The 244,210-nt window shown below is 34.9% G+C and overlaps 8 protein-coding genes across 17 annotated transcripts; 5 read left to right on the top strand and 3 right to left on the bottom strand.

Moving 5' to 3' along the window:
- The first annotated feature begins 14,193 nt into the window (after positions 1–14,193).
- LOC126815852 (protein regulator of cytokinesis 1) lies at positions 14,194–36,001 on the top strand. 6 transcript variants are annotated; one of them, XM_050541844.2, is made up of 13 exons: positions 14,194–14,327; positions 15,458–15,713; positions 16,931–17,164; positions 17,499–17,669; positions 18,497–18,797; positions 19,551–19,687; positions 20,279–20,374; positions 21,147–21,293; positions 22,100–22,222; positions 24,408–24,521; positions 25,715–25,828; positions 29,240–29,293; positions 32,241–32,310. In XM_050541844.2, the coding sequence occupies exons 1-12, from the start codon at positions 14,317–14,319 to the stop codon at positions 29,270–29,272; spliced, it is 1,737 nt and encodes a 578-aa protein (XP_050397801.1). In that variant the 5' UTR covers positions 14,194–14,316; the 3' UTR covers positions 29,273–29,293; positions 32,241–32,310. The 6 variants fall into 6 exon arrangements, with proteins under 6 accessions (XP_050397801.1, XP_050397798.1, XP_050397800.1 ...); XM_050541841.2 differs by having other exon boundaries at positions 25,715–25,900; XM_050541843.2 differs by lacking the exon at positions 29,240–29,293 and having other exon boundaries at positions 32,241–36,001.
- A 1,155-nt stretch (positions 36,002–37,156) lies between these two features.
- On the bottom strand, positions 37,157–41,414 carry LOC126815853 (uncharacterized). The gene is made up of 4 exons (XM_050541845.2): positions 41,279–41,414; positions 39,407–40,670; positions 38,651–38,908; positions 37,157–38,064 (listed from the first exon to the last, which is right to left on the bottom strand). Exons 2-4 carry the CDS (start codon positions 40,578–40,580, stop codon positions 37,742–37,744), a joined length of 1,755 nt encoding a protein of 584 aa, XP_050397802.1. The 5' UTR covers positions 40,581–40,670; positions 41,279–41,414; the 3' UTR covers positions 37,157–37,741.
- Positions 41,415–45,341: 3,927 nt separating this feature from the next.
- LOC126815850 (galactocerebrosidase) lies at positions 45,342–71,066 on the top strand. Of its 4 annotated transcripts, none has more exons than XM_056099761.1 (18): positions 45,343–45,615; positions 46,582–46,650; positions 48,054–48,117; positions 49,260–49,348; positions 49,768–49,932; positions 50,458–50,496; positions 51,730–51,857; positions 54,457–54,574; positions 55,261–55,298; positions 56,064–56,188; positions 56,592–56,731; positions 57,417–57,506; positions 58,646–58,738; positions 59,737–59,878; positions 61,730–61,907; positions 67,271–67,440; positions 68,552–68,625; positions 68,902–71,066. In XM_056099761.1, the coding sequence occupies exons 1-18, from the start codon at positions 45,478–45,480 to the stop codon at positions 69,118–69,120; spliced, it is 2,079 nt and encodes a 692-aa protein (XP_055955736.1). In that variant the 5' UTR covers positions 45,343–45,477; the 3' UTR covers positions 69,121–71,066. The 4 variants fall into 4 exon arrangements, with proteins under 4 accessions (XP_050397795.1, XP_055955736.1, XP_055955735.1 ...); XM_056099760.1 differs by lacking the exon at positions 61,730–61,907 and adding an exon at positions 63,889–64,066 and having other exon boundaries at positions 45,346–45,615; XM_050541837.2 differs by lacking the exon at positions 61,730–61,907 and adding an exon at positions 61,333–61,513 and having other exon boundaries at positions 45,349–45,615.
- A 6,094-nt stretch (positions 71,067–77,160) lies between these two features.
- On the top strand, positions 77,161–84,268 carry LOC126815863 (galactocerebrosidase). Its single transcript, XM_056100007.1, has 9 exons — positions 77,161–77,310; positions 78,893–78,961; positions 79,309–79,372; positions 80,086–80,174; positions 80,705–80,869; positions 81,543–81,581; positions 82,035–82,168; positions 82,904–83,003; positions 84,178–84,268. Exons 1-9 carry the CDS (start codon positions 77,161–77,163, stop codon positions 84,217–84,219), a joined length of 852 nt encoding a protein of 283 aa, XP_055955982.1. The 3' UTR covers positions 84,220–84,268.
- A 216-nt stretch (positions 84,269–84,484) lies between these two features.
- On the top strand, positions 84,485–93,367 carry LOC130012280 (galactocerebrosidase-like). The gene is made up of 9 exons (XM_056099762.1): positions 84,485–84,626; positions 85,736–85,875; positions 87,138–87,227; positions 88,378–88,461; positions 89,439–89,580; positions 90,157–90,334; positions 92,026–92,195; positions 92,822–92,895; positions 93,128–93,367. The coding sequence occupies exons 1-9, from the start codon at positions 84,485–84,487 to the stop codon at positions 93,344–93,346; spliced, it is 1,239 nt and encodes a 412-aa protein (XP_055955737.1). The 3' UTR covers positions 93,347–93,367.
- A 657-nt stretch (positions 93,368–94,024) lies between these two features.
- Positions 94,025–114,815, bottom strand: LOC126815849 (DNA-directed RNA polymerase II subunit RPB2). The gene is made up of 23 exons (XM_050541836.2): positions 114,660–114,815; positions 113,279–113,505; positions 112,404–112,516; positions 111,161–111,417; positions 110,106–110,227; positions 109,289–109,453; positions 108,569–108,765; positions 107,753–107,872; positions 107,327–107,513; positions 106,068–106,351; positions 105,218–105,329; positions 104,331–104,485; positions 103,439–103,637; positions 102,744–102,912; positions 102,124–102,220; positions 101,162–101,256; positions 100,881–101,002; positions 99,671–99,751; positions 98,189–98,326; positions 97,422–97,643; positions 96,149–96,309; positions 95,503–95,698; positions 94,025–95,103 (listed from the first exon to the last, which is right to left on the bottom strand). The coding sequence occupies exons 1-23, from the start codon at positions 114,676–114,678 to the stop codon at positions 95,014–95,016; spliced, it is 3,528 nt and encodes a 1,175-aa protein (XP_050397793.1). The 5' UTR covers positions 114,679–114,815; the 3' UTR covers positions 94,025–95,013.
- Positions 114,816–114,893: 78 nt separating this feature from the next.
- Positions 114,894–148,898, top strand: LOC126815848 (phosphatidylinositide phosphatase SAC2). Its single transcript, XM_050541835.2, has 11 exons — positions 114,894–115,054; positions 116,500–116,580; positions 118,197–118,333; positions 119,464–119,592; positions 120,969–121,013; positions 122,365–122,544; positions 123,584–123,776; positions 124,338–124,405; positions 125,464–125,575; positions 148,170–148,247; positions 148,792–148,898. The coding sequence occupies exons 1-10, from the start codon at positions 114,958–114,960 to the stop codon at positions 148,205–148,207; spliced, it is 1,080 nt and encodes a 359-aa protein (XP_050397792.1). The 5' UTR covers positions 114,894–114,957; the 3' UTR covers positions 148,208–148,247; positions 148,792–148,898.
- Positions 148,899–182,733: 33,835 nt separating this feature from the next.
- LOC126815854 (octopamine receptor 2) lies at positions 182,734–229,091 on the bottom strand. Of its 2 annotated transcripts, none has more exons than XM_050541848.2 (2): positions 228,338–229,091; positions 182,734–188,290 (listed from the first exon to the last, which is right to left on the bottom strand). In XM_050541848.2, exon 2 carries the CDS (start codon positions 188,194–188,196, stop codon positions 186,511–186,513), a length of 1,686 nt encoding a protein of 561 aa, XP_050397805.1. In that variant the 5' UTR covers positions 188,197–188,290; positions 228,338–229,091; the 3' UTR covers positions 182,734–186,510. The 2 variants fall into 2 exon arrangements, with proteins under 2 accessions (XP_050397805.1, XP_050397804.1); XM_050541847.2 differs by having other exon boundaries at positions 228,555–229,091.
- Between the last annotated feature and the right edge of the window lie 15,119 nt (positions 229,092–244,210).

Raw genomic sequence — 244,210 nt, 5'->3', positions numbered from 1 at the left:
AGCCACCATGGCCTCGTCCTAGTTAGCGAGTCATACCAACTGAGCCACTCTTAAATTGCATTCCATCGTGCAAATGGATCTTTAACGTGCAGGCCTAAGTGTAGACGAGAGCTCGGTTTTTCGTGTCATCCGAACGATTATACATTCCCCCTTACCAAGCCCTCAATCCTGCACAACTGACAATGGGGGATTGAACACGGGACCTCCAGGTTAGTAAGCCAACGTCTTACTCAGTGAGCCACCGTGGCTCCCGATCGTCATTTGAGGGGCTTTGAATCCATTGCAAACCACAGTAAAAATTGTGAAAAGTTGAATCTCTAACAGAAATATCTGTACAAACCAATAGTTCAGTATATACACAGATATGACGAATTGAAAATTTCGCAACATTTGGCATGATTTCCAAACTTTCCAAGTTGCCCTAATTGATGCCGGATTTTAGAGAAAGTATTTATATATCCCTATTCTTGAGTGTTAGATGTTTTCTATTAGATCATGCATTATTTCTAAGCTGCATATTATACACTGTCATGGTTTGATGGGAAAAGTGTTTTTCGGGAGCCGGGTGCAGGTTAACGTTCGTCAATGCAGGTTAACGACCTATATAACGTTATAAATATAATATAAATGAAGCATACATCATTGGTGTTAATGAATTTAGAAATAATCAAACAATACAGTGATGATGTTAGAGTTTATAAATAAACAATATAAGTTAACGACCTATAATACTTTATAAATATAAATGAAGCATCCATCATTGGTGTTAATGAACTATTAATTTAACAATAATTAAACAATTCAGTGAGCTTATAAACAAACAATATAGTGTTAATTAGATGAGAATACCAATTAAATTTCGTCATTAAGCTGTTTGGTTTTACCATTAAAAGTCATAGAGCAGTAAGTAAACAAACTCCGGTCTTCCCTACTGTTTCTGTAAAATGTAAACAATGACGTCATAATGTTTTATTTTGTTTATTGTCAACAAATTATCAACTATAAACAATGAAGGTACCACGTGTATGGACGAATAATGGACAAGACCTGTCGGGGTTCGTTGGTGGTTTAATAAAGGAAAAATTTTCAATTAAATAAATTAATTATAAATCATATTCTAATAACTGGAGTAATTTTTGTATGCGACATCACTATTGTGGAAGCAGACGTTAAATATTCTAATACGTGGTTCCCCCTTCTCAGTGATGCAGGACGGAGGGCCTGACAAGGACAGCTGTTTAGTCGTTCGGATGGGACGAAAAATCGAGCGACGTCCCGTGTACACATTGGAGTGCACGTAAAAGATCCCTTGACAGTTGGAATTCGATAAAAGAGTAGGCCGTAGTGCCGCTATCCGGGCAAAATTTCCCGCATAGCACACTGATGGCATATGTCCGTCTTCATCAGCCTAGTTCAGACCAGAACAGTAGGACGTTAAATCCCATTTCATTTCATTTCAAATATTCTAATAACTGGAACAAATTTTTTCTGCGACATCACTATTGTGGTAGCAGAAGTAAAATACCAACCGCCACTACGTACCAGGGCTAAATGTATAAGCGATACATGTATTTGTTCTGGATATTGTCTGTTATTGTTCCTGGTCTAATATGAGAATGGCTGTAAAGGTCATCAACATTTCCTGAAAAAATAATTCTAAATGCGATTCAAAGTGGCGTAATTGAAATTTACTTGAGAGATATAACAACATTGCAAATCAATCTTAATATTTTTTAACAATTTTTAATACACACGTCTATTAGTGCCCAACTACCATATAAATGTATACATAACAAGTCAATATAACATGCTTATAATAAAAGGGGGATAACAAAGATCATACTTGATAAAATCATACGGATATTTTGAAATGACTTTACGAATGTCACCTGGTAATGTATTCCATAACAACAGTCCTAGTACATAATATTCATTTCGCAAAAGTCAAATGCACCGCCGATCCTAGAGGACAACAACCATAACTGTATCGAAAAGTGTTAAGAAATTCAGGCAAATGGACTTTTGATTTGGCATATGATATGTTTTTGTTGAAATGTATTCAGAAATTCAGGCAAACGGACATTTGGAAAATGAAACATCGACGATGGGCCATCGTAGTTTTAGAAGAAAATTATTGTTGACACAATTTTCAGGACAGCCAACGAAGACTATGGGTGTTTGTGTGCGTAGCATATAGTTCAGCTAGTGGCAAACCATAGCTCGCAAGAAGTCAAGTGGGGGCGGGGGTGTTCTTCAGACTCCCAGAGAGTTTCGCTCTGGTGGAGGTTCGGCGGGCGAATCTCACTTAATTTTTGATTTTGTGGGAAATTTTAATTAAATAGATGCTTAATATGGGATCCATTGCAAAGTAAATGCAAACTATTTGGCGGCATGAGCACCCACCCCTCCATCCCAAGTTTTATCGTCCGGACTCAATTAAGGTTAGAGCCTATAGTTCTATCTCTCCGGGACGGCAAATATACCGCTGTTATATATAAACAAACAAACAGAAACTAATCCCCATCAATAACGATACATATACACTTGACTTCCAACTACACATGCTCCATTATCTCGCCCTGGACCTGACAATAATGTCGTATCCATATCACGCAGAGCCGCAACTTACTTAGCATAATGACAGATTTGTTGCGCTTTCCGCTTCACTATATCTGTATATACGTACACTAAAAATAAATAGCATGCCAACCGACTGTTCACGTAACGACGATGTAAACATTTCATACTGTAGATATCGGATTGAATGGGGTTAGATAGTGTTATGTCAGTTCGTTACGTTTGCGTCAATGGCCAATTGTCAGCGATACGTAACGTGAATAGACGCCATGGATGAATGAACGAACTAACGATCGTGAAAAACGAATAAACCTATATCAAAAAGAAATTTGAAAGTCAACATCTGATTCGAATTTATATGTTCGCCCCTTCCATTATTTACGTGACATATTTATTTTCCGCCCAACGCGACTCAACCGTCCTAAATATTCATCGATTGCGTCAGAACATATATAAAAGAGAACGTATGTCTTCATTAAATTTGTTGGGAATCGTTCAATTCATTGAAAGGTGGTTCTTGATATAAAATTAATCTAAAAAGTTCATGTGTGTTATTGCAGAATGCTAGACAAATAATTTCATCCTGTATCTCCCGACATATATTGTTATTATATTATTACATATATTAAATAAACGATGTTTAACATTTAATTTGGTATAATCTTCCTGTTTCAATTCTTAAAGTAACGATGCATAATTTATATTTTCAGACTTAGATTTAATTGAATTTTTAATAAGTCCATAGATCGATGGAATTTTCAATTTGTCATATCTTTGTAAATACTGAACGGAGTAGAACCATTTTTGGGCTGATAGAAATTTAACGTTCACGATATTGTAGTTTGCATGTGATTCTATATCGCTACAATCACGAATAAAGTCTTTTATTTATGCGACCTTTATTTCTGTGTTTTACTTATTTTTATATTGTATCAAGTTCAATAAACGAGAAGTTCCCACCAAAGTGTGAATCAAGAATGAAACTATTTATGTAGATGATAGAATGAGTAGTAAATAAAACTAAGTGTCAAGATGTATTTACCCTTGTTTTTGTTAAATGATAGATCAAATAACCAGATTAAATACACGATTCGCTTTTCTTTAAACCCATTTAACAATCAATGATGACAATATACCAAGAGCCACTGACGAAACAAACTACCTCATAAGTAGTAGAAAGTTTGATCATGTTAATTGACAGCTATTGTTAAGGTAAATTGGGACATTTGACAGCGAGGGACATATTTTACATTTCTATATTCAGATGACATTTTAAAAATGATTTTGATCATGTCACTTATAAGGCAAGTCTGCTCCGAATTGGGCTAATGAAGACAGGTATAGGCCATACAGTGTGCTATGCGGGAAATTTTGCCCAGACAGCGGCACTACGGCCTACTCTTATATCTAATTCCAACTGCCAAGGGATCTTTTAGGTGCACGCCAATGAGTACATGGGACCTCGGGTTTTCGTCCCATCCGAACGACTAGACAGCTGTCTTTGTCAGGTCCTCCGTCCTGCATCACTGACAAGGGGGTGGGGTACCACGCCGGAAATCTGGATGAACTTTCTTGGCCAATGCAGGAATTGAACACCTGACCTCCAGGCTAGCGAGCCAGCATCTCACCCACTGTGACCCCCCCCCCCCCCCAATTAAATAAGTCATTGATAAATTGGTGTGCATTTTAGTGAACAATTAGAAGTTATCCGATAAATCAGCGGTTTTAATGTAATATCAATGGACACTTTAAAATAGTTTCACGTTTATGACTTCTGGTAAGCTGAAAATAATGTGTTTTTACACCTTGATTATTGCCTGCAAAACAATATAACAAAATAGGAGATAAATGCGCCCCTTGTGAAACCCAGTGTTATACACGATTGGGTACTATAACTGGATTAATTAAATATTGATGGGTATTTTAGGATTGTTCCATATTTATGACTCCTGACAAACTGAAAACTGTTTTCTAACATCTTGTATATCACCTTCGGACCAAGAATACAAAGCAAGACATTATGGCGTGTTATACACAGTTGGCTCCTATGCCTGGATTAATTTAATATTGATTGGATATATTACGAGTGTTCAATATTTATGACTCCTGACAAACTGAAAACAGTTTTTTACATCTTGTATATCACCTACGGATCAATAAAAGAAAGCAGGAGATAAATGCGCTCCTTGTGAAACTCAATGTTATGACGTGTTATACACAGTTGGCTACTGTGCCTGGATTAATTTAATATTGATGGGGTATCTTAAAATAGTTTCATATTTATGACTCCAAGTAAACTGAAATAGTTGTCAAGTACAAATTTGGTCATATTTATGGCTTTTCCCTTCAGAAAATTAGTTGACAAATGTGGATTCGATCGATTAGAATAAAAGCCATTATTGTTTGACACGTCATAAATATTTAATTAAATGACGCATGCTCTTATAGCTCGTATCAACACCACTTTTACTATCCACGTATCGCAGCCATCATTACTTTAATTAAAAACACATAAATTGAACGAAATGCCCACAGGCAATAGACGCACACTGGTAGCGACAGAATCCTTTATTACGGCTACTGTGCTTGCTTGAAATCGGTGATATCACTTCGGTGGAAGCGGACGTTAAATAAATATATTTCACATACTCCAATAAAATTTTCAAAACTTTGATCAAACTTCAGATTTCTGATCATACGAAAGTAGCAATGATAGCCGTGAGTCTATATAAGATGGGACGATTTGTTATCATGAATCATCCTTTTATCATACTAAATGTTGAATAAGTATATTAATTTAGAATTTATAATAGATGAAGCTCTGGTACTCGTGATGCAACATTCTCGAGTAATACCCATTGTTTAGCCCTTTATAACGCCACTTATGTATTTTGGTTGCATTCTAATTAGAAAATTAAAGTTTTTGAGAAGCGTGAAAGTTTTTAAGATTCATTGATGTTGTAGATGGTCATAATAAAGTATAATGTGCATGTAACTCCATGTTAAGAATGGGTGTAGTTTTCACTGCTTCCAATGATAATGGCAACTGAATAAAAACCAAATAACGTATATCAAATGTTTAATACTAAAACAACCCTTGGGTATTTTGAATCGCTTTGGTTCTAACATTACAAAGATAAATATTGTAGACTTTTAGTGAAGTAAACGATCCGAGATCCAAATTCCACAAGACATCGTGATAATTTTATTTAAAAAAAATTTACACCGCATCCATAGATTTCATATTACGTATGACGTATTTTGTCTCTGGTTTATTAAAGTGTTATAGCCCCTCAAGATCTTTTAGAAACATTACTTGAGAAACTATTGAAATTAGATGAAATTAAATGATGAATTAGTTTATTGGTGGGTGTCATCATCAAAGAATAAACTGGTGTCTTGTGGGGAAAGTAATCCAACCCCTCAAGTCTAGCATTTTTGAATCTTTGATGTGTGCCGGTTGCCCTGTGCTATAGGGGTCGTTATCCCTCATGAAATATCCATTGGGAGAAACAGAGAATCCATTATAACCCTATAACTTTTGGAAGTGTTTGTTTATGGTCTGATTATTAGGGGTCATTTATAACCAAGAGATAATCAGAATACGGCTGGGATTTGCTTTTGACCACCAACAGTGGCCCGTTTTTCAATCTTCTTTCAAAATCTATCTCTTAATGTAGGCCCTAGGGACATTGAAAACTGAACTTTGAAAATCGCTTAGCAGAAGTTACACCTATCTTCCTTAACGAAACTGAAAATGTTTTGGAATAAGAGCAGTGGTCCGGTTTTCAATTTTTTTTCAAAATGTATCTCTTAATGTTGTTCCTAAGGATATTGAAACCGAATTGTGAAAATCGCTTCAGCAAAATTTTTATCTTCCTTAACGAAATTGAAAATATTTTGGAGGGCGATGGATTTAGTTGCATGGAATATCATAGAATAAATAATCTTCAAATTTACCACGTGACCTTAATCCGGCCCTGAATTCCCCAGCAACAAACTTAATTACGGGACAAATCTCGGTTAAATTATAATCATATTTGCACAAAACATCGATAAAATTAAAATTTGACCGGACCACACTGAAATATGGGAAGGAAAACTGTTTGACATAAAAAAGTTTAAAAATATCTTTTAAACCCACATTCCAGTATGCTAATAATTTGACAATTGTTGATAAGAATATTTTCGGTCACGCTGTCTAAGTTCTTTCAAAATATGTTCACTGTGTTTATTAAGATGTTAGTTTTAAAAAGTCAGAAAGCATTTCTGTATAGAAATGTACTGGAACAATGGCGTTTGTTATTATATACAGATGGGTGGTTGCATCTGGTATTTTCATTATGTTCTACACGAGGTCAATATTTTGGTGAAGGTTCTTGCTAGAGGTGATGCCTGTCATCTATTAATCTATTATATATCTACAGGATGATATAATAATATCCTCAAGACTTGTTTCAAATCCACGACACGCCGCGGGTCATCGCACATTCTCAAATTCCTTGACATTATTAATGTCACGTGGTGACACCCTTCCACCTCCTTAACTGACCAGTTGGGGTCGAGGTCATATAACCAGTGACCCATTTATCTACTGATCCGAGCATGGCTTTCCTTTGACATGCGTGGTCACTAGTACATGTTATCTCAGAATTTTTTTTTAAAAAAAGTCTTACAAATTAAATATAATCATTACAAGTTATTTTTTGACTAGAAAAAAACCCTACAAAGTCTGAAAACAAGAAATATCATTCATCTAACTTTACGTTTTCCAGTTTTCAGTTTAGACAACAAGTTGTCAAGTCACACCCGGAAATGTTTTTGTTTTTTTTTAAAAAAAAGAGCTTTAAATAAAATAATTTAAAATAAGTCTAAAAGTGTAATAACTTTGTCCATTTGTTTCTGTAATCTTTTATCAGTATATTCATTGTGTTTGAAGGTAAAATTCATTCATTTATCCATCCATCTATTCATTCATTCATTCATCCAATCATTCATTCATTCATTCGAAATTTGTTGCTATACAAACATTAAGAGCCAATGCAGAGAATCGTTGTTGGAACTCAAGACTACCTTTAAATTTCTTCACATATCTAAAATACTTATACTGTACATACAAATGCATATATACAATTTATTTTCATCGAACTATTTAAAAGGGAGTTGGCGTATAGCTGTAATTTCAATTGTTTAGATATCTAGGTTCTGCTGTACTTTTACATTGCCCGGTCTGCTTTTTTCCAACTGGGGAACCAAAACAAATTCGGACCAGGCAGTTACGTCTTGATAATCTATTAATTATCGATATCTCATTTCTTATCGCTGCAGTAGTCCATTACATTTGGGCAATGTTTAACTAGGGTCAGGGGTCGTGCTATAAAAGTCAAGGGGTTCAAATTACTCAAATACGATAGAGAAAGACAGAAATGACCCATTGAAAGATCAAAGAGAAACAACAATTTAGCGCCAATGTAACTTTAATGAATTATTTAACGTATTCTATTTGGAACTGACAAACTGACAAATTTAACTCGAGTCATATGACACATAAAATCGTGACGATCAAGTTTAAGCTGTTTAAAATTTGAATATGAAAGCCTTCATGAAACGAAGCGCAGAAACAAAGAACTTTAAAACATTTTAATCCCCTCTTGAAGAAGAAATAAGGGATTTAAAGGAATTGGAAGAGTTCGAGTTTCAAGAACACGTCATAAATCTAATAGACTGGAACACGTCAAACCGAGTGTTAAAGGTCCTCACACACATCCTTTTTCGCTTTAAAAAATGTAAAAGTATTTTCAAAATGAGTTTAATTTATTTCTGTATTAGATTAATCAATTTGTTCATTATGTTTGTTGTTAAACCCCAAATCATTCAATCATTCATTAATTCAATTCGTTCAAATGATTGCTATACGAACCTTAAAAAACAATGTTGGACGAGTAAACTTTTCCAAAACCATAATCTAATATTTTTTTTAGAAAATGTTATGGATTTTAATAAAAGCCAGAAGTATAAATGATTTGACTATGCATTCTAATTCCCTAATCAGATCGTTCATATGCATGGACGCGTCAAACTTTTCTTTGAACAATCCGCAACGCTCTAAAAAGTCTGTCTCTAACGTGTGGACTGTTTGAATGAAGGCATTACAGATGTATTTCACCCCTTAGATGTAAAATTCTTCCTTCGAGAGCTAGGTGCCTTTTTTTAGATTCGCTGATCTAGATAAAAACATCTTTATCTTATTCGAATTATCTTATAAAATCTACTGGGGCAATTCATAGAAAAAGCAAAAACGGATCTCTACTAAACTTCTGGAATTAGAATAACCTCTCAGGTAATAATTTGAATTCTAAAGCATTTTGCGTCAGTCTACAACACTCATCATTTGTACAAATACTTTTAAGGCAATAATTATGCACCCCTTCGTGCCATTACATCCTTAAAGATGGAGCAACATGATTCTAAATAACGTAAAATCTTGAGATTATCAGATCTATTCGCACGGATCCCAACTCATATTATTAAATTGTGAAGATTAATGCAATAATTATAAGTTTAAACTATTTTGAGACAATCTAGAACATGCACCCCTTTGTGCAAGTACTCTTTAATACGTATTAGCTTAAACGATTAAGTAACAAGATTTTATAATACAGTCTTGTGGTTGTCAGATCTATTCCCACAAACCCAGACAGATATCCAGGAATTAAGTACATTCAAACAATAATTATAAGATTGTAGTATTTTGAGATAATCTGGATCAACTATCCCTTCGTGTAAATGATTTAGCTTAAAAGATTGAGGAACGCGATTTTAAATACAGTCTTGTGCTTGTCAGATACATTCGTACAAATCCCAACAGATATCATGGAGTTATGACCATCTTTGGTTCAATCGTTCAACCAAATCTTATGACTGACAAGTAATCGACAGCATGTTGGCTTAACAAGACCATCTGACGGGAATCTACGTCCCTATGGTTATTATGTTTAAGTCATTACGTATTCCCCCAGCCACAGGGTACGAGACCCTGATAGCCATTGTAGATCCTCATTAAGGATTAACTGAAGTGAATAAAAGGGCTGTATAGGGAATTAAGTAACCGTCGATTCAACGAGATTTTAATGAAATTGGGCCAAGAGGGAGTTCTAAAAGGGGGTTGATTAATCACCGTGATGTTAATCTGAGTCTACAGATAAAACCTTTTCTTTGCAGCGTGGATTTGTTTTTCTTCCCCTGAGTTGATTTGTAAACAAAATGATAACGTACACGTAACACGAGTCGCCATATTTAAATAGTTGCTACAACTGATAAGAGAGAGAGAGAGAGGGGGGGGAGAGAGATAGAGAGGGGGGAGAGAGGGAGGGGTAAAATCCACTCAACACAGACTAGGTAATCAATATTCGGTAGGCGACTCTAACCCTTGTCACAAGTCTGTACGTAACACGGAACCATATTTAAATAGTTGCTGCAACTGATAAGCGAGAGAGAGGGGGGGGGGAGAGGAAAGGTAACGACTATAGTAATCGATGTTCGGAGGGGACCCTAACCCTTGTCACAAATCTGGTGTAGACATCGCACCACGTGACTCAAGACACACTTTATGACCTTAGAGCACACGTTAACCAACCTCAACTGATAAAAACATGGTAATTTGTTCTGTTTTTCATCAACAATAAATCGCACAAAGTCTTGAAAGTCGCCCTTTTAATGACTATATAAGAACTAAAATTTGTACCAGGATATTAAATCTCAGCCAATGAAAATGTTGTGCCCTTATATTGAAATGAGACTCACGTATTTTGAATATGCATAATAAGTGCGGGATTACTTTCATGGCGCAATATTTTAATAGATACACACCAAAATAAACCAATATGACTGTTTCATTCATGGCCGGATTAGGGCAGGACGATTTACAGAATACTATCCAATATCCCCCAACACTCACCCAATACTACCACATTATTGTGAAAAACTAATATAATACTTCAATTATTTAAAATAAAAATTGAATTACGGAAAGCTTGTAAAATATGAAAATCAATGTCTCCAGTTATCTCCCTTGATCATCAATGCTAACAAATATCAACCCCATGCCCATATTATCAAAACACAATCCATTTCTGTAAAATAATGGGCCAATATTACCCCAAAATGACACAAAAGTACAACTATTTGAATAACAACACGTTTGTTTGTAGAAAATAAACTATTTATTCAACGTTAAGCCGTTCCATCTATCATTAATACTTAGAGGACCAGATTATGGTGCTGTATAAAAAAGTTATATGTTTGTCTTTGGAAAAGAAAATGCATCATTTTATCCTAAAACTAAATCCAGCACTGGAAAACGGTCATCTAAACTGAGATGGAAAATTCTTGTGACTTTCCTCTGGCACATTAACCATGTTTTGATATTCATTAAGAATGAAATATATAATACCAACCCAGCCTTAAATGAAGGAACCACATTTGGGTGCTAGTATCACATCTGGAAATCGAAAATTACCCGACGGGATCAGACGTAATTAAGGTATACAGCCACAGATGAAAATATTCACATTTCGTCATGATTTGAATGTTGTTAGCAGTCTAGACAATTTGTCAAAAATATAAAACGAGTTAAATTTCTTACTTTTCTGAACCAACCGGGATAATAAAATGAAATGAAATGGGGTTTAACGTCCCACTCTTCTGCTCCGAATGGGCTAATGAAGACGGGCATATGCTATACAGAGTGCTATGAGGGAAATTTTGCTCGTTTACATGCGCGCCAATGTGTACATAGAACCTCGGTTTTTCGTCCCATTGGAAACGACTAGACAGCTATCCTTGTCAGACCCTCCGACCTGCACGACTGACAAGGAGAAACCACGCCGGAAAACCACCAGGCTAGTGAGTCATCGTCTTACCCACTTAGCCATCGTGGCTCACCCAGGCTAAAATAAGACTGACATGCGACCTGCAGTGTGCTATTATGTGGGGGAGGGGGGGGGGGGGCGTTTAACACCAACATCGGCGCCACGGCCTCTTCTTATTCCAATTCCTGTCAAGGGATATTTAAGGTGCTGCATCTGGCACAACATGTTCCTGAAGCAACAACTGCGAGTTTCACAACATCTTGATAAGATGTACGTAGTTAAAGCGAGGTCAAGCCTTCTATTGAAGATGATGGCACAAGTGTGGCCTCGGTTTTTTTTTTCGTCCAATCCGAACGACTATACGTTGGAATATCCCGAGAAACGTTCATGGCAAACACTGTGATAGAACCAGAAACCTCCGGGTTAGTGCACAACTGTTGCATACTTTCTTATTGGTAAAATATATCCTCGTATCTTGTGAGAACGACAATGCCATATTCTTGCGTACGTCTATAGAGCCTATATTGTTAAAAAAAAATAAAGTTAGTTGGAATGATAATTTGAAGAATAATAAAGAATAGATGCACATCATTAAGTCTTATTTCATCATGCGTTGAGCCCACTGTCTTCTTTATTTATTTTTTTAATATTTTGTAATAAATGGAGTTGTCCGCTTGGCCGCTGAATATATTGACAGAATCAATGACGGCAAAGAGGAGAAAACCCTTTTTTAGAAGAACATTTCACCGAAAACATTCACATAGGGCTTAATCCCCCCCCCCCCCCACAAAAAACCAAAAAAAAAACAACTCCAACAAAACAGATGCGCTGAGCCACTGAACAGATTGATAGAATTATTGACGGCGTAGGGGAGAATACTCTTTTTAACGAGGAATTTTTCACCAAAAATGTTAAAGATGAATTATATATGTAAGATTTAAATCTACCTGTTGCAGGTCTTTTTTGGCGTCAAATGTTATATTTATTAACATAACATGCGTATAATCTACTCTCTAGACTAGCGCATGGCCTTTGATGTAGGCGTACCATTATTTCAAATAATGGTACGAGCAATGTGCCAAGCGTACATTACTTATACTAGTTGCAATATTGGACCCGCGTGACGTATTTCATTGACATGCACGTGCTGGATAGTGTCTGTATTTTAAGTTGTTTAATGGTCTCGTTCAAGACACTGCGTAATATATAGACATAGCCCTCGTGCTATCGCACTCGTAAAATATCAATATATTACTTAAAGTAGCTAAGTCTCTAACTCAATATCATCTAAAGTCTTACACGTTGAAAATACGAATTATTTATCAATTCAAATCAACATTGATGTTGTGATCTTACCAGGAAAAGACAGGCTTCTGATATCCAATATTTAAGACAAAATAAACATTTTACCATTGGTACACGAATCGTGTACCATAGTGCGTTTTAGCCTCATTTGCAACAAGTGACCAGAAACAACGAGGCTAGACATATTCAACTGGAGAGACTGGTCAATAGACTGGAATAACCAGACGCTAGAAATTGCTATAGGGTTGAGACACATGCCTTATTTCGCTGGACATAACTGATTTGAAATTAGAGTCAAAACGGAAACAATTGAATGTAAATCAGTTTATATACAATCAGATTACATTATTATTTGCGTTGCGACCCATTTGGGTCAATTTCTAGGTCCCAAATATTAGCGATTATCCGAGTTGTAAAGTACCGTTGCTAAGTGAACGATTTACGTTATATTCTTCAAAAAGTAAGAACTTCGCTCAGAATAAAGTAATTTGTATGAAATTGTCAATATATTAATTTTTCATTATCTATTTTTGAACAATTAAAGCAATAACGTTCAGCCCTGTGTCTAACTCTTACACAGTGCCTCTTTAATATGGCTCTGGAAAAAAGGTAATAATAGTGCAGGTCGACTGGACGGCGCAGGGGAGAAAACTCTTTTTTAGAGTAAAATTTCCCCCGAAAACGTTAATACAATATTTTATTTAAAACAAGAAAAATTGGGTTAAGCAGTGAAGCGCTAATTATTTTTTTATTTAGACCCTAATTCCAGTTGCTTTTTGGCTACATCTTCACAGTTACTATTAGCCTAGTTATTTTATGATATCAGGGGAATTCTGTTATTTAAAGAATATTTTTTCATGTATAAAATGTAGCTTTTAATGTTAGCTCAGCTTTAAGAACCATTTTAATGTGGACTTATTCATGTGTTTTTATAATAATAAATAAATAAATATTTGAATTTTCAGATTACGTGTCAATTCTTCTCTATATGGTAGACCCATGCGAGTGACAAAGATCTTCAAACACTTCCTAATTTGTAGGCCAGTGCTTGTTTTAATGAAAACTGTTCTAATATATAATTTTCTTGATTTCAGAGACTGCGGATGCAACAGAATATGTCAAGCAGAATATGGACGGCGCAGGGGGAATAACTCTTGTTTAAAAGGACATTACGCTGAATATAAGTATCAAAGTATCGTTTCAATAAAAGATTATTAATCGTCAGCATTTGGCAGAATGTAACCTGGAAAATATCATTTTTGTTTATTTCTCCGAGACATCCCTTTCTCAGGTTACTAATATTAGGAAACTGTAAGACAAAATTTTAAAATTTGTGCGATAATGTTTTTTTGGCACAAAATGTCCATTTAAATTAGAGTTACTCCCCTTTGGATGATTCACTGCGGGAATGACGGGAATTTTTGAAATCAGCCAATGAAATTAAAGTATACATTGAATTGTTTAAAACAGCGGCGGCAAGAAAAATAGAACGTGTGAAGTATGAATATAGAGGAATAAAATCAACTATTATTGTTTTTAATTGCACTTATTATTACATGATAATATGACTGAAAGGTGCGTATAAATCTGATACTTTTATAGCTTATTCTGAATTCAAATCATACTTATACTTAACTTATATGGCCCATGCATGAGCGTGAAGTATGCCAACAAATTGTCCCAACAAAATATATTTTTTATAGGCCTAATTATTTAAATTCTTGACACGCTCGCAGATTTGTTGGTATAAAAACCATCCCTGGCTTTTGATTGCCCTCCACAATTTTCCAGACTGTTGACAATGAAATTCAAGTGTTGTTAGAAATGGCTTTATATTAGGCTATAACCCCCCCCCCCCCCAATCCCCTAAAAAATTTTTTTCAAATAATAATTAGGCCTATGTGACTATTATAAAAGGAGGTCAGTGATGTGTCCAGGCTGTTTGGTAGAAAGTCATTTATGCCAGCCTACTACTAGTACTATTAAGGTTTTTCATTTTTGTTGAGTCGAGCAAGTTTATGATTGTCAGTCATGACTCCAGTAACATCTGTTTCAAATCGACAATTGTTCACATGATTACATAATCAAGTTGACGCCCAAAGTCCAGGGGAGAGTCTGTAGTGGAAATTCCTGGGGAACTTTCTCAGACAAAACCGGGATTTATCCCGAGTGCTCGATCCCCTGGTTAGTGAGCCAGCGCCTTACTCACTGCTGAGCCACTTAAGTACATGTACTAGAGAAGAAAAGGTACAAGAGAAGAAAACAGTAAGGATAGAGATATCCCACATGTCGTTGTCATACATGTGGATTTTTGTTTTTGGATTGTTTGGCAAATCTAAGGACCTGCCCATCAATTTTATGCATATTTTTTTTTCTTTTGCCCTGTAGAATACTACTTCCACCTTTCCACACAGAGTCCCGTACTACCAGTGGGATTTAACCTATATATTGCAGTTTTGCCATGGCTACGGCTCAGATAATACTTTAGACTTCAAATAGGTAACATTGATATTATTGTGCTGTGGACCCCTTGGAACACCAAGTGGGACTTGGTACCGGTACATGGAGAAATACCTTTGATAACTACACAAGTACAATATTTTTTGCTTCTGACTGATGTTTGAATCTAAAATCTTAATGACGAAAGCCCCTGGTGTGTGTGTATTCGTTGCTGGCTAACATACCTGTATTGTTTTTGATTTCAGAAACAGAATCAAGGGAGAAGTTGTTTCCAGTTTGGATTCTGCCCTGAATAAACTTTATACAATATGGGATGTAATTGGTATAGCGGACGATGCCGTCAAGGCAAGGGCAGAGACAGTTTCTCTACATTTAACCAATTTGTTAGAAGAAATGGTACAAGAGGAAGACAGTTTACGACAGAGACTTCAAGATAGTATCAGTCAGTATTTAGATCAGGTTAAATCTATCTGTCAAGAACTGAAACTACCAGTTTATACGGTAATTATCTTGTCAGATATTCTCACAGACCTTTGAAGGGAATAATATAATACTTTATTACTTACTACTTGTTTGTTATCTTGACTACTTGAAGAGATTTCTTCCTAGGTCATCTCACAATATTCACTACATGGATTCATATGTCATGACCTCAGTTGGTGTCACTTCCAGTCCAACACAGTTGGTATTTACAGCACTTTCAAGTTAAAACACTTTCTATTGTATTTGTCAACAAGACTGTATTTAATCCTTACACAGGTGTGGTCATTTTACAGCTATATTAAAATTTACAAATCAAACTTGGAAGTGCTGTAAATACCAACTGTGTTGGACTGGAAGTGACACCAACTGAGGTCATATGAATCCCTGTTTGATTAATGAAGGCACTGTTATCTATCCAGACAGTTACTGTTAGTAACGAAAACAAATTGCCTAACTCCCTAAACCAATCAGAAATAACAGTTTCCCAAACACCACCTTGAGATATATTCATATTGCTTTGAGTGGGATTTGTATATAATAACACTATAAAATGAACAATTTACTAATATTTGGGGGTTGTACATGTATAATAATTAACTAAATAATAATGGACAGTGTTAAATGTAGTGAGTATTGACGAATCGCAAGCACTAGGAATTATCTTTATTTACTTCTGATGATCAAATTATAGAGATCTATACATTATGGCAGATTCGATAACGAGTTTGCAGTTCTCACTATAATAGTTAAAAACTAGATAATGTAAAGGCAATTTGCTGAGAATGTCATTCAAATTGATCCACTATGAACCGAGAACTAAGCTATTGAAATTTCCGCCTAGGCTCAGTCATCATTACTAAAGTCAGTACGATAAACAGCATAGTCTCGATTATCCATTTAATCGTTAAATCGTGAAGGAAAGTTATGCAGTAAATCGGCTCATAATCCACTAAAGATCGCAGACTAGCGATGCCATCTAGAGTTGATTATGTTCTGGATAGGTTAATTAATGTCTAATTAATAATTTAGATAACATTTCAGGCCTAAAGAAAGACCTGCAATAGACAGATTTAGCTCTTCTTGCATAATGTATGTTTAATAAAATATAGCTGGCTCAAGCAGAAGGGAAGACGTCTTCTGATTGTTTGATTTATTATTTTGATTGTTGGTTATATACAATAAAATTTAAATCTTAAAAATCAGATGTATAATTTGTCTCTTTTCATATTGTTTAGACACCAACCTCTCTGACCATGATACAGAAAGAGAAAGATCTTAGAATGAAGATGGAAGCTTTAACAAGAGAGAAGAATAACAGAATGGCCGAGATGAATACATTAAAAGAACAAGATCAGCGTTTATGTGAAATATTGTGTATGACACCATATTATATACCAAGTGGTACAGTACCATCTAAAGAACAGATCAAAGAGTTAGAGAAACATGTTACCACACTCCAAGCACAAAAAGTAAGTGTTCTATCAAATATTAGTTGGCTGAAATGAAATTAATTGGAGTCCAGCGTCCTACTTTTCTGCACCAAGTGGCCTAACAGTAATAATAATCAGTAAATTTTGCCTATTATTTCAATCTCTGGACAACTAGACATCTTTCATTGCCATGCTCTTTGTTATGCAACACTGACAAGAGTAATCCAGGATGGAAAATCTAGAGGTACAGCATTCTCAACCAACACTGGGATCGATCCAGAACCTCATGGTTATTAAGCATGCAGCCTACTCATCGATTCTGAGCCATCTTCTTGTTCAACCCTTAACTTATTATTAATGTTATTTATTTCAGGAAAAGCGCCATGCAGATTTTATCAGTACCAAGAAGAGTATAGTAAAAATATTAAATGAATTAGAGCAAGATCCTGATTCTTCTTTTCAAAAAGAAGTTGTTTCTGAAGCTGAAGAATCTTTTATTCTGTCCAGTGATAACTTAGATAAACTTAAAGCCCTACAACAACAGGTAAATTTAGCCAACACTGTGAATATGGCACGAAGGCACCTGTCACAGGGATTGTCAAGTACGAACTACCACACAATGTATATGTATTATAATAAAAACATGTGATAATTTGTGTCTTGACAAAGTCTATGACAGGTGCACTGCCTTCTGTCCAGGCTTGACAGTAAGCTAGTTTCTTAGAACTACTACTACGGTCCTACACCCACACCAATTGGTAAAATCCAGTCAAATAACTGTTGAGTGTCATTAATCAGTCATTAATAATTACTGGAAACAAATAAATATTTGCCTTTGCTTTTATGATAGCATTTCCCATATTTACAAGTGTTTCAGCTTTGTAACCTTATCAAAGATAGTTTGACTTTGACAATTGTCTATGGATGACCTTGTGTTATATATAATAATGGCTACAGTTACAAGGGTGGGTTGACAGTAATCAGGTTATGTTGACATCTGTAGAGATCTTCCTGAAACTTAACAGTGACTTAATGGGTAAGTCACTGGTTCACTTAGCAGGAGGTCCCCATGTTCCTTAGGATGTTCCTGGTGTCTACTTGTCACAGGTTCTAGATGAAGGGTCTGGCAAGGAATAGCATCTTGGTTTATGGATGGGATGAAAAACCAAGGTACATGTACACATTGGCCGGCACGTAAAAAAAAAATGACAGCTTTCCGAACAGTTTACTTCATAGTGCATGGTGTATGCCGGTCTACATCAGCTGAGTTGGTGCCTAAAAGTAAGATGTTATATTTCTCTCAACATTTTAACCTGCATCCAATTCATTTTTACCTGCCAAATGTTTTGATGCTTTCATTTTATTTTTCAGTTAACGACACAAAAAGCAGAAATTAAACAGACCTGTGATGATTTGTGGCTGAGTGTAAAAAGTTTATGGGATCGTTTGGACATTTCTGAGAGTGAACGACAACAATTCTGTACTGGTAAAGAGGGATATAAATCGAAAGTACTCCAAGCTTTACGAGAAGAAATTTTACGCTGTGAACAATTGAAACTACAGAATATTCAGAGATTCGTGGAAGGAATCAGAAAAGAGTTAACAGAATGGTGGGATAAATGTTTCTATAGTGCTGATCAGAGAGAACATTTTGAAATGGTTTTCACTGAAGGTAAAATATGAATCTTGGATTGGCTGCCCTTTAAACCTTTTTTACCTGATGTATGTAAATATTGACTACTCCAGTTCCCTGGGTTCTTTTTTAAATGAAATGAAATGGAGTTTAACCTCCTACTGTTCTGCTCCGAACTGGGCTAATGAAGACGGGCATATGCCATACAGTGTGCTATATGGGAAATTTTGCTTGGACAGCGGCACTATGGCCTACTCCTATATCGAATTCCAACTGTCAAGGGATCTTTTACGTGCACGCCAATGTGTACATGGTACCTCGGTTTCTCGTCCCATCCAAACGACTAGACAGCTGTTCTTGTCAGGCCCTTCCGTCCTGTATCACTGACAAGGAAGAACCACGCCAGAAAATCTGGATGATCTTTCTTGGCCAGTGCAGGGATCGAAACGCCCAACCTCCAGACTAGCGAGCCAGCGTCTCACCAACTTAGCCACCCTTTTTTCTTTTTTTTTTAAAAACTCACTTTATACTGAATCAGATCCTGGTATAGGATGAAGAAGATCTTTGGAATTTTTTTAAGCCCTGGCTGACACTTGTCCGAAGTTGGACAAGTAAATTGGGCTGTTATAATTCCATTAAGAGTAGTTGGAAACACAGCTGTCCAAACAAAATCCTTCCTCATATACCCATGAAAATGAAAAATGTTAGTCTGGTAATGACCTAAGTATTGTGTTGATTAGACTTATCCCATTTTTCCTGATTGATTCACATGTCGATTGATATTTATTACAGAAGAATTTACGGAAGAATTATTAGGAATACATGAACGTGAATTAGAGAAAGTGAAAGATTATTATCAACAGAACCGAGAATTACTTGATAAAATGGCACAGAGGGAATCATTATTTAAAGATATGCTGGAAGCTGAGGTAATTATTTATGACCTATAATATTCAATATATTACATGTATTAAATTGTTTCCATGGTATGTAGTATTGTTTTTTTACATATTTATATTATCTCGTTATAGAGCAATCTGATTAAAACACAGATCCCATTTTGTTTCGTTTTTTATAGTTCAAAATTTCATTTTACTTGTCTTTACTACACTAGGATCTGGAAGAGTTGTTATCATTGACATGTTCTTGCTGATGTGAGAGATTAGCCAATAAAACAGTCTGTTACAGCAAGCTTTTGTCGTGAGGTGCACAGAACTGTGTGTAATCCACTAGAAACATCAATGCTGATTGGTTAATCAAATGTCTGATGTCATAGGTCAAAAGCCGCTTGACCTCTGACACAACCTCCCCAAACAACTGGTCAGATCTTCATGTAGTGTAGGCCATCGAAACTATAAAAAAACGAAACCAAATATAGATCTGCATTTTAATCAAATTGGCTATAGAGAGGCCTAGTCCAAATGTCACTCAGTACTAAACAGTAATTGTGTTCTATAGAAATGTTACCAGAACAAGTTGATTTATCTTGTTGCTCCTAACATGTTGTTGAATTGTTTCAGAAAAAGGCACGAGATCCTAATCGCTTCAATAACCGAGGTGGTAAATTATTACAAGAAGAAAAGGCAAGAAAAAAGATTGCTAAAGACTTACCAAAAGTAAGTAACTATTGCCAGTTCTCAACATACGAAGGTATGAAAATATTTAATAGAAAAATGTCACAGCTCTAGAGAAAAATGGGATTTAATGTCTGCTCAACACCAACTAGGTCATATCACAACCAACATTTACTTTAATTTCAATAATTCGCTTGTTCATATGGGGTCTTTAGCATTGGAAGGAAATCTAAGGACCCCAAGAAAACCCATGTGATTCTGCTGATTGTCATCTTATACAAGTCTGGGATTAAAAACAAACCACTTGACTCAATGATATCAAAAACAATATGTCCATGGTGCAGGCCGGAAGGTCGGGCAATAAACCGCGTATAGCCGTTCAGATGGGACGACAAACCATGTCCCCATGTACACATTGGCCTGCATGTAAAAAATAAGAGTAGACCACAGTGCTGCGGTCTGGGCAAGACTTCCCTCATAGCACACTGTATTGTGTATGTCCGTCTTCATTAGCCCAATCGGTGCATAACATGGGATCCACTGATGACTACTAAATGAGTATGTCACTGGCTAACTAACCACTACCAGATATTGTGGATATCATTGGCAGCGGATCTCCTGGCAGTTGCAAATCAAAATAATAGTCGTAGGGCTGCTGTTCGGGCAAAAATTCCTTTTACAGCTCACTGCATGGTTATACCCGTCTTCATTAACCCAGTTGGTACCGAAAAGTAGGACTTCAACCCCATTTCATTTTTTGTTAAAAGCCATATTTGGAGGATAGGATATTTACTATATTGAATTTTGTTTTTAGGTAGAAGAAACTGTGAAAGCGGCCATAGCTGAGTGGGAGAAAGAGAATGCTAGGACATTCTTAGTGGGTGGTGTCAATTATGACACTTACATAGCTGAACAATGGCAGATGTATGAAGAATCTAAAGTTAAAGAAAAAGAACAGCGAGTAAGAAAATACATGTTTAAATCACCAATTTTATTTTCTGTTCTTTGTGAACCCCTGTTAAAATTTTATTTCTTTAGGAAAAAGACTAAAAAAACAAAAGTCCTTGCATGCACGGTTCAAAAGTTACGTTTAGCTCACACAGTTCAATTTTTTGTTCTTCGGGATCGCCTGTTAAAATTTAATTCCTGTTTCTTCGGAAAAAAGACTGATTTAAAAACCAGAAGTCTCTGGTTGCACGGTTCCAAAGTTTTAAGTTAATTTAAACAAAGCATATTGATTCATTTTATTCATCAAGGCACTGAAGAACAAAAAAAAAATCAAATTAGTTTGGCCTTATTATTGTAACCTTGGAATAAGACCCACTGAAATGTTTTCACCTGTGTCTTGTCCGTCACTTGTTCACAATGGCATTTTGGACACTCTAAAGGCTAAATTTATTATCCGATTGACTAGCAATTTATACACGACAGTGTTAATGTTCATCAAACATATTGCAGGATGGTTAATTTACCATAAAATACATTGGTTGCTGGTTCACTAACCATAAAATACATTGTATGTTGGTTTACTAACCATAAAATTGTTAGTTTGTTCTTGAATGGCGAAGAAAGTACCTCATCTGATTATTTGAATGTTATGGAAAACTGAAGCCTACTTGTTGGTATGCACGTAAAAGAAAACTTGATAGTTCAAACAAACTTCCTCCATAGCGCAATGCGTGGCATATTCCTGTTTTCATTCGTCCAGTTGGTACTGACAAGTAGCCCATTAAACCCTATTCCATTTACTTCCATTTCTTACTTCAGCATATATTACGTGCTAAGCAGACGGTTGAAGAAATGCATTATGGTAGTAAACCAACGACTCCAGTTAAACGACGATTTCAACAACAGACGCCAACAAAAACACCACAAAATAAACAAAGAAAGGTCAGTGTTGTGTTAGCCATCGTGTGATAAGGTCAATAAATTTTTAGTAGTGGATGATCAATCTATAAGAGTTTATAACTTTATTTTAATACTTTTATCTTTTATAAGTAAAGGATTTACCATCATTATGTCAGATGAGAGGCAGCCACAGTTGCTCACTAGCCAGAAGGTCCCAAGAAACATCCTCTGGATTTTGTTCAAACTGGTTTCCCCTTATCAGTGGTGCCGGATGGAGGACCTGGCAATGAACATTGATGGTGTCTAATCATTCGGATTGGACAAAAAAACAAGGGCCTGTGTAAACATTGGAATTTGAAACTCCGATGTCCAGGCAAAATTTCTCACATAGTACAGGATGGAGGGCTTTGCAAGAAAAACCATATATCCTTGTATACTCCATTGACATCTTGTCAAACATCCTTGGACAGCTAGAATTAGTTTGAAATAAGAGCATGCCATAGTGCCGCTGCCGGGAGAAAATTGCCTTCATAGCACACTGCATAGTGTACCAGGTATGCCTATCTTCATTGGTACCAAAAAGACAACATTAAATCTCATTTCATTGTTAATTGGAGAATGGTATAATATAAAAGAATAGATTATTGAAATTTTAGGTGGAAAAAACATTTATTGCCAGTGTGAGAATGAAATTATCTGTTTGTAAGGTAAACTTGGACCGATCAATCACATGTTAACACACTCAGTAATTATGTTCTTAGTTTCAGCACTTAAAGATTTTACAATCTACACATCTTTTTATTCACTACTTTTGTTTTACAGAATTTTGTTTATATTCTCACAATTTATATATGAAATATATAGTGCATTAAAGATCCATTATGTGAAGGGGGGGGGGTAGATGGCCGAATGGTTAGCACGCGCGCGCTGTATCATACGGTCTGTCATTGAGTCAACTTGCGTGGGTTTCTGCTCCGGTTTCCTTCCACTGCTAAAGACCCCTATGCGCAAGCGAATGATTGAAATAAAATTGAACCAAGTGTTAGTCCCGAAACGACCTAGTTTGTGTCGAGTGAACGTTAAACCCCATTTCTCTCTCTCGCATTATGTGAGAGATTAATCTGACTATCATAAGTCTTTCTTTTGGCTTCAACTGTTATATAACATAACAAGCTTAATTCAACTCTTTAGAACATCGGATAGCGATAATTTAAATAGATTTAAACATCGACAAGGTATGAAAAATTAACAGTAAAATGGACAACCAAGACTAAGTCTCGGTAGTCAAGTACTGTTGTTACGATAATGAATGATCTATGCTATTTCTAGTCATAACTTCGCCCAGAATAAAGTAATTTGAATGATATTTTCAATATATTCATTTTTCATTGTCTTTTTCAAATTATTATAGCATGAATGGCCAGCTCTCTATCTAAATCTTACATAATGCATCTTTAATCTACAATATTCTATTTGAATGATGTCTTTATTTCATGTCTTTTGACTTAAGCATAAAATCTATAATATTTCTACTGTAATTTGTTCCAAAATACTTTATTTTTCTTTTTACATTATGTAATTCCTGATTTGTGAGGAACCAAGTTGTTATGGAAACACATGTTATTATTGTCACACCCCGCCTTTCAAAAAAACAAAGGGGACTATAAAATGGGTTTGTCTGTTAGTCTGCCTGTCCATCACAATTTATGAACAGGATAACCCTGCTTCTAATTGAGGTAGACTGTTCAAATTCTGTGTATTTGTTCATTAGGTGAATGTCTTGATAATGAGCATTTTCTGTCTGGACTAATCAGAGATAAACAATTTGATTTATGGAGATTTATTCGTCAGATGAATATCTTGACGATCGTGTGGACATTCACTGCTTAGACAAACTATTTGATTGGTCCAGCCAGACTTTGATTCTATTTGAGTGCGAATGATGAAACTTGGTTTATAGTTTTATCACATCAATACCTTGACTAAGTTAAATGATGAACATTCTTCTCTCAGGTGAAGCACAGATAAGTAATTTGATTTGTCAGTGCTTTGGAACACAATCACTCTTGATTCTAATTGAGTAGAGTGATAAAATCTGCAAGTAATTAATGTGTGTCATCTATTTATTTTGGGAGTGGGGTTGGGGACATTGGACTCACTGTTGGCTTGTTGATATTAATATGTTTCGTGGTTTTAAATTCTAACTTCACTGCATGTAACATTACAGATGAACGAAACAAAAACACCAGGTTCAATGAGTCGCTTACATCATCGAAGTGTTTTTGCTTCCCCACTAGCAAGAGCACCATTATCAGTAACAAAAATACGATCAAAAACAGAGGTGAGAATTCTTAAAGTAGCATTTCGATATCAATTTATAATAGCCAACCATGTCCAGTCTTTGTTAAAGTTTCAATATTGTTATTAATTTATAATAGCCAACCACGTCCAGTCTTTACATAGAGTTAAAACATTCTACATTATGGCAATTTACAAGCTTATTGAATCTTACAAACCTCCATGTTTCTCAAATGCTAACAAAATGGTTTATAGTATGTGATGTTATTGAGAGATCAATTGGTATTATTCAGTTATCATATGATTGACATGAAACTTATACAGTCTTTCTGTTCATGAGGGGGATTGGATGGCCGAATGGCTAGCATGTGCGCGCTGTATCATAAGGCCTGTCTTTGAGTCAACTGGCGTGGTTTTGAATCCCCTGTAGGGTCGCCTGTCCAACGTCGTGGGTTTTCTCTGGGTCCTCAGGTTTCCTCCCACTGCTAAAGACCCCTATGCGCAAGCGAATTATTGAAATAAAATAGAACCATATGTTAGTCCCAAAATGACTAGTTTGTGTCGAGTGGACGTTAACCCCATTTCTCTCTCTGTCTCTCTTTCTCTTTCTGTTCATGAACCAAAAAGCCTATTAATTTTAAATTATTTTTGATTACTCGAACACCTGATTATTGGTACATGTTATGTTTATATTTTGCAAGGTAGAAGGTTACCTTGATCAGTTTTTAGTGTCCTGTAATGCAAATGAATAAATATGCGACGTGGACTGATCAGACGACTTCTGCTGCGGGCATATGTTGCGTTGCATGGACAACTATCTTTGTTGTAGCCCCTTTCATCTTTGAATGTTTGCATTAATGATAAATGCTTACTACTGTTCTCGTTTCTTTCATGACTCAATATCTAAGTTCTTGAATTTTGACATCTTAGTGTTTTTTATATGTAAACCTTGAATGCTAGCTTTTCAGTTATTTTGTCTTTAGCACTTGATACATATAAATACTGACTATATCCATGAACAACCCGAAACCTCCCCAAACTGCTGTTCTTTTGACCACCTCAAACTGTCCTATATATGTGAATAGCTCTGTGTTGTAGGAACATATATTAGCTATTGGGGTGCCAGAGCTATTCATGTGACCCAGACAGTTTGAGGTGGTCTAAGGAGCTGTAGTTAAAAGCGGTTAACCTCTAATTGGGGCTAATATTTTACGGCCATTTCATGTATTTTTTCAGACTCCAAAACAAAAGAGAAGATCAAGTCGAATACACCGAAAAATTTTATCGGAGCGTAATAAGATGGTCAAAAGTCAGGTTCAAGATCAAAGTCACATGTTTAGTCGGACCACGGTAAGCAGCGGTGACAGTGCTGTAAGTGGAGATTCGAGTCTAGCGTCAACGGGATCATATCAAGATTTTGCTGTGTGTATATTTTAAATTTCTTTCAGTTCAATGCACCAGCTCAATTTTCTATTAACCACGACAGAGAAACATTCTCTTGATTCTGTTTTAAAATATAACAAAAAACACTGTCTTCATTAGTCCAGTTGGTGTAGAAAAAATTAGGTCAAAGAGTACAAATCTAATGAAAAAATTTGAGTTCAGATTCAGATAAAAATTCAGATTTATATCTCTGATTGTCTTTTCATGGATTTTGAATTCCTTGCAAACTATAATATTGTTTAAACATACATTATGCAAGAGCTAAATCTGCCTATTGCAGGTCTTTCTTTAGGCCTAAAATGTTATATAAACTATTAATTAGACATTTATTAACAAAACAAGACCATAATAAACTCTCGATGGCATAGGAATTATAGGATACTTGAGATCTTAACTAGATTAATTTAATTTAAAAATGGGAAAGCGAGGCTAAGTCTCAAATATACCAGTGCCCTGGTTACCACAATGCACACATCGCGTCAAAACAACAAGCAATATCTTAGCTCAGAATGAAGTAATTTGAATGAAATTTTGAATATTTTCATTTTACATTATCAGTTTTTGAGCTATTATAGCAAAAATGGTTAGTTCTTTATCTAAATCTTACATAATATATCTTAAGTGGAATATCAAAATATATATCAGTCTAAAAATGTTCAATTCAATTCAGTATTTACACAGATATAATGAATTAAAAATTTCTCAACATTAGCATCCTCTGCAGAGGTATAAATCGGTCTGTGGTCAAATCAAGCAATCTCCATCTGTAATCTTCACTACTATCAATTTGCGTACCGCACATTTTAACATGGATTAAGCAGTGAATAATTAGATATTATACAAAAAATGAAAATGACGATCAGAGAAAATTAAAATTAATAGAATAGGGCTGTGTATTGTAACAAAGCCATACATATTCTGATACACAAACTCTGTTTATTTGAATTTAAATGAATTAGATGAAGACGACCATCAAAAATGAAAGTAGAATTAAAATATTCATATGCCAGATTTCATATTGCAGAGTATCAATTATATTATAATAAATCAATTTTTTGGAGGTCCTAGTTAGTATGTAAAGTGAATAGAAAAGAATGTTTAGTCTGTTGTACCCTCACAGATCCCCCTTTCCCATCATTTTGTTTGTGTGAATGTGTTGATTCAAATGTTTATTTTTAAAAAAAAAAAAAAGTTCTAATGCTTCACAATCATCTACTAATATCTCATGTGTCACATCCAATACCCAACCCCTTTCATACTAATATCTCACAACCAATACCCAGCCCCTTTCATACTAATATCTCACATCCAATACCCAACCCCTTTCATGCCAATATCTCACAACCAATACCCAACCCTTTCATACTAATATCTCACAACCAATAGCCAGCCCCTTTCATTTTGTAAATCATCATGTTAATTACTTTCACTTTCAAATCCATGTTTAATACAGAACAAATTCATTGATTAATCAGTTTTTTAACGATTTAAATAAAAACAAAAAAATATTTTTGATAAAAATTTGATCATGCATGTCAAGAAAGTTTGTGGATGTACTAGCATCAAATTGGTTAATGCGGGGCTTGACATGAGCAAATGAATGGCAAGTAAATGACTACACACACCAAACAGTAGCTTGGCTAAAGAAAAAAAAATGTGAACACAATTTTCTACATCCACCTTAAGTAGTCTTGATTATCCAGACTCAAGAAAGAGTATTCGTTTTAAATCAGTCTGGAAGTACATGCCTACATTTTTTATACGCCCACATTTTCATGTGGACGTATTATGCCGTCGCCCCTGTCCGTCCGTCCGTCCACAATTGTTTGTGGACTCTCTACATGTCACAATTCTTATCCGATTTTGACGAAACTTGAAATATAGGTTTATCCCCAAAAGATCTCGGCTGCTTTCGATATTGGCATGTATCGGATTGAAACTTCATGGATTATGGCCCCTGATTGTACGAAAAATCACGTTTTTAGCTTGTGGACCCTATAGAGGTCACAATTTTTATCCGATTTTGACGAAACTTGAAATGTAAGTTTATAACCTAAAGATCTCGGTTCCTTTCGATATTCGCGCATATCGGACCGTAACTTTCTGAATTATGGCCCCTGATTGTACGAAAACTCGCGTTTTTAGCTTGTGGACCCTATAGAGGTCATAATTTTTATCCGATTTAAAAAACCGTATTATTATATCACCGTTACACCCTAAGGATGACTGAGTTCGAATTTCGTGAAAATGGCCCAAAATTGACAGACAAAATGGCCGCCGTTCGTTCTCAAATAGCGTAAAAATATGGTATATCAAGGTTGTGGACCCTAAAAGGGTCACAATCTTTATCGGATTTATTTGAAACTTGAAATGTAAGTTTATAACCCAAAGATCTTGGTTCCTTTCGATATTTGCGCATATCAGACCGTAACTTCCTGAATAATGCCCCCTGATTGTACGAAAAATCGCATTTTTAGCTTGTGGACCCTATAGAGGTCATAATTTTTATCCGATTTAAAAAACCGTATTATTATATCACCGTTACACCCTAAGGAAGGTTGAGTTCGAATTTCGTGAAAATCGGCCCAAAATTGACAGACCAAATGGTCGCCGTTCGTTTTCAAATAGCGTAAAAATATGGTATATCAAGGTTGTGGACCCTATAGAGGTCACAATTTTTATCCGATTTTGTTGAAACTTGAAATGTAAGTTTATAACCCAAAGATCTCGGTTCCTTTCGATATTTGCGCATATCAGACCGTAACTTCCTAAATTATGGCCCCTGTTTGTACGAAAAATCACATTTTTAGCTTGTGGACCCTATAGAGGTCATAATTTTTATCCGATTTAAAAAAACGTATTATTATATCACCGTTACACCCTAAGGGCGGCTGAGTTCGAATTTCGTGAAAATCGGCCCAAAACTGACAGACAAAATGGTCGCCCTTCGTTCTCAAATAGCGTAAAAATATGGTATATCAAGCTGGTTTGTAAATATATAGTAACAGTCAGCAGTGCGCGGACAATTAAAGGTCACACCTCGTTTGAAATCGGTCTGGAAGTACATGCCTAAAAATTTTTGTAAATATATATTAACAGTCAGTGGTGCATGGACAATTAAAGGTTGCATCTCGGCGCATGCACGATAGTGAGCTTAATATTTAGACAAACAAATTCAAAAAGCATTTTTATTACGATATCATCTCATGTCAAGACCTGGCTGGTTAAATTATTAATAATACTCATGTAATAGTAGAATTATAGACCACTTCCCTTCATTTTCAATTTCATTCTAATAAATATTTTTGATTCATTCAGATCCCCACAAAGCGAGCCAAACTGACTGTTTAAACTATAAAGTCAGTTAGAAAGGTAACTATAAAGTTACAAAGACAGATAGCCTTGGTTATATTTTGCACGGCTTAAAACTTTCTTGGCATGCAGATTTTATAAAATGTCATTCCTGAGATTTTCATGTAGTTTGGTCCAATCATGTTTCTTATGATTTTATTAAAACTTATGAACATTTGGTATACAAAATATAGAAAGGCAGAATGTTATGAAATCGATCACCATTGTCAACAAATTTATTAGTTTTTAACTACAATATCGTGGAAGTTGAATCTCTAAATGGAATATCAGTTCAAAAGTGGTTCAGTTTCTATCAGGATTTACAAAGATAAGATGTATTAAATATTTTGGAACATTCAACGTCCTCTACTGACGATATAAACAAACCAATGCTACCTATATATGTGTTGAGTAAAATTTTTTTTGATGGGCCTCTTTTTAATCCGATTGAATTCCAGGTGGGAGATTATCTGCTGTTGATATTGTAATTCTGTTTTCTTAATTCAAGTAACGATACACCGTTGGCATATATCGCTAAAATATCAAATCTCCATGCTAATATGTAGTCAGATTGATCATTTACTTAAACAAACAGAACGAAATCAAAATACTGATGCTAGATAATGTCCTAACTTGGATTCGATAAGATTTAAAACAGGCCTATCGTTAAATTTTCATTGACATCAAAATGGTCGGGGCTTATTTCATAGCGAGCAGCATAGATCGATGAAATTTCAATTCATCATATCTTTTTAAATACTGAATGGGATTGAATCATCATTGGACTGATATTCCTATTAGTATTAGAGATTCATCTTTAACAATATTGTAGTTTAGAAGAGATTCCTATTGCTGAAAATGGTGCATCGGACCTTTAAATGTTAAATATTGAAATTAAGTATATTTTAGCATAGATTGCGCCGTGAGAAATTAGATATTTTCCAACACACAAAAGGGATTCACAACTTTAAATCTCAGAAGTGTCAAATATTTTTTTTTTGTTAAAAAGCATGCAAAAATTCAGTTTGTTTACATCAGAAGTTTAAAATAAAATGGTTTTGGTTTCAAATTAATTTTGAAAAATGCACTCACTAATAATTAGTAATATTAGTTTAAAATTCCTTATCCAAAATGTTTTTCTAAATATTGGTTTCTTGTTTTAAGCTTAGATTAAAATCTTTATCTGTGTGCTAGACTTTTTTTTGTACCTGTATCAGTTTCTGTCTGTCTTCTTATTGTAGTTTGTTTCCTACTATATTTTGATTTTTTCTTTCATACTCTGTATTTTATTTTTGTCTGCTAATTTTTCTACTGTATTATTTATGTCTGCAATATTTCTTCATTTTTCTCATTTACCATTTATTTTATGTTTGTCTGCTTATTTAGTTTTCTGCTACATTGTATATCTTTTCTGCAATATTTTTTTTTTTTATCTGCTATATTGTGCTTATTAAGTTTCTTGATATGATCAACTACAATGTATTAAAAGTAAAGAGAATGGTTTGTATCTTAATGCTGTCACTGTCTTGTGTCTTTCAATATATATATTATATATATATTATCATGGTACATATATCATCTATACAGCTAGATAGTGTGTTGGTGCGAGTGAGAATCGACTGCAAGGTTGGCAAATTTTAAATTCAAACATACAACTTTAGATGTGCCATTTAACTTCGCAAGAATAAATTAAGGGGGAGGGGGGAGATAAAAGCGTTAAGTACGTAAATAGTCATGCATGTATATGCCATATAGGTTAGCCACCCCTGCTCTACTGGGTTTCAATAAAAACCCTGAGGTCATGTTAATATGATCAACTGTGCATGAAGAATTCTCTTTTCGACTATTCAAGAATGTTGACATCCCAGTCTGATTAAAACACAGATACTATATTATGGTTTCAAAATTTCTTTGTGTGTTTTCTACACCAGGATCTGGAAGTGTTGTTAAATAACCCATGTTCTTGGTGATGTGAGGAATTACCATAGCAAATCAAATGGACTGTTGAGTCGATTCTTATCATGTGGCTCGGGGAAACTGAGTAGACATTCACACCAATAGAAAACATAACGAAGCAAACATTGTATTTACGAATAGCCACTTAGAACACAGTCGCTCACATCACTCCCAACTTGACCTCCAAGTGTCAGTGATGCAGGACGGAGGGGCTGACAAGGACAGCTGTCTAGTCGTTCGGATGGGATGAAAAACCGAGGTCCCGTGTACTCATTGGCGTGCACGTAAAAGATCCCTTGACAGTTGGAATTCGATATAAGGGTAGGCCGTAGTGCCGCTGTTCGGGCAAAATTTCCCTCATAGCACACTGTATGGCGTATGCCCGTCTTCATTAGCCCAGTTCGGAGCAAAACAGTAGGACGTTAAACCCCATTTCATTTCATTTCATGACCTCCAAGTACAACCGGTCAGATGTTCATGTAGTGGAGGCCATTGAAACCAAATATAGATCTGTATTGTAATGAGATTGGTAACGCCCACCCTACTGCCAATTATAGTTGCATAAATCTAAACTGCCAGAAAGTGTATGTTGTCAGTAATCAACATTAATTTAAAGATGTGCATGGCCATTTGAGGTATTCTGAATCCACTGCAAACTGCAATATTGGGAAGATGAATCACTAAAGTGAATAACAGTACTTAGAAAGATAAGATGAATTAAAAATTTTGAAATATAAACAATTCGGAGCCACCTACAAATTTTGCGTCAACTCTTTTAAAAAGAACTATTTCTTATCGTGATCCTGTTCCAGCCGGGAGATTGTCTAAGTACTGTTTAGTATTGATTAAGTTGTGAAAAATTAGATATTGTCAGAAAAAGGCAAATGATGTACAGGGGCTATAGTAAGCAGATTTTGTAATTAAAAAGATACGATTTATTTTGAAAAATACGTTTTAATGTGGAATTACTGAATAAATATGTGATATTTATATATTGTTTCATTACTTTCAGCATGGATTAGCTCCTAATGCCAGACCGAACTGTAGAAGTAGCTGTGCCATGATTTTAAGTCCGAAGAAGAATTTATTCTAATTTATAATACTCTAAAGTTTATTATTTTACAAGATAATGTTTATAAACTAAAAGACTTCACATGGGTTGTAAATATTGTAAATAATATTTTATTGCGATTCGTTTTGCATGTGTGGATAAAAAGGCATTCACCTAAAGAAAACATGTATTTTTACAACAACTACAAATTGAATTGAGAATAAGAAGATCCAGTCGTCATCATCATCCTCCAGCACCCCTCGAACACCAAAAATTATGTTTAATTAATACCATAGAAATGCAAATATTATTAAATCTGAGAAAAATGCACAACCACTAAATATATTGATGTGTATACAAAGTTTCATAACTATATTTTAAACAGTTGATGATATATGCTTCGAAAACCGGGACAAAAGAATGAAGAGTGTTCAATTCAATATCTTTCCAATAACTTCGTTGGGCGCAGGATAATTAAAGGACTAAACCACACCAATTGAATTAGGAAAAGTTTTAAACATCAGTTATATATTGGAAAACCTCACTATAGATACAGTGAAACTTGTATTTCTAATTGGGCATTCAAGAACGTTTTATAAACCCTTATAGTATAGAAGTGTGATCATATATTGTTGTCACTCATGTTGATCCTTTCTGATAATTACTTCATAGGTTGTTGCCCCTGATGAAAAAAATAATAACACATCCTTTATAGACTTTCAGGTGACTGAGCTTCTGTGGATGTGTGTTTTGTTACCTGGCAACCTATCTTTATATTTAAAATCAAATACAATTTGAAATTTCAAAGTCTGTTAACTTTTGTAAATTATAATTGTATTAAAAATTCACTTAGAGGGTGATCATTTTGTGTACTGGTAAATGTAAATAGCAGGTTGTACATTTGTTTCAACTTTTTAGGACATCACAAACACATGGGTAGATTTTGTAAAAATGGCTGTTATTTGTTTGGCTTTTAATTGTTATGGGATATAAATACAGCACATGTCTTGACAAAGATGCCGGATTTACACCCCAATTTAAAAAAGTATGTTACAGTGTTATGCAGAGCAAAGTGAAACTTCTGTTAAGTGAACCTGATGGAATGTGTTTAAGCGTCTTGGAACAGCAACAAAAATGGCTAATCTGGTTTCTTTTACTTCTGACTGCCAGCAGACAGGTGGTTCAAATTGTTCAAAATTGTTAATTTAGGAAATTAGGGCATCTTTGTCAAGGTGTAAAGCAAGGGTCAGTGATTGTGTTGTATAAGCCTAGCTTGACAAATGAAGATGGATTTTTCTCAATCTGTTTAAAATACACATCTATATTTTGTTTCGTTTTTTTTTTTTATATATATACTTTTGATGTTCTAAGCTTCAAATAGATCCGACTTGATTTTGATGGAGATTTACATCCGGGATCAGACAGGTGAACTTCAACTGAATTCGGTCTTTTGGGGTTTTTTCTCTGATCTATAATTGTCTCCCATAATTCAGTGCACACCTCGACTAAAGCTTTACTAAATAGACAATATTTTATTGGCTGACCTATTATATCAAAAATCCTTTAAGAGGAATAAAACTAAATTTGAAATATAAAAAAACAAAACAAAGTAGGTTCTGTGTTTTAATTGGATTGGATTTTATTACCACTGAAAGTGAAAGTAGTTTTTGTTTTATTCTGTTATAACTTTATCTTACACCTGTTAAATATGAGTTTTAATGTACCGTGTAATTAGATAACTGTCTTTGTTTTTATGTGCAATAAGTTATAAATTTGTGTTCATATTTTTGTCACTTTTCATTATTTGCCTTTTTTTTTAAAAAAACAAAACAAAAAAAACCTTAAAAGTATCAAATTCAGAAATTCTTCAATTGTTTTTTGATGTCACGAAATTTTAAATGGATTTGTCAGCATTTGTTTCATTTAACATTTATATCTATATTGATATAAATAAATATATAAGCTCGAAAAGGTTTTCATGTTGTTAACCTTTTTTGGCATGGTCTTCCCTTGTCAGTGTTGTAAGACGGAGGACCTGGTCAGAAACAGTGTCTAGTCGCTAGGATGTGACAAAAAAACAGATAAACAGATCCCATGTACACATAAAAGACCCCTTGACAGTTGAATTCGAAATAAGAGTAGACCATAGAGCCACTGTCAAAGCAAAATTTGCCTTATAGCACACTGCATGGCATATGCTTGTCTTCATTAGCCCAGTTGGAGCAGAAAAGTAGGACATTAAACCCTATTTTATTTCATGTTTGTAACCCTATTGTATAAGTAGATATTACAAAGCATTTAAATTTGAAATACACTAGTATATCTATAATTATTTTGTTCATGTAATACTGACAATATACATAATATCTAGAAGAAAATATATTTATATAACTATATATTATTAGTTAATATTACATAGCCTTTAAATTTAACACTATATATGGCTTTTTATGTACATCATTATATTTTAATATCTTCAAAAGGATATCACTTGTCTAAATGTTGCATTATTTCATACTGGAAATTAAATTCACAATATTTTATTATTAATACCGGTATGTAAATGTTAGAAATGAATATATCAAAGAAAAGTGTCAGTAGTTAGTTAACTGCGGATGGTTAAGGAACAATCTTAAGATGGAAATCACTACTTGTTTCAGGGTCAGATTTACCCACTTGTGGGGACCAGGTCAAACTGATCAGTGGGCCCCAAAATTTATATAAATGTTTGCATGTTTCAGTATGTTCTGGGTCCTATATTTATTGTACAGGAGCCCTTAAGGTTTTGAATATATTATATAATGAAATACTCAGTGTACACTTGAAGCAAGGTTATAGCTGGCAGAACAAATTAGTTTCAGTGAGCTATAGATCAAATTGCCTGCTATGCTAAAATCAGCCCTGGTCTTAAGTTAAAAGTTTTTCACATTAAAGCGGAATTGTTCTTGTGATATATAACCCATTATATATGTCTTGTGTATTTTTATGTTTTTCTATTGTTTCCCCCTGGGGTCAGTAAATTTTTGATGAATTGAATTCAGGCCAAGTAAGTTATACATTAGCATTTCACATTCTTAGAATCATTCCATTTTATAATAGTTCACAGCATTTCTTTATACAGTCCTACTCACATTTCCAACAGTTTTGAAGTTGAATTTCAAAAAGATCTATCTGCTGTCAATACAATAGTGGGGGGAAATGGTATCAAATATCATAGATAAATAGTTGATTTCTGTCATTATTAATGACTGTTGATGACAGTTAACAATTAATGCTAGATAGTCCTTATAAAGTTGGATTTTACAAAATATCAAGGTTGTGTGTAGGACTGTATAATATGGTACAATTTCACTTTTTTAAACTTTGTGAAATAGAATAATTTCACAGGATTAATGTTATAGAATATAATTAAATAATCTGTAGTATATAACAGTAGCATTGTTTTAGTTGTATTTATATATGTATAATATATGCTACTTGAACAAACATCATTCTCCCAAGCAGAGTTGTCTTCCCTTGCTTTTCACACTGAATGCTGGATAGCAAGACCTGCATGGGGGGAATGGTACATCCCTATGTAGAAAGATGTATATATGTAATGTAAATAACTTGAAGTAAAAACACACTCTAACTAAAGCTAGAAATACTGCTAGTGCTTTATTCTTAATTCTTGTCTTTCTCTCTACTTGTAACTTGCAAATAAATATTATTAAATGATCAAATTTTATCTTTAATTTTGTATTGTGGCATACATATTTCCAAAATGTCCAGTGTGTATTGTAGTTGGAAACATCACACCTGGTTTGAATACCAACTTTAGTTGTTTATGCCCTGGCCCTTTTGTATCTTGTGAGTGCTTTAAAATGCAGAATCTATTATTCTATGTGCCTTGTACTCACCCTGAGACCAAACTGTATGGTGTTATGCCCGTCTTCATTAGCTCAGTCGGAGTAGTAGGACGTTAAATCATTTCAATTTAACGAGAATTTATTAATACTGTCATTCAAACCAGATAACATATTCCAGAAAAATTTCGAAATTCCACACAGACACGCTTGTCGTCCTTTACATATAAACAGCACAGCCGACAAAGCTACAAATGGACATTATTTCTTTAGCAATGGCCCGAGAAAACCCCCTTAGAATCGGGGGCGATCGCCCGAAGGGCCGGTCGGACAAAAAATGAAAAAAATAATTTTGTCCAATTCGTCTCAAAATCTTTTTCTGCTGAACATTATATTGGGGGGGGGGGGGGGTATTGAACCGGCCATGGAGCGATGATGATCATGTTGTATGTGGCCGTTGGCTTTAACGGGCCCCCACGCCATCACTGGAGTCTGAAATGGGCTGGTATAATAGACCTTCTGGGCTGGGTGTGGGCCGGAATTCGGAATCCTGCAATGGGGATTCCGAATTTCATCCGAAAATTTCATCGGATTCACCCGACATTGTCGCCCGCAAATTTACTAATTATTATGTCACCTGCACCCTGTTTGTGGGGATACGCCAGAAACATCTGCCGATGGTTCGTAACTCAAAAAAAAAAATCAATTTTATGGCCTCAGAAAAATTTGATGATAGCTGGTCTGTTGGCTGAATTTGGCAGAGATTATAATCAGATATGCCACACAATCGCATATTTGGGGTTCTTTTTTCAAAATTTCCCCCGGGGGAGAGCCCAAAGACCTCCCGCCCGGGCTCCACGGTCAATAAAAGGGGCCGCTCCGCCCCTGCAACACTGCGAGGGGTAGCCTATGTATTTACAATATATGCAAGAGCAAGTTACCATTTCTCCTAGTTCGTGTCTGCGATATCACTATTGTCGAAGCAGACGTTATAAACTATCTTCAACAAATAAATAACAAAAACACTACAACTGCCATTTACTTATATATAATCTCTAAACAAAAATATATTTAAATATCACAGTCATCTTTATAAAATTTAACAATTTCGTCATTCTTGCCCGTTACTTTACACACATCTTCATGGAAATGATAGTTTTAAAAGGCTTAACCTTACTAAAATTGCAGCATAACTACGCCTACCCAATAAAAAATAAACCGTTTCAAGTCATTGCATTTTTCGGAAAATATCAAATTTTCCACGCCACGGCTTATTAATCGACGCCACAATGCACTCAAAACTGATTATTTAACATTTAATTAAGAAAACAAAATCAAAATATTAACAGTAGATTATCTCTTGGCTCGGATTCAATCGGATTAAAAAAGAGACCCAAACAAAGGGTTTTAGCCTTTAGGAAGATTTCAGCTAATTGGCTTTTAACCATATCCCGTTTATACCGTCTGTAAATCCGTGTTTACAGCCCTATGGCACATCCAAATTAAATACTGATTACTGACTATATTCTCTAATAAATAATATACAAACATGTATTAAGTTATATTACACATTTTGATAATAAATAAATTATTGCGTCAATATATTACAGTAAACAATCAGTATCTCGAACTATATGGAAAGTAACTCTTATGATCAGAATATACATATGAGCGAGGCCGGGATCGAGCATCTAAATTGCGATAAGCGCGATCGTAACGGTAATCGTAATCGTCATCAAAACTCGTGTCGGCATCTAATGTGGATTGATAGGGGTTAACAGCTGGAACATGGCTAGCGCCCGAAGGGTGAGAATGGTACTGTCTAGAATAACTGGAATATAGCGGACCGGCTAGTTTTGATCTGGCAGCCATTAGGACATCCGCAGCGGCCTTTACTGGATCTTCACCTTCGGCACCCGTCTTAAAACTCTCACTTAAAACTGAAATAATCATTACAAGACAACTGTTATTAGATTGTACCAACGTTTTAGAAACAAACACATTGATAAACAAGCCAGCACCCATAGGCCGATATAAACATTCGGGTGCCATCAAGTCGCTTGATTCTGCTCTGTTGGTATCATAAATGCACCGCAGTCTTATCTAAAACAAAAATCTACAGAGAAAGAGAAATGGGGTTTAACGTCCACTCGACACAAACTAGGTCATTTCGGGACTAACATGGTTTAATTTTATTTCACTAATTCGCTTGTGCCTAGGGGTCTTTAGCAGTGGGAGGAAACCGGAGGACCCGGAGAAAACCCACGAGGTTGGACAGGCGACCCTACTCCTTGTCACGTACAACCGGGGATTCGAAACCACGCCAGTCAAAAATCTAACTCTTTAACGCAAAAAATGACCCAATAACAATTGGACCAGTTAATATTTCGGAAGCAAAAAATATAAAAATAGAAGCTCCGCAAATGTTTGAAACGGTCATGCATTGATAATACCCTTTTCATTTATAACGACTAAAATAACACAAGACCTATATCCCAATAAAATATCTGGTAAATTTATCCCTACCTTTACTAGGTTCCTTACTCAGTCTAGAAAGACTAACAGCTCCACCAGGTGACGATGTATCCGACAGTGTTCCACTGTATTTCATACTATCCATATCACGTTTCAGACGATGACACAGTGCCAACGCCCCCTTGGCCACCTCTCTATCAGGAATGACATCAGAATCAAAGGCTTTCTGTAGGGTAACTTCATTAAGTTCGGAGAAATTGACCAACTGAATCAGTTCTCTAATTTGATCATCGGTTAGGGTGTCTTTTTCTGAAAAGGAATCGATTCTGGTTTAAACAAAAGGACACAAGGGTTTCAAATCTTACTATTCTGCACATCAGTAGTAATGAAGACGGGTGCTATGGACTTCTCTTATTTCGATTTTCAACAGGGATCTTTCACTTTCTGCCAAGAATATGCACACGCCCAGACGCTTTCCTTCGTTGGGCCCTCCCTTCTACACCACCAACAAGGGGAAACTGGACTGGACAGCGGAGGCCCAAGACTGTTCATTTAGGCGCTATTCAGACAGACTGATGAAAAGATCATCTGTCCACCACCGAGACGTTGTTGTGGACACCCTTTAAAGCGAATTTTATAGATTCATTCCTGACCATGACACAGCCCAAATAATTTGAACCTGATCCCAAGTTTACAACTGTAATGGTGAGTAATGCCAGTAATAATCTACGCAGACAAATTTAACAATTCAAAGAACGCATATGATGACCACGAGTGATAATACCATCAGATTTTCAATATGCTTACCTGTTTTAAAAATATATTCTAAGACATTATAAAGCTGGTTGTTATCCTTTCTTCCATCTTGTGGGACTGCTGAAGTGAGTAGCTTAAACGTTTCTGATGTTAAAACTTCCTTTCGGGCCATTTCTGAGGTATAGGTATCGACAAGTTTGCAGGCCTGTTCTGATTGATTTGGATCTTTTGCTGCCTCGACAACAATATCGTGCACGACAGACGGCGAAATGGTACAAAGATCTTCAGCTGAGAGCGTGTTGAACATTTCTCCAGCAACCTTAACCAGGAGATCTCTGCAAGAACATCCGTGCGTTGTGGCGATTCTCAGAACTTTGGTTAACCATTCTGGGGTTATGTAAGGCAAGTTATAGGACTCTTCTGGCAAAGCCAACAAAACAGCATCGAGCACTTTTGCAACCTCGGCCTCTCTTTTTTCATTTAACACTGTTGGTTGTGGTTTTGTATCATCTTCATTTTGTTCTTCTGTGTCTTCTTCGGCGTTTTCCTTCTTGATCGGCACATCAGGTTCGAGAACCTTCGACACGTACTGGACAGCCAAACTAGCCAGCTCGGACATCCTTACCCCATCCTCTTGACCCTTGACTAGAATTTTCACAAACCACTCAACGGGCAGGGAGCACAGACCTGAAGTAGTTTTGTCTTCTGTCGAATCTAACCTTGAAGTAAAAGAACTAAATTTTGTGGGTGGCTTCAACCAACATTCCACGAGGGCGTCAACACACATAGACACAATTCCGGTTTTCTCCGCAACTGTTCCAATCTTACCACAATTCAGCAACAATGTCACAATGGACTGAATTGATCTGCTTAATTTGGCTGAGGTGATTGTGTCGTGAAGATATTTATCGGCTAAATCCCCTAAATTGCCAGGTCCTTCCATTTCCAGACGGGAAGCTGCACACCTTATTTGGACAACACTGTTTTTGGTCATAGGTAAAGCCATATTGTAGCAGAAATCAGCTATCATTCCAAACATCTCGGACCCACCAGGGAAGTCATTTAATCGTACAATGTTCTCTTTGGAATTTTTGTCTTTTGTTAGATTACGAAAATAGTCCGATTTTGCATAAAGCGGAAATTTGTGAAGTTTGAATTCAGCACCATCTACGACCACCGTGATATCAGAGAGTTCACCAGACTCCCGGAATTTAGAAAAATCCATAATGAAGATAGATTCTCAATTTTGCTTCCAGAAGAATCAATGGTGGTAGGCTATTCAAATGACCTCGCAGATATATTACTTTGGTCGGTCCTGTGAAAAGAATGAATTCGATATTTAATAACTTTACCCACTCCACGGCTAATAGGTATAAAAGAATAGGTCAGTATTTTTTATTTACTTATATATGTGAGTTGACTTATTAACATGGTCTTAGGTGTATTCTTTCGATATAAAAGTAGCCTACGCGATATTGTCATTCTATATTTAGTCTATATTGACCCTATTGATCATGATCCTTTTATGTACTGCATTCCTAAAGTGACCTCTTAAAGTAAGTGCAGTAGGACCACACTACATGCAACACAGACAAAACCGTTAAGACAACCCAAAGGACAACACAAACTACACAGACATTGTAAGCAATAAACAGCAAATATCAAATCAAGTGAGTGGATCAGGTGGCCAGTCTTAAACGTCCACTGCCCGCCTTATCTACCATGGAATATATATATCTTTATAAAATACTATCATCTTCGAAGAATGCACTAGAAAAGAGTTCATTAAAAATTCAAATAATAGTTCTTCCTTTATAATACCTGTCTGTAGTAACTGAGATAATGGAGAAAATCTAGTTAATTCAGTCATTTAAATATATAGCCCAACAAATATCATTGACTATAATATATGCACAACCTTACCTGTATGGCTTTTAATTTAAACTGGTTACAACGCTTCTGTAATCTACTTAATGGGTCATATACTTATTATAAAGTGTTAACTATTGAAATTACTCGCACAATACATGTATAGGGCCGACTATTGTCAAACGTAAAAGGTTTGTATCGCATTAGGTGTTGTCATTTCACGAATGTCCAGGCAATATGCGATTTAAGCTGATCATTCTGTTGAAATATTTAACGACTGGTTGATAAAGTATAAAGTATTTGTCCAACTATTGGTAACGTCTGATTACGTTTAGACATGTTTTCCCGCCTCTATGAAAAGATCGATAGAGGTTTGATGGATAAAGATTATGTATAACACAATATTTTATAACGTTTACTATTATTTGCAATCAGATTAACAAAGCATTAAGAAGAATAATGGAGTAAAACGTCAGATTGTTTGCTTCATAATGATATAACCTTATAGGCCTACTTTCATTTTCTTTGCTTATAGTTATATAGGTTATGGAGCAGACTTTTTTCTTAGCTCGTCTGAAGGCTTTTTCTACCCATTGACTGGGCCAGGCCCGTAGCCGGAGTCCGGACCTAAAGGGGAGGAGGGGAGGGGGGCAACAAGCAACACTGGTCCAGACCCGTAAACAGAGTCTGGAACCAAAGGAAGGGGGGGGGGGGCTAACAAGCATGCCCGGCGACAAACACACTCGTGTAAGCTGCTTGCGGCGAAATGAAATGGGCTCAACGTCCTATTATTCCACCCCGACCTAGGCCTATTGAAGACGGGCATATATAGTATGCTATGGGGGAAATTTCGCACGGACAGTGGCAAAATGACCTACTCTTGTATTGAATTCCAACTGTCAAGATTGCTTTAAGTGCCCGCCGATGTGTATGACCTCGGGTTTTCGTCCCATCCGAACAACTATACGCTGCCCCTTGCCAAGCCTTTCGTCCTGCCCGTAGCTAGGAGGGGTGGGGGGCGGGGGGGGGGAATACGAAGCCAACAACCATATTTAATGCCGACTGAGATTGGTTGGGCGCTTACGACTTCATCAATGGAGTGCCCAAAACGGCATGATTGGCGGGGTGCTTCATCCCGGAGGGCTCCCATAATGCCGATATTGGTGGACCGCCCACGACCCGACGCCTGAAGAAATCTACTATAAGAAAGCCAACTGGAGATTGTAGGAATTTTTCCAGGGTCCTGTTTCTTGAAATCTTAACTAAAGATAAAATCCAAATTTTAGTAGATACTTCAATTTTCATTGGCTAAGCACTAAAATCAATTTGATACTATCCAATCAAATTACTAGAATTTGGATTTTATCCTAGTTAAAATTTCGTGAAACAGGCCCCAGGTCAAATTCACGATGGGGATGAGATTGATTCAAGGCGTGATAATCTTCACAATTCAAACAAGTCACACTCTCACCCGATTCCAAACTTTTCGTTTTCCTCATAAATTATTACAGGTCGTTAAAGTCGTATTCCTTCCTTCAAATTTTATAATGTTCACATGAAAATATCATAATACGTTAATATCGCAAATTCTGCCTCAAAATTGAAATTTTCCGTCATTTTCATAGTTCCTCAGGTTCAAACCCTACTTTCCAAAATGTCTTGGGGGAGGAGCACCCTAAACTCTTCTCCGAAGAGAAGCGCGTCGGTAGGTACATCGGCGCCCCCAGAAGCTTCCAATGAAAATTTGAAAATTAGACCGCCGTAAATGCTATTTCCTGCGCTTTGGGACAGTAAGGGGGCAGAAATTGAAAATCAAACAAATTTTTTTTATAAAAACGTGTAAAAACTAGTCATATAAACAGTAAAATTATTTCATTTCAAAAACACACATAGTGACAGTTCTGATTTGAATGCTGTATTAGACTTGAATATTTAAAAAAATTAGCCACCGCAATTGCTATTTTGGGACAGTAGACAGGAATATGAAATCGAAAAATACATAAAAACTGTAGTCTTAGTAATAGTAGATAGTAAAACTATCTCAAAATAGGCAGTTCTAATTTAAACATGAAATTGTCGCAAAATTAGACCTGAAAGTGTTTAGTCGTGGGCTTGTTTTTGTTTCATGATCTATTTTCGATTGAAAAGTCTCTTTTTTTCGCCCCACCCCCACCCACTTTTGTGTAGATACGGGCCTCGGAGGATCCGGCCGATCAGTCCACCAAATCGACTTGTCACTCTCCCAAATCATCCAAAACCAGTGGGCCAAGCATTCATGGACAACGTTCCACTGAGAAAACGATATGGTATCTAGTCATAACCATCTCAAAAACTTCTTCGACTTCATTAAAATCATGAATGCAAATGTCAAAAACTACTAAGAGATGAAAATACACACGAAACAAAGAACACCGATTTCCAAATTAAACGTCTCAGAACTAATGCTTTAATCGTGACAAAAACAACAAACACCGGTCAATTCATTGTGATGCAAATGTAAAATATCGGTTCAACTGGTTGAAAACATTTTCGGCTGTCTCTAAAATTCGGTGAATTAATCACTATCATCGCAATACTCAGATACGTTATCTTCTTCATCAGTTTCGTGGGCAAATAACTCGAAATATTGTCGTTTTGTAGGGTCAGCTAATTGGAGAATTAAAAAAAAAATTGCGTATATTACAATTGCATCCCAAACTTAGGCTGCCTATCTACAGCTAGCTCCGGCTGAGCGGGAAGTATGACGTAGATTGGTCGCTGCGTGCAGTATGTTACAATTGTTCATGTTGGGGGTTCAGTTACAGAGGTAGGCCTACTTGATGACTGCCCTGTGCAATGCGCAGTTTTGTCCATTTCTGGCGGTTTGAGTGGGTAGGTTGACTAGGTTCACAAGATGCAAGATGGTCTGGTACGAGGACATTAATAACACTACAGTTGCAGTTCTTATGTCTATGATAGTATGATCCATTCAATGATTGTACTTGTTGATGGAAAAAGTTTGTTTAAATTTCAACCCAATTGATCTTTGGTAACCGTATCCTGGCTTTTCCGACTTAGAACTTTTCAGTCAGCTCTCACGTTCGCTGTCGGCCAAAACAAATTCAGTCAACGGTGCAGAAATTGCGTAGCTATTCAATTATTAAATCCCATTTTAGTCGTAGTCCTATTAGTGATTTGTACGATCAGACGAAGTTTATTCGTAATTCTTGACTCTTAAAATATCAATACTCACCTCAAATTACCAATTACCACTTTCTTACAGTGATCGTGAGCCTAGGTTGTACTTTCGCACCTCCTTTCCTGGAGAGCTACCGACCAAAATAGCCTAGGTCACGTGAGGTCCAGGCAAAAGAACCTAATATAGTAAGTGCTGGTGCTGGGGGACTGCACCACACATAATTTACATAAAAACAAATACATGGACAAGACATCATACTCAGAAACCACAAATGTGAAATAAACAAACAATTCAAAAAAAAAAAAAAAGGTGAATGGATCCGGGGGCTATAGCCGTAAGCGCCCACTGACTTAATTTATTTTTGCACTGTTTTTCAACATTAAATTTTGGGAGAAAGGGTTGATGTAGCCCCAGAAGCTTTTCAATAGAATGTGGGAAAAGACTTATAGGGATTTTTAGGTGCATTTATTATGCTAAAATAACCTATTAAGTCTGACTTCGGCTGTTTTGGCATGGAAAGTGTATACTATTTTAGTATTATTAGTACAGACCAGAGACAGAACCTAGGGAAATCTGCGCCGCTTCGCAACAGAAATATTCCAGCCTTTTATATCGAGATTTAATTGGATATCCAATAATGAATGCGCAGTTGAAGAATATTCTTTTAAAAAACAACTTAAAACACATTTATTTAATCAGGCTTTTAACTGACTCTGTATACAATCGTTAACATGCCCATAATCTTGTTGTTTATGTTTGATTTACATTGTCACTTTGTAAAGTGCCCCTGAACATGTTATATGAAAGGGTGCACTATAAATATGCTGTAATAATAATAATAATAATAATATCTAGATGTAAGCACTGATCTATATTATATAGATCAGTGGATGTAAGGTACTGTAATTTGCTGAGGTTTGCCGAGTGGTGACAGACCTCTGGATAACCGCGACCGTGCTACATCCGGTATAAGGTACAAAGTCATGTGACGTCTCATGTGACTTCAATACAAACCGACCATTGCCACTGGACGTCGTGTGTTGCTTTGTTTATTAATTAATTTACTTGAAAGATTATGATGAAACACCCTGTTATCATCACCCTTTCACTGTGTATGTTAAATACACTTGCTGACAGAGTGACGTACACATTTGATGACTCAGTTGGTCTTGGTAGACATTTTGATGGTATTGGAGGGTTGAGTGGGGGTGGGGTAAGTATTATTAATATTTAGTATTACGGCATTTACCTGTTCCCGTACCTTTAATTAATAGACTTTTGATTATGTTTGGATTTCACAAAGGTGTTGGTATTTGAAGACAATGAGTTAATATCTTTATATATGAGAGTATTATTTTCATGAGGTGCACGTACCGGGAATGTAGTTCAACTCTGAACAGCGTGTCACACGTACTGGTTCTAGCGAGGTAAGCATGGTCTTACTTTCTCACTAACTAGATGTTCATTTATATTGTTCAGGCGTTGACAGGGACTGACACGCAACTGTTTAGCAGTAAAAAGTTGCCCAGTAAAATTGACTGGGTAGCGATTAGATTTTCAACAAGGATTCAATAGGACAGCTCCTGAACGTACAGGGCGAGTAATTAGACCTACGTTCAGAGCTGAACTACTGGCTTGGAATGCTGCTATGTGCCACTGATTTGTGATAATAAAACAGTTCTTTCATAGATTAGCCAACTTAGATCTGGGTGGAATCCAAGTAGAGTAGGATCGGGGGCCTCTAAATAAGAGGTTAATGTTCTCACATAGTTTGGGAACCCTTTTTAATCTTGAATTATTTCTTGATGTATTATATTTGTTTGATGGTTATCAGTCTCTGGTGGTTTGGTACGGTACTCGTGATAGACTCTAAAAGACATAATACATTCAGTTTTTACAATTTTTTCTGGTGCTTGGGCGAAAGATCCCAACTGGGCCCCTCTTGAGTGAGGGCTCCTTATGGGGTCAGGCTCATATGATCCTCCAGTCCCCAATCCGTCCCTGCTGGAATTCTGACTGTAGACTAATCTTTCACAAAAACATACCAGGAAGGTTTTTGGTTTTTAAAAGAATTTAAAGAGATATAGCCCATTTCAACCAAATATCCTTTTCCAGCAATTTTCAATTGGATTTCTTCTTGTATATTTAAACTGAATAGTTAATTATCTCTTTTTTTCAGGCAACATCCAAATTATTAGTGAATTATCCTGAGGAACAGAGAAGTCAAATATTAGATCTTTTATTCAAGGTAAATGATTTGGCTTGGTTGAAACTTTAAATAATTAAAAGATGCTATAATACTTTCAGTAGGAATTAACTCATGTATCATGTACTAACCAGACTAATGAAGATGGGCATATGCCATGCATTTGCTAAGAGTGAAATTTTGCCATGATAGCAGAATATTTCTGCCATCACTTCATCAAATTTTTTCAACCGTCAAAGAATCTTTTATGTGCATGCTTGCCAATGTGTAATCTCAGTTATTCATCCTGTCCGAATGACTGGGCTCTGTTCTACAGTCTTCTCTTATTTAAATTTCCAACTGTCAGTGGATCTTTAACGTACCGGTACTGCTAATGGTATATGATCCGGACCGTCTCAGCTTATTATCCATTCTGAAAAAATTTTCTTGTCAGGTACACATTCTGCACCACTGAACAGAATTCTGATAAAGTTTCTTTGCCCTAACCGGATTCAACCTGGGAACTCCTGGTTAACGAGCCCTCATGGCTCTGTCATGTAAAATATACATCAGCAGTTTTTTGACACAATTTAATATAATCAGGCCTGATCTGGGCCTAATTGGTTATTCTAATTGAGTTTTTTTTTATAGCTATTGCCATATTACAGTTGACTTACTTCAATGTATGTTAGAAAATTCTGCTTATTTAAAGTTTACATTTATTTCAAATTAGAAAATATATGTTCTGGGTGCTTAATATAAATTAATATTCATGAGTCAAGTATAGTACAAGCTGCTTATAATTAGTGAAAATAGATTATTCAGGAAATATGTATAGTACATGCATGAACAAGCTGCTTATAATTAGTGAAAATAGATTATTCAAGAAATATGTATAGTACATGCATGAACAAGCTGCTTATAATCAGTGAAAATAGATTATTTGGTAAACAACTTGGGGGGAAAATGTCAATAATTACTTCTTTATTAAAAGTCCAGATTATATTGACTTTTTTTTTAAAGAAATTCTTAGTGATGCCCTTACATTTTTGTACTGTAAACATCCCATGGGTTTTTTCAAGGAATTCAGTATTTTTCTAGTAAGACTGAGTCTCTCTACTTTCCATATATACCACATGTGTGATATTTTTCTTGGAATTAGCTACACTATACATATTTTTGTTGCAATGCATCTTTAACATCATTTTTAAAATCAATTAATGTCATTATTAAGAGTAATTAATGTCATTATTAGAATGGATTAATGTCATTATTAAAATTTAATTATGTCATTAAATTTATCAAGGTCATTATTAAAATTAATAAACCTCATTATTAAATTTTGCTAAAATGAATTAATGTTAATCTCATTATTAAGATTATTTAATGACGGCATTTAATTTAATTAACATCAGTATTAAAATTATCATTTAATGACTTTGTTTCATGATATGTATATTTTAAAGCCAAATTTTGGAGCATCTTTAGACATATTAAAAGTAGAGATTGGTGGAGATGCACAAAGTACAGGTAATATTATTTTAATTGTTTTACTTCTTAAAGTTTAAAAGTCGCCATATACACAAATTGGGTTTTTAACGTTTAATTAAGAAAACAAAACCAAAATATCAATGTTAGATAATATCATGGCTTGGATTCAAAACAGGCTTGTGAAAAGATTTTACCCAACTCTTATAGGTGGCGCTAGCTTGTCTTACATCAGCTGCAGACAATGCCTAATGTTTACAAATTTCCAATTTGTCATATCTTTGTAATAAACAGAATTGAACTGTTTTTAGACTTCTATTCATCAATCTCATTAAAATTCAGATTTATATTTCATTTTTTTTTTTTTATACTTTTGATGGCCTACACTACATGAAGATCTGACCGGTTGTTTTGGAAGGTTGCGTTAGAGGTCATACGAGCTGCTTTTGACCCTACGACGTCAGACATTTGATTAACCAATCAGAATTGATGTTTCTAGTGAATTAAGGGGGGTTGGATGGCTAAATGGTTAGCGTGCGTGCGCTGTATCATAAAGTCTGTCATTGAGTCGACTGGCGTGGTTTCGAATCCCCCGTTGTACGTGACAAGGAGTAGGGTCTCCTGTCCAACCTCGTGGGTTTTCTCCGGGTCCTCCGGTTTCCTCCCACTGCTAAAGACCCCTACGCGCAAGCGAATTATTGAAATAAAATTTTAAAAAAACATATGTTAGTCCCGAAATTACCTAGTTTGTGTCGAGTGGACGTTAAACCCCATTTCTCTCTCTCTCTCTCTAGTGAATTACCCACAGTTCTGTGCACCACACGCCAAAAAGCTCGCTGTAACAGACCGTTTCATTGGCTAATTCCTCACATCATCCAGAACACGTCAGTGATAACAACCCTTCCAGATCCTAGTGTAGTAAAGACAAGTAAAACAAAATTTTGAACTATAAAAAACGAAACAAAATAGGATCTGTGTTTTAATCAGATTGTATATTCATTTTAGAGATTCAACTTTAGTGCAGTACCCAAGTGATTCATAATCCCTCAATTGATACTCAGTGACTTTAGAAATTTTGAGACCATGAGGCAATAAAATAGCATCTGTTTTTTTTTTACCATATATCAACAGTAATGACACCTTTTTAAGCTTTATTTAGAATTCATTTCATGTATTTTTAACAGATGGAACAGAAGCATCTCACATGCACAATAGTTGGGATGAGAATTATGAGAGAGGTTATGAATGGTGGTTAATGGTGGAAGCCAAAAAGGTAAAGAACTTAAAAAAATTCATGGAAGTGGAAGCCACTGTGGCTCAGTGAGTATGGCACTATCCAGATGTTAGCAGAGGTAGTTTCTCAGGATTTCCTAGCCTGGTTTCCCCCCTTGTCTGTGGTACAATATGGATGTCTTGGCAAGGAAAAGTGTCTAGTGGTTTAGATGAGACAAAATATGGTTTTCTGTGTAATATAAGAAGTTAATGTTTTCTTGCTATAATTGATAATCATCGTTCAATGGATGACAGTTAACGAAATGAAATGAAATGGAGTTTAACGTACTAATGTTCTGCTCAGACCTGGGCTAATGAAGACGGGATGACAGTTAACAATTAACACTAAAAAGTTCCACCTGGATTTTGGCTAAACTTTGATTGTATCATGTGATCTTATTGACTAATTATATTTTACAGAGAAATCCTGATATTAAGTTATATGGACTACCTTGGGCATTTCCTGGTTGGATTGGAAATGGTACAAGAAGTCCTTACACTAATCCAACCCAGACAGCTACGTACATTATTAAATGGATACAAGGAGCTAAAAAATATTATAATCTTACTATTGATTATGTTGGTGTAAGTATAATAGAATATTGGGGGTTGGGGAACATTTCCATACAGAAAATTCATCTGTCAAAAATCTTGGTTAGGGTTAAGATTACCTACCCTTAAATCAAACTCTTTCACTTATCCTTGTTCAGTTAAACTCAGCATGTGGGTATTTTGATCTCGCAAATGGCCTGAAATTAGACATAGCTTAATTGTTTGATGTGTCAAGGGAGACTACTCATTTTTTCATAATCTCTGGTACCTAGGGAAACGTTTATGGATTGGTTTTATCCATTATTTTATGATGTGTCAAGGGAGACAACTTGGATGCAAACCACCAAATATTCTCCTGGTAATTCTTCATTCTTTGTTCGTCTCTAACCGTTACCCAAATTTTGTTACGCTGAACACTCTCCATATATTTTTGTATATTAATGTATCTCTTATATTTTTGTATGTTAATGTATCTCATATATTTTTGTATTTTATTGCATCACTTATATTTTTGTATATTAATGCATCTCTTATATTTGTTTTTGTATATTATTTCAGATCTGGAATGAAAGGCCATATGATATCACCTATATTATAGTAAGTTTGGGCTTTATCAAATCCCATGGTTAATTAAAATGCACTTTTTATATCAAACAACAATCTATTGATTTAGGCCATATAAAGATACCATTCTGGCTGTCAGATATCACTGTGTTACTTGACAACTGTTAATTAACCCGTTTATATTTATAAAATAGGTAAAAGATAAATACATCCTCATTGATTACCACACTCCCATATTTCATGTATTAAAGGGGGATATCTAACTAATTAAATCTCCTGGTTTAGATTCAATTGGATTAAAGAGAGATCCCTTGAAAGATTTCAAGCTGACTATCCCGTATATCATCTGCAGTGGATGCTGAATAGTGACAAATTTTCAATTCATCATATCTTTGTAAATACAGAATGGAATTGACTTATATTCCTTTTAGAGATTCGACTACAATATTGTAGTTAGCAAGTTATTCCTCAATCCTTCAAATGATGTTCAGAGACTGTTTCTTGATGTAACTATTTTTGATTTCAGACATTGCGTAATATGTTAGATGATAAAAATCTGTCCCATGTAAGAATAGTGGGAGCTGATATTAAGTGGGAAATTTCAAAAGATATTTTAATTAATTCAAAACTTGCTTCGGCTGTTGATTATATTGGGTAATAGACATATTCCCTAATGTTTTTCTTGGCAATGACTATTAGCGCTGTTAAACATATTCCCATTAGTTTTCTTGGTAGTGGCTATTAGCGCTGTTAAACATATTCTCACTAGTTTTCTTGAGAGTGGCTATTGCACATATCTAGCCTAGTTTCCCCCTTTCAGTAGTGCAGCAGAGAGCCTGGAAAGCATGGAATGAAAAAGAAAATCATTCACCTGCATGTATTCTCACTAGTCTTCTTGGGAGTAGCCATTTTTAGGTCGGTTATGGAGGTACAAATTCCCCACTAACCAATCTGGACACCACAACTGTTTGGGTTAACCAACAGATGAATTTTTCATATGGAAATGACCTCCTCAACCAACCTCAGGCCTTCTTCACAAAATCTTATAACTAAAATATTTTAAAGATGCAGCCATTTTCATCAGATGAGAGCTCAAATTTTGTGCTAAGATATTATCTTTCAAGTACTCTCAACCAGTGAAAAAGCTGAATTCTTAAATTATTTAATTTTTCTGAATAAGGCTTCTGTTCTCTCCAACCGACCCAGAAATAGACAAGACTATTCTTCTTCACAATGCATACTTACTTCACTTTTTACACCTTTCAGACTTTACGTAATATGTTAGATAACTCTGGTTTAACTAATGTACGCATCGTGGCACCAGATGGCAGCTGGAGTATTGCTAGCGATATGTTTAAAAATGCTACTTTAAATGCTGCTATAGATTATATTGGGTAAGGGTCTGCATTTATTTGTTTAACATGGTGCTTTGTAATACCATTTTGGGGGGGGGCACGGTGGCTAAGTGGGTAAGACGCTGGCTCGCTAGCCTGGAGGTCGGGTGTTCGATCCCTGGATTGGCCGAGAAAGTTCATCCAGATTTTCAGGCATGGTTCCCCCTTGTCAGTGATGCAGGGCGGAGGGCCTGATAAGGACAGTTGTCTAGTCATACTTTATTACCATTTATTTTTATACACCCACATGGAAATGTGGTCGTATATTGCCGTCGCTCCCGTCCGTCGCCCCCGTCCGTCTGTCCATCGTCCACAATTTCTTGTGAACACTCTACAGACTACATTTATCAACCGATTGTTTTGAAATTGATATATGTTGTTTGCATTAGTGAGATGAAGAAGCCTATTTAATTTCTAAAACTTCCGTTAATTTCTTCTGGAGTTATGGCCCTTGTGAACCGATCTGTATGAAATTTATATGCATCATTTAAATTAGTAAAACAAAGAAGCCTATTGAATTTCAGCAATTTCCGTTAATTACATCTAGAGTTATGGCCCTTGTTTCACTTTGTTGAATATTGTGAACGCTCTAATGACAAAAGTTATCAACCGATCTGTATGAAATTGATATGCATCATTTAAATTAGTGAAATGAAGAAGCCTATTGAATTTTAGCAATTTCCGTTAATTTCTTCTGGAGTTATGGCCCTTGTTTCTCTTTGTTGCATCTTGTGAACGCTCTAACAACAAAAGTTATCAACCGATCTGTATGAAATTTATATGCATCATTTAAATTAGTAAAACAAAGAAGCCTATCGAATTTCAGCAATTTCCGTTAATTACATCTAGAGTTATGGCCCTTGTTTCACTTTGTTGAATCTTGTGAACACTCTAATGACAACATTTATCATCCGATCTGTTTGAAATTGATATGCATCATTTAAATTAGTGAAATGAAGAAGCCTATAGAATTTCAGCAATTTCCATTAATTTCTTCTGGAGTTATGGCCCTTGTTTCACTTTGTTGCACCTTGTGAACGCTCTAACAACAAAAGTTATGAACTGATCTGTATGAAATTTATATGCATCATTTAAATTACTAAAACAAAGAAGTCTATTGAATTTCAGCAATTTCCGTTAATTACATCTAGAGTTATGGCCCTTGTGAACGCTCTAATGACAACAGTTATCATCCGATCTGTTTGAAATTGATATGCATCATTTGAATTAATGAAACGAAGAAGCGTATTGAATTTCATCAATTTACGTTAATTACGCCATGAGTTATGGCCCTTGTTTCACTTTGTTGTACCTTGTAAATGCTCTAACAACAAAAGTTATTATCCAATCTGTATGAAATTTATATGTATCATTTAAATTAGTAAAACGAACAAGCCTATTGAGTTTCAGCAAATTTCCGTTAATTACATCTTGATTTACTTTGTTGAACTTTGTGAACGTTCTAACGACAAAAGTTATCATCCGATCTGTATGAAATTTATATGCATTATTTGAATTAGTAAAACGAAAAAGCCTGTCGAATTTGAACAATTTCTGTAAATTACTTCCAGAGTTACGGCCCTTGTTTTAATTTTTATAACCTTGTGAACCCTCAAACAACGAAAATTATAATGTCATCTGTATGAAATTGTCTATTAAATTCCCCTAATTACCTACAAAAGAATAAATATGTGACAACCCTTGTGGACTGCTCGGACGAGTTAGCTGCTGTGGGCGTATGTTTAGTTGCCTGGCAACCTATCTTTTCAAAAAGTTCTTTATTACCAGTATTTTCTTACAATTTACTTTTTAAAATGTACTTTTTAAAATAAATATTTTATTTCCACTTTATTTGAGGGGTTTATGTTAAGGAAAATAAATGCATGAAAAATGTCAACCAGTTTTGCACGTCAAATATATTAACAATTGTTTGCCATTTACCTATACCTACATGAAGTATGTAATTAATATGAAATGAAATAAATTAAATGGTGTTTTAACATCAGGAAAGTAGGACTACATGAAAAATAAACAAAGCTTAGAAAAAATTTTGTGAAATAAAAAAACCCTGTCATCTAGCAAAAAGGAATCTCCACAAGGAAACGGTTATCGCCAAATAGATCACCAGATTTAATTGGGGGGTTGGATCCCCGAATGGTTAGCGCGCGCTGTATCATATTGTCTGTCATTGAGTCAACTGGCGGGGTTTTGATTCCATGGTTGTACGTTACAAGGAGTAGGGTCTATCATTGAGTCAAGTGGCATGGTTTTGATTCCCCGATTGTATGTGACAAGGAGTAGGCTCGCCTGTCCAACCTTGTGGGTTTTCTCCGGGTCCTCCGGTTTCCTCCCACTGCTAAAGACCCCTAGGCGCAAGCGAATTATTGAAATAAAAATTAAACCATATGTTAGTCCCGAAATGACCTAGTTTGTGTCGAGTGGACGTTTAACCCCATTCCTCTCTCTCTCTCTCTCTCCAGATTTAATTACCAAAATTATATTTTTATCGCATTGGCAGATATGGCCATATGAGCACTACCTGCATTACGTAATAAGCACTACCTGCATTATGTAATAAACTTGTATTGAAATGTTTTAGTTGTCATTATCCTGGTACATATAGTTCAAAGGAAGCAGTTAATACAGGTAAACAGTTATGGGCATCAGAAGATTACAGTACATTTAATGATAATGTAGGAGGTGGATGCTGGGCAAGGGTAAGTAATACCATAGCAACATATGGAAGCAGACCACCAATGATTTTCCCCAAGGACTTTAATCGTAATTCTTCTCTCTTTTACCCAGCTCTAAATTTTTTACAAATATTCGTTGAGCTGAATGATTTTTTGTCACAGATTGAGAAACATTTCGCAATGTCTTGTATGAAGATTCAAGATGAACGTGAAGATTTTGAGATCCACAAATTGGAAGTAGCATACTAGTAGATATATAATTAACTATCCGCCAATTGATCAATTTTCTGCTTTGACGTCTATTTTAATATATACCCCATATCTAGATATTTTAATTCTAATTATATACAGTAAGTAGATTGTCGGACTTTATCGACCAGAATGTCCCAGGTTCAGATTCTGAGAAGAACTTTCTGGATATTTCAAGCTTGGTTTTTATTTGTTAGGTTCCTGGGGATGATAAATTGAGGTCCATCTGTGTAAACATTGGTGTGCAGGTTGGCAGTTGGAATTAAAAAAAAGAGCAGGCTTAAACACCACATTCTGGACAAAATTTTTCCCTTCAAGTTGCACATGTATCCAATTATTTGTTAATTCCAAAAATGACTAAAGTATTGTGTTGAAGAGACGTAAAATCCTTATTCCCCTTTATACATGTAGCTATACATTTGTGTTTAAGTTATTTTCAATCTTATGTTTGTCTTTTTCAGATTCTTAATCAAAATTACGTAAATGGAAACATGACAAGGTAAGAGAAAACATCTTTTCAATAAAAAATTTGTCTGAAAATGTTAAATGGTTTGATGTCTGTTTTGGTTTCCTGATAACTTTGCCAAAATGTAGACAGTTTAACAACTCACACGTTCTGTCAAATACTCTAGCATAATGTTGGGTCACCTCCCAGATTCAATCAAATACTCAAGTATAACATGGGGTCACCCTGTAGGTTCTATCAAATACTCTAGCATAATGTTGGGCCATCCTGTAGATTCCATCAAATACTCTAGCATAATGTTGGGTCACTCTGTAGGTTCCATCAAATACTCTAGCATAATGTTGGGTCACCCTGTAGGTTCCTTCAAATACTCTAGCATAATGTTGGGTCACCCTGTAGGTTCTGTCAAATACTCAAGCATAATGCTGGGTCACCTTGCAGGGTCTATCAAATAGTCTCTAGCATAATGTTGGGCCATCCTGTAGATTCCATCAAATACCCTAGCATAATTTTGGGGGCCATCCTGTAGATTCCATCAAATACTCTAGCATAATGTTGGGCCATCTTGTAGATTCCATCAAATACTCTAGCATAATGTTGGGTCACCCTGTAGGTTCTGTCAAATAATGTTGGGTCACCCTGCCGGTTCTATCAAATACTCTAGCATATTATTGGGTCCATCTACAGATTGTATTAGATACTCTTATACAGTGGTAGAATCAAACCATAGAATCAGTTTTACGTTTTTTTTGTTATTATTTGGAAAAATATAAATAGAAGTAATTTGATTTCTTTTAGCACCATATCATGGAATCTTATAGCTAGTTATTATATGAATCTACCCTTCTATCGTGATGGACTGATGACAGCTGTAGAACCATGGTCGGGAAACTATATTATAGAATCTCCTATCTGGTTAACAGGTTAGTAGACTTTTAGCAAAGCTGATCAGTTGTTTCAATGGCATTTATGGACATACGCAGGTCACAATTCTATGGAATACAATTTCGACTAGGCTTTTCAATGCTTGATAAACATTTCTTAGTAATAGGCAAGACTTTCCTTGTCAATCAACTGCACAGGCGCTACCTCTGACGTGGAATGATTTCAAAGTTCTACCCTACTCATGCCTCGATTCTAGAGTCTAGTGCCCTTATTACTCAAATAAAATTTTGGTACTAACATGAGGTTATTTTATTTCTATGATCACATTTCCAGTGGCCTTATCGCTCAAATAAATCTTTGAAGTGGGCATGCACATATCGGATAGAGTTTTTTGTTTGTTCTTGACGTATCAATATGTTTTTTGTGTTTATTTTTTTCCAGCTCATACTACACAGTTTACGTCTGTTGGGTGGAAATATTTACGCCATGGTTCAGGTGTAGGAAAACTTAATGGAGGTGGAAGTTACGTAGCTTTGATTAGTCCAGATGGAAAAGATTTCACCATTGTTATCGAAACATTTGTAAGTTCCAGTAGAGTTATAAAAATCCTGGGAGGGTATCTTGCTGGCTAACTAACTAGGCAGTTCTGGATTTGATCCTGGCATTGGCCGAAAAAGTTCCTCTTGATTTTCCAGCCTTGCGTACCCTTGTCAGTGGCAAGTAAAAGCTTCTAATATTTCGGATGTTACGAAAAACCCATGTCCTGTGTATGCCATTGGCAGTACGTTAAGATCCCCTGATAGTTAGGTTGTACGTGACAAGGAGTAGGGTCGCCTGTCCAACCTCGTGGGTTTTCTCCGGGTCCACTGCTAAAGACCCCTACGCGCAAGCGAATTATTGAAATAAAACTAAACCATATGTTAGTCCCGAAATGACCTAGTTTGTGTCAAGGGGACGTTAAACCCCATTTCTCTCACTCTCTCTCTCCCTGATAGTTGTAATTCGAAATAAATGTAGGTCACAGCACCACTATCGTGGTAAAATTCCCCTCATAGCACTCTGCCAGGCTAATGCCCATCCAATCATCATTTGGCAACTTTGGTGTAGAATAGTAAAACATTAAACCACATTTCATTTATAAGATTACATTAATTAATAACATTCCTAATTTAAAGATTTTATCTAGATATTTAATTTATCATCTGGGAAGAAATAGAATGATAAAAGTTTGTTTTTGTGAATTAAATGATTTTCTTTTTAATGCAGAGTCATGATCACTCATTATGTATTCGTCCACCATTACCAAAATATACAGTTTCACCACAACAAATAATGATTGATTTAAAAGGCAGTTTTGTAAGTTCAAATCTCTTCTTTTTTCTTCATATTTTTGTCATAAAATACGAAACACACTTAAAATCTGAAAAAGGAAGCTACGGTCACTCAGTGAGTATGACATGCTCTTACTAACCAGGAGAAAAGATAGCAGTGTTGGGATAAACAACTAACAACGACCTAGTTAATGATGACCAAATCAGCAACATGCCAGCAATTACTCTGAAGATGACCTACATTGTAATGTAAACAACACCTTCAGAATCCTAGTTGAAACGTTGCTCAGTAATTGTATTCCATAGAATTGTGAATTAAGTATTTCTAGTTCAATGACCATATGCCATTGAAACAATTTAATCTTTGATTTAGGTAAAATTAAAGTGTTGAGTAAGGCCAATCAAAGTTCAATATGGTCGAATAGATAAAGTTTAATATGATCAAATAGATAAGATCAAACAGATAAAGTTTAATATGATCAAATAGATAAAGTTTAATATGATCAAAATTCAATCTGATCAAATAGATAAAGTTTAATATGATCGAATAGATGAATTTCAATGTGATCAGAGTTCAGTACAATCGAATAGATGATGTTTAATATGATCAAATAGATGAATTTCAATGTGGTCAAAGTTCAGTACGATTGAATAGGTGATGTTTAATATGATCAAATAGATGAATTTCAATGTGGTCAAAGTTCAGTAAGATTGAATAGATGATGTTTAATATGATCGAATAGATGAAGTTCAATGTGATCAAAGTTCAGTACGATCGAATAGATGATGTTTAATATGATCGAATAGATGAAGTTCAATGTGATCAAAGTTCAGTACGATCGAATAGATGATGTTTAATATAATCAAATAGATGAAGTTCAGTACAATCGAACAGATGATATTTAATATGATCAATGTTCATTATCATCAAAGTTCAATATGGTCGATAGATGATATTGAATATGATTGAATAGATAAAGTTGAATAGGATCGGAGTTAAAATAATACTTAATAGATGAAATCAAAGATAATCCAATAAATGAAGTTCAATATGACCAAATAAATGAAGTCAAATATGATCGAATATATGAAGTTCAAATAGGATTGAGCAAAATGTATAAATCTGATCATGATGTTATTAATTTTTTTTTTTACATTTTCCAGGCAGGAATATCAAGGTTAAATATATGGTACAGTAAACCTAGTTATTCAGCAGGGGTAGACGATATCTTCTTTCTTCAAAAATCACCATTAGTTGTAAGTATATAGTTAAAGATACATTATGGGAGATTAGATAAAGAGCTGATAGTTCTCACTATAATAGTTCAAAACTAGATAATGTAAAGGGAATTTATTAAAAATTTAAGTCAAATTGATCCACCCTGAACCGAGTATTTAGCGATTGAATTTTCGACCTAGCCTCGATCATCATTACTAAAGTCAGTAAGATAAAAAAAACATAGTCTCGATTATCCACTTTTTGATTTAATCAGAGGCAACAGACCGGGTTTAATCCAGTAAATATCGCAGGCTAGCAATGCCATCGAGAGTTGATTATGGTCTGGATATGTTAATTAATGTCTAATTAATAATTTAGATAACATTTCAGGCCTAAAGAAAGATCTGCAATTGGCTGATTTAGCTCTTGCATAATGTATGTTTAAGAAAAAAGAGAATGTTCTCACCAGAAAAATGTGCAGCTTTCTGTGAAACATTCATTTAAACGTTGGTAGTGGTGTAATTTTAGGGGGATGGATGACTGAATGGTTAGAACGTGCGCGCTATATCATAAGGTCTGTCATTGAGTCAACTGATGTGGTTAGTCCCAAAATGACCTACTTTGTGTTGAGTGGACATTAAACCCCATTTCTCTCTCTCTCTCTCTCTCTCTCTCTCTCTCTCTCTCTCTCTATCTGGTGTAATTTTACTCTTGTAGATTCCTCATGTACATCATAAAAAGAAGACAACAATGCCATATAAATATTTTCTGGTTCATAGATGTCACTTCAAAAAGGGTCACATGACACTGTTGACAGTCTGATTAATTACCGCACATAGATATATTATACGGTGGTTACAGAAAGTAAACCTATAGTAAACCCATGATTAATCCATGAAAACTTGATATTGTTCGAATAATGCATAGGATGATCAATAATGGCTCTATGCTTCATTTATTTCAGTTAGCTAATGGTCAGGGTCAATTAGATATTTTCTGAATAAACGCAAACTGTTTCAAACTTTGTTTATTTCAGTTAACTAATGGTCAGGGTCAGTTAGATATTGGTGTAGATGAAGTATGGACATTAACTACTATTAATACTGGAGTCAAGGGAAGTTTTCCACCACCACCAGCTTCAGCTGCATTTCCACTACCTTATACCGATAACTTTGAATGTGAGTTGGATTATATTATGCATAAATTTGATATTTTTTACTTTTAATTTGTTTTTTTTGTTGAAGTAAATTTTTACTCATTTATCAGTAAATACAAAAGTCCAAAAACATTTTTATAGGAATGGAATGGAGTTTAATATCTCATCAACAGAACATTTCAGTCTCTTTTAGACAAATATATCGGTCATTTATATTTTTATGCAAGTTCAAGGATTTTGTCCAGAGCAGAGTTTTCACCTACTCTAATGCAAATGTAGGTGTTTAACATCCTCATTTACTGCTCTAACTGGGCTAATGAAGAGAGGCTTACAACGACCATACAATGAGCTTTGGGAGAAATTTTGCCCGGACAGCGGTGCAACAGACTATTCTTCATAAAACTCTTTATAATAGACCCTAGTGGCCTCTCTCTCTCTCTCTCTCTCTCTCTCTCTCCTAAAGGCTCGTGAAATAAAAATATACTAGTATTGCGACTGCGGTGACGATACAATACGTAATGCGATTCACGTGCTACAATACGATCAATAACACGATTCATAACCAGGTCAACATTTAACAAGAAAACAACAGAATAAATGAATAATTGATACGCTATTTTATTTGAGTCACGAATTGAAATTACTATCCCGTGCTTGAAATATTTGTTTGTCTACTTGTCGCCGAAAGATTAAAATGTGGACTAAAACAACTTAAAGTTGTCGTGTACCAATGGATAATGTATGACGTGGATAATTAAAAGTGACAGGTTAGTTACTAAAGCGACAAAAAAGCCTAAAAAGGAATCATGAAAAAAGCAATTCAGCGTCTCGATATATCGTGCCAGCACTAAAATATATGATATGTTAGAGCAAAAATGACCTGGTTAATGTTAATGTCGATTGCGATTTTTTAGCAGATGTCTCAACGTGGTAGAGCGACGGTTACTGCCAAATAAATTTCGGGATGTCATTTTTTTAAACTTCCGTATGTATGTCGAAATGGAGTATAAGACGAATGCCGGACTTCCACTGAAAAATGTATCGACTTATACCCCAATACGGGTCGGCACCCTTTCATTCTATCATATTACGACATGTAATTTTGTGGAAATATTACTGACATAATTTGAATACCGTACGGGAATTAAATATGAAAAATAACCTGGTGTATGAATTTGAATATTGACACATGATTTTTAATTGTGGTCTGAAAACGCCTGCTTAAATAATGATGAGTTATGCCCCTTTATTTTCTGGAAAATATGTCCGACAAGAACATTTTTGAAATTCCATCACTGCTCTCTCCTGAAGTCTTCTGGAAAATAAATATACCATATGTTAGTCCCAAAATTACCTGGTTAGTGGATGTTAAAACCCCATTACTCTCTTGGTTAGTGTTGATTGGATGTTAAACACCTTTTCTTTCTGTTGTTGAATGTTGAAATTGTTGATGTTTATGATGTGTATCTCATGCAGCCTACATGGATAGCCAGGAACCTAATAACTTGGCACAGCAAACTGGTTCATACGAGGTTTTCAATAGTGATAATGGAGATCATGGTAAAATTATGCGCCAAGTTGTCACGAAGCAACCTGTTTCATGGTGCAGTGCAGAAAAGTTAAATGTATCACTCAGTGTTATAGGAGATCCACAGTGGTAAGAGGAGATAACTCATACTATATTAAAGCAGGCACAATCACAGTTATCTCCCCTTTCATCCCACCCACCCCTAGCCTTTCTATTTACCTTTGACAAATCATATTTTGTTCAATCCCTAGAAACCCAGAATTAAGTTTTGTTTTGAATAACATAGGTGTACGACACCAACCCATGTGGTTAAATCAGTAGAAATATATTTATTGATCAATGTAGCTTACAGACAACATCAGGAACCAAACAATTTAGTAGCACAGATAGGTGGTTTCGAAGTACTTCATTCCCTTTCATCACATGGTAATGTCATACAGCAAGTTGTTCTTGAACATCCAGTTGCTAGTTGTGAAACACCTTACTTCAACACAACTATTAGTATTTTAGGAACCCCAAAGTGGTAACTATAGTTGGGATTTTTATTAGTTGACAGTGGTATTAGTATTTTAGGAACCCCAAAGTGGTAACTATAGTTGGGATTTTTATTAGTTGACGGTAGTGGATGTTTAAATCCTAAAAAATAATCCTTTTAAAATTGTTCTTCCTCAATTAACCAATTATCAAAATTAAAACTGAATTTTATCTGTGTGATTCTCTCCAACAGTTGAGGGGGCGGGGGGATGGCTGAATGGTTAACACACTGTATCATAAGGTCTGTCATTGAGTCAACTGGCGTGGTTTTGAATCCCAGGTTGTACGTGACAAGGAGTAGGGTCGCCTGTCTAACCTCGTGGGTTTTCTCCGGGTCCTCCAGTTTCCTCGCACTGCTAAAGACCCCTACACGCAAGCAAATTATTGAAATAAAATTAAACCATGTTAGTCCCAAAATGACTTAGTTTGTGTCGAGTGGACGTTAAACCCCATTTCTTTCTCTCTCTCTCCCATCAGTTGAGAAATGCTAAACTATACATGGGCCTCTATTTTGTGGAATACAGCGATAGATAATCTCTCAACTTGATAAATCCCAAAATGGGTCACAAAGTAGCTTCAAGATTTTTAAAGGCAGGTTTTCCCTTGCCAGTGGGGAACTGATAACGTTAATGTGCCTAGTTGTTCAGATGTAAGGGAAAACTGAGGTCCTGTGAGCAAATTAGTAGTACACATAAAATCCCCATACTCCTCGCAGTGTTTCCTTTGATTAGACCTAATCCCACTTTAACACAGCCGTAATGGAAGCAAATTTCTGTTCCAAATTATGACTGGTCAATAGTCCGATTAACAACCAATAGCTAACTGCGTAACAAAAATATTCGGGTTTAAACAGAGCTACAAATTGGACCAAATATGTTTATATAAGGCTACGTCATGGTCTTTTAGGGAAGACCCCAGATTAAACGAAGGGCTGTCATGTTGCTGTACTTGGGATAGATTTGATTGAACGGGAAGAATAGACACACTCCCTCAAAAGCTCAAGTATCAGAAGTCAATCCAGCAATGGCCAGAGAGGGATTTCTCAGCCATTGCTTCAAGAATATGGAAATCCCTTGACATTCTAGTCGTTCGGATGGGACGAAAAACCGAGGTCCCGTGTACATATTGACGTGCACATAAAAGATCCCTTGGCAGTTGGAATTCAATATAAGAGTAGGCCGTAGCGCCGCTGCCCGGGCAAAATTTCCCTCATAGCACACTGTATGGCGTATGCCCGTCTTCATTAGCCCAGTTTAGGAGCAGAACAGTAGGACGTTAATTAAACCCCATTTCATTTCATTTCATTTAAAATAGGCAGAATGGCAACTCATTTGTCAAAATTCACCACTCACATGGGTAGAAGATAAACAATTTTAATTTATTTTCAAATGGAACCAGTTTGCCGAGGGCTTGCTTTATTTTGTTTCTGGCTTTTCATCATACAGCTGTATGTAACCATTTAACCAGCTATGTTCGAAAGATTAACATTCAACAGTAATGAATCTGGTTGTATGTTGTCGTTGCATCTTTCTGTCCATCCGACCACAATCCACAGTTGTGGAAACTCTAAAAGTAAAAATTATCATCGGATTGAAATTCACACAATTTCAACGATTTATGGTACATGATCGCTTAGAAACATTAATTTTCCTGTTCATGAGACGAAAATTCCTATTAATTTTAAACAATAGTTATCAAATTTTAATTATTTCTGATAATTACTTCATGGGCTGTTGCCATTGATCAGAGTATTGTGAATGCTGCCATTACCTACAAAAGCATAATGTAATGTGACAGCCAATGTGAACTGCTTGGGCGGCTTAGCTGCTATGGGCATATGTTTTGTTGTCTGGCAACCTATCTTTGATTAGCCAATCAATTTTGCAGTAATTTAATTGAAATCATTTTAAACATTAACTGGTTACATACTGTCCTTCACCTTAATATTTTTTCTTTCTAATCTTCCCTAGCCTATCAACCTGGCGTCGAACCCTTTAACATTGTTCCGCAAATTGGTTCCTTTGAGACTGTTAAATCTACCGATGCCAATCATTCAACTATTATACGACAGACAGTGATAGACGATCCGTTAGGCTGGTGTCCGATTAATCTAGATTTTCCTGTAGCTGTTGTAGGAAATTACAGTTGGTGGGTAAACCGGTCTTCCATACATTAAAGCTATCATGCCAAACTAAGAAATAACACGAAAACTCAGAAATCAGTGTCATATTATTACATTTAATATGAACACTAATTTTCCCCACATTAAATCTTAAATTCAACAGTTTAAATCTAACAATATCTATCTAAATGGCAATCATATGTAGAGTCCAAGGGAAAAACGATCTAAGTCACATTTTTGTCTTTTCTCATAAAAAGCAAAACAGAGTTTTGGACCAGAATGTTTGATGATAACAGATCAAAGTGGGTTTAATTACAACTTCAAAATGATGTTTAATACAAACCATAATTACCAGTACAACTGACTTCAACTTTTCGGGCAAATAAGGTTAAATAAATGGTACGATGGACTTGTATTTATTCGGGAGGCCATTTCAGAAGGGCCTTGGTTCGATGTGACCTGAAATTGATTGTTCCACAGAAAGCTTATACAGTTTGCTACCAGATGGCGCCGTTAACTGTGGTTAATTGAAAAAGTGACTTAGATCGTTCTTCCCCGGGGCTCTTCATATATAACCAGGATTTATACAAAATAGAGGAGAAATGTGTAATTTAGTAATCAATTTGTCTTACACGAACCTATAAGATTTATGAAACAGATCTTGTATGATACCATAGTTATAGCCAGTGCTCATGCTGTTGATCGCTTTTTTGCTAGTTGCGATAAAAATATAATTTTGATAATATGATCCTATAGTTACTGCACTTTTAAAACACATAAAAAAGATTTTTTATAATACCATAATATCAATTGCAATTTCCTCCAACTGTGATAAAAATGTAATTTTTGCGATATATTCCCTATATTTACCAGTTTCTGAGATTTTGTTTTTTTTATTTTTGTAGCTAGCTTTAATAATTTAATTTTAAACACAGTTATTAACCATATAATATTTAGCATTACAGGTTGTTTTTACTATAAAATCTTTCACAATTTGTTGCAATGATTCATTTTAATTAAACTTTTTGATACAATGTATGGTATCATTTATTAGGCCACACCAATTTGAATTTCTGTTCTTTTACCTACAATTTCTTCAGAAAAAAAACTAATTTAAAAAGAAAAGTACTGAAGTTGCTCTTGAAATTTTTACCAAAACATCACACAAGAATTGAGTGGGTATTTATTGATCAATACTTTGTAAAACTAAAAATTAAATTGAAATTGGTTTGGTCTTACCTTTTTTTACATGAAGGAAATGTCAGCATTGAGTTAACTGTGATTGTTTCTGCTTCTTCTCTGTTTTCTTTATTAATTAATGTGGGCTACTGTTTATATCAAGGCTTCCACATACTGTTTAAAATTGTGATAATAGTAAAAATTGCTATATACTTTAGAAGAAATATAAGTTATTGGTAAACAAATTGTGTGAAAAAGTTGAAGTGAAAGCCTTGATCTCTATATTTAGTTCATCTAAACAACTATAAATAAAAACTTAATTCTAAAATTTTCTAAATCACCAAAATGGGAACAAAATGTTATGGTGTATTCTTGTTATATATCTTACTGACAGTCATAGCTTCTTTAATTATAGCAGCCACAGTGGCTCGGTCAGTAAGGCATTGACTCACTAACCAGTAGTCCCCAGGTTCAATCTCTGTGTTCCTCAGGATTTGTGAGTCTGGTTGACCCCCGCCTGTCGCCTGTCCAACTTCGTGGGTTTTCTCCGGGTCCTCCGGTTTCCTCCCACTGCTAAAGACCCTTATGCACAAGAGAATTATTGAAATAAAATTATACCATATGTTAGTCCCGAAATGACCTAGTTTGTGTCGAGTGGATGTTAAACCCCATCTCTCTCTCTCTCTCTCTCTCTCTCTCTCTCTCTCTCTGTCCCTTGCCTTTCGAAGAAAGCAGGGGACTATTAAAATGGGTCTGTCTGTCTGTCTGTCTGTCTGTCCGTCCGTCCGTCCGTCCGTCCGTCCGTCCGTCCGTCCATCTCACTTTTTGGGACACAATAACTCTCTTTCTAATTGAGCTAGAATGATCGTTAATGAGCATTTTCTGCTCGGTGTCAGCAGAGCGATAAGCAATTTGATTGGCCGAGACTTTGGAACATAACAACTCTGCTTTTCATTGAGGTAAAATGTTTAAACTTGGTGTAGGTGTTTATTAGGTCAATGCCTTGATGGAGTTCGAAGATGAGCATTTTCTGCTTAGGGTAAGCAGAGATAAGCAATTTGATTGGTTAATGCTTTGGGACACGATAACTTTAGTTCTGATTAAGTGAGAGTGATGAAACTTGGTGTATAGTTTCACTGCATCATAACCTTGTTTAAGTTCGATGATAAGCATTTTCTGCTCAGGGTAAGCAGAGTGATAAGCAATTTGATTGGCCGAGACTTTCAAACATAACAACTCTGCTTTTCATTGAGTTTAAATGTAGATGTTCATTAGGTGAATGTCTTGACTGAGTTCAATGATTAACATTTCGAGCTAAAGCTAAACAGAGCTAAGCAATTTCATTGGTCGATGCTTTGGGACAAGATAACTTTGATTCTATCTGATAGAGAATGGTGTAACTTAGTGTTTAGTTGATAATCAGTTTGATTGCTTGATACTTTTGAAAAAAATAAATGTGCGATTAATTAATATTTGTCATCTATTTATTTTGGGATTTCGGCGGGGGACATCAGCCTCACTGTCAGCTTGTTTCCTCTTGCCAATGGTGCAGCATAGAAGAGGCCTGGCAAGTAAAAACATCTAGTCATTTGGATGAGAAATCGATGTACAAAAGTATACAATTGGCAGCACGAAGATCCCTTGACAATTGGACATCCAAATAAGAGAATGCATAATGCCACTAAAAAAATTTGTCTTCATTACCTCAGTAATTGTGGTCTGAATTAATGATCAGAGTTATGCCCCTTTATTTTCAGTAAAAATGTCCAGACAGGAAAAATTTTGAAATAGCAATACTGCCCTAGTTACATGTATTTCATTTAACTTCCTTCAAATACAATAAATTCTGGCATGTATAATCATATTCCCCTGTATAATGCTGAATAAATATTCCCCATGTATAATGCTCAATGAAAATTCCATGCATAATGCTCAATGAAAATTCCCATGCATAGCCGTAAAGAAAATTTCATGTATAGTGCTCAGGCAATAATCAAACCATTCAATTTTGTTTTGATATCACAATCGTTATTTGGGGTTTTTTTTTCTAGGGCTGATCTCTATATAGAATGTGATGTAAGAATTGGTAATGTCAATAATACAGATGGTGCATTTATAGCTGCCCGTGTAACTCAAGGTGGATGTCAGGCATTTGAAGCTGAAGGAGTTTATTTCTTTATATTCCCTTCTACAAATACAATTAAACTCTCCAATGATTTAGGTAGGTTATAAAACAAATGGTTACCAATACTAATCAGTTATAATAATATAATTTATAAAAGTCTACAATTTCACAGTCTAGTAATGCAGGTGGTTTGACCTACATAGTGAACTAGCTCCAATACAGATTCTCAATTAGTCTTTTACTAAATCCTCCCGCAATTTAGTTGCCTTCTTTGGTAGTCCTTGTGGGTTTTTTGATTCTTCAAAGTTTAAACCATAAGCATTGTTTCCATTGAGAAGTTATATTAGGCATCTGTTCCAACAGAAAATTATTTTGGTTCTAATGCAGTAGCCCACAAGTGCAGCCAGTTATAGCTATGATACTGGTAAGGATAATAATGATGGTTACTACCTAAAGCAATCAATTCAAGTACAATATCATGAGGCATGCCCGTGCATCAAAATATACAACTGGTGACAGGATGTTTGCAGTACCCAGTAACAATGGCATGATAATTCACTTTAGCCATCTTGGAATTTTAATCAAATGTCTTTTATAGAGTTACAAATCGACTATGCCAGTTCCCTGAGAAAAAAATTAGATAAAAGTGAACATTGTTTTACATTGAGTTTTGTAGTTCATTTTAGAAACTACATGTACTTCTCCTAGGACAGCTTCGAGCAGTCAGTCACATCCTTGGTATCCACTCCACTCCACTAACCCCTGAGTTCATCCATGGGGGAGACACATATTCAAATTATCTGTCCTTGATGACTGTGCTATTTTTATCAATCAATCAAAAAAATAATTAAATACAAAGGAAGTTGGCAAAGGAAAGTAACAATTGCCATATTGTTGTGAACATAAGCAATGAAGCTAAGGCTGGTTTGTAAACTGTTTTTTGATTGGTTCGTGGAATCAAGCTACGATCAAGGACAGATAATTTGTATATGTGAAAAAACCCTATGGATGAACCCAGGGTATGGTGAAGTAGAAGGGAAGAGACCACTGGTGATGCCAATTTGAGGCACAAGAGGAAGCAATAGTTTTGGTGCTTAAGGATTGTACAACTAGCTCTCTAGCAGTAGTTTTGGGAAGTCTGGGTGCTCAAGGATTGTACTGTCTACTTTGAAAAGATTTTTATTTGTATTTTTTTTTTTTTTTTCAGCTCAAACTCAAGTTGTATTCACTGGAAGTTTTACTGGATTTAAAGAATGGAATAAACTTTCTTTAGCTGTACATGTAAGTTGAAAATACAAAATTGCTTTTGATGCCACAAATTTTAAAAATATCGTGATTGCCAACTGAATTGTTATTCAACCTGACCTGGAAATAATCATTTTAGTTTGTTCCTGACAAAATGTAAGGCCCTAATCAATTAAGTAGTATCTGACATTCTGAACTTTGTGTCCGACCCAAAATCTCTTAGTGTAAATCAGCGCTATATTCGCTGAAGCACCATGCCTCCAATATGCATATACCGGTATATAAAGTTACTTTGAATTTTATTTTTTTTAGGCAAAACTTGCTACAGGTATGATCAATGGAGAAAAAGTTTTTACACAAAATCTAAGTGGAAAAGCGAATGAAGGATTTGCTGGACTTGGAACCTCATCATTTGGTCTGGCAGATTTTGATAATCTGGCAATAATGAATATAGATGATGGTTTAAAGAGAATGGAAGAAATAAGAGTAAAAAAAGATACCAAATTATATTTTAAACCGGGCAAATTCTAGATTAATAATATTTATTAAATTTATTTATAGTCAGTATTTAACCTAATTACACATAGGCCAAACCAATTTAAATTTTTAGTTCTTCACGATCTTGATAAATAAAAAGCCACTCATATCATGAAAAATTTTAAAATTAGAAAATGTATTTGGTTTTTAAATTGTTATTTTTCCACCAAGAAATAGGATAGAAAATTTTAATTTGTGTTTCTGAAGAACAAATGTTCAAATAGATGTGTCCAAATCCGATGACAGGAGACTTTATACAAGATACATCTAATATAATAGAGAATGTCTCATTGTTTATAAGAATAGTTTACACACCTCCAGATATATCTGTCATAGCAACTATTAATATTTTAAGGTAACATTTCCCAGTATCAACCTTCTGTAAAGTCATTATGTAATATTAACCTCCAATAACCACATGCTTTGAATTGCACTAATACCTGGCGATAATCTTTGTGTCGATGTACAAGTCAGATAGCAACCTTTTTCCACAGTTGTTATTAGGTTTTTATTTGGAATAACAACCTAGAAAACGGTTGCTATCTACTACTTACTGTGACATATGTCTAAATGTAAGCTAAAGCCCGAGACTGAGGTTATGCTGGGGAAAGAAAGACTGAAGAAAATAACTTGAGAAAAAGAAAAACCAAGGCCGAGGGTTTTCTTTGGAGGGCTTTTTTATGAAGTCTTTCTTCCCCAGCATAACTGAAGTCGAGGACTTTATCTAGTTTATAAACCTTCTATGTTTACATGTACTTAAAATGAGAATATCCCAGAATTCCAGTAAGAAAAACCTTATATCATGTTTTCTACAGGTTTAAAGAAAAACATTCAGAAGAATAACCCCAAATTCCCCTGTATATATTCAAAGCTGCCCCAGACTATCATGCCGTAAGTAATTCCGGGCATAGAATATACGCCAAAGATCAAACAGATTTACTGTTATAGGTTTATAATTCAGTATAAAACTGAAACAATACAAATATAATGTCCAGATAAACATTCCAACAGGTGCCAAAATTTTATCCAATGTAAATTAGCTACCTGACCCCATCCATGTAAAGATTATTATATGATTTTATACCAGGAACTGGTTCCTTACACTAGATAATCTTCTTGTAGTTGTCCTTCTTGATGGGGCAAGATTTTTTCAAAATCCCCCAATTCAAGTATATTTCATAATAAAGCCTGAAATGCTTGTTTTTTTGGAGATCATTTGACAGGCCTTCGATTTTTGATATGACCTCACAATTCAAACATGGTGCCAATAACATTGATGGTTCCTGGTTCTTTAATAATAATAATAATAATCGTTTTCTATAGCGCTGAACATTCAGTCAGTCTGACTGCTCTGTGGCGCTTTGTCTACGATGGTACTTTTTATGTGTTCATATTTTTTGTGGGAGTGTATTGTAATCACACACGTTTATGTACAGTTTTTGTAAATTATGTTTTAATACGGGGATTATCGAGCAATTCATAAAAATGGAGTAGCAAAAATAGTTTTTTTGGGTTGAGTTATTGCCCATGTTGTTAGAACCTGATAATAACTCTATGACTATAAGTCTGAGGGTTCTGGATTTTTTGTTTAAACTTGATGGAACTGCTCAATATGTATTAAAAAGGAAGAACCCTATTGAAATGAATTATTGTTATTTGAAAGTTATTGTTCCTTTATAAGGCACTTTACAGAGCTGCAGGTGAATGGATTATTGTTGCCAGGCAACACTATATTTATAATAGAATCAATGTTGCCAGGCAATACTATATTTATAATAAAATCATTGTTGCCAGGCAACACTGTATTTAGAATAGAGTCCAGCGAGAAATAATTTACATTGTTATATAGTGATTATATTATTTTCTATTTTCTATTAAAGGGTATTTTTTGACTGTTTAGGATATATGAGATGAATAAATGTTTTTTTTTTATACATTAATGAGCTTTTTTTTGCATTGATTATTAATATTATTGTTGAATTAAGTTTGTAGTTATTAATATAATTCAGTATTAGCTAGTTTAATTGTTTATTTCACTAAATGCAGTGTTGGATTTAGACTTGATGAGGTACTAAGCATCTCAAACCTTGGAAGCCACTTGTTAAAACTAGGTCAACTAGAACAAGCCTGTGGTTTCCCGTGAACTCCATCAAGGTACGGACACGAACGTCTGACTCCATTCATATAGGAAATGTCCACCAAAAGAGAATGGAGATTAGACTCTGTATGATGCTAGCACCACAGGGTAAGAAAAAGATGAACATTTCATTTGCTACTTCACTACTGTGAAAGCAACCAGAAAATCTCACCCAGATGGTACCAACCAACACAGGACCTTGGGTGCCACAAGTATTTAAAAACATGCCTTTAACGATGCCACCCCACGTACAAACTGGGTGATTTGATAATATATTTGGACTAAAAACATATTCAAACTATCAAAAATTTGCTTCAAATCCCTCTCAAAGCATCGTATTCACGAGGAAATACCCCAAGATATAAAAATTCTGTTTTTAGAAGCCATGTTAGGGGGTGGGGCATTTTCAGAGTATTTGTCGTTACTTACTGTCCATTTGCCATACATAATGAAGCCTAAATGTAAATTCTTGGATTATCTTCTGCCAACGTCTTTTTCGGCTGTTTAATTGCAGTCTTGAGTCCGTTTAAACCCCCCAATGTTCCCCAAAACTGTAGCACCATGGGCCTCCTGTCCGACGTGGAGAGCGGACCACACAAACCGGTCGCCACATCCTACATACGACCCATGCATCTTTTCTTACTACATATTTCTGTAGCCTTGTGATCGTCTAGAATTTGTCTCTAGCTTTCTTTACTTCTGCTTCACGTTGTGTATTTACTTCTTACTGTTTTCTTAAGACGTTGGTCTTACTAGGAATAACAATGCAACAGTTCGTTTTTACATTTTATATATCAGCTGGATACATTGGATAGAAGCATAATAGAATAAAATACTAGCTAAAACCATTTCTCCACCCTAGCCAGCCTCGCGGCTGTCTAGGAACTTGGATGGAATCTAATGGAAGACTGATTTAAAAGTTCACTATGATTTCTTTTATAAGACTTATGGATATCATGCACAATCAAGTGTGATCATGGCCCTGAACCTGTGCAATTAACGATATGATTGGTTAAATTAAACCAAATGGTAAAATTCCATGCACGTGATATCTCGTGGTATTTTATAGATACATGTTTTGGCTAAATAACTCTTTTTATTTGTCAACCCATCAATTACAGACTAAGTTGATTTAAGTACAATTCTACATATATGTGAATCTACCAACTTGCCAAAGATATTAATTAATGAAATATAATATAATCTTATTCCTCCATTCCTTGCCTATAAATTGAAAACGATGTTGCAACGACAATATTGCTACAAAACGCCTAACCATTCGATCAAGAAAGCTGACAGACAATAAGCCGTCGGGTTGCCAGCTACTGATACCCTGATATTTTTGCCCAGTGCTTGCCTCATGGGTGTTTTTCAGGGAATCCGGTGTTTTTCTAGTAAGATTAGGCATCTCTACTTTCAACTTAATATACCAAATTTGCCATATTTTTCTTGGAAATAGGCCTATTTTCGTGAGAATGTATCTTTAAATTGTTTTATTGTATGGTATCTAAAATGAAAAGTTTTGCCAGGCCACTGTGGATTGTGAAACCAATTGCCAAAAGCCAAAAATAAAGATACCCCCCACCGCCTCAAATAAGAACCCAAATTAAAACAAAAACACCAAAGTTACTGAAATCTGGATTTAAGTGTGCACATTAAAAATTGTCTTTTCGGAACGTCGCCTAAATAAATTAGTATTTATTCTTCCATAAGTTATAGTTTATTACATCGATATAACATTGTGTGTTTCGATACCTAAAATAGCGCCATTTATTTTGTTGTTTCTTTTTATTAGCATTTGCCCGTCTTTATTAGCCCAGTCGGAGCAGAACAGTAGGACGTTAAACCCCATTTCATTTATTAGCATTTGCATTTATCGCAAAGTTTCTAAAATATAATCAGTCGGGTTACTTACCATCTAAGATCTAACAACCGGTTGCCATGCAAGACAAGCCCACGTTTTGGAATAGAAGGATGGAGAACAAGGAAAATCAAAAGGGCTCATTCTCTCATTGTCCCAAAGCTTCACATCAGTACTCTGCCCACCCATTATTGAATTCATGGACAGATTGGTTGATCATGGTCCTCGAGTTAGATAGAAGTTTGGGAGGCCTGCAAATCTGACAATGCGTTGTTCCAGTCGTCCCTCAATACGACAGTCCGACAAACTCCTTGTTCCTTGTGTTTCACGGACAGTTAATAATTAACGGACTGGAGATATGTCAACGCGTTATTCCGATTGTGCATTAGTACGACAGTCTGTGTGAGAGAGCGAGAAATGGGGTTTACAGTCCTCTCGACACAAACGTGCTAACCATTCGGCCATTCCCAACACCCCCACAGTCTGTTATTCCGATGTTCTCTCTGTTAGATACCGTGTTGGAAATATTATAAGTTAACGACTGTTAATCTGAAAGCCAGTTTTTCCATGAAAAACTTCCCCAACAGAAGATTTATGAAATTAAGACGACGCAAACATGCTTTTCAATATACAGCAATCTGAATGTTATCCAATATATAGATTTATTTTTTTGGTTTTGTAACCTGAGCTCCAATTGTAATACTATAAGGATTATTTTAATTCTAAGAAAGGTGTTCTGTTTAATATAGAAATTCGTTGCCTACATGATGTGTGACGAAAACTGGGGTAATGAAGTAGCTTGCATTATTTTACTACTATCTTAGACTAACTCACCGACAGTTATGTCAGTATCCATTGCTAGAAGTAGGGTACTATAGACCAGTCATCTCGTGCACGGATTAGTACAATTAACTAGAATAGTGTTGATGTAAAACGGTGTCTATACGAAACATTTACCCAAAAATGATAATTGTCCCGCCCTAATAGATGAAGCATTACAGGCATAATTTTTATATAGGAGAGAGAGATGGTTTAACTTTGTAGTTTGCTGTATTTGTTATATAAACTTAGTAACAACATAAACGGTGTTCCAGAGTCAGTTAATTGATGATTGAAATAATTGATCTCACAACGTGAAGTCGGAGAAACGCCTAGACGAAAGTGTCACAGCTAATTAATTATTTGTTGCCGAGACACAAGATAGTGTCACACAATCAGCTAATCAATCCGACTGCTGCAGTTGCATTCACAGAAATTTCACTTCCCGAAAAACTGAAATGTGGCGCGCTTCTTTTCTGCTTTGGCCACGAAATGGTGTAGCGTCTTGGTAGTGTGGGGAATTCTGCTGTAATTGTTGCTCAAGACCCATATCCCGGTAATTTCTCTGCCACCAGTGATCTATTGGCCGATAACAAGCCTTTCAAAGTAGAGCTTCTTCAGAGAAGAGAGCGGACTAGCTGAAAAGCTATGTTCGTCTCTCGAAGAAGAAGAAGAAGAAGAAACGGAACAAAACTGTATAAAACGATGAAGTTTTATTATGCATTGTAACATACATGTATTATGTAAGTTTTAATGGACTGGGAAAACTCTTTTACACTATTTATAAAAAGGTCCGAAAATAGGCCGTTCTGTTATATGTTCTGTTCTTTATAATAGCGAAAAGATATACTGTTCATTAAATGCAATCAGTTAAAGGCTGTATCTGTTCATTAAACGCAAGCGTTTAAAGTATGTGCCTGTTCATTAGATGCAAGCATCTAAAGGCTTTACGCTCAAAGAGCATTTCTCAAGAACTAAAGGTGTAATAACTAAAGCTTCGCTTCGACCCTGAAGACGGATATCCCAGTGGGAACAACTGGCCCAGGCTACTAGTGCAGGATAACACGTTCATCGCCTGGCCGCCTAGACAGGGTGGCACTGATAAAGAGAATTCATTCCCAACTCATGCAAAATTATAAACTATACGCGCCTTAAGTAAACAAAGTATATACATTGTCAACAATATAAATTCAGTATTATTTAACAGTTGGATACAATGTGAATTACAATAAAGTTGACATAGTTACGTTTAATAAGTCAAAGGATATGCATATAAATTATTATTGCATGCTATATATTAACATTATGTAAGTAAAGGGAGAAAATAATACTCTATGGTACATTTCCAACAAAATAGACTATAATAATAGTTTATTCTCAACTACATATACAGGCATGAGTATGGAAGTTACAAAAAACATTTCACATTGTTATGCATAACAATATCTAACTACATATCTTACAAAATAACATAATTTTCAAGACGAGTGATACTTATTAATCTAATCGTCATTATTTAATGTTACATATCAATTAACAAGGCTATATTTATATTCCTCTTTTCTTAAAGGCATTCAATACTAAACTTCCAACATGTTCTATACACTCTTCATTATTCATTAATATATTAAGTTGAATTGAATCAGTTATGTTAGGGATATTTTAAACTCACTAATAGTATGCTAATTAAAAAGACATAATATATGGCAGATAGCAATATTATTATAAAACTTAGAAAGAGTCTGTCAACATACTATTCATATAATTATCAAATATCCAGTCCCTCACTATTATTACATAACTACAGTGACCTATATCTAAATATAGGTGTGTCTCGACTATATAGGCGTCTACAGACTATAAATAAAACAATACTAACAAAAAACAATGTCGCACACAAAGCAGGGCGACTCGGTTTTTCGTCTGATCCGAACAACTAGACACTCTCCTTGTCAGGCCATCCGCGGAAGCCGCGCCAGAACCTTAAACAAGTTAGGAGTATTTACAGGCCTATATAACTATGGATAATAATATTATTTGATGTGAATGGTCTTCAATAGTAAGTCACTGAAGCGAGATTTAAGTAGCCTACCAGTATGAAAAAATGAAATGGGGTTTAACGTCCTACTTTTCTGCTCCGAACTGGGCTAATGAAGACGGGCATACGCCATACAGTGTGCTATGAGGGAAATTTTGCCCAAACAGCGGCACTACGACCTACTCTTATATCGAATTCCAACTGTCAAGGGATCTTTTACGTGCACGCCAATGTGTACACGGGACCTCGGTTTTTCGTCCCATCTGAACGACTGGACAGCTGTCCTTGTCAACCAGTATGAAAAGAAACGACTTTTATGTAAAATTTCAATTGGTTACTTGTTGAGAATATAAAGATGGGCCAACATATGCCTATAGGTTATTAAAAGATTATTTTATTAGACCAGTTATTGCTATTCAATCTTAAACCCCACAAACACAAAAAAAAGGTTCCGACCGACCCATTTTGGGGTCCCAGGTGTAAGTAACCGCAAACATAGGTATTTTTTTGTTGTCTAGCCCTAAAGTAGCTAAGTCTCTAACTCAATATCATCCAAAGTCTTCGACATAGAAAACACGGATTATTTGTTAATTTAAATCAACATTGATGTTGTGATCTTATCGGGAAAAGATGGGCTTCTGGTGTCCAATATTTAAGACAAAATAAACATTTTACCATTCGCACATGAATCGTGTTTACCATAAGGCGTTTCAGCGTCATTTGTAACAAGGGATTCGAAGAACGAGGCTAGACATATTCCACAAGTCATGTCAAACGGCGAAGTCATATTCTTATCTGGAGAGCATGCGCAATAAATACTATCGGTGTGGACTGGAATAACTAGACGCTAGAGATTGCCATTCGATTGAGGCTTGTGGCGTATTTCGCCGAACATAATTAACTGATTTGAAATTAGAGTAAAAACGGAAACGATTGAATGTAAATCAGTATATATACATTCATATTACATTATAATGTGCGTTGCGACCCATTTGTGTCAATTTCTAGGTCTGAAATATTAGCGATAATAGCGATGACTTTATCAAATAAATATCTTCCCGTGACTGTATGATAAGTAGGCAAGCGCAGGTTGTTTATAATTAGGATAGGGTATCATGTGACAGTATCTATGAACTAAATTGATAGATATATATTTATATATAAGATTAAGTGAAAGTTATGAGGAAGCAATTGGGACTGCAATGTGTTATACTGACCTTCGTTCTCTGTATATTAAGTACACTTGGTGACAGAGTGACGTACACGTTTGATGATTCAGTTGGCCTTGGCAGACAGTTTGATGGTATAGGCGCTATAAGTGGTGGAGGGGTAAGTATTTTTGATGTATCTTCACTTCAAAACACAAAAAAAATCCATTTAGGACAGCATACAGTACAAACATAATGCATGAGTATAGAATATTAGAATAACGACAATTGTCGACAATTATAGTATAGATATTTACATGGAATTATGATATAAACATGAAGTTTATTGAACAAGTACTAAAATATAATAGTACATGAAAATCTTGATAATACCTTTGATAAAGAAAGGTAGAGATAGCTCTAAAAGTAGTACAAGATTTAGGCTTGAAATACAATCGAACTGACAGATTTTACAATTGTTTTGTGCAAGTTAAATAGAATTTATAGAGAATAGAAATGAAATGTAATGAAATGAAATGAAATGGGGTTTAACGTCCTACTGTTCTGCTCCTAAACTGGGCTAATGAAGACGGGCATACGCCATTCAGTGTGCGTTGAGGGAAATTTTGCCTCGGCAGCGGCACTACAGCCTACTCTTATATCGAATTCCAACTGCAAAGGGATCTTTTATGTGCACACCAATTTGTACACGGGATCTCGGTTTTTGTCCCATCCGAACGACTAGACAGCTGTCCTTGTCAGGCCCTCCTTCCTGCATCACTGACAAGGGGAAACCACGCCGGAAAATCTGGATGAACTTTCTCGGCCAATGCAGGGATCGAACACCTGACCTCCAAGCTAGCGAACTAGCGTCTTACCCACTTAGCCACCGTGATCCCCCTTTAGAGAACAGAGTAGATAACTATCTGTCATTGATGGATATATATATGGATCAAATGTAGGTACCTGTCAAAGAATTTGTCAAGACAAGTCAGGAACTCTAGTCACCAACTTTTTCAAATACAAATTTTCACGCATATGCTCTTGTCGCTGACTTTGTCAGACTCAAATAATCACACGCTGTATATATTATTATAAAAATGTGTGATTATTTGTGTCTGAAAAAGTCTGTCCTTATGTCTAGGCTTGGGTATGTAGATCTTCATGCAGTTGACTTCATCTTCAATATTATGCATCGATCATTATTGGCATGGGGACATTTTTGTATCTACCCATTTCACTTTCAAGTAAGTGTGAACAAAGTCAGAGTGCGGTCATGGCTATTTCTAAGAGCAATATATTTCCCAGGACAGAGACATTTCCGCCTGCTCTTCTTCATCTAATTCCAACTGCCAAGGGTTATTTTACGTGCATGCCAGTGTGCGGACTGAACCTCAGTTTTTGGTCCCTTCTGAATGACTGTGCAATGTTTTGCTTGGCAGAAACACAAGGAGAAACGAGGCTAGAAACTCCAAAGGACTGGACCCGGGTCCTCCACCTTGGTTTGTGTGTCAGTGCCATGTTTAAACCCTGGCACCACCGAGTAAAATTATCCGAGGTAATCCCAGGGTAAAAATATCCAAGGTAAACACAGGGTAAAAATATCCAAGGTATCACAGGGTAAAACTATCCAGGATAAAAATATCCGGCGTAATCCCAGGGTAAAAATATCTGAGGTAATCACAGGGTAAAAATATCCAGGGTAAAAATAACAGGGGTAATTTGAAAATATATTTCCTATTGATTCATATTTTATTTTTCAGGCAACATCCAAATTATTAGTGAATTACCCTCAAGAACAGAGAAGTCAAATATTGGATTATTTATTCAAGGTAATATTGTTTAATATGGATGTAAGGGGTTCAAGTGGCCGAATGTCTAACACAGCAGCTTTAGAACATAAGTTCTGTCAAAGAGTCAAGTACAGTAGTTTTGATTCCCAACTTGTATGTGACAAGGAGTAGGATCGTCTGGCCAACCTCATGAATTTACTCCTAGTCGTCCGGTCTCCTTCAATGCACGAACGAATTATTGAAAATAAATTGAACCATATGATTGTCCTGAAATGACCTATTTTGTGTCAAATGGAAATTAAACCTGATTTATCTCTCTCTCTAAACATGGATATAGCTTTGAATTAAACAATGTCCAAATATTTATACCAATATGTTTTTTCTAGCCAAATTTTGGAGCATCTTTACAGATATTAAAAGTAGAAATTGGTGGAGATGCACAAAGTACAGGTAATATTATGTTTAGTAATGAAAGTCATTTATAGTACTTGGGCTTTTGACATTTAGAAATTGCTTTCTTTGTTTTGACTTTCAACTAGAATGTATCAAGAACATCTTTTTTCAAGCCAGACCTTCACTTGTCAGCAGTGTCGGATTAATCTTGCATCAACGTTGAAATGGGACCATATTCTGATCATTACCTATCACATTCACACAAATACAATTTTTATGTCAGTATGTAGATAGATTTATTTGGCACAAACAGATACAATATAATAAATGACATATTTATGGTGACCCCTTTAATAGTGGCCAGCCTGGACAGTGCCCCCCCCCCCCCCCATCCCTTAGGTGTCCCCAGATATACTATATGGACAACCACACAGCACACCCCATTTTTACATGCCTCCTACCCATACACTATGGTTTGTTTAATCTCTCTTGAAGTTAAAATGAACATAGTATTAAAGACTAAGCCTCGATCTACCATTTGGCCATTGTGTTTCAATCCATTTAAATCTCTGCCATCCAAATGTCTAGAGAATTGATTATAGGCTTGTCATGTGAATAAATAACTAAATGATCATTTATATCAAATTTGAAGCCAAAATAAAGACCTGCCATAGGCAGATTTAGCTATTACATAATGCATCTTTAAGTAATGTCAGGCAGTGATATTTATTGTTCATAATCTTTATCACTTACCCATGTATTTATGACAGATGGAACAGAAGCATCTCACATGCACAATAGTTGGGATGAGAATTATGAGAGAGGTTATGAATGGTGGTTAATGGTAGAAGCCAAAAAGGTAATCAATAATAACTTTCTTTGAATAGAGGGAGCCAAGGTGGTTTTGTGAGTCAGGGGCTCGCTAACCAGGGGGTCTTGAGTTGTTATCCTCTCAACTTTTGTAGAGATATCTTAATATTATTATAACGTTATGAGTCTTTATACTACACCCTGAATAGAGAAATCCCAGTATAACGTTATAAGATAAGATAAGATTTTATTGTATCTAAACACCCCATTAGAGTAGGAGTTCTTATAGACACCCACCTATTATAGAGAATTCCTAATTTTACGTTATATGAGTTTTTATACATCCACCTTAAATATCTATTACAAAGAAACCCTAATATTATAACATTATATGAGTTTTGATATACCCAAGAATGCCTAGTTTTACGTTATATAACCTTTATACCCCCAACTTGCCTACCTATTATAGAAAAATCTGGATATAAAAGTTTTGACTTTTTATACCCACCAACTTTAATATCTATATAAAGTTATATGAATTTTAATGCCCTCGCCCCTCACCTTTAATAACTCTTATAGAGAAATCCTGATATTAAGTTATATGGACTACCTTGGGGTTTTCCTGGTTGGATTGGCGATGGTACAAGAAGTCCCTACAGTAATCCAACTCAGACAATTACATATATTATTAAATGGATACAAGGAGCTAAACATTATTATAATCTTACTATTGATTATATTGGTGTAAGTATAATAGAATATCCTGTTTAAATAGCCTTTAAAGAATTCTATGGAAAACAATTACTGACACTGTATTTGTAATTGATTAAAAGGGGTCAAGACTACTCATAATTGTTTTTAATTGTTACGTGTAAGATAAAGCGCGAGACTGAGGTTATGCTGGGGAATGAAAGACATTTAGTAATTGATCACATTAAAGAATTTTATGGAAAACAATTACTGACACTGTATTTGTAATTGATTAAAAGGGATCGAGACTACTCATAATTGTTTTTAATTGTTATGTGTAAGATAAAGCACGAGACTGAGGTTATGCTGGGGAATGAAAGACATTTAGTAATTGATCACATTAAAGAGTTCTATGGAAAACAATTACTGACACTGTATTTGTAATTGATTAAAAGGGAGACTGCTAATAATTGTTTTTAATTGTTATGTGTAGGATAAAGCACGAGACTGAGGTTATGCTGGGGAATAAAAGACTCAATAAAATAACCCGAGAAAAAGAAAAACCTGAGATTACTCATTATTGCTTTGCAATGGTTTAGACCGTCTGTACACACATTGTTATACACAGGAAAAAATTATGTGAAATACAATTATTACTGAGTGATGTTTCGACTATTTAAATTGTTTTCCAACTTCAATTTTTTCATTTCACCTTTATGAATTTTAGATTTGGAATGAAAAACCATACGATATTACCTATGTTATAGTAAGTATTAACATTAGAACCTCTAAGTGTCACTTTCACTGCGTTTTAAAAATAACTTTTGATTTATTGTGATGTCAAAAATCGTTCAGCTGATCCAGATCAATTTTAAAAAATGCTTTTCAATCTTGTTTTCTCCGGGTCCTCTGGTTTCCTCCCGCTGCTAAAGACCCCTACATACAAGTGAATTAGTGAAATGAAATTGAACCATATGTTAGTCCAAAAATGACATACCATGGTCTTTATTTTGAGAGTGTGGTCTTTATTTTGAGAATGATCTATATTTTGAGAGTGTGGTATTTATTTTGAGAGTGTGGTATTTATTTTGGATATGGTCTTTATTTTGAGTACAGAGTTTATTTGAATATTGACTTTATTTTGAATATGGACTTTATGTTGAGTATGGTCTTTATTTGAATAGGGTCTTTATGGTGTTTTGCGTTTTTTTATTTTCAGACTTTACGTCAGCTGTTGGATGCCAATGGTTTAAGCAATGTTCGGATAGTTGCAGCTGATGATGCTGTGTGGAATTCTATATCTAAGGATATATTAAACAATGCTAGTCTCAGCAATGCTGTTGATTATATTGGGTGAGAGTTTACGATTTAATTGTTAGTAATTGAAACGAAATGAAGTTAATGGGGATTAATGTCCTACTTTTTTTGCACCAACCGGCCACGGGTTAATTGAAGACAGATATACGCTTATTCTTCATTGAATTGCTAGTGTTATGGGTTCTTTTACGTGCATGTCAACGATTACACAGCTGGAGCTTGGTTTACATGCCATCCAAACTAGGTATCTTTTCCTTGCCAGGTCAAGTGGGTAAGATACTGGCTTGTTAGCGTGGCGGTCACATTTTCGATCCCTGAATTAGCTAAGAAAGTTCAGTGGGAATTTCCGACGTGGTTCAGGATGGAGGGCCTGACATGGACAGCTGTCTAATTGTTTGGATGAGATCAAAAACCAAGGTCCCGTGTATACATTGGCATGCACGTGATGTAAAAGATCCCTTGGCAGTTGGAATTCAATATAAGAGTCAGCCATAGCCCCGTATAGGAGCAGAACAGTAGGATGTTAAACCCCATTTCATTTCCTTGCCAGGTCCTCCATCTTGCACCACCGACAGAGATAACCAGGTAAGAAAATCATGAAGAGCTTTGTAGGATCGATTTGACAGGATTTTCTGCAATTATCTATTTTAGCTATGTTAAATGTCATTATCTGTTTAGCTGCCATTATCTAATTTAACTGCCATTATCTGTTTAGCTGCCATTATCTAATTTAACTGCCATTATTTGTTTAGCTGCCTTTATCAATTTTAGCTGCCATTATCCTAATACATATAGTACAGATATAGCCCTTAAAACTGGTAAACAGTTATGGGCATCAGAAGATTCTGTTGGAGGTTCATGTTTGGCTAAGGTATGTAATAGTCCTGTGGATAGGATGATTATAGCAACCACACACACAGGGGCAGGCAGTTTGCCACAACTCAGGCAATATTTTATTCTGATATGGCTCTATATGCTTATATGTTGAATCATTGTTAGTAAGTGGTTGATATATGAATTAGTACGGTATAAAAAGTTTCATAATAAACTGGAGATTGAAATATCTCCAGAACTATATATAAATAAATGGGAATATCTGTTTATGAATTAATAGATCTCTTAACCTACTGCACACCCATTCACTATTTATGGATTTATATTCTATATACATAAATCACCCATTTTATCTTAGAAATGCATTTTATTTATTTTTCAAATATGAATGTATGTAACATGTAAACATATACGTAACTAAAAGTTGTTTTAAAAAAAGAAGAAATAAAGTGGTATAACAAGATAGAAGTAGTGGGTATAACAAATAAATGACATGAAATGAAATGGGTTTAACGTCCTACTATTCTTCTTCGAACTGGGATAATGAAGACGGGCATTTTGCCTGGCCAGCGGCACTACGGCATACTCTTATATCGAATTCCAACTGCCAAGGGATCTTTTACGTGCACGCCAATGTGTACACGGGACAGAGGTTTTTCGTACCATCCAAATGACTAAACAGCTGTCCTTGTCAGGCCCTATGTCCTGCGTCACTGACAAGGGAGAACCACACCAGAAAATCTGGATGAACTTTCTCGGCCAATGCAGGGATCGAACACCTAACAAAATAGGAGTAGTGGGTATATCACAATGGGAGTGGTAACTATATCACAATGGGAGTGGTAGCTATATCACAATAGGAGTAGTGCGTATCACAATAGGAGTAGTAGGTATATCACAATAGGAGTAGTGCGTATATCACAATAGGAGTAGTGGGTATATCACAATAGGAGTAGTGGGTATATCACAATGGGAGTAGTAGCTATATCACAGTAGGAGTAGTAGCTATATCACAATAGGAACAGTAGCTATATCACAATAGGAGTAGTAGCTATATCACAATAGGAGTGTAGCTATATCACAATAGGAGTAGTAGCTATGTCACAATAGGATTAGTAGCTATATCACAATAGAAGTAGTAGTTATATCACACTACAAATTTTTAGTATTTAGGTTATTGATTTTCTTGTACTTATCTTTTTTATTTCTAGAGACTGAATCAGAATTATTTAAATGGATTCATAACAAGGTAACATGAAATAATATTTATTAGCATAAAAATGAAATGGGGTCTAACCTCCTGGTGTTCACCACTAACAGGACTAATAAAGACCGGCATACACAATGCTATGTGGGAAATTCATAAGCAATGCAAATAGTTTGTCTATACATCTGGGGAAATTATTCATCATGACTTCAAATAATGTAGTTGTGTACAAAATTTGATAGTTTTGAAAAAAAAAACCCATTAACATACAGATTTTCTTTTGTTCAAATTAGGTTTGAAATATTTGTTTAATGACAATATATTTTAGCACAATAACATGGAACCTTATTACTAGTTATTATGACTATTTACCATTTTATGGCGCTGGACTGATGACAGCCAGTGAACCTTGGTCAGGGTACTATGTTGTAGAATCACCGATATGGGCAACAGGTAGGCCTACTGTACTTTAAAACACTTTTATTTCAACAGGCTTTTAAAGATACATTATTGGAGATTAGATAAAGAGCTGGCAGGTCTCACTATAATAGTTAAAAACTAAATAATGTAAATGGAATTTGCTGAAAATTTCAGTCAAATTGATCCACTCTGAACCGAGAATTTAGTGATTGAATTTTTGACCTAGCCTCGATCAACATTACTTAATTCGGTACGATAAAAACCATAGTCTCGATTATTAATTTCATGATTAAATCATGAATGAAAGTTAAGCAGCAAATCAGATCCTAATCTAGTAAATATCGCAGGCTAGCGATGACATCAAGAGTTGATTATGGTCTGGATAAGTTAATTAATGTCTAATTAATAATTTAGATAACATTTCAGACCTAAAGAAAGACCTGCAATAGGTAGATTTAGCTCTTGCATAATGTATGTTTAATTGAATCTGTATACTACTATTAACATGTCCACAATCATGTTTTTTTTATGATTACATTGTCCCTTTGTAAAGTGTCCCTAAACATGTGATATGCAAGGGCTCACTATAAATATGCTGTAATAATAATACAACAGTGGGTATTTTATTATCCCGCACTGAACAAGGTAAAGGGAGGGATTTTGAATGGACTTTGTCTGCTGCGGTTTTGTTTCTGGAGCATATCCCATAAACTGTTCAAGATGTTTTTATGAAATTTTGTACACATACCCATCGTTCCGTTGGGGGGGGGGGGGATGGCCGAATGGTTAGCACGTGCACGCTGTATCATACGGTCTGTCATTGAGTCAACTGGCGGGGTTTCGATTCCCCGGTTGTACGTGAAAAGGAGTAGGGTCGCCTGTCCAACCTCGTGGGTTTTCTCCGGGTCCTCCGGTTCCCTCTCACTGCTAAAGAGCCCTACGCGCAAGCAAATTATTGAAATAAAATTGAACCATGTGTTAGCCCCGAAATGACCTAGTTTGTGTCGAGTGGACATTAAACCCCATTTCTCTCTCTCCATCGTTCCATCCCAGTTTTGTCTCATATCTCAAGATACTATCATGAAACTTTAGATAATCTAATTAATTTTGAAAGAGTCCATTTAGATTTTTAATATCTTCAGCTCATACTACACAGTTTACGTCTGTTGGGTGGAAATATTTACGGCATGGAGCAGGCATAGGAAAACTTAATGGAGGTGGAAGCCATGTAGCTCTGATTAGTCCAGACAGAAAAAATATTACAATTATTATTGAAACAATGGTGAGTTACACATATCTTCTTTTACACAGCTACTATATAAACAACTGAAATGAAATGGGGTTTAACGTCCTACTGTTCTGCTCCGAACTGGGCAAATGAAGACGGGCATACGCTATACAGTGTACTATGAGGGAAATTTTACCCGGACAGCGGCACTACGGCCTACTCTTATATCGAATTCCAACTGTCAAGGGATCTTGTACGTGCACGCCAATGTGTACACAGGGCCTTGGTTTTTCGTACCTTCCGAAGGACTAGGATAGCAGTCCTTGTCAGGCCCTCCGCCCTGCGTTACTGACAAGGGGGAACACCAGACCTCCAGGCTAGTGAGCCAGCATCTTACCCATTTAGCTACCGTGATCCTCACTATATAAGCAGAATTCAATTCTTCCACTTTATCACCGGTGTAATTGTCCCCTAAAAGACTGCTAAACAAAAATACCACAAACAATAGACTTTAAAAACTAGGAGTACATCTAAAGATATCTTGGTTATCATACATAAAGCTTTAAATTCATGGTATTGCTGTTATCTCGATTAGAATGTCCCTGGGCTGGAAAAAAGGTTTGTGTTTGTTTAAGCCCGACCTTCACATTTCAGGAGTGGCACCAGCGGGGTCGACAAGAAAAGTATGCCTTGTCGTATGGAGGGAACGGTAAAAAAGCAAGGTACACCGGTGTACACTTTGTTGTACAAGTAACAGAATCCTTGGTCTTTTTTGACTCATGGTATCCCATGCATTGACATAGGAAATGCATCAGGATTTTACATAATCCAGAAATTAAAGCAGAGTACTAGAGTAGATAAAAAAAAATGGTCCAAGAAAAATTATTCATGTAACCATAGAAATGATAATTGCCATATTATGTTTGTTTCAAAATGAAAACAAAATGAAATAGGGTTTAATGTCCTACTGTTCTGCTCCGACTGGGCTAATGAAGACAGGCACACGCCCGGGCAGCGACTCTACGGCCTACTCTTATATCAAATCCATCTGCCAAGGGATCTTTAAAGTGCATACCAATGTGTACATGGGATCTCAGTTTTCCATCCCATCCGAATCACTATACTATCCCTTGCCAGGTCCTCAGCCCTGCACCACTGACAAGACCGCTACACGCAAGCGAAATATTAAAATAAAATTGAACCAGATGTTAGTCCCGAGATGAACTAGAAAAGTGGACGTTTAATCCCAGCTCTCTCTTTCCTATACAAATGGATAGTATTTACATTATACATTGTATTTATCTTTTATTATATAGAGTTGTAGTGGTTCATTATATGCGAATAGATTCTCACCAAATTATACAGTAATACCACAGCAATTACTCATAGATTTAAAAGGTAGTTTTGTAAGTAGCTTTTTTCTTCTGAATTATGTTCAGACTAGTACGTCCACTTTCTGAAATCCTACTGAAACTATTGTTCATTTACCTGTTATTGGCAGATGAAACTATTTGTTCAATTAGCTTTTATTGAAAGGTGAAACTATTAGTTCAATTAGCCATCATTGACAGGTGAAACTATTGGTTCAATTAGCTATCATTAACAGGTGAAACTATTGGTTCAATTAGCTATTATGATTGACTGGGGAATCTACTGGTTCTATTACTGATATGTGAAAGTATAAATCCAATTAGCTATTGTTACTGATAGGTGAAAGTATCAATCCAATTAGCTATTGTTACTGATATGTGAAAGTATCAATCCAGTTAGCTATTTTTACTGATATGTGAAAGTATCATTCCAATTAGCTATTGTTACTGATATGTGAAAGTATCATTCCAATTAGCTATTGTTACTGATATGTGAAAGTATCATTCCAGTCCAATTAGCTATTGTTACTGATATGTGAAAGTATCAATCCAATTAGCTATTGTTACTGATATGTGAAAGCTACCGGTTCAATTACAGACAGGTGGGACTATAGATTCAATTACGGACAGGTGCAACTGTCGTTTCACTTATTTATTATTACTGACAAAGGTGACAGACAAGATATTCTTAGTGTTTATGTTTTCGTATTTTATTGCCAAATTAAATTTCAAAATCATATTTATTTTTATGACAAGTTGTGTTAGTGTAGTAAAAAAGTCCTTGCTTGACAGTTAGAAACCAATGACCAGTAGGTGGGAACTCCGCTGTCCGAACAAAAAATTTCCATTATCATTGTACATATGGCCTTTGAACAGATAACCATATATTCATCTCATTATAACCAAAGTTTTGTGATGACAAGATATTAAACCCCATTCCATTCCGATCTAAGTGAAATATTAAAGGATACATTCCTGATAAACAGTTTGTGCAATACTCGTATTTCTGAGGAAACTGTCAAATTTTACCAGTTTCCCAAACAAAATTCAACAATTTTCATTAATTTTATTTCCCAATTTTATTTTATATTTTTAGACAGGTGTATCTAAACACAGTAAATCTGTCATATTTTACCCATTTCCAAAAAGATTTCAATAATTTTCAATGATTTGTTATATTTTCTAGGCAGGAATAACACAATTAAATACATGGTATAGCCGACCAGGTCATTCAGACGATAACTTATTTATTAAAAAATCGCCTATAATTGTAAGTAATCAGAAAGGAAATTGATCCTGAATTTTTAAATCTTAGTATGCATGAGAGAACTATTGGTGACTGATTGTGGCCTTCCTTGCCTTTACCTAAAATTGTCTCGAAATGAGGATCACAGTGGCTAAGTGGGTAAGACGCTGGCTCGCTAGCCTGAAGGTCTTGGGTTTGATCCCTGCAGTGGCCGAGAAAGTTCATCCAGATTTTCCAGCGTGGTTTCCCCTTGTCAGTAATGTAGGACAGAGGGCTGACAGGGACAGCTGTCTAGTTGTTCGGATAGGACAAAAATCGAGGTCCCGTGTACACATTGGCGTGCACGTAAAAGATCCTTTGACAGTTAGAATTCAATATAAGAGTAGGTCGTAGTGCTGCTGTCCGAGCAAACTTACCCTTATAGCACACTGTATGGTGTATGCCCGTCTTCATTAGCCCAGTTCGGAGCAGAACAGTAGGAGGTTAAACCCCATTTCATTTCATTTTATTTGTCTCAAAATGACCTTATTAAAGCTGCTGATAGCCATTTGGAGGATTTTGAATCCCTTGTAAACTACATTATTGGGAAATTTGAATTAACAGTCCAGAAATGGTTCGATACTATTCAGTATGTACAAAGATTGCATCATTGGCACTCTCTGCAAACTTTATAAACAAATCAATGCTATATACAATCTTTGGACCTGTCTCTTTTAATCTAATTGAATCCAATCTGGGAGGTTAACGACCATTGATATTTTGGTTTTATTTTCTAAATTAGCTGTTAAATAATCAGTTCAAGTACATTTTAGTGTGGACTAAGCAATGAAACTAGATATTGTTCGAAAAATTCTAATACCAATCAGTGGCATTAGGCTTGGTTTATTTCAGTTACCCAGTAGATAATCTGAAGTACAGACAATATTTTAGTTAACTAATGGTCAAGGTTAATTAGATAATGTTCGAAAAACGCAAACTGTTTCAAACTTTGTTTATTTCAGTTAACTAATGGTCAGGGTCAGTTAGATATTGGTGTAGATGAAGTATGGACATTAACTACTATTAATACTGGAGTCAAGGGAAGTTTCCCATCACCACCAGCTTCAGCTGAATTTCCACTACCTTATTCTGATAACTTTGAATGTGAGATATTTTTATCACTTTGTGATATCCCTTTGTTAATATGATCCCACATTTCCTCTTTAGCTATGTGCATGTACATGCACACACAAATTATGCAACATGTGTACAAAGGAAATTAATGTGCGCCAAAATTTTAGGGCTCATAAAAATATTCTGGTTAACTAAATGCATTGCTTCATTACACCTTAATTTTGATAGAAGATTCTTCTTCTATTTGTGTTTGACGTCCATTTCCACCGATGGTGATATTGCAGACAAGTTGTCTTATTTTTATTATCTTAGCAAACGCGCAGGGGTCTTTTCTGTGGGAGGAAACAGGAGTAGACGGAGTAAACCCCAAGGTTGAGAAAAAGCACCCTATCTCCATGCCATATACACTCACAACCACAACCGTAAGCCAGAGGTGACCAGCAGCTATAGCTTGGAGCACGACACTCTAGACGACTATGCCATCCCAACTCCCCTTGATTGAAGATCGAATGATTTTCTTATAAATACTCTTTTAAGTCTAGCTTGGTCTAATGTTATTGGATAAAACCACATAGCTATATATGAAGTGATTATTTCTTTCTGCAGCTTATAAACCTGGTGTTGAGCCCTACAACCTGGTACCACAAGCTGGTTCATTTGAAACCTTTAAATCAACTGATGCCAACCATTCCATTGTTATACGACAAACTGTACTGGAGGACCCTTTACACTGGTGCCCATTTACTATAGATTTTCCTGTGGCTGTTATAGGAAACCATAGTTGGTGGGTAACTTATTGTTTTGTTTACTAGCACAATTGGGTGGTCGAGTTGTTGTTTATCACAACATGCACTTTATATCATAAGGTCTATCATTGAGTCAAGTAGCATGGTTTTGATCCCAAGCTTGTATGTGACACAGGGTAGGGTTTCCTCCTGGTGGTAAATTGATAAAGTTTCATCAAATGAAATACGGCAAAATCAATTAACTAATGGAGCACTTATGCCCTTGCACACTGTCACCAACAGCTGATGATAAAATGCAAAGTTTTGTTAAAAACATACGGAATATGATGCACTTAGGGCTTAGGACGCTTTGCATCTCCACCATGTTATAATCGGACCCTTGGTGGTTCCTTGGTTCCTGGGGTAAAAAGGAAAAACACAATCATTCTCCATATTAGAATTCCAATCCCTATCTTTATTATGGGTACTGAAAAAGGCAGAAGAACTACAACATAAGGGAGACAACTTGCGTCTACTAAAACATAAGGTTTCAGAGCACAATGATATACAATATAAAACAATATGATACTACATGTAGTTGCACGAGTGATGTATTAAAATAAACTGTACAAAATGTAAGTCCCTAAAATAACCTAGTTTGTTCCGTGTGAACATTAAACACCCTTTCTCTGTAATAAAATTCAACTGTCAAGGGAGGGGGGGGGGATTGCTGGATGGCTGAATGGCGTGTGCGCGCTGTATCATAAGGTCTGCCATTGATTTAACTGGTGTGGTTTCGATTCGCCAGTTGTACGTGACAAGGAGCTGGGTCGCTTGTCCAACCTCATGGATTTTCTCCGGGTCCTCCGGTTTCCTCCCATTACTAAAGACCCCTACGCACAAGCCAATTATTGAAATAAAAATTGAACCATATGTTAGTCCCGAAATGACCTAGTTTGTGTAGAGTGGCCGTTAGACCCCATTTCTCTCTCTCTCTCTCTCTTACATCCTGGTATATATAGCAGATTATAAGCTGTGTAATTTAAAGTAAATATATGATGATTTGTGAATGGCCTCACCATCTGTATGGGCTGATCTTTATAGAGAATGTGATATAATAATCTATAGGCTATTTATGTACGTACATCAGATAAACTATGTACTTTTAAATCCCAAAACTGATCAACTAGTCTCTTATAGTCAGTGCTCTTTTAATTATCAAGCACCTGTTTTATGGAATAATCTACCATTTAGTTTAAGATGCTGTACATCTCTATATTCTTTCAAAAGAAACAACTTAAAACACATTTATTTAATCAGGCTTTTAACTGACTCTGTATACAATTGTTAACATGTCCATAATCTTGTTGTTTATTTATGATTACATTGTCACTTTGTAAAGTGCCCCTGAACATGTTATATGAAAGGGCGCACAATAAATAGAGAGAGAGAGAGAAATGGGGTTTAACGTCCACTCGACACAAACTAGGTCATTTCGGGACTAACATATGGTTTAACTTTATTTACATAATTTGCTTGCGCGTAGGGGTCTTTAGCAGTGGGAGGAAACCGGAGGACCCGGAGAAAACCCACGAGGTTGGACAGGCGACCCTACTCCTTGCCACGTACAACCGGGGATTCGAAACCACGCCAGTCGACTCAACTACAGCGCGCGCACGCTAACCATTCAGCCATCCAACCCCCCACACAATAAATATGCTATAATAATAATATAATATGTTATTTCTAGGGCTGATATATACATAGAATGTGATGTAAGAATTGGTAATGTCAATAATACAGATGGTGCATTTATAGCTGCCCGTGTAACTCAAGGTGGATGTCAGGCATTTGAAGCTGAAGGAGTTTATTTCTTTATATTCCCTTCTACAAATACAATTAAACTCTCCAATGATTTAGGTAGGTTTACTCAGTGGCAAACGCAGGATATTTTAGTTAGGAGGGTCTGAGCTCTCTCTATCTCGGCATATTTGAACCTGAATAAAACATTTAATTTCATCAGCTACATTATCCCAACCACCAAAAAACTCCAATTTACAAAATAATAAGTTAATTTTTCATACTGTCATACAGTCTATTTATTTACTATAATTTTTACGATATCCTTTGTCAGCTTGTTAAACAGGTTCTCATTGGCCCAGCGATTTGCCCCCATATGCATATTTTGCTCCAGTTTGTGCTGACAAAAAGTTTATAAGCACATCTGAGCTATTCAGATTTTCTTATATGTACCACCTTGCAATTCCTTATAGAAACCCCTAGAAAGAAGGAAAATGAAGTAGCGTTTAACACAGTGTCACGATTTTTGTTGCCTGTTCCACAGATTCTAGTTATGAATCCAGCATGTTAAAATATGGAATTTTTGGGGGCATATTCAATAAATGTTTTCTTACATTTTCTTGCTGCAAACAGTCCTTCAATGACAAATTTATTTCTTGGTGATACAAAATTATTAAAGGTTTGAGTCTTTGGGTTTTTTTACTCTATATTTTGAATGCCTATTGATATACTTTTTTAATCTTCAGCACAAACTCAGGTAGTTTTCAAAGGAAGTTTTACTGGGTTTAAAGAATGGAATAAACTTTCTTTAGCTGTACATGTAAGTTAAAAATACAATTTTGATTACGACTTTTCGACAGATAAGCTATCTAACAGTCTTATGTTATTATGGTTTTTGCTAGTATTAATTGAAATGAAATAGGGTTTAACGTTTTATTTTTCTCCACCGAATGGCCTGATCAAGGTGGGTGCTAGTATTAACTTTGGTTTGTATTAAATTTGGTCTTTTTTATATATTGGTTTCATAGCATTATTTGTTTTTTAAATTCTAGGGCCAGGTGGCAACAACAATGATTAATGGACAGACTGTTATTACACAAAATATAACTGGCACAGCGAAGGATGGATTTGCTGGACTTGGAACATCATCATTTGGACTGGCAGATTTTGATAACCTAAAAATAATGAATGTAGACAGTGGCATAAAGAGAATGAAACAAGTAAAAATATTAAAAGATACAAAATTATTTTTTATAGCTGACAATTTATAGAAATAAATTTAGTAAATATAACTTTTAAAATCATTTTTGTTGTAGAATATATACATAAGGAGGACAAAAACAACTTTGATGTAGGGAACCAAAAAAGGCATGACTGAAGTGTTTTTAAGTCTTGGATATGCCCTATGGTTTATGCAATGCACCTGCAACAAATTACTGCTTTACATAACTATTTAGATTTCTTTAAAATAAAGTAAAACATTTTAAGCCACAACTACTGTAATAGGTTGATGTGTGTACAAAGTTTCATAAAGATATCTTGAACGGTTTATAAGATATGCTCCGGAAACTAAATCACGACGGACAGACCCCCATTCCAATATCCCTAACTTTCTTCGTGCGGGATAGTAACATGGTATGGAAAAACTGATGTACAGGAAGACAAATCCATTTTTTCGAGAGATCATTAAACATGACCTCGCTATACAACTCTAGTTATCCAAAATTTATTTATACAGACCGTAAGAAAACCATAGCTTAAACAAGCTTGTGGTGAGGCCAGTGGCCTATAAGTTGTGTACAAAACTAGCATATTAATAATATAGCAGCATAGTTTTATGAATTGACACGGTTATGTTGAGGGTAGATTTATCATTGACACAGCAGTGTCGAGAGTTATCAAAATATATAGAAATACAGAGGTGATAGAAATAAGAAACATACAATAATTTGTGTTTTTATAATTGCTTTAATGAATGACATGTTTTATTTACAATGATATTTACAATTTATACATATGTTTCATAATTCTCACATATACAGTTCCTACATAATTTACATGAGTGCAATCAAAGTTTAAAAATATATTCATAGTATGCACTCTTTTTTTACCCATGTAAATTATATACATATATAGAAATGTAAATATTTGTTTACAAAATCTGAAAATTAAGGATGTCAAACAGATTAATACATACATGTATGCTGAAATATAGGTCTCTTGCAGTTTTACAGCAAATTCAAAATTCTAAATTTTAAAAATCCATAAATATTGTAATTTGGAACATCTGTAAGTATATAAATTAGATGGATCTAAAGGACAAAATTTCACCTTTTTTTTCCCAGGCATGTAGAATAACAAAATACTGGTATAATTTGACTTGCAAACAAAACTCATAATTATTTTTAGAAATTATCTTGGGACAACATATCTTTCATCCACACACAAACAATATACATACAAAACCTTTGGTTTTGACAAGAAAATAATTAGCACTTAGTCATAATCTACAAATACAAAAATAATCAGTTTTAGGGCAATGTGTATGAATTTACCATAAAGACTAGACATAGTTTGTTTTTATGAATTAATAACTTTTTACGTATTTTTTATGTTTTGTAGATGACCATAATTTACCATGTTTTAACTCTATACAGAGACTGGACATATTTTTTTTACGAATTAATACCTTTTTTTTACACATTTGTAAGATTTAATAAGTTTGTAGATGACCATAATTTTCCATGTTTTAACTTCATACAAAGACTGGACGTAGTTTATTTTTATAAATTAATAACTTCTTTTACACATTTTGTAAGATTTAATAAGTTTGTAGATGACCATAATTTACATGTTTTAACTACATACAAAGACTGGACGTAGTTTGTTTTTAAGAATTAATAATTTCTTTTAACAATTTATAATATGTACATTTAATTTATGTTGTCATCATTCTTGGTGCAATGTTCATCGACATCAACTCTTGAAACAATAATTTACAAGCATATGGTATACGGATTTGGGAAATCTGAAAATAGACAAAAACAAATAAATAAATGGAATGGTCTGGGTTTAATGTCTACAACAATATTTCAAATATTTCTAAACGAATTACAAAAGCATAGAATTGGGGTTATGGCCTCATCAACAGAATACTGTAGTCATTTCTATTTCTATTTACATGTTCAATGCAAAAGGGAGAATTTTTGGAGCTAAACATGTTTCCTCACCACACAACAACTGAAAGAAAGCTGTAGATACTGTCTACAACTTGGGTATCAACTGGTAGTCAACTGTATTTAATGTTTAGTTTCAAACAATTGTTGTCTAACGATCTTAACAGTTTGAAACTAAACATTACATGTACACAATACTGGAGAGACACATCCAATATTCAACAATATTCTTAGTTTCTTCATTTACTTACGTGAGTTTTATTCTTGCAGCCTCTACATTCAAAAGTCTGATTACGAAGATTAGCAATCGCAATAAGACCACAGAAATTACACACATGGACTCGATAGGGATCTGATGCCTCAAATAATCTTTCTCGTAAAAACTGGGCAGCTCCATGAGCAATCTGACAATCTCTCTCCATCTCACCAAAACGAAGCCCACCATCACTACAAACAATAAATACAAAGTTTTTAAATGAAATCGGGTTTAAACATTAATGTCTTACTTTATGAACCAAATGGGCTAATAAAGTCAGGCATACGCAATGTGCTATTTTCCCCAGATTTCCTTGCCAGCTGTGCTATGGCTTACTCTTATTTTCATTTCTAATGTGCTGCCAATGGTATACATGCCCTTTTTTTGGTACCATCCGGATGACTAGGCATCTTTTTCTTGCCAGGATCGTATCTAGGAACTCTTGGCTAGATAATCAACACCATACACACCCAGCCACTGTGGCTACACAAAGTTTTGAATAGCAACCAAATAGACCATAAGAAACCGAGATGAAAAAAACTTCCCTGTATTCAAGCTTATAACTTCAAATCACACAATTTCTTGCGGACTCCCAATTGTCTCCCTTGCCCATTAAATATAAAAATCAAAGGACATCTTACCGAGATCTACCCTCCATAGGTTGTCTGTTTAGGATCTGTAAAGGACCTCGTGCACGAGAATGTATTTTATCATCCACCATATGTTTCAAACGTTGGTAATATGTTGGTCCGAGGAAAACCTGGGCATTCTGTTTTCTACCAGTAAAACCATTATATATAACCTGTAGAATATAACAGAAATATTACATTTCATAAAATAAATCACATACAGTCGTTCCATGTAGTAAAATATGATGTTAAAGTTGGATATCTAAAAGGAATTATCAGTCCAAAATGTTTAAATTTCCATTTAGTATTTACAAAGATGAGGAATTCAACATTTGTCAACATTCGGCATCCTCGGCAGATGATATAAAGAGAGAGAGAGAGAGAGAGATGGGGTTTAACGTCCACTCGACGTTAAATTCTTAATATTCAAGAAAGTCACAGAGAGAGAGAAATGGGGTTTAACGTCCACTCGACACAAACTAGGTCATTTCGGGACTAACATATGGTTTAATTTTTTATTTCCATAATTTGCTTGCGCGTAGGGCTCTTTAGCAGTGGGAAGAAACCGGAGGACCCGGAGAAAACCCATGAGGTTGGACAGGCGACCCTACTCCTTGTCACGTACAACCGGGGATTCAAAACCACGCCAGTCAACTCAACGACAGACTTTATGATACAGCACGCGCACGCTAACCATTCAGCCATCCAACCCCCCCAGATGATATGAACAGGAAATGGTCAAACAAAGCAACACTACTTATCATCACTTCAATCTTTTGATGGAGAGAGAGAGACAGACAGGGTTTAACGTCCACTTGCCACAAACTAGGTCATTTCGGGACTAACATATGGTTCAATTTTATTTCCATAATCGCTTGCGTGTAGGGGTCTTTAGCAGTGGGAGGAAACCGAACCAGGAGAAAAGTCACGAGGTTGGACAGGCAACCCTACTCCTTGTCACGTACAACCGGGTAATCGAAACCACGCCAGTTGGCCCAATGACAGACTTTATGATACAGCGCGCGCATGCTAACCATTCAGCCATCCAACCCCCCAAATCTTTTGATGGAGATGCCCCGCATTCAACACAGTGTTTGTCTTCACTGAGATTGATTCAATTAGAAGCTTAAGTTAGCGTGTCCTCAAAAGGTTGACAGATAAATGGATGGAATGATAGATGAACCCCATTTTAATAGTCCCCTGCTTTCTTTTAAAGGAGACAGACGAAAAACACCCCAAAACAACCAAGACAATATAATTCTAATTATATCATAAAATGTCTGACCTCATTTCCTCTCTGTTGGTAACCATATTGTTGGAGTAAATTAGAAATTTTCTGTACATTAACAGTATCATTAAAAGGCGTGGCATCACCAATCTCTCCTTTATTTGCAGCTACTTTGCCTTGTAAGCACTCAATTAAATGGCCAATTGTCATTCTACTGGGAATAGCGTGGGGATTGATGATAATATCGGGAGATATTCCTTCACATGTGAACGGCATGTCCTGAATTCATAAAACAAAATACACAATTAAATTCTATTCTCAAAACATATTCGTGAAATGGGGTTTAAAGTCTCCTCAGCATAATACTTGGATCATTTTGAGACTAAGATATAGATCATTTCTATGGTTACATGAACAATCTGGCCTGAATATTATTCTTCAAATTGCAATTGACAAAGGTACTTTTACGTGCATGCCAAATTTGTACATTTGTCCCATCCAAACTCAAGGCCCTCGATCCTGCACATCAGGGTCTGCAGTCACAAAACTTAAACTAGAATACTTTAAGAATTCTGCCCTTTTTATTGAGCTAAAATCTGTATTATGATTTTAACTCTCAAACAATGAAATGGCTGCATCCTTAAAATATTTTAGTGTATGTTTTTGTGAATGCAAACCCCAGGCTGGATAATCCAGAGGAACTATCCCGGGATCAATCTGGTAAGTAACCGTGAGTATTGCTTACTGAGCCATCGTGGTATCCCCTGCCCCAGTTTGTGATCCCTGGGACATTATTTTATATACATAATAATATTCTCTCTTACCTCTTGTCTGTATGTTATACCACACGTTCCCTTCTGTCCGTGTCGACTAGCAAACTTATCACCAATCTGAGGTTTCTTCACAGTTCGAACTCGAATTTTACAAAATTTATACCCATCGTTGTTTATAGTGACCATAACCTGTAATATACAAGTTATGCAACCAATCATAAAACACAACACAAACAGTTAGTCGAGTGAACACATGTTTGGTATTAATGGCATTTAGCAATTGAACTGGAAAAACACAAGACAGAATTCATAGCCTCAATAATATTATTCCACAGAATTGTACAGAGAAGGTTGAACACAGAGGTCATCGGTTTCAATTCCTTACCCCATTTTTAATTGTCATCTAGTAATTATTTCACCACTATACTTATTTTTAACCATCACTATTGAACCAACCATTCATCACTGTAGAACTATTCATTCAGGTCACTCCCTGTTTCACCAAGATTTAAACCCTACCATCACTGTAGAACCATTTATTTGGCCACCCCACCCAACTTTACCAAGGTCTAAACTAGTGCTGGGTATTGGCACGACAGTCACGATGCGATACTTATTGCGATTAAGGTGCTACGATACGATACAGAATTCATAGCCTCAATAATATTATTCCACAGAATTGTACAGAGAAGGTTGAACACAGAGGTCATCGGTTTCAATTCCTTACCCCATTTTTAATTGTCATCTAGTAATTATTTCACCACTATACTTATTTTTAACCATCACTATTGAACCAACCATTCATCACTGTAGAACTATTCATTCAGGTCACTCACCCTGTTTCACCAAGATTTAAACCCTACCATCACTGTAGAACCATTTATTTGGCCACCCCACCCAACTTTACCAAGGTCTAAACTAGTGCTGGGTATTGGCACGGCAGTCACGATGCGATACTTATTGCGATTAAGGTGCTACGATACGATTCGAATTATAACTAGGTCAATATTTACAAAGTGAAAACAACAGGATAAATGAATAATTGATATTTTTAGTCCTGCTGATCTTGAAGGAATAAACTGTTTTATATCACAATATTGATGTTGATCAAAATAAGGACCAGAACAATTTAAGAGTGTTTGTGTACCTATGGATAATGTGTGACATGGATAATTAAGAGTGACAGGTTACTTACTGAAGCGACAAAAAAAACATAAAAAAGAAATTGTGAAAAATCGATTCAGTGTCTCGCGATACATCGTGCCAGTACTAGTCTAAACCTTACCATCACTGTTGAACTACTCCTTTGACCACCCACCCTGCTTCACTAAGATTTAATCCCTACCCTCACTGTTGAACCATTCATTCGGGCCACCCACCCTGCTTCACTAAGATTTAATCCCTACCCTCACTGTTGAACCATTCATTCGGGCCACCCACCCTGCTTTACCAAGATGTAAACAATATCATCATTATTCAACATCCTACAACAATTTAACATTTCACAAATTATACAATTAATATTGCACTTACCTGATCAATAATACCAGTTTCACTTCTTCTCATGAAAACAGAACAATCTCTTTTACTAAACTTCATATATGTACCATCCAACTAAAAAAATCCAAAATTAAAATGGTGCTTTACAGGCTAAAAACTTCTATAAATATATCATAGTCCTGTTATATAAACCCTATAAAGAAAATATACTGGGCGGCTTGGTATGGCCTAGTTAGAGTGTCACGCTTCAGGCCCTAGCTGGATGGTCACCTCTGGCTTGCGGTCTTGGTTTCGTTCCCAGGTGTAACGGTATGTGGCTTGGAGATAGGGGTGCTTTCTCAACCATGTGACTTTATTCTGGGTACTCAGGTTTCCTCACACAGGAAAGACACCTGTGCTTATACTGACTCATCTGACTGTATCATTTATAGTGGACCTTCTTTTATTACGTATTAATTTATACTAACTTTATCATTTGTGCTTGATAAAGAAAAAAGAACAGCTGTAGAAATGTCATGCTATAATGTACAAACCAGTTATTGTTTTCCATATAAACTGTGATAGGGGACCATATGACCAGGGGTTTTTTTTGTGTGTGTTTTTTTTTGTTTTTTTTTTAAACTTTATGGATTACATGAGGAATTCTGAATCCCTAGCAAACTACAATTTTGTGAAAGATGAATCTCTAAAAGGAATATTATTCAAAAAATAGTTCAATTCTGTATTAATTTACAAAAATTTATGAATTGAAAATTAGATATTGTAGGTGACTTGAAATGATCTAAATTTCATCTAGCCGAAATCTTTTTGAAGATATCATTATTTATTTTATGATCAGTAGTGGAATACCGCGTTTTATCAGTGAAATAAAAGTGTTATTCCACTGGCTAGTTGTTTTTACCTAAAATGATTGTAAAATCATAAAATAAAAAGAACATTTGTCGTTTTGTCGTGAATAACATATTTTATTTCATCTCTAAGCAAGAAAACGTTTATATTTTCACTCATGCTACGCATTTGTGAAAATATAAGTTTTCTTGCTTCTCGATGAAATAAAATATGTTATTGACTCTAAAACGACAAATATCCTCTATGTAGTCAGTCCTCAAAGACTTTTGTTGCCATTGAATCAGTATTTTACCTCATCATCATGTGCAGGGACAGTGATAGTTTTACTGATTAAAACTCATCATCATTCGCAGGTACAGTTATAGTTTTACTGATTAAAACAATCAGTTCTTACCTCATCATCACTGGCAGGTAGAGTTATAGTTTTACCAATTAAAACATCATCTCCAGATACTCTTGTACCTGGTGCTATAATACCATCTTCATCTAATTTATCATAAATAGCAGCTCTCATACCTGTAAATAAAGGCAAGATATATCATAACAGCCCTCATACCTGTAAATATAGGTCAAATATATCATAAATAGAAGCTCTCATACCTACAGATAAAGAGCATATTTATGACCCAGTTATTTTAACCGGATGTAGAATGTAGGTCAAATACGCAAACTCACCTTGAACGGTTTCTCTGTTAGGTTTCTCAAAAATTTCTTCTTGATCCAATCCTTTTTTAGATTCAGAATCTTTGTAAGATCGGAAGAAAAACGATCTAAAAAAATACGATAAAATATTACACAACGAATATCAAAGCTGTCAGAACAGGTTTTTTCCCCGAACCACCATAACAAATTTTATGAGCCTGTAAAGAGTTGAATTGTTCAGAATGATAGTAGAACAGCAGTTGAATAGATATTATTTTATAAGATATTTAAAATGACTAGAATTCTTTGATTTGGGTAAAAAAATTTAAAATTGTTGTGTCACTGGATTTTATTTGTTGATTTTCTTATTTGTGAGATGACAATCTGTCTTTGTTGAAACTGGTATTGTTTCGATGTTCTAGGGTTACCATGTGCAGTGCAATGTAGGAGAATTTTGCCTGAAACTGGGCTTTCTGCCTACTCCCCTTTTTAGCATTCCAACAAGCACAGGTAGACCTGGTTTTTTTTCATCACATCCCCTGACAAGTGAAGGTTGGGTTCGAAAAATCCCAATGGTTCTTCTTAAACCACACTGGGATTAAAACCCAGAACATTATAGTCAAGAGAGAGAAAGAGAGAAAGAGAGAGAGAGAGAGAGAGAGAGGAGATGGGTTTAACAACTCAACACACTAGGTCATTTCGGGACTAACATATGGTCAATTTTATTTCAATACTTCGCTTGTGCATAGTTGTCTTTATCAATGGGAGGAAACCCGATAGCATGGAGAAAACCCACAAGGTTGGACAGATGACCCTACTCGTTATCACATACAAGCGGGGAATCGAAATAACACCACCTCACTACATGACAGACCTTATGTTCTAACGCGCATGCATTTAACCATTCAGCAACCCACCCACCCTTCTAGTCAAGAGTTATGTGCCTTGTCCAATCGTATATTATGGAACCTGAAACAGAGATATAAAACACTAACCTGAAATAACCTCTATCAATGGCCGAACTGTTTAAAATAACGGAATCTTCCTGATTATAACCAGAATAACAGGCGATAGCAACAATAGAATTAATACCTGGATAAAAATTATATAAATTACTGATTCATCTTTGTTTTCATATATATATATATATATATATATATATAGACACACACACTCTGCTTATTTGATAAAAAGTGTAGATTGACGATAGCACAGGTTTATTATAGAACGTCTGGTAATGGAAACGGCAAAGATATTTTGAAGACCTTTTGTATAAAACCAATTGTAGTCCATCAGCATTATTTCTAAGATTTAGTCCACAACAATTAGAATTTTGGATTTTATTGAACACCTATTAAAATTTGTGCTTCCAGTTAAAAAATCTATTTGCTCTTCTCAAAAGCCTTTATTTTTATTTTTTAAAACATCATTCACAAGACGCGAATGTCTATAGATTTATCAAAACTATGAAGAACTAAAATTGGTCTGGCCTTATTGAAACTTGCATACTTTATGTGACATAATGATCAACTCAAGTTCTTGTTTAAAAAAGAAAAAAATATTAATAAAATAAACCCAAGCTAAACAAATAAATTATAACATGTAATTAACTCACCTGCGGGAAGTTCTCTGAATCGTAAATATTCCATAGATCGTGTTGTTACTAGTGGTTTCTGGGGGTAAAATAAGCCATGAGCAAGCGTATCCATACGCACATGGTAATTTGTAATATAAAAACCCATAGCCTGTTTACCCATAGCGGATTGATATGTATTACGAGGAGACTGTAATAAAAACAATAGAATATATTAAGCTCTCCTATAATCAGAGGATTTCATTAAATGGTGTCAATGGATGTGTGTGTACATGTTAATATTCAAGAAAGTCAAAAGTTATATGAGCATCCTTTAGTCAACCCTGTAGACGCAGGAATTTCTCTGTTCATGTACAGACTTTAAATGAAATGAAATGGGGTTTAAAATCCTGCTGTTCTGCTCCTACTGGGCTAATAAAGACGGACATACGTCATGCAATGTGCTATAAGGGAAATTTTGCACGGGACATGGCCCTATGGACTACTCTTATTTTAAATTCCAACTGCCAAGAGTTATTTTACATGCATGCCAATGTATACCCAGGACCTCGATTTTTCGTACCATCCGCTCTATACGTTGCCAGGCCCTCCATCCAACACCACATAAAAGGGGGGAAACACGCCAGAAAATCAAGATGAACTTTCTACTCACTGAGTCACTGTGGCTTCCCTTTAAACAAAGGCACCTACATACTATATAAAGAATAACAAATTACCTGATTGTGATCAGGAAATGGAATAATGGAGGCACATACACCCAGGATCATTGACGGATGAATTTCACAATGTGTATACGTGGAACAATATTGTGCCTCTTTCTCACATAGGTCATCAGGGGTCATAGCTAACATGGTTGTCTCCTCTTCTAACGGATCAATGTACTCCACAACACCGCTAGCCACTAAATCCTGCCAACTACAAACAGAATAATATATTAATACACAAATCATCGTCCATCCACAACAAACAAGAGCATTTTTTAAGATGTATCGCCAATACTATATACCGGAAAACACCGAAAAACACCGAAAAACACCGGAAAACACCATGTTATACCGAATCCTGGAAAACACTGGAAAAACTCTAAATACCGGAAAACACACTAAATTCCAGAAAATACCCTAAATAGGTAACCTGGAGACTGGCACCCTAAATAGGTAACCTGGAGCCTGGTCCTCTGTGTGCCTGGGTTGGGTTAGAGTTAGGGTTAGTTTTCGGTTTATAGTATAGCCCATCTCCAGGTTACCTATTTAGGGTGTTTTCTAGTATTTAATGTGTTTTCCGGTATTTAGTGTTTTCCGTTGTTTTCCAGTATATAGTATAGCCCAGATGTATTATGTAAGAGATACATATGTCCCATTCCACATATTCATTTTGGCTTCAGAAGTTACATAAACTATTATTTAGACATTCATTCATAAGATAAGCCTATAATCAACTCTTTAGATCATCTGATAGCAGAGGTTTAAACAGATTAAAACACAGTTTGCCATTTAATGATTTAATTTAAAAATGACAAAGCGAGGCTAAGACTCGAATAACAAGTATCGTTGTTACGACAATAAACAATTATGTCACATCTGGTCAAAACATCAAACAGTGCCATACCTGTAGTTGTTATACTCTCGTAATTTCAACTGTTCAACGTGACTTTTCTTTAATAATAATTTCTGATTCTCTACAATCAACAATGGACGACAAATACGACCAGCATCTGTATAAATACGAATTTCTCTTTCATGGAAATCTCGAATCATACACACCTAAAATAGATAAATAAAAAAAACAGATTTAAAATCAGACAAACAAAATACTCCCATCATTCAATTCATATTCCTTGGTTACATTAATGTAAGTTTGCCAGGCAACATATGCATACATTCACAGCAACTAAGTTGACCAAGCTGTCCACAAACGTTGCATATCTAGTCATTTTTTAGGTATGGGATCATTCACAAGACACTGAAAACTGATCAAGATTAACAACCCATGAAGTAATCATCAAAAATCATTCAAATTTCATTGGCTTCCAGATATTCCTGTATATAAATTTCAACTGGGCGAATAGGTTTCTTCATCTCCTGAACATAAAATGTTTAACAGACAGACAATGTACAAGAGAACGAGAGGGGCCCTTTAAATTTTTGTCCAATAAAATTCTTTTTTAGACCTCTAACAGAGGGAGAAGTTTTACATCCACTTGACACAAACTAGGTCATTTGGGGACTAATATATGGTTCAATTTTATTTCAATAATTCGCTTGTGCCCAGGGGTCTTTAACAGTGGGTGGTTAAAACCCCCGTGGTTGGACAGAAGACCCTACTAGATGTCACATACAAGTGGGGAATCTAAACCACAACACAAAGTAAGCTATAAGACTTTAAACTACTTCTGACCATAAACAATGGAATTTTGGAAAATAACTATAAGCTATAAGACTTTAAACTATTTCTGACCATAAACAATGGAGCTTTGGAAAATTTTCTTAACCCACCTCAGATACAATGATATCCATTTCACGTCGTAATTTTCTAAGTGTACTCATCAGCTGATCAGGATCCCGATGTATTCCTACCCAACATCCATTTACAAATATCTTAGAAGCACTGAAAAATAAATTAATGCGTTAAAAAAGTAACTTGTCACAGTCGCATTTTATTAGTCATCATTATCAGTCGCCCAAACTCTGCGTGTGGCCTGCACAGATAGTATACAAGTCTTGCAATGTGGCTTGTTTGGGAGATGGATTATGACAGTATAACGTCCTACTGTTCTGCTCCGAACTGGGCTAATGAAGACGGGCATACGCCATACAGTGAGCTATGAGGGACATTTTGCCTGGACAGCGGCACTATGGCCTACTCTTATATCGAATTCCAACTGTCAATGGATCTTTTAAGTGCACGCCAATCTGTACACAGGACCTTGGTTTTCCATCCCATCCGAACAACTAGACAACTGTCCTTATGACAGTTGGACTGGAGGAATCAAAACTAGTTATTATATCTCTCAACTTTGCAACAGAGCTAAGGCCTACTTTTATTTCAGTTTCCATCTCTTAACGGATCTTTAGAATGCTGCCACTGGTGTAAATAGGACCAATTTTCCGTCCTATCTGATGTTTTTGCTTGCCTACACCACTGACAATGTCAAGGTACTTTCATGGCCATCACTAATATCAAAACCTTGACCGTTTAGTTAGTGAGCACGAAGAGGGAACACATCTTTAATACCTGTTTGATATCAATTTCCACAAATATGTCTTGGAATGAAAAAATATCTTTACACAAGTCTCTAGGGATGAAGAATTTTAAATAACATATAAAAACTTGAAAATAACTTACTCTTGAATAGCAGAAGGTGCCACTTCCTCTAAATTCTCCATACTCCATTCTTCCAAAAATTCTAGAATTGGTGATGGTTGCGAACCAACAGAAATATAAGCCATTAACGCCAAATTCTTCACCAGGCCGACAGCAGCTCCCTCTGGTGTTTCGGCAGGACAGATCATACCCCATAGTGTGTTGTGTAACTGACGGGGTCTCGCTAATTTACCATCCCGACCAATTGGAGAATTCAAACGACGAAGATGTGACAAGGTTGATGCAAATGTTAGTCTATTCAATACCTGAAAAGATGTATAGAAAATATTTAAGAAGAGACAAAATCATCTCTTCAACACAACTAATAGTAAGTGCAGGAGAACTGCACCACACACAAACAAATGAAAGGAAATAGGGTTTACTGTCCTACTAGTCTAATGAAGACGGGCATACTGTGCAGGGTTCTTTTACATGCACGTCAATGCGTACAATGGACCTAGGTTTTTCGTCCCATCCGAACGACTATATGTTGTCCCTTGCCGGGCCCTCCATCCTACACCACTGACAAGCGGGAACTACACTGGAACATCCCAATGAACTTTCTTGGCCGACTTAGGGATCGAACACGGGACCTTCATATTTACGAAGCCAACGTCCTACCCACCAAGCCACCACACACAAACAGAAACATGTGCTCAAGACACACAATACGTGGATATTGCAAGATATAAACAGCAAAAGTACTGTAAAATAAAGTGAATGGATCTGGGGGCTTGCTGTAAACCTCCTCAGCATTATACTAACAATTTATACATTTGAGCAACTTGTGAGTGGGAAACTGTCATGATAAGGCTGGCAAATCTTTCTTCCTGTTACTGGTATAACATTGGGATCAAAAACATGATGACCTAGGTAACAACACCCTCCCCTTCTTGCTAACAAACATAAAAACACATAGAGAAGGGTTTGTCTCAATATACTATGAAATGAAATGGGATTTAATGTCCTACTGTTCTGCTCCTATACTTGGCTAATGAAGACGGGCATACACCATACAGTGTGCTATGAGGGAAATTTTGCCCGGGCAGCAGCACTATCGCCTACTCTTATATCGAATTTCAACTACCAGGGGATCTTTTACGTGCATTCCAATATATACACGGGACCTCGGTTTTCCGTCTCATCCGAAGGACTAGGCAGCTGTCCTTGTCAGGCCCTCCGTCCTGCATCACTGACAAGGGGGATCCCCTCTCAATATACTAAGACAACATATTATTTACCTGTGAGACACCTGCTCGAGCTTGATGAGCTTTTTTCTGGTCACCCCAGTTACCTGTAGCCAGGGAATATTTCAAACCATCTGTTATAATTCTAGTTTTAATGGCCAACTCCATGTTAAAATCTTTACCACGATCAATAAACTTCTGGGCGTACATTCTCACTTCCTTCATCAAGTTTCGGAACAACCTAAAATAAATGACATAATACACCACTGATAAAATGAAAACACACAGTAACATTCATTATCAGAAATTGTGGAAACATCACATATAAATTTTTTAAATAATCGGATGACAAAAGTAGCCTGACGAGTGTTCAAAAGAAATTTCAATGTGAGCATACAATAATGGGGGATAGTTCACTAGTTTGCGGGTTCATTAATTTGCCAGGGCAGTAAAATCAAACTTGATTCAGACATGACTTACCCTCGGAAAAGGAAAGCCAGTAATGGTCCGGCTAAATCCAATCTTTTATTACCATAGTGATCTCGATCATCAACTTCTCGTCGTCCTAAAGCAGCCAATAACAGACGATGTACCATATATCTACAAGATATAAACAATAAACCAATAAAAAACAATATAACATATATCTATAAGATATGAACAATAAACAAACCATATAACATATATCCAAAAGATACATACAAATTATATCACGCAAGGCGTTTTTATCGACCACTGATTAGCCAAAGTGATTTGCATTCAATCAAATTTTCATCTTTAACGTCCATCTAATTCAAATTGGTTACCCTAATCAACGAATTTATCGACACCGATTTCCGAAGCGATTACATCAAATCGCCAAATCACTTCAGGGTGCGATTTGACGATTTGATCGGGTGATCACGTGTTTTTTTCAACTGTGTCCAGCCACAACAATTGTTTACAGCTAATTGGAGCATTTAACGAACTCATCAAAGTACTTTGAAATCAACTATACTGTTACATGACATCTCCACTAAATTCAAATCGATTTGGCAAGTCGATAAAAAAAGCCTATAATATCTAAAAGATATAAACAATAAACAACCCATATAACATATATCCATAAGATATAAACAATAAACAAACCATATAACATATATTTATAAGATATAAACAATAAACAAACCATGTACTGTATATACCCACAAAAGATGAAATAGGGTTTAAATCCTACTTTTCTGCACCAACTGGGCTAATGAAGATACAGATTAGCCATCATGCAGTGTGCTATAAGTGTATTCCATGTATACTCACCCTAAGAAATAGGCCTTTTTTGTTTCACAAAATTCTGAAACTCCAACATGAGGCAACATTTCTTTTTGTAGAATTTCCTTTGCGTAGCGAATTCTCTTTTCTTTGGTTACACCAGGACGTGCTCCTCTTGATCCAATAAAATTACAAGCTACATTTTGTTCCTGGATGACAAAGGCTTCATCTAATGATGGTTTTACCTGAAAGATTCAAAATGAAAGGAATCAAATTTAGTTTTTAGTATAAATTCCATATGCCACATAACTAATCCAGAATTTCCAGACAGAGAGAGAGAAATGGGGTTTAACGTCCACTCAACAAAAACTATGTCATTTGGGGACTAACACATGGTTCAATTTTATTTCAACAATTCACTTGCGCATATGGGTCTTTAGCAGTGGGAGGAAACCAGAGGACCTGGATAAAACCCACCAGGGATTTGAAACCCTGCCTGTTGACGCAATGACAGACCATATGATACAGCGTGCACGTGCTAACCATTCGGTCATTAGTCTAAGTCCTACTTTAGTTCTACTGAATATTTCACATGAACGACAATGTCCACTTTTATTTTTGGACTTGCATTTTGGTCTAAATTCTACTTTACTTCTACAGAATATTTAGGACGATATCTTCCTTTCATTGTTTTGACTTGCATTTCACTTTACTTCTACTGAAAATAAAATATTTCAAATAGGAGAAAAATAGTAGATAAAACCTTACCAACTCCATCATTTCTGGATCATCAAAGTCGTAAATAATATGTTCTAGGATATCTCTATCTGATACAAATCCGAGAGCACGGAATACAATAATTATAGGTATTTCTTGTTTAATATACGGCAAGATGGCAATAATTCTCTGACCTATAGCACTTCTTTTTGCTCCCTGAAACATTCAAATAAAACCATGTAAAATATTTTTCACCCTGAAACATTAAAACTAAAAAATTGTAAAATATTTTGCTGACTGACAAATTAAAACAAAACCATGTAAAAATTTTGATCAACTAATAGGGAGAGAAAAAATTTGGGGTTTAATATAAATTCAAAACGAACTAAATCATTTCAGGTCAGACATATCTTTCAATTTCATTTCAATAATTTATTGGACATCGGGGTTTTGAGCAGTGGGAGGAATTCGGAGGACCAATAAAGTACATGTAATATGGGGTTTAGCATCAAATTTTCAAAAACAATGAAGATATGAGCAGTGTGTTATGACAGAAATTTTGCCATGATAGCTATGTTTTCACCTACTCTACATAGAATTCCGACTGTCAAGGGCTCTACATGCACAGCTACATCGAACCTCAGATTTACACCCCATCTGAAAGACTAAACACTGTTCATTAAGAGCCCCTTCTTTCTGCACCACTGACATGGGGAAATCATGCTGGGAAATCCAGGGGAACTTTCTCTATCAACACCTTGATCGAACACCTTATCTACACAGTTGATCCCCAGATACTTGATATGTATGATAACCATACTTCATGGAGAGAAAAAAGACTGGATAATAACAATATTAAACTACTTACACCTCCACCTCTAGCCATTAAATTAACCCACATCGTACTTGTAGGTCTGGACGAATGTTCTAAACATGAACGTAACTCAGTTTTAAATGCATATTTAGAATCCTTCTGTTGAAATACATAAACTGAAAGCAGAAAATCATTTTGTTAAAATGAAATGAGGTTTAACGTCCTACTGTTCTGTTCCAACTGAGCTAATGATCTGCCAAGGGATTTTTTATGTGCACACGGACCTTTGTTTTTCATCCCAGCCAAAACGACTAAACAACTGTCCTTGTCAGGCCCTCTGTCCTGCACCAGTGATAAGGGGGAAACCATTGTTTGTTGAGGTAATTAGGTAAAATAAATAAAACGTTCATTGTTTATTTACAATTCAAAATCAAACCAGGTTCTCTTTGGGGCAAAAACTTGCAAATATCAACCAATAAAAGCAATATTAAAAAACTGATTTGTACACTCCAAAAACTTTTATAGACATCTGAATATCCAAAATCTCTTGATGACATTTATAGATTTCAAAACTCTATACAGCATCCCAAAATTTATACTAATTTATACGTTCTGCAGTAATTTGTGTCTGACAAAGTTTGTAACAGGTGACGTGACTTATGTCCAGACTTGTTCACATCGTCTAAAGATATATTTAAACCCTTTTTGGCATACCAAAATACCAAAAACATTTATAGAATCTAAAAATCCCAGAAACATTTAAAGAATCTAAAAATCCCAGAAACATTTATAGAATCTAAAAATCCCAGAAACATTTATAGAATCTAAAAATCCCAGAAACATTTATACAATCTAAAAATCCCAGAAACATTTATAGAATCTAAAAATCCCAGAAACATTTATAGAATCTAAAATCCTAGAAACATTTATAGAACTTAAAAATCCTAGAAACATTTATAGAATCTAAAAATCCAAGAAACATTTATAGAATCTAAAAATCCTAGAAACATTTATAGAATCTAAAAATCACAGAAATATTTATAGAATCTAAAAATCACAGGACACCATCCCTCAAAATGTAAATTTTTAACAAATATATAATAAAGTACCTGTGTTGGCAGCCATTTTTTCTTGGGCAATCAAAACTTTTTCTGATCCATTGATAATGAAATATCCGCCCGGATCTAAAGGACATTCATTTAACTCTGTCAAATCACGATCTGTGAGTCCACTCAGTAAACAATATGTCGATCGTAACATTATAGGTATTTTACCGATGTACGTCTTCTGATGCAGTGTCTGTATTTTGTCTTCACCTTCTTTTTGGAAGGTTTTTGAAATGTCTACATAAAGTGGCGCTGAATACCTAGAAATAAACAATTCTAGTTTAAAACCAGATTATTCTGGAACTTGATGAAGACTAGATAAGCCTAGCACAAACACAGCTCAGAAATTGTACCATATTCCATAGAATTTTGTCCTGTGTAATTCCAGTCTAATTACGAAATGTCATTATAAAAATATTTTATTCTGGAGCTCTTTTCTAAGAAAAATTTGTTTCAGCTCATTACTTAAATTTCTGTGGTTTAGAAATAAATTAAATTTTGCTGTAAAGAAATAAATTAAATTTTTGCTCTTTAGGAAAAATAATTAAATGTTTGCTCTTTAGGGAAAAAAATTAAATTTTTGCTTTTTAGAAATAAGTTGCATTTTGAAGACTGCATCCTACTCCTCCAATAAAACTCAATATCCATTCCTGGCTTATGTAATTAGCTCTTAGATTTGAGTCTAAGATAAAGTACTGATTTCATTGGAGGAGAGAGAGAAATGGGGTTTAACGTCCACTCAACACAAACTAGGTCATTTCGGGACTAACGTATGGTTTTAATTTTATTTCAATAATTCGCTTGCGCGTAGGGGTCTTTAGCAGTGGGAGGAAACCGGAGGACCCGGAGAAAGCCCACGAGGTTGGACAGGCGACCCTACTCCTTGTCACGTACAACCGGGGATTCGAAACCACGCCAGTCGACTCAATGACAGGCTTTATGATACAGCGCGCGCACGCTAACCTTTCAGCCATCCAACCCCCCTGATTTCATTGGAGGTGTTGATTTTATTTGTGAAATCAAAATTAGTAAACAAACCTATTTCCACTTAATCTCTCGAACATTTAATAACACACCAGACCAACCCGATTCAATTAACAATCTATTTCGGACTAAAGAGATTTAACGACATACAAATTGAAATTGTGTATAATCAATCTTTGTTCAAACAATTACTATCGATAATTCCTTTACGTAACACCAAAATCACATGAAAAATAAATCATTTGTGAAACTAATATCTTACGTTAAATTTCTCAGTCGCGCTTCATTGGGCATCATGGGACTTGGTGCACCATCTTTTTCCCAATGTGTCGGCTTTGACAGATAAATCTGTTCAAACTTTAACTCATAACGAGGCTAAAAAATAAAAATTGAAAAAAAGGTGAAATAAAAAATAAATTTTAAAAAGTTGTACAAATGGTAGATCAAGTTGTGTGAAGGAGTTTAAGAAAGCACTAAGCAGACTATCCAGGAAGCTTTCACATATTATGAGATTTACTGTTATTGGATGTTCTTACCCATAACATTTGGATCAAGAACTTTACTTTTCAATACAGTGTATCAATTGTGTGGAATACAATGTGATTCTGTGTCAGTTTTTAAATCTACAGTGAAAATATGGTTATTTTGTCATTAACCGTCCAAAAGGAGCATATTTCTGGCATCCAGAGCATTCCCTAGCTGAATGAATAGTTGCAGGATACAAATATCATTATTTGAGAAGAACGGCATATGTTTTCATTGAAATTTTCAGTGCATATTAATTACTGTTATATAATATGTGAAAATGAAAGTAAATGAAATCAAAAGGGGTTTGTCATCATACTTTTCGGCAATAACTGGGATAATAAAGTCTTGCATACATGTACGCCATGCTGTGTTCTATTAGGAAAATATTTCACTGACAGGATCTTTTCAACAAACATCCAATTGCAACTGTCAAGGGTTCTCTTATAGGCATGCCAAAGTGTGCATATGTGTACACGGGACCTTGGTTTGCCGTTCCATCCGCTGTTAATACCAGTTACCAGGCCTTTCACCCTTGAAGTTGGCAATAGAATCATAAAATACCAAAATAACGATATAAAATGTATATAACATCATAAATAAATCACGTACCGGTGTTTCTATGACACCAGATGTATGTTGGGATTCTGCTTGAAGGTCAATAGTTGGCGAGTCCTCCACAATTCTCTGAACGGACATCTGGATAAACTCATCAAAAGAATCAAGCTGCTGTCGTACCAGGCCCTTTTCGTCAAAATAAGAACTGATGACAATCCAACACGCCTCCTGCCACATGTCAGTCGTGATCTCATCATTCTCCTCCTCCGCCTCAAACATTTCTACAATCAAATAATTTTTAAACTTTTAGAACATGATGTCTCAAATCTGCCTAGCAATAAATCAATTTTCATTTGGGTAGTGCATATTCAGAGTCATGAATTGGCCTATAGAAACTAAAGCTTGCACTGTTTGACTGCGAGAGATTTTAATTTTCATGTTGGCTCGAAATACCAAATTTATCTATAGTTCTTTTTATTAAAATCAGTTTTAATCTACCGGTACTCATTCTTCTCGAAGCAGATAGCAGTGGGCTATAGCTACTACCGGTATTACAATAGTTCAGCTCTGAATGTAGGTCTCATTACACTCGCCCTGTACGTTCAGGAACCGTACTATTGCATCCCAATTTTTTTTCCCCCCTGGCTCACCTAAATTTCGTTCCATCTTATATGGCCGAGTTCGTAAATTTGTCCATTACCCTATCAATGACATCGGTCAAGTCATTTAGAAGACGGGGACGTATTTATTTAACAGCGTGTTGTGTCACTCATACTGGTTCTTGCGAGGTAAGCAAGGTCTTATTTTCTCACTAAGATGTTCATTTACATTGTTCAGGCGTTCACAAGGACTGACACATGACCGTTTAGCAGTAAAAAGTTGCCCAGTAAAATTTACTGGGAGGGAAGTGAAATTTTTTCGCCAAGGATTCAATAGGACGATTCCTGAACGTACAGGGCGAGTGTACTGAGTCCTACATCTACGTTTAGAGCTGAACTACTAGCTACTACAAGAACTTAATTGAGTACAGTATGGCAGTATTTACATCATGGCTAGTGCATTATGGTTGACAAATATCTCTTTTTTATAATTTTGTTTAAGATGATGTAATAGGAATAATGAAAATTCTGGTCTAGTCCACAGTTCATCAGAAGAACGTCAAGTAAGGAGCAAGAAAGAGGAGAAAGAAAAAAACTAACAATAATTCTAACAGAATGAGGATCGGGTATAATAATGACAACCAGTAGTTTCGACAGCCTAGACAGTATGCTTAATAAATGAGGACAATACATTTTATTAATTCTGCTATAAAAATGCAAATTGATATAAAATAACAAAAACAAACGTCATTTGAATATGTAAACAAAGCCTAGTCAGCGGAAATGGCCGGTAACGAATCTGCGCATTTAGATCAAATATTGTGACAAAAACGCACCTTCATCTTCCCCATACATTTTGGAAATGTATCAAATTGGGTTTCAACTTTTAAATTAATACAAATTCAATGCTGAATTCTTGTTCGTTAGCCTTGATGTCAACGGATTTGACAAGCGTAGCTTCACTCCGATCAGATTCGCTCCGCCATTTTCGACGGAACTCTTCATTGTGAAGTCATATTTGGATACGTCTGACTATTATTTCCGGTTTAAGGGGGAGATAACTAACAGATTTTAGCAGCTGAAAAATGTCAATATTCTGTCAAAATTGAATTTAATTAATTTCAAATTGAAAAGATGGAGCTGTACCAAACTGAATCACATTATATTTTGCTTGATTCGGAGTTTAGTTTGTGGTGCAACAGAAATAATGGTGCTTTGGAGCCAAAAAGAGGTGGGTGGTATTTTGTTTTCTACATATTATTTATTATTTATTTGAAGGCCTACATGACATGGTAGTTTGTTTTTAATTTTTCGACTCCATCTCTCTCTGTCGTGAATCATTGTAATCCAACTTATTATGTCCAACTTACAACAGAGACGTCTTTTATATACCATCCAGGTTTTACTGCTCACAATCTGTCATACTTGACATATTTGATTTTAAAGCCTAAATAAATGACTTTAATCGGTGCATTTTGACTAATCTCGCGTAAGAATTCAGTTTAGAAATTTAAAAAAAATATATATGCCAGTGTTGGTCAAGAAAGTTCATCAGTATTTTTCAGCATGGTTTCCCCCCTCTCAGTGGTGCAGAACTCAGGGCATGTCAAAGAGCAGCATGTATATTAGTGTGCATGTATATAAGTACCCTTGTCAAAGAGTAGGTGGGAACGCCCACACCCAGACAAAATTTCCCTCCTAGCACACTGCATGCCTATGTTTGTTAGCCTGATTGGTGCACAAAAGTAAGACCATTTGATTTGTTATACAACAATATGTACAAAATAAATTGAAAGTAGAGTTATTATTATGACAGGCAGACTTGGTCATTTGACAGCAGATGGGCTATGACCATATATAGGCTGTCATTTTACAGGATGATCTTTCATAATTGAATTAATATTATTAAATATTTCAAAGTTGACTCAAAACTGATCAAATAGACAAAACCTCACCTTATTAATATATGATAAATGTAGCCTACGATACTTGAGGGGGGGGGGTGGCCTATCATGTGTGCTTTAGATCATAAGATGTGTCACTGAGTCAAGTGGCGTAACTTCGATTCCAAACTTGTACAAGACAAGGAGTAGAGTAGAGTCGCCTGTCCATATTCGTTATTTTTCTCTGGTTTCCGCCCACAGCTAAAGACTCCTGCACACAAACAAATTATTGTAATAAAATTGAACCATTTGTTACTTCCAAATTGACCTAGTTTGTGTCTAGTGGAGTTTAAACTGCACCTCTCTGTCTCTCTCTCTCTCTCTTTCTCTCTGTCTCTCTCTCTATTACACAGGAAATAATAGGGTATAATAGTTCGATAATGTAAAATGAATAATTTGAAAATTTCATTCAAATTACTCTATTATGAGCAAAGATGTTAGCCTTTGAAGGTTTGACAATACCTGTGCAATAATTTCAACCACCGTACTGGTTGTTCGAAGCTAAGCCTCGCTCCTCCTTTTTTAGCTTAAATTAAAATATAGCTGAACTGTTCTAATCTATTTAATATCGGAGAAATCTGATGCTATCGAGAGTTGGTTATGGCCTGGATAAGTTAATTAATGTCTAATTAATAATTTAGATAACATTTCAGACCTAAAAGAAAGACCTGCAATAGACAGATTTAGCTCTTGCATAATGTATGTTTAAGATTTTGATGTTTTATAATTACAGGCAATGATTTATGTTCAGCATGGAACCCAGTTTGTATTGGATTGTGTTATGGCATTATTGGAAAGATAAAATTACATCCAGGTAATTTATTCATTTATTCATTTAAATATTAGATTGAAATTACTATAAGCTATGAAATATAATGAGTTTATTTGTCATAAATTATGGTAAATGTACAATAATAACAAGTATTTTGATACAGACTAGTGACCTGTGTATATTAATCTCATTATTCATAATTATATAGTATGTAATTTATGCTATGAACATGTTATAGTATTAAAGATACAGGCCTATATTATTAGATACCAGTAGTTAAAAATGTATTTCATCAATAATTATCAAACTAATTAGCATGTTATGGTTTGGAAGATACATATCAGTATTAGATACCATTATTTTTTAAATCAATACTTTTCACACTTATTAACACAGATCAATTAATTTGTGGAATGTGGTTAGATCATTGATTAGTAAGGTTTGTTTTATGTTAAATGTGGTTAGATCATTGATTAATAAGTTTTTTGAATGTTGAATGGAGTAAGATCATTGATCAATGATTTTATGTTGAATGAGATAAGATCATTAATCAATAAGTTATTTTATCAGCAGTTTGTTTATTGATTATATTTTTATTACATCAATATTACATTGATTTTGCACACAATCCTGTGTCATTTATAATCAAGTTTGAATATGAGGGTTTTTTTTTTACGAGCGTCAAATGCAAAATTAACTACCTTTTGAGAGAAATAAAATGCATGAGGTTTAATTAGTGTCCTAATTTTCTGCACAAACAGGGATAATGAAGATGGGCAAACCCCATGCAGACATTTGCATTTCTGACTGCTAGTCTTCGAATTGTAACTATCAATTGTTCTTTTACATGCATGCCGAGTCCTACTTCTGCACCACTGAAAAAAGGAAGCAACATTGGAAAATGCTGTGGATTTTTTTCAGCTTCCTCCTGGATCAAACTCAGGACCTCCAATCTAGTGATCAAGTGCTTTACTCAGTCAGCCAACTTGGTTTCCTATGACACAGTCTTTTTAGGCTTTTGAATTAAAATTTTGAATTTAATCTAGCAGTCTTAGGATGGAATGGGGTTTAATGTCATTTGAGACTAAAATACATTTTTTAATGGTTACATGTGCAATGCTTGAGAGGGGAAATTTGCCTAGACAGCAGTTTTTCCAACTACTTTTCATTGAATTCAAACTGTCAAGGGTTCTTTTACGTGCTCGACAATGTGTACGCGGTTGCCACTCAGTTTTCTTTATCATCCAAGCACTACCTGTTACAAGTTGGAACTGGACTTATATCTAAAAGTCTTCAGCCTACTACACCAGAAATGAGTTGGATTGTTTAGTGAGACTAGTTCTGGCCTCATTCCTTACACCAAAACTATTCAATAACTGAAATTTAGACATTTTATCATACCCAGCACCCCCTACCCGGGTTCCGTCCCTCTTTAAAATTACCCAGAAACCCAAGAGGGCACCCCCTAGTAGACCCCATCTACCAGACACTCGTTTGAAGTTAGCTAAACCATCTTTCACAGTCCCAACCGTTTCACAATTATGTTTTCAGTACCTAGATTGAAAGTACAGAACCAATCTGTTTTTGTTTTAAAACATTGCAATTTGTTTTGGTTAAATGTTTCGGATTGATTACAAAAGTATGATTTATTTTTTCAGATTCAGAATGGTCGTTATTGTTGATAAAACAGAGAAGTCTGGTTGGAGAAATGGCAGGAAAACATAAAATATATAAAATCAATAAAATCGCAGTTCTATCACTAAACTCAACAGATCCTCCAGAGTTAGAATTAGAGGTAAATTATTTAGTAGTGTGTGGGGGTGTGTGTGTGTGTGTGTGTGTGGTCGGGGGATTGGTTACTTCAATGAGTAATATTAATATTGAGAGAGACAGAGAAAGAGAGAGAGTCCACTCGACACAAACTAGGTCATTTTGGGACTAACATATGATTTGATTTTTTTTCATGAATTCATTTGCGCATAGGTGTCTTTAGCAGTGGGATGAAACCGGAGGACCCAGAGAAAACCCACAAGGTTGGACAGGTGGCCCTACTCCTTGTCACCTACAAGTGGAGAATCAAAACCATGCCACTTGAATCAATGACAGACCGTATGATGCAACGCACACACGTTAACCATTCGCCCTGCCCCCCCCCCCCAAAAAAAATAAAAAAATAAATAAATAAATAAATCTAGTACGAAAAATGATTTGTTCACTTCAGTGAATAAATAATTAATTGATTGTCTGGTTAGTAATAATCAATTGTTTACTTCATTCAGTAAGTAATAATTAATTGTGTGGTTAGTAATAGTTAATTGTTTACTTCATTCAGTAAGTAATAATTAATTGTCTGGTTAGTAATAATTAATTGTTTACATCATTGAGTAAGTAATAATTAATTGATTGTCCGGTTAGTAATAATTAATTGTTTACTTCATTGAGTAAGTAATAATTAATTAATTGTCTTGTTAGTAATAATTAATTGTTTGCTTCATTCAGTAAGTAAGAAAAATTAACTGTAAGTAAGAAAAATTAACTGTAAGTAAGAAAAATTAACTGTTTTCCACATTGAATAGGTAGCTAGTATTTACTTAAAGTAACTGAATTGTTTAGCTCAATGAATAAGTAATAGATAGTAATTAATTGTTTACTTCTCTGATTAATAATTGACTGTTTACATCACGAAGTATAAGTAGAACTTTACTTCAAGTAATTAAATTGTTTATTCATAGAGTAAATTGTTTACTTCAACAAGTACATGTAAGTACCGTAATGATTCATTTTTTACTTCATTGATTGAGTAATAATTAATTCATAACATCAATGAGTAAGTAGTAATTTATTAACTAGACCACCGAGTCAGTAATAATTAATTGTTTACTTCCTATATGTAAGATATCATGATTTTTTTGTTTTTCTCCATAGTTTTGTAAAACTCACCATTTTGGTATACGAAAAGCTGAACAGATTTCAAGGCCAGAATTACTTCAGAAACCCTTGCTTAAAACCTGGAATACTATAAAATCAGCTGCAGAAAATGTCAAACCAAAAAAGGTAAATTGTTAAAACTTATAAAAGGGTTGTTGATTGACTGTCTTGATGCGAAAATACAGGATGTCTTTCAGAAATAGAGAGTGGGTTTTTTTTCCTTCAGATATAGTGGGTGGATTTTTCTTTCAGAAATATATGGTGGATTTGGAGGGTTTTTTTTTCAGAAATAGACACTGTTTTTTTGGGGTGTTTTTTTTCAGAAATCAGAAATAGAGGGATTTTTTATTTGTGCAGAAATCAAAGATAAAGGGTATTTTTCTATTTTCAAAAATAGAGTTAGATTTTTTCCCAATTATGGGAGGTCTTTTGCAGAAATTGAGGTGGGGAGATTTCTCCAGAAATAGAGGGGTGTTTTTTTTCCTCCAGAAATAGACTGGTGATTTTTTTTCTTTTATGCAACTAACTGTTACTTAGTTTTTATCATTTACCCCTTTTTATCATTTTGAAACAAGCTTGTTATTTATCAATATACATGGGGAGAAATAATAAAGATGCCATCTCATGATGCTCCTAAATATAGATTTGACATTATGCTTCGATTTTATCGTACCATTATTTCAAATAATGATATAGGCAACGTGACAATCGTACATTATTTGTACATGATAACAGAAATATTGGAGTCACATGATGATTTAATGGAAATACATGTGTGGGATAGTGTATCTATATTTTACGTTCTTTCAATGTTTTGAGCAAGGCATTGCATAATATATGGATATATGGCTCCCTCGAGTAGTCATATTGCCGAAGCAATTGTTTACATTGTATTCGTTTTGATAGCCTCATTTGTCATGCAATTAGTTTTTCTGCAATATTCTGCTATGCACTGGTTAATTGGGCATAATAAAATTGTGAGTCATTGCGTAATGTTATGTAAACATATTTGGTCCAATTTGGAGCTCTGTTTAAAGCGTAATTATTTTGTAACACAGTTAGCTATTGGTTATTAATCGGACTATTGACCAGTCATAATGTGGAACAGAAATTTGCTTCTTTTACAGCAGTGTTAAGTGGGATTAGGTATAATCAAACGAAACACTGCAAGAAGTAAGTCGGGTAGTATGAATACATTAATGTCTCACTCTCCACCTTTACACCATACTTTAAAAGGTGATCATGAATTCGAGACAAGATCAAGAAAAGATAACTCTCATCTGTGGATCACACTTTCACAGTTCTATGGAATACAGTTACTGCTTATTATTGAGCCACATTTTAACTAGGCTTCTCTAGTCTTTATCAAGCAATTGATAAATTCTAAAATATGCTGTAATGGAGTTGTAACCATGTATTTCAAATTCAATTACGAAATGCCATTGAAATAATTGATCTGTGGATCAGTCTAGATAATCCCTTCTATTGCTTTTTTTTTACAGAGAGAGGTAAAGGATAAAGAAAAGTTTGAAAAAAGAATCTTAGAGGTCAGTTAGTTACAAAGTATATGTACACATAAACAAATGAAATGAAATGAAATGGGGTTTAACGTCCTACTGTTCTGCTCCTATGCTGGGCTAATGAAGACAGGCATACGCCATACAGTGTGCTATGAGAGAAATTTTGCCCGGGCAGCGGCACTATCGCCTACTCTTATATCGAATTCCAACTGCCAGGGGATCTTTTACGTGCATTCCAATATATACACAGGACCTCGGTTTTTCGTATCATCCGAAGGACTAGACTGCTGTCCTTGTCAGGCCCTCCGTTCTGCACCACTGACAAGGGGAAACCACGTCGGAAATACCTGATGAACTTTCTCGGCCAATGCAGGGATCGAACACCCGACCTTCAGGCTAGCGAGCCAGCGTCTTAACCAACTAGCCACCGTGGCTCTGACACATAAACAAAAACAAATCTGTGCTTGGCAAAAATGGCAGTCACCAGAGAGATTGTGCCTTACGAAGCCTGAATTTGTGTCTGACATTGTCTGTAACAGATCATGCCTTTTTTCCAGAGCTGTACATGTGTTTGGTGATGTGGTTGATGTAGCATGCTGGAATCACAGCTAAAATTTCCTGGGCTTGAATTACAGGGTGGGGCAAGATGAAACTTTGAGTTTAACATCCACTTGACACAAACTAGGTCATTTTGAGACTAACATATGCTTAAATTTTATTTCAATAATTCACTTGCGTGTAGGGGTCTTTAGAAGTGGGAGGACCCAAAGAAAACACACGAGGTTGGACAGGCAACCCTATTCCTTGTCACGTACTACCAGAGAATCGAAACCACGCAAGTTGACTCAATGACAGATTCTATGATATAAGGCACACACACTAACCATTAGCCATCAAATCCCCCTGAAACTTTGGGATTTTCAGGGTTATGTTATTTGAGTTAAATCTAGATAAGGTACCTCATATCTCGCCCCCCCCTTATGTCTCAAGATATAGGAAGGTACTATATAGTTCTATCTGGTGTAGCTATAGGGAAGCACAATAGCATCAACTGAGCATAAACTATCTTTAAAATAACAATTGATTATCATTAGTTATTAAATTCCCGTGTCACTCAACTACAATTAATCATCAATCCTACACAAATCATTTCTTTTTAATCAAAGAGGTCTAGCCGTTGCTAGGTAGACATTTTTATTTAAAGTCAAAAACAAAAGACGTGCATAGCTTACCGTTGTAATGCATCGTCACTATGAATAAACAGTCAAGTCAGTGAAAAAAAAAATGATTGACTAATTTAAGCGATAATATTTGCCGTTTAAACAAAGTGCAAATTGAGCACCTCGCAAATTTTATTTTGAATTTTTGATTTTTACAGGAATTATTGAAGATGTTTAATGAAGAGGAATCATTTTACTACAGTGAAACATATGACTTGACCTCTGACCTCCAACAGCAACATTCCATTGATTATGACGAGACCTTGCCAATATGGAAACGTTGTGATAATCGATTCTTCTGGAATAAATACATGATGCAAGAACTCATTGATTTTAAAGTAGGTTTTGAGGACACCTTGTTTTATTTGTTTGACTTTAAGTCTTGTTTCTTATTCTCCCATGCCTTTTACCCGAAAAATATTTTGGGTGCCGCATACCCTACCCTGACTTTACAGCACAATTTTGCAAAAATGGCATCATTTTAATTGGAACTAAATATTAGGTGTGAATTTAATATTATATGTGTTTATAATTATGTGAAATGACGAAACATCATAACCTTGGAGTGCGAATCACGCGAACAGTTTTGAACTCTGCTAATATTATGAATACGCACTATTCTAATATTTCTATCACTGGCCATGTAGATCAACATTATTTACAAATTTATTACTACCGTTATCTTCGTTGTAATTTTATTTGTTATTTTTGTCCGAATCTAAGACATATCACTTTCCAAATCACTTTCATTGCTGTAATTCGACCCATCAATATCTTCGTCATTATCGCTCGTTATAAGAACAAGTGCATCTGTTGAATTTAGTCATTTAGAACACACAATTCATCGAAAAATTTGCCAAAATTGATATGTAAACAAGTAGAAGGAAGTCGCTATTTACAACAGACCAGGAACAAATGGTAAACAGCATTTTGATTAGCTATTTTGTTATTGTTAAGGATGTGTGTCAGAAGGACACGTTCACAAGGTGCCAAACCGACATTTTGGGACTATGCGCTACAACATGAAAGCCAGTTTCACGGCATTCCAGGTTTTAAGAGTTAAAATGGTTCAGTCTGTCCGTCTGTCACACTTTTTATATACTCAGGATAAGCAAGTGGATAAGTGATTTGATTTCTCGATGCTTTATATAAAGATAAATGTGAGAGTAATTAATGAGTTTCATTTATTAACTTTGGGATTAAGAAGGGGGACATCAGTCAATTTACATGCCAATGAAAAGCATCCAGGCTAAGACAGGAGACAATATGAACTAATTTAATTTGAATCAGTTTTCATCAGTGAAGACACAGGTTTAGAAGTATTGACAATCATAGCTTATTAGATTGTACATATCAAAATTCTATATTATATTACAGAGCGAAGAAGTTGGACTTCCAGATCATTGGATAAAACCTGTTGTTCAAGGCTACATACAAATGGAAAGATGTTGTATGGATTTTGAGGAGAATAAAACTCCAGGTGATTCACCTGATGATTATATATCATCATCCATTGAACCGCTGGAGTATGATATCTGGATTCTATCACGGAGAAGTCGACATCGAGCTGGTAGGTATCCATACACTGGACTCGAATGTCCTGGGTTCATGTCTGGCCCTCACTTGTCAGGAGTGTGGATTGAGAGGCTAATCAGAATAGGATGACAAACTTATGTCGACACATGATATATTGGCATACTCGTAAAAGAGCCCTTGACAGTTGGAAATCAACAGCGTTTCTGTCTATTTTTCATCGAAGTCCAACTGTCAAAGGATCTTTTTCATCCCATATAAATGACTTGACTTTACTTGTCATTTGTCCCGAAATGACCTAGTTTGTGTTGAGTGGACGTTAACCTCATTTCTCTCTTTACTTGTCAAACCCTGCAGACCCTACACCCAACAATTGGGAACTGGACTTGAAAAATCCTTTAAATTTTTCTTGGCCCATGGCGTAATTAGAAACTTGGACATTCTAGCCGAAAATCCACTGCCCTTGCCTAGCAAGTAGATCTCTAGAATTGAGATGTTTTTTTATCCATAAAACCTAATCAGAGTTACATTTTCTTTGTTCCAATCATTGATATAAACAATGTTGTAAACAAGCAGGTTATTGTTATATATTTTACAGGTACAAGATCTAAGAAACGTGGTTTAGATGAAACAGGTGCTTGTGCTAATTATGTAGTTACAGAACAGGTAAAACAGTTTATTTAAAACCAAACTCGAACTTGACAACTTATTTAAACTTATTACAATTTTTAACAGCCTGTTACATTCGAAATAATTGACATGTCTTCCAATTTATATTTTTTATAAATTTACAAGTATGGGAACAGATCCCCAAGTGGAGAGTTTAAAATGGTAGGCAGTGAAATGTTAATGGACACGTTCCATCAGTTTCTGTATTCTTACAAATAATTGATCATTGTGACATGTTGAATCATGTTTAGGGGGGGTTGGATGGCGGAATAGTTAGCATGTGCGCGCTGTTTCATAAGGTCTGCCATTGAGTCAACTGGCATGGTTTTGATTCCTCCCCGGTTGTAGGTGACAAGGAATAGGATCGCCTGTCCAACCTCATGGGTTTTCTCCGGGTCCTCCGGTTTCCTCCCACTGCTAAAGACCCCCATGCACAAGCGAATTATTAAAATAAAATTGAACCATGTGTTAGTCCCGAAATGACCTAGTTTGTGTTGAGTGGACATTAAACCCCATTTCTCTCTCTCTCTCTCTCTCTCTCTGAATCATGTTTAGATGGGATTGTAAACCTTTAGTATCTTGATACTTTGTATGGGATTGTAAACCTTTAGTATCTTGATGCTTTGTATGGGATTGTAAACCTTTAGTATCTTGATGCTTTGTATGGGATTGTAAACCTTTAGTATCTTTAGAATGTATGCATGGAATTATAAACCTGTAGTGCCTTTATAATGTTAAGATGGTATTGTAAACCTTTAGTATCTTTATAATGTTTATATGATATTGTAAACCTTCAGTATCTTTAGAATGTTTAGATGGGATTGTACACCTTCGGTATCTTTAGAATGTTTTTATGGGATTTTAAACCTTTAGTGTCTATAATGTTTAGATGGGATTGTAAACCTTCAGTATCTTTAGAATGTTTAGATGGTATTGTAAACCTTCAGTATGGGATTGTAAACCTTCAGCATCTTTAGAATGTTTCTATGGGATTTTAAACCTTTAGTGTCTATATTGTTTAGATGGGATTGTATATATTTTTTTCGCTTTTGTAGATAATAGAGTTTTCACCACACCTTGTGTCGTTTGTTCAAGTTCGTGGTTCGATACCTGTGTATTGGAGTCAGACGGGAATAAAGTATCGCCCACCACCTCGTCTAGATAAAGGTAAGTTCTAGTTACCTCCCTTTAATAATACATTTAGAGCTCCTTTCCAAATCAAGATATATCCATTTCATATTTTGAAAAAAAAAAAAGTAATGTTATAATTTATGCATTTTCAAATAAATATTAAAAATGACTTGAGATCTTTGATTTTCGTTAAAAATAAAATTATCGATTTCATTAGATTGTATTTGTTAATTTGTTCTGTGGTATGACAGCCTGTCTTCGTTGAAGACCAAATCAATACTTTATTCTGAGGTTCAGCTCCTTAAACTTCATATGTGAAAAAAATAAAAACAGTTCTCAATGAAGAAGAGCTTAAAATTGCTCTTTTCTGGTTTAAGAAAGGTGCTCTAACTTGTAAATTCACACACAGATATATAAAACAAAACTATACATGATATATTTAGGGGTGATCAAAACCTCCAAAACCTGAAAAACATAAAAAAATGGCCCCTTAAATAGAAAACATGGTTAGATGCAGATTCAGCAAAATATTTAAACTTATTGTGATTTTGAAATGAGAAATGATCACCCCTATATATTTTAAAATGTATACAATTGCATCCATTAATCAGTTCACAACACACATAATAACTGTTCAACAATTTCATAAAACTTACAAATTTGTGCAAAAACCTGTGTAAATTATGAGTACAATTGAAGACAAAGATTATTAAAATCCAATGATTAAAATTGGAGCAAAAAGTAAAGAAAGGAGAAAAGCAATCAGAAGGTTAGGAATCTAACCGTATATCTAATTGCAGTCCTGAGAGCAAAATCTTGCACCAAAATATAGAGTTGTCTCCCTTAGAATTGCCACCACTGTTAAATCCAAGATGAAATGAGTCTTCAACTGTTGAACAGTTTATAAGTTATTATACAATCCTTCTGTATAATGATACAATATGATAAATTTCATACAAAAACAAAACAGTTATTCTAATCTTTAGAACATTGTTCATTAGACAATAACAGGTAAATCCACTCTTTTCACTATATAAGTCACTAGCATCAGTCATTCAAAACAAACCACGTTATACAAAACTTATATACATATATATAACATTCAGGGCCAAATTAAGACCCACAGGGGCGCTTAGCACTTATAAGATTTTGGTGACCCCATATATGTGTAACTCAAAATATAAATAATAATAAACCACAAACAAGCTCCAAGTTTTTCTAGGATTTTATACATGTCATTATTAATGGCAACAAAACAGGTAAGAGGTTGAATAGACAACAACAATGAAAACTAATTGAAAGTTCTTAATTAATTTCTAAATTAGATATTTTAAATTTGGCATCTAATAAATAAAACTTTCTGTGGTGCCCCCATTATCATGATGCCCTAAGCAGGTGTCTATTTTGCTTAGTGGTTAATCCAGCACTGATTACATTACATTACATTACATTACATTACATTACATTACATTACCCATTTCCATTCCAATTTCCATTCCCATCCACATCCCTTATCCACACCAACATTATTACATCACATCCATGTGTACATCTAAATTACATTGTTACATTTCATTTACATGGGTTTATTTTTCATTCACATTGTGTTTACATTGCATTTACATTTTATTTACATTACATTGCATTTACATTGTATTTACATTACATTGCATTTACATTGCTATTTACATTACATTGCATTTACACATTTACATTACTATTTACATTACATTGCATTTACACATTTACGCATTTACATTGCATTTACACATTTCCATTGCTATTTACATTACATTGCATTTTTATTACATTGCATTTATGCATTTACATTGCTATTTACATTACATTGCATTTACCAATTTACATTACAATGCATTACGCATTTACATTGCATTTATTTGCATTTACTTTACATCACGTCGAAATCATATTAGAATGATATAATTCAAATTAAATTTCTATTTGTTTATATTTTGGTGTTTAGATCAAGAGTATCAGTTGTATTTCCCATAATTCACAACCAAAAAAGGGCATGGTCATGTGATCTGCTTCAAATAAAATGTGTCAAACCTCAGTGGAGTAAACCTTCAAAAAATAAAATGAAAAGTAATTAACATCAAAATGGACAGAATGGCCAATAGTTTGGCCAATCCTTATTATTTTGTAATCCTTGATTGTACTCCCTATATTGTAATATTCTTATTGTAATCCTTGTATTGCTATTTTTATTTTGACCAATCTATGGGACTGTTCTGTTCACCTGTGTGATATTGTTATCCTTAAAGCCACCCTGTTATAAGGTCCATGTATGAACCATTCTATGGGACTGTTCTGTGTGTTTATTTGTAATATTGTAATCCATATATATTACAATAGGTTGGCATGTAGGTAAAAGAAGCCTTGACAATTGAAATACAGTGAAGAGTAGGCAGAAGCGCCTCTGTCAGGGCATAATTTCATTTTTCAGCCCTGGACTGACCTAAATTTTGTTCTCTCTCTCTCTCTCTCTCTCTCTCTCTCTCTCTCTCTCATTGATTATTAATTAGCAGCAGATAATTGTATATGTTAACAAACTTATAGCATTTTCTACCCTACCCCGGCAATGTCTCTGCGTAACTCATCAACTAAATGATTCTTAACACGCTCTTTATTTGGTCGTTTGGACAAGATAACATAAATAATGTGTAATTACCTCCCTTGTGAATAACTCTCACTAAAGATAAACCACAGATAATAATGGTATTTAACTCTCGCTAGGGATGTATGTTAATATACTGATATATTTGAACCTTGATTAGTCGATAAAAAAAACGGACCAATCTCACAAATTACATTTTTAGTCTGTGATACTAACGACTAATGTCCATCAGTCAACTGTTGAATAAAAAAAAGACCAATCCAACACATTACAGTAAATGTCCAGCAGATGACAGCAGTGACATACAGAAAGACAATTTCAACATGCTAAACCATAATTTTATCATTGAATCTCCGTCCTGACACAAAGCTGTTTGTGCAGATTAAAAAGACATAATTTACATTTTAATTCTCCATTGCCGAAAGTGGTTTTCAGTGCTTTGAGTATTATGTCATAGAATTAGGTTATCTTTGCAGTACCGGTAAATGCCCCTGGTGAAATGAGATCCCAAAACAGTGAAGTTGTCCTGAATGTTTTGTTGCCTGGCTACCTTGCTTGGACATTTAAATAGAGAAATTGATTAGCTCATTAGTTCCTATAACTCAATAATACTGGAAGTACCTTGTCAGCATAATATTACCAGAGTAATTAGTCATCATTACCAGTAATCAGCCTTCAGCAGAGGCATGTTCAGAATTGTCTGCAGGGGAGGGTGAGGGGTGGTGACATTATCAAGTTTGGCATGAGGTCTGTGGAAATACCAACATGGTTCATTTAGGTGCATAGATGTATAGGATTAGAGTGGAGTGTGACCAAAACAGCCACAAAGCTTGACATTTTTGTTTGTGAGGCACGAATATGTTCCTGTTTATTCCTACTAATAATTGAATATGCATATTTTAAAGATACATTCCCGTGTACAAACTGGGTGATTAAATGGTATATATGGACTAAAAACATATTCAAACTAATTTGTCAGGGATACTCCATCACTACAAATGTCTGGCAATTACATAGCTCTGTCAGGGGTACCCCACTACCAGAAATGTCTGTCAGAGTGTTTTTGTAATACCTGAAGATGTACGGTACATTGCTGTGCGATTTTCATGTGGGACACTTTTGAGCTAATCTAGACTAGTTGGGGGGCATGGCATTTTGGGCGGGGAATCCCACACCCACCACCAGAAACCCGGCAGACTTACATTCTGATGATACCAGATATACATACATTGATACCATATCGAAGAAAATTGGTACACTTTTCAGCTAGGTTAACCCCCTGGGTTCCTGCTCTATGAGTCTTCAACTGTTGATCAGGATCTTTATAAGTTTTTATACAATCCTTCTGTATAATGATACAATATGATAAATTTCATACAAAACATGAACAGTTATTCTAATCTTTAGAACATTGTTCATTAGACAACAACAGGTATATCCACCCTTTTCACTCTATAAGTCACTAGCATCAGTAATTCAAAACAAACCACTTTACAAAACTTTTATACATATTTTGGTGACCCCATATATGTGTAATTCAAAATATAAACAATAACAAACCACAAACAACCACCAAGTTTTTCTGGGATTTTATACATGTCATTATTAATGGCAACAAAACAGGTAAGAGGTTGAATAGACAACAACAATGAAAACTAATTGAAAGTTCTTAATTAATTTCTAAATTAGATATTTTAAATTTGGCATCTAATAAAGCAGACTTTCTGTGGTGCCCCCATTACCATAATGCCCTAAGCAAGTGCTTATTTTGCTTAATGGTTAATCCAGCACTGATTACATTACATTACATTACATTACATTACATTACATTACATTACATTGCATTACATTACCCATCCCCATCCCCATCCCCATCCACACCAACATTATTACATCACATCCATGTGTACATCTAACTTACTTTGTTACATTTCATTTACATTGCATTTATTTTTCATTTAAATTGTATTTTCATTGCATTTACATTGTATTTACATTGCAATTACATTGCATTTACATTACATTTACATTACATTTACATTACATTTACATTACATTTACATTACATTTACATTACATTACATTACATTTACATTACATTTATGTTACATTTATGTTGTATTTACGTTACATTACATTTATGTTGTATTTACATTTAGATTGCATTTACATTGTATTTACATTACATTACATTACATTACATTACATTTACATTACATTTACATTACATTTACATTGACGTGTACACATTTACATTGCATTTACTTTACATCACGTCAAATTCATATTAGAATGATATAATTCAAATTAGATTTCTATTTGCTTATATTTTGGTGTTTACATCAAGAGTATCAGTTGTATTTCCCATAATTCACAACAAAAAAGGCATGGTCATGGGATCTATGTCAAACCTCAGTGGAGTAAACCATCAAAAAATAAAATGAAAATGGACAGAATGACCAATAGTTTGGCCGATCCTTTTTATTTTGTAATCCTTGTATTGTACTCTGTATATTGCTATCCTTTTATTGTAATCCTTGTATTGTTATCTTTATATTGACCAATCTATGGGACTGTTCTGTTCACCTGTGTGATATTGTTATCCTTAAAGCAACCCTATTATAAGGTCCATGTATGGACCATTCTATGGGAGTGTTCTGCTTGTTTATTTGTAATGTTGTAATCCAAATATATTACAATAGGTTGGAATGTAGGTAAAAGAAGCCTTGACAGTTGAAATACAATGAAGAGTAGGCGGAATCGCCTCTGTCAGGGCATAATTTCATTTTTCAGCCCTGGACTGGCCTAAATTTTGTTTTATGTAGATTAACTCTCTCTCTCTCTCTCTCTCTCTCTCTCTCTCTCTCTCTCTCATTGATTATTAATTAGCAGCAGATAATTGTATATGTTAACAAACTTATAGCATTTTCTACCCTCCCCCGGCAATGTTTCTGCGTAACTCATCAACTAAATGATTCTTAACACGCTCTTTATTTGGTCGTTTGGACAAGATAACATAAATAAGTGTAATTACCTCCCTTGTGAATAACTCTCACAAAAGATAAACTACAGATAATAATGGTATTTAACTCACGCTAGGGATGTATGTTAATATACTGATATATTTAAACCTTGATTAGTCGATAAAAAAAACGGACGAATCTCACAAATTACATTTTTAGTCTGTGATACTAACGACTAATGTCCATCAGTCAACTGTTGAATAAAAAAAAGACCAATCCAACACATTACAGTAAATGTCCAGCAGATGACAGCAGTGACATACAGAAAGACAATTTCCACATTCTAAACCATAATTTTATCATTGAATGTCCGTCCTGACACAAAGCTGTTTGTACAGATTAAAAAGACATAATTTACATTTTAATTCTCCATTGCCGAAAGTGGTTTGCAGTGCTTCGAGTATTACGTCATAGAATTAGGTTATCTTTGCAGTACCGGTAAATGCCCCTGGTGAACTGAGATCCCAAAACAGTGAATGTTTTGTTGCCTGGCTACCTTTCTTGAACATTGAAATAGAGCAATTGATTAGCTCATTAGTTGCTATAACTCAATAATACTGGAAGTACCTTGTCAGAATAATATTACCAGAGTAATTAGTCGTCATTACCAGTAATCAGCCTTCAGAAATTTCAGCAGAGGGTGAGGGGTGGTGACATTATCAAGTTTGGCGTGAGGTCTGGGTAAATACCAAGATTGGTTCATTTAGGTGCATAGGATTAGAGTGGAGTGTGGCCAAAACAGCCACAAAACTTTGCACGTTTGTTTGTGAGGCACGAATATGTTCCTGTTTATTCCTACTAATAATTGAATATGCATATTAATTTCAAAATCTTAACTTAAAGATACATTATGGGAGATAAGATAAAGACCTGGTAGTTCTCACTATAATAGTTAAAAACTAGATAATGTAAAGGGAATTTGCTGAAAATTTCAGTCAAATTGTTCCACTATGACCTGAAATTTTAGTGATTGAATTTTCGGCTTAGCCTCGGTCATCATTACTAAAGTCGGTAGGATAAAAAACATAGTCTCAATTATCCATTTCATGATTAATTATGAATGGAAGTCGAACAGCAAATCAGAACCTAATCCAATGAACATTGATGCCATCGAGAGTTGATTATGGTCTGGATAAGTTAATGAATGTCTAATTAATAATTTAGATAACATTTCAGGCCTAAAGATAGACCTGTAATAGGCAGATTTAGCTCTTGCATAAAGTATGTTTAAAATCCAAATATCAAGGCTAGATAATCTGCTGACTTTGATTCAGTGAGATTAAAAACAGGCCCATCAATTAAATTTTACAAAACGTAAAGATGGCAGTGCCGGTGTAGCATTTATAAGAAAGCAGCATAGATCGATGGAATTTCAGTTCATCATATCTTTGTAAATACTGAATGGAGTAGAACCAATTTTGGACTGATATTGCTATTAGTATTAGAGATTCAACTTTCACAATATTGTAGTTTACAAGGGATTCTATACAGCTAAAATCCTGCAAAGAGTCTTTAACAGCACAATATAGTGATTATTATTAGAATAATATCTTACATCCGATCTGCCGAGTGTATAAAGAGTTTCTAGTAGTAAACCCCATTTCATTTCATTTCATTGCCGAATTCATGCTAAAATTAACAGTAGATAATCTGCTGTCTTGGATTAAAAAGAAATCCATTAAAAAATTGTAGTACAAATTATTGGTTGTTTAGAAAATATCCTGTTTATAACATCTGTAGAGGAATGCCTATTGTTTAAAACATTTCCAATTCATCATATCTTTGTATTAAATTGTTTGTTTTTGGACTGAAATTCTTATTAGTAGATTCAACTTTTACAATCATACCCAGAGACTTTAATAACAATAAGACACTCCCCCACGATGTTCATTATGCTAATTTGGCATTTAAGATTCATAACATTTCTTATTTGTCTGAAAATATATGAATGAAGTCAGAAATCATTTTTTTCCCAAAAGATGGGCATTATATATTATGTGATCATTAGGATGACCGATATATGAATATCTAATTATAAATTACTGATATCCATCTCTACATAATTTTGTATGCTTGACAACAACCAGTGAAATCTATTCAAAAGGTCGTGTCTATTATAGTGATTGTTATCCACAGAATGCCACAAATACCTGTTCTGTCCCCACAAAATAGGGATGTTTGGTCAGAAAATCTTTAAATTTTAACCTTTTTTTTCCAGGGGGGTAAGATTGGATAGAACAAATTGATCTGACCAATTAAGTGTTTAATAACCTACATCGATACTTGCATTCCAGAGTCTTTGCGAGATCATTTTAAATACCATCAAGGGTTTATTATTTATTCCCTATCAGTTCTAAAGACCAATTTGTATGAAATGAGAAAAACAAGTTTATATCCTTGGTAATTTGGGCTAAAAAACAAATAGAATTGGTCAGATAACTATAAACACACATTTCAGGATTTTATTTTAATGGGGGTGGGGGAAGGTTAGCACGTGTGCATTGCAGCATTAGAGCAACCTCATGGGTTTTCTCTGAGTCCTCCGGTTTCCTGCAACTGCTAAAGACCCCTACACGCAAGTAAATTATTAAAATAAAAAATTGAACCATATGTTAGTCCCAAAATGACCTAGTTTGTGTCGAGTGGTTGTCAAACCCTATTTCTCTCTCACTCTCTCTTTATTAATAAGACAAACTGTATTGGGAGAGACATTGAAATGTGCTCTTACTGTCCAGTTTTTGTTTTCGAATCATATTTCATAAACCGTTAAAGATACCTTTATGAAACTTTGTACACACATCAAACTTGGTAATCAAAATTTTTGCGGGTTTCATAATCTTTGTGTTTCAAACGAATTTGACATAGTTTTTTGTATGCAGTTTTTATCCATGGTCAAGGGGGGGGGGGAGTGATGACTGAGTTTCTTGTATATGTTTATATGCTTTATACAATTATTCTTTATATGTATGACCTTCTAAACAACATAAAGATTATTATAATAATGGTGTCATTTATTATACAAATTACTATGACAGTTTTGTCTCTAATTATAGCAAATTTGATAAATTGACCATTACAATCCCGGAATAGATGTTGACAATATTTTTATGTTTTCTGTACATGCTAACTGGTCAATATGTTTATAACAAATCCATTTTTATGAACAATATTGTAAAATTTTATTGTTCTTGTTACAATAATTAAAATAAATATATGATAACCTTAATAAGTAGGAATGGTTTAATGTAGAAAATAACCCTTGATATTTGGAAAATGAAGAAAAGTGGGAGCCTGAGTATCTGGGAAAAATTTTCCTCCATAGCCAGTCACATGTATCTATAGAAATTAAAAGGTTGATCAACAGTACTCCAAATCTACAAAGAAAGGCCACCATGTATAGCTTTTTCAAAACAGGAGAATCTAGCTTTTACAGAGAGAGAGAGAGAGAAATGGGGTTTAACATCCACTCGACACAAACTAGATCATTTCGGGACAAACAATGGTTCAATTTTATTTCAATAACTCGCTTGCATGTAGGGGGTCTTTAGCAGTGGGAGGAAAAAAGACCCAGAGAAAACCCACGAGGTTGGACAGGCGACCCTACTCCTTGTCACGTACAACCAGGGAATCGAAAGCACGCCATTTGACTCAATGACAGACCTTATGGACCTTATGATACAATGCGGACGCGCTAACCATTTGGCCACCCAACTCCCCAGCTTTTACACAGACTATAAGCGAAACTAGTTTAACTTTTTCGGAAAGCAACAGTTATAGTTAATTCAGACTTTCCAAGCAATTTTATAACTAGTTATTTTCCCTGAAAACTTGAAAGCCTCACTTGTGAACCAATTGCTCCTTAAACCACCTCAAACGATCCTTACAAGTTCTTGAGGGCCTCACAGCTATTCACGTGACTCAGGTGGTAAAAAAAAGAGAGAAACTCGGTCCTTTCGGGACTCAAATATGGTACAATTTTATTTCAATAATTCGCTTGAACGAAGGGGTTTTTGGCAGTAGGAGGAAACCAGAGGACCTGGAGAAAACCCATGATGTTGGACCGGCAACCCCATTCATTCACAAGTATATGCAGGGAATCAAACCCATGCCACTTGACTCAATAGCAGACCATATGATCTAAAGTGCATAGGTTAAATCATATTTCCCCCCCCCAATCCCCCACCCTTGTCGGTGGTAAATGGAGTCCTAGTTACTGCTAAATACTAAATACATTATATTAGAAATAAGAAAAGACCAATAATTAATTGTCTGGAAAATGTCAAGAGATAATAAGTTTTATTTTTAAAAAAATTGTTATCATTATTTTCACAATAATTGATGTTAATCATTTCGTACTGCACGACTTTTACATTTTGTACATGTCACAAAGTAGACCATGATAAATCGAAAACTTCCATGAAAGACAACAATAAAAAAAGGACTTAAAATTCGTCCAGCGTCGTCAATCAATCTTAGTGAATAAAAAACAAGGAAACTGATGGAACAGTCGCTACAGAAAGCTAGATAAACATCAAGAAATACTTTAGGCAGAGAGATAATAAAATTGATCAAAATCACGACAATAATTACGTTAATCAAATTCACATTTCCAAAAATGTCTTCCTCTTGATGGTTGGTCATAGAAACACTATTTTGATCTTGTCTGGTCAGACATTCAGAGTTTAAGACTGTTTGTTGAACGTCTTTTGATAATTTTCCATTTGCTTGTTTCCTATTTTTTGTTTTTGATTGATGCAAGGTTTTTTTTTTCCGTGTTTTGCTTTTAGTGGTGATCTGACGACCAGGTTTTTGACCAGGAATACCACCTGCCCTACTTTCTGTGTCATTAGAAACATCTGATAAATTTGAATCGAGGCCATTAGTTGTTTTTAATTCCTGTGTGGAGTTTTTGATGTCATTTGTCATTGTCAAACCATCTGTTTCTCCAGTCGATGTAATTAATTTTCCTTCCTTCCATCTTGTTGCGCCCTCACCATGACTCGTTAAATCCCCGTCTTCCATGTTTTGCCCCAGATTTCCTGAATCCTTGTCAGTTGAACAGACATTGGACAATAATTCATCATCATCATCATCATCCCGTGGACTATTTTCACTGTGTGCATATGAATCTGTCCTCAGTACTTGAACCACATCTGCCTGTTTTGTGTCGTCTGTTTCCTCAGAATTAGACGACGATCTGTCGAGATCATCCGACTCCTTTTCCATTTTTTGAGAATGTAACAATTTCTGCCATGCTACTAATGGAGATGAAAATTGGGTATTGAATCCATTCCGAATGTCCGGGAGACTATTTCGTTGCCTTGATAACCCTTCTTTCAATAAGGTTGTAACATCTTTTGAGAAAATGGAATTTCGTTTGGTAGCATTTATATCTTCTTTTAATCTGACGACTCCTTTAGTTTTTTTCCCACGCTTCATCGTAACAGGCGGAAGTGGTTCAAGTCGATGTGGTGGAAGATTACTATCAAGAGGTGGAAGTATGTTATTTGGTCCAGAATCTATTTTATGGTTTATATCATTCCACCATGCATCCCCCCATGGTGATTTAGGTCTTTGAACTCTGACCTTGGCGCCACTGAAGTCAGGACTCCTGCCATTTGATAGTCCTTCCTCATTGCAAGTATTTATTTTGTTTTTCCTGAGAAAACATTTTAAACGAAGAATCAATGTTACTGAGATTGTCACTGGCAGAATAAATCTGAATATCGAATGTACTAATGTCGATGTCAGGTCAAATGGCAGATGACAGTGCCATGTTTTACTGACAGTGTCAAAATGACTGACGTTTTTTGATAGGATGTAGTTCAAGGGCACAATTACTAAAAGCAGTCCAAACCAGATTACACAGTTGACATGTTTGAAATAGTTGATGTAGTAATATTTGTATTCTTCATAAAATCGCGAATTTAAGTATCTGTCAATTATTAATAACGTCAAAAGCCAGGATGACATTGTCACTGACGACAAACTGACGTTAATCGAGAAGCTACACACATAATTCCCAAGGCTCCAATCAGCAAAAACTAGAACAAAGAAGGTAAACGTTTGCTGGAAGCAAATATCCAGAACTTGTATGCAAACTAAACCAAGAATGATTTGTTTGAACAGGCTATTTGGAGACTGGATAATCCGGAAGACAACCCACGATATTAGATTAAGAATAGTGGCAGCTAAAATGAATGCTCCCTGAGTGACAGCTAAGATCGTAAACTCAGTTTGTGATTGAGAAAAAATGATTTCTCCCATTATTTGAAACTACGAGTAAATATTTGATGTGAGATAACTTGCTGTTAGATATTCTGAACTGTTACTGAGTGAAAACTTTGACTTAGTGGGGAACCAAACACACAGTTAGATGGCTTGTTGTAGCATTGACATTTTAGACTGTTTTTACTGTATTTAACGGTCAAAATAATCTTTTCACTTTGCAGCACTTTTTCTCTAGAATTCTCTATTCAAAGAAAGAAAAACTTGCGTCCTCTTGAAATCATTACTTAAATACACGTCTAATTAACAAAAACAAACAGAAGAATCCACATTAAGTTAAAAGCACATACGGAACATAATCTGACATATTGTTTGCATTATACAAATTCTGTGTTCATTAATTGATTGGTTATTATACTGTTTGTTCTATATTTTGATGAGCATTCATACAGCATTGTTTATTAAACGCCCATCGATATCTTGATGTTTTTAATTGCAATAAAGCAAAACCCGATTTGTCAGCATTTAGAATGATTGCATATGGAACTTTATCTGAAGTATTGTTTGCCTTATACAAATCATCTGTTGATTGATTAATTCATGTACTGTTTGTTCTATATTTTGTTGAGCACTCATTCATCATTGTTTGTTAATCACTCATTACTATCTTAATTAAAACTTTTAATTGCAGTAAAACACACAACAAGAATTGTCAGCATTTAGAGAAATGATTTTGATGTTATTGGGTAAACTTATTTTCATAATAGAATGGTAAATTATACACTAATTGAAAATTTGTTGAAAGTAATATTGAATAGTTTTGTAGTACGATTTTCCGCAGATCACAATTACACACATGAAAATAGTTAGCAGTTAAACGATTCTGTCATTTTATTCTGAATACGCATTGTACACGAGTGTTTGAAATATGTTGTTCTCACAGAATATTTTTTGGAGTGAAAGTAATAACAGTCATAATAGTTCCGACCTTTTTACATTGAATTCACATCACATTGCGCTCTAATTTTCTGGAGATGTTGACTTTACATTTGTTCAAAATTTTCCCCATCAATCAGATGTTTTAATTCATGGATTCACAACCTATTCAACCCATATCAGTCGATCTGAAACTCAGCGCTGCAATTAGCTGACAGGGTGTACTTGCTCTTTCTAGAACCACTTCTCAGTTACTTGGATTCTTCACATTTAGTTCAGTCCATTTCATTTTATCTGAAACTCATTTCTCCAATTAACTGTAGGTAATGATGCGATTGGTGTATTTACTCTTTCTAGAACACCTGCTACCACTTTTAGTTATTTGGATTGTTCACATAGTTAACAATTATTGTTATTTTGTGCTCTCTACACCATTATTCTTTTCATATCACTTTTCCAAAATGTCAATTAATTTTTTAACATAATCTAAAATACTATTAAGAATGAGCATCACAGAGTCAGGTAATCAGTAAGAAATTTTCATTATTTCAGTTCATTCCTTTGAAAATATGCATAATATTTCTTCTGTGCATCATTATTTCATTTTTTTACCAAAATCTAGAATGGCCACACAACACAGCATTCCAATGATTTTAGCAATTCATAACGTAGTCCACTTTCATTTCACAACATATTTCCAAATATAGTCTTCAAAATGGCTCTCTGAATTTTAAATATGACTATAAGAATATTGAACAATCACAGTTTTCTGAAGAAAATCAGGAAGATATTATGATGACTCCATTTTATACCTTTGTTTTTGGAATATAATATCTGATTTGGAATTTTTTGCAAGAATGACCAGCAAGAGTTGTGGGACAGATCTGTGATTTGATAGTATATGAAGAAGGAAAGGTATGAATTGTTGGTTGCCATGAGACTGTATTTAGATTGTAATAAACTGATTAGATGATTGTTTGTAACAAGTTATGATAGTGTTATATATACATATAACATCTTACATATAATTAATTACTTTCCTTTAATTAACTCTTAACCAATCCAATTCAGATATCTACTGAGTAGATATATTATATAACAATACAGATATATATGTTATTGTCAAACTTTTTTTAAAGTAGCTAAGTCTCTAACTCAATATCATCCAAAATCTTCAACATTGAAAACACAAATTATTTCTCATTTTAAATCAACATTGATGTTGTGATCTTACCGGGAAAAGATGGGCTTCTAATATCCAATATTTAAGACAAAATAAACATTTTACCATTGGTACACGAATCGTGTACCATAATGCGTTTCAGGCCCATTCTAACAAGGGGCTCGAAGAATGAGGCTAGACATTCAAAAAGTCATGTCAAATGATGACGGCATATTCATATCGGGAGAGTATGCGCAATAAATACTGTGTTGACTAGAATAACCAGACGCTAGAAATTTTCATTCGATTGAGACTTCCGCCATATTTCGCTGAACGTAACTGATTTGAAATTGGCGTAAAAATGGAAACGACTGAATGTAAATCAGTTTATATATATTCCTATTACATTATTATATGCGCTACGACCCATTTGTATCAATTTCTAGGTCCAAAATATTAGCTATTTAGCTCCTGTAAAGAGGCAAACATGCCAGACAGCCATTTTAATTCAATTTAGTTTACAACTCCCTTGCTTAGTCTAGTCTTTTGGATGAATGAGACAAACTGTCATTTGACAGTTTGTATTTTGAATAATTGAAATGAAATGAAATTAGTATTATTATTGTTATTACAAAATTTATACAGCCCCTCCTTTCACATATGTGTTTTTCGCTAGCCTGGAGGTCGGGTGTTCGATCCCTGCATTGGCCGAGAAAGTTCATCCAGATTTTCCGGCGTGGTTCTCCCTTGTCAGTGATGCAGGACGGAGGGGCTGACAAGGAAAGCTGTCTAGTCGTTCGGATGGGACGGAAAACCGAGGTCCCGTGTACACATTGGCGTGAACGTAAAAGATCCCTTGGCAGTTGGAATTCGATATAAGAGTAGGCCGTAGTGCCGCTGTCCGGGCAAAATTTCCCTCATAGCACACTGTATGGCGTATGCCCGTCTTCATTAGCCCAGGTTAGGAGCAGAAAAGTAGGACGTTAAACTCCATTTCATTTCATTTCATTTCACATATGTGTTCAGGGGTGATTTACAATGTTACAATTAAAAGAATACAAAATAAAATAGAAATATATACATAATAATAAAAAGATTTTAAGATGGGAAAATGTGTTCTCGATTTTTTTTAAAACTTTAAACAGTATTACAAAAGCTTAAAAAAATAGTATGTTTATTCCATACAAGAGGTGCTTGAACAGTAAATGAGCATTGACCGAAATGGTGCTGAACCAATTGGGTTAATGAAGATGGGCATACACCAGATGGGCATGATATTAAGGATGATTTTTTTCTGATTATTACACTACATTGTGATTAGGCGTGGAATAACCATTGTTGTTGGTAATGTAGCACATTATAAACCATGAGACTACCCAGTAACAAATTTCATTATTGATAGACGAAGTCAGTTGTTGAATTATAAGTGATTTTGTTTTGCATTGTCAAAACAGTACCACTAAGTCAAAATTGAAACTAAAATTAGTAAACAAGTCAATCTTGTAAAATACAGATCTATATTTCATTTCGTTTTTTTGTACTTTCGATGACTCCACAACATCAAGCTGACTTCTGCTTATTGTATTTGATCATATAGACCTTGTTCCATCATTAACAGAAATAACAAGGATTTACCAGTTTCAATACTTTATATTGAATTGAATAGAAATAAATATTTAATTGTGAAGAGCTTGTCATCCCTAAACAAAATAACACACCAACCCACTTCAGCACTTTTATTTGACCTAAATGCTTTAAAATCTGTGTTTGACAGCGATTTATTGTCGATTATCGTATAGATTGGCAGAAAAATTTTAATTCATTAGGATATAAAATTTCCATATTCTTTTTATCATGGAATACAATAAAGATATTATCTTTTAGTCACGACGACATGTACATTACTCTTAATTTACATTCTTTAAAAAATAGGAAATTTCACTTTTACCATTTATTAATGCAGTGATCAATCATAAAACAGTGTTTGGAATTGCGGTGAATTTCTCGTTAACACATATAATAATTACCCATAATACACATACATCAAATTTATGACAATTATACGACAATATTTTGTAAAGAGTGTGCTTTATGACAGGATTGATAATGTATCGATAAACAGACGTTCGCCAGCTTTAAGATAATAAAATATGCGGTTGATAATATTTGTTAAAGTAGCCAAATCCAATCACCATTTTTTAGATGATATCTATTTTTTCCTATGCTAATTTAATTGAGAAATCCAAACCAAAATATTATAGGTAGATGAGCCTCCTCCTTGCTTGGATTCAATGAGATAAAAAAGCAGCCTGTCAGAAAATTTACACTGGAATATCCTGAGGAACTTTCTCGGCCAACACCGCAATCAGTTCTGGGACTCCTTGGTTAGCAAGCCAATGTCATACCCACTGAACCAGTGTTGATATTTCAAAAAATTTCTTGTCAGACATTTTTATCGAAAATAAAGGGGCATAACTCTTATTGTTATTAAGCAGATTCAGACCACAGTTAAAAATCTTGTGTCAACAAAATATTCAGATAGTACGTAATAAAGATAGGTGCACCTTGCTGTTTTTCATATTTGATTATTTCACAGTATTCAAATTTATGTCAGTAATATTCCTACTATAGTCAGTGCAAATTTGCGATAATTATAAATGTGTTTGTTTTAGTCTGAATTAAGGAACATGAAGTTAGGGTATACTGTTAATTGGAATATTATGTTTCAGTTATTTAATAGAATAAATTGACATTTTACACTACCAGCTGGGGGATGTTGTCCGATACTGAAATTACAAAGCTATTTTATATCAGCTCTGGTAGATTTTGATAGATTTCATCATTGTCAGCCTTCTGAAAATATTATGTGTGATTAATTATACAATTTAAGTCATAAAATATTATTTGTGATTAATTATGCTTGTTAAGACATAAAACAAATTGACATTATCATTTCCAGTTTTAATGGCCAAAAAATAACATGTGGATAATTTAGGATAAGAGTAGTTTAACTTGTAATATTGTACACTTTTATATTGCTCACGTGCGCTTTACAAAATATGGTACAGATTACAGAAATTGAATATATTAATTACTTGTAATAATTTGCTTAGCTGTTGAGGTTTTATACACCCTTGTTTGTTCGTCTATAATTAAGTTTGTTTTAAACTGGCTGGGGATTAATTTACCGATTATTTAAAGTAACCATTAGAGTTGAAGCCATGGTTGCTTAGTGAGTAAGGCACTGGCTTATTAAGCAGTAGGTGGTCTTAGGTCTCGGATTTGATCCCGTTGTTGACTGAGAAAGTTCCTCTATTTTGTGCAGAGTTGGAGCCATGGTGGCTAAGTGAGTAAGACACTGGCTTACTAAGCAGGAGGTCTTAGGTTCGATCCCGGTGTTGACAGAGAAAATTCCTCAGGATTTTCCGGCGTGTTTGCCTTTGTCAGTGATGCATGACTGATGGGTCTGGCAAGGAAAGACAGAGGTCCTACAGGTGGAATCCTACGCAGTTGGAACCGGATGAAGGGTAGGCAGAAATGTTTCTGTCTAGGATTAGCTTATCTCGGTGCACGCTGCAGGGCATATGCCCTTCTCAATTGGTAGGGGGTTGGATGGCCAAATAATTAGCATGCGCGCGCTGAATCATACAGTCTGTCAGGGTTTCGATTCCCCGGTTGTACGTGACAAGGAGTAGGGTCTCCTGTCCAACTTCGTGGGTTTTCTCTGGGTCCTTTTGGTTTCCTCCCAATGCTAAAGACCCCTACACGCAAGCTAATTATTGAAATAAAATTGAACCATGTGTTAGTCCCAAAATGACCTAGTTTGTGTTGAGTGGACGTTAAACCCCATCTCTCTCTTTGATTCAACAAGAGAGACATAGAGGTTGGGGTTCTCTTGGGTGTGTGTGAAATAGCTTTATTTAATGTCCACTTCTACTGAAGTGATATCGCTAACGCACTCATGCAATATCAATATATTACTTAATGTCTTGCACTCGACCATTAAACTATACTTAACTTCTTTTTCCACAAAAGTGATATCGCAGACTATTGCATGTAATAATGTACACAGTGAATTATCGTACTAGACAACACAAACATTTGATGAAACAAACATGAATAGAGACGAACATTTAGACAAATAAACATTGAATTGTGTTACATGTCATATTATTTATATATTAAACCTACTGTTAATTGACATTTTGTTGATCACTATGATTAATTAGTTGATTGATCGGTAGACAAGTTTATTGATTATGATTATTATGACAGTTGTAATTGACATCATATAATGTTTTTCACACTGTTGAAGATTATATAGTAATTTGAACACATTTTCAATTTGATTTCCAAAATGTTTCTTTGAGTAATGCACTAAAACTTGATAAAGATGAGAGTATCATTGTCAACATGTTGTATGTTTATAAAGCAGTTGATTCAGCGTGTTTCAAAATATTTTGGATACGGTTGGGGGCTTTTGTGTGGAATTTACCCCCATAAAAATTCCAGAAGAGATTGTATAGACAATGATAGAAATTCAACTTGAAATAAATCTCATTTTACCACTAAAGATATACAAAATGCCACAAACTAAAAATTATTTTTAAAAGTCTATTAGATTCGAAAAAAAAATTTTGAGGGTTGTATTATTGACCCCTACACTTGATATTTGTTATATATGCGACACTATATGTGTTAATCATTTAAACCTTGTTTTGAAATAAATTTCCAACCTAATGGCTTTTCTCTGGGCCCTCTGGTTTCCTTCCACTGCTAATAAGACCCCAGTGTGCAAGGAAATTTTTGAAATAAAATTGAAGCATATGTTAGTCCCAAAATGACCTAGTTTGTGTTGAGTGGATGTTAAACCCCATTTCTCTCTCTCTTTAAAATAAATTATTACTGTACTAAATATTTGTGCATGCCAACTTCTACAAAAGCCCAGAAGGCTCATTCCAAATTCCAAATGCGAAATTCCAAATTGCAAATTCATGACTTACCAATCAAATGGCAAATTCCTTTGATTGGTAAGACATGAATTTGGAATTTCACATTTGGAATTTGGAATTTGGAATGAGCCATCTGGGCTTTCGTAGATTCTGACTTCAGTTGGAGCTGCATCAACTCAATGTGTAAGGCACTGACTCACTAACCAGGAGGTCTTCGTTCACAATGAAGGACCTGGCAATCAGCAGCGGATATGACGAAAAATCCAAGGTCGTGTGTACACGTTTGCATGCATGTAATAGAACCCTTGAAAGCTGGATTCGGAAATAAGAGAAGGCCATAGCACCACTTTTTGATCACTGCTTGCATGGTGTATGCCCATCTTCATAAACCTCATTTCATTCTATCTCTGTTGCATTACAGCACCGTGGACACTTAAGCTGGCCCCGGGTCCATTCACAATGACAGCTGTCTAGTCGTTCGGATGGAACGGAAAACCAAGGTCTTGTGTATACATTGGCATGCACCTAAAATATCCCTTGACAGTAGGAATTCGATATAATTTCCCTCATAGCACACTGTATGGCGTATGCCAGTCTTCATTAGCACAGTTCGGACCACAACAGTTGGATGTTAAACCCCATTTCATTTTATTTTATTTCCCCAGGTCCATTCACTTGATTTAATATATAATGATGTTGTTTATTTCTTGCTATGTCTACAGTGTAGTTTGTCTTGTGCGCATGTTTGTCTTCTCATTTTGTTTGGGGGATCACGTGGCTAAGTGGGTAAGACGCTGGCTCGGTAGCCTGGAGGTCGGGTGTTCGATCCCTGCATTGACCGAGAAAGTTCATCCAGATTTTCCGGCGTGGTTTCCCCTTGTCAGTGATGCAGGATGGAGGGCCTGACAAGGACAGCTGTCTAGTCATTTGGATGGGATGAAAAACCGAGGTCCCGTGTACACATTGGCTTGCACGAAAAAGATCCCTTGGCAGTTGGAATTCGATATAAGAGTAGGCCGTAGCGCCACTGCCCAGGCAAAATTTCCCTCATAGCACACTGTATGGCGTATGCCCGTCTTCATTACCCAGGTTAGGAGCAGAACAGTAGGACGTTAAACCCCATTTCATTTCATTTCATTTTGTTTGCATGTAGTACAGTCCTCTTGTACTTAGTGTTATAACCTAATTTTGTGTTTTTGTATCCCTTTTTTTTCACCTGTGATTTTCCGAAATTCCTTCATCCGGATTTCCAGGTGTGGTTCCCTCTTGTCAGTGATGTAGGACAAGGGACAACGTATAGTCATTCAGAAGGGATGAAAAACCAAGGGTAAGGAGAAGAACATTAAACTCCATTTCATTTTTTTTTTTTTTTTTTTTCGAATTTCAATAAAGTTCATCATTATCGTATTTTTGTCTGTAATAATTTAATAATTATTATTAATCAACAATAATAACGTCTGTTTATCAATATCGCATCATTCCTGTCATAAAACATAAATATTGTCGTATAAATGTCATAAATTTGATGTGTGTGTATTATGGGTAATTATTATACGTGTCAAAGAGAAAGTCTCCACTATTCCAAACACTGATTTATGATTGATCACTGCATTAATAAATGGTAAAAGTGAAATTTCCTATTTTTTTAAGGATGTAAATTAAGAGTAATGTACATTTCGTCGTGACTAAAAGATAATATCTTTATTGTATTCCATGATAAAAAGAATATGGAAATTCTATAACCTAATGAATTTAAATCTTTCTGTCAATCTATACAATAATCTACGATAAATCGCTGTCAAGCTCACAACGCATGTGAAAGAAATCATTCTGTTCTGTCAATCGACTTTATTCATTTTTTTATATTCTTTTTTTTTTTAACACTATTATTCATTAAATATTGACATAGTATAAAGATGCAACATTCAGTTATGAGATCTGAAAATACATTGGAGCTTGTCATTGAATTGTCCCTAAGCTTGTATGAGAAAATGAGTAGGATTGCCTGTCTAACCTTTTGGATTTCTCTGGTTTTCTCCCACTGCTAAAGAACCTTATATTCACAATGTGAGTTGAGAGACGTACCTATCGATTTTGTTTCGGGCGGGGAGGGGCTTGCAGTGTTTAGCAAAAAATGAGACCGACTGATCCACCGGCCTGTAATATAAGTGACGCAGCCATGAGACGAACACCGCAAGCTTTTGAAATGCATAATTTAGAGTCGGACTGCTCTTATTTTTAGACCGACAATTTATGCCCCTGAGCGAGTTATATGTTAGTCCAAAAATAACCTTTGCCCAACCTTTTTTTTTAATTACAATCTATCCTCAACAAATGATACCTTTATAATTTAAAGCCTACCAATTTCATTTTTTCACACGGCCCATTTCATATTTTTCACACTACCCATTTCACATTTTCACTCTACCCTCTTCATATTTTTCACTCTACCCATTTCATATTGTTCACTCGACCCATTCCATATTTTTCACCCTACGTTCTTCATATTTTTTTTACATCTCCATTTTTTACTCTACCGGAAAATCAGAAAATCCCTATGAACTTTCTCAACCAATGCAGGGATCGAACATGGGATCCTACAAATGAAGAGTTCATTGCTCCATCATTAAGCCATTTTCTTTCATTCCCTTGTCAGGAAATAATTTGTCTTTAACCACATGAACATTTTTTCCAGATTGTCGTGTTTTTAATTAATTAACCTTGTGGGTTTTCTCCGAGTGCTCCGGTTTTCTCCCTCTGCTAAAGACGCCTACCCGCAAGCGAATTATTGAAATAAAATTGAACCATATGTTAGTCCCGAAATGACCTAGTTTGTGTCGTGTGGACGTTAAGACCCATTTCTCTCTCTATTAATTTATTGTGTTCTAACCGACAGTCATTTACATCAAAACAACAGGATATATTGGTTAAGTTTAATGGTGACAATTAAGATGTCAATGTTTGAACTGTTTCTTGCTGCTCTGTGATAAAAATAAAATTACACTATTTGATTGAATTCTGATGAAAACCAGAGAAATAAATTGTTTCATTTGAAAAACTGAAACAAGATGGTTTCAGTGTTAGATTTTCTGGTGGTTATTTTTTCTCTCTCCATTCTCTACTAACAGCCATTTCAGTTATTAGAAACAAACTGTGGTTTAAAGTCCTATTGTATGGTATTGGTTGGAAATGAAATGGGGTTTAACATTCTACTTTTCTGCATTGACGTGGCTAATGAACCAATGCTTACACCATGAAGTGTGCTATGAGGGGAATTTTGTCCTGACAGCAGCGCTATGACCCACTCTTATATCGAATTCCAACTGTCAAGGCTTCTTTTACGTGCATGCACACAGGATCTCATTTTTCGTCCCATCCGAATGACTAGACAGCTGTCCTTGTCAGGCCCTCCATCCTGCACTTCTGGCAAGGGGAAACAGCACTGGAAAATATTGAGAACTTTCTCGGGCAAAACTGAGAGCAAACACGAGACCTCCCGGCCAGCGAGCTTGGATTTGTAGCTGTACATATAAGGTATATGATTGCAGGTTTTAGAGGGTTGGGCTTGAAGTCATATTGTAAGATATGATGATTACAGTTTTATGCAGATGCAATTGTCAGGATGTTATTTTATGGTCACCATTCAGTGATTCACTGGTGAATCTCCACTCTTGAAATTTCTGTATTACAGTTACAGCGTCAGTGGGAGTAAACATTGAGTATTGCTAGGTGGCCAGTATTCTTAATCCATGACCATTCTGGATTAAAGGTTATTATGAACATTAATCTCTAACTGTTTTATTTATAAACATTGACATTTGAACTGCACGGAAACAACCAATCGTTTTTACGAGCCCATTAAATCCTCAATCGTTTTTTTTTACTACCATATAAGATGAATTCATGTTAAGATCCATTTCCTGATGTTGTTATTCTATCAATAATGTTAGATTATCCAGGTCTTAGATCATTTTTGCACTTTGGTTGTCCTCTCGAGTTCACAAACAATGTAATCCACCCATTGAGACGTTCAGCGGAAATTGTTTTCTTGTATTTTTTGGCGAATTAATCCCCTTATAGGGTATTGTTTTCATCTTGAAGATTAGTATGTCATATCTAAGCACTGTTGATGGTTTCGTGCGGCATTATTATGACATGTTAATCTTGTCTAATCGTGACTGATGGTGCCCTCTACGTCAGTCAATACCATTGATATTATCATCTTTAAAGTTCGCGATAATCCTCTTATAATGATCGCTTATCTCCCCATCGTATCTTTTATCATTCAGATTTTTATATTTTTTTTCTTTTAGGCTGATCGAAGTACTAGTTTGTACTAGAGCTGGGCGATATCCCTGGAAACAGATAATCGGTATTTCGCGATATTTTATAAAATGTCAATAATTTCAGTTTATCACCCTTTAACTGTAAATAAACATGTTTAAAAAGTTGGAAATACCCCAGATACGTATTCACTTGACACTTTCTAGTCATGCGCGCAATATTATTAAAAGTTTTTAGCATAAATACAGCACCAAATTTACAAACAAAATTTAATAAGCTGGTTCAAACATAGACATAGGCGTAAGAGCTCAAAGTAATTCAGGGGGGCATAAGAGAAAATTGCCCGAAATCAATACCGTTTTTTCGGGCATACATATCATAAGAGAGCTTCGGGTATATTTTTGGGCATGCAGTGGACAAGAAAAAGACGAGAAAATACTTTTCGGGCAGTGTGGATCTCATAGAAATAAGTTAGTTATATTTTCTCTCTAAACGTTAATAGAAAAAAAAAGGTCGTCGAATTTTTCATTGCCCGAAAATAAATTTGGGGGGGGGCATTTCCCCCCCGGCTCCTACGCCTATGAACATAGATTTATATAGCCACAAAGACTACCTAACAATGGGATATTTTATTTAAATAAAAAATAATTACATGTGAAAGAGGCATAAAAAAAAAAGTAAATAACATCCAAAAAAAGTTTGCGTTCTTTCGGCCGTGCATTGAATGCTATTCATTTACTCTTGAAAACTCATTTTCTCATTCAAGTGTATGCCTAATTGAAAATGTATTTTACAATACAACAATACTGAATTAAACTACAAAACATAAGTATTATGTCAAAAAGTATCCATTGATTTAGTGAAATAGCGATTTTTCGGAACACAGGCCGGCATGACATGTTCCGATGCTAAATGATAATCAGTCTACCCGTACTTTCTATATAGTTGGCATTATTTATATTTCTGCTTTATTAAAATTTATTTCAATCTGAAAATCAATGATTCCTTTGGAAATCAAAGTATCGGTATAAAAAATTTGTCAAAAGGCATAGAAATTGAACAGAAGCAGGGATAATTCTTACGATTCGTTGGGTGGAAAAATGAGCGAGAAGTCACGCGACAAAAAACAGTCAGGATTTTAAATAACAGTATTTATTCATCACCAAGCAATAAAGTATCGTAAATAACATAATAAGGAAGTAATTTTTCAATACCGTGATATATCAGGGTATGTTCAGGTTTTTAATATTTTTTTGAAGACATTATTTATGACGGTTTTATGTCGAAAAACCGAAATATCGCCCAGCTCTAGTTTGTACTACATGATTTTTTTTTTAAGTCTCTGGGCATCATTTGAATTTAGCAGAAAATATAAAATCTTCCAAGCTCAATTGTACTCCAGCTGATTCTGTAACAGTTACTTAAAGGTCACCGGAAAAGCATCAATTTCTTTTTAAATAATGCAAGTAATTATGTCAAGATATCCTTTCCATAACTATAACCCGAACCCGGGTCTATATTTCTATGTGCAGAAGGACTAAAATGACGTCACAGATTGCTTATTGACGGAAAGTTATGACTACCCACAGAGAATGGCAGAAATTGCTAATGTTGAAATTTACCTGTTGCAGATAATATTGACATTTGGGTTCGTGTTATACTTATGGAAAGGATATGTTGACATAATTACTTGCATTATTTAAAAAAAATTATGAACCTTTTCCGGTGACCTTTAAACAGGCATTATGTAAGAGCTAAATCTGCCAATTTGGGCCTTAAATACATTACTAGAAATTATATATATTATTGATTAGACATTGAGTAACATGACAAGACCATAATCAACTCTCGATGCCATCGGTTGGCTCCGATTTTAAGAAGATTAGAACGGTCGGCTATTTCATGATTTAATTTGAAAATGGAGAAGCAAGGATTAGTCTCGAATATACCAGTACCGTGGTTACGATAATGCACACATCTTGTCAAAAATACAAACAGTGATAACGTGGCTCAGAATAAAGTAATTTGAATGAAATTTTCAATATATTCATTTTGCATTATCTATTTTTGAACTATTAAAGCAATCTTAAATAATGTATCTTTAGAAAAACAAAATCAAAATATAAATGGTAGATCATCTTCCGGCTTGGATACAATTCTATTAATAAGACGCCTATCAAAAGTTTTCAGGGAAAATCATCTGTTGTACCAGGTTGTGTTGACCCATCTTCAATAGAAGGCTTAATCTCGCCTTAACTACGTACATCTTATCAAGCCCTTCACGTAATACCCCGCATATTTTGGCACTATTTTTGTTTGGGTATAAGCTCAGCTTGTGATCCTATCAGATTCCTTCGTTAAAAATATCGTTACGATTATCAAGTCTCGCGCTTATAGCTAAAATGTCTACATGTGACATTCGAGTTGCAAAGTTCAAGGTTCGATCAATGTCAAGGTTGCTGAAAATCATACCTGATCAACAAAGAGTTTCTATGGAGGCCGCCATATTTGTTTACAGTGTGTTATGTGCGACGACCCCTGATTGGACAATGCTAATTGATCACGTGTAAACACAGCGAGCGCAAAATTTTGGGAATTGCCCAGTACTGAAGCAATGGTTAGATGTTGACCTTACTATCAGCACTGACACGTTCAATTCATCATATCTTTGTAAATACTGAATATTCCTTTCAAAGATTCAACTTTCACGAATAGTACAATAAAGTCTGGCATCAAATCATCCCATTTTATTCAGGGGAGCCATGGGGACTAAGTGGGTAAGACACTGGCTCGCTAGCCTTGAGGTTGTGGGTTTGCTCCCAGTGTTGGCTGAGAAAGTTCATTGAGATTTTCTGGTGTGGTTTCACCTTGTCAGAAGTGCAGGATGGAGGGCCTGACAAGGACTGTTGTCTAGTTGTTAAGGTGGGATGAAAAACCGAGGACCCGTGTACACATTGGCGATTGGAATTCGATATAAGAGTAGGGTGTAGCGCTGCTGTCCAGGCAAAATTTCTCTCATAGCACACTGTATGGCATATGCCCGTCTTCCTTAGCCAGTTGGAGGAGATCAGTAGGACGTTAAACCCCATTTCATTTCATTTTCATTTTATTCATGCATTCATGCAATGCTTTTTGGCGAGACCACTTTTTATTGTGTATGGTCTTAAAATTGGCTTTTAGTTTGCATTTAAAATCAAAAGAAACCAGATTTTTATGTAATTTTGAAAAACAAACAAATTTGAGGAACATCAAAAATTGAACTGTAGGCAGGAGTCAAGGTCAAAAAACACTGTAATAGATTTTAACTCCAGCTAATAGAGGTCACATTTAAGGTGTAATGTGATTGGCTAACATGGATCTGGTAACAAATCAGATTATTGGAAAGATTAACGTAAACCAGAGTGAGCAGACGTATAGGTAGCCATTAACATCCAGTCGTAATTCAATTACATTGTAAAGATTAAACATTATACTCTAGCGAGTTATCCTATAAAGCATGCTGGGATGTTATTAGATTACATCTCTGACCCATGGACAGTACGTCGAAATCTTATGGAAAATCTTTTAATAAACAATTCAACCTTCATTAATACGAATATCATTTGACATTATCGCAATATATTCTATTTCATGGCCGCTTATAATTATTTTCATTGATTTCTTTATCTCATGATATGCATAAAATATCGTTAAGTAACGACTATGTTTCTTGATATCTGAGACAAAAGGTTAATATGATTTGACGGCAAGCATTGGATGATGGGATACCTCCGTTACTCAGTCAGATTACACCAATAACTATAAAAGTTGCATTAGGTGAATTTGGCTATGGCAAATTATCAATTCCGTAAAGAGATAATATCAATTTGTCTGGTCTCGTTTGTCTTAAAGAGGCGTGTAATGAAATGTTGTTTAACGTTCTATTATTTATCTACACCAATTGGACAAATGAAGATGGGCATGCACCATATGCACTGTGCTATGAGGGAAATTTGCCTGGACAGCCTACTCTTTATTGAAGTCTAAAGGTCTTATGTGCACTGAAATGAGTACACAGGACCTCGTGATTTCATCCCATCCGACTAACTAGACACTGCTTGATAACCAAATATGGCACTGGCCAAAAAAAAAAAAATCATTTGAGAATGAAATGAAATGAGGTGTAACATCCTACTTTTCTGCACCAACTGGACTACCTGTACTTGTTAAGCCATGTGGCATAACCCCTGTGATGAAAATTGGCAGAGGTGGTGATTAAATAGACAGATTTCACCCAGTTTCACCAAATGTTTCTGACACTCTGATAAGTAAGATATGTCAGACTAAAGGTGTTGAAAATGATATTATGAAGTGTCCAGTACAATTTGTGAATGATATCTAGTGATAATTTATTCTTGTCTGTGTGATGTGCTGCCCATTTACATAAATATATTTTGTATAATACACAATTACAAAAAATAAAAATGCACACCAGTGCTTTCACTTTTCGATTTCGCAAGCTGGTCAGTTTTTGACATATAAATCCCTTGCGCGTAGGGGTCTTTAGCAGTGGGAGGATACCAGAGGACCCAGAGAAAAACCCGAGATTGGACAGGTGACCCTACTCCTTGTCACATACAATCGGGGAATCAAAACCACGCCACTTGACTCTATGATAGACCTCTTGATTTCACGTGCACATGTTAAACCATAGACCACCCACCCCCACCCCCGCTCTCTACAAGAGAGCTCATAATATACTCACTATCAATATTAATGAACAAAAATAAGATGACACGCAAAGTTTACAACTTCATGTATGTTCGTTCTTGCAGTTCAACCGCCAGCCAGCACAATATAAGCAAATAACTAGACAATGAAGGGAAAAACTGTAAAGATATTTATTCAGGGAACTGATTCTAATTTTTAATTAGGTATAAAGTAGACACAGAGAAAATTTAGAACTTCGTGGATGTTTGTTCATGCGGCTGAACTGCCAGCACGATGAAAAGTAGACTTCAAATTAACCACATCCAAATAACTAGCCAATACAGGGAAAAACTATAAACATATTCATTCACAGATCTGATTCTCATTTCTAATTCAAATTTTATTGTACATGTTTTGATTGTCATCTCTCATTGATTGCATTTTATTGAGCAGGATAAATAAATTATTCAGGAACCTACTAGGATGATAATAAAAAGGAATGGAGTAGATTTGACGTGGAAATGATATTAGATGGGGTTTAATGTCTCACTTTTGCGCACCAACCGGGGTTGAAAATTGGGAAGGGGTACACTTCTGATCATAAGATCTGTTATTGAATCAAGTGACGTGGCTTCGCCGGTTTTCTCTCTCTCTGCTAAAGATCCTACGTGCAAATCATTGAAATAAAATGATGTAATTTGTGTTGCTACAATGTTAAACTCTCTCTCTCTCTCTTTCTCTCTCTCTCTCTCTCTTTCTCTCTGAGAGAGAGAGAGAGAGAGATCTCATTTATCACTGTTAGATTTCTTACCATGATAGGACAAATTTTTTTCTGATGTACTTCATCTCATCGCGTGGTTCATGTTATTTTAATGCACTTTAATATGGCAATGAGTCTGTAATGAAGTGGGTTTAACGTCCTACTGCTCCGACTGGGCTAATGGGAAATTTTGCCCGGACAGAGGCACTAGGGCCAACTCTTATATCGAATTCCGACTGTCAAGGGATCTTTTACTTGCATACCAATATGAACACAGCACCTCGGTTTTTTATCCCATCCATACTACTAGACAGCTGTTCTTGTCAGGCCCTCCGTCCTTCACCACTGACAAGGGGAAGCCACGTCGGGAGCAAACCTGCATCCTCCAGGCTATCAAGCCAGTGTCTTATCCACTTCGTAGTTGGGGAGGGATAACATTTTACCCAAAACATATTGCAAAAGAAACAAATGCAGCTTAGTTCAATTATACATATGTCAGACAACATCATACTCAAATTTGGCCTGGGCAAATAACATATGTCAATATGACAGTCTTCAGGAAGTTTCGGAGAGTGATATCTTATAACAAGTGTGTTTAAGGAGAATAACTATTTTTTTTTTAAATTCTTCAACAAAAAGTAGTTATAGAGGCGAAAAAACGAATTTAAAAAAAAAAAAAAAAAATGTATTTGCTGCCAAATTTGATAATAGAAAGGCTTTTTCCCCATATAACCGGTGAGAATCTCTTAAGATGTGACTTTTACTGTGTCTTTTATATGGTTTTTGATGTCTCTGAATTTAAAGATAATTTCATAACTCCATCTTGGTAGCAATTCAAAATGACAGGCACAATGGAATCCCAAAAAGATGAATTTTAAGTTAATTGTCATTTATTCCTGTTGGATATGACTTGTAACATGAATTTATAGAATTCATGGCTAAATCTATTTGTTAAGACCAGCTCAATTTTCGTCAAGGTCATTGAGATGTAGATAAGTGCAGTGCACGTGGTTGTTGGCGGGATTGTAGGTTAGGTTTAAGAATTTGGGCTAGATCCAGGGTTAGGGTAGGGTTGGGATTTGCACTAGCCCTTTTGACCAAACTTGAAGTTGGCGTTATCAAATAGATCTAACCAAGAATCCATGATGGTAGAAGTTCCAAATTGCCGCCAAAATGAAATCCAAAACGGCGGAATTTTAATTAATCGTAATAAAATATTATTTTCTCCGTATAACCAGCAAAAATATTTTAAGATATGGCCTTTACTATATGTCTTTTATATGCTTTTCGACATCTCTGAATCCAGCATGGCAGCAATTCAAAATGAATTCAAAAATGGAGGATTTTAAGTTAAGCATCATTTTTTCCTGATGGATATCAGTTGTAGCATGTCATTTATGTGGTTGTCGATGTTGCTGGGTTCAATTCTGATCTCAAATTTGTGCATAAGCCAGAAACATCAACTTATGCATATATCTTAACAATTCATCAAAAACAACGTAAATTCATGACTATGCAAGAACATTAGCTAGTTTAGGGAATCCTGAAACTACCATACTCCTTTTCAGTCCAGCCATGAAAAGGAAGGGGAAAGATAGGATGTTAAAACGGGTTTCAAATTCGCATTACTTGATTACTTAAATTATCAGTAAAAATACGCCATATAAAATGATAATTCGTATATTATTTTACAGTTATATAAAAAGATGTTTCTGTTTTATCCAATGAACAATTTATTGTTAGGTCGTGAAGAAAGATGTGTTAAAACGTGTTGCAAATTTCCGTATTCCATGGTAGACCTTAACTTGTCTTATAAATTAATTGGTATATTATTTTACAGGTATAAAAATGTTTCCAATGAACAATTTGTTGTTAATTCACATAGAAAGATATTGTTTTAAACGTGTTACAAATTAACAACTGGAAAATTAGTCAAGTATTTTACAGCTACAAGAAAGTTTACGTTTAATCGAAAATTCCAATAGACAATTTATATTTAGGTTGATTGGAGAGTCCTACATGTTGTTTAAATGTGTATTTTCATAAACTCTGTATGCAGATAGATTATTATACTGAAGTTCTGCCTGGATAGAAAATAAGATTTTGTGTGAAACATGTGTCCTGGAAACAAATGGGTTCACTAACATCAAATGTCTGGTTCTACAAATTGTATTTGTTCCTTCTAAGCTAATTCCTATGTGGAACAAACCTTTCCGTTTCATTGAAAATTCCAATAAATTAATTAATTTTAGTTCGCGGGGAAAGTGCTACAGGTGCTAGGCAATATATAAATGTTGTTTAAATGTGTATAATCTTAAATGAACTATTGCTCTATAAGATACCACACTATGGGGGAGCGGGAGGGAAAGGGGGCTTCTCTCCAAACAGGTGCAAAGAGTTTATGAAAAATTGTTTGTAAACAGTACTTTCTATGGAATATTATGTGGTTTCTAGCTTATGCACATATTTAACGTGTGGCATTCTTAACAATTCATCAAAAACAACGTAAATTCATGACCCTAAACTGTGCCAGAACATGAACTAGTTTAGAGAGTAGAGACCCTTGATACCACCATACCCTTTTCAGTCTATCCCTGGAATTGATACCGCAAGGGCTGTAAACACAGATCGCATAACCATTTGTGACCTAATATTGGGGCACAGATTCTTAACAACTAGATGTATTAAAACAACTTTTAACCCCAGTGAAGATGGTACAAAGACTTACTAAATGGAGAAAATTGCACTTAAAAAAAGAATGCTAAACAGAATTTAGTAACCCTGAAAACCTTATTAGATATATTTTAAAAGTTTATACCATCTGGGCTATTCAAAATTAGATTTAGGAGTCAGAATTGAACCCTCAAAAGCCTTATATTAAGACATAAAACTAGCCCATAAAGGGAAGAAAATGACAATTTATTATAAATCTGCCATTTTGGACTTCATTCAAGCGGTCATTTTGGATTTCGAAATTAGTTTTTTGAGATCAGAATTCAACCAAATGACATCCAAAACCATGGGAAAGACATGTTACAAGTTACATCCAAAAGGGAAAAATAACGATTAATTTAAAATCTGCCAGCTATATTGAATTTCTACCATGTTGGATTTTCAAAATTCATTTTTAAATCAAGAGACATTGAAAATCATATAAAACCACTGTGGCTCCAGACAATGAGTCTACTTGTATGCAAGCGAGCACTTCTATGCAAGCGAGAATAAATCATCATCATAAGTCAGCCTTTGATCGTACTAATTTTTGAAAATGTATATTAATTTAGAAATTTTAACTGCAAAGAGTTGGGTCACCAGCCTAACCTTGTGAGTTTTCTCCGGGTCCTTCGGGTTTCCTTACACTACGAAAGTAAAAGTGCAACTTGAAAAGTAGAAGTCACAACAAAACAAGGGGCACTGATTGCGATGTGTTTATTTCTTTATATCCAATTTTGTTAAGTATGCGTTCTGTTGTCATACATTTTGTCGTGACTTCTTCTTTTCGGCTTTGCGTTGTGAAGGGGCAAAAAGTAGAAATAACGAATGGTAGTTATGGGCTTCCATATAATTCAAATGTAACTTGTCACATTGTAGTTAGATTCTTCCTGTGCCTTTATATAGAAACATCCCATTGTATTTTATTTGATATGATCATTATCGGTATAATATTGCATAGTGACATTAATCTTTAATTTATTCCCTTTGTATTGTGTTATTTTACTGTATCAAGTTGAATGTTAATTTCTTTTCTCTTTTATCCTAACTGTCATAATGATTAGATATTTGTTTGAATTTTTATCAATCAATCTAATGTGTAATATTCAATAGAATTTTATATGGCATTACTCCTGAGTTAGAGCCAAGTCAATATGATTAAAACACAGATCAATATTTTGTTTCATTTTTTTTTATACATTCGATGGACTCCACTACATGAAGATCTGACTGGTTGTAGTGGGAGGTGATGTCAGGGGTCATACGAACGACATTTTACCCTATGATGGCAGACATACAACTTTTGCTTTGTCTTCGCTGCAAATGTCTACCCACAGTTCTGTGTAACGCATGCCAAGAACTTGCCATAACAGACAATTCCATTGGCTAATTCCTCACATCAAAACATAATTTATACTGGGAATATAAGATAAGAAATGAAATTGAGTTTTATGTTACATATTTCTGCACCAAGCGAGATAATTAAGATGGGAACATGTTATGTATTTTGCTATGAGGGAAGTTTTACTTAGACAATGGCACTACAGCCTACTCTGATATTAATTTCCAGCTGTCCATAAGTTTTTTGTCCCGTTCAAGTGACTTGCCAGGGCCTTGATCTAGCAACATTGACAAGGTGAAATAAGGCTGGAAATCCTTAGTAAATTTTCCGGCCAACACAGGACAAATGACCCTTTACGATAAACCCTACTTCAAGTCCATTCTAGCCCACAACGCAAACTTTCTACTTGGTACAGACTGTGATCCACTGGTGTGACCAGTCTCTATGTAATATATATGTAGAGGCAGATGGCAAAAAAACAATTAATGTATATCTTAAGAATATTTGTTAAAGGGGCCATAAGTCCATGCCAGCCATAATAATTATTAGTTGTCACTGAACAGCCTGATGAAGTTGTAAATTAATTTAGAAATTCTTGAATAATGTCAATTGTTTATCTCTCGATAATGTAACTTATATTTGGAGAAATTTGTAAGATTTGGATATTTGTAAGATTCCATAAGTTTGTAGATGACCTAAGAAGACTGAAAGTGGTTGTGTCTTTTTTAATAACAATTATCTACTGTCTGACTGTAGCATAGATATACATAATAATTTAATTTAATTTGCAAAGTTTCTGTGCATTATTAATTGTGACTGACCGTTAAAATTTTGAAGTAGAAAAACTGCTCTGTGTGTATATATATATATATATATATATAATTACACACAATATATCACATTAAATTCCAATGAGAATAGTTTTTTTAATTCATTCTCACCGAATATTAAGTTTAATCGGGTATATACGGGTTTTATTAACAGTTCATGGTGTATGTTAATTGAAATTATTTTATAATATCGATTCAAACAAACAAATTCTAGCTGTCTTTTTTTTCTCTCGTTTTATGATCTTCAGACTCTAAGTGGCGTAAAGTTTAGAATAACCTGATAAAATGAAAGATGTCTGCCATAAATTGATAAGCGCAATGTCATTCAATAAAAAATTATTCACACACATTACCGGTACACGCAAATGTATTAAATGGTTTAAAACTCTTGACACTGATAATTTACAGAATTATAAATGCTATAAGATACACCAGGGAACCTTGACACAAAATATTACAAAATAGAAATTTTTATATGCACACATTTCAGTGTGGGCGTATTATGCTGTAACCTGCTTTGTTGATCTGTCAACAATTGGCTTGTGAACGCAGTGTGATAGAGGCTGCAGTTTACAGCAGATTTTTGGGCAAAAATGGTTTGAAGCATTGGGGTTAGTGGGTTACAAGTGGATGAACCCTATCGACTTTCAATTCCAGAGTCCCCACCCCACCCCCCCAACTTTTAGACAGATTTGTTTAAAAGGAACTCATGAACGTCATCTGTTTATTTTGGTGAACAGGCAGCATCAAAGTTGGCTTGTTTTATTCTTGCTTAATGTGCATTATGTCCACCTAGTCTAGTATTTCTACATGTTTTGGTTTAAAATTAACAGTAATTACTCAATCGAATCATGTATTTTATTTGCATTGGTTTTAAATTGAATACCAATATGTCAATCCAAAACAGCACTTTTATTTGAAAATATCAATAAAAAGTGGAAAAAAAAAGTGACAAAGCTTCAGATAAATTGTACCAGATAGGTGGTTTATTTTCAGGCATGCTCTTGGAACACAAGAATGGTCAGAAATAGCTTTTTTATGAGATATCAAAATGGCTGATTGATCAAAAATGAGCTTCCTGCGATATCCTCCATAAAATGTAATATCAACAACATGACAAATCATTTTGTTTTACTGATTACAGTTTATGATGGATGATAATTCACCATAATTGACACAGAACATAAATTATCGTTTAATTCTTTTATTATTGGTCACTTCATTAGAAAGAGATAACAAGCATGATATATCGTTATAACTGCTGCTTGATTGATGTTTATTGTATTGAGGACCAGTGATTATTGGTCTGACTCCCATTGATCTGATGTTTATTGGTCCAATGCGCATTGGTCTGCTCTTTGGTCTAAAGCTCATTGGTATGACACTCATTAATTCTGACACAAAGTAGTGTGATATTCATTGGTCCAATGTTCTTTGGTTCTGATTGAATTTTGTTCAGATGCTGATTGTTTCAACTGTTACTGCTCTGACTGTTTTGACACTCATTGTTCTATCTCATTTGGTTTCATATTCTTTGGAACGACGCTCATAGTTCCAACGTTTTTTAGTCCTGATGAATATTGGTATGCTACTCTTTGCTTCTGACTCTCATTAGTCCAAGGTTCTTTGGTCTGATGTAGCTTCATTGGTCCTACACCCCTTGGTTCTGAGGCTCATCAGTTCGGTGCTTATTTTTCTAACCTTCATTTGTCTCTTGTCCTTCACTCATTTGACACATTCTTTCAACACTTTTGTTCTGATCCTCATTGATCTAAGGTTTATTGATCAAATGCTCATTGTTCCGACACCCTTTTGTTATAAGAAACATTTGTATGAATTAATTAGCATTAAAGTTATCAGACAAGATGAACAATAAAAGGAATACAAATTTAGATGTAGGGCAGTTATTGACCCTGATTCTATTTCTTGTGGACGAGCTGCAGCTGACTTTTGTCTCATGAAACCTATCACCAGCTTATGGAGTGTTTGTGTCTCAGCTAATTCGTTACGCGAGAGCTTGTTCCTTTTATTCTGATTTTTTAAGTAGATTGAGGCATTTGTCATCTAAGCTTCAACTACAAGGATACTTGCGCACTAAACTTATTAAAACCTTTAAAAAGTTTTATGTCCGTCATATTGATTTGATTGGTAAAAATAACGTGTCTCTCTCGGCTATTATTCTAGATATATTTAATTGACACATATACTATTACTATCTCCCTGATAATGTCTACTACATCGTTAACACAGTTCATCGCGTGCATTTTGCATACCGATAGTTCATTGGCCAATCACGCTATTTTACCGACATTTCGCCTAATAGTTTGGATGCAGCTATGGCGGGTGTGGCACCAGGCAGGGTAAGCTTACTCTTCCGGACACCTGTTACCACTGTTTGTCGTGTATTTTGTACACGAGGAGCAGTCAATTTGCTGATTACACTATTTTGCTTGAATACACTATTTTGCCTATAACGTTTTTTAGGACTTCAAATTCTCTCTTATGGTTTGGATTGTTCGTACTTGGTTTTATTTTATTACCTCCCACCTATTTTCGATTGGTGCAAGAGGACCAATGTAGGATCAAATCAACAAGTAAATCCATCAGAAACACTGACATATAATAACCTGTTTTTTTATTGCGTGATCTTTGAATACTAAGAAGACTTTTGTAAAAACATGTTACGTTTTGTAACCAACATTCATTTATCTTTCATTGAAAGTGATGAATGATAAATATTGAAGAGGGCTATTTCTGCGTCAATTCATCTATTATTATTTCAAATTCTACGCTCTAAACATCCAAACATAGAAACTATCAGATTATTGACGAGCGTATATGGAATATATTTCATTATATCCGTCTGTATTTAGCGATTATTAAATCAAGGGTCTTCTGCCCGTCAAGTGGTATATGTATTATATATAATAATGGAACGACTTTTTATCATCCTTTATCTGGTGTTTGATATTAAGTTCTTATTTGTGGACATACATAGATAAAAATACATTTATAAATTACAGATGAAATGAAATGGATTTAATATCCTCAGTAGGGCGTTAAACCCCATTTCATTTCGTTTAACATCTCACTTTTTCTGCAGCATTTCCGCCTACTCTTTGTCAAATTTCAACTGTCAATGATTCTTTCTATGAATGCAAGAAATAGATACAACCACATATTCAAATTACAGACGAAATGATATGAAATAAAAAGGGATTTTAACATACTATTTTTCTGTCCCAGTAATGTTCCTTTAAAGTGGTAACTCTTACAGCAAGCAGGGGGGGAGGGGGATGACCTGGTGGTCTAATGTAAGTTGCCATGTCTCGATCTAATGTATGTATATTATAGGTTACATTATAATTACATGACAAGTAGTAGAGCTCTCTCCCACTCCCTTTAAACTTACAGGAATTACCTGTAAATGTGTTCTTCTTATTTGTTTTGTGTGTATACGTAAGTTACAAACATTAGCATAATTTACAAACATTACCATAATTTATCCAATTATCTAAATGGCCTATAAATCATGGTAATAATTAAATATCAATTAAAGTATGTCATTATCAGTAGTAGAATAACTACCTCTTTATCATAATGATTGATCATTGATATAATCACTTCCATATGATAGTACAAAAAACACTGTCTGCATTTATACATCCATAGGGAGGGGAACAGGACCGCACTTGGATGAATGACAGAAGTACAACCTGCTATATATTCGAAAAACATTTTCTACATTTATACATCCATAGGGAAGGGAACAGTACAGCACTTAGAGACCTGGATGAATATATATACAGTTTATATATATTTATGAAACACTTTCTACATTTATACATCCTAGGGGGAGGGTAATGGTACAGCACTCAGAGACCTGGATGAATAACAGTTTATATATATACTATTCAAAAAAAGTAGGGGATATTTGATTTTTAAGTGTTATTAAAGTCACCTAATGAAACTGACGAAGAAACAAATGACAACATGAAATGAAGTTCACATTCATCGATTTATTCCAAATGATCGTTAGACTAAGTAAGGCACAGACTGACCATTATAAGGGTAAAATGATACCCGGGGTCAAACAGCAAAGTTACCACAGCATCACAACCAAGTCAGTAACGGGTAAATCCTCCTCTGTTTGCCAAACAAGCATTGATCCGACGTGGCATACTCCTAATGAGACGTCTAGGGTCATTTTGGTCCAGATTGTCCCATTCCTGTTGCAACGCAGCAGCAAGTTCTTGGACATTGGCAGGACGTTGTTGACGTTGACGTAACCTCTGTCCAAGCATGTCCCAGACATGCTCGATGGGGGAGAGGTCGGGACTCAGTGCTGGCCAAGGTAATGTGGTGATGTTCTGTTGTTGGAGGTAACCTGTAACGATCCTGGCCCTGTGACATCTTGCGTTGTCATCCTGGAAGATGAAACGGCGGCCATGACGTCGTGCGAACGGCACAACATGGACTGCCAAGATGTTGTCCCGGTAGTACTGGCCTGTAACACGCCCTGTAACAACATGTAAAGCCGTTCTTCCAGCAACAGTGATGCCTCCCCACACCATAACAGAACCCAATCGATCATGTCTGATGACGTTAACGTCTTGGAAGCGCTCGTTTTGACGAAGCCACACCCTCCTACGTCTGTCCAAAAAATCAACAGTGAACCTTGACTCATCTGAAAACATCACATTGCTCCAGCGTCGATTATCCCAGTGTTGACGATCCCTACACCAACGAAGTCTTGCCTGAATGTGATGATCTCTCAAACAAGGGATCACGCGAGGACGTCGGGCACGAAGGTGACCCCTATGCAGTCGATTCCGAATCGTCTGGCCACTCACTCTCACACCAGTGTCTGTTTGAAGACGAGCGCTGATCTGATGTGCTGTGATGACACGATTTCTCAAGGCCAAGGTACGGATAAATCGATCCTGGGCTTGAGTTGTCGCCCTTGGTCGACCTGAGCGTGGTCTGTCCTGTACAGATTGTGTATCACGGTATCTGGACCATAGCCTGCTTATGACAGACTGAGAAACCTGGAAGGCCATCAACAGCAACCATTCACGATAACATTACCTGGATGCATGACATGGTGATGGCTGACTGACGATTGAACACTAGACATATTGCCATTGTTGTGGGTATCTATCGCGAGAGGGTTGAGCACATTGTCGCAAACGAGTTAGGAATGATAAAAGTTTCTGCTCTTGACTGCGGATTAGAAATGTGTTAGATTCCTGACGTCCCGTGAAAATCTGTGCCATTTTGAAGCAGATCCTGAAAAATTTTTGGCCAGATTTGTAACCATGGATGAGACCCGTTTCCAAAAATGAAAAAGGAACTAGCCCGTCATCAATTTCTTAGTAATGATTATGTCAGCTGTAAACAACTTTTTTAGGGTGGCTGAATAAAATTTCTTCCTGACCAGCATCCAGGCCTTGTTATGTAAAAACATTTTTATGTAAAAAAATAAATGGAAACCATCGACTTTGTACGGGTCTTTCACAGATAGACTTAAAACTTCTCAGCCAGCCCTCATATGCCATCTGTCAAGGGTTCTTTTACGTGCACCCCAACGTGTAGAAGGGACCTCAATTTTTTCAATCAATCCGAACAACTAAACATTGTCATCCCCCCTGTTGGTCTGTCTCCAAAACATGCTCCCATGGGCCACTATAGTACTGCATTGTTATTATTTTAGATATCTATTGCTCACATGAACATTAATTTGCTTGTGTACGCTCTAGAGACTAAAGTTAATATCCAATTGATATCAGATTTTAAATATTTCTTTACCGACAAAGAAAAAGTATGTGACGACCCTTGTTGAGTGCCTAGACAACTTAGCTGCTCTGGGTGTATGTTTTATTGCCTGGCAACCTATCTTTGAATTAATAATACACACATACTGTACTATTGCTCATATGGGTCACCATAGTATACTGTAAGTACATATTATTATTTTAATGTCTATTACTCACATGAAGGGAGGTTGGGTGGTATATAGGGCTGTACAATATTCTCGATATAGTCATTTATTGCGATATGGTATTTTCAGACCCAACTACGATATCATGTGGCCAAAAATCGTCGATATAGTGGTTTATCGAATATCGCCAGAAACTTCAAATATCGAAAAAAATTATCAAAAAATAAATAATAAATACACTATACAGCAGTGGAAATTAGCCAACGGCAATAAACTATAATAAAACTAATGTTTTGAGAATCGTTAAATGTTGAAAACACTTGCGCAGTGTTCGCAGCCGTTTTTCACTGCATCGTGTATGCATTACGTTTACTTTGTTTTTACTCAACAGTAAATTGTCAGTTGTTACTACATGCAAAGCTTAGGCCTACTAAACGCCTAGCTAATTACCCGGCTATAAATAGGTTGTCATATTTTTAAAAAACAAATATTTTTTAGAAAACTCTACGAAACTTAATTTCTGAAAGCAAGAATAAAATGATCTATAAATAGATTACTGTCACTTTTAGGCCAACGGCAGCCAATCGAATGCTTGAATGGAAGATAGTCCGGATCATTTAGTATTTGTTAAACTGTTTGAACTTACAATACAAGACTTGAAGACCGCATCTACTTACTTCCACTGCACTTGATATTTGAGAATTTTTTAAACATCAGCGGTTGTATTTAATTTAATTATATGTATATGCATGAGTAATGTCTCCTGTTATTGTGTTAAAAAGCATTGAAACGTTTTTATCCAAAAAGGATGTTGTTTTGTTCATTTTATTAAATCTATATTATATAAAAAAAGCAACGTTTAAAGTGTATGATTGAATAAAGCAATTCTTACCCACAATTCTTACTCACACTGTAGTCAGCTTTAATGCATTTATATTTAATAGCAAGGTGACATTATTATTAAATATCACGATATTTTACTATATCGTTGAAAAAAATGCCAATATCGCTATCGTCCCTTTTTGCAATATCGTACAGCCCTAGTGGTATAGTGGTTTAATGCGTTCGCGTGAAATCACAAGGTCTGTCATTGAGCCAAGTGGTATGATTTTGATTCCCTGCTTGAACGTGACAGGGAGTAGGGTCGCCTGTCCAACCTCATGGGTTTCCTTCCTTCCTGCAAATTATTGGCAAATTATTGAAATAAAATTGAACCATATGACCTAGTTTGTGTGGAGTGGAGTTTAACTCTCTCTCTCCTCTCTCTCTCTCTCTCTCTCTCTGGCTCACATGGGCAACTATAGTACTGGAAGTGTGTATTTATTTTTTTTTAAATGAAACACATTGTAAAAATATCTGTTCAACCACATGACATCAGTTTCATATTAACACAATTTATTTCATCTTTTCTTCCCGAGGCTCACCTCTCATTAACTTGGTTAGTTAAGTAGACGAGTGGTTAATTACAGGAGTCGTTAAGTTACGTGAATGTAATTATTGTAATCGCTCCAGATAGACATTCACTCTGGAAACATTCTGTAGTAAATGATGTTTGCTGATTTGATGGTGGGGAGGTAATTACCAGAAGCAGTGACTTTGATATTTTTTTATGATTATTTGAGGCTCACATTGGGAATATTAATTAAGCAGTCTTTTTAAAAAAAACACAAATTTTATATAAACTATAAATGGTCAAATCATATGGTGTATGTAGACTCCGCTCCATAAATATTATCTGGACAATTCGGTCTGTATAGTTACATGAGTTACCGGTATATGGATCAAAATTCTACACAAAATGCAAAAGTGTGGGTGAAATGAAATACCTTGAATCCAGGCACTGGGCCTTAGTCACATTGGCAAATAGTTTCACAATCATTATGACACGTAATTTTTAAAATAATTTTTGTAAATAATATTTTTATTTTTTTAAAAAATGAACTGGGATTAGAGAACTATGTTTACTCCTTTCCCTAAATATTACCTGGACAATCAGGTCTATATAGATGTGTACATAAAACACACAAGTTAGGATAAAAAAAAAGCCCTACATAAACCACAAAAGACATTACCTTGATTATATCCCAATGCGCTACACTACTCTTATTGACAAATCACTCATAAGAATGAACTCTGGTTTAAATAAGCATGAAAATCATGCATATTCCATACTTTAATGTATTATTTGTGGATATTGGTGGCTCACAATGTTAGCTTTTGTTTGAATGGTAAATTATTAAACACATTTGGAATACATGGCAATATCTCTTTAAAGAAACTTGATTAACAGGAGAAGGGAACAATACCTCAGGGCAACCTATTAACATTATGAAACTTTTTTTTTTGCACACATTCTTCATCTGATCTATCGAGTATTATCTTCAATATTTTATTTATATGAAACACATTTGGGTTGAATTTGTTGAGTTATGTAAATGTTGTTTATAATTATATTTTGTTGAGTTGAGTAATGAAAATATTTTTTATAATTATATTTTGTTAAGTTGAGTTATGAAAATATTGTTTATAATTATATTTTGCCGAGTTGAGTAATAGAAATGTTGTTTAATTGAAATATTGTTTATAACTAAATTTTGTGAAGTTGAGTTATGAAAATATTGTTTATAATTATATTTTGTTAAGTTGAGTAATGGAAATGTTGTTTAATTGAAATGTTGTTTATAATTATATTTTGTTGACTTGAGATATGGAAGTGTTGTGTATAATTATAATTTTTATGAGTATATTTTGCTCAATAACTGCAGGGCCTTCCTGAAAAGACTCGTGTAATATTGTTACATTTGGGGAATTGACAGCTAACAATGTCTTTTTTTTCCTGTCATATAAATTAGATCGTCAAACACAACAGTAATGTGCATTGATAGAATTGTAAATGATCTGGTGATACTTGCCATATAAATCTGAACGATTGCTGGTCAATTGCTGGTACTATAAATAATAAGAACACTAGAAACCAATGAAAGCCATCCAGTAACCTACCTTAAAAAATAATAAGATTTCCACTGGAAACCAACAAATGTCAGTACCTTTCAAAATAATAAAAAAGTTCTTACTAGAATTAGAAACTAGTGCGAAGCGAGTACCTTTAAAACGTTGATATTGAGGTCATAGAAAACAGAATTTGTCAGGAATGGAATCCAATGGGGTTACTGGTTCAGTATTAATAGGAATCTGATATTTGATTGGATGACAGCGACTGTGTTAATTGGTTTATAATTAGCTTGTAATGGTCTCGTCTGTTTTAACAGATAGTGGGATAATGTGCTTTCCTGTAGAACATCATTTTGAAATTACTCTTATAAAACACATCATAAAAACGTAATTTTCTGAAATATTTATATATACCTAGACATTCAAATGTGGTTGTATATTGTCATCACCTATCTCCATTCATTGTATACAATTACTTTATGAGCTCTATAGAGGTTAACTTTATCATAAGATTGATTTGACATTTATATGTTTTTCAAGTTGATAGACATTGGTGGTATGACATAAAATCTTTTGGAGTAATAGACCAGAAATCATAATGTTAATGTTTTATGTTCATGAGACAAAGTAAACTATTGATTTTCAACAATTTCCAATAATTAGTTGGTGTTTCTGCCCTTGATCACTGATGATTACTTCAAAACCGTTTGTTAGTCTTGATTAGTGTCTTGTATATGCTCCCATTACCTACGAAAGCATAAATATGACACAACTTTTGTTGATGACTTAGAGTAGCCAGTCACTGCTGTGGCCCTATGTTTCATTGTCCGACAAACTATCTTTCTTTTGAAAAATAGAATTATTATATGTGTACATGGAACTTACCATGTTTATGAAAGAACCTAGCTAGAGAATCTTAAGATGTCAAACAAAACCTGTTACTAATTACATTTATGTAAAACCTAATTACACATCTCCATAGATGATCTATTTCAGCCAATCAGTGCCTTTGTTAAATACTAAGTGTAAAACATAACAGCCTATTATGGACTCCATAACAGACATTTCATGGATTAGCAAGTCAGTTAAATGGGCATTTGATTAATCACTCTGTAAATTAGGACTCAACATGGCTAATTCCAATGTTCAAGTAATTCTAACCAACAGCCAATTTTAGACCAATTATGATTCCCTTGACCTGGTGGATTCTCGAAAAGTGTACTTACTTTGAGAAGCAAATTAATTATTTTGTTTTGTTATATCCTGGGAGGTTGGGTGGTGAAATGGTCTAATGCATACGCTTTAAATCATATGTTTCTTCATTGAGTCAAAGTAAGCCACAGTGGCTCAGTGGATGGGATGTTGAAAGATGTTAAGGTTACAGATGAACATCCAGTTCTTTTTCATATTTACAACTTTATCAGATTTCTGTGGAATTTGTTCACTTTAATAGTAAGTGCAGGAGGACCGCACTACACGTAAAACAAAAATCTACAAGATAAACCTGCGGACAAGACAAAAAATAGACATTGCACTAAATAAACAAATATCAAATTAAGTGAATGGATCCGGGGAACTGCTGTAAGATGTTAATAAGTTGAGATTTTAACGGTTATCAGCGATTTCTATAATACTGATAGATTAAGTACCATATCTCTGACCAGAAAACCATATCACACATCGTTTGGGCTATTAGAGACATAGAGAGAAATGGGGTTTAACGTCCACTCAACACAAACTAGCTCATTTCGGGACTAACATATGGTTCAATTTTTATTTTAATTATTCTCTTGCACGTATGGGTCTTTAGCAGTGGGAGGAAACCAGAGGACCTTATGATACAGCGCACATGCGCTAACCATTCTGCCATCCAAACCCCTGGACTAATAGAGCACTTGACATCAGACCTGTGATTAACCAGTAAGCTTTGATGTTTGTAATAGGATACCCAAAGATCCGTGTATAGCACACAAAGAACTCGCTGCAACAGGCCGTTTTATTGGCTAATCCCTCACATCAACCAGAATGTGGGTTATACAACAACTCCTCCAGATCCTAGTGTAATATAGACAACTAAAACAAAATTTTGAACTATAAAAAATGAAACGAAATAGGATCTGTGTTTTAATCAGATTGTCATTAGCCCAGTTGGTGCAGAAAAGTAGGATGTTAATCCATTTCAATTCATTTACAAACTGACCGAACTAAAATTCTCACAAAGATGGTCTGATTGAGTACACTTTGAAACTTGTTAGATTTATTTATCAGATCATTTCCTCATATACACTCTTCGAAGAAATTGATATTTCCGTTACGATAATCATTTTGGGATTAGGGAACACGATAACGGAAACAGAACATATGTGGATTTCACAGACTATTGAGTTCATGGCTCCTCGGGGAAAAACATTTTCACTTATTTACCAACTAAAAAAAAATCTCCAGTTTACATAGTTACTCATTTTATTGGCAATACATTTATTTTAACTATAAAATTTCTGTAGATGTATTTTGCAAGTATAAAGATTGCGAGTGTTCAAGTGCAATGGTTATTTTTAAATACTTACTAATAAAGCGTAACAGCCATATTTTATGCATTTTTTTTTTTACGCCTCGTTAAAAGGTTTTTAGCGTCTGATTGCTGTGAGATTTATCATCTGAATTTCAGACGAGGTTTTTATTGGCAAAAAATGTTTGTCTAAAATATATTTAAAAGAAAGGAAAAGGAATAGAGTTTAATGTCTTTTAATGGAATAGAGTGGGGTTAAGTATCTCTTCAACACAGTAGTTTGGTCATTTTGATCCAGCACTTGTACTTGATAAGGAGTTGGGTCACCTGTCATACCTCATGAGTTTTCTCTGGGTCCTCCAATTTCCTCCTAAGACTCCTATATGCAAGCATAGTAGTGAAATAAACTAGAACTATATGTTAGTCCCAAAATGATCTGAGTTGTGTTGAGTGGAAATTAAACGCCATATCTCTCTCTCATTCTATCTGTCTCTCTCTCTCGGTAGAGACAAATATATGGTAGTTTTTACCATACAAAGTCTACAATTGCTGATTGCCTTCTTCACTTCTTGTGGACAGTTCATTTGTCATTGGAGTTCAGCTGTTCATGATCACAACTTGACGATGGTAGCTGAAAACAACAAGATTTTTCATTGGATTTCAGCTGTTCATGACCACAACTTGACGATGGTAGCTGAAAACAACAAGATTTTTCTAGACTTAGATGAACTTGTTATGTTAATGGCTATGGTATGCAGTGCTAGGTTCAAACATTTTACCCAGACAAATTCCAACATGCATGCCTCATTTCTCCTGTTTAGTAGTGCATGACAAGAGCCTATATTTTCTGATGGTTGAAAAAAAAAAGGTCCAGTGTTTTGGATCTCCTTACACAGTTGGAAATTGAAACAAGAGAAAGATTTGTTTCAGAGCATATAATACTGCTAGTTCACTAACTAGGAGGTCTTGGGTTTTTGCGGTGTGGTTTTCCATTGGCAAAAAACATGTGTCTAGTTATTCAGATGGGACGAAAAATTGATTACCCCAGTACACATTTATGTGCAGGTAATAGGGCCCTTGACGGATGGATTTTAAAATAAAGAGTTGCACTTAGTGCTGTTGTTCTGGCAAAATTTCACTCATAACGCACTGCATGACCCATGCCCTTCTTCATTAGTGCTAAGAAGTGAAACATGATTTCATTTCATATATTCAATATAAAGATGATATAAACCGATTTTATAACAATATAAAAAATTTATGGAAGATATAATTAATATAAATTATAATATTTCTATTAACTGAGTTTTAAGTACTAATACATAATGATCAGAAGGTTATTATGATATATATTAGATGTTTATAGTTCCCTGATATTTATTCATGTGTATTTAATATTTACACTATACTTTTAATGTTGCCGGCCACTTTCTCAGCACCAGAACCTAAGAGGCTTATTAATACAAATGACAGAAACACGATCGTAAAGATTAAAGTCTCTAAATGTCATTTATGAGATTTTTAATCCCTTGTAAACTACAATATTGTGAATATTGAATCTCCAAAAGGAATTTCAGTTCAAAAACAAACAATTTAATTCAAAGATATGATGAATTGGAAATGTTTTAAACAATAGGCATTCCTCAACAGATGTTATAAACAGGATATTTCCTAAACAAGCTATAATTTGTATTACAATTTTTTAATAGATTTCTTTTTTAATCCAAGACAGCAGATTATCTACTGTTGATTTTAGCATGAATTAGGCAATGAAATGAAATGGAGTTTAACGTCCTAATATGCTGCTCCTAGGGCATACGCCATCCCGGACAGGTGCGCTACAGCCTACTCTCATTTTAAATTGCAACTATCAAGGATTCGTTTACATGCACTTTACATCCCATCTGACCACTATAAATTGTCCCTTACCAGGACCCTGTCCTGCACCACTAACAAGGGAGAAGCACAATTAGGCAATGAAAGTTAGATATTGTCAGAAAAGGACTGATGACAGTCAACAGGTGTAAGAAAGCATAATCTGTAGGTGGTATGCATGGGAATAAAATTAATTTGCAAGGAATAAAAAATTCGTGGAACATTTGGTAGGAAGTGTTATAGGAAATTTGATGAGAATACACAAAAAAATGGCTGCACAGAAAAAATTCAAGTGCATAGTTCATATGGGGTTCCAGGAAAAATATATGTTTAATAAGATTACCCAGAAAAATAGCTGCACAGTGTCTGGAATAAATGGTTGTAAAATCACAGTGATATATCTGAAAAATATGCTGGGCAGTTGAAATTTCAAAAGAATACACACCAAAAGAGCTATTCAGACAAAAGTTCTTTTGAAGATAGAGTTAGAAGAGCCTTTTAGTTTTATAAAATCATTAAGATATCTCTGTTTTGTTTTTTTCCTTTGTAATTCTACCGGTACCAGTACCTAGTTATTTACAAATGGCTGATTAGGAAAAATTCTCCTGGGCAACTACTGGAATAAAGGAATGTAAAAAAATAGCTTTCAACATAAGATTTTTTCAGTTTTTTAAATTCACCCAGATATTTCTGAGAGTTTCGCTGATATCTAGTTAAATACAAATAGTTTATTGTTTGTTTTTAATGATTTACCCAAAATTTATTATCGGAAAAAGATAGAAATGTGTGAAATAGTGTATGTTGAGAGATGATATGTCAGACAAAAAGATACCAGATAGAGTTGTAGGTTAATTGAAAAAACTTACTTTTCAATTTTACTCAAATAAACAGACAGGAATCTGTGGTAAGCTGTGGTAAACTGTGGTAAAGTTTTCCTTTGAAGATTCTGTTACTACTTCTCGATTACCATAGATATATAAAGAATTAATTTTGGATATTTATGAAGTTATTATCTGATATAAATACTATAAAGTGTCTTATTCTTTTATGTGTTGTTAAAGGTATGTTCCCTCCTGTCTAATTGGTTCAACAGTTCCAAATGAAATGAACCAAATGGCTTGTGAAGATTGACATACACCATGCAGTGTGCTATTCTATGAGGGAATTTTTGCCCCAGCTGCAGCTTTTTCACCTACTGTTTGTTTAATTCAAAATGAGTATATTAGAAGTCCTAGGTTTAATCTTGGTGTAGACTGAGATCATTCCTCATGACTTTCAAGCAGTGGTTCCCCCTTCTTGGTGATGTAGGACTAAGTGTCTAGCAGAGAACAACGTCTAGCCGGAAAATTGTAATAAAACCATAAACAATAGTTGCATGTCTTCTTTGACATCTTTGTCAAAACATTATCTTCAAAAATGCTGTATTTTCGACTGTTGATACGCAAACAGAACGGATCAATGAAAATAATCAGCCATAATACCTACATGATATAGCAATGGTTAATGGAAGATGAATTAACCATTGGTGCAGTTTCTGTGATCAAATTTCTTGTCTGTAATTATAGACGTTAATATAATAATCCTGTTTACCCTTTAGCATTTGGACTGCCCAAAACCTCACAGAACTATAGGGCTCATTAATTTTAGATCACCCGAAACCGACCAAGTCATATAAATATATGTGTCACCCACAAGAGCTAGAATACAGGCCTACAATACAGAGAGCTATGGACATATTTTTCGGGACTAACATATGGTTCAATTTTATTTCAATTATTCTATTGCACGTATCGGTCTTTAGTAGTGACAGGAAACCATGAGGTTGTACAGGTAATCCTACTCCTTGTCACGTTCCAGCGGGAGATCAATACCACGCCAGTTGACTCAATGACAGACCTTATGATGCACCGCGCATGCGTTAACCATTCGGCCACCCAATAACACGATTTGAGGTGAGAGAAGTAATAGTAGTTTCAGGCAGTATAAAATATAATACTTTTCTATAATTTTTTCAAGAAACTGGGATTATCTATTTTTACATGTACCAAGTTAATTCTCTCAGAGTTTTGATTGGAAAGAAAGAAAATTGGGTGGCACCAATGAAAAAATTTAATAGCTACCTGATGTGGTAATAAAGTTAATGACTTGATTTAGATTAGAATCCGCCTACTGTCTGGCTTATCCCAGAAGAACTGTATCTTCCTCACTTAAATGAATTGTTTGATATTGTTGATGTGATATAAACACAGGAAACAATACGTATTAAATTAAAGTTATCACGTTGTTACATAAAGATTTCAATCAATCACTAGTTATATTGAAAATTGAAGGGAGATCAAAGATAGACCCAAAGATTTATAGATTAACTTTTAATTAGAAACTACTGAAATACATGTAACTTATTATCTACACGATAAAACCTTTTTGAATTGACTAGGAAGCAACTTATTAATTTTTTAAAGCAGGTGTTCCCAACTTTTTTATGATCCACCTAAAAGGTAACATCAGATTTTGAAGATGAAGAAGTGTGATTTTTAATTTACTTTATTTATATATTAATTCTGTTATTTTCACAAGCTTGGGGGTTCTATCCTAAAATGACCTAGTTTAATGGACATTAAGCCTCATTTCTCTGTCTCCCTTTGTACATGACGAGAGTATGGTCACCTTCCTAACCTTGTGGGTTTTTTCCTGGTCCTGCTGTTTCCTTCCACTGATAAAGACCCATGCATACAAGGGTCTTAAATTAAAACTAAATTGAAATTAAAATGTACCATGTATTCATCTTGAAATGACCTGGTTTAAAGGAGAATTGTGCAAGATTAGATAAATAGCTGACAGTTCTCGCTATAATAGATAAAAAATAGATAATGTAAAGGAAATATGCTGAAAATTTAAGTCAAATTACTTCACTCTGAGCCGAGAAATCCTCATTTCAATAACACTCTGGCCTCGATTGTACTTGTTACTGTTGTAACGATTATAAAAAAAAGCCTGGATTATCCATTTTTATGGTTAATCAAATCTGTTAAAAATCAGACCCATCAGATGACATCGAGAGTTGATTATGGTCTTGCCATGTTAATAAATGTCTGATTAATAATTTATATAACATTTCAAGCCTAAAGAAAAACCTGCAATAGGCAGATTTAGCTCTTGCATATTGCCTCTTTATTGAATTAAGAGTAATTAGATCTTCAACACTTTAAAAAAAAAAAAAAATCTTTATCTGTTAGATTATTATACATTTTTATCAATTAAAATGATGTATGGCTGACAAATTGAAACAAACAATTTTAGCTTGCATACTGTATATATATATAGCCCCCCTGCTTCTTGAAGTTATTTGAATCACCAGTTTAGTGATAGTACAAGCGATTAAAATTGCTGTTCCTGGATTTAACATCAGATTATATAACGAGATCCACAGATTAAAGAGCTTGTTTTTTATGTTCGTAGATAAAATATAATTCTAAATTTTTACAAAGTACATGTAATGTGTGTCTGGTGAATTAACCACCTTTATTTATCATATAATTACATCTTCAGATTAAAGCGGATGTTTTTTACAGTTCTTATAGTCTCTGTCATTGTCATTTGCATTTTTCGGGCAGTATCTAATTCTTCTGGGCTTATTCCATTTTAAAATGTACCGGTACTCAAATTCATTATTCAACATTTAATTACAAAAATCAAAATATTGACGTTATAATCAGATTAAGAAGAGGCCTATGGAAATAGTTTAGCAAATATTATAGGTGGTGCTGGTTTGTTTTCATCATGTCCTGTTTGTATTGTCTGCATTATAGGATGCATTATAGGACAGATTTTCAATTCATCATATCTTTGTGAATACTGAACGGAATTGAACCACTGTTGAATTGATATATATTTTAGAGATTTAACTTTCACAGGGATTAACAAATGATAATCAGTGACTTTAACTTTGCTAAGTATTGCTAGGTTCCCACTGTCGTGAGGGGGGTTGGATGGCTGAATGGTTAGCGTGCGCGCGCTGTATCATAAAGTCTGTCATTGAGTCGACTGGCGTGGTTTCGAATCCCCGGTTGTACGTGACAAGGAGTAGGGTCGCCTGTCCAACCTCGTGGGTTTTCTCTGGGTCCTCCGGTTTCCACCCACTGCTAAAGACCCCTATGCGCAAGTGAATTATTGAAATAAAATTAAACCATATGTTAGTCCCGAAATGACCTACTTTGTGTCCAGTGGACGTTAAACCCCATTTCTCTCTCTCTCTCTCTCTCCCACTGTCGTGCAACGTTATTATAGGATTATCCCTATTGAGTCCACGATTTGGTACATGTAGATACATTCAGATACGTTGTGATACGTTCGACACAAATGCTACGATTGACCTCAATATATGATAAGATTTGATACGATCACCATGATTACTCCGCGATTAAAACCACGATTTCAATTGTAGCGCGAATCGTGATAGTGGAAACCTAGAATAACATGTGTATTATTTATCGTATGGCGAGATCTATAGATTAAAACTGATATATTGTATTTTTGCCCTGCCATTGTTTTGTAAATTACCTAAATAATGACAGCTATTATTTTATTTTAATTGTTTGCTTGTGCTATTGTTATATGCATTAATTGAGTTAACAAGATTTTTTCTGTCGGAAGATTAGAATCTTTTGGTTCTTGTTGTCAGATGAAATGAGATCTGGAGATTAAAACATGACGTTGTTTGTAAGTTAATTGATAACCTGTTGTTTTTCGTGTTAGCTGCGTCTAGGGTTTGCTGGGTTTGATTGTTATTTTATTGCTTTACCATCGTCATGGTAATTAACACAAATAATAAAAACATTCAGATAACTTGATTCGTGTAATTACGACTACTTTGTTTTCGTGATTATCTTGAAAATTAGACGTGTTAAAAAAAAAAAATGAGTAGTTTACATTTTTATGTAAAGAGATAAAATTGATTATGGGGGTGGATTATACATCAAACAATATTTTATTAATTTGTAAAACAGTTAACATGAAATGTCTTGCCCACTTGCGTTCTGGGTCATTTCGTTACTGAATGATACTGTGTAAAATGTAATCCTTATAAGACATATAGAAATAGATTTCACTAAAAATAACACACTAATATGGATATACTACTTCTGAATTTTATTAACATGCTACGTTTCAATAATCATACAGGTATTTGCTTGATAACGATAACTGTATGAGTATTGAAACGTAGCATGTTAATAAAATTCAGAAGTAGTATATCCATATTAGTGTGTTATTTTTAGTGAAATCTATGTCTCTTCCACATACATTTAAAAAAAAGAGGAGTAGCTTGCATTTTTATGTTACGAGATAAAATTGATTATTGGGGCGGATTAAACATCAAACAAAAACACCAAACAAGGCGCATTGGATGATTAGAAGTTGCACAATTATTGTATCTCTGTGATAATAATAAATTAGGCAATTTTATTTTTTTGTGCACATCCTTCTTAGCAAATGTTATCTCCTTTCACATTAATTTGTTTCCAGTTGGTAAAGATGGACTTATGTTCTGCAATCGATTGTCTAGCCTGGTTCCCAATTTTCAGAGGAATCTCTTGTGCATCTGACAAAAGTAGTGCGTCTAGTCATTCAGAATTGATGAAAAACTGAGATTTATCTGTGTACACAGTGGGGTGCACGTAAAAGAACCCTTGACAGTTAGAAACCAATTATGAGTAGGTGGAAATGCTGCTGTCTGGGCAAAATTCTCATCCTTAACGTTACACAAAACAAACATTGTATGTTAATCTCAAAACAATCCAAGTAAAATGTTGACAAGATATTCAAATCTATTCCTAACATATCTATCATTCTTTTAGTATTTAGGGGGGTTGGATGGCTGAATGGTTAGAGTGCGCGCGCTGTATCATAAAGTCTGTCATTGAGTCAACTGGCGTGGTTTCGAATCCCCGGTTGTACGTGACAAGGAGTAGGGTCGCCTGTCCAACCTCGTGGGTTTTCTCCGGGTCCTCCGGTTTCCTCCCACTGCTAAAGACCCCTATGCGCAAGCGAATCATTGAAATAAAATTAAACCATATGTTAGTCCCGAAATGACCTAGTTTGTGTCGAGTGGACGTTAAACCCCATTTCTCTCTCTCTCTCTTTTAGTATTTTTTTTATACAAAAAGTTTGATTTTGTCTTTAAAACTGGCCTCATTTCATCCGAGTTCTAATTATGTATTATTTCCCCTGACTGTAAAAAGGATTATTAGTTTTTGTGTGTTTATTGCCCGAGGAAAATGACCACCACTGCTTTTGTAGAGTTATGAATGTAGCCTGTCTTATTATAGATTCATTCTGACGCCCATATAGATAGTATAGGTTGCTTCTAAAACCTATATATTCTTTCATTCCTTTTTTTATTAAAAACAGAGTCAATATTCCAATCGTATTTATTTAAAGGGGCTAAATCGATAATATTTGGGACCTAGAAATAGACACAAATGGGTTGCAACGCATATGATAATGTAATATGAATGTATATAAACTGATTTACATTCAATCGTTTCTGTTTTTACTGTAATTTCTAATCAGTTATGTTCGGCGAAATATGCCAGAAGTTTCAATCGAATGGCAATCTCTAGCGTCTGGTTATTCCAGTCTACACCGATAGTATTTATTGCACATGCTCTCCAGATAAGAATATGACGTCACTGTTTGACATGACTTGTGGAATATACCGCATTATGGTACACGATTTGTGTACCAATTGTAAAATGTTTATTTTGTCTTAAATATTGGATATCAGAAGTTCATCTTTTCTAGGTAAGATCACAACATCAATGTTGATTTAAATTGACAAATAATTCATGTTTTCAATGTCGGAAGATTTTGGATGATATTCAGTTAGAGACTTGGCCACTTTAAAGGTGCTAAATCTCTTTGATTTACGCCAAATTATTTAATAGGGTAGATCTGTCGTGTGATGATGATTACCTTAACTGTGGCCACACCAATTTCATTTCTGTTCATTCAGGAACACATTTTAAAATTTTCCTTTTTTACATCTTCAGGAAAAAGACTTATTTAAAAAACAAAAGTGCTTTTATTTTCAGATTTGTATGTTTTGAAATTTTATTAAACAAAACATCTTTCAGGTGGCTATTTATGGGGAAAGCTCTATACAATTAAATTTTTTTTTCAAAAGATTGAATGCAGCTAATTTTTAGTTCATTGGTTCACATATTGTGTTGATAGAGGAACTCAATGACAGACCTTATGACACAACGCGCACGCGTTAACCTTTCGGCCATCCAACTCCCCTCAGAAAAGTAGGACGTTAAAGCAAATTTATTTTGTTGATACCATATTGTATGGGAAGTAAATCATAGATATAATACTTGTATTTTGTTTCAGGATTTAGTTCGATCATACCAATTTGAATTTTTGTTCCTTTGAAATTGAGGAGTAGGGTCACCTGTCCAATCTTGTGGGTTTTTTCCAGTTCCTCCAGTTTCCTCCCACTGCTAAAGACCCCTACTCACAAGCAAATTATTGAAATGAGCTAATTTGTGTCGAGTGGACGTTAATCCCCATTTCTTTCTCTCTCTCTCTCTTCTTAGAACTTGCATTGGCTTTGCATGTCATATATAGTCCATGACGTGCAGACTGTTAGATCAGACGGATGGTTTATCAAGATGTATCTCTTTGATCTATGTGAGAATAAAAGTGTCAAATTGCTATGATCAGATGTACAAGATATTCTATTAAATTTTTATGTCATTAGAATAATACAAGGTTGTTCTGTTGATTACTTTTTGGTTTTGATTTTATCTTAATTATGAACTGTTGATCAAAAGTTTTCAGGATTAAAATCTCTGAAAGTTATTCAAGGATTGAGGAATCCTTTGCCAACAGCAATATTGTAAAAGTTGAATCCCTATAAAGAATTATTCAGTTTCTGTGAGGATTTGTAAATCTGTCAACGTTCCGCAGACGATGTAAACAGATTAATATAATTAAAAGCCAGTGCCACCTGTAAGTTTTGTTGAAATCTGTTGATGGGCCTCTTTTTCATCGGATTATCTTCCATTGATATATTAGTTTTGTTTTTTTGATTTAATGTTAAATAATCAACTTAACTACATTTTAGCGTGGTGTGGAATTCGGTCCCAGTTACGGCCATGGGAAGAACTAGATGCACTGTTCCTTGCCATGCCCTCTGTTCCTGCACTTCTGGTTAATTAAAATCAACTTCTGAAGACAGCGCTATATAGGGGGATCACGTGGCTAAGTGGGTAAGACGCTGGCTCGCTAGCCTGGAGGTCGTGTTTTCGATCCCTGCATTGGCCGAGAAAGTTCATCCAGATTTTCCGGCGTGGTTCCCCCCTTGTCAGTAATGCAGGACGGATGGCCTGACATGGACAGCTGTCTAGTCCTTCGGATGAGACGAAAAACCGTGTATACATTGGAATGCACATAAAAGATCCCTTGGCAGTTGGAATTTGATATAAGAGTAGGCGATAGTGCCGCTGCCCGGGCAAAATTTCCCTCATAGCACACTGTATGGCGTATGCCCGTCTTCATTAGCCCAGCATAGGAGCAGAACAGTAGGACGTTAAACCCCATTTCGTTTCATTTCAGCGCTATATAGATGTTTTGTAATGATAATATTTAAAGAGTCTGAGAAATATAATAAATGAAGTATATTGATGTAAGTCCTGATATGACCTACTTCTGTTGATTTGTTATCCAGTCCTGTTTTTCTCTTTTATGCACAAAATAATAGAAATACAAAGATAGAAAGATCAACCAGTGATATTGTCAACAAAATATATTTTCTGGTAGTCATAAATCTGTCTAATCTGATTGGATGTCGGTAGTAATATATAGACAAGGGAATTCCAGTATAAATCAGATGTGATGGAATGATGGACTAATAGTTGAATCCTGCAACCAAATCAGATGGAAATCTTACCTCAATACCATGGTGCCTGACCACAATATGTTTGGGGCATTTCATCTTTCGTTGACTAGTACATGTAAAACAGGCCAGAAAGTACAGTAATAATTTTTATACTCATGTCTTGCCAGTTATAGCAAACACCACTGAAGAATAATAAAATGAAATGAAATGGGGTTTAACGTCCTACTGTTCTGCCCCAACAGGGCTAATGAAGACAGGCATACGCCATACAGCGTGCTACGAGGGAAATTTTGTTCGGGCAGCAGCACTATGGCCTACTCTTATATCGAATTCCAACTGCAAAGGGTTTTTTTTTTACGTGTACGCCAATGTATACACAGGACCTCATTTTTTCGTCCCATCTCAACAACTAGACAGCTGTACTTGACAGGCCCTATGTCCTGCACTACTGACAAGGGAAACCATAATAAAATGAAATGAAATGGACTAATGAAAATACATATGATATAAAATAAAATAATTTTTGTTCTTTATCTTACCAATTGTTGCTGATTCTGCTGGAAATTATATAAAATGAAATGGACTAATGAAAATATTTAGAATATGTATATATGTATAAAGACAATCTGAAAATATTTTGAATATGTATAAAATAAAATGAAATAATTTTTATTTTCTACTTTACCGATTGTTGCGGATATTGCTGGAAAATAATAAATTGAAATGTAATGGACTAATGAAAATATTTAGAATATGTATAATATATGTAAAAAAACAAAACCTGAATATACTGATACAATAACAGGCACCGCAATGACAGAACTTGAATCAGGAGGACATCCACAGACAATGACAGTATTACAACATCTTACCGACCTCCCATTCTTAACATGATTCTGTTGAAAAGCCCAGTATATATTTAGGGTGGGAAATAAAATTACTATAAGCTTATGTGTAGGTTCCCTTGATGTATGTCGAAAAGGAAACAGAACCGGATATGTAGTTAAAAAGTACAGAACCATGTAGATGTTACCAGTTTGTTTGCTGAAAGTTCCAGGAAGGGGGGGGGGGGAGTGTCGGGGGCTAGAATTTGAAGGCCCTAAATGTGAGAAATATACAGCCTGAAGTTACAGAACTGTGTTGATGTTGGTGGTTTGCGTTACAAATTGTATTCTGAAAGTTTTGAAGGCTTATGCATGATTTGCAAATGGGGGTCGGAATTAGTACTTGGGAAATGCACATGGTATGTGTCCATCTTTATTAGCCCAGTTGATGCAAAAGAATTACGACATTAACCCCTTTTTTTCATTTCCTTTTTTAAACTTTGACTATACTGTCATTTTATTAAAAACCAACAAATGAATATAAATGTATTTATTTCTCATAATATATACATAATCATGATAAATTATTTCAATCACAATGGATAAACATTTTCAATTAAATTAAAAATAAGGCTTAAAAATATATTACATCTGGTTTCAGTTCATTTATATTTCATTTATATTTCAATTATATTTCAATTATATTTCATTGGTTTTATAACATCAGGAGTAAACAGTCTTGTATCGAACTAAGAGAAAAACTGTAAACATTTGAAATAGTTTATAGTTTTCATTGGTCAAGAGGTAAAATTTGTACTGTGTTTTTCATACATTCCGTATTTTAGTTTCAGTTTTCACAGATAGGGATCTATGAGTAGATAGATCAATAAATTTTGTATTTATCTTCATTATATGTTGAATTAAACCAAATTAAAGAAAAACTGAAAATTTAGAATAATATCTAGTTTTAAAGCCACTGATCGTCCTTTGGAATTCCTTGCAAACAGCGATATGATGAATAAAAAAATTTCACATCATTCAGCATTCAAACAAGCCAGTGCCACACCTATGAGTGTTGGGCAAGATCTTTGATGGGCCTCTTTTTGATCCAATTCAATCCACGTTTTTGATGATTGAATGGTAAATAGTCAATTTGAGTACATTTTAGCGTGGATTAAGTCATGATGGCTTTAATTGGATTGTTCACATACAAATTGTTATAAGGTCAAACCTACTTAATTCCTAGTTCTTTCGGGATCTTGATATATAAAAAGCCAGGTTATTCACAGCCCCCATTGAATGAGCAGTTTTGCCTTTTCAGATGAGTGTCTAACGGAACCTTTCATTGTTACTCCGTTACTCCTGGGAACATGTAATATATAAAGTAACCTAATCAGGATCGCTAGGATGGTGGCAAGCAGGTGCTGATTGACCCAAGTTGTCACTCTTGTTTCGATCTGGAGAGAATTGATACATTATAAATTATTAACACAGCAATCAGAAATATATTTCATGATTTTGAGATTCTAATGAATCAGTCGTAGAGCTCTTTTAAACAAAGACAGATGCTCATTTGAGATAATCGATAAAAATCAGACAGTTTTCTTTGACAGACTCAAAGCGAAAAAGGATTAAAGTACATATCAATTGAGATATATTTTGTTGCTTCTTCTTTTTTGTTCACAAGAATCATCAGTGCAGAACTGAATTCTGTCTGGTTTAAATAAATATTATATAATTGATATTTAAATAAATAGTGATCTGTCTTAACTTTAAAACACTATATATTTGATAATTAAAGATGCATTACAGTAGAATCTGTATGAGCAGCCACTCCTATTCAGCGACATCTCCTTGTAAGCGGTCACGATAAATTCCCCCCGTAGAAATTCTGTTGTTTCATCTCTTTATTCAATGGTCACTCCTCTAACGCGGCCAGCGGTCACTATTTTACTAATAAATTCAACAAAACATCGCCCATTTAACGGCCATTGTTGAATGATACCATCTTGTCGTTCTTTGTAACACCCCCGCTAATCCCGTGAGTAATAGTTAATTAACTGGACCCCCACTGATCAGGTAAAAAGAAATGTAAACATAACAATCAACCTGGGATTATCTGTTAATTAATCTTTTGTTTTATTAAACGACTAACCTGATCATTGTTTTCACGCTAACGACACATTATTTGATACTGATTGAATAAAATAAAAGTACAGAGTTTTGTCACGATCATCTAGTATCTCTCTTAGCGCCTCCTATAATATTACATACAGAGTTACACCCCCTGTAAATAGGTGATAAAATTAGCGATGTTTTTTGTTCATGTGCTTTTTTGATAAAATAAAATGAATTCATCGATTTTCTTCACAAAAATGGATAAATATTATCGAATGCATCACAATGGTAGACAGTAGTATCGAAGGTTGGTACAAAATGACAAGTTTACAGAAGTTATGTCCGAGATTTGAGTAAAGAATTTTCGTCCGGCGCAAGATTCAGCGACGGCCAAATTTACCGCTTCCAATGCTTCCAAGCGTAATATTTAATTTATGTCGGCACAAAAAGCAACGAGATTTTATTAAGAGGCCACTCCCGTTAAGTTATGTCCGAGATTTGAGTAAAGAATTTTCGTTCGGCGCAAGATTCAGCGACGGCCAAATTAACCGCTTCCACTGCATCCAAGCGTAATATTTAATTTATGTCGGCACAAAAATCAACAAGATTTTATTAATTCCCTTGGGTGGCTGCTTAATGCAGATTCTACTGTATATGTAAGATATAGATAAAGAGTTGGTCATCCTTATTATAATAGTTCAAATTATAGATAAAGAAAAATGAATATATTGAAGTTTTTACAAGACAGTCTTGATTGTCAATTCAAGTACTAATGTTACAATAATAAACAAAGTCTTTATAATCCTTTTTAACTTTAAATTATTAAATGGTGAGTGTTGTTCTAATGCATTCAATATCATGACCATCTGATGCTCTAGAGAGTAGATTATGCGATTGTCATGTGAATAAATGTCTAATCAATAATTTATGTTATATTTGAAGCCCCCCCTCCACCAAACAAAAAAAACCCTGTAACAAGCAGATTTAGGTCTTTAGGAAAATAGCTATTTTCTCCTGTCAACATTGTCTAAACTATAACGGGCTCTCATAGTCTTGTTTGATGGAAAAAGGAAATATTCACTAATACCTACCCCTGTGTCAACTGCAGAGTAGTAGCTACATATAGTAACTTGTATCATGCATAAGGCATGGTATGCTTATAATATCAAATACATACTCTGTAATATCACAACTTTTCATTAACAAATAATAATTTCACATCATGCTTACACTTATTCTAGAACACTTGATATATAACAATGCTCAAAGCAGGGAATTAATGAAATTTGAAAGGAGCCAACACAATGCAAAATAATGCAATCCTTCATGTCATACTCTGTTTGGCGGGTGGGGCGTGTTGTTGGATGGTCTGATGTATGCACTTTAGATCATAAGATCTGTAATTTGGTCTGACCATCAGGCCTGGAAATAACGGTTTTAGATATAACTGACAAAATGTCAGGCACTAATGAAATAGTACCTGACATTTTCAACTTAGTGCCGGACATGTATTAATAATATCAATACAAAAAGTCAAAACACAATGACAGGCACCATAGGTTCTGTGCCTGACAAAGCCTGAATCTGTGCCTGACATGGTCTGGGACAGGTACCTTATTTCCAGGCTTGCTGACCATGTTTTGCATTTGAATGCTTCATATATTACACTCAAGACTTTACTGGTATATACGCACCTTAGGTTTAAAGCCAGCAGTCCAGACTGTGTTTCGCATTTAAATCCTTTATATACTAACATTAAGACTGCACAGGTATATACCCGGGATATATAAAGCTTATCACACGTATGATTGTATTCATGTTTTCTTTTAAAACCCCTCATGACCATATTACAGACGGAACAGACAAGCAGTAGAAGATTGGAATTTAATGTCCACTTGACTTGAACTGGGTCTGTCATTGAGTCAAGTGGCGTGGTTTTGATTCCCTGCTTGTACTTGACAAGGAGTAGTGTCGCCTATCCAACTTCGTGGGTTTTCTCCAGGTTCTCTTGTATCCTCCCACTGCTAAAGACCACTATGCGCAAGCGAATTATTGAAAAAAAAAATTGAACCATATTGTTAGTCCCAAAATGACCTAGTTTGTGTCGAGTGGACTTTAAACCCAATTTTGCTCTCTCTCTATTCAAAATGACTAAAGCGGAGATAATACATTTTATATTTCACTCCTCATGTCTTTTTTTACTGAATTATTTTTTTGTAAATCGAAGCTATAAAGCACATGTACACAACCTGTTTAAATTTTGAAAAAAAAGATTTGTACTCCAGTTTATCTGGTCACCTCCGAGGTTTCTTATCCATATGGAGAATCTTTTTGAAAGCACGTCTAAAATCCTCGTTAAAAACGGTGTAAAGAATAGGGTTGAGACAAGAATTGGCATATCCAAGCCAGATGATGAAGCTGACGATATGTTCGTTCATGTAGCAATCCATACAAAAACTACGGGTCAGGTACATGACGAGAAAAGGAATCCAACAAACACAAAAACATGCCATGATTGTCAACATGCGTTTTGTTGCACGCTGCTCTCTTAGTTCAAATCGTCTTTTCATACTCAAGGTCATGCGATTGTTTCGAGCCAATTTAGGCGCAGGCGATGAGGAAGGGGATTTTTGTCGTAAATTGGAATCTGATAAAATATTGGCACTTTTTGACCGCTTGCTTTCAGCTAACAGTCCATTTTCATCACAGGAAATCTTGTTGTGGATGACATTGATATCTGATTGACTTTTCGGTAACATGTGATTATTATTAGACAGACCATTGGTCTTTGGTTCGTGTTTTGGGGAAAGGTCGGAATCTGATTCACTGGAATCCACCTTTGAGTAAGTTGGCGAATTTTCACGTATTGGTAAGAGGCTGTTTCGACAGGACAGATCTGTAACCGTTTCCTGTCCGGTAATTATCACAGAAGTCTCCATCATTGATGTCTCGTCCATATCTTCCAGATAAAATGATCCTGCATTTTGCGATGCATTGCCGTCAAGGTTGGTTTCTCGCGTAACACTGCGTTCGATGCCACCATGGCCCCGATTATTAGGAGTCGAGTTTTTTTGTGCATAATACAGGTTGGCTTTCGCTTTCAGTGTTTTCGATTGTTTGTGAAGTACAATGAAAATCCGAATATACAGAAAGGTCATGAGTAATAACGGCAGAACGAAGGATCCCATGGCAGAATAAACAACGTAACTCTTTGTCGAAAACAAAATACACTCGTAACGATTTAACACATCGTTATGGGAATAAAAACTCGGAATCATATCTCTCCAGCCGATAAAAGGAGAAAAGGAAATGACTATCGAAAAAATCCACACAAATGAGACATAGAGTAAAGCTTTTTTACGGGATCGTTTGTCGTGATACCAGACGGGATACACGGTTGCCGTGTAACGATCAAAGGCGATGGTACACAAACCCCATATCGAGGCCGTACAGATTAAAACATCGATACACAACCAGATTGTGCACATCGTCTCTCCGAAAACCCAATAACCCAACATGTCATTTCCTGTTGATATTGGCAACACAAGTAACGAGATGGCTAAATCGCTCACAGCCAGATTTCCAATCAAACAATTTGACATTGTCTGTAATGAACGATATCTGTATAAAGCTAAAAGCACCATAAAATTTCCAACGAGGGTGATTATTATTGTCAGTGTCAGCAGCAAGGTGACTAACACAAAGACAAAAAACGACTCAAATCGCGTCGAGCAGATAGGAGTCGTTAACTTCCATGCATCACTAGAATTAGATCCGCATACACTCGGAGACCACAGTACATCTTGTGCCGTATTATTTCCAAAAATCGCACTAAGATTCGTCGTAGTATTGGTGACCATACCTTGATAGTAATCTCCCTTGGTTAATAACATAGTGGTTTCCGTGGTGATATTGTAGAAATGGTCAGGAGTCGTTTTATCACCCGGGTCTTTATCTGTCGTATTATCCGTGAAATTCATTGCCCGATTGTTTCACATCAAACCAGCCAACGTAAATCTGTAGCCATTATTTGATTGGTTGTGGTAGAATCGTCAATTATACAGGATCCGTTATCTGTAATAAAGAGATCAGTTACACGTGAAAAATGGCCGACCTTTTGGTAAGCTTACTAAACAGTTGAATAACATTGAATCACACTTTAGTTTTATCTAAGAGACAATCAAACTACCCAGTTTTTCTGGCTTCTCCGCTCGGATTCTAAAAGTTCTAATACCAAGCGTGTTAATGGACGGTTTTAACATTCGTATCTTACCAATAATCAAAGCACCCCAGTTTTTCCTTGGCTACTCCACTTAAGGGAATAGCTCGAAATGTTACAAGAATCTTTTGCAGTTTTGTTAAAAGGTATGGAGATTTATGGGAAAGGTTTTTTAGGAAATGTGGGTCATACTTTAATTTCTCAGGGATAACAACAGAATACAAAACAGCAGTGATTATTACCTATGGGAACTTTCCAAAATAAAGTTTTATGAGAAAAGTTTTTAAAGTTTTTTTTTTAGTTTTTGAATCTTTCGGATAATGGAATACAAAAGTACAGCAGAAATTGTTAGTTATATGAACTTTACAGAATGATAAGTGGTATGAGGTGTTCTAAAAAGAGTAAGCCCTGGCTCTTACCGGTATATATTACCAATCACCAAGAACTCCTCAAATGAGTAACGGTATCAAGTGTTATAGAAAGTTGCATATGCAACCTTACGCTTTTGATCACGGAGTCAAGAGGCTTGGATTCGATTCAACACTTGTACCGGTATGTGTAATTCTGTTTATAAACACTATTATTGCACAAAGAAAGAAAAACAAAATCCAAATTGCTTCAAACAAAAAAAGAAAAAAAGATAGGTTGCCAGGCAACAAAACATACACCCACAGCAGCTAAGTCATCCGAGCCGTCAAGAAGGGTTGTCGCATCATTTTTTTCTATTGTCAGTAATGAGAACATTTACAACACGTGAAAATCTATTTACAAGTAATAACCCATGAAGTAATTATCAGAAAACATTAGAATTTGTTTTGATTGTTCATCTCATGAGCTTAAACAATTTATATTAAAGCTGAACTCTGATTACAAAACTACAGAAATAATTAAATATAAAAAGGTAACGCCCTAATCGACCGCCATACTTGTTTTCAATTTGTAGAAGAAACATGGCGATCGCTTAGGGGGTAACAAAAACACAGGCAGGCCACGCCCACGTCCAGTACATGCCGTGTCAAGCAAACTGTCCACATCCGGTTAGCTAGTCAACTACCAATTACCTCCTGACTGATCAAAGTTTTTTCACTTTCACTACTATCAGCTATCTGAAAATATTATTGCTACACAATTATTATTTTACTAATTAGATGAAATAAGCCAAGGGGTAGGGTCGCCTGTCCAACCTCGTGGGTTTTCTATGAGTCCTCTGGTTACCTCCTACTGCCAAAGACCCCTATAGCTATGTCCAAGCAAATTATTGAAATAAAATTGAACCATATGTTAGTCCCAAAATGACCTAGTTTGTGGACGTTAGCATTGGCTTAGTGAGTAAGACGTTGGCTCGCTAACCTGGAGGTCCCTTGTTCGTGCAAGTTCATCATGATTTTCTAACAATGACAATGTATAGTCAATCGGGTGGTATAAAAAAACAATGTTCTGTGTACACAGTGACGTGCACGTAAAAAAAACCTTTGACAGAATTCAAAATAAGAGTAGCCAGTAGTGCTGACAAAATTTCCCTCTTCATTAGCCCAGTCAGTGCAGAACAGTAGGACATTAAACCTCATTTCATTTAATTTCTGTTTTTTGACGCAACTTAAACTGATGATTTAGTCGATTCTGATTATTTATTATATTAACGGAAATCATTTCTTAATGCCACGCTTGATGGTGTAATATTTTTGTCAATATAGCGTCTCAGAAAAAAAATTAATACACCAGATATCAAAGAGTTATTTTTCAATATTTCTTTTCAACAATTCCCAGATAATGTATCAAACAAAATCAAAACTTCTTCTGACAGAAGCAAATGTTCTTTTTCCTCGATTCATTTTGATCGACGTACAGTAATTGAGAAAACAAAAGTATAGAGTTGTCAATCTGTCGTTCAAAGAGAAGTAAGTTTTGGTTTCCAATCAAAGAAAAAAAGGTGATTGATTATATCAAAATAAGAAATATTTTGCTGTTAATTAGATTTGGTACAGAGATAAGATAATGGAATGGCACTGATATGAGTGCACTTTGTTAAAAAGCAACTTTTGATTCTTCTTTAAAGAGGTATTAGCACTTTTGCCGGAGAAAATGAGACAAAATGTGGTTTAATGAAGACTGGCATTTATGGCATTGGATTCCTAATATCAATGGCTCTTTTATGTATTGCCAATGAGTACACATGTGAATCTTGAATTTCATACCATAATATGAGAAAAATCTGTCAAGTCATTCCTGAGATACAGAATTTTTAGTTTTCAATTTGTACAAATATTTTTTTTTTTGATGGTTTTCAAAGGAGTCTTATGAACGCTTGCGAAAATTGCTTTACTCCAACAAGTAGACCAGGGCCCGGTTTCACGAAATTTTAACAAAAGATAAAATCCAAATTTTAGTAGATACTTCAATTTTGATTGGCTAAGCACTAAAATCAATCTAATATTATCCAATAAAATAAAACCATAAGACAGAATTCGAAGTCCTAAAAAAAGTTATAGGCAAAATAGTGTATTCAAGCAAAATAGTGTAATCAGCAAATGGACTGCTCCTCGTGTACAAATTACACGACAAACAGTGGTAACAGGTGTCCGGAAGAGTAAGCTTACCCTGTCTGGCGCCACACCCGCCATAGCTGCATCCAAACTATTAGACGAAATCTTGGCAAAATAGCGTGATTGGCCAATGGACTATCACAGCCTAAACCGATTGTGTTCCCAAAACAAACGGTATAGGCAAAATAGTGTAATCAGGCAAAATAGTGTAATCAGCAAATTAAATTTGGATTTTATCTTAGTTAAAATTTCGTGAAACAGGCCCCAGTTCTTTAAAAAATCTTTTCTCAACAAGCTAATTATTGAAATAAAACTCTACCATATGCTAAAAGGTGTTTAAAAAAATAGCATATGTATCGTTAATATTTCTTGCTATTTATACAACATTTTCTGCTATTCGGTATACTCATGGCCATTACCGGCAGTTCTAACACGTTCCCGTCCAAGGTCAGTGGTGTTATCAGTCAAGTTGACGAATAGGGCGGGGCATGCATTCATGCAAGCATTTTCATTGGCTCAATATAAGTCATCGGTATTAAGAGTAATTCCAAAATGACCAGTTTGTGTCACACAGACTTTAAACCTCATTTCTCTCCCTCTTTCTTTCCATACTAAGGTATATTGAATATAATATTATTTAAACTTGATTATATTTATTTAGTTGGAGAGAGTGATGATACTGCTTTCAAACTGTCCGACAAGGAACAGTTCCGCTAATTCTTGATTTTAGAGAATTTATATAAACTAAGCTCAATCAGAGTATATATGTAAATGACTTTAAAAAGTAGTACATACTATACTATACAAACATTTCATTGTATGCAACATTTCATCAGTCCACCTTAAAGTCATTGTAAAATACTGTACAAAATGGCCCATCTTAAGTCATTCTAACATTTCATCAAAAATAAATACTATACAAAATGGCCCACTTTTATCAAATCTAACTTTTCATCAAAATTAAATACTATTTGAAATGACCCACTTTAATAAAATCTAACTTTTCATCAAAAGTAAATACTGTACAAAATTTCGCACATTAAGTCATTCATACTTTTCATCAAAAATAAATACTATACAAAATGGCCCACTTTAATCAAATCTAAATTTTCATCAAAAGTAAATACTATTTGAAATGGCCCACTTTAATAAAAATGTATTTTTTCATCAAAAGTAAATACTATACAAAAGGCCAGTCGTTCTAACATTTGATCATACGTAAAACCTAATAAAAAAAAAAGTGTTACAAACAAATCATTTATTAATTAAACCGATCTAAAAATTCCTTTTGATCTCGTCCCACTGACTGACAATATATCGCAAACTTGTGAGTGCACGACCCGCCTTCTTTGTGACATCAAAGTCGACACACACATCTGACGGATGCCAACACGCCAACACGTAATCACTCGAGTGGGAACAAGTGATCTCTATCTTAATAGTCTGATATAGCCGCCAGGTCAATAATTTTCAACACTGCAGCATTTATATATCAGATAGTTATTACGTACTGTCTGATTTGACATTTCAATTTGATTAAAGATTATCTCGACAAATATTATCTAACAATGAAACATTAGAGTTCGGATATTCTATATCTGTCATTTCAAAGTAAGACAAGACTGAAACCAATTTCGTTTTTAGTTGGTTGGGGTCTTGATAAATCGATAACTATTCGTATTACAAACAATGTTTCACTTAAAATTTCAAAACTTCAAAATTTGGAATTAAAAGCTTCTGAGAAGAGCATCCATGAACTTGGATGATGAGAAATTTTTGAAAAATCGTAACATCGAAGCCGGATTTTCTAGTAAGAGTAAAATCTTCTGACCCCATTTTAATTGTGTAGGAGTTACTGACAAACTTGTAAATAATACATAAGTTTTCTTTTTATAAATCCCGTTAACCATCACAGATCCCCTTGATATTCAGAATACTAATGCAGTAATGAAATTACCCTTTCTAAATTTCTTCACTTTTTTAAAGTAAAATTCTGTGCTTATCTTGTAGTGCAAAAAATAAGTGTGATGCAGTATCTGTACTTGCAAAATCCCTGTCTCTTAATTACTGCTTTTTGCACATTACATTTCTCTAATAATGGGTCAAAGAATATACTCATTCACTGCCTTGTACATGATACTGGTTAATAAATATCTTAAATAATATTCGAAAATGTTTTCCCTCTTGGGGAGATATAATAGGGCGATACAGGATTGATACACAGAATTTGTCCCTCACTGCTTTGTACATGACACCTAAGACTTATAATGGATACATAAATATCTTAATCTATATTCAAAAACTAGGTTTATTTAGTTTGCCTATTGAGGAGACCAAAGGGAATTGATAAACAAATAAAAATTTCCTTCTGCCTTGGTTAAGTTGAGGACACCTACATGGAATAGATGATTGATAAATAATTATGAATTGATAAATGTTTTAAACTATATATTGAAATTAGGTTAAGTTGGGACGACCTAATATGGAATTGATAAACAAGTATAGTCCCTTGCTAATTGTCACATGTCACTTGTTTAATAAATGTTTTAAACCTGTATTAAACTATTATATAAAGTTCAGACGCTTATTTTTAAACCAGTTCAAAATCGTTGGGGTTTTTAAGACAGGATCATGTTGCGTTCACATGTACTATAATCAAAACCAGTTCAACTATTCTGACCTCTTCGGTCATAGGTTAGAGTTAACTACACATGGGTAGCTTCATATTCTTTACTGTGCATGCTCAAAGCGAGCCGGAGCCGGGTTTTTTAAGCCAACCCTTTCAGATGGCCAGATGAACCAGTTTAAAATAAAAAGCCTTCTCGAAGACAGGTCAAGAGCTGGGGTTTTTAAACTGTTTTTTTTTTGCCCCATATTTGCGTTCAGGCGACAAAGTTAAACTGGTTTAACAATCCCAAGGGTTTTTAAACCAGTTTAACTTAAGTGTCTGAATGGGCTATAAGTATGAGTTGTTTTGGCAAATGAGGATATGATAATAGTATTGGTAGTCAATAGAGAACACGTAGTTCATTTCTGTAGACAAACATTAATGAATGATATTATAACTCAATTTACAGAATACAGTTAATGAAATTATTGTTTATTGAATTATAGTCTATAGAACATTTAAATATAGAAACTAGGGTTTATTTATAGAACATAATTTCCAGTAAATTAAATTCTCCATGTTTCTGGTTTATACCACGATTTTGTTTTCACAAATATTCGAAAACATGCATGTACTGATATATAATTCCTAACGTCTTCTTATAAAACAAACAGTGCATAAAAACAGATATGTAATAAGGCTGAAAATAATAACATGGGGATAAATGTTGTACTGCTCTACACCAACCAGGCTAATTAAGAGAGTATATTTATTTTTATATGTATTAAATACATGTACGTACTGATATATTTCATAGAAATAGAGCTGGGTAGCAATTAACACTCCCTTTAGAGAATAACAGTGGCTGGACTGGCTGGGAGCCACGGTGGCTAAGAGGGTAAGATGCTGGCTTGCTAGTCTGGAGGTCGTGTGTTCGATCCCTGCATTGGCCGAAAAAGTTCATTGGGATTTTGCAACCTGGTTTCCCCTTGTCAGTGGTGCAGGATGAAGGGCCTGACATTCCTGACAAGGACAGCTCTCTAGTCATTTGGATGGGATGAAAAACCAAGGTCCTGTGTATACATTGGCATTCACGTTAAAGATCCCTTGGCAGTTGGAATTCGATATAGGGGTAGGCCATAGTGCCGCTGTCTTGGCAAAATTTTCCTCAAAAATAGCACTGTATCTGGCATATGCCTGTCTTTATTAGCCCTGTCAGAGCAGAACAGTAGGACGTTAAACGTTAAACGCCATTTCATTTAATTTATAGACCACCCAGTAGTTCTCTGTCCTACTAATGAAGACAAAATATATCCACGGTTTTGTTTTTACAAATAGGAAAAAAAGGTACGGAAACACATTTCCGAACATTTTCCAATAAAACCAACAGCACAGGAAACATATATCTATCAGGATGAAAATACCAACTGGGCTAATGAAGACAGTATATACGCGATGCTGTGTGACATGAATGGAATTTGGGCTAGACACTGCATGGCACTACATCCTGTTCTTATTTCCTGGCTAGAAAATCTCAAGGAGCATTGTCAGCTAACATCAGGATCAAACCTGGGTGTATTGGTTAATGAGCTAGCGCCATACTCACTCATGTGTTAGATGTAATCATAAGAAACCATCATTAAAAGAGGAATAATCTCTTTTAATAAAAAATAAATATACTTAATTTTATATCACATGTTCACTAACGTTTTTCTGGGCTAACACCAGGATCAACCCAGGACTTCTGGCAGTCCTGGTAAGTGAGTTAGTGCCATGCTCACAGAGCCAACGAGAACCCAGCAATATATCTCAAGCCAAAATCTATGAAAATGTATATACGTCTATACATATCATACTCTAAAAATGAATGTATATACTCACATACCGGTAAATGGAAACAATTTTATTAAGTATTTTTACTTGTTCCTGTATCCATTTCTTTTAGATTAGATATCAAATACACATTTTTTCATGAATAATATTATACAGTTTCAAACATTGATCGTTTATTACATGCAGATCATTCAATTAATATAATATAAATTTTCTCAAATCATACTTGTGGAAGGTTTTAATATAATAATGATTAGGCTCCACATGATATCAATTAAGCTGATCAAATTGAATATAATTTTGCTCTTTCTCATAATTATCAACCAAGGGACATTCAGAGGTTTGTGACAAGCTGGACATGAAAATTAAACTAAGTCATTTGAATATTAAAATTATTTCCTGTTTTGGATGATTTAAAATCGCTGATTGTCATTTGAGGGATTGTTGAGCCATTGCAAACTGCAATATTATGAAAGTCATAGTTCTGGAAGGAATATCAGTCCAAAATCGTTTAATTTCATTCAGTATTTAAAAAGATAACGTGAATTGAATATTTGTTAACATTCGGCTTCCATTGAAGACATAGTCAATACAATCCAGTAACCGTATGAGTTTCACTGAAATCTTTTGATGGGCTACTTTATAATTCGATTGAATCCAATTATCTACTGTTGAATTTTTGATTTTGTTTTCATAATTAAATAATAAATTTGAGCCCATTTTAGTGTGGTTTAAGTCATGAAAAATTTCATATTTTCCGAAAAAATGCAAATGAATCACAGAAACTTTAAAACCCATGATGTCATAATACAAATCAACATTGCACATGCAGTCTTTTACTTATAATTCTCCAGGCTCCTGCCCTGTGGAACAACCTACTGGAAAGTATTAAATCTGCTTATAATTCTCCAGGCTCCTGCCCTGTGGAACAACCTACTGGAAAGTATTAAATCTGCTAAAGCCATACAGAAATTCAAAACTTTGCTTTAGGCACACCTTTTTAAGAAAATATTTCCAGTGCTAGGATAGTTCTAACACGCACAATGAGAAGACTTTAGTTTGAAATGTTGCACAATATATATGCAAGAATTATTTTTATTATTATTAATGTCAATTCATTTTTGGTAAATGATGATAAGTCTACAGCTGATGTTGAGTTAAAATGGACGGAGAAATAATTTATCATAGTTAAGCATGGAATAATTGTCAGCAATTTCAAATATTGGATAATTTCTACACTGATTCAACCCAATAAATTATCATAGGTAATAATAAATTTCATGCACTAGTGTCAGATTACTACATTGATGTGCATTCAACCATGGATCATATAATATATTATGAGAGACAATGAATTACGAAATGTCAACCGTTTATTGAAAACTAGAAAATCCGAAGCATGTCAGATTGCTACTTTCGAGATGCTTTCAATTTTAACTGAATAATTGATCAAATGTTATAATAAACAATAGAGAAGATTTGTTTGTTGTTTGATTTTTTGGTTCACGTAGGAAACAAAAAAGTTGGATTAATCAATTTTAAAATAACATCTTAAAGGAGCTAAGTCTCCTAACTCAATATTTTCTATAATATTCGAAATTAAATACACGAATTAGAATTCAATATTTATCAATTTCAATCTTGCCATGAAACTATAGGATCCTAATAGCCAATATTTAAGATACAATTAACTTTTTATAATCAGTACATGAGTCATGTACCCTATGATTTTGGGTGCCATTTTGTAATGAACAAATTAAAACATATCCTACAAGACAACGCAGAATTAATTAGAATTGGCTGATTCGCAAACAACAAAAGAATGATTTAAAAATGTGTAGAATCCACTAAGCAGACGTAAATGACTGCCATTCAATTTGAACTGTTCACATATTTCACCGAACATAATTAATTAGAAGTAACAATATTTTTTTCAAAAATTCACTATAAATCACTTTACATACACATTCATATTACAATAATATGTGCTTTTACAACCATTTTTGTCTATTTGAAGGTTAAAGAAAATAGAACCATATGCCCTTTAACTATTTTTTTTTTACAAGAACCATATGCCCTTTAACTATTTTTTTTTTAAAAGGAATTTAATGATGCTATTTATTTTGTATTTGGAGTAGTATTTATATGATGAGATTCATAATCAGTGATTATTGACAATTTTGATCAGCATTTACCATAAAACTCCAGTTTGCGATATTGTGCTATGGTAGTCATACACCTTGCACAAAATGTTTTAACCCTTAAGATGGAAAGAAAATAAGTTTAAAATAACCTCATAATAAGCAGATTTTTACAAGAAATTTAATAGTGCTATTTATTTTGTATTTGGTTCAGTATTTAATGATGAAATTGACAATTAATGATTATTCTGTTATTATGGATGTTACAAAATAGAGATAAACTCTACTCATGCAATTCCGGGTAACACATGTACAGCTTGTATTAAATAAATTTCATCTATTGTAAATATGGAATGAAATGTACTTCCTGACATCCGAATGATGAGACAGTGTTCCTGTTCTAGGCACCATTAATGACAAAATGAAACCACTACGGAAAATGCAAAGGGACTTTCTCGTCCACCTCCGGGATCAAATCCTGGATCTCCTGATTAGTTAGCCTGTGCCACTCTCACTAAGCCACCATGGCTCCCTGTTGTAAATATGAATTTAAAAAATAGCAAAACTAAACATATTTTGAACACATGAAATACAAGAAAATCCATTGAACTTTTCTTTTTTATATATAGAAAGAGGGACCCATAGTGACTCAATGTCTTATATGGCACTGGCCATGCTGGCTCACAAGCCAAGAGATTTGGGATTCGATCCTCCAGGATTTGTAAGCATGGTTTCCCCATGTCAATGGTACAAGATGGGTGGCCTGGTAAGGAACAACATCTAGTTGTTTGGATGGGACAAAAAAACACAAAGTCCTGAGCACACATTGCCAGACTTGTAAAAGAACCCTGGTTAGTTCAAATTCAAGGAAGAATAGGCAAACACAAATGTACACAAAAATTTAAAATTTGCTCCTGAATTTATTTCACAGAGAGAGAGAGTGAAATGGGGTTTAATGTCTTCTCAACACAAACTAGGTCATTTCGGGACTAACACATGGTTCAATTTTATTTCAATAATTCGCTTGCCCGTAGGTGTCTTTAGCAGTGGGAGGAAACCAGAGGACTGAAGAAAACCCATGAGGTTGGACAGGTGGCCTTACTCCTTGTCACGTACAACAGGGGAATCGAACCACACCAGTTGACTCAATGACAGACCTTATGATACAGTGCGCACATGCTAACCATTCGGTCATCCAACCCCCCTTATTTCACAGACAAGTTTCCCCTTATCTAACTTCGGCCAGATTTTATATTTATTTCTATCCATCAATCACAGTGTATATTATAGAATGTATATTATCAGAAAATTGATATGCGTACAATAAAAGCAATCAATATAAGGTAGAAGTAAGGAAGCATACATTATTTTCTTCTATGCAAAATCATTTTCATTTATATATGCTGCCCATAAATTTACTGTATGTGATTGATGTTTTTTTTTTTATAAATACAACCTACATGTACAGTCCTAGATCATTTATATTTTAACATAACTAATATGAATAATCTATACATATAATATATATAATAAAACAGGCAAAATTTGTTAGTGTTTTTGGAATAACTTCATAATAGTTAAACCCCATTTCATTTCATTTCCATATCCATCCATGTAAAAACATAAAAGTATTTAAACCAAACAATAACAGTGTAAGATGTCATTTCTTATTTGTCGTATACAGGAAATCAGAGCCGGATTATTAAAAACCTATAGAGGCCCTAAGCACCTAGACAATTTTGGTGCTCCTGGCCTATAGTATACAATTCAAAATGTAAACAATAATAAACCATAAACAGTCCTTCAAGCACGTGGTTAAAGTTTTTCTGAGGTTTTATAAATGTCATTATATATTGAGACAAAGAAGTGTAACGTAAGAAAAGACAAAAAATAATGAAAAACTAATTAAGACTTCTTAATTAGGTTTTAATTTTTAAATTAAATATTTTGAATTTGTCATCTAACAAAGCATGCCCTAAGCATGTGCCTATTTTGTAGTCTCGTGGAATGAAATATGGGGTTTAAGGGCCTAGTTTTCTTCACCAAATGAAATGAAATGGGGTTTAATGTCCTACTGTTCTGCTCCGACTGGGCTAATGGCATACACCATATAGTGTGCTATGAGGGAAATTTTGCCCGGACAGCAGCACTAAGGCCTACTCTTATATCAAATTCCAAGGGGATCTTTTACGTGCAAGTCAATGTGTAGACAGGACCTCAGTTTTTCCTCCCACCGAAATGACTAGACAGCTATACTTGCCAGGCCCTCCTTACTGCACCACGGACAAGAGGAAAACAATTTCTTCACAAAGCAGCTAAGCTAATGAAGACATGGCATATGTAATGCAGTGTCCTATACAGAAATTTGACAGTACAGTGCTTCTACAGCGCACACTTACTTTAAATTCCAACCATCAAGTGTTTGGGTTTTTTACATGCATGCCAATGTGTAGACATGACTTCAGTTTTTTGTCCCATTTGGATGACTAGAGACTGTTCAGTCGTAACTCACACAGCAAAATCACACTGACAAGTCCTGGGGAACTGTCTCGGCTAACAGCGGGATCAAAACCCAGATCTCTTAGTTAGTGAGTCTTCACTTGATTTGATATATACGGTTTATTATTTGCCATTTCTGTTTTTATGATTACCTTGTTCGCTGTAAACACTTCCTATAATAACCATTTTTTTATTACGAGAAATTTAATGATGGTATTTAATTGATTTTGAATTTGGTGCAGCATTTAATGATTATTGACAATTTTGACCCTAAGTTTTTGATGATCTAGTAAAAAGCATTCTTCATTTTTTAAAATTTTATGTGATGAAATTGATATGGAATGTTGAAAAACTTAAAACCTTGTTTTATGCATATTTTGTAAATTTAAATCGGAACTAACTTACACTTATCCCCATGTTGATGTCTGACGTCATTTGACATAAGTAAAGTATAATTATAGTGAAAGACAGTGATAAAAATACATTACAACATGTTGTTATGTGTGTAATGGAGTAAAATGACGTTGGCTGTAATAAATGTGAACATTTTGAGATGTATATCAAATATTGATTATGCTAATAGCATAGAGACAAATCCTCATTTTGACATTTGATTTGAAATTTTAAACATGTTACGTAGCAAAAAAAAAAAAATGTTGTGGGTCATGGTGGTCACATTGATGATGTCAGTCAGGGCATCTGGTTTGATGTAGCAAACTAATATGATGTGGGTCATGGTGGTCACGTTGATGATGTCAGTGAGGGCATCTGGTTTGATGTAGCAAAATAATATGATGTGGGTCATGGTGGTCACGTTGTTGATGTCAGTGATGGCATCTGGTTTGATGTAGCAAACTAATATGATGTGGGTCATGGTGGTCACGTTGATGATGTCAGTGGGGGCATCTGGTTTGATGTAGCAAAATAATATGATGGTGGTCACGTTGATGATGTCAGTGAAGGCATCTGGTTGGTATCAAATATGAATATTTCGAGTTGTGTATTAAATATTGATTACGTTCATGATTTACATTGATCTTCATGTCCCCCTTTGATTTGAAATTTTAAACAAAATGATATTGGTCATGGTGGGTTGAATTGTTAATATCAATGATGGCATCTGATATCCAAAATGATGAACATATTTGAGTTGTACATCAGATTGAATTGAAATGGGATTTAAAATAATACTTTTCTTCACCAACCAGGTTAATGAACTGTATGTGCCATATTAGAATTGACCAATTAAAAAATTTATGGACAAAAATGATTTTTTATTATTTTCTAGATAAAATTACTTTTGAATTGTTACAATTCTATATTTATCTTTCATAATTATTCTGGTATTGTTTATGGTCTTAAACTCTAAATTTATTTTATGGTCTAAAACTTAATATTAAACTTTCATTATTCTGGTATTGATTATGGTCTTAAATTCTATATTAAACTTTCACTATTCTGGCATTGTTTATAGTCTAAAACCCTATATTAAACTTTCATTGTTCTGACATTATTTATGGTCTAAAACTTAATATTAAACTTTCATTATTCTGGTATTGTTTATGGTCTTAAATTCTATATTAAACTTTCACTATTCTGGCATTGTTTATAGTCTAAAACCCTATATTAAACTTTCATTGTTCTGACATTATTTATGGTCTAAAACTTAATATTAAACTTTCATTATTCTGGTATTGATTATGGTCTTAAATTCTATATTAAACTTTCACTATTCTGGCATTGTTTATGGCCTAAAACCCTATATTAAACTTCCATTGTTCTGACATTGTGTATGGTCTAAAACTCTAGATTAAACTTGCATTATTCTGGTATTGTTTATACTATAAACTCTATATTAAACTTGTATTATTCTGGTATTGTTTATACTATAAACTCTGTATTATTCTGAAATTGTTTGTGGTCTAACTATTTTTATTGGGAGGAAATCAATAAAAAAAAACAGGAAGCTGGATACCATTAATTGCATTGAAATTCTGAACTTGCTGATGATTTTATTTTTTGTTTTGATTATTTTATTATAAAACCTGAATATTTGCATACTGAATAAATGATTACCTCCCAAGAAAACATCTAGGATGTATAATAATTAGATTTCTCAGACAATTTGATCAAAATGGGTAAAAAAACAAAATAACAGGAAGTATAAACATTGTTTTGTATGATGATACTGAGGTAAATGACAAATCCGATTATTTAAATGAGTTCCTTATTTGGTATTTTTGATTACACTACAGTAACTAGATTAATCTGTTTAATTGACACATGTTTAAAGGTTTATGGTCTACGCAATCCTAGTGAATATCTTGTGGATTTGTTGAACAAAATAAGGTACGTGCTCTGTGTGAAAATGAAGCCTTTTATTGAATATTGGAAAGTAAAGTTCTAAGAAACCAAATGAACGACAGACGGAGAGTTTTGTCTATGTTGCTCTAAGTGGAATGTGTCCGTATTGTGTAGATTAGTTAACGACTTATCAAGAGGATTAATTTATTAGGGAATACAGATTTTATTGATTGGTTCAATCGGCTTTGTGTTAATTCAATCAATTTGTCGAGTTTTATCGTTGCCTGAGAGAACACTTGTTACTTTTCTTGTCCATTCTGTCTGTCCGGTTTTTAATTTAACACCCTCAAGTAAATGTTTGATTTAGTTTGGTTATCCAATACAAGATTAGATACTACTGAGACTAACATGTGATTTAGTTTGGTTATCTAATTATACTACAAGGTAATACTGAGACTAACATATGATTTAGTTTGGTTATCTAATAATACAAGGTAATACCGAGACTAACATATGATTTAGTTTGGTTATCTAATAATACAACATAATACCGAGACTAACAAAATATGATTTAGTTTGATTATCTAATACAAGGCATCGGTAATACTGAGGCTAACATATGATTTATAAATTGTGTCAATTTCATTTAGTAATTGAACTGGAAATACAATCAAAATGAAATGAACTGAAATGGGGTTTAACATCCTATCCTACTGTTCTGCTTCTACTGGGCTAATGAAGACAGGAGGAAATACAATCAAATAATGTGTATATTTATAATGCACTTATTATAACTGTTTTATTTTTTTCTCATGTTTTATATTTGATTGATAGAGAATAAATAATCCTATTATCTATTGTTCAGTAATATTCAGCAATTGTATTACATAGCATTGTGTCCTGTGTTTTATGAAGCTATTTTAAAATTGAAAAGTTTCACCATTTGGTTTCCTATAAAATACCCACTCACAAACAAACAAACAAACAAACCTTCACTTTTATAGTATATAGTATATCGTATATCTATATCAAAGGTGATAAAGTAGTAAATTATTATAGATAACAAAAAAAATTGATAACTGATATTTATTGGCAGTCAGTAGTTAATAAACACTTTTAATATAGTTGTATTGGTAGTCAGTAGTTAATACCCACTTAATATTAACATAGACCTTATAATACATATTATAAGGTCCATGATATTAATAGCTGTATTAATCCCAAATGCTGCGGAAACTATTAGACAAAACTAATAAATTATGGTCAATTAACAGTTATGGCCATTTATAGTTTTATTCACTTTTCATCAAAGAATTACAGGAACTATACACTCTGTTGTATTTATGAACGTTTCATCATTAAATTATATGTCTCTTTGGCTCGTTTTTGTAACCTATTCTTAATGCCTTTAAATTGTTGGTTGAGAAAGTTTCTCAGAATTTCGTCAGCATGGTTTCGGCTTGCCACTGGTGCAGGACAGTGGGCCTGTCAAGAAACATTGTGTAGTTGTTAACATTGGATGATACAATATTTTTTTTATTAAAGACATTTAATTGATATTTGTACACAAGTTAGGCTGTTAATGATAGAATATAGATTTCAATAATCTGAGTATATATTAGCATGGGTTAAGCAGTGAGACATTTGATATTTTCCAAATAATAGGAATCATGCATTGTTACTTTAAGGTTTTTCATGGACTCAAGTGTTAGGATTTAGGTCCATGTTTTTAAGTGACAAGGAGCAAGGTCACCTGTCAAACCTGATGGGCTTTCACCAGGTACTCTGGTTGGTGTTGGTTACCCTCCAGGGCTAAAATAGGTCTGTACACATCTCTCTCTCTCTCTCTCTCTCTCTCCTTTTATTTGCATTGTAATTAAGGGTTATTATAGATTAGTTTGATATACTTAATTAACAACTATAGAATTATTATAAAATGATCCGTATTTACTACTCTATAATTAAACGGACATTACAAAAGGTCAATGGATTATAGACAAATATAAAAACTAAGAGCCATAAAGTTTGGTAATTACATTGCAATTAAGAGTTCATATGTGTTGTTTATATTGCCATACAAATCTACATGGTTTAATAGCTAAAAAAAAAGTAATAATAATTGTGCTAAAACCGATTTCATTTCAATCTACCCTAGTTATGAGTGACTGCAGAAATTAAAAAAAGTTCAATTCCATGTGTGACACAAATCAAGAGCTCTTGTTTCACTCATATTTGTCACTCTTAAAGCTCATAAGAAAAGCTTCATAAATTTCTTAAAGTTACAATTTCATATTTTCTAAGAAAGTCAAAACATAATTATTTCTATGTCTTTTACTCAATAGGTTGTCAACTCACTATTATACAATCATAGGTGTCATTCACACACTTAAAACTCATTTACACAGGAAATAATAACACAATTACCACCCAATTATCTCCCTTGTTTTCTATTCTCCACCATGGAGTAGCTATCTTCAAACGTTTGAATTTGAAGAGGAAAATGATATTTTTGCCAATTTCTCAACTGGTAATAGTGAATTATAGGATTAATAGGATTATTCTTTAACAAGGTAGGACTGTTTATAGATACCATCTATTTTAAGGCTTTATTTTAATAAATTTTAAAAATATAACGTAAAAATATGAAATTGCAACTTTAAATAATGCAAGTAATTATGTCAACATATCCTTTCCATACATATAATATTATCTCAAATGTCTATATTACCTGCCACAGGTAAATTTCAACATTAGCGATTTCCACTGAGTAGTCGTAACTTTCTGCCAATAAAACAGCTGTGACGTCATTTTAGTCCCTTTTCTCATATTCTCTATATTTTTATGAGCAGGACAAAAAATGACGTCACAGCCTTTTTATTGACGGAAAGTTACGGCAACTCACTACTACTTGCATTATTTCAAAAATTTATGAAGCTTTTCTGGTGAGCTTTAACAATCGGCTGGAGAACTTATCTGTATGTCAGTATTATGTGTCATAAAATTGGAATTTCAAAGAATTTAACCCTAAAAAACAATAAATTCATTTAAATGTATAGTTTTTATGTCTAAAATCACATTACAATATAAGTAAAAATTGTGATGGTAATCAGGGGTAAACAAAATATGTTGAAAACAAACATTTAAGCGGAAACACAGGACTGACAAACATAAAGGGTCAATAAATATAATTCAAGTGATTAAAGTCAACTGAGATTGGAATGAAATGGAATTGATAAATATACAATAAAATGTAAGTCAATTAATATCTCTTATATAAACATTATCGAAGTGACAGATTGCTCGTAAATTGAGACTGACATGTGAAAGGAAAACATGTGCAACATCTGTCAACTATAAACAATATTTATTTTATGTATCGAAATAATTTTATATGAATTTTATCTACTTCAAAAATCTCTTAAGGAAGTTTTAACTATGTTGGTGTTGTTTTTTTTAATTCATGTCTTATTTGGCACTAGGTCATTTTGTGCAAATACTTCACATACTTCAAAACTATGGGATAGATAAAAAAAAGTATTCTTTATGTATAACAACGTCAAAATTCTACTCACATGGCCTCTGTTGTCAGGACAGACGGAACTGTGACAGGGCTGAATTCTATTACAATTTGGTGTCATCTGATTGCAATTATGTGCATACAGACCATTCCGGTGTAACAATTGAGCATCCCCAATTACAGATTTAAATAAACAGTGTTAAACATTCTAATATTATATAAACTCTTCAAAAAAAGTAGGGGATATTGAAATGCAAATACCTATGCAGGTTGTGATATGTTAAATAGTCACGGACACTTGACATGCTTTGAGAGTATGTTCACGGATGAAGAACTTATCGCCCCAACAGAACCACTGAGCTGCACATGCGACACGCTATAGCGCCATACACGTGGGAGGGGTTCATTGTCAAATCTGACATTTCAACGAAGGGTTGATTAAAACTGCCGCGTGCTGGTTTATCTATCCATGTTTGCTTTCCTATCGGTTCTTGCATTCGATTTACTGGTTAGCGTATCATTGCTTTAGTGTGTTACGTTTAATTTTATCGGGAGAAGTGTTCGTCGACGTCAACGTCAACCGACAACACTGCAAGAATTGTCCGTGGCACTGCAAGAGGAGTGGGTCAGATTGCCCCAAATCGTGATTGGACGGTTGATTAGGAGCATGCCACGAAGAATTGCTGAATGTCTGAGGATTAGCGGAACAATTACTCGTTATTAAGTCAAAAATCAAAAATGTCCATTATCACTTTTGACGGTGTATCTCTTTGCGAGTGAAATGGGGCCGTCAGATAAGTGCCCATATGAACTGTTTATGTTCATGTGTAGGCAATTGGCCTGTTATTAACATACACTGGTTACCTCTAATAAAGATAGGTTGCCAGGCAACGAAACATACACCCACAGCAGCTAAATCGTCCGGGCAGTCAACAAGAGTTGTCGCATATTTTTACTTTTTTCGGTAATGAAACATTTATAATACACTAAAATCTGATTAAGAGCAACAACTCACAAAACCATTAGAATTTGTTTGGTTTTTATAAAGTTCTGCCCCATGCTAACATTTTGTATACAAAACCTTTAATACTGTATCATGGATTTAGCTGTTCCAAGTCATAAAAATTCATTGAAAATCAATATACTTGTTCGTCTCAAGATCCTAAACTCTGTGTATCAATCTGAAGTCAATCGGATATTAACTTTGGCCTCTAGAGCGTCCACAAGATTTTTCAAAGTGATCAAGGGCCATAACTTTGGCAGTAATTATCAGAAATCTTTGAAAATCAATAGGATTCTTCGCCTCGTGACCTCAAACACTGTGTATAAATTTAAAGTCAATCAGATATTAACTTTAGACTCTAGAGCATCTACAAGATTTTTCAAAGTGATCAAGGGCCATAACTCTGGCAGTAATTATCGTAAATTACTGAAAATCAATAGGATTCTTCGTCTCATGACCTTAAGCACTGTGTATAAATTTAAAATCAATAGGATATAATAAGTGATCAAGAGCCATAACTCTGGCAGTAATTATCAGAAATCGCTGAAAATCAATAGGCTTCTTCATCTCATGACCTTAAACACTGTGTATAAATTTAAAGTCAATCGTATATTGACTTTCGCCTCTAGAGCGTCCACAAGATTTTTTGAAGTGATCAAGGGCCATAACTCTGGCAGTAATTATCGGAAATCGCTGAAAATCAATAGGCTTCTTCGTCCCATGACCTTAAACACTGTGTATAAATTCAAAGTCGATCGGATATTAACTTTGGCCTCTAGAGCGTCCACAAGATTTTTTTGAAGTGATCAAGAGCCATAACTCTGGCAGTAATTATCAGAAATCGCTGAAAATCAATAGGCTTCTTCATCTCATGACCTTAAACACTGTGTATAAATTTAAAGTCAATCGGATATTGACTTTCGCCTATAGAGCGTCCACAAGATTTTTTGAAGTGATCAAGGGCTGAAAATCAATAGGCTTTTTCGTCTCATGACCTTAAACACTGTGTATAAATTTAAAGTCAATCGGATATTAACTTTGGCCTCTAGAGCGTCCACAAGATCTTTTGAAGTGATCAAGGGCCATAACTCTGGCAGTAATTATCGGAAATCGCTGAAAATTAATAGGCTTCTTCGTCTCATGGCCTTAAACACTGTATATAGATTTAAAGTCAATCGGATATTAACTTTACCCTCTAGAGCGTCCACAAGCAATTGTGGACGCCAGACGGACGGACGGACGGACTTCCGACGGACGGACGGGGGCGACGACAATATACGACCACATTTCAATGTGGGCGTATAAAAACAGCAGTGCATTTCCGCAGTTTTGTATTGCTTCTGAATATCCCCTACTTTTTTTTAAGAGAATATATATATTTTTAAGTTTATTTTTGTTATACATTCTGAAAACGTGACTAGACAGAAAGTTGACTGAATATGGAGTACCGGTAAAAATATTTTAAAAAATTTATGCGTTATTGCTGGGAACGAAGAAATATATACTTTTGTACTTAGTCCAGTATATAGTTACACCTACTTTAAATCGAAACTGAGGTGGTACTTCCGTAATCTTTAAGGTGATAGCTGAGTTTCGGTCTGTGGTCAGTAGGGCTCTATCTTCTTAAACTCAACCTCATTTGATCTTTCTCTGGAGATTCGATTAATCACGATATCCCACGTTTGTTCAGGGTTTTAAGTAGGGATCGATCTCTTAACACTTTGAGTAATTTTTCATACCTCTGGAGATTCTAAACGTGATACCCAGAATTAAACCCTTTGATTAGCTGGGACCTATCTTTTAACACTTCCAATGGTTTTGCTGATCTCTGGAGATTCTAAACCTGATACCTGGAACCAAACTCTTTGATTAGTTTGCTTAATAGAATTTGACAGAAAGATAATTCATGGACAATGGATGGTTGTTTTACGCAAAAAGATTAAATTCATAAAATCGCTAATCTAAAATGGCAGATTTTATTGGGGTACAATCATCAAACTGTCCGATATAATTGACCAACCTCATCTCTCGTGGGAGACTTAAATACAGTTCTAATTACTACAGGGGAAAATAACTTAATATGACCTGTATCAAGGGACCATTTATCGAGTGTGTTTTTTTCAATACAGTTAATTTGTGGCCATATCACGTATCTGGCCTGTGTCCATTCAGAACGTAATTTCCCTCTTTGAATTTATTTTTGATCAAATTAATTTGTCTGTTTTGTTTTTTATTGGAACATAACTTTTTATGATGTATTGTATATAGTTAGATTCTGATTATTTTTATGATTCAAAAGAGTTCACAAACAAGTAAGTTAGTGTCCAGCAAAAGCGAAATTTATTGTCTTTCTGTTAAGGAAGGAATGGAATGAATATAACTACAATACCACCCTACTCATAGTGGCAAAAGTTACTTAAGTTAGGTCTCAGAAAGATATCTACTGCTGTCAGCATGGAAGGAATGGAATGAATATTAATACAATACCACCCTACTCATAGTGGCAAAAGTTACTTAAGTTAGGTCTTAGAAAAACCGAGGTCCCGTGTACACATTGGCGTAAAAGATCCCTTGGCAGTTGGAATTCAATATAAGAGTAGGCCGTAGCGCCGCTGCCCGGGCAAAATTTCCCTCATAGCATGGTGTATGCCTGTCTTCATTAGGCCGTGTTGAATTGATTCCTTGTTTCTCCTCGCCCGCGCGCTTAGGTCGAGGACCCCGAAAATCGTGCGCTTACGTTTTTAACACAAAAAAAAATATTCAAAAAATTACGTTAATAACATCTAAAAAAAATTCTACCAAACATCAGAAGTCAATTGTCGTTGTTTATTCCTCGTTACGAACTAAATAAGTAAGTGCAGGGGGGCCGCACTACACGCAAAACAAAAATCTACAAGATAAACCTGCGGACAAGACAGAAAATAGGCATTGCACCGAATAAACAAATATCAAATCAAGTGAATGGATCCGGTTGATAATACACATGTAGGGGCCCGCATACTATGGAATAAGTTACACTGTATATGATTGGATGAATTCCGCAAAATGGCGCGTGTAGCAGTCATTTCGGCTAATGAGAAAGCATATTATAAACTGTAAGACAGTCGCTAATATTCAACCGGGAACCTGAATAATCAATTTTTTCATTGGCTAAAATAAATAACACGTCATTATTATTCAAGTATTACCCAATCATATCTTGTGTAATAAATAACACACGCCTTACAAAATGGTGAGCTATACCGGGACATAGGTAAATTCGCGTACCGGTCGGCCTAATTTATTGATGTTCAAGGAAATAATAGTGGTCCCGTTCGTTCGTTTATGGAGTTTAACGAACGAACGAACGAACAGGACCACTATTATTTCCTTGAACATCAATAAATTAACGAACGAACGGGACCACTATTATTTCCTTGAACATCAATAAATTAGGCCGACCGGTACGCGAATTTACTTATCTCGACTCGACTTTGGTGTGTATTCCCAGCACTTTCACGTTCGATGATATTGTTGAAACCATCTATAAGTTATAACTCAAGAAGCGAATCAAATTTCGTCTAACTGGAATGTTTTCATTGTATTGTAACACAAGAATACGGAAAATTTATATCAAAATATGGTTATTTCATTTTTTAAAAAGTTAAACAAAGAAGCCTCTTGTTACCTAATTTTAGTTTGTTATTAAATTTATTTAATTAAATAAATATTATCTGTGTTTTTATTCTAACCAATAATATAACTAGATTATTTATAATATTATTAAAAATGGTACACAACCCTCAGACTTTATAGGTATTATGCCAGACCACTTTGTGTTTTGAAACCCACTTTGTGTTGTGTTTACCGCACTACCGCACATGATTGCCAGAGTGGTGGCAGGAGAAACAAGGAATCAATTCAACACGGCCTTAGCCCAGGTTAGGAGCAGAACAGTACTACGTTAAACCCCATTTCATTTCATTTCCAATATTTATGACAGTTAAATAGTCCCTTATCTGGATGGATTTTGCCAAAAATATTGTAGTATCTATTAGGACATAATATTCAGACCACACCAAATAGAATAACTGTTCTTTGGGAATACCTATTAAATCAAAAACAGTGTACTTCTCAATAGCTTCTAGTTCAAATGGGTAACCACACTGAAAAGTCAGAAGAACTTTCTAAGCCAACACATATATCGAAACTGGTTATGTACATGATTCCAATGTTGTGAAAAGATTACTAGGTTGTCTAAATGTAAACTATATGACATTTTATTTTATGATCAGTAGTGGAATACCGCATTTTATCAGTGAAATAAAAGTGTTATTCCACTGGCTAGAAGCGGACAAAGTAGTCCATGTTGTTTTTACCTAAAATGATTGAAAAATCATAAAATAAATAGAACATTTGTCGTTTTGTCGTGAATAACATATTTTATTTCATCTCTAAGCAAGAAAACGTTTACATTTTCACTCATGCTACGCATTCGTGAAAATATACGTTTTCTTGCTTCTCGATGAATTAAAATATGTTATTCACTCTAAAACGACAAATATCCTCTATATATATGAAATGAAATAGGTTTAACATCTTAATTGTTTTCATCAGCCTGGCTAAGGAGTATGCCATGAAGGAAATTTTGTTTTGGCAGCAGCACCATGTCCTATTCTTATTAAGATTTCCTACTGCCAGGTATCTTTATAGTGCTGTGATCAAAGTATAGTCTAAATCTAATTAAGCTTGTGGTTATAGCAATAATAAACATGTAAAAATGTCTACCTTAATAAATAATTTACCAAGAGACATGATCTGTTTCCAACACCCAAAAAATCTTTAGATATTATAAATGATTGATGGATCATGATATCTAAAATTCCTCAAGATCAAATCTAAAACACAAACAAATAACAAACTGTATGACATTTCTCGAAATTTATTTTCCAACAATCCCTCTTGAGAAATCATTTCCAATTTAAAACCATTCAGAGTTTTATTTTTAAGATCTTAAGAAAAAATCGCAGACATTTTTAATAGCTATTCAAGTAGAGTATGGTATTTATAAATGTTTGCCGTTAATGAAATTAGACTTCAGAAGAGAACGGATGCACTCTTAGTCTCAGTTTCCTTTTTATGTGAAATGATAAAACGAAAAAACCAATCAATTCTGTCAATGGGACATTTTGACGGAACACTTCCCAAGCATTAATGGCCGGATACTTTAGAATATACAACAGCTAAAATTTAAAATTTTTGAATTGCGAAATTGTATCAAAAAGGAATACAGAAATATTTCTGATATTCATAAATATGTTGTGTTCAGTGATTACAATGAAGTGTATTGTCCAAAGGTAATAGTCACTGAAGACAAGAATACGGTAGTTATATCCACCGCTATGCAATATATAGCTGTTTATGGTTTTATGAAAAGTGTCAAGTGCAATTTTTAGACCTAAAGGAATAGACAATCTCTACATTTGCTGGAAAACCAACATGCTGGTACAAACTTGATAAAGACATTATCAAACTGCATATAATCATAGGCAACAATCTTTCATATTTGACAATTTCTAGTGATGATATAATTTAATCTTTAGGGATTTGTTTTCACAAAAAAATTGTGCTTCAGAAATAAGAGCAGCCATTATCTCCAACAATATAGTTCATTTGTGTATTCAAATGTAATATCTATTAGATTAGATCAGGGGATTTGCATCATGGGTTTAGATATGCTACGAATCGACTCTTAATGTGTTCCCAACAGTTCTAAGGAAATAATATTGGGTTTTAATATGTAGATTAAAATAACATATGAAACCGATTAAAATTTGTGTTTTGTTTTGTTTTTTTAAACAAAAGCCACCCATCTTAGTAGAATATTCTTACCAGATGGAGAACTCAAAACAAAATGTCAGAATTGTTTTGAAAGATGTCAGAAAATGATATATGTGTGGCCATTTCTCAAGATGAAATAATATTTAGATATTTTTATTTTTCACTCGATTTATCAGATGTCTGTCATCAGATTGCTTGTAAATGAAGTCTTAATTCCAGGTCAATAAATCTACTTGAAAATCAGTGAGGGGGAAGAAACAGTTCAAGGGCAAACTTCGAATAATAGGACATTAAAAGATATACAGAATTGATCTTTCCAGAATTCTGTTTTTGAAACAAATGTAAAACAGTTTATTTTATAGCTCAAGCTAAAAAATTTTAGAATGAGAAGTATTCAGTTTATTTATAGATTCATCTAAACCTTATTAAAATAAGAAAGCACTTGATCAGTTCATTGCATAGCTTCATCTTAAACTACTTTTAAGTATATACCAGCGTTTACCTCTTTTAAGCAGTAGGATATTAAACCCAATTTTATTCCATTTCATTTCAACTCAACTCTTTTAAGACATTGTTAAAAAGCGATTACCGGTAGTACAACTAATTAGAAGCAGAAGACTGCAGTTTCGTCCATAGCTTCATCTAAAACGTATTAGAGGAAGAAGACCTCTGTTTATTCCATAGCTTCATCTGAAAATGATTAAACGAAGAAGCACTATCAGGTGTCCTAGAATTCAGTAAGGGAAAAGAATTTCATGGACATCATCCTCTATTTATTAATTAGACGGGATGTAAAATTGTTACCCAAATTTGGTCAATGAACAATAAAACACTGAGTGATATGATGGGTTTTGGGTTATAATTTGACTGGTTGATACACATAGAACTACCACTGTCAGAAAACACTAAGATTGCATGTAAAAATCAGAAATTAAAGAAAAAAATAATTGTAATCTTATTTTAACTGTCTCAGCTCCTGGCACGGAAAATTATCTCTTAACATGGAGTAAAGAGTATGACTATTATCATAAGAACACTGAAACTGTGGGTATCACAATATGAAAGTCCATAATTAAATAGACTGTCCATAAATAAACTCTAATAATACATGCTAACACAATTCTGTCTTCCGAAACATTCCAGAAATATTCCCATCAAAATTACCAGTATGTTAACTTTTGTGTAAAAATTACGATAAGAGCCATTAAAAATTGGGGTATGAAAAGGACGTAGATTGTTGAAGGAGAAAGCCATTAACACTAAGGAGAAGATAATTGTTTAATCAATGTTTTAAAAGAGCCCCATAAATACAAATAAACTAAATCATTGACTTTATAAAACACATGGACGAGAAAAAAAAATCATTAATATCCAAGAAAGGTATGTATTGAGAACTGGTTATATAAGATATGAGAATTGGATCTGCAATATCTTACTTCAGAAGGGCTGGGATCCAGTCCCAACATGGCAGGTTTTCGGACTTCAGTTTGGATCTCCAGTACAACAAATAACCTAAATCATTGACTTTGTAAAACACATCAATGAGGAAGTATATCATTTGTCTGCGATATGACCCTCAGTGGAAACGGCATTAAACCCCACAAACAAATGAATAATTGAACATTAAATTCCAAGAAAGGTGTGAATTGAGAACTCGTATAATAAATGTGGAATAGATTTGCAATATCTGACTTCAAGAGCAAATAACAGCAACAACTTATAATTTCCTATAGATCGGACCTCCAGCTAATATATAGGTTCCCTAAGCTGGTCTCTCCAACTAGTAGTTTAACTGACATAAATTTGACCTTTTATCCAAATAATAATAATATGGTCAGTTACTATGAAAGTGTTGACATAACTTCAGCCTGTCATAATTTAAATTGACTTACAGATTAATTGCTGCCTGCCTTTAATGACTAAGCAAGCATTAATGAATATGAAAATATAGATTTGCAATTAAAAACAGAATTAGAAATAATAAAATAACATATGACCTATTTAGATATTGTTCATAGATCCACTTCCATCATGGCAGGTTTGCCTTCTTCAGAATGGATGGGATACAGTCCTTATCAAGGCAGATTTGCCTAACTGCAGTTTGGATCTCCAGTACAGCCATGTCTTGTAACGGAATGAAATTGGGTTTAAGCTCTGAGGTAAATTGTAGGGACAGCAGCGTTTTCACCTACTTCTATGTACACATAAATGTGAACACGAGTACTTGATGTTTTGTCAATCTGAATGACTAGCTAGATACTGTTCCTTTCTGTGCCTCCATCCTGCACCTCTGCCAAATGGGACATTACATTGAAAAATCCTGGGAACTTTCTCAGCAAACACTGGGACTAAACTTGGGACCTCCTGGTTAGTAAGCCAGCGCTTTATTCACTGAACCACTATGGCTCCCCGTTCTCATTCAAATGTAGCTCAGTCTATTATTGACAGAACTGTTTTCCAATTTCGGCAGATGATTATATGAAATGAAATTATGAAATGAAATGGGGTTTAACATCCTACTGTTCTGCTCCAACTGGGCTAATGAAGACGGCTGATAATATGAATTTCCTGTAAAAAACACAATTTCCATTGACCTCGAAGGAGTTTTCACAAACCTAATAATACATAGATTGTTGAAGAGAGAGACAGAATTTTGCTCTGGGGATGGGAACACTAATCGACCTGACAAGTGAGATATATTTTGTATATCCTCTAATGTTTGTAATGTCCGCAAGTAATTATATGTGACAACCAGCAGGATCAGTTGTATTTCTCATTCAATCCCTCGAGATGAGATCTGATGGATAAGTAATGTCCTTTGATAAGAATGAAACTAATAAAATATATATTTTAATGGTTTGTATGTTTATTGATGTTTTTATGTTAAATACAATATGTCAACGCCTTACAAGGTGACGGTCAAGCACCAATGAAATGGGGGTTTAGAGTCCTACTTTTCTGCACCAACCATGCTAATGAAGACAGACGTGCACCTGGCAGTGTGCTATATAAACAGGAAATTTTTATGATGATGTGCAGCTCTTTGGCTTACTCTTCAGCTAGTTCCTACTGTCGACAAGATTCTTTTATGTGCATTACCATGGTCAAGTTGTTTCAGAGTGTGTCAGATCACCGATTTCTGCTAAACAGTCCCTTTAAAACTGAACACGCCTATAAAAAAATTGTTGAGAGTTATACTTACGGTTGCATCCCTTGACTTCCTTTGAGAATCAAATAATAATCTAAAGTTCATCACGTTAATATTTAATCTGCCAGAAATTATTGTAATCCGTGCTTAGCTGACAGTTTTCTACAATAGTTTGAAATCCTATTTCTATCTGAAACTCAGGGCCAACTCTTAATGATTTCCTCAATAATGACTGTTACCCTTTTCAATATTCCAATTTTAGCCATTTGATGCTGTCCACACCCATTCCTGTGGAATTCTGAGCTAATAATGGACATGTGATCATCTATAAATGAGTTTTGGTCACTGATCAACTGACACAGAAACACAAATTTTGTTCTTGGTAATTTGCTCCTGGGTGGTTGTAAATGACCATGGGTATAGTAAATATGCATGAAATAAGCTATAATTACACATGTGGTCATTCTTGAACTTTGGTAACAGAATTGACACAGTGACCCACTTTTTGTTGCCAGTACTATCCCATGGTAGTTTCATGTCCAACCAAGTAAGAAGGTTAATAGGCTAAGATTTTGTGCCAGAAATTCTTTTCCCAATTGGTTTCTGATGTATGTGGTGTCGTAAGGAAACAGTTGTAATTAATTCTAGACGAGAATGCTTGACTTGGCACTGTCACTAGTGGTGTCAAGTACCCTAGCTGTTAATTTGATTAATTTTATGTGAAATAGATGGATGTCTTCAATCCAAAAATCTTTACTCTTGTGTAATCAAATGTGGTATCAACATTAAAAAACTCTACTTTCAGTTGTCTTCTATTGATTGCTTTGAAATGCATTAATTCACAATACTGAGAGGGCACAGGTGTGAAGGAGTGCAAACTTTTCTTGGTTAATACCTGTTAATTAATAATTATGCCCTCCCCTTTTCTTTAGATTATATATCTACTCAAATATAAGTGACAACATTAAATGGAACAAGTTCTAGTTGTTCAAATAGGACGAAAAAGCGGAGGGTCACATGTACTTTTTGGCATGTATGTGAAAAAATCCTCTACATTTGGAATTCGAAATTAAAGTAGGTCCTCAAATCACACTGAATAGCCTAATTGGTGCAGAAAAGTAGGATGTAAAACAACATTTTATTTTATTACAAATTCATAATTTATTATTTAAGGGTTCAATTGAGGGAGATTAATTTAGTCTCATAATTGAAAGATGTTTAAATTTGAAGGTTAATTAACCTGAAAACTATATAACTCTGGCATCCAAAATGATTATTTGTACAGTTTACAGGTGTCTTGAATAATTGATACTGCTTAGTGCAACCTTTAGTGCATGATTAGACTCCTGTAGATGGTAAAAAATTGAAACAGAAAATAAAAAACTATTTACTGAAAACAAGATGATGTTTTTCAGGAAATGATTTACAGGTGTTTACATATGTTGATTAATCAACTAATTATTCTACATCCATGATAAACTGTATTTTAATCTCCAACAAAATGGTGAACATGTGTTTGATTTGAATTCTATACCTCGACAAGTTGCAGACGTTTGTTTGTCTTCTCATAATGAATGGTCAGAAGAGAATGTTTCTGAAGTAAACAGTTGGCGCAGAATTCCTTGTTTGAAATGTCTACACCAGGGCTTACACATCAAAATGTTGTTTACTTTGGATCCCGCAATCGACGGAGAAAGTTCCTTGTGATTTTTCAGCCTGGTTACACCTTGTCAAGGTGTGGGATGGAGGGCCAGGTAAAGGATACCATCTAGTGATTTGAACGGGGCGTTAATGATCCTCTAATAGAAATGTAAATAACAGTAGGCCATAACACCGCTGTGAGAAAATTATATCATGGGGTTATGAAATGAATGAGTTAATATTGTTAGTGAGCTTTAAATGAATTGATATTTTGATAAATTAATATCTTGAATGAGACACCAGTTAATATTTTGGGATTTAAATACTATTATCATTGTACTGTAGAGTCTAAAACTAAGATCAGTAGTCAAGGTTACCAAATCATAATTTTAGGTTCTGATTCATTTTCTTTTTTGACATTGAAGATTTGACTGCCAATGTGATGCCTGAATATAAACAAAAAAAAATGATTACATGCTTAAACTGTTAATTTGAAAAAGTGTAAGTGTACTACTAGTGTGTATGTGATGATGGACGGAGGTCAGCTGGTTCGACTTCTACATCAGAAAAACATCAAACATGTTGAATCTACATCCAACTAATTACAAGGTAATCATTCTTCTTGTTTACAGAAATATACAGTTTCAAGAAAATCTTTTTGAAAACCAAGATCTCTTCCCAAACCAAAATATGATGTGCCATTCAAAATACACCAGGAAATAATGATTTTAGAGAGACAAATGGGGTTTAACATCTACTTGACACAAAATAGGTCATTTTTGGACTAACATATGGTTATTTCATTAATTCGCTTGGGCTTACGGGTCTTTAGCAGTGGGAAGAAACCAGAGAACCTGGAGAAAAACCATGAGGTTGGACAGGCGACCCTATACCTTGTCACATACTACTGGGAACTGAAACCACGCCACGTGACTCAATGACAGACCTAATGATGCAATGCGCATGCGTTTACCATTCAGCCACCCAACCCCCACATGTATTAAGATGTCATTAGTCAAAAGATTGAAAAAAAAACAAATCCAACAAAATGACAGGATTGGTACAAGAGGGACTGTACCTGACAAAATCTGAATTTAACATGACAATATCTGTGACAGATGCCTTTACCAGAATTGATTATAAAACTTGTTTTTCTGAACCAGAATGCAAAAACTGCCTCGAAAAGGAAAGTTCCTCTTTCAGAATAGCCTCATACAAAGAAAACCAAATTATGTTAGCTATGTCAGCTTAAATAGTGCGACCCATCAACTAGGAAGGCTTCCCTTGGTTGAAACTGGATAATCCGTACATATAAATGAAAGAGAAATATACCAGTTCATTTTGTCTGCGATATCATTTATGTGGAAGTGGATGTTAAATAAAGCTATTTCACACTCACACACCATTTCGTTAATTTGTTAGCCAACAAAAAAAAAACACATTTAAAATTGGTGGATATTAATTACATGTACATGTAGCTTCATTATTTAGCTTTTGGTAGAGCTATTTTAGAGAACAATATGTTTTTCTTGTATTATCAAATGATTCGTGGAAACTTCTCTAGTTTCAGACATATGTTAAGTCTCAAATAAATACATGTGTATATTATACAATATAAAAAACAAGAAACCTGACTAATTACATCACATATAGGATTATTTAAGAAATAACAAAATTACATGAAGGTATTTCTTAATCTTTCTGTTGATATGTTTGTATCAGCAGTTCTGGTTGTTTATTAACCAGAAACTATAGTAATCTTCTTGTTGTCCAAGTGCATGGTTGTTCTTTGGACAATTGTGCATTGAATATACATGTCACTACTCCAAGGTCATTAATGTTATATATGTTAAGGGGACAAGATACTAGAAATAAGAATTATTCTCTTAAAGTCTCTGATCTCATTTGGAGGGTTTTTAATTAAATGTAAATTGCAACATCGTGACAGTTGAATCTCAAAAAAGGAAGTATTTACAAAGATATGATCATTTGAACATTTGTCAACTTTTTGTATCCACTGCAATTGTTCAAACCTTTTCAATAGGCCTCTTCTTAATTCTATTGAATACAATTCTGAAGATTATCTGCTACCATTGATATTTTAATTTTGTTTTTAAGGATTATATTTACTGTTAAATAATCAATTTGAGTACAATTCAGCATGGATTAATTTTTTAAGCCAGGACAAATTAGATATTGTCTGAAAAATGCAAAGGATGATCAGCGGCTTGAAATAACAAAAGAAGTCAGCATTGCTGAAATAACATCGGCAGAAAAAAACAACTCTTGTTTAAAAGGAAACATGAAATAATATTTTTTTGGTTGATTTAACAAGGAACGTGTGGAATGTAAAGGATATCAGTTGTGTAAGCGAACGAGACAGTGTGAATCGAAAGTAGACTTTTTTCGTTCTTTAAATATTTTATGAGATTTTAATACACTGAATCTACACAAAAGTAATGTGTTTGAATTATTAAAAAAAGCAAAGGAAGGCAATTGAGTTCAAAGTCTCGTTAACACAATACTTCCGTTATTCAATTATGACTTGGTAAGTTTTACCGGTTTAAAGAATGCAAGGTGAAGGCCACCTTTTTTTCTGTGGTTACATTTAATGCAGAGAATGGTGAATTTACTCAGTGGCATTTTCATTATCCTTTCTTTGATTCTAAGAAGGATTTGGTGGCCGATTGACTTAACACCTGCACTTTAAGTCTTAAAGTCTGTCAGCCGAATGGTTAGCATGTCATTGAGTCAACTGGCGTGGTTTTGAATCCAAGGTTGTACGTGACAAGGAGTAGGGTCGCCTGTCCAACCTCATGGGTTTTCTCCGGGTCCTCTGGTTTCCTCCCACTGCTAAAAGACCCTGACGCGCAAGCGAATCATTGAAATGAAATTAAACCATATGTTAGTCCCGAAATGACCTAGTTTGTGTCGAGTGGACGTTAAACCCCATTTCTCCCTCTCTCTCTCTGTCACTGAGTCAAATGGTGTGTCACTCCCAAGCTTGTATATGAAACAACCTACTTTGTGTTGAGTGAATGTTAGATTCTCTCTCTCTCACTCACTCTCTCTCTCTCTCTCTCTCTCTCTCAAGAAACAGTTATTTGTATTGCCAGTGTCTACAAAAGACCAGCTGTGAAAAGTAGCTCAGATTGTTCAAGATATCTCTGTGTGATTACTTATAACAGCAATTCTCTCTATAACAAAATTACTGTGGTCTGGTGATTGTTTCAGATTAGATTCAAATACATCTTGCGACTGTAACCCAGGGTTAGGACAGTTCACTTATTTCAGTTTTCTCTAAACTGAAACTGCCACTGTTGTAATTTGTTGATTGCCAGCAATTAGGGTGGGAGAGTATAAGTTGCCTTTCTCTCCCGTCTCGGGTGTTGTCACAGATCATTCATCTTCAGGCGGGGGGGCGGGGAGAGTTTACCATCCACTTCTGTCTCAGGCGGTGTCACAGACTGTCGATTGGCTGTTATGGAAGAAAGTTTACCCTCGGCTTAACCTCATAGTGAAATCACATAGAAAATATCGAATGGGATTCCAGTTATGGGTAATCTGCCACAAACAGGGTTATATTGTAGATATCATATCACCTCCTGTTGGGATTTAGTTAACTGTCTCCACACAGTGAAAGTGGTGGTGCACCACAGTGGTGCGATGGTTGAGCTGTAGGTCACTGACCTCCCAACCAGAATGTCTAAGGTCACCATGTCCAGGGAACATTTCTCTCTTGTCAGGGTTGATTAGTTGTTTAGGTGGGACCCAAAACTGAGATCCACTAATGCTGTCTGAGCAAAATTCTACCTATTCCATTGCAAATTTAACCATTGCAATGAAAAAGACATGTAGTCTGAAAATGATTAAAGTATTGCAATAACGAGACAATAAACCATATGCCATTCAATTCCTAACCAAACCACACAACGCAGTTTGGTAGACTGTCAATCTGCTAACGGAACTTTAAATAGGCTATAGAAAAAACAGTCTGAACTGTTGAATAAGTGATTGTGAATGTAACAAGTCTATCTGCAGTCAATCACTGACGTTTTATCACCAGCCAAGACGAGTAGATCAATACCATGCATTTTTTTTTACGGTATTCACTGCTCCAGTTACCAGAACAAACATATTATTATTACATAGTCAATTATAACCAGTATTTCATACGAGATAGATTGTTACCAAACTTAATGTATTCTATCATGCAATATTCCCTGAAAGAAATTTTTAAGGTGCACTAAAGTAATCAAAATGGAATTTAACATCCTACATAAACTATACTTTGATTTCTTTTATGAGTCAATTGGATTCAAACTTGCATTCCATTTCTAGCAGGGTTTGTTCAAGCATACACAGTCTTGAACTAGTGGTGATGGTATGAAATTTGAATTTCAAAGAATTTAACCTTTAAACACAATAAAAAAAGTTAAATTTTATAGCTATTATGTGTAAAAGAATTGGGGCAATGCTAAAAATTGTCATAATATGCTTTGAAAAAATTAATTTGATAATCCAATGTAAACAAAATATGTTTTAAATTTACTGGCAAAATTTTTGAAACAAAATTCCAAATCTCTATAGATTTAAGTTAATAAACAGTCCAGTATCCCAGAATTAACAGAAAGTATATAACTACCCAAAAAACTGTTCTTAATGTGAGTTATATGGTCATTCTACATTATATTCCACTCATTTTACACAGCCATCTTTATTGACTTGTAATCATCTGTCAACAACTGAAGGATAACTCATTTCTACCAATTTGCAATGAACATCGATTCTAGGATGCCATGTAACTAATTGCATTGTTTATTTAATCATCAAGTTATTTGTCTACAGAACACTTTCAATTCCATATTTTTGTTAAATTTACCATTTAACTTGTTGTCTGTAATTTAATTGGCTGATTCTGGTAAAATCTGTTTATTCTCTTCTTGTACAAAACATTTCAAATATTCTGTTACACAATATAGTGTTAGCTTAACTTGTTTATGGTATAAGAAAACTGTATAATATTGGTGGGGAGTCAATCGGATGTTTGTTGTATCTGGCATATTTTACAAAATTCTCATTTTTGCTTCTTGAGAATAAGAATTTTCTGGTGCATTGCTTAATCAAGTTTGCGTATGTCTAAGCCAATTAGAGGGTACGTTTCAAAATGTTGTATTCCATAAAATATTCTAAACCAATAAAAAGAAGTCTTTAAGATTAAAGGGTGTTTTTTTCAAAATGTTGTATTTTCCGAATATTTAAAATATAAATATTAAGAAAAAGTGAAAATGTCAAATGTCTATGAAATATTCAACTTTGGGCGTCACTTACCACAGAATTACAAGAAAAACGAAAGTAGCCAATATATTTTTGTGTTCAGTTACATATCAATTTGAATTATTGTTGAGTCTCTCATTGCTTTCATAGATAAATTTGATTCTTTCTTTATGCAAAGCATGGTTTAAACGCCCATGCTTTTCTAAATCATCTGGTTTTGTCACCACATGGATAGATCACTATATAAAGATTTAAAAAAATATATCATCAGATTTTGTATAGATTTTCTAAATATAGTTTGTGAAGCCTATTATTCACATCAATTACAGATCAAATCTCCCGGAAAACTGTATAAGGCGTGACAAAACCATTTTTTGATCTTTGCTTAATTCTGATATATTTTTAAACCGTCTACATGATGTGCGTCTGTGTCATTATACTACCTGGAATGTAATTATCATCCAGGTGTTACATTATGAGTATACTGTAGTAAGTCTATATATGCAGGTGCTTGATATATACATGTAGATTGAAATTATCTGACGTGTATATCTGTATATAATAGACATGTTTATATACTTCAGTTATTCTGCTTCTACTTTGATACATATCTATACACATATATCTACTTATAACTACTTAATATTCTTTACACGTCTTTCATACTTATACAGTCAAACCTTTCTAAACAGGCCACGTATGGAACTCTTACATGGACCCTCTCTAAACAGGCCACCTTAAGGAAAATCTGAAATATTCATACAGCCAAGCTTATATGGACTCTGTCTAAACAGCCCACTATTACTAGTAACAGATCACTTAGGGAAAATCTTAAGACTGGAACTACTTAAACAGATCATCTATTGAAAATTATTTACATTAAGCCTGACAAGTTTATGATTTACAAACCAAATTAATCAGACTATGAAACCATGGAATAATTCTAGCAATATTCTCCCAAGACGTCTGTTGTATTAGAAAAGGCCAGCCCCTTGAGAGAGAGAAATGGTGACTCGAAGAGTCTTGAAAGTTTGGTAAAGATTAAATCTTAGTATCTTGATGCGATCTGAGGAGAATATACCCTTTAATTTTTAAAGTAAAACTTGTATCAACCAGCAGAAGGTCTTTAAGTGCTCAAGCTCCAAAACTATCTAACAGTCTTTATTTTACTTTTACGCATTAATGAATCTATAGCTATGTTGAAGAAATAGAAAAAATACCCATTTATTTCTACAGGTATTTATTTACTAATGGAGTCATTAGCTGTTTTTAAGAGACATCGATTATTTCACAATTATTCAGTTGATATTCATATACTTCTTACTGTGATGTAATTTATGTGTTTTGTGTTTCACATTATCTTCTTTCAAATATATTTACTTCGTTTCATGTAAATTTATCATTCAGATAGTTTGTATATAAAGCTCATCAAACCATTTTGGTGAAAAAGATGGCATTATATATGTGTTGTGATAATATTATAATAGACATAATAATACTACCAATAAGAGTGAATTTTGGTGGTATTTTGTTCAGATTGTGGCAGGTATAGCTCATGCTGGGATGAAAACCGGTGACCTTTGATATTTCCAAGACATAAAGACTATCCAGCCATAAGGCCACCAACAGTTTTTCATACCATCTGAATGACTAGACATTGTTCCTTGCCAGGCCCTCTGTCCTGCACTTGCTGACACTTGGAACCAAACTGAAATTTTGGGAAATTTTCTAGACCAACACCAGGATTGAACATGGAACCTAGTGCCATATACTCACTCGGTTTCACTGAGCCACCTATCCTAGTTGAAGAGCCCCGGGGAAGAACATTCTAAGTCACTTTTTCAATGAACCCCAGTTAATGGCGCCATCTGGTAGCAAATTGTATAAGCTTTCTGTGGAACAATCAATTTCAGGTAAAAACGATCGGAGTCCCATCGAACCAAGGCCCTTCTGAAAATAGCCTCCAGGACAAATACAAGTCCATCGTATTTATTTGACCTTAATTTGGCTGAAAAATGGAAGTCAGTTGTTGTACTAGTAATTATAATTCATATTAAACATCATTTTGAAGTTGTAATTAAACCCACTCGTTGTTCTGTTCGCGTCAAGTATTCTCGACCAAAAGTCTGTTTTGCCTTTTATGCGAAAAGACAAAAAGGTGACTTAGATCGTTTCTCCCCTGGACTCTTCAGTTAATAAGTGCCATACTCATTGATCAACCGTGGCTCCCTAATTTAATACAGAATTCATTACTATAATATAAACTTATTGATATCTTGGTAAACTCTAGCTTACAGAATATAACAATTTTCTACAAAACACTCGCCAGTATACATTTGTTGTATCTCACATTTTTAGTTCTTTTTTAACACTGATAACATTATCTAAACAAGCATCGATTTCTTAATTCTGGTTGAATCAGAAAAAAAATAGGTTAACTTTAAATAGGCTGTCATTGGTCTTAATATTAAACATTCTTCTCTTTTGTTAGCAGGAAGTTGTCAATAAGATGTCTTTATAAACTCAAAAAGTCATGGTGGCTTAGTGAGTCAGTGTGGTGCTGGATTGTTCGTTGAATTCTATTTCTACCGTCTTAACAGTAGGATGTTAAACCCCATTTCATTTCATTTCATATTACGCATAAAGGTGATGGCAGGACACCGAAAGTAACTAATGTAAACTTCAAATGGTTGTGCCTTATATCAGCTCATGTTTTATTGTTTTCTGAACCATTATAGTATGGGGTAAATGTAATAAACTTTTTTATTTTTGTTGTATGACTTTTTGAACTAGTATGACTTTGAAAAACTTTTATTGACGTTATCCCTTTAAATATCCCTCGGTTGTACGTGACAAGGAGTATAGGGTCGCCTGTCCAACCTTGTTGGTTTTCCTCCCACTGCTAAATACCAGACCCCTACACGCAAGCGAATTATTGAAATAAAATTAAACCATATGTTAGTCCCGAAATGACCTAGTTTGTGTCAAGTGGACGTTAAACCCATTTCTCTCTCTCTCTCCCTTTAAATATCAATACTTAAGTCATTGATTGCTAGAGAGCAAGGTGAATTATTTATCATTTTACAGTTTGTTTTAGATCAATAAATGAATGGCATATTGAATTGTTTTGGGCAAAAAATCAATCCCATATTGAAAGAATATACATGTTGATGGATAATATACTTAAATCAAGATGGGGGAGTCATATGTCTGAATGGTCAAATGTCATGATCTTAATATATGTGACAAAGAGTAATGTTGGATGCCTAATTATATAACCTTGTGGCTTTTCCACCGGTTCCTGAGGTTCCTCTCACTGCTAAAGATTCACTATATGTTCAATCCTAATTAACCTAGTTTGCCTTGAGTGGACGTTTAACTGTAAGTAATAAATCATCGTGGTTAATCAAAGATAACTGAAGTAAATACTGAAGTAGACTCAGGTGTCCATTGAAGAGGATAAGTTCATGGACATATCAAACTGATTCCACGTTTACTCTATTGTCTATTTACAAACAAAAAGTACTTGCTTGTTATATCTCTTCTCAAAGTCTTAAAGTTCTCCATTTTAAGTTTTGAAATTTTAAACATTAAAAAGTATGGTCTTTTTAGATTTTGAATCACAAGGACTAAGTCCAAGAGATGAGACCACTGTGGTCAAGAAAATTCTTTATAGTATTATTTTACAGAGTCTGTACAGCTTTTCTTGAAAAAATAATGACATGACATCACTTATATACTTAATTGCTTGGTTATTCTTATACCAAAGCAGTGCAACTGAAAATTTAAGCAAGACAGTCATAGATTTGGGCAATCATTACAATTGTATCTATATTGGCCAGTATTTTGGTGGGTGAACCATTTTCTCTAAATGCCTTCAGAAATTTATTTGCAAAGTTTTTACTTTCCGTCCCATGTTGTTCGCAACATTTTAACTGATCATGAACTTGACTTGCTGGCTCTGCAGTGTTTCAGACAAAGTGAGCAATACCGTTTTGACCCTTCCCTCTCGCCGCAAATGAATAGTAGGGGGCAAATTAAAAGAGGAAGAAGGTTCAAGGCTAATATTCCAAACTATAGTACAAAGTATCTTGCTAATATTTTAAAACAATATTTATATTTTCTGAAAAAACTTAAAAAGTCACTTCTTGCTATTCTTTCAAAAATGGAGAAATTCTGGAAAATTGAATCTGTGATCACCCGTCTAATTCTGACGAAAGTCAGTCAATTTTTTCAAACAAAAAGAAAAATTCAGGAAGTTTGAATTTATGCTCAGCTCACTTTTATCTAGTTCTCCTGTAAGCCTATGATACCAAAAGACCAAATTCTGACCAAGAAAATTATTTGCCACAAGCATATCCTGAAGGAACATGACAGACCATAAACTGGACATCATTAATTAATACATGTATCATACATAACCTTAAGGCAACACAATAGGACTGTCCATGCATATGACTTAAGTGAACTCCATACCAGAAATTCTTATTGAAATCATGGAACCAGAATATAACTAATAACTAGTTTCAAATACCAAGCTTTTCTTCCTTGTTATAGTGTAGATATTTCAGTTATTATTCAATTTTGGTTTAAGTTAAAGTAATTTACCCATGTCCGAATTGATATCTTGCTGATGATTGAAGTCTCTTGAGTTTATGCTTAAAGGGACAATAACACTCTTGCTGACTTGACAGCTCCAGAAAATAAAAAAATAGCCCTATTTTATTCTAAGTACTAGATGTGTTAGTGTCTTACCTGTTGTGTAAATTATCCATTAAATCTTATTTTACTTGTCCAGAGGGTTCAAAGATATTTTTAAATCCAAGTCACATTTGAAAAGCTTTACGTCAGGCTTTTCAAATCATTTAGTTGAATTTTTCCAATTTTTTAAATTAGGTGTGTTAAAATGAAATTTGTATCATCAATTAATTGGAATATTGTAAAATAGTACAATTTGTTGACCAGAATAAAGATTAGGACATATTATTCAGTTACAACAAGAGTGGTATTGAGCCTTTAATGTAACAACATATATTATATATTACTTAATAACTATAGCTAACACAGGTTTTTGCTATGTTGTTGCTATAGTTTTCAGTACTTAAACCTCTGTTTGCTATGTACAATTCACATTTTTTATCAAATATTAATTTAATCCTCAGCATGTATATATGTTTCTGCACCAGAAATTTTAACTTCAGTCTAGTAACACTAGCCATGAAGCTTTGCCATGGACAACATTACAGTTCTTTTTTAAAAGACAACAACTAATGTTGAATTCTGAATTCTCATCCATTCAGAACTCTCATCCATATATATATTTTTTTTTGGTTGAAAATATGGAAATTTGTTATTTTTCCTATATTAATGAAATGAATATTTGTGAGCTGTTTCTAACAGTTAATTCATTAGGATGGCTACACTCATTTATTTTCTGAAGTATGATCATATTGACCTTCTTTCACACTTTTTATGATTGATTACCCAATTTCATTCAATAAATCCCCTCTCTCCCCTTTTTTTATTAAATAAATACATGTCCTCTCCCTTTCCCCTAAATTGTATTACCTGTGCAAGTGATTTATTCCATTGTTAATTTTACTCCTTTTTATTTTTTAAAAAAAGATATCTTTCACTGCTCCTATGTCCTGTAGATTTATCACAGTTTGATGTGAAACTTAGTAGAATACTGTCTTATATCACTATATTTATATTAAAATAAATCTTTGAATAGAGGACATTTAGTAGAACTTTTCAATCAAATTGTGTTCTTTAGAAAACTTACTTTTTTCATAAAAGAATTAGTTGTTGCTAATCTTTCTGACTAAAGTTTTTAATTACTGCAACATTGTATCACTGTGGTTTAAATACTGCAACATTGTATCACTTTACTTTAAATACTGCAACATTGTATCACTTAAGTTTTATTCACTGGCACTGCAACAAGTTTAATTGAAGTTTAAATTACTGCAAATTGGTATCACTTAAGTTTGAATCCCTGCAATATTGTATCACTTAAGTTTAATTACTGCAACATTGTATCACTTAACTTTGAATTACTTCAATATTGTTGTTCTACTAAAGCCTTGTGGCTTGATACAAAGTTTGTGGCATTCATTCCTGGTGTGTTTCGACCATATTACTACTACTAGCGTTGTAGCAGAATTCTATTATAGCCATGTGTTGTTACACTGATGTTACCAACAGATTGACAGACTAAAGGCTATCTCACTATACTATCCTATAGATCTGTTATATTGGATTGACTGGCAGTTCAATACTACCCTAGTCTCTCTCTCTCTCTACGTTACACTAGATCCTTCTCTCACGGTTTCTACTGCTATACCTCGGATGCTGTGTTTCTAACACTATAAGTTAAAACACGGTGTTTTCTCGTGTTTATTGATGGCTTAGAGAATAAAGTGAGGGAGGGAGGGAGGTAATTATAACATGATAGAAGAGAGGGTGGGTGGCCAACAAAACAACAGAGTGCCAGGAAATAGGTGGATGAGTGTGGCTTAGAGAAAAGGTGTGTTTGAGAGAAACAATATGGGTTTATTGTCATGTAGACACAGTACTTAGATCGTTTCGAAACTGTTATAAAGGAACAGAATTTTGAGATTAACACAGTGAAGGATGAGAATTTCTCCTAGACAGCGGCATTATTTTCCTAATTATTCTTTGAATCACAACTGCCAAGTGCTAATTTGTGTATGTTTTAATGCCCAGGCCCAAAATATTAATGGAACCCCAAAATTAGTTCTAAAACAATGTTTTTACCATAAATAAATATGCCATTGATTATGCAAGCTGAATGTGTAACAACTCACCTACCTGAACAACTATGTAACACCTACCATGTCAGCCTTTTCTTGTGGGAACTGGTCTTGGAACATCCCAAGAATTATTTTCAGTCCACACCAATTTTAACCCAGGATTTTCTAGACCAGTGGTTCCCAAATTTTTGTTTACATTAATTTAAAAAAGCTTGTATGAATCTCTAACATTAAAAAAGAATAAATATTAAGAACCACAAAATGTGAGATAAAGAGAAAAATGAACTGAAATGAAATGAAATGGGGTTTAACGTACTACTGTTCTGCTTCTATACTGGGCTAATGAAGATGGGCATATGCCATATTGTGTGCTATGTGGGAAATTTTTGCCTGAGCAACGGCACTATGGCCTACCCTTATATCGAATTCCAACTGCCAAGGGATCTTTTACATGCATGCCAATGTATACACAGGTCCTCGGTTTTTTATCCCATCCAAACGACTAGACAGCTGTCCTTGTCAGGCCCTCTGTCCTGCATCACTGACAAGGGGAAACCACGTTGGAAAATCCTGATGAACTTTCTTAGCCAATGCCGGGATTGAACACATGACCCTCGGGCTAGTGAGCCAGCGTCTTACCGACTTAGCCACCGTGGCTTCCCAGATAAAGAGAGAACTAATATTTAATTAAAAATGTATTAACAATAAAAAATACCATAAATTTTGTAAATTAATACATAATTAGTTCAACAAAAATAAAAAGATTTCCTAATGGGAAGAATGCTTCTGCTTTTAGACTCCAGTATCCTCTGGAATTTGGGTTTTATGACATGTTGGATAATTGAATTTTGTATACAAATGTTATCTTGCGGAACCCTTGAACTGTTCTAGACAACAGTCCAGCATCCTATGTGCTTAACCATCACAGAGCTGCATTTATTTAAAACCTTTGCCTGAGAGAAATAACCTGAAAAAACAATATAAAAGGAGAACATATGACAACATGTCATGATCAATATTCCTTGTTTTTGTAGAAAAGTAAATAATTATTGAAAAAAAAATTCTCCATATATAGCAAGTTATGATGTAAAATGTGCAACTGTACATCATTTTTATTTATCGGAATAAGAACAAAATCTTGCATACCTAAGCACAAAGTAGACAACAATCTCATGTCATGTTTAACTTAACCAGCTGTTTCTAACATATTGTTTAAATTTTAATATAGTTTGCATCACATATACTATGGTCATTACACTTCAGTTTTATCACAGCCTTTTATTGTGAGAACAATTTTAGTTATTTTTCGACGCATGCAACGGGAGGACCGGTCAATCTCCTGACGTAATACTTGGCATTGACGTGAAGTCGTGAATCTCTAGTTTATATATATATAGCCAAAGTATTACCGATAATCCCAATTTTAATGAATAGAAACAAGTTTTAAAACCCATACAATAAGTAAATATTCTCGACCCAGACACCCCCTGTGGTGTATTTTGGTATCATGGCTACGTTCATCATTCTATTTGGGGTACAGATTCTGATACCATTATGCTACCTGAAAATAACAGTAGACGTATTGTACACGCAAAACCTTATTTTAATTGAGTCATGTGACGATGATAATAGAACACATGTAGAGCTGTGGCAGCTTGTTTGATAATCAAGAAACTAAACTTGATTACCCAATCAACAATCTTAATCTCCTGAGCACCAATACAAAGGTGCTAATTAATTGGTGAGATTAACAGAAGTTATATTCCCATAAAATTTATAATATACAAAACCTATATTACTAATGTATGGAATATTCTCTTTTGTTTTAATTTATAACACCAAGACAAATATTAAATGAAAAAACAACAAATATATGGCATGGTTGCTATGTGATTTTGTTTTAGAACATACCAACTTCTTTAACTTGCCTTTTGTCAAAACTACCTTTTCCGAATTGGGCAACTTCAAACGGATATAGCCCAGTCAATTTTCGCCCAATTCATACCAGCCATACATTATTTTGAAGGTATTAAGGCGGAGAATGTGAAAATAACAATAACGCAATTTACCAGCACAGGTTACATATAGTTAGTTTTATTATTACAGCATTTTATGGTGAGGACTACCAAATTTCAAGGCACACCATTTGACTCAATGACACACCTTATGATCTGAAGCACACACATTAGACATGTCCACCTCTCCCGGCCTAATAAATAACATATCACATAATTATGTTCAATAATGTTTTACATGTAAGTCTATATAATCTAGGATCTGCAGGGTTAAGACACTGGTTATCACAAGTCAGGGATGTTGTCTGTCAGGATAGTCCAGTGGCTGCAGGGTTAGGACACTGGTTCTCACAGGTCAGGAGTGTTGTTTGTGAGGATAGTCTAGGGGCTGCAGGGTTAGGACACAAGTTCTCACGTATGGTGTTTCTGAGGATAGCATGGGGACTGCAGGGTTAGGACACTGTTTTTCACAGGTCAGGAATGTTGTCTGTGAGGATAGTCTAGGGGCTGCAGGGTTAGGACACAAGTTCTCACTGGTTCACACTTGTCAAGGATGGTGTCTGTGAGGATTGTCTAGGGGCTGTAGGGTTAGGACACTGCCCAGTGACACTGGTTCACACTTGTCAGGGATGGTGTCTGAGAATTGTCATGGAGCTGCAGAGTAATTAGGACACTGGTTCACACTTGTCAGAGATGGTGTCTTTGAGCTTCAGGGTAGTTAGGACACAGGTTCACACTTGTCAGGGATGGTGCCTTTGAGGATTGTCTAGGGGCTGTAGGGGACACTGGTTCTCACTTGTCGGGGCTAGTGTTTAGTCTTTAGGTTGTCCTATTTACTAATATAAAATATCACTTGACAGTTGGAAACCAAAGAATAGCAGTCCAAAATGTCACCGTCCAAGAAAAATCATCCAAAGAGAGAGAGAAATGGGGTTTAACGTCCACTCGACACAAACTAGGTCATTTCGGGACTAACATATGGTTTAATTTTATTTACATAATTCGCTTGCGCGTAGGGGTCTTTAGCAGTGGGGGGAAACCGGAGGACCCGGAGAAAACCCACGAGGTTGGACAGGCGACCCTACTCCTTGCCACGTACAACAGAGGATTCGAAACCATGCCAGTCGACTCAATGACAGACTTTTATGATACAGCGCGCGCACGCTAACCATTCAGCCATCCAACCCCCCGAAAAATCATCCAACACATACATTGCACACATAACCATGGCGATAAAAACCATGTTTAATCAAGTGTCGAATAAGCATTAAAGCTGGCAGTATTACTACTACTACTACTTTTTTATTGTTATTTATTATTTATTATACAACATTTATAGAGCACTGTATAAGGCACTGTATAAGTGACAATAGGATATTGAATTAGTATAATCAAATATATATATAAATATCTATAGAGCTTGAAACATAAATATAAAGCTCTAAAAACATTGTAATATAATTGTATAAAAAAGTCGAAAATAAAAACAAACATCAGATAAAAGTGGTAATAAAATAGTTAACATTCATACCATTTCTTGAATGCTTCAACCAAGGGACTGCTTTTAATAGCAAGTGGAAGTTTATGGCAAAGCTTTGGAGCTTGATGCGAAAAATGAAATTAAATGGAATGGGGTTTGATGTCCTATTTTTTTGCACCAACAAGAAAAAAAGCGTTCTCGTTTACAGATCTTGAAGGTAAAAGAGAGTTTCCAGATGACCATTGAAGGTCTGTTCAGGGCATGTAAACTTTTAACAAGTCAGATAGATGTGCAGGGACAATGTTATTTAAACATTTGCATGTAAAGTCTTAAAATCTGTGCAATAAACAGTAGGTAGCCAGTGTGATAAAGTACGGCAGACTTCAAAATTTTGCCGTCTCTGGAAGTCGGGGGTTGATAAATGCATAATAGTGTTTTGGTAACTTCAAAGGATTCATATTTATGTATTTTAGCAATATTGTACAGATTTCATTGACTTGAGTAGTCATAAGCATACTACTATGAAAATAAGCACCAATATCCCTACCAACAAAACAGGCTTGTTGCGTTAAAAAAAAATACTGTAATGGACAGACAGACCGACAGATAGCTCCCGAACCTAAGAAAGAATGCTCATTATTGAACTCAGTCAATATATTCAGGGATAATAACATGATGTATCAGCTCCAACACCAGATTATTATAACATGATGGATCAGCTCTAACATCATGCACTTGATAATTATAACAAGATGTAACAACTCTATCATCATGTCTTGATAATTATAACATGATGTAACAACTCAAACATCATGATTAAATAAACTTTGTTCAAATCTTCAAAATCTGACTTCTTTTGTCAGAATTTCATCTTTTCTGTTTTTTTGATAATCAAGCAGGCTAAATGGTTTAACATCCACTCAACACAAATTAGGTTATTTTAGGATTTACACATGGTAATTGAAATAATGTTCAGCATCTCCTTTTCTATGCCAAGGGGGGTTGGATGGCTGAATGGGTAGCGTGCACGCGCTGTATCATAAAGTCTGTCATTGAGTCGACTGGCGTGGTTTCGAATCCCCGGTTGTACGTGACAAGGAGTAGGGTCGCCTGTCCAACCTCGTGGGTTTTCTCCGGGTCCTCCGGTTTCCTCCCACTGCTAAAGACCCCAAATATTGAAATAAAATTGAACCATATGTTAGTCCCGAAATGACCTAGTTTGTGTCGAGTGGACTTTAAACTCCATTTCTCTCTCTCTCTCTTTTTCCATGCCAACCAGGCGTATGCTGTAAGGACATTTTTTACATGATAGTGGTGCTACAACTACAGCCTATTCTTGCATCAATTTCAGTTTTACATCTCCACCCGAAAGACTAGAAACTCCCTAGGGAGGGACAAGGGAAAACCAGACTTATAAATCCTGGGCAACTTTCTCGGCCAACACCTGGCCCTCATGGTCAGTGAGCCAATATCACATTCACTGAGCTACCTCGGCTCAATCAACCAGTGATTGTATTCCATATAAATGATCTAAATGGTTTTAAGAGTATTCCTTTCAGGCACTGCACATTACAAATAACTGTTTGTTAGTCTCAGAAGGGCCAAAATATTCCATTTCCTTTCCCTTCTCTTTTTGATACAGATAAGTATGAACTTTCCATTTTACCTTTTTGAATAAATAACATTTATTGACAATTCAATGTTATTTTGATCAAGTTATGTTGAATGAAACTGAAAGTGCCTTTTGATATATTGATTGACATATTGAAGATTTATGTCAATTAACTTTATATGGTAATATTTAAAATTATGCCAATGGTGCTCTGGTGTCCAAGTCCATTCCTCTTCTCTGGCGCCATTTTGTGTCCTCTGATACCCCTTCATGTCATCTGGCACCCCTGTATTCTTTGGTTCCCCTGTATTATGTTCTCTGGTATCCCTGTGTTCTTTTGTGTACCCACTGTTCTATGGTATTAATGTGTTCTCTAATTATTCCCCTTTTGTGTTCTCTGGTATAACTGTGTTCTCTGGTACAACCATGTTCTCTGGTTCCCCTTGTGTTCTCTGGTTCCCCTCTGTTCTTTTGTATCCATGTGTTCTCTGATTCCCCTTTGTGTTCTCTGGCTCCCCAACTGTGATTTTTGGCTCCCTCAGTATGTTTTCGTTTTCTCCTGTGTGTTCCTTGGCTCCTCTGTGTGTTCTCTGGCTCCCCAACTGTGACCTCTGGCTCCCTCAGTATGTTTTCGTTTTTTCCTGTGTGTTCCTTGGTTCCTCTGTGTGTTCTCTGGCTCCCCAACTGTGACCTCTGGCTCCCTCAGTATGTTTTCATTTTCTCTTGTGTGTTCCTTGGTTCCCCTGTGTGTTCTCTGGTACCACTGTGTTTTCTGGGTCCCTGTATTCCCTTGTTTTCCCTGTGTGTTCTCTTGTTCTCCTCTGTGTTCTCCTGTGTTTTACTGTTTTTTTTGTTATTTTTTAAAGCAAAAGTACATCGTGGTTGACCTTTTTCTTCTAATTAGTGAAATAATATGTACATGATCAGACATAATAATTGTGTAGCAATAATGTTCAGTAAGCTGATAGTAGTGATAGTCAAAAAAACTTCAATCAGTCAGGAGGTAATTGGTAGTTGACTAACTATCTGGATGTGCGCACTTTGCTTGACACGGATGTGGGCGTGGCCTGCTTGTGCGATCGCCATGTTTGTTCTACAAATTAAAAACAAGTATGGCGGTTGTTGAGGGGGTTAACTTTTTTTATTTAATTATTTCTGTATTATGTAACCAGAGTTCAGCTTTAAATATGCCTATTACAGGTCTTTCTTTAGGCCTTAAATGCTGTATAAATTATTAATTAAACATTTATTAGCATGACAATACCATAATTGACTTTCGATGCCATCAGATATCTCTGATATTAAGTAGATTAGAACTGTATAACAGCCATATTTTGATTTAATTTAAAAATGGAGAAGCGAGGCTTAGCTTTAAACAACCAGTACGCTGGTTGCAATTAATGCTGGTTCACTATCTGGGTTTGTTCCCTTAAGATTTTTCAACTCGGTTACCTCCTGGCAGTGGTGTAGGATGGAGGTTGTCTATTCATTCGGATTGGACAAAAAAACAATTAGGTCTTCTGCAAAGGGAAAAACTTTGACAGTTTGAATTGACGAAGAACAGCCAGAAACGTAGCTGTCTAGGAAAAATGTCCTCATAGCACACTGCTTATCATTTGCCCATCTTCATTAGCCTTGTTGCTGCAGAAATGTAGTGAACCTCAATTCATTTCTCACTTTGTTTTAGTAAATTGACTGATACTGGATAGGTATAAGTTCTCCATATGTGGCTGTTGTGGTGATGTCTGATTGTAAATAATATCTAGTTATTCTACATATTTAACCAATATTCCCCACGACTAAAACTTCATTACACTTCACTCAATTTCTTAACCTGATCATCATTGACCTTCACTTGACCTTGAGTGCAGGAAGTCACATGTAATTAACTACAGGATGTTGTGTAGTGTTTCGGTTCCATGTCAGTTTTTACGGAAACATGACATCTCACAAATAACTCTGGTTACAATGACTATCTGACATATACAGTTAGTTTTATGGAATCCGATATTAAATCTTTGGACTTTGGTTGAAGAGACAAGACAGGAAATTTAAACCATTTAAATTTTTTGTTATTTTAAATATTATTTAGTAAAAAGTTTTATTTAAATAGTGATTAAATTTAGACAATTAATGTTATTAAGGCAATTAAAATATTATAACTAAAAAATATTAGTTAGATAGGATTAAAGATGCATTATTAAAGAGCTAAATCTGCCTGCTGCAGATTTTTTGTTTGGCCTTAAATGTTATATAAATCATTAATTAGACATTTACATGCCAGGCCCATAATCAACCCTCTATAACTTCTGATGGTTTTGATTTTCAACAGATTTAAATACGATTGGCAGTTGATTATTTAATTTAAAAATGGATGATCAAGACATTGTTTAGTATCATAACAATGGTAGCAATGACAATTAAGACCATACTATTCAAGAAACGACGATAACACTACTCGGGATGAAGTAATTTGACTGAAATTTTTTAACATATTCTCTTTTCATAATCTAGTTTTTATACGTCCACATTCATAATGTGAACGTATTATGCCGTCGCCCCTGTCTGTGTGTGTGTGTGTGTGTATGTATGTATGTGTGTGTGTGTGTGTGTGTGTGTGTGTGTGTGTGTGTGTCTGTGGTTCGCCTACAGGGCGCAATTCTTCATGGATTTTCTTCAAACTTGGTATACTTATTCCTTATACCCCAAGGAAGATCCCTATTGTTTTTGGTGCATGCCCGACCCCCCGGGGCAGAGCCACGCCCATTTCTAGTATTTGTTTGTTTGTCGTCTACAGGCCACATTTCTTAACTAATAATCTTGAAACTTTGCATACACATTCTTTGTACCCTAAGGAACATCCCTATCGTTTGGGGTGCATGCCCAACCCCCAGGGGCAGAGCCACGCCCATTTTCTTTTCGTGTGTCTTTGTGTCGCCTACAGGGCGCAATTCTTACTGGATTTTCTTCAAACTTGGTATACTTATTCCTTATACCCCAAGGAAGATCCCTATTGTTTTTGGTGCATGCCCGACCCCCAGGGGCAGAGCCACGCCCATTTCTAGTATTTGTTTGTTTGTCGTCTACAGGCCACATTTCTTAACTTATAATCTTGCATACACATTCTTTGTACCCTAAGGAACATCCCTATCGTTTGGGGTACATGCCCAACCCCCAGGGGCAGAGCCACGCCCATTTCCCATTTTCTTTTCGTGTGTCTTTGTGTCATCTCGCAATTCTTACTGGATTTTCTTCAAACTTGGTATACTTATTCCTTATACCCCAAGGAAGATCCCTATTGTTTTTGGTGCATGCCCGACCCCCAGGGGCAGAGCCACGCCCATTTCTAGTAAGGACAGGAACTATTGATGTTGATGCACGACCCTCAACGCTAAACAAACCAAAAGCCTAGCCTTCTTGACAAAGTACCTTGTCAATCAAAGCAGAATTGGAATGTGGACGTATATTGTAGCGTTAGCGTTATGTTTAAATAATCGAGAACTGTCAGCTCTTTATCTAAATCTTACATAATGCATCTTTAAGATATTTTATTAAATATTAAAAAGTATATTTATTGTTAATATTTAATTATTTAGTACGGTTCCAGTAGTATTATTATCTGCATGACTATTTAGACAATGAAATTATTTAAGAATACTATTTACTGAAAAATATATTTTATATACTAATTAAAGACAATTATAATATTGTATTGCTAATTTAGACTATTTAACTATTAACTTCTAAGAAGTATTAATTAGATAATTGAAATATTTGATTGCTACAATTAAGCATTATTTAGATACTAATTTAGACAATTAAACTGTTAACTTCTAAAAAGTATTAATTAGATAATGAAATATTTCATTACTACAAAGTATTATTTATATAGTAATTTAAGCTATTAACTTCTAAAAAGTATTATTTAGATAGTAAGTTAAATGATATTAAATTATATACTAAAAAGTATTATTTAGATAGTAAGTTAAATGATATTAAATTATATACTAAAAGGTATTATTTATCAGTACCCGGTAGATAATATTTTACACAATTCAAAAATCAACTGCTAAAAACTATCATTTATAGTAATTTAAATGATTAATGTTAAGTTCTAGATGCATTATGTAGGTGTTATTGAGATAGTAATTTAAATATTTGTTAAAAGTATTATTTACTAAAAAGTGTTATTTAAGTATTTTTTAGATATTAATCTAAATGATTGTTTTAATTACTAAAAATCACTATTAAAGTATTTTTAGATAGTAATTTAGATGATTCCTTTTAATTATTTAAATATGATTTTAGACAATTAAGCCATAGATAATCTATTAAAGATCTTATTATTCCATATGAATCCACAAGAACTCTTAGATCCACTAATAAACAATTTCTGTATCAACCATCAGTGAATCTTGAAATTGCAAAAGATCTTTCTCGTTCTCTGTTCCTCACTTATGGAATTCATTGTCTTACAACCATTGACTCCTTGGATGAATTTAAATCTCATCTAAAGACGTTCCTATTTACAGAAGGGTTTCCATATTTTAATAGAGAAAACTTGAAAAGCACAATAGAAACTTCTGTTTTAGTATTATTGTGCTATATAAATAGAGGATTATTATTATTATTAATGAACTTTTTACCGAAAATAAAGGGGCATAACACTCATCGTTATTTAAGCGGGCGGATACAGACCACAATTATGTGTAATAAAAAAACAGGTGCACCTCGTTATTTTTCATATTCAATTACAGTACGGTATTCAAATTTATTTCAGTAATATTCCTACAAAATTACGAGTTGTCATAATACAATAGAATGAAAGCATGCCACCAGTAATATTCCTCTACAATTACCATATTTTTCGGGGTATAAATCAATGCTTTTTTCAGCATAAGTCTGGCCTTCGTCGTATGCTCCATTTCGACTTATATACGGATGAAGGTTAGTAAAATATGATTCTCGCACGAGCTATATGGTCTCAAACAATTAACTACTTACACTTGTTATTTCTTTAGTTAACAACGTAGCCCCCATTCAAAATAATATCATAAACCTGAGAATATGCCATCAAAATATAACCATTTTCCCCAACATTACTATTGTCATGTTTCCATCTCGTAATTTCACGCGTATTGCGAGATTTCTATTTTAGTTTTTAGTTACTGTATTATAATCATGTGTCTTTAGAAACAGTGTCGAGTATTTATTGGATATGTATGTGTGTGCATGAAATACCTTTATTTAAAGTCAGCTTCCACTGAAGTTATATTGCAGACAATTTATCAGATATATTGAATTGGGATGTTATATACTATTACATGTGACATAAATGACTAGTTTCTACATGTTGTCGTGTGACACCAAGGAAAGGATATTGAGTTGTCCGACAATGGAGAAACCATGAGGTAATCACGTAGATTAAGTTTGTAATCACTCTTACTAGATTTATACATAGTCAGAAAAGAAGAAGCAATGACTTTTGTTCAGGATTGGATTGATGAATTAAGTCGGCCAATCAAGGCAGATTAAGTAGTTAATCAAGCTAGGTGTTATAGATGGTATAACAAGATATATACGTTAAACACTTAATTACTTAATCAATCCAGTCTATTATCAACAATAATAGGGTTGAGTGCTAGATATACACTCCGTAGTAGTAGTAGTAGTCTGTACACTATATTAATTTGGAATTTTGATTGTTATTCACCATATCTTGATGTCTGATTGTGCATATTCCTGGTCAGATGTTTGGAAAATAGCGTAAGACATGTCCGGAATATACAGGGGAAATCCCAACACTGGTTTAACGTCCACTCGACAAAAATAGGTTTCCACCCACTGCTAAAGACACCTACGCACAGGCGAATTAATGAAATAAAATGGAACCATATGTTAGTCCCAAAATGATTTAATATGTGTCAAGTGCACGTTAAACCCCATTGCTCTCTATATATACTATTCAAAAAAAGTAGGGGATATTTGATTTTTAAGTGTTATTAAAGTCACCTAATGAAACTGACGAAGAAACAAATGACAAAATGAAATGTAGTTCACATTCATCGATTTATTCCAAATGATCGTTAGACTAAGTAAGGCACAGACTGACCATTATAAGGGTAAAATGATACCTGGGGTCAAACAGCAAATTTACCACAGCATCACAACCAAGTCAGTAACGGGTAAATCCTCCTCTGTTTGCCAAACAAGCATTGATCCGACGTGGCATACTCCTAATGAGACGTCTAAGGTCATTTTGGTCCAGATTGTCCCATTCCTGTTGCAACGCAGCAGCAAGTTCTTGGACATTGGCAGGACGTTGTTGACGTTGACGTAACCTCTGTCCAAGCATGTCCCAGGCATGCTCGATGGGGGAGAGGTCGGGACTCAGTGCTGGCCAAGGTAATGTGGTGATGTTCTGTTGTTGGAGGTAACCTGTAACGATCCTGGCCCTGTGACATCTTGCGTTGTCATCCTGGAAGATGAAACGGCGGCCATGACGTCGTGCGAACGGCACAACATGGACTGCCAAGATGTTGTCCCGGTAGTACTGGCCTGTAACACGCCCTGCAACAACATGTAAAGCCGTTCTTCCAGCAACAGTGATGCCTCCCCACACCATAACAGAACCACCCCCAAATCGATCATGTCTGATGACGTTAACGTCTTGGAAGCGCTCGTTTCGACGACGCCACACCCTCCTACGTCTGTCCAAAAAATCAACAGTGAACCTTGACTCATCTGAAAACATCACATTGCTCCAGCGTCGATTATCCCAGTGTTGACGATCCCTACAACAACGACGTCTTGCCTGAATGTGATGATCTCTCAAACAAGGGATCACGCGAGGACGTCGGGCGCGAAGGTGACCCCTATGCAGTCGATTCCGAATCGTCTGGCCACTCACTCTCACACCAGTGTCTGTTTGAAGACGAGCGCTGATCTGATTTGCTGTGATGACACGATTTCTCAAGGCCAAGGTACGGATAAATCGATCCTGGGCTTGAGTTGTCGCCCTTGGTCGACCTGAGTGTGGTCTGTCCTGTACAGATTGTGTATCACAGTATCTGGACCATAGCCTGCTTATGACAGACTGAGAAACATTCATCGTCCGCGCCACAACCGCCTGTGTTGTGCCGATCTGTAGCATGCCAAGGGCACGTAACCTTTCATTTTGGGTAAGCCGACGCATATCAAAATTTGATTTCTGGTCACTAAAATAATTAAACTGATGTTTCCACCCTGGAATTCAATGCCACAATGACTGTAACATTCAAAGTCAGAGTCGTGCAAATCTTGGGTTGGACCCCCATGATGATCCCAAGCATCACCTGCATTCCATACGGTAGCTATTGGTGCGTTTGGGCGTCACATGTAACTGGAAATGTTTCTTCTGTTAGGTTCTATAGTGACTTTTTTCGTAGTCATTTGCATATTTTAGTATTATGCCCCCAAAATCAAATATCCCCTACTTTTTTTGAATAGTATATATAAAATATATGGTTTACATGCTAGAAAATTTTATTCTTTCACTTAAATTTTTAAATCAAATGCAATTTATATTCTTTTTCTGTAAGATCAGTCCATTTGCATGCTAGACAATTTGATATTTCACTTGGTTTTTAATTAGAAACCGGTTTTATTTCATAATACTATAAATGGAATAAAATAGAAAGAAAAGATCGTATTTCCAGACAAAATGTTAATCTCTTTATAAAAAAACAAATTTATCAGCAAGCAAATTGATGAATAATGCAATTTATGTATTTTTTAAAAGTTGAAAACTGTTCTTATTTCTTAAAATAAACGAAAATACATAATTCTAGAATATAGTTACAATTTGAATGTGATTATTTGACTTGCAAAATGCAAGAAACAAAAGACATGAATGCCATATCTTTAGAATATACAAGTTTTGTAAGTGCATATTAAGGTGGTGTATAAAATGCAAATATATAATACAGTTTATAGTCTTCTCAAAAGATAAGTGTTATTTGGTGTTCTATACAATACCCAGTCTTGTGATGTAAGATTTTCAGCTGGAATATTACTTCAAGGCAAGAAATAAAAGAAAGAAAATGTTTTAAACACCAATTTAAAATTTTCTAACAGGACAAATTTTGAAATGATGAGATCCTATGAGAAATTAAATGGGGTTTAATGTTCTGTTTATCTGCACCAACTGGGCTAATGAAGATGAGCATATTTTGCCCCAAAAATGCTCTTTCCACTTACTCTTCTTTGAATTCCAATGGGTACATGGATGGACATCGTTTTTTTCTACCCATTCAAATTTCCTTGCCAGACACCCCTACCCCTTATCCCACTCCACTCAAAATGCGAGACCAGACTGGAAAATCTCAAGGGATTACCCCTGCCAACCCAGAGATAAAATCCCAGGACCTCTGGGTAAGTGAGCCAGCGGTAAACTTACCAAGCCATTCTGGTTCCAGCTATCCCTAAAGAAATCAGAAGTCAGTCAATTGCATTAGTTTTACTCTTTCACAGAGTCAGTTTTTTGATGGGTCTTAGCAATTATTATAATTGAACCGAATTTACATTTGACAGTCACTTCCTGTGTGTCATTCACAAAAACTAACAAAATGGAGAAACGCAAGAAATTTAGAATTTGTAGAAAAGTGCAAATGACAGATACAGAAATTGATCCTGCCCTCGAAAACATCACGATCGATTTAATGTGCATCAATTATAACTTTCAGAGCTAATTGCACGAGCTAGAAATTAGTACGCTTAATGATCTCAGTTTGAAGAAACGAACTGTTTGTCCTTTAGCTTGCATTGAGACCAGATGCTGCAAATTCTTGTTTTAATGCGTAGAAGCTGTGAGGTAAAATTTTTTAAAGTTTGCTGCTGAAGTCATTGAGGCATCATTGTTGTTTCAATTTGCATGCTTGTACATGGAAAGATGTAGATAATGTGGATTTTCTACAGCTTCACTTGTTTTCTCCCACTGCTCAAGATTCCTTTATGCAAAAATTATTGAAAAAAACAAGTATACAAATCACATGCTTAAATCTGTTAGGAGGATGATAAACCCTGTTTTTCTTTCTCACTTGTGTTTTTAAAAGTACTTTAATCATACAAAAAAAGTGACATCACGTCATGTTATTTAAATGGCAGGTAATTTAAGCTCCCTATACATTTATCTGTTTCCTATTTCCAAATTAATTGACAACAAATCGTTTGTATTTTTTTGATTGGTTTCCATGTTTTCGGGCACTATCGAGATAGAATTTCACACCGCCAGGCTTTTTAAGTTGGGTTATTTAATTGGTTTGCTATCCTCAAGCTACGTAAAACAAACTACTGACATTTTGTAATGACTGTGGGGGAAAAATCGTAAATTGACAAACTGTTAATTTACTGCCGTAGTTTATTGCTACATATGTTGCGATTAATTGGAACCAATGCGAACAGGCGTAACGAAATCAGAAAACGGCTCACATTCGTTAACATCACGTAAGACTGGTAATGATGTGTAATTGAATTGCGATTTATTACACACATCAAGTATGGATGGATAATCGATTTAAA

This window comes from Patella vulgata, chromosome 3, assembly GCF_932274485.2.
Source record: "Patella vulgata chromosome 3, xgPatVulg1.2, whole genome shotgun sequence".
Lineage (NCBI taxonomy): Eukaryota > Metazoa > Mollusca > Gastropoda > Patellidae > Patella > Patella vulgata.
This window is presented reverse-complemented; position numbering and strand designations above follow the sequence as displayed.

Bases quoted from the DNA above. Each gene is read 5' to 3' on its own strand.
- LOC126815850 (XM_050541837.2), top strand. From the start codon at position 45,478: ATGATGAAACACCCTGTTATCATCACCCTTTCACTGTGTATGTTAAAT. The intron at 49,349-49,767 runs GTAAAGAACTTA...TATATTTTACAG, and splicing joins TAATGGTGGAAGCCAAAAAG to AGAAATCCTGATATTAAGTT. The intron at 55,299-56,063 runs GTAAGAGAAAAC...GATTTCTTTTAG, and splicing joins GTAAATGGAAACATGACAAG to CACCATATCATGGAATCTTA.
- LOC126815848 (XM_050541835.2), top strand. From the start codon at position 114,958: ATGGAGCTGTACCAAACTGAATCACATTATATTTTGCTTGATTCGGAG. The intron at 115,055-116,499 runs GTGGGTGGTATT...TTATAATTACAG, and splicing joins TGCTTTGGAGCCAAAAAGAG to GCAATGATTTATGTTCAGCA. The intron at 124,406-125,463 runs GTAAAACAGTTT...TCGCTTTTGTAG, and splicing joins ATTATGTAGTTACAGAACAG to ATAATAGAGTTTTCACCACA.
- LOC126815863 (XM_056100007.1), top strand. From the start codon at position 77,161: ATGAGGAAGCAATTGGGACTGCAATGTGTTATACTGACCTTCGTTCTC. The intron at 78,962-79,308 runs GTAATATTGTTT...TGTTTTTTCTAG, and splicing joins TATTGGATTATTTATTCAAG to CCAAATTTTGGAGCATCTTT. The intron at 80,175-80,704 runs GTAATCAATAAT...TAACTCTTATAG, and splicing joins TAATGGTAGAAGCCAAAAAG to AGAAATCCTGATATTAAGTT.
- LOC126815852 (XM_050541839.2), top strand. The intron at 15,714-16,930 runs GTAATTATCTTG...CATATTGTTTAG, and splicing joins TGAAACTACCAGTTTATACG to ACACCAACCTCTCTGACCAT. The intron at 17,165-17,498 runs GTAAGTGTTCTA...TATTTATTTCAG, and splicing joins CCACACTCCAAGCACAAAAA to GAAAAGCGCCATGCAGATTT.
- LOC126815853 (XM_050541845.2), bottom strand. From the start codon at position 40,580: ATGGATTTTTCTAAATTCCGGGAGTCTGGTGAACTCTCTGATATCACG. The intron at 38,909-39,406 runs GTAAGCATATTG...ATTCCTTTTCAG, and splicing joins AGAATATATTTTTAAAACAG to AAAAAGACACCCTAACCGAT. The intron at 38,065-38,650 runs GTAGGGATAAAT...TGATTATTTCAG, and splicing joins GAGTAAGGAACCTAGTAAAG to TTTTAAGTGAGAGTTTTAAG.
- LOC130012280 (XM_056099762.1), top strand. From the start codon at position 84,485: ATGACAATATATTTTAGCACAATAACATGGAACCTTATTACTAGTTAT. The intron at 84,627-85,735 runs GTAGGCCTACTG...TAATATCTTCAG, and splicing joins ATCACCGATATGGGCAACAG to CTCATACTACACAGTTTACG. The intron at 89,581-90,156 runs GTGAGATATTTT...TTCTTTCTGCAG, and splicing joins TTATTCTGATAACTTTGAAT to CTTATAAACCTGGTGTTGAG.
- LOC126815854 (XM_050541848.2), bottom strand. From the start codon at position 188,196: ATGAATTTCACGGATAATACGACAGATAAAGACCCGGGTGATAAAACG.
- LOC126815849 (XM_050541836.2), bottom strand. The intron at 107,873-108,568 runs GTGAGTATACAT...TATATCTTGTAG, and splicing joins AAAAAGGCCTATTTCTTAGG to ATATATGGTACATCGTCTGT. The intron at 95,104-95,502 runs GTAAGTAAATGA...GTCTATTTTCAG, and splicing joins GCTGCAAGAATAAAACTCAC to ATTTCCCAAATCCGTATACC.